The sequence below is a fragment of the Prionailurus bengalensis genome, chromosome X (assembly GCF_016509475.1).
Source record: "Prionailurus bengalensis isolate Pbe53 chromosome X, Fcat_Pben_1.1_paternal_pri, whole genome shotgun sequence".
NCBI lineage: Eukaryota > Metazoa > Chordata > Mammalia > Carnivora > Felidae > Prionailurus > Prionailurus bengalensis.
Genome location: NC_057361.1, coordinates 40,951,533 through 41,198,907, shown reverse-complemented (window position 1 = coordinate 41,198,907; position 247,375 = coordinate 40,951,533). Strand labels below are relative to the sequence as shown.

General features: G+C 45.6%; 2 protein-coding genes and 1 long non-coding RNA gene across 6 annotated transcripts; 2 read left to right on the top strand and 1 right to left on the bottom strand.

Moving 5' to 3' along the window:
• The first annotated feature begins 68,437 nt into the window (after positions 1–68,437).
• Positions 68,438–202,586, top strand: SLC9A7 (solute carrier family 9 member A7). 2 transcript variants are annotated; one of them, XM_043569595.1, is made up of 17 exons: positions 68,438–68,885; positions 132,756–132,955; positions 134,578–134,655; positions 138,580–138,656; positions 141,496–141,608; positions 150,721–150,826; positions 151,033–151,174; positions 153,152–153,257; positions 154,445–154,533; positions 154,626–154,739; positions 157,137–157,248; positions 160,823–160,976; positions 171,903–171,962; positions 176,286–176,349; positions 183,166–183,248; positions 192,980–193,085; positions 196,669–202,586. In XM_043569595.1, exons 1-17 carry the CDS (start codon positions 68,555–68,557, stop codon positions 196,918–196,920), a joined length of 2,187 nt encoding a protein of 728 aa, XP_043425530.1. In that variant the 5' UTR covers positions 68,438–68,554; the 3' UTR covers positions 196,921–202,586. The 2 variants fall into 2 exon arrangements, with proteins under 2 accessions (XP_043425530.1, XP_043425531.1); XM_043569596.1 differs by lacking the exon at positions 171,903–171,962 and having other exon boundaries at positions 68,440–68,885.
• Positions 202,587–203,440: 854 nt separating this feature from the next.
• Positions 203,441–227,575, bottom strand: CHST7 (carbohydrate sulfotransferase 7). Of its 3 annotated transcripts, none has more exons than XM_043569592.1 (2): positions 225,861–227,574; positions 203,441–203,964 (listed from the first exon to the last, which is right to left on the bottom strand). In XM_043569592.1, exon 1 carries the CDS (start codon positions 227,351–227,353, stop codon positions 225,893–225,895), a length of 1,461 nt encoding a protein of 486 aa, XP_043425527.1. In that variant the 5' UTR covers positions 227,354–227,574; the 3' UTR covers positions 203,441–203,964; positions 225,861–225,892. The 3 variants fall into 3 exon arrangements, with proteins under 3 accessions (XP_043425527.1, XP_043425528.1, XP_043425529.1); XM_043569593.1 differs by lacking the exon at positions 203,441–203,964 and adding an exon at positions 214,157–215,445 and having other exon boundaries at positions 225,861–227,575; XM_043569594.1 differs by lacking the exon at positions 203,441–203,964 and adding an exon at positions 217,704–218,602 and having other exon boundaries at positions 225,861–227,575.
• On the top strand, positions 222,042–222,951 carry LOC122476778. The gene is made up of 2 exons (XR_006295604.1): positions 222,042–222,296; positions 222,594–222,951. It is a non-coding gene; the product is annotated as an uncharacterized LOC122476778 (long non-coding RNA).
• Positions 227,576–247,375: the final 19,800 nt, after the last annotated feature.

Here is a 247,375-nt window from a genome sequence, read left to right as displayed (position 1 = left end):
CGCCACACCGTCTGGCCAGCGTCGCCCCTTCCGGAAACTTCCCCCAGCCACACCCCCCTTTGCCCTCTCTTCTGTGTTTTCTTAATACTTCTGCATATCGCTCTAAAATTGCACAAGTACTTAATAAAATAATTGTTTGTGTATTCTCTATTAGAAATGTGAATTTCTTGAGACCAAAGAGCCGATCTCAAAGAGCATGTATCTTTGAATTCCCTAGGCCTGGCTCAGCTCCAGGCTAGGTGCTCGACAAGATGTTTGTGAAATGAATGCATGCATGAATGAATGCATGCTAGTGAAGGAAGCATTTACAACCTTTTCTATATTCCTTATCGAAGACAGTGTCTGAAGTGTGTGTGCGATGAGGCGGGGGCGAGATGTCCTAGTAAAGGGGTTCTCCTCTGGAATTTATAGCCTAGGGAAGGACACAAGCATTGCCATGTAAACAGCTCTGAGCAAATGGCATAGGGTCTGTCTGAAGGTATTAAATATATATATATATATATATATATATATATATATATATATATATATACACTAAATATTAACATTTGTTACCCTTGGGCTAAATTTACTACAATACACATGTATTGCTTCTGTAATAGAAAAAAAGGTTATTTTAATTCTCTGAGTACAGTATTTTGACATCTTGGTGGGACAGCAAATGCAGATCAGTTCAGGTTCAAATTTGGTTAACTTTTTACTTTCCCACCCTTATTTACATTTAGAGTATGTATCCTAAATGGGTCTCTGACTTAACTTGAGCATTAAGAATGTTCCCTTTTTCACTTCCTGTCTTTTACTGCACAATCAGGAAGAAAAAGTGCATGTACTCAGGTATTAGAAATTACTGCAAATATAAGTTCCAGATCTTAGGCAACAGGGTCTTGACCTAGCACATACTTTTTCTTCTTCAGACTGAGATGAAAGGTCTGTGTGATGATGTTTTGGATAAGACCCCTAGATATTTTAGAGTCATAGAAGGTTAAAATTGTGACCACCGTGTAGTAGAGTGGAGGAAACAGGTACACAGAGATGAAGGGACTAATCTGTGGTCACAATGAGAGTGGTTGAGCAGGGACAAGAAAAACCCAGAGCTCACTCGTACCCTGAATGTGCTCCCTTCTGACTGATCTGAAATAAAGAAGTAAAGTATCTGTGTAGGCCATCTGATGCCTATGGGGGCTCTGTCCCACAGTGATGCTGTTCCTCTTAATGAACAAACAACAAAACTAATTTTATATTTATTTATTTATTTATTTATTTAGAGTGCAAGTGGGGGAGGGGCAGAGAGAGAGAATCCCAAGCAGGCTCTGCACAGTCAGTGCAGATCCAGATGGGGGGCTCAAACTCACGAACTGCAGGATCATGACCTGAGCCAGAGTCAGATGCTTAACTGACTGAGCCACCCAGGTGCCCCAACAAAACTAATTTTAGAGGAACGATCCCTAAAACTCTCATAGTTTTGCAGTATTCATTAACAAGAAACTCAAACCTAAAACAAAAATCTATATCCAGGGGCGCCTGGGTGGCTCAGTTGGTTGAGCATCCGACTTCGGCTCAGGTCATGATCTCACGGTCCGTGAATTTGAGCCCCGTGTCGGGCTCTGGTGCTGACAGCTCGGAGCCTGGAGCCTGCTTCGGATTCTGTGTCTCCCTCTCTCTCTGCCCCTAACCCACTTGCATTCTGTCTCTGTCTCTCTCGAAAATAAATAAACACTAAAAAATTTTTTTTAAAAATCTATATCCAACAGTAATCTTTGGGATCCTAAGCAAAAGTGAAGATAAAGTCCCCTTTCTGTTAAATTCCATCCCACCGGGATGCCTGGGTGACTCAGTTGGTTGAGCATCCAACTCTTGATTTCAGTTCAGGTCATGATCCCAGGGTCGTGGGATTGAGCCCCATGTTGGTTCTGTGCTGAGCGTGGAGCCTGCTTAAGAGTCTCCTCTCTCTCTCTCTCTCTCTCTCTCTCTCTCTCCCCCTCTCCCTCGCTCTCTCTAAAATACAAAAAACAAAATTAAAAAAAATTGTAATCCCAACCCGGGGCAGGGGGGCGGGGGTGAGGTGGCTCAGTCAGTTAAGCATCTGACTTTGGGGCAGGTCATGATCCCCTGGTTCGTGAGTTTGAACCCCACATCGGGCTGTCTGCTGCCAGCATGGAGCCCGCTTCAGATCCTCTGTCCCCACCTCTCTCTCTGCCCCTCCCCTGCTTGTGCTCTCTCTCTCTCTCTCTCTCTCTCTCTCTCAAAAATAAACACTTAAAAACTTACTAAAAAAGTTCCATCCCACCATCACTCCTCACCAAAAATAAAATAAAGAATTAAATTACATTAAAATTTAAGAACTCAGGATTAGAAAGCCAGGGAACAGAGCTAGTACAGAGCTCTGTCCTGTTCTTTCTTTCTCTTTCTTACTCTTTCTTTTCTGCTCCTCTCTCTTTTTCTCTTCCCTTCCCACCATGGATTCTCATTACCACTTTTTTGTGTGTGTGCAAACTAGCTCTCTTTACGTACTCATGGGCATATACCATATACGTGGCTGAGAACAGCCATCCCACCCTGATTCCTCCTGGCCTTCCTGTCCAAGTGCATGCTACAATCTCTTTATATCTTAGTTCCCATTCTCAAGGAAGATAACCACAGAAACTGCTGGCCAATCAATAACAGAATGGTTATCCATCGGTCAAGTGCTGGGAGCCTGGAGCCTGCTTCAGATTCCCTCTCTCTCTCTTTCTCTCTGCCCCTCCCCTGCTCGCTCGCTCTGTCTCTCAAAAATAAATAAACATTAAAAAAAGTTTTTTTTAAGTTGGGTTGTGGGTTTGTACCTAGCCACAGGCTCCTGAGAGAGTCTGGGTTCCCCACGTGTCGCGACCACAGAAGTGACATTGTGGCTTCTCAGAAGACAGACCTGAAGAGGTATACCTCCACAGCATGAATAAATCAATTACGGCAGCAACAGCCGCTGGAAAAAATCCCTACTCTATTTAAAAAAAATTTTTAATATTCATTTATTTCTTTAATGTTCATTTATTTCTTTTGAGAGAAAGAGATAGAGAGTGAATGGGAGAGGGATAGACAGAGAGGGAGACCAAGAATCCCAAGCAGGCTCTGCACTGTCAGCCCAGAGCCCCACGTGGGGCTCGAACTCACGAACCAGGAGATCCTGACTGGAGCCGAAATCAAGAGTCAAGATGCTTAACGGACTGAGCCACCCGGGCGCCCCTTAATGGGGACACTTGAGCTCTGTTCCATGCTGAGTGTAGAACCTCAGCTGGGAGGATTCGGATGGCTAGGGGACTGGCCAGAAATAACTCTATATGAAATCTCAGGGGATCTTCATGTGATCTCTCCAGGAAGGTGGCCTTAGGCTAGTCGGGCTTCGCATCTCGTGCTGAGGGCTCCAGGAGTAAACGTTCCAAGAGGCCAAGACAGAAGCTGCACGCCACAGAAGCCACGCAGTATCACTTTCACTGGATTCTATTGGTCGCACCAGGGCTGGTCCTGATTCATTAAGGGAGGGGACTAAACAAGGGAATGAATGACACCTTTGGGGTGTCATCTCAGAGGCTAGCCACCACAGTGGGAGTCAACTCTGTCAATAAGAATCCCATAGGTACTGAAGAAGGGTATTGGAAGGTTTAAAAAAAAAAATTGCTCAGGCAATAATTTTTTTTTTCTTTTAGTAGATTTTTGAGCCAACATTCAGCTCATACGTTAGCTTTTAGGTACTTCTTACCAATTTTCTTTTACTACCTTATTCATCAATGCTAATTATTTTTAAAAGCATCAAAAATCGTGTGTGATCAGGTTACAAATGCTGTGCTCTTCTGACTGCTCTTAGCATAGGCTATCTTAGTCACTGCTATTGCTAAAATTCTCAAAGTAAGCCAAGAAAAAAGTATTTGGAAGTTAGTACAGAAGAGGAATGACAGGGGAAACAGACTTCTTACTCAGATTAGGGTGGGGAGGGTGGAAGAGTCTAGAAAGACGTCTCAGCAGTGAATGGATTTAGCAGCATAAAATAAAAATAATTCCAGTAACTTTTTACAAGCAAAGCAGTTCCAATGGAAACTCTTTAAAAAAATAGCTTCTGGAATTAAAAAAGAAATTTATAGTAGAATTTCCATCTTCCAAATATTCATTTCAATACTTTTCAGGAAAGGGACAAACTAGGATAAAACTAAACCCACAGAGGTAATCAGAGTGTGGAAGTTCATGAAGTTTGTTTTTATCCTTGTGATTTTATTTTTTTAAATTATTTTTAAATGTTTATTTATATTTGAGAGAGAGAGAGAGAGAGAGAGAGAGGGAGGGAGAGACAGTGCATGAGCAGGGGAGGGGCAGAGAGACAGAGACAGAGACAGGATCTGCAGCAGGCTCCAGGCTCTGAGCTGTCAGCACAGAGTCTGACGTGGGGCTAGAACTCACGAGCCGTGAGATCATGATCCAAGCCGAAGTCAGAAGCCCGACAGACTGAGCCACCCAGGTGCCCCTCCTTGCGATTTTATTAACAAAAGAGAGCAACTTCCCATTTCACCCAAGCTAAATGAGAGATCATCTTTTCTGGTTTCCTCTACCTGTGGAGAAAAAAAAGAAAAAAAAATCTTAATCTGACATCTAGAAGATCCCAACCCACATCGTGGCTACTCATCAACATTTGTATCATATAAAAATAATTCCACAATAGTGAAAAAGAAAGATTTGGGCAAAATAACTGATGCACAAGGCAAAAGTTTTAGTGAAAGGATATTTGATAACATTTCCTAAATCTTACACAAGAAAATGGTTATCACATAGATGGCCAACACCTAACTAAGTAGGCCTGATACTTCCTGGGACTTTTAAGAGTAGGATTTCTTTCTTTCTTTTTTTTGGGGGGGGGGCGGCGGTTGGGTCCTTTTTAAGGAAAATAATACAAAATTATGAAGAGCAAATTGCTAGGGCCCCTTCTAGGATACGTACAGGAGCCATACAACTGAAGGGCCCTACAACTTATGTTTCATTAGCTATACTGTAATGTTGTAGAATTGCCAACGACTTATGAAAAACCTCAGTGGGAGTGGAAGTCAACTGGTGCAGCCTGATGAAAGCCAATCAAAAATCAGCTGCTAGAGGGGCACCTGGGCGGCTCAGTCCATTGAGCATCAGACTCTTGGTTTCATCTCAGGTTACAATCTCCTGGTTTCTTGAGTTCGAGCCCCAGCATCGGGCTCGGGCTCGGCGCTGGCAGTGTGGATTTTGTTTGGGATTCCTTCTCTCTCCTTCTCTCTCTACCCCTCCCCTACTCACGTTGTCTCTGTGTCTCTCAAATAAACAAATAAGTAAACTTAAAAAAATCGGCTGCTAGAGTCAGATAAGCAAAGAACGATTCCTGCTGCAAACTATACTGCTCTGTTAACCATCCGCAGAGACAATGAGACATTCAGACGACCAGACGTACTGATTTGGTCAAACTCTTAAAAACTTTCCAGTGAGAAAGATGAATTAGGATCTTGACATTTATATGCAGGCCCAGCATTTCAATTCTAAATTGGAATGACTACAGATTTTTCTTTTCTCAAACCGTTCGTAAGACTGATGCTTACACTTTCTGTTGAGACAGTGTAAGCTGTCATCAAACCTGTTGTATTGTTCTTTCTTTCAAGCTGAAATAAATTCGATACCTACAACTCTTGTCCACCTTTTTATTTTAACAAAAGTAACATTCAATTTTATAGTGACTTACCATATTGTCTCCTAGTTGATAAGAAAATCCTTGCTTGAAGAGGGTACTAACAAAGCCTAATTTTCACAATATTAAAAACATAATTCCTATACCAACTGGCAGTGACCCAGCGTCCGATATTTATTTAAATCATTAATGAGGAAGTCAAAAGGTCAACCAGCTGGCTCAAAGAGGATACGGGAAGTAGGGCTTTATATAGTTAGGAAAGAAAAAGGACTATTGAAATAACGTTGCTACCATGGATACAAATCTGGTTAATGTCCTAAATGGAAAAAGACACATTAGGGGCGCCTGGGTGGCTCAGTCGGTTAAGCATCTGACTCCTGGTTTTGGCTCAGGTCATGATCTGATCTTTGGCTCAGGTTCATGAGTTCAAGCCCTGCATTGGGCTCCAAACGGACAGTGCGGAGCCTGCTTGATATTCTCTCTCTCTCCGTCTGTCTCTGCCCCCCTCTGCTTGCTCTCTCTGTCTCTCAAAATAAATAACTATAAAAAAAGAGGTCAGAGTGGAAGAGAGCCAAAGCATAGAAGACTCTTAAAAACTGAGAACAAACTGAGGGTTGATGGGGGTGGGAGGGAGGGGAGGGTGGGTGATGGGTATGGAGGAGGGCACCTTTTGGGATGAGCACTGGGTGTTGTATGGAAACCAATTTGACAATAAACTTCATATATTGAAAAAAAATAAACTTTATAAAAGAAAAAGACACATAAGTTTTGGGATCTTTTCAACTGGGCAGAAAAGAAAATCATCACACTTTACCAGTTTTCTGTAAGTTGGCCTCTAACTTTACAGATTTCTCAAATATCTGAGTACTGATCAGTAGCACACTACATACCAAACAAGTCACATTCCCTTAGAGAGTCAGCTGAACCTTAGTCAAGCTCATAGGACAGTGCTCCAGGACGGTGTTGTTGTTCTTTAAAAAAAATTTTTTTTTATGTTTTATATTTCAGAGAGAGACAGAGAGCGAGCAGGGGAGGGGCAGGGAGACAGAGACAGGATCTGAAGCAGGCTCCAGGCTCCAAGCTGTCAGCACAGAGCCCGATGCGGGGCTCAAACTCACGAACTGTTGGATCATGACCTGAGCCGAGGTCAGACGCTTAACCGACTGAGCCACCCAGGTGCCCCTCTAGAACGGTGTTTAAAGGCCATGAAACCACCCTGCTTATTTCCACATTGTATGTAATTTTTCTTAACGTTACTCAGGAGCAGTGTGATTGCTGCTATTTTCCAGTAATCAACAGCTAAATCACAAGATTTGAAGATTGGTATGAGTGTGTCCCTGAAGAATTTTGGTCTGGAATTTGAAGCCTTGTTGGTTAACTCTTCTTTGGGTTTTAGGGTTGCAAAAGAATGTTTCCTCATGATTCGTTTTTCTAACCTCTTGGTCCAAGGGTATACTTGGACCAAAGTAGCCAAACTGAGCAAAACTGGTGGCAGAAAAATCAGGAAAATCTTAGGCTGTGTCATGTATGGATTGAATTGTGTCCTCTCAAAACTCCTATGTTGAAGTCCCAACCTCCAGTACCTTAGAATGGGACCCTAATTTGGAGGCAGAACCTTTACAGAGGTAAGCGAAAGCGAGGTCATTAGGGTGAGCCCTAATCCAATATGGCTACTGTTCTCACAAGAACGGGAAATTTGGGCACAGACACTCATAGAGGGAAAGCAATGTGAAGAGACACAGGGAGAAGACAGCTACCTACCAGCCAAAAACAGAGGTCTGGACAGATCCTTCCCTCACAGCCCTCAGAAGGAACCAACCTCTGCCAATACCTTGATCTGAGACTTCCAGCCTCGGGTACTGTACTGTGAGACAATACATTTCTGTTGTCTAAGCCCCCCACCGCCCAGTCTGTGGTAATTTATTTTGGAGGCCCTAGGCTGATTGTGGGAGTTTCCCTTCTGCAATCATGTGGAATGATGATCTGATTTTGTTCAGGCTTATGATCAGGACGCAACATCTCTCTGTGTGAGAGGTTTGGTACAGTTATCAACAGGAGTCACGGGATTACACTCTCAAGTTCTGAAGTCCTGTTTCCCTCCATTTGCACATTGGCCACGCTAGTTTATATGTCCCATCCTCCTTGAGGATAAGTCCTCACATTCTCAGCGCACACCAAGCCCCAGGAACATTACTGAGAACGTCAGAGGCCTTCGTGAGGCCAGTGGATATGAGGGGGTACTCGGAACTGGCCCCACGCACCCGCTTTCTGGGCCATATTACGGCTCAAAGCCACAGAAAGAGCCGAGGAGGGTGTAGTGTTAAGGAGGTTCAAACAGGTGCCGATCCACAACAATTAGGATCTCTCTGGCAACAGAATAATTGCTGTAGGTGCAGAGTTTTCATCGCTCTTGTATGTAGTGAGGACCGTGGCTTGTTTAACACTAGTGAAGCTTTCTCTTAACTCTGCAAGTTATAAAAAGGTCTAGAATTCCAAGACCCTTTACCTGCATACCGTATGGTGCCCTGGTAACCTTGCACGTATCCACATAGGTTACATAGACAAGGCTTGTATCCCTCTGGATCTAAGTCTTGGCATGAAGCCGCTGATCCTTCTGGAACATGAGACATAGGAGACTTGTGAGAAGCTGCTTGGAAGCCATTTTGCCACTCACCTCCCTGCCCCTCCTCCCCCGGGAGATATCAGCCTGGGAGACTGTCATACGATATTTTTTTTTTTTCATGGAAAATATATTTGACATATAGCATCATGTACATTTAAGATGTACACAATGCTAATTTGATTGATTTGTATATTGTAATATGATTGCCACTGTGATAATAATTAGCACCTTATCAAGTAGCATAATTAAGATTTCTTTTTAGCGGTTGGAATAATTTAGCTCCACTTTCTCAGCCAGTTTGATGATTATAATATTATGAATATTCACTATTCTGTGCATTAGATCCTTGGGACTTATTTCTTACTCATTGGAAGTTTGTACCTTTATTTATTTATTTATTTATTTAGAGAGAGAGAGAGAGCGTGCGCACATGCGCATGTGAGCAAGTGGGGGAGGGGCAGAGGGAGAGAGAGAATCTCAAGCAGGCTCCGTGCCCAGCGCAGAGCCCGACTTGGAGCTCGATCCCACGACCCTGGGATCACGACCTGAGCCAAACTCAAGAGCCGGGCGCTTAACTGACTGAGCCACGCAGGTGCCCCGCAAGTTTATACCTTTAAACAGCGTGTCTCCTATCCCTTCACCCCCACCCCCCATCCTCTGGTACCCACCATTTTACTTTTTGTTTTCACGAGTTTGGTTTTTTTAGAATCCACGTATAAGCGAGACTGTACAGTATCTGTCTTTCTCTGTCTGATCTCACTTAGCATAATGTCCTCCAGATCTGTCCATGTTGTGGAAATAACCTAAGCGCCCATCAATGAATGGATGGATAAAGAAGATATGGTACACACACACACACACACACACACACACACAGGAATATTATTCAACCATGAGAAAGGACCTGCCTTATATCCTGGGTACTGACAGGTAAGGGGCTTTTTGCCTTGTCCCCTTCGGGCAGAGCTGCAGGCTATAAAACCATGCTGCAGTCTAGGATAGACTCCTTAGCAACAAAATCCTATTATTTGTGTCATGGTCACTTGGCCTCTTTTGTTTCAGTGCTGCCCTGCTCACTGGCCTTGGGGAGCCGGCACCTTTGACTACCCACTCCCTTTCACTATCTTTGTGAGTAAGGAACTGAGTCTGAAAAGGGCTTGTTAGGGACACCTGGGGGGCTCAGTCAGTTGAGTGTCTGACTGCAGCTCAGGTCATGATCTCGCGGTTTGTGAGTTTGAGCCCCGCCTCGGGCTCACCGCAGTTAGCATGGAGCCTGCTTCAGATCCTCTGTCCCCACCTCTCTCTATGCTTCCCCTGCTCATGCTGTCTCTCTCAAAAAATGAATATACATTAAAAAAAAATAAAAATGAAAAGGGCTTGTTATTTCTTGACCAACGGAATCGGTCAGGTCTGATTTTGCTTTGTGCTTGACACATAGCTTCACCTGCCGTCCAGCCAGAGACAAAGGCTGGGGTCTTGGGGGAAGAGGGAATGTGGAAAAGGTTTACCTGGGGCAAATCCAAGTGTGTCTTCCAACTCCCAAATCACAGCACCCTCATTTTCTTTCCCAAAACTTACCCCTACTCACATTCCTTTAATATTTTCATCTACGTGGTATCTGATTGAAATGAAGAGCAAATAAATGGGCAAAGCACATGAATAAACAATTCACAGTCACAGAAGTGCAGAGAGCCATTAACTATTTAAAATATGCCTATCACACTAGTAATGAAAATATGGAGATTAAACAAAACCAAATTAGCAAAGTGCTGGAAGGAGTCTGGAGTGGGGCAAGTAGGTATCACTTTTCTGGAAAGCAAATTGTCAATATGTAAAAAGAGCTTTAAAAATGTCTATCTTCAGGGCGCCTGGGTGGCTCAGTCAGTTGAGTGCCCGAGTTCGGCTCAGGTCATGATCTCATGGTTGGTGAGTTCGAGCCCCACATTGGGCTCTCTGCTCTCAGCACAGAGCCTGTTTCTGAACCTCTGTCCCCCTTCTTCACTTGTGTTCTCTCTCTCTCTCAAAAATAAAATATTTTTTAAAAAAGTGAAGAAGAGGATACAGCTGTATCCTTAAAAAATTGTCTATTTCCAGGATGCCTAGATGGCTCAGTTGGTCAAGCGTTGGACTCTTGATTTCGGCTCAGGTCATGATCTTGCAGCCATGAGACTGAGCCTCGCTTTGGGCTCCACACTGAGTGTGGAGCCTGCTTAAGATTCTCTGTCTTTCCCTCCCTCTACCCCTCCCCTACTCAGGCTCTCGCTTGCTCTCTCAATAAAAAAAAAATGTCTGTTTCCTTCGATCCAGTAACTTCATTGATAGGAATCTGATGTGAGGAAATGGCCAGAAATGGGGATAAAGATTTATGACCAAAAATTTTTATTGTGATTTTTAATTTTTTTTTTAATTTTAAAGTGGGTGGGAGACGGGAAGTGGGGCAGAGAGAGAGGGAGAGAGAATCTTAAGTAGGCTTCATGCTCAGTGTGGAGCCCAATGCGGGACTCAATCTCATGACTCTGGGATCATAACCTGAGCCTAAATCAAGAGTCGGATGCTCAACCGACTGAGACTTCCAGGGGTTCCTATTGGATATTTTTTAAACAATAATTAAAAATGGATACACGAGGGGCGCCTGGGTGGCTCAGTCGGTTAAGCGGCTGACTTCGGCCCAGGTCATGATCTCACGGTCCGTGAGTTCGAGCCCCGCGTCGGGCTCTGTGCTGACGGCTCAGAGCCTGGAGCCTGTTTCAGATTCTGTGTCTCCCTCTCTCTGACTCTCCCCTGTTCATGCTTTGTCTCTCTCTGTCTCAAAAATAAATAAACGTTAAAAAAAAATTAAAAAAAATGGATACATGAAATATTCATTAACTTGTGACTATGGGGACATCAGGACACAGCCATTTAATGCAAGTGTTTAGAATTATGTTGACAAAATTTTTGACGTGTGTGTGGGAAAACATTCATATACCATGTGAAAAATGGAACACAAATTGCATAGTGATATGAAAAAAATCAATGTAAAAGTTATATAGGCATTGACAAAATGTGCAAGGAGCCATATTAAAATATTAACTGCTTGTGGATGGTAGAGATGTAGTGATTATTATTTAATTATTTGTATGTTCCAAATAAAAATGGGTATGTATTATACTTATAACCTGCGTCACCAAATTATGTCAAAAATCACATCTTTTAAAATATTTATTTATTTATTTTGAAAGCCGGGGGGGGGGGGCGTGCCTGGGTGGCTCGGTCGGTTAAGCATCCAACTTCAGCTCGGGTCATGATCTCACACTTTGTGAGTTCGAGCCCCATGTCGGGCTCTGTGCTGACAGCTCAGAGCCTGGAGCCTGCTTCGAATTCTGTGTCTCCCTCTCTCTCTGCTCCTCCCCTGCTCACGGTCTGTTTTTCTCTCTCTCTCAAAAATAAATAAACATTAAAGAAAAAGAAAGAGAGAGAGAGAGATTTGAGTCAGCAAGTGGGGGAGGGGCAGAGAGAGAGGGAGAAAGAGTTGGAAACAGGCTCTGTGCTCAGCTCGGAGTCTGACGTGGGGGCTCGATTTCACAACAGTGAGATCGTGACCTGAGCCAATGTCAAGAGTTGGATGCTTAACCAACTGAGGCACCCAGGTGCCCCTGGGCTTGGGTTTCATCCCAATTTCTCCTTTCTTCCCAGTGAGTTCCTTCCTGGGATCATTGGTGTCCTTTCCCACAAGTTATTCTTAACTGGAGTCACCCAGGGCCCGAGAAACAAGCTTCTATAACCATCCGTCTCAGGGATCCAAAGCTGAATTTGATACGGACACCAAGGAGTATTAAGAAGGTTCTAACTTTGACAAACCACGAAAAGATCCCTCACACCCTTGCCTCAGCGTAATGCTCAGCTTCTATGACTTTCTCCAACATCGACATAATGTTTGGAGGTTGCTGATCTTGAGGCAAGAAGCAGGTGGGAGGAGGTTTCTGACATTCTTTTACATAAAATAAGCATTCTTGCAAGGTGTTATGGGCTGAATTATGTCCTCCTAAAACATATGCTGAAGTCCTAACCTGTAGTACCTCAGAATGTGACTGTATAGTCCAATATGACTGGTGTCCACAATGAGGGGCACTTGGGTGGCTCCGTGGGTTAGGCGTCCGGCTCTTGGTTTCACCTCAAGTCACGATCTCACGGTTTGTGAGTTCGAGCCCCGCATCGTGCTCTATGCTAACAGTGAAGAGCCTGCTTGGGATTCTCTCTCTCTCTCCCTCGCTCTCTGCCCCTCCCCCACTCACACACACACACTCCCTCCTTCCCTCTCTCAAAATAAATGAATAAATAAATAAATAAACAAACATTTTTTAAAAAAGAGAAGAGATTAGGACACGGACATCCTCCTACGTGGAGGAAAGACCATGTGAGGGCAAAGCGAGAAGGCGGCCATCTGCAAGTCTGGGACAGAGGCCTCAGAAGAAACCCAACAGCCCGATCTTGGACCACCAGCCCCCAGAACTGTGAGAAAATACATTTGTGTTGTGTGAGCCACCCAGTCTGTGGTATTCTGTTATGGTAGCCTGAGCAGACTGATGCCCAAGGGAAGAGCATGGATGATGAGACCAAGCAGCGTGTGGTAGAAGCAGGGAGAAGACACTGGAATTGGGCCGTCCATGACTGTGTTGCCTCAGAAGCTTCCTTTGGTCCAGCTTCCTGCCTTCCTGTCCCGGGTCTCAGAAGTGGAAGGAGGCAATGGGAGGCCTCTGACAACTGCCTTAACTTGAGTTACCCCACGGATGTTTTTCTCTCACAGTGGTTATGAGGTGTGTGTGTGTGTGGTGTGTGTGTGTGTGTGTGTGTGTGTGTGTGTGTCTGTACTCATCAACAGTACCGTCTTACCCCCACCTCTGCCTTTCCACGTTTAGAAAATCCTACATTTCAAGGGGCGCCTGAGTGGCTTGGTCAGTTAAGCGTCCGACTTAGGCTCAGGTCATGATCTCACGGTCCGTGAGTTCGAGCCCCGCGTCAGGCTCCGTGCTAACAGCTCAGAGCCTGGAGCCTGTTTCAGATTCTGTGTCTCCCTCTCTCTCTCTGACCCTCCCCCGTTCATGCTCTGTCTCTCTCTGTCTCAAAAATAAATAAACGTTTAAAAAAAATTAAAAAAAAAGAAAATCCTACATTTCTGGTATATATTGACCAATTCGTTATTTCTGTTCCATACTATTGCAGCGTTCCCTACCAGCCCCACAATGGAGAATTTTGTCCTGCTCAGTTGTCGATGCCGAGGTCTGAAAGGGACCTTGAAGTTCCGAGTCGTGGTAGATTGATTCTGAACGGCAACAAAAAGCAGAAGAGGTTAATATTCAGCGAGGCAGGACCCAGGAGACTTGGGTTCCTCACCGATTAATAGCCACACCTGTCCCAACCTCCCTGAGGGAAGAGAAGCCAAGTCAGCTGTGTAGCCCGGTCCAGAACCAGGGGTTCTGTGAATCGGTATTCCATGCACTCACTCATGATGGTAGCTAGAGTCCTCTCGTGTGGCGTCCAGGGAAACCCTCATAAAATCTAGGAAGGGAGTGTATTTTCTCTCTTTGTAGCACTGTTGGGGGTCTTGTCACCCTAAGGGGCAGTAGAAGGGAAGAACTGAGTCAAGCAAATACAATTTGCCTATCATCGAAATCATTGCAACTTCATTTTCATGCCAGATTTCTCTTGGTTGGCTCGAGGTTTAAGGGACACAATCCGACTTGCCCTTCCTTCTCTTACTCCTGGGAACTGTACCAAGAGGATAAGCTTTTCCTCTGCTCTTCTGGTGCTTAGCAGGTTTGGAAACTGAGCAGAAGAAATCACTAGTTGAAATATTTCGGTTATGGTTTCCAAAGCTCCTTCAAGCAGTGTTTATGAACACAGGAAAAGCTCTTTCCAAACACAGTGTTTTTAAAACATTTTTAAAAGTTTGTTTACTTATTTAGTTTGAGAGAGAGGGAGAGACAGAGATAGAGAGAGCAAGCACAAGTCAGGTAGGGGCAGAGAGAGAAGGAGAGAGAGAAGCCCAAGCAGGCTCTGCACTGTCAGCATGGAGCCCATAGCAGGGCTCCATCCCACGAGCCCTGTGATCACGACCTGAGCCGAGATCAAGAGTCGGACCCTTAACCCACTGAGCCACCCAGGCTCCCCTTGTTTCCAAACACGGTCTTGAAGCATGAGCCTTACTTAGGCTTTTATTGGGGCTCAGGGTGGAAGGAATCGAAGAGGGCAGGAGGCACAGCGTGAGTTGTAGCTTAAGCTACTTTCCGAAAGTCTGCTCATTTCTATCTGACTGCCAGTTTGTCTCCCCAATCTATCTCTTCCCAGTACACAGAGCTTCGATTTTTCTAGCTTTATTGAGATATATTTGACATTATTAACATTGTGTAAGTTTAAGGTGTATAATTTGATGACTGGATACATGTGTGTGTGTGTGTGTGTGTATTGCAAAATGTTTACTATGATATGGCTAGTTAACACATTCTTCGCCTAACATAATTACTTACCATTTTGTTGTTATGTCGAGACCATTAAAGCTCTACTCTCACAGCAAGTGCCAAGAATATAATACTGTATCGTTAACTACAGTCACCATGCTGTACGTGAGATCCCCAGAACTTCATCTTTTCATTACATTATTTAAAAAACAATTTTTTAATGTTTATTTACACTTGAGAGAGAGAGAGAGAGAGAGAGAGAGAGAGAGACAGACAGAGAATGAGCAGGGGAGGGGCAGAGAGAGAGGGAGACACAGAATCCGAAGCAGGCTCCAGGTTCCGAGCTGTCAGCACAGAGCCCAATGAGGGGCTGGAACTCACCAACCACGAGACCATGACCTGAAGCATCTGAAGTCAGATGCTTAACCGACTGGGCCCCCCAGGCGCCCCCATTACATTATTTTTAACTGCCGCAGGGAATCCCCACTCATAGTTTTCTTTATTCATAGTTTCTGTTCTCTCATTGGGGCCACCTACTGTCCAATTATTTTGGTATTTCCCAGTTAGATTCCTCAGAGTGGAATATGACCCAGCTAATCTCTTGGTAGGCGAGATCCTCGATTGCTGGCTTATTGATTTGTTGCTTTTGAGTCAGATGAGTCCCTGACCTTCAGTCTAAACATATGTGGCTATACAGAGAAAGACAGATACCATATGGTTTCACTCTTATGTGGATCCTGAGAAACTTAACAGAAACCCATGGGGGAGGGGAAGGAAAAAAAAAAAGAGGTTAGAGTGGGAGAGAGCCAAAGCATAAGAGACTCTTAAAAACTGAGAACAAACTGAGGGTTGATGGGGGGTGGGAGGGAGGGGAGGGTGGGTGATGGGTATTGAGGAGGGCACCTTTTGGGATGAGCACTGGGTGTTGTATGGAAACCAATTTGACAATAAACTTCATATATTGAAAAAAAATAAACATATGTGGTTAGTGGGCCATCACAGGACCTAATGGTGCACACACAAGGGCTACCCCTTGAGTGGAAGCCGTGGGTGGGACCCACATGCATACAAAGTCCCATGCCTGCTGGCATTCAATTAACTCAGTGGCTCAGTTCCTGTTTACTTATTGTTACCCGAATATCTTATATATCTTCTTTCCTTGACTTTAATTATCTTAGAAATTTTGGGAAAAAAAGGGGAGGGGGCGGTGGCACCTGGGTGGCTCAGTCGGTTAAGCATCCGACTTCGGCTCAGGTCATGATTTTATGGTTCGTGGGTTCGAGCCCTGCATGGGGCTTCGTGCTGACAGCTCGGTGCCTGGAGCCTGCTTCTGATTCCGTGTCTCCCTCTTTCTCTGCCCCTCCCCTGCTCATGCTCTGTCTCTCTCTCTCTCTCAAAAATAAGTACACATTGAAAAAAAAAGAGAAATTTGGAAACCTCTTGAAAGGTTAAGAATGAGTAGGGACTGTAACTGGCTTATCTGCTGGGCTAGGAAAAGTTCTCATTGGCTCTGCCTGTGATTTTGCTGTAAGAGGAGGCTTACGTAACGACCATGTACTATCCTAAGGCTTTGGCATGGACAAGCAGAGGGCCTCTTTCCAGGTCCACGGACCCCCACGGACCTGTTCTTCCAAGGCACCCGCTTTCGCCACAGGTAAAATCTGTAAACTAACTCCCCTTTGTGTGGCGAGTTTGGAATTGAAGGCGTATATGGTCGGACCACGTGTCAAAAGAGCTTGACAATCAGCGGGAGAGTAATTCAGTTTTTGTTTTGAGTCAGGAGTCCTCGTGCTTCAGCTCTTAGACAGCATGTATGAGCACAATAATTATTGAGTATCTACTATACGCCCGGGTACTGTTCTCAGCCCTGGCGATAAATTAGCAAGTGAAACAGACAACCTCTAGCTCTCAGGGAGCTCATGTCCTAGTGCGTAAACAAATGTGAATGGTGTCGGGGGCGGGGCGGGGGGGATAAGTGCTGTGGCAAATGATCTTCGAAGATAGCCGTTGTCACCATCGGCTCCTTCCCTCCCTGCACCTGTACGCTGCTCTTCCCACCTCGCAGTGGGGCCTAGTTTCTCCCTCCTTCTACCGGGGTTGGCCCTGTTTTTCTCCTCGAACACCACAAGCGCTGCCATATTAATGCTGAGTCTGGCTTTTGAAAAGCCTGGCTGGGGCGCCTGGGTGGCTCAGTCGGTTTAAGCGTCCAACTTCGGCTCAGGTCATGATCTCACGTCCGTGAGTTCGAGCCCCGCATCGGGCTTTGTACTGACAGCCTGGAGCCTGCACCCTGCTTGGGATTCTGAGTCTCCCTCTCTCTCTGCCCCTCCTGCACTCGAGCTCTGTCTCTCTGTCTCTCTCAAAAGTAAACATTTAAAAAAAATTGAAAACCCTGGTGATTTTCACTTCATCTAAGGTAAAAGCCAGCCCCCTTGTAAGAAGTCCAGCTACCCGCAAGGCCACCACCGCTCCGTGAGGAATCCCAAGCTAGCCATGCGGTGAGTCCGGCATGAAGGAGAAATGGGGAACCCGGATAGCAGCAAGAAGTGCGGTCCTATACACGTAAGGTCGGCTCCCAGCCATTGACTCCATCCCAGTTGAGGCTCTGAAAAGCCCGGCTCTCCATCCCACAAAGCTCTGAATAAATAAAATGGTTGTCGTGTTAAGCCGCTAAGTTTTGGGGGTGGCAAGTTTTGGGGGTGGTTTGTTGCATAACAACGGATAGCCGGGGCCAATGCTCAGGAGAAGGCTCACTCAGGATAAAGAGATGGGGGAGAGGCAGGGGTACTGTTTTAGAAAGAGTGGTCTGGGAGGGCCCCGCTGATAAGGAAATATTTAAGCTGAAACCTGGGGGTAGGTGAGGGACCAGACCATTTGGCTATCTGGATTAAGCAACAGTACACGCTGGCGCTGAAAGGCAGAAAAATGTTTGGAATGGTCTAAGAACAGCACAAAGGCCAGTGTAGGTAGAGCACAGTGAGCAAGAAGGAGATGGGCAGAAAATCTAGGCGAGAAGGGAGGCAGCATCAGATGAGGTAGGGACACGATCCGGACTCTGAGTTGGACTCAGGAAGTCTGGAGCAGAGGTGAGACATGATCAGATTTGCATGTAATAAGGGCTACTTTGGAGTGAAGAACAGAATGTAGGGAAGGCAAGAATGGAAGCAGGGCAGCTAGCTAGATAAGGCTATTCTGATAACCCAGGTGAGAGATATTGGCTTGGACCAGGTAGGTAGCCGTGGATATAAGCTGGGTTTTGGTTTTATTTATTAAAATAAATAAAATTTATTTATTTTATTTGATTTTATTTTGTTGGTAGAGCCAACAAGATGTACTGATGAATTGAATTAAGATGGAGAGAAAGAGGGGCGTCTGGGTGGCTCAGTCGGTTGAGCATCGGACTTCGGCTCAGGTCATGACTTCATGGTTTGTGGGTTCAAGCCCCGCATCGGGCTCTGTGCTGACAGCTGGGAGCCTGGAGCCTGCTTCGGATTCTGTGCCTCCCCCCCCCCCCTCTCTGCCCCTCCCCAGCTTGCATTCTGTCTCCCTCTGGCTCATAAATAAATAAAAAATTAAGGGGCGCCTGGGTGGTTCAGCCGGTTGAGCGTCCGACGTCGGCTCAGGTCATGATCTCGCAGTTTGTGAGTTTAAGCCCTGCGTCAGGCTCTGGGCTGACAGCTCGGAGCCTGAAGCCTGCTTCGGATTCTGTTTCTCCCTCTCTCTACTCCTTCCATGCTCATGCTCTGTCTCTCTGTCTCTCGAAGATGAATAAATATTAAAAAAATTAAGAAAAAAATTTTTTTAATGAATAAACATTTTTTTAAAAAGGAGAAAAAGAAAGGACTCAGAGGTGAGCTAAGCACCAGACAGAAGAAGCACCAGACATCTCTATTTTCTGAGATGGTGAAGAATGAGTAAGGAGCACAGAAAATCATTAATTTTGTTCCGGAAGTGTTTAGTGTGAGGTATCTATTAGACGTCTAAGGTGGTTGAATATGTGAGTCTGGGGTTCAGGAGAGCACTCATGGCTGACGGCTACTTATGATGCTAATTAAAGTCACAGTATTTGATGAGATCACCTAAGGATGAATGTAGCTGGAGAAGAAAAGAGGTCTGAAGAGGGAACCTTGGGGAATACCAGAAAGAACCAGCAAAACAAAACCTGATAATGGGGTGCCTGGGTAGCTCAGTTGGTTAAGTGTACAACTTTGGCGTAGGTCGTGATCTCGCCGTTCCCAAGTTCGAGCCCCACGTCGGGCTCTGTGCTGACAGCTCAGAGCCTGGAGCCTATTTCAGGTTCTGTGTCTCCCTCTCTCTCTGCCCCTCCCCTGATCATGCTCTGTCTCTCTCTCTCTCTCTCAAAAATAAACAAATGTTAAAAAAACATGATAATGGATGCAGTAAGCACCATCCACCTTAGTCAACCCAGTCATTAGATTAAAAAAAAAAAAATCCCTGGACGATGTTGATAAAACAACAGAAGACTCCAGAAGGTGGAGGAAAGGTACGCTGATTGGGAACCAAAACTTAATGAACAACCCAGTGGTGAGTTCCCTGTGTTTTTTTTTTTTTTCAACGTTTATTTATTTTTAAGACAGAGAGAGACAGAACATGAACAGGGGAGGGCAGAGAGAGAGGGAGACACAGAATCTGAAACAGGCTGCAGGCTCTGAGCAGTCAGCTCTGTGCTGAATGCTCAGAGCCCGATGCGGGGCTCAAACTCACGGGCCGTGAGATCATGACCTGAGCCAAAGTCGGACACCCAACCAACCAAGCCACCCAGGTGCCCCTGTGTTTTTTGATCTCCTATATATCATGGCCTGGGCACTGCAGAGGCCCACAGTCCAGACATGTCAATGGGCACAGGTAAAAATATCCCAAAGAGGGGGCACCTGGCTGGCTCAGTTGGCTAAGCACCCAACTCTTGATCCCAGCTCAAGTCACGATCTCAGAGTCATGAGATGGAGCCCCGAGTCTGGTCGTGGAGCCTACGTAAGATTCTCTCTCTCCTTCTCCCTCTGCCCCTCCCCCATTTGCGTGCACTCTCTCTCTCTCTCTCTCAAAAAAAAAAAAAATACCCCAAAGAAAGTCCACTCTCTCTGGCTGAAGAACCAGGAAAAGTGTGGCTCTGCAGGACAGAGACATTTTGATTATACCTCGTGCGCATTTCCAGGTGAACATCTCAAATAAAGCCACCCTCTTCCCCCCTCCCCCACCTAGAGAGTAGAGGGAGGATTACTGAGAGAAGAGAGCGAAAGAAAAGGATGTTTTAAATTATGAAATCCTGGGCAGACCTCCGAGTGTGAACACGAAGAGAGAACAAGCCCATGGGTGAACAAGAGAGAGAAAACGGATTGAAAAATAACGAAGGGAGCCTCGGGGGCCTGTAGGACAATGACAACTTTAATAAACGTCATAAACCTAAGAAATCAAGAAGTTGAGCAACTCTGAACAGGATAAACCCAAAGAAATCCACAGACCAAATTTCTGAAAACCGAAGGCAGAACCATTTTGAAAGCAGCCAGAGAGAAACAATGCATTACCTATAGGTAATGTTCACGCAAGCTTTATTTGTAATGGCCAAGAACTCTAAATGTCCTTCACTTGGCAAATAAACTCCAGTACATCCATTCAATGGAATACCACTCAGCCAGAAGAAGGAATATGCTCTTGATATACACAACGATTTGAAAAGGATACTATGCTGAGTGAGAAAAAGTCAATCTAAAAAGATCCCGTTTATATCATACTCTTTAAAAAATTTTTTTGAGTTTTTGATTTATTTTAGAGCGAAAGAGAGAGAGAGAGAGAGAGAGAGAGAGAGAGAGAACATGAGTGGGGGAGGGACAGAGAGAGAGAGGGAGACACAGAATCCAAAGCAGGCTCCAGGCTCGGAGCTGTCAGCACAGAGCCCGACGCGGGGCTCGAACCCACCAATCATGAGATCATGACCTGAGCCAAAGTCGGAGTCTTACCCAGCTGAACCACCTAGGCGCCCCCGTCAGATGCTATCTTTAAGGAAAGCTGGATTAAGGGTATGCAGGACTCTCTACAGTATTTTTGTAACTACTTGTGAATTTGAAATTATTCCAGAATTAAAACATTAAAAAGAAACTAATAGCGAATGACCAGCAAGTAGGAGAAGAGCCCAGAGGCCAAAGGAAGAAAGTCTTTCAGGTAGAACAAGATGACCATGGGATGTGGTTACATGGAGGCCACTGAGGACTTAGACAAGAGTAGTTTCAGTACAGAAGTAGGGACAAAAGCCGCACTGGATTTTGTGTCAGAGGGACTGGCGGGAAAGGAAGTGGAAACAACGAATAGAGTGTGGAAAAAGTTAAGCTTTTTTTTTTTTTTGGTAAAGCAAACAAACAAAAACAAAAACCCAAACTCAATAATTTCCATCTCACACGCTCGTTTTCATGTTATATAATAATTGTTAAGTCACCATTAAATTTACCTAAAACACCCGATTATTGGACTTTATAAGTAGGCTCTGGGGCTATAAAATACATGATGTTTTCCTGCCTCGTTTTGTGGCTCTGTTTTTAAAAATATAATTATGTCACTCTGAGAGCCTCTGAGGGATAAATTATACTCCTTGTTAATAACCAGGGTAGCAAGGGACTGTGTGTGAAGAGAAGATCGAAAAATAATGTGGCAGATTAATTAATAATGTGACACATCCGAATGTTTTCAGCTCTCAGACTACACTAATGATCCTGTCTCCTTGACTACCGGCGGTTCTTCATGTTTGTTGTCAAAAACAGAAATGAAGAGCCATGCAGAAGCTTAACTGGAAGGTAACTAGAAAGTTGCCTTTCCTCGGCAAAAAAAAAAAAAAGCCCCACTGAAACGCCTCCCCCACAATAACAGTACAGTTTGTTATGAACAAATAAATGATACACGTTGAAGACAAAGCCCTAAGAAATATCAAAACTAAGAGATTTATGTGGCCCTTTCAGAAAAACAATGAGCTGAGATCGCAACTGTAGCATTTATGTTGAAAGGAAAAAAGTCAAAAAACCCCCATAATCAAAGAATCAGGTTCCACACTCTCCATGATTCTGTCTAATCGGGATCCTGAGACAACTTCATTACGTTTTCATAATAAGTGGAGCTAACAAATAAATGCCTGAAGCACTGTTCTTTTTTTTCTTTCCTTTTTTTCTAGCTTTATTGAGATGTAATTGACATATTCTTTAAGTTTAAGGTATATAAGGGGCGACTGGGTGGCTCAGTCAATCCGACTTTGGCTCAGGTCATGATCTCAAGGTTCATGAGTTCAAGCCCCACGTCGGGCTCTGTGCTGACAGCTCAGGGCCTGGAACTTGCTTTGGATTCTGAGTCTCCCTCTCTCTCTGCTCCTCCCCTGCTCACGCTCTCTCTCTCTCAAAAATAAGTAAACATCAAAAAAATTTAAAAACAGTTTAAAGCATGTAAGATGTGGATTTGGTACATATTGCAAAATGATTACCACTGTAGGGTTAATTACCACCTGAAGCTCTGTTCTTAAGGAACACCAATCTATGTAGTTTAGCAGTTCTGTTCATTTATATCACATCACAAACAAGCTCGTTGATTTATTCTCTTGCTGATTCATTCATTCATTCATTCATTCATTCATTCATCCATCCATTTACTTATCCATTCATGTCTCCAACAATTATTTATTGACACTAGGGGCACAATAATGGACAAAGTATGGTCTCTGCTGTTCTCACAGTGTTTACAGTCTATAGGGAAAACATATAAACAGACAAGCACAAGACAATGTAATTATTATTATTATTATTATTATTTTCTACTACTAACATTTATCGTGTGCTGTCTATGTGCTAGGTGCTGTTCTAAATGCTTGTTATGCAATCTCCTGATGAATTCACACCAGTCATGTGTCTTGTGAGGCAGGTGCTATTAATGTTCCTGTCTCGAAGACGAGAAAACTAAAACCAAGCGAGTTTTGGTCACTTAACCAAAGTCCGACAGTTTGGACAACCCCAGGGCTATCTTACTCCAAAGTCAAGAACACAGTGAAACAGCATCTGAAGCCTAGGGGTTTAGGTGAGCTTTGCTGGACTGGGGAGTGTTAGCAGGAGGTGAGTTTAGAGAGGTGACCTTTCAAGCCCTTTAAGGGTTTAGGACTTTGTCCTGAAATCAGTGTAATAACATGTTTTAGTTATCGGTAACTGTAACAATCCACTCCAAAATTGAGGGGCTTAATACAAGTACCACTTAATTGCTCGTGATTCTGTTGGTTAGGAATTTGGGCAAGGCTAAGCAAAGGCAGCTGGCCTCCTCTCTGTGAGGTATCAGCTGAGATGGCCCCACAGAGGCTGAAGGATCCCAGATGGCCTCACTCGCTCCTATGTCTGGGAACTTGGTGCAGGCTGTGGCTGGATGCCTCTGTTCTCCACCACACAGCTTCCAAAAGAGCAAAACTGGAACCTGCAAGGCCTCTTAAGGCCTAGGCCACGAACTCTCACAGCATCATTTGTTTCCCGTTCTATTGGTCAAAGCCAGTTACAAAACCAGATGCGATTCAAGGGCAGAGAACTGAGTTCCCCCTCTTGATGGGAGGACTTGAAAGATCGCATTGAAGAAAGGCATTCAGGATGGAAGGGATTGCGGTCACCATCCTGGGAAGCATCGACCACAGCACCGCAATGCTTTACGAAGGGGTGCTGCTCGCAGGAAGGAGGAAGAAGGGTCCCGCAGTGACTTGGGTGACAAGTAGCGTGGCCAGAATTAAAGCGTTGTTCTCTACCTAATTGATCACTAGAATTGCCTGGAAGAGCTTATTAACAATATAGATTCCCAGAACCTATCACAGTTTTATGGAAGCAGAATCCCCAGGGACGCCTGGGTGGCTCAGTTGGTTAAGCGGCTGACTTCGGCTCAGATCATGACCTCAGAGCTCGTAAGTCTGAGCCCCGCGCCAGGCTCTGTGCGGACAGCTCAGAGCCTGGAGCCTGCTTCGGATTCTGTGTCTTCCTCGCTCTCTGCTGCTCCCCTGCTCCCGCTCTGTCTCTCTGTCTCAAAAACAAATAAACATTAAAAAATAAAAGAATCCCCAGGAGCGAAGCCTGAAAATACACATTTTAATGCTCTTTCTTTCAAGAGATATTTTATTGAACACCTGCTTTGTGCTAGACACCATTCTGTGCTCCGAGGATAAGGTAGTGAATGAAACAGACAAGGGTCCTGTTCCCTCCTCGGGGCAGGGAGTGCGGTGAGGGAGACAGACAAAAACCAATGGACAACTAAATCAATGAGCATCTTTTTTTGGATTTTGCAACCAAATCATTCTTTCCAAAAGGAGAACAATTAAATGCTGTGACATTGTAGTGAGTCATTGAGAAAACAGGTGGTGATAGAATGGACCCATTTGTACAGGTTCTTTATTACAGCATTACTTGCAGTGGCAAGAAATTTGTTAGAAGCAACTTCACTGGTGGGGCGCCTGGGTGGCTCAGTCGGTTGAGCATCCGACTTCGGCTCAGGTCATGATCTCGCGGTCTGTGGGTTTGAGCCCCGCGTCAGGCTCTGTGCTGACAGCTCAGAGCCTGGAGCCTGTTTCGGATTCTGTGTCTCCTTCTTTCTCTGACCCTCCCCTGTTCATGCTCTCTCTCTGTCTCAAAAATAAATGTTAAAAAAAAAAAATTAAAAAAAAGCAACTTCACTGGGGTATAGCCTAGGTACAATAAACTATACTCACCTAAAGTATAGGTGAGTATACTATACTCGATAAATTTCAGCAGGCATCATATCCCCTTTTATCCCTGTGTCCCATTCCCAAGCAACCGCCAATCCGCTTTCTGTCACCACAGTAAGATTCTCTTGTAATATTTAGAATTCTACACAAATGAGGGGCGCCTGGGTGGCTCAGTTGGTTGAGCATCTGACTCTTGATCTCGGCTCTGGTCATGATCCCCCGGTTCGTGAGATCGAGTGCCACATCGGGCTCTGGGCTGACAGCTTAGAGCCTGCTTGGGAATCTCCCTCTCTCTCTGCCCCTCCTCCCCTTCTCAAAATAAATACACATTAAAGAAAGAATTCTATACAAACGAAATCATACAGTATATAATAGCAATAGATCTTTAAATAACTTGAAGGTGCAGCAATGGGGTACTTTATGGTATCTTTATTCAATGAAATGCCATGTAGCCATGGGAACGGGGAGTCAGCTTTTTATGTACTAATTTGGAGTGATTTCCTAAAGCTATTGGTAGGTGGGAAAGGCGCGGTGCAGAACAGGGCATAAAGTGTGCTACCCCCTGTAAAGAGAAAAGAGAAAATATATCCATATGTTTGCTCATTATGTGAAAAAAAAATCTCTGAAAAACACTGGTAACTTAGGTTGCTTCACGGGAAAAGAATTGGATGTCTGGAAAACAGGAGGGAGAAGAAGACTTTTCACTAGAAATCCTTTTGCTCCTTTTGAATTCTGTACCTGGGGAACTTATCGCCTGCTCAAAGGACAACTAAAATTTAAAAGTTTTAAATCATAATAAATACAATGATCGAGGGATTGCCCCCAAACTTGGCAGAGGAAAGACTGTAATGTCCAGTGAAAGAACATAAGCTTCAAATATTCTAATTAAACTTGATTAAAAATTATAGTTAAAAGCAAAAGCCACATGGCTCAACTATCGGCTAAAGAGAAAACCCTGAGGAAAAAAAAACCTGTAAGTAAAGAAGTTGAGGATTGGAATTAAACAAGCTGATCCCGACCTTCATATGGAAAAAAGCCACCCGAAAAATCTGAAAAGACGAAAACAAAGCCAAAAAACAAAAAGGAGCAACGATAGGGGACCAGAACCAACAGCTATTAAAACATAAAGCATTAGGGTGAAACTAGCGAATGAAGAGACAGACCAATGGGATAGAAAATCCAGAAAGGGAAATTGATTCATAATGACAGTGATGTCTTGAACCAGTAGAAAAAAGATGAACTTAGGTACCAAGGGAGGTGGGACAGTGGGAAGGGCTCACCTCGTGGGTTCATTGTTATGAAACAATGATAAGAGTGACTAAATCAACCCGCTTTCTATCATTATCAGGCATCATCGATTGTAAACCACGTCAGTGATAAAACAACAAAATTCTCCCTTCACTCCAGCAGCTGGGTGGACTGTTCCCACCTGCCCCTTCTGTGGAATACTGCTGAATGGAATCTTTAATACATTATGTTGGGACAACTAGATAGTGTCGCAGAGAAATGTGTGGGACAACTAGATAGTGTCGCAGAGAAAGAAAATGACTCAACTAGAGGGTAAAGGGCTTTATACAGCTCTTGTGCGTCAGAGAACACCTCGAAATCAGGTAACCGCTAGAGCCACGCAGGATTGGAGTTGTCCTGGGGCAAGGAGAAGAGAAGCGTATGTGACTTTGGTCTTGAGTCACGTTGCAATTTTCTTTCTCTGGAATTGTTTGCAAAACTTTCTTTTGGGATGGTTGGGATAGGTCCAGTTTTTCAGCTCTTTCTTGGATGGTTGATGCAATGGGCAATCTCATTTTGACAGGTGTGTGTGTGTGTGTGTGTGTGCGTGCACGTGAGTAAGATAGGGACAGAGAGAGTGAGATAGACAGGTGGGGACTGAGAGAGAGAAAGAGAGAGAGTTATCTTTTTTTTAATTATTTTTTCAACGTTTATTTATTTTTGGGACAGAGAGAGACAGAGCATGAACGGGGGAGGGGCAGAGAGAGAGGGAGACACAGAATCGGAAACAGGCTCCAGGCTCTGAGCCATCAGCCCAGAGCCCGACGCGGGGCTCGAACTCCCGGACCGCGAGATCGTGACCTGGCTGAAGTCGGACGCTTAACCGACTGCGCCACCCAGGCGCCCCAAGAGAGAGTTATCTTTAATCCACCCAAGGGATAAATGCTCTCTACTTGACACATTGACACATTTGGGGCCAGTTTGGGTCATGAGCCCACCTCTGGAACTTCCAGAGGGGGAAATGCAGGATTGATTGATTAAAACCCGGGACTTTGCATCCCTGGGAAGGTCAAAGGGGACAGTGCAACTGGCCTAGGCTTCTCAGGACCCACCTGTCAAGTCGAATCACCTTCGTCCACATTACATGGGCTCAACAGCAACAGGCAGATACCTAAATAAAATTCAAGAAGCTGGACGAGGGACGGATGCTGGGTAGGTAACCAACCGTGTCACCATATATGCTTATTCCAGAGTGAGGTGCACATGTAGACATTTTATTGTAATGGACTTTTAAAGAGTTCTTAAAGGTTTTTTTTAATTTATATTTTTAAATATTTATTTATTTTTGAGCGACAGAGAGAGAGAGAGAGCATGCACAAGCGGGGGAGGGGCAGAGAGCGAGGGAGACACAGAATCCGAAGCAGGCTCCAGGCTCCGAGTGCAGAGCCCGATGGGGAGCTCGAACCCACAAACCATGAGATCATGACCTGAGCCAAAGTCGGATGCTCGGGGTGCCTGGGTGGCGCAGTCGGTTAAGCGTCCGACTTCAGCCAGGTCACGATCTCGCGGTCCGGGAGTTCGAGCCCCGCGTCGGGCTCTGGGCTGATGGCTCAGAGCCTGGAGCCTGTTTCCGATTCTGTGTCTCCCTCTCTCTCTGCCCCTCCCCCGTTCATGCTCTGTCTCTCTCTGTCCCAAAAATAAATAAACGTTGAAAAAAAAAATTAAAAAAAAAAAAAAGTCGGATGCTCAACCGACGGAGCCACCCAGGGGCCCCGCATTCTTTTATAAGTGTTTTATAAGTATATAAATATTACATAAGTATATAACTATTTTCTAAGTTTTATAAATAAATATAGGGATCTCAGAAGGCAAAATAGCACTGTGTTTAAGAGCATGGGCTCTGAGGTCACACTGCCAGAGTCTGAATGCCAGGAACCTTGTGACCACAAGCAAGTTAACGTTCTCGAACTTCACTTTCCTATCATGTCAAACGGTGACAGTGACAATGATGATGATGGTACAGGTGGGATAGGATGCTACAGGTTTCATAGGATTGTTGGGAAGGTTAAAAGAGACGCTTTATGCTAAAGCACAATACATAACAAGGGCTCAAAGCCACTGGTAAGTCATTGACCAGGGATTGGATTTTTTGTGATACCGAATTTAATTAATAATCGTGTTCATTGTGTTAGGATTTGACAGTATTTCCTGAGACCTTTCCCACTGACTCGGCCTTCTAGCAGATGTTTTCCTCTGCTAGCAGCGACACTTGTCAGTGGAAACAACCAGACATTCCCTTTACCGGACTTCTATGACAAGAGCAAGCTTGCTTACCTGACAAGGCGTGGGCTGATCCGCCTGGCCCCTCCGCCTGGAAGTAACAAAGCTCGGATGGCATTTTCATGATAACACTGACTGAAGACCTTCAATCCTTTCTTCACCTTTCAGGACGATGTCTGTAGGTTGACTCCCCTCATCCAACCCAACCTTAGCGCGGCTCCAGAGTTCCAGCAGAGCGCATAGGCTTCAGGCAACAGAAATGTTAAGTAATTTTCATTTGTTTCTTTAGCTCAACCTAGCTAGGAGACCGGTCTCCGCACAGCCACGGACATTCCACTGTCCCCCTTGAAATTGAACAGAGTCTAATTTCTCACCTCTCTACCTCTGACCAGAGCAGAACGCGGCAAGATGCAGTGATCAAGGAAAAGAATTGAAGCCCCGCCCCCTCATAAATTTCCTCAGCTCCTCCCATTTTTTTTCAAACAGTGACTGACGCTTTCTCAGTTTTAGGTTAACTGGTAAAATGCAGCTCCAAGAGTATCCCTAGAAGACCTTCCGTCACCACGGATTGCCACCGTTCGTTCAGATAGCCCCTTCAGTATCGTGGCAAATTCTGAAATCACCACCTGAAATCTGGCTCCTCAGATTCCAGAATGATCCGATTCCTTCTCCCTAATCACAAGAAAGCTACTATGTTTCCCGAGGCTGAATTTCCAGAACATTACTCGCACCCTCCCATCAACTTTGACACTCCTCTCTTTTCCCAACTCATACACCACCCTTAAAAATACGCGCCCCCGAGGGGCGCCTAGGTGGCGCACTTGGTTAAGCGTCTGACCTCGGCTCAGGTCATGATCTTGCGGTTTGTGAGTTTAAGCCCTGCGTCAGGCTCTGGGCTGACAGCCTGGAGCCTGCCTCAGATTCTGTGTCTCCCTCTCTCTCTGCTCCTCCCCGCGTCTCTCAAAAATAAAGAAACATTAAAAAAAAAACAAAACCGTGGGCCACTGACCACCCCTGTTGTGTACATGTGCTGGGCACAAGTCCTATGTGAAGTGGGGAAGATAAAGCAGGCAAGCAGGACAGTGCAGGGGAGGCAAAAGAAACATTTTACAATGTATAAGGATATAGTCAGCATCATTTGATTTTAATCCCTTACCTCTAATGCCTGGGCTTGGACATTTATGTGTTTTCAGTTTTGCCCAACAAATTAGCTTTGTCTGTAAACACAAAATCTATTCTCCGTTCTTGGCTCACCTTACTTCAAAATGGCCCAGGAGTCTGTAAAGTAATTTTTGTTGTGTTTGTATAGCTTTCGTTTTTATGTCTGTGTTAACAATACATAATCTTGTTTTATGTTGGAATGGTTTCAAAACACTTTTGAACATTTCATGAGTATCAAAGAATACTTGGTACTTGGTATTTTATATACTATCCACAATTCAACTTATGTGAATGCAATATAACTGCTTCCAGGGAGATAAGGAGAACTGATATACATTTTGGGACTTTTCTTTGGTCCCTTGGCAAAATGAAGTGCCCAAATTTGGAGAGAAGATTTTTCTTCTCTTTATTCAGACAAGGCAGATGAGACTATGTGTAACCTGCACACAGATTAACTAAAAGGTCTTTCTTTTTTTTAATTTTTTATTTACTGTTTATTTTTGCAATAGAGACAGAGTGTGAGTGGGGGAGGGGCAGAGAGAGAGGGAGACACAGAATCTGAAACAGGCTCCAGGCTCTAAGTTGTCAGCACCAAAACCCGATGTGGAGCTCAAACCCACCAACCGCAAGATCATGACCTGAGCCGAAGTTGGACGCTCAGCTGACTGAGCCACCCAGGTGCCCCTAAAAGATCTTTCTGTTAAAAATGGGACAGAGTGAATGGGGCGTGATCTCATGGTTCATGGGTTTGAGCCCCACGTCAGGCTCTGTGCTGACAGCTTGGAGCCTGGAGTCTGCTTCGGATTCTGTATCTCCCTCCTCTCTCTGCCCCTCCCCTGCTTGTGCTCTCTCTCTCTCTCTCTCGAAAATAAATGTTAAAAATTTTTTAAATAAAATAAAAATAAATAAACGTTAAAAATTAAAAAAAAATTAAAAAACAGGACAGAGTGAAAATATGGGAAGGAAAAAAGTTAAGTAGTTGAAAGTCTTATCCCAGGATAGATGATGGGATGGAAAGGACTAAAGCCTTTGAACAGAAAACGGGCCCATAGAAGCATTGATGACCACAGCCAGCAGATGGCAGCAGGGGGCCACGTCAGGAGAATTTACCCACCTGCAAAGTCCCTTCTTGGACCTTTGGGCCTAGGAACCAGCAACTAGGGAGAATTGATAGAGGATATGAGGCGTTTCCCATCAGAAAAAAAAAGAAAAAAAAAACAGTGCCAGAGTCTTCCAGGGATATAGTCTGGCATCTAAAACGAAGGGGCCACATAGCAATTATATTCCACAATACTGTATTATTCACTTCAAAGTTGTTACAAGACTAGATCCTAATTGTTCTTGCTACAAAAGAGAAAGGATAATTATGTGATGGGATGGAGGGGTTAACTAACACTGTGGCGGTGATCATATTGCAATACATAAATGTGTCACATCTACATGTTCTACGCCTGAAACTTACACAATGTTCTATGTCAATTACACCTCGATGAGTATTTAAAAATAAAGAACAAATGCATTGAAGGGCCCAGAGCCCTCAGCTGTCTTAGCCTGCAAGACTAAGAGAGCAAGGGAGGCACAGGAGTCAAGGAGTAGGAGAAAGAGCAGGCGAGGGTCAGCCTCTGACACACAGATGAAAGCGGAGAGCGGGAAGCAGGTCAGAGAGGGTGGGGGTCATTGCTTTTTGTGTGACCTGGTGGTGGCACTGATTTTAAAATGCTCTAAGACGGGCACCTGGGTGGCTCAGTCGGGTAAGCATCCAACTTCCTCTCAGGTCATGATCTCTCGGTTCATGAGTTCGAGCCCCACATCGGGCTCCATGCTGATAGCTCGGAGCTTGGAGTCTGCTTCGGATTCTGTGTCTCCCTCTCTCTTAGCCCCTCTTCTGCTCGCACTCTATCTCTCTCAAAAATAAATAAACATTATTTTTTTAAATAAAAAAAAATGAAATGCTCTAAGTGGAAGCAACCCAAATGTCCCTCAATGGATAAATGGATAAACAAAGTCTAGTAAATCCACACAGTAGAATATTATTCAGCTTTAAAAAGGAAGGGAATTCTTGGGGTGCCTGGGTGGCTCAGTCGGTGAAGCATCCGACTTTGGCTCAGGTCATGGTCTCACGGTTCGTGAGTTCAAGTCCCGCGTGAGACTCTGTGCTGACAGCTCAGAGCCTGGAGCCTCTTCGGATTCTGTGTCTCCTTCTCTCTGCCCCTCCCCTGCTCACACTCTGTCTCTCAAAAATAAATAAACATTTAAAAAATAATAATAATAAAGGAAGGGAATTCTGGCACATGTTACAACATGGATGACCCGGGAGGACAGTATGCTAAGTGAAATAGGCCAGTCACAAAAAGACAAATATTATATGACTACTTCACATGAGGTATCTAGAATGGTCAAATTCATAGAGGCAGAAAGTAGAGTGGTAGTTGCCAGGGGCTAAGGGGAGTGAGGAATGCGAAGTTGTTGTTTAACAGGTATAGAATTTCAGTTTTGCAAGATGCAAAAGTTCTGGAGGTTGGTTGCACAACAATGGGAATATACTTAGCATTACTGGACTGTATACTTAAAAATGCTAAAGACGGTAAATAAGGTTCCATCTCTTCTGATTCTCTAGGAGACGTAGACCATTCCAGGCAGGGTGGGACAGGATGTTGACATCAGGTTAGCGTAGAAAATAATAATGTTTCACTTTCTTTTAACTTTTTTAAATGTGTATTTATTCTGAGAGAGAGAGAGAGAGAGAGAGAGCGTGCACACACACGCACGCACACCAGTGGGGGAGGGGCAGAGAGACGGGGAGAGAGAGAATCCTAAGCAAGCTCTGTGCTGACAGTGCAGAGCCTGACATGCGGCTTGATCTCATGAACCGTGAGACCATGACCTGAGCCAAAACCAAGAGTTGTATGCGTAACCAACTGAGCCACCCAGGTGCCCCAATAACGTTTCACATTTAAATCGCACTTTGCAATTTACACAGTTCTACTGCGGCAATACCTTACCTTGTCAGGTCCTCCTAGCAACCAGTATGGCGGCAGGTGGGTCTCTGGCTTAAAAGTAAGCGGGTGGGCTACATGGAGGAAAAGCAGGGTTAACACGGAGTAAAGGGACACATGATAGACTTGGTGGGCAGGTGGCAGAAATGGAAGTCGAAAGAGGCAAAGCGACAGCTCACGATCTACTTGCTTCCTCTGTTTTTCTCCGGATGTGATAGGTGGTCACTTATGTATTCAAGTGTTTCCTACTGTTTCTACGCTCCGCTCTGAGAAGCAGGACGTCTCCATAATTAAGGTGCCTGTGCTCAGAGTTGGGCAGGTTAGCTATCTCTGTTGGCTTTAGTTGCCCCTCCGATGATAAAGAGTTCCTGACACTTCAAGCCTCCAATGCGAATTTTCTCTGTTCATTTTTCTAGCCCTATGACCTCAAGAACAAATGTCCCCCAGTGACTGAAGCGATGGGGAATACCTCTTCGAGGTTTTGCCTCTTCTGATTTGTCTTGCCACCGCATGCATTCTTGAGAAGATCGCTGAAGGCATTAAGGAGGAAAAGACACTGTTTGCAACACACAGGTTTCAGGTTTTGTAAAACATCCTGATGGTTTCCAGGTTTAGAAGAAAAACAGTTGATGTGAGTGTGGAGTTCGCTGCCTCCCGAAACTTTTCAGAGGTCAGGTGGAAACCTTCCAGGGTGCTTCTTGTAGCTGACCTGACAATTTCCCTAAAGTACCTGCTTACAATAGCTGGGGAGACATTCTGGGTTATAAGGTAGAAATTTTCTTAAGTCCAGCCCAGAGAATAGTAGCCATGTTGAACACCAGGAAGATTTGGCTGACATTTCAAGAGGTAATGTTTGTTACATTGGGTCCGTTCTGACCTTCTGGGAATGGGGTTTTCAGTTCCTTCTATTCACCGAGTCCGTTCTAATTAAAACCTAACGTGGAATTTCTCACTTCTTCTGTTTGTTAACAATATCAAGTATCTTAGCTGCTCTGAAAACAAGAGAACTTCCTGAATTTAGATTTCTCAAACACTGATAGGCACTGGTCATTTGAGTGTATCTGAAAATAGTAACTAAAGGAATTTATCTTATACAGGGAGAAAATTCTGAACTTTAGAAGCTATTTAACTAAGATCACTTGATATATTTTATGACTAACACAACTGGACCAACCTGTATTTTATGCTCAGTCGCTACAAAAATAAATAAGAACTTAATGGCAACCAGATTAAATTGTAAAACATTCACATAGTATTTAGGATCAGAAACTAAACCTGTGTGGTTGATGACTGATGCCTCCCTGGAGACATCTTCACTCTTGGAATTTTTTAATGTTTATTTATTTTTGAGAGAGAGAGAGAGAGAGAGGCAGCGCACAAGCAGGGGAGGGGCAGAGGGAGAGGGAGACACAGAATCCGAGGCAGGCTCCAGGCTCTGAGCTGTCAGCACAGAGCCTCATGTGAGGCTCGAACCATGAGATCATGACCTGAGCCGAAGTAGGACGTTTAACCAGACTGAGCCACCCAGGCGCCCCTTCACTCTTGGATTTTTAAGTGAGAGAGAGAGAATCCCAAGCAGGCTCTGCACTGCCAGTGTGGAGCCCAGTGTGGTGCTCGAACCCATGAACCGTGAGACCATGACCTGAGCTGAAATCAAGAGTCGGACATTTCGAAATCCGGCTTCTGATCCAGAAATTCCCCTTTCCCGTTCTCCAAAAGGGAGAATTTCTCTAGGCCATTTCCAGGTTCCCGCAGAGCCCAAAGAGGCAGAGCAACATATTCGGTAAGAGTGCACAGCCCGTGCTGAGAACTTAATCACACTCAGCTTTGTTAAGTCATGTATCCTGGTTACCACCGCTTGGTAACAAATTACCCCTAGGACTGAGTGGCTTATCATAACCATTTCATCATGCCCACTAGTTTTATAGGTCAGGAATCGGGACAGAGCACAGCGAGAGTCATTTTTCTCTCTGCTGTACCATGTCTAGTGCCTCGGCTGGGGAGACTGGGCTGGAATCATAGGGAGGCATCACCATTCACGCGCCTGTCTGGCTGTTGGCTGGTCAGGGGAGGGGGTTGACCAGAAACTCTACTACGTGATCTTTCTATGCGCCCGGGGCTGCCTCACAGCATGGTGGCCTCGGGATAGTCTGCCTTTTTACAGGGTGAGTCAGGGCCTTAACATGAACGTCCCAGGGAGCAAAAGGCAGAAGTGGCACTCCATCTTCTGACCTGGCTTCAGAAATGCGCACTATAACTTTTGCCTCATTCGATTGGTTACAAGTGAATCGCAAGCCATGCCAGTTTCAAGAAAGGGGACATAGGCCATACTTCTTCTTTTTTTTTAATGTTTATTTATTTTATTTTGAGAGTCATGGAGAGAGAGTGAGGGAGCAGGAGAGGGGCAGAGAGAGAGAGAGAGTGAGAGAGAGAGGAGAGAGATAATTGCAAGCAGGCTCCGCACTGCGAGAGCCGAGCCCGACGCGGAGCTTGAACTCACGAAACTATGAGATCGTGACCTGCGCCGAGATCAAGAGTCAGATGCTCAACGAGCTGAGCCACCCAGGTGCCCCCGGCCACACTTCTTGATGGAAGGAGAATCAAAAAATTTGCGAATGCGCGTGATGGTGAATTGCATACATCGATTTCACTGGATCATGGGGTGCTCAGATACTTGGCTCAACATTAATTCTTCGTGTGTCTGGGAGGACATTTCTGCATGAAATCAGCAATGAAACTGGTGAAGTCAGTAAAGTGGTTTGCCCTTCCCTCTGTGGACGGGCATCATCCAACCCACCGAGGGCCTAAATTGAACAAAAAAGTGAAGGAAGAAAGAATTTGGCCCTTCCGGCCTGATTGCTTGAGCTGGGACATCAACCTTATCCACTCTCAATATTCCTGGTTCTGAAGACTTTAACATCAGTTCCTTCAACGTTCATCCAAGTTGTAAATTGTAGGAGTTCCTTCTTTTTCAGAAGGAATAATAATAATAATAATTCCAGTGTGTGTGTGTATGTGTGTGTGTATACATACATATGTATACATACATATGTATACATATATACACATACATATATGTACACACACACACACACACACACACCCCACATCTTTATCCATTCATTCACTGACAGAAATTTAAGTTGTTTCCATATCTTGGTTATTGTAATGCAATGAACGTAGGAGATCCTAATGCAATGCAACGTAGGAGACCTGAAATTCAATTCTTTTGTATATATACCCAGAAATGGGATTGCTGGATCATATGGTAGTTATATTTTTAATTTAATTTTTGGAGGAAGCTCCATACTGTTTTCCATAGTGGCTGCACCGATTTATTTTATTTTATTTTATTTTATTTATTATTTTTTTTAGAGAGTGTGGGAGAGGGGCAGAGAGAGAGAGAGAATCTTTTTATTTTTCAATGTTTATATTTGAGAGAGAGAGAGAGACAGAGAGAGACAGAGCGCAAGCAGGTGAGGGGCAGAGAGAGAGAGGGAGACACAGAATCCAAAGCAGGCTCCAGGCTCTGAGCCGTCAGCACAGAGCCTGACGCAGGGTTCGATCCCACGGCCCTGGGATCATGAATGTTCATTTTCCCCACACTACCGAGCTGAAATCAAGAGTCAGATGCTCAACCAACCGAGTCATGCAGGCACCCTCATAGTGGCTGCACCAATTTACATTCCCACCAACAGTGCACTAGGATTCTCTTTTCTCCAAATCTTTGCCAACAGTTCTTTCTTTGATGATAGCCATTCAAACGGGCGTCAGGTGATATTTCATTGTGGTTTTTCCTGATGATGAGTGATGCTGAGCATCTTTTCATGTCCGTGTTGGCCATGTGGATGTCTTCTCTGGAAAACTGTCTATTCGGTTCCCCTGCCCATGTTTCTTAAATTGGGTTTTTAATTTTTTTTTGCTATTGGGTTGTACGAGCTCTTTATGGTTTTTTGGATGTTTACCCTTTATCAGAGATATGATTTGCCAATATTTTCTCCTACTCCGCAGGTTGCCTTTCATTTTACTGGTTGTTTCTTTTGCTGGGCAGAAGCTTTTTAGTGTGATGTGGTCCACTTGTTGACTTTTGCTTTTGTTGCTTGTGTGTTTGCTGCCATATCCAGGAAACTGTTGCTGAAGCCAGCACCATTTCTCGAAGAGATGATCATTTCCTCGTCGAGTATTCTTGGCTCCCTTGTCAAATATTAGTTGACTGTATATGTGGAGGTTTATTTCCGGGCTCTCGATCGTGTGTCATTGTTGTACGTGCCTACTTTCATGCCACTACCATACCGTTTTGTACTTTAGCCTTGTGGTAGAGTTTGCACACAGGGAGTGCGATGCCTCCCACTTTGTTCTTCTTTCCCAGGACTGCTTTGGCCATTCGGGGTCTTTTTGGCTCCATGCAAATTTTAGGATTTTTTTTTTCCTATTTATGTAGTGTTCAAAAAAATACGGTGGGATTTATCCCCTAAGTCTTCTATTGTTTTTGATGCTATGGTAAGTGGGATTATTTTCCTTATTCCGTTTATAACTGTTTTGTTGTTAGAGTAGAGAAATGCAACAGGCTTCTGTATGTTGATTTTGTGTCCCGCAATTTTCCTGAATTCGTTTTTACTTCTAGCAGTTTCTGGTGGCGTCTTTAGGGTTTTGTACATCTAAGGTCATACCATCTGCAAACAAAGACAATTTTACTTCTTCCTCTTTGGGTGCCTTTCATTTCTTTTTCTTGTCTGATTGCTCTAGCCAGGATTTCCAGTACTATGCTGAATGGGAGTGGTGAGAGTGGCTACTCTGGTCTTGTTCCTGATCTTCGAGGAAAAGCTTTCATATACTTTCATCATTGAGTTTGATGTTGGCTGTGGGCTTGTCAGACGTGGTCTTTGTTGTGTCGCGGTATGTTCCTCCTATACCCAATTTGTTGAGAATTTTTTATCGTGAAAGGATGTTGTATTTTGTCAAATGCTTTTCCTGTATCTGTTGAAATGACCACGTGATTTTTATTTTTCATTCCGTGAGTGCAGTGTATCACATTTATTCATATGTGTATGTCGAAGCATCTTGGCAGCCAGGGGGTAAATCCCACTTTTCATGGTGAATGTTGCAGGGTACTGTTTTTTCAACTTCTATTTGCGATTGTTTATTACTAGTGTAATAGAATTCGTTTTTTAAAAGTTTCTGTGTGGTGTCCTTGTATTCAGTGACTTTGCTAAACTCAGTGATGAGTTATAAGTCACTTTATGGAGTCTTGGGGATTTTCTATGGAGACAACTATCATGTTGTCTATAAATGGCAAGTGTTTTATTTCTTTCTTTGCAATCTGTATCCTTTTAAATATTTATCTTGCCTACCGCATTGGCAGGACTTCCAGTACCGTCCCTATTTGTAGATACCATGATGAATAATATACCATGAGCACACGGGATGTATCCTGGGAACGCAAAGCTGATTCGATATTCAAAATCGACCGGTGAATTCTACCATATTAAAAGAAGACCAAAACCACGTGATGATTTCAATTTATGCAGGAAATCTTTTGACAAAATCCAACATCTTCTCATTAAAGAATAACAACAACAACACACGACTCTCAGCAAATCGGGGAAGACAAGCAACTTCCACAATCTGACAAAGGGCACACACACACACACACACATGCACATGCGCACGCGTGCGTGCGACAGCCTCTAGCCAACATCACGCCTACCGGTGAAAGTCTAAATGCTTTCCCCCCTAAGATCAGAAACAAGATAAGAATGCTCACTTTCACCACACTACTTGGAATCAACATATTGTTTTCTTTCAAGTGAAACGTAGAGGCCTTATTACTGCCATCACCCATTGCTTTTAGGCCAGGTGTAAAAGAACCAAGAAAGCGAAAGAAAAACAGAACTGAAGATTTCCGTTCTTTGAGTTTCAGAAGACTCCTTTCCCACCCCTCCAGCCTCAACTAGACTTCTTTTGAAGCTCTCTTTGTCAGTGCTGAAGCCCGCTGATGGGTTTTGGGCTGCACTGAAAATTCGGGACAGGGGACGGCAGAGAAAGGAAAAAAAGAAAATAGTACACTCACCATTGGTTCCATGATGCTTTGAGTTCTGGCCTTTTCCCAAAGTGCCTACTCTCATTTACTTTTTTGATTCTTGAAATAACTGCCCCATGCAGTCGATCCCTGATTTCTAGCTGCATTCGGTGGGAAAGACAGGTAGAGCGGGCCACGCCATAAAGAAATCCAGGCTATACGACTGAAGGGTTAGAGGCTGTCTTAGAACTTTCAGCCGCAGCCGCCCTTAGAGGTCAAAGGTCGCAGATGAACATAGCTACATAGCCATCCCAAGCCACACTACCAGAACCACCCAGTTGAATTCCGGCCCCCAGAACTGTGAGAAAGAAATAATAATGACCCTTTGGGGCACCTGGGTGGCTTAGTCAGTTGAGCGTCCGACTTCGGCTCAGGTCATGACCTCGTGTTCGTGGGTTCGAGCCCCCCATCGGTACCCATTAAACAACTCCCCACTTCCCCCTCTTCCCAGCCCCGGACAACCACCCTTCTATTTTCTGTTTCTATGAATTTGACTATTTTAGACGCATCACGTGAAGTGGAATCCTACAATATTTGTCTTTTAGTGACCGGCTTATTTCACACGCACATGATATCTGCCAGGTGTACCTATACTAAGTAAATGTTCATTTTAAGGCACCAAGTTTTGGATGGTTTGTTACATGATAAGAGATAACTGATAAGGGCCAATCTGATAAGGCTTGTTTCTTGAAAGGAATAAACATCTTTATTTATCTATTGAAGGAGCTGTACCTTTAAGAGAATTAAGAAAATCAGCTTACTTTCGCTGATAGTTTGTAGCAGATTTCTTTTTAAAAACTAATCGGGGTACAAGTGCCCCTATGCATCAGTATTCCTGTATCCCTTGGGTAAATTCCTAGCAGTGTTATTGCTGGGTCATAGGGTAGGTCTATTTTTAATTTTCTGAGGAACCTCCACACTGTTTTCCAGAGTGGCTGCACCAGTTTGCATTCCCACCAACAGTGCAAGAGGGTTCCCGTGGCAATGAGAAAGAATGAAATATGGCCCTTTGTAGCAACATGGATGGAACTGGAGAGTGTGATGCTAAGTGAAATAAGCCATACAGAGAAAGACAGACGCCATATGTTTTCACTCTTATGTGGATCCTGAGAAACTTAACAGAAACCCATGGGGGAGGGGAAGGAAAAAAAAAAAGAAGTTAGAGTGGGAGAGAGCCAAAGCATAAGAGACTCTTAAAAACTGAGAACAAACTGAGGGTTGATGGGGGGTGGAGGGAGGGGAGGGTGGGTGATGGGCATTGAGGAGGGCACCTTTTGGGATGAGCACTGGGTGTTGTATGGAAACCAATTTGACAATAAATTTCATATATTGAAAAAAAAATAAAAATAAAACCTAATCAGATTGTAGGATAGTGCCTCGATTAACAATCTACCTTCCCCCCCTTCCCCAGCTTTATTGAGATATACCTGACAAATAACACTGTGTAAGTTTGAGGCGTATAACACAACAAGTTGATGCACGTATGTATTGCAAAATGATTACCCCGGTAAGCTCAGTCAACTCCTTCATCACCTCACACAATTATAATTTTGTATGTGTGGTGAGAACATTTAAGATCTATTCTCCTCCCCCATGGTAGGAAAAAAGTTAGAGAGGGAGGGAGCCAAACTGTAAGAGACTCTTAAAAACTGAGAATAAACTGAGGGTTAATGGGGGGTGGGAGGGAGGAGAGGGTGGGTGATGGGTACGGAGGAAGGCACCTGTTGGGATGAGCACTGGGTGTTGTATGGAAACCAATTTGACAATACATTTCATATTAAAAAATAATAATAAAATAAACAAAAGAAAAAATGATCTATTCTCTTTTCTTTTTTTTTAATGTTTATTTATCTTTGAGAGAGAGACAGAGAGACAGAGAACAGCAGGGGAGGGACAGAGAGAGAGGGAGACACAGAATCTGAAGCAGGCTCCAGGCTCCGAGCGGTCAGCCCAGAGCCTGACGCGGGGCTGGAACTCACGAACCGCGAGATCATGACCTGAGCCGAAGTCGGACGCTCAACAGACTGAGCCATCCAGGTGCCCCAAGATCTATTCTCTTAGCAACTATCAAATATATGATACAGTATTAACTGTAACTCCTGTACTGTACATTAGATTCCCCAAATGTGTTACTCTTTTTTTTTTTTTTAATTTTTTTTTTCAACGTTTATTTATTTTTGGGACAGAGAGAGACAGAGCATGAAAGGGGGAGGGGCAGAGAGAGAGGGAGACACAGAATCGGAAACAGGCTCCAGGCTCTGAGCCATCAGCCCAGAGCCTGACGTGGGGCTCGAACTCACGGACCGTGAGATCGTGACCTGGCTGAAGTCGGACGCTCAACCAACTGCGCCACCCAGGCGCCCCAAATGTGTTACTCTTAAAACCCATTCATCCTTTGACAGATGTTAGGTTGCTTCCATATCCTGGCTATTGTGGATTGCAATGAACATAGGAGTGTAAATATCTCTGAGATTCTGATTTCATTTCCTTGGAATGTACACCTAGAAGTGGAATTGTTGGATCATATGGCGGCTCCATTTTCTAAGTTTTTGAGGAACTTCCATGCTGTTGTCCACAGTGGCTGCACCAATTTACATTCCACACCCCCCCCCCCAGAAGTGCACAAGTGGTCCCTTTTCTCCACACCCCTGCCAACACTTGTTATTTCTTGTCTTTTTTTTTTTGAAGTCTCTCTCTCTCTCTCAAAAATAAATAAACATGAAAAAAAAAAAAACAACACAACACCTAAGGAACATCTCCGGCCATGGAGATAATAGCATGTTTTCATTCAATGAACATATATTGAGCATCTCAAATGTGCCAGGCTCTACGTGAGAAGAAAAAGAGACAATATTCCTGATCTTTTTTTTTTTAATGTTTATTTACTTTTTGAGAGAGAGAGACAGAGCCTGAGCGGGGGAGGGACAGAGACACACACACACACACACACAGACTCCGAAGCAGACTCCAGGCTCTGAGCTGTCAGCACAGAGCCCAATGCGGGGCCCATGAACCGTGAGCTCATGACCTGAGCTAAAATTGGATGCTTAACCAACTGAGCCACCCAGGCGCCCCTTGTCTTTTTGGTACTAGCCATTCAAACAGGTATCAGATGATATCTCACTGTGGTTTTGATTTTCATTTCCCTCATGATGAGTGGTGTTGAGCACCTTTTCACATACCTGTTGGCCATGTGTATGTCTTCTTTGGAAAACTGTCTATTCAGGTCCTCTGCCCATTTTAAAATCAGAGTCTTTTTTTTTTTTTTTTTTTTGCTATTCAGTTGTAGGTGTTCCTCATACATTTTGGATATTAATTCCTTATACGATCAATGGTTTACAAGTATTTTCTCCCATCCCGCAGGTTGTCTTTTCATTTTGTTGATTCTTTCTTGTGCTGGGCAGAAGCTTTTTAGTGTGATGTAGTCCCATGTGTTTATTTTTGCTTTTATTGCTTGTGCCTTTGGTGTCGTATCCAATGTAGCATATTTCAAGAACACTGCTTTGACTGGTTCAAACATTTGGTTTGATAGTGTAGCCAAATTTTTGGAGCTTTGACTCTCACTGCTTGGTTCAAGTTGGCTATCCATATAAAGAAACAAGAACTAAAGTTAAGATGCATTTCAGATGGCAGTACATTTACTAATTCATAGGGCTGGGAGGGAACTTCATAGAATATTTATTCAGCTCTGGTCTCTAAGCAGACCTATACTAGACAAATAGATAGCAGGCCTTTTAATTTTTTAAAATTAAAAAAATAGGTTTATTTATTTTGCGAGACACACACACACACACAGAGCATGAGCAGGGAAGGGGCAGAGAGAGAGAGAGAGAGAGAGACAGAGACACGGAATCTGAAGCAGGCTCCAGGCTCTGAGCTGGCAGCACAGAGACCGACATGGGGCTCGAACACACAAACATGACCTGAGCCGAAGTCAGATAATTAACCGACTGAGCCACCCACGCACCCTCATAGCAGGCTTTTTAATTTTTTTTAACGTTTATTTATTTTTGAGACAGAGAGAGAGACAGAGCATGAACGGGGGAGGGGCAGAGAGAGAGGGAGACACAGAATCGGAAGCAGGCTCCAGGCTCTGAGCCATCAGCCCAGAGCCCGACACGGGGCTCGAACTCACAGACCGTGAGATTGTGACCTGAGCTGAAAGTTGGACTCAGTTTAACCGACTGAGCCACCCAGGCGCCCCCATAGCGGACTTTTTAAAGGGGACTAGTAGACTTTTCTTAAAGAAGCAATGATATAGTGGTTAAGAGCACAGGTTTTAATGCTAAACCACTTGAATTTAAGTCTGGGTTCCATCATGAACTATCTCTGTGACCCTAGACAAAGTACTTACTTGCTTTGTGCCTCACTGTCCTCTTCTGTGAAATGGGGATAATGATAGCACCTACTTCCCTGTCTCCTAGATGAGTTGACACATACAAAGGCATAGTAACTCAGTAAATACCGTATTAGTCAATCATTCCAGTGTTTACTCCCATCTTCATTATCAAAAGCTTCCCTGTACTTTTCAATAGGTGTTTTTTTTTTAAGTTTATTTATTTATTTTTGAGAGAGAGAGAGAGACAGAGAGAGTGAGCAGGGGAGGGGCAGAGAGAGAGGGAGAGAGAGAATCCCAAGCAGGCTCTGCACTGTCAGCATGGAGCCCAACGCAAGGCTCAAACCCACAAACGGCGAGATCGTGACCTGAGCCCACACCAAGAGTCGGGCACGTAACCAACTGAGCCACCCAGGTGCCCCCAATAGGTGTTTCTAAACTCATATTACAGAACTAAAAAAAAGAACACCTGGGGCGCCTGGGTGGCTCAGTCTGCTAAGTGACCGACCTTGGCTCATGTCATGATCTCGTGGTTCGTGGGTTTGAGCCCCTCATTGGGTTTTCTGCTGTTAGCACAGAGACCTCTTGGGATCTTCTGTCTCCCCCCTCTCTGTCCCTTCCCCGCTCACATGTGCATGCAGTCTCTCTCTCTCAAAAATAAATAAACATTAAAAAAACCCACACACAACACCTAAGGAACACCTCTGGCCATGGAGATAATAGCATGTTTTCATTCAATGAACGTATATTGAGCACCTCGAATGTGCCAGGCTCTATGTGAGAAGAAAAAGTGACAATATCCCTGATCTCAAACCTGGCAGTGTACGGTAATGGAAGAAACAGAACACATAAATAAGCCAAACCAAGAAAGCAACAGATTGTGAACATTGCCGACACAGAATTAAACAAGGCACAGTAATAAAAAGTAGCTGGCAGGTGTAGAACACGAGTAGCATTTAGGTAGGGCCTTCAGGGAAGGTCTCTTCGCGAGAATGACGTGTAAACTGAGGCTGGGACCATGAGAAGGAGCCAGACACGGGGCAGGGGGGGGGCAGGCGAAGGAACAGGGGGTAGGCATTTGAGGGAAATCATGCCTCTTCTCTAGTTCTCTGCTACTTAAAGGCACAGTTGAAGTTATCTTTTGCTGGAGTAACAGAAAACTACTACCCAGCTTTCCAACGTTTCTGTTATTTTATTTCGTTCACGAGCAGATAGCCATGTTTCGTGCGGACGGCAAACTATAAAGACTGTGTGTGCAAAGAGCAAGAGTTTAGAACTGCAGTGGGGGTTGATCCAAACCATGCTCGCCTTCCAAATGATGCCACCAATCGCTTCATTTCCGAAGCCACGGCCGGAGGACCATGCAATCACCAAGGCCCAGATCCCTTGTCCTAAGTCAGTCTCTCGCTCATCCTCATGCTCATGACTTTCGTTTGGTTCTTATCACTCTTTTCTCTCTCTCTCTCTCTTTTCTTTTAGAGCTAGAGAGCGCAAGTGGGGTAGAGGGGTAGAGGAAGTGGAAGAAAATCTTAAGCAGGCTCCACACTCGGCACGGAGCCTGATGTGGGGCTCAATCCCATGATCCTGAGATCACAACTTGAGCCGAAATCAGGAGTCGCACGCTCAACTGACTGAGCCACCCAGGCGCCCCTCATTTATCTCCTTCTGAGTTACAAAAAGCTATCTGTCTCCCAGCTGGTGTGGTGACTCGTAGAAGTGGCCACAAGTGATCACAGCTCCTTCCACCACGAGATGGAATCTCTCTCTCCAGTCCTTGACTCTGGGTTGGCCTTGAGACCTGATGTGCAACTGAAGCCAACAATCGTGTGAATGTCCGGTGTGAGCCTCAAGGGAACCTGTGGGCTTCCAGTCTTGTTGCGGGAACCCTTTACCACCACCGCCATGTGGGCAAAGCCAGACTAGCCTGCTAGAGGGTGGGAGCCCATGGGGAACAGAGAGGAACCATCTCATCTTGTCTTCTCTTTCCCCATGATTTCCGGCAGTTGCCTGAGGAGAAAATGTAATTTTCGCCTCCATGCCTTTGGGGATGCTTGTGTGGGGCCAACTCATGCACCCGCCCTGCAAATTCACACACTGAATGTGACTGTATGTGCAGGTCGGGCCTTTAATAAGGTACGTAGGGTAAAATGAAGCCATATGGGTGGGCCCTAATCCAATATGACTATTGTTCCCTTTCTCCGCCCCTGGCTCGCTTGTGCCCTCTCTGTGTCTCAAAAAAAGAGGAGGTTAGGACATAGATAGGAGCAAGTTCTCTGCCAACGCCTTGACCTGGGACTTCCAGCCTCCCGATCTGTGGGGAAATAAATGTCTGTTGTTTAAGCCACCCGGTCTATGGCTTTCCAAACTTCCGACTTCACACTGAATCTACCACCTCCCATAATTCCCTTCAAGCTGGTTCAGTGGCCCTGGTCTGTGATTCCTCCCTACACACTTATCCAGGTGTATTAAAATTGTTTTTTCTCTGTGGTAAGAATACCTGGCATGAAATCTACCCTCTTAACAAAATTTTAACAATACAGCAATTTTAACCATAGGTCTTATGTCGCACGGCAGATCTCTAGAACTTTTTTATTTTTATTTTGTTTTTTTTACAAACTTGAGAAAGCTTTTACTGTTTATTTATGTTTGAGCGAGAGACAGAGACAGAGTGCAAACGGGGGAGGGGCAGAGAGAAAGAGGGAGAGGGAGACACAGACTCTGAAGCGGGCTCCGGGCTGTGAGCGGTCAGCCCAGAACCCGACGCGGGGCTCGAACTCACGAACGGTGAGATCATGACCTGAGCCGAAGTCGGACGCTTAACCGACGGAGCCACCCAGGAGCCCATTTTTAAATTTTTTTAAATGTTTATTTATTTTTGAGAGAGACAGAAAGACAGAGTGCGAGTGGGGGAGGGGCAGAGGGAGAGAGACACAGAATCCGAAGCAGGCTCCAGGCTCTGAGCTGTCAGCACAGAGCCCAACGTGGGGCTCGAACTCACGAACTGCAAGACCGTGACCTGAGCCGAAGTCAGATGCTTAACCCACTGAGCCACCCAGGCACCCCAACAGTTCTCTATAACTTAATCATATGGTATAACTGAAACTTTATACTCATTGGACACCAATTCCCCATTTCCCCCTTCCCCCAGCCCCTGAAAACCACTGTTCTACTCTCTGCTTCTACGTGTTTGACTATTTTAGATACTTCATACAAGCAGAATTACGCAATGTTGTCCTTCTGTGACTGGCGTTTTTTCACTTCACATCATGTTCTCCAGGTTCATCCATGTTGTCACCTATGGCATGGTTCAATTCTTCTTCAGGGCTGAATAATATTCCATTGTATGTTTGTATCACATTGTCTTTATCCATTCATCCATTGAGGGACATGAGATTGTTCCCACATTGGGGCACCTGGGTGGCTCAGTCGGCTGAGCGTCCGACTTCGGCTCAGGAGAGTTCGAGCCCCGCGTCGGGCTCTGTGCTGACAGCTCAGAGCCTGGAGCCTGCTTCCGATTCTGTGTCTTCCTCGCTCTCTCTGCCCCTCCCCCACTTGCGCTCTTTGTCTCAAAAACAAATAAACATTTAAAAAATCAGATTGTTTCCACATCTTGGCTACTGTGAATAATTCTGCAGTGAACATGGGAGTGCAAATATCTTTTCCAGATCCTGGTTTCAGTTCTTTTGGATATATACCCAGAAGTGGAATCATAAGGTAGCTCTAGTTTCCAGTTTTTGAGGAACCTTCTTACTGTTTTCTATAGTGACTGCACCATTTTATGTTCCCACCAACAGGGCACAAGGGTCCCAATTTCTCCATACCTTTGCCAACGTGTGTTCTCTTTTGTTGTGGTTGTTAATAGTCACCCTAATGGGTGTGAGGTGATCCCTCGTTGTGATTTTGCTTTGCATTTCCCCGGCGATTAGTGATGTTGAGCATCTTTTCATACACCCGTTAGTCATTTGTGTGTCTTCTTTGGAGAAATCTTTATTTAAGTCCTTTGCTCACCTTTTAATTGGCCCTTCCTTCCTTCCTTTCTCTTTTCTTTTCTTTTCTTTTCTTTTCTTTTCTTTTCTTTTCTTTCTTTTTCTTTTCTTTCTTTTCCTTTTCTTTTCTTTCTTTTCTTTTCTTTTCTTTTCTTTTCTTTTCTTTTCTTTTCTTTTCTTCTTTTGGCTATTGACCTGAAGGAGTTCCTTATACATTTTGAATATTAACCCCTTATCAGATAGTTTGAAAATATTTTCTCAGGATGCCCAGGTGGCGTCCCACTTTTGATTTTGGCTCAGGTCATGATCCCAAGGTCGTGGGATCGAGTCCTGCACTGGGCTTCACAGTAAGCGTGGAGCCTGCCTACAATTCTCTCTCTAGGGGCACACAGGTGGCTCAGTCAAACGTCTGACTTCGGCTCAGGTCATGATCTCACCGTTTGTGAGTTTAAGCCCCGCGACAGGCTCTGTGCTGACAGCTCAGAGCCTGGAGCCTGCTTTGGATTCTGTGTCTCCCTCTCTCTCTGCCCCTCCCCCACTCGTGCTCTGTCTCTCTCTGTCCCAAAAATAAATAAACGTTGAAAAAAAATTTAAAAAAAAAAAGAAAAGAAAACTGGAGTAGCAATACTTATTTCACACAAAACAGACTTTAAAACAAAGACTGTAGGGGCGCCTGGGTGGCTCAGTCGGTTAAGCGACCAACTTCGGCTCAAGTCATGATCTCACAGTTCATGAGTTTGAGCCCCGCGTCGGGCTCTGTGCTGACAGCTCAGGGCCTGGAGCCTGCTTCCGACTCTGTGTCTCCCTCTCTCTATACCTCCCCTGCTCATGCTCTGTCTCTCAAAAAATAATTAAATGTTAAAAAAATAAAAAAATAAAATGTATTAAAACAAAGACCGTAAGAAGAGACAAAGGGCACTATATAATAATAAAGGGGACAATCCAACAAGGAGGTATAACAATGGTAAATATTTATGCACCAAACATAGAAACACCCAATACGTAAAACAGTTAACAAACATAACGGAAGTAATGGATAATAATCAAATAATAGTAGGTGACTTTGACACCCCACTTACATCAATGGACAGATCATCTGAACAGAAAATCAACTAGAAAACAATGGCTTTGGATGACACACTTGGAACAGATGGGTTTAACAGATATATTCAGAACATGTCATCCTAAGACAGCAGAATACACATTACTTTCAGGTACACACAGAGCATTCTCCAGAATAGGTCATATTTTAGCCCACAAAACCAACCTCAACAAATTCAAGAAGATTGAAGTCATACCCATACATCTTCTCTCACCACAAGTCTATTAAAGTAGAAGTCAGCCACAAGAAAAATCTGAAAAGAGCACAGATACGTGGAAGTTAAAAACATGCTACTAAACAATGAGTGGGTCAACCAGGAAATAAAAGAAGAAATAAAAAAATACATGGAAACAAATGGAAATGGAAACACAATGGTCCAAAACCTTTGGGATGCAGCAAAAATGGTTCTAAGAGGGAAGTTTATAGCAATACAGGCCTATAAGAAGAAGCAAGAAAAATCTCAAATTAACGACCTAACCTAAAGGAGCTAGAAAAAGAAAAAAGAAAAAAAACCCAAAACCTAAAACCAGCAGAAGGAAGGAAATAATAAAGCTTAGAGTGGAAATCAATGATATAGAAAATTAAAAAAAAAACATGTTAATGAAACCAGGAGCTTGTTCTTGGAAAACTTAATAAAATTGATAAGCTTCTAGCCAGATGTGTCAAGAAAAAAAGAGGGTGCCTGGGTGGCTCAGTTGGTTAAGCGGCCGACTTCGGCTCAGGTCATGATCTCACGATCCGTGAGTTCGAGCCCCGCGTCGGGCTCTGTGCTGACAGCTCAGAGCCTGGAGCCTGTTTCAGATTCTGTGTCTCACTCTCTCTCTGCCCCTCCCCTGTTCATGCTCTGTCTCTCTCTGTCTCAAAAATAAATAAACGTTAAAAAAAATTAAAAAAAAAGAAAAAAAGAAAGAACGCAAATAAATAAAATCTCAAATGAGGGAGGAGAAATAACAGCCAATACCACATAAATACAAAAATTGTAAGAGAATATTAGGAAAAACAATATGCTAACAAATTGGACAACCTACAAAAAGTGGATACATTCCTAGAAACATATAAATGTGTAAACTACCGAGACTAAAACAGGAAGAATTAGCAAATTTGAGCGGACTGATAACTACTGAAGAAATTGAATCAGTAATCAAAAAAACCAAAAAACAAAAAAACTTGCAGCAAACAAAAGTCCAGGACCCGATGGATTCACAGGCAAATTTTACCAAACACTTAAAAAAAGAGTTAATACCTAATGTTCTCAAACCATTCCAAAAAATAGAAAAGGATGGAAAACTTCCAAATTCATTCCAGGAGGCCAGCATTATCCAGATACCAAAACCGGATAAAGATGTCACTGAAAGAGAGAACTGCAGGCATTATTCCTGATGAACACAGATGCAAAGATGCTCCATTCTACCAAACTGAATTCAACAATACACTGAAAAAAAAAATCATTCACTACAATCAAGTGGGATGTATTCCTGAGTGGCAAGGGTGGTTCAATATTTGCAAATCGATCAACATGATCCATCACATCGATAAGAACCATATGATTGTTTCAAAAGATGCGGAAAAAGCATTTGACGAAGTACAACATCCATTCATGATGAAAACCCTCCATGAAGTAGGTGTAGAGGGGACATACCTCAACATAATAAAGGCCATATCTGAAAAACCCACAGCTAACACGATCCTCAATGGGGAAAAACTCAGAGCTTTCCCCCTAAGGTCGGGAACAAGACAGGGATGTCCACTCTCGCCCCTTCTATTCAACATAGTACTGGAAGTCCTAGCCACAGAAAGTGGACAACAAAAAGAAATAAAAGGCATCCAAATCAGCAAGGAAGAAGTAAAACTTGCACTATTTGCAGAGGACATGATACCGTATATAGAAAAACTGAAAGACTCTGCCAAAAAACTGCTAGAACTGATAAGTGAATTTAGTAAAGTTGCAGGATACAAAATCAATTGTACAGAAATCTGTTGCGTTTCTATACACCAATAATGAAGGCGCAGAAAGAGAAATTAAGAAAACAATCCCATTTATAATTGCACCAAGAAGCATAAAATACCTAGGAATAAACCTAGCCAAAGGGGTGAAAGATTTGTTACTCCGAAAACTAAACAACGCTGATGAAAGAAATTGAAGACGACACGAAGAAATGGAAAGACATTCCATGTTCATGGATTGGAAGAACAAATATTGTTAACATGTCTATGCTACCCAAAGCAATCTATATATTCAATGCAATCCCTATCAAAATACCAGTAGCATTTTTCACAGAGATAAAACAAAACAAACCATCCTAAAATTTGTATGGAACCACAAAAGACCCCAAATAGCCAAAGCAACCTTGAAAAAGAAAAGCAGAGCTGGAGGCATCACAATTCCAGGCTTCAAGTTATATTACAAAGCTGTAGTGATCAAAACAGTATGGTGCTGGCAGTAAAATAGACACATAGATGAAGGGAACAGAATAGAAAACTCAGAAAGAAACTGACAACTATATGGTCAATTAATCTTTGTCAAAGCAGGAAAAAATATCCAGTCAGAAAAGGACATTCTCTTCAACAAATGTTGCTGGGAAAACTGGACAGCAACGTACAAAAGAAATAAACTGGACCACTTTCTTACACAATACACAAAAATAAATTCAAAATGGATGAAAGACCTAAATGTGAGCCCTGAAGCCATAAAAATCCTGGGAGTGAACACAGGCAGTAACCTCTCTGACATTGGCCATAGCAACTTTTTTTTTAGATATGTCACCTGAGGCAATGGAAACAAAAGCAAAAATAAGCTATTGGGACTACATCAAAATTAAAAAGCTTGTGCACAGTGAAGGGATGAATCAACAAAACTGAAAGGCAACTCATGCAATGAGGAAGATATTTGCAAATGACATATCTGATAAAGGATTAGTATCCACAATCTATAAAGAACTTATACAAATCAACACCAAAAAAAACTAATAATCCGTTTTAAAAAAGGGCAGAACACATGAACAGACATTTCTCCAAGGGAGACATCCAGATGTCCAACAGACAGACGAAAAGATGCTCATCATCACTTACCATTAGGGAAATACAAAGCAAAACTACAATGAGGGGCGCCTGGGTGGCTCAGTCGGTTAAGCGTCCGACTTCCGCTCAGGTCATGATCTCACTGTTCGTGAGTTCCAGCCCCGCGACGGGCTCTGTGCTGACAGCTCAGAGCCTGGAGCCTGCTTTGGATTCTGTGTCTCCCTCTCTCTCTCTTTGCCCCTCCCCGACTCACAGTCTGTCTCTCTGTCTCTCTGAAAAATAAATAAACATTAAAAAAAAAAAAGAAGAACCATTGGCTCAGTTGTAATCATGTGACTTTCGGCATCCCGTACTACTCGTATTGCAAGACATCACTCGTTTCTCAAGTTAAAATTTATTAGAAATGTTTGCTCGCCTTGTGGGACACTTGTGGAACAAGTTACTCGCAATCCAAGGTTTTACTGTATTTGTTTCACAACTGTTTTGAGAGCCTCTGGGCTGTTGCCACTCTAAAAGGAACCTTTGTGTGAAATATGAGACTGCTCACCCCGTCGCTGGTGTAGCTCTTCTCACTCAGCCTGGGGAGCCCAGACGACCTTCGTGCAAATTAAAAAAAGGCCCCCTTTTCCCATTGGAGGTATCCGGCACCAGGGTGCAGGCTTGGTGAGCAGAAAGGGCTGTAGTTCAGTCCCGGCTAACCTGCTGTCCCCTTGGTGTGCACTCTTGAAAACGACCCGCATAAACATACCTGAAGCCCTGGGTGACCGCTATGCTCCAGGCCCCGTATGCTTAGTGCTGGTGAGACGGTGGTGAGAACAGCAGACGTGATTTCTGGCCTCAAATAGCTTCCATTCAAGTGGGGCCAACTGATACCCCACGTTGTACGATCTATTCAGCAGCAACCGGGAAGCAACAGTAGTTAGAAGTCTGGACCCATAGTTGATGAGTGAACAGTCTATAGTTGATAAAGACAGACTGAAAATCCTTCAAGTCCAGAGACAAGAAAACACGGACTCCAACCCAATTGGAATTGAAGTCCAGCATGACTGAGAAATGCTTCCTTAATCACATCCTACGGCTTTCTCTTAATGGAGAGAAATTCAAAATTAACATTGGAGCCGTGCGCTGTGTTACTTGTTGTCTGTTATCAGTGCGTCCGTATTTCGGTTCATTGCTAGTGAATCATTTCCTAGTGCAAGCTGAAACATTCTCGGTGAATTCTCTCCACTCCCTCCATTTGTATAGTCGCAGGTTGAAAGAATCATTTCCAAGGGTGGTCCTCATGAATGCCTTCAGGAGCCCAGGAGGTTCTGTACATAAGTGAGGCAGTCAGTCTGAGAAAATACAGAGTGAGCGGGTCATGGGAACCTAGAGAGTACATGCCCTTCAACCCTATTTAAGTATCTTAAGTAAATAATAAAAAAGAATGACAACAGTATTAGTAACAAAATAAATGTGCTGGTTAAACAAAACATCCTTATAGAATGGGTTTGGCTAATCTGTGACCTCTGAGGTCTGTTGATAGAAATGGACACTTGATGTACCCATTGGACAGACCAGGTAAGTGGCAGCAACACCTGTTATGGAATAGGCTGTGGCCCAATCTTAACCTTGGAGTGGAGTATGTTACTCACACTCTGGGCTGTGCTATCTTAAATAAGTTAAAGAATGGGGGGGGGGGCGGCTGGGTGGCTCAGTCAGTTAAGTGTCCAACTCTTGATCTCGGTTCACGTCATGATCTCACAGTTTGTGAGTTTGAGTCCCACATCAGGCTCTGCACTGATATTGCGGAGCCTGCTTGGAATTCTCTCTCTCTCTAGTTCTCTCTCTCTCAAAATAAATAAATGTAAAAAACAATAAGTTCAAGAATGAAGAATTGTCTGAAGTTTATGCTGCTGTATCTGCAAACAACAACCTCCTCCCCCCTAACAAATAACACGTTAGAATTTTCTCCCCTATTTCTCTCGGGGGAAGGAAATCTGAAAGCAGGCTCTCCATGAATGGTATAGGATCTTTGGATTGTCATTGGGAACACAGTCTCTTCCCTTTTTGTCCTACCGTACTCAGCATATAGTTTCCATCTTCAAGGTCACCTCATGGTCCAAGATGGCATGTGGTGCTCCAGCCATCAAGTCTATCTTCCAGGCTGGAAGAAAGAAAATAAAAGAGGAAGGAGAAAACGTCTTACACCATTAAGGATCCTACCTGGAAGACCTACCCAATGCAAGTGGGAACTTGCATTTTGCTAAGCAGAACTTAGTCCTGTGGCCATACCTTGCTACAAGGGAGGCTGGGAAATGTAGTTTTTTGTTTTTGATTTTTAGCTGGGCACATTGACTGGTTTCAGTTACTATGGAAGAAAAGGATAGAAGCGGGTATTGAAGGCTGACTATCTCTGCCTCAGTTGCAACTAAGTGGTGCTTATTGAAACTCCTGGGTTTGTAGGAGCTGAAGAATAAATGCTGTTTAAAGATTAGTTGCACAAAGCTAGTCTTAATTCTTTCAGAAGGCAAAAGGAATTCACATAACATCAAATTAACCATGTTTAAAGTTTATTTATTTACTTTGAGAGAGAGGGAAAGAGAGAGAGAGCACGAGAGAACGAGTGGTGGAGGGACAAAGAGAGAGAATCCCAAGCAGGTTCCAACACTGGCAGCGTGGAGCCTGATGCAGGGCTCGAACCCATGAACCATGAGATCACGACCTGAGCTGAAACCAAGAGTCGGACGCTTAATCGACTGAGCCACCCAGGTCCTCCCATCAAATAAACCATTTTAAAGCAAACAACCCAGTGGCATTCTGTACAATCACAATGTTGCGTAACCATCATCTCTACCGAGTTCTGAAACTTTTTCATCACCCTAAAAGGAAACCTGAAATTCGTTAAACAGTTATTTTTTATTCCTCATTTTCCCCGGCCCCTGGTAACCCCCGATCTGTGCTCTGTCTCTATAGATTCATTTATCCTGCCTAATTCATATGAATGGAATCTTATCACATGCATCTGGCTTCTTTCTCTTAGCATAATGTTTCCACATTGTAGCATGTGTTTGTGTTTTCCTTTGTTCTATGGCTGAATGCAAGGGCAGAATCTTCTCAGCAGGTGCCGTACTACCTCTCCATGCCACATTCTGAACAAAGGCCCTAGCCAAGATCGGTTGCCTTACATTTGGGTATAGTGTTCCCGAACATTCTTGCTGAGACAGACGTTGGTATGAGTACCAAGCCCTTGGGATAAGTGCCCTTCCTCATCGCTCATGGATCCTCCGTTTACTTTCAGGCAGCAATGTCCCAACCTCTCTTGCAGTCAGTCACTCAAGCTCTGGGCCGTGAGATCCAAGCAGAAACCTTGCTGGGTCTCAGGGAGATAGGTCTGGAAAAGATTCTGCCTTCCTGATAAAGGAGGCTGAAGGGGTCCTTCTGTCTTTTCCTGTTCTGATTGTTGCCCTGACCGTTGGAGCTGCGGTGTTTATATTTCCATGGCAAAGGCTCAACTATGCGACGATAAGGTTCTTAACATCCTTGAGGCATCGAATCCACGCTAGCAGCTTCCTACAGAGAGAACTCCTGTTATACGAGAAAGAGAAATGCCTTTTTGCCTCAGCCATTGGGAGACAGGCTTTCTGCCACTTCCAGCAAAAGTATTTCTTTTTTTTTTTTTTTTAAGTTTATTAATTTATCTTGAGGGAGACAGAGACAGTGCGAGCAGGTGAGGGGCAAAAAGAGAGAAAGAGAGAGAGAGAATCCCAAGCAGGCTCTGTGTTGCCATCTGCAGAGCCCGATGCGGGGCTCGAACTCACAAACCGTGAGATCATGCCCTGAGCCGAAAGCAAGACAAGACGCTTAACCGACCGAGCCACCCAGGCGTCCCAGTATTTCTTATGAACCTGCCGAGTTCCTTCTCAGTGATCAGTTTCCCTGTACATGTCAGAGGCAGAAACCACTGCTGCCAGGGAGAGAAGGATGATTGATGCCTGCAAAAGGGGAGCCTGAGCTACACTGTGGCCAACCTCTGACTACAGCCTAAGACAGCACTTTCTAGCACGGCTACCGAATCATAAACGTACAGTCTGGCTGGCTCTGAACCGGCATGAAAGCCTGGGTCTTCCCGCAGCTTTCTGTCCCTCTTGGTATTACTTGGTATTTGGGAGGATGCTAAAAAGAGCTAAAGAAAAAAAAAAAAAAGCAATACCTACATTTTGCTTAATGGTGTGAGACAGGCAGATAGAGGAGACGAACCCGAACCGTTAATAAAAGATTTAAGGAGTATCTTGAGCTCATAACAAGGTCTTTTTTGATTTTAAAACATCTTGCTAATAAGGGCATTCTCTCCAGGATTTGCTCAAGTATTTTCAGACTACTTTAAGATAATTAAAAAGGAATCTGGAGGTTCCCCAAAGCTTTGCTTAAATGACTCACATTTAGAGGAATCTCAGTGTGTGTAATGAGGAACATAAAACTAGGAGTGCCTAGAAATGACTTTGCTTTTGTTCCAGAGAATCTGAATTGTGACTGTATTTTGAAATTCAGTCAGGAGGGATTTCTGGTCCTTGGAAATATAATAAAGAATGAAACACTCTGATTTGAGGGATAATATAATAGCTGAAAACTCCAAACTTTTTATTAAAAATTTTTTTAATGTTTATTTATTTTTGAAGGAGAGAGAGACAGAGTGTGAGTGGGGGAAGGGCAGAGAGAGAGGGAGACACAGAATCCGAAACAGGCTCCAGGCTCTGAGCTGTCAGCACAGAGCCCGACGCGGGGCTTGAACTCACAAACCGTGAGATCATGACCTGAGCTGAAGTTGGATGCTAAACCGACTGAGCCACCCAGGCACCCCTAAACCTTTTATTTTATATTTAAAGATACCTTTTATTGAATTTGGAACATGTTTCGGGGGGTATTGTAGCGTTAAATATAGAAAAGATCCTCAAACCCTTTTCTAGGACTGTCCTGAAACAGAGAAGCAAAAGTAAGATGGGGCAGAAAATACACTAGACAAAAGCAAATGGTAACTAAGAAGATATGAATTCTAAGCAGTGTAGATGACCAAGAATCTTCAAGAGGTAACTTAGAAAAACAGAGAAGGGGCGCCTGGGTGGCTTGGTCGGTTGAGCGTCCGACTTCGGCTCAGGTCATGATCTCACGGTCCATGAGTTCGAGCCCCGCGTCGGGCTCTGTGCTGACAGAGAATTCAGAAGACAACTTCCAGTTAAATGGCATTGTAGGCATCTAGCGAAACATTGAAAAAAAAACCCCATATCCTTTGTTTTATTTATATATGTTTTATCATTTACTCAACAGGTGGTTTTGAACGTCCACTACGCATCAGGCATTGAGCTCAATGCATTGTTTAGCAAGAGCTAACCAAACACAAAAAGCAACAGTAAAGAATACAGCGACAACAGAAAGAACAAAAAGACTCAACCCCCTGCCTCCCAAGAGCTTAATGCAAAGTGGGGATATCAACAAATAATAAGGTAATGCAATACAACGTGGGAAGTGCCACATTACAAGCGAACACAGGGTATTTGGGGGATAATATAGGAAAACAGACCTAACCCAGAACACATGCCGTAGCCCAGAGATGTTAGGATTTCTTGACGCTAGTGAGAGAGTAGGGGGAGTGGCCAGAGATGAATCCAGAGAGGTAGGCAGGGGCAAATCACAAATGTACTAGCCAGGTCAGCCTAAGTTCTCTCTTTTTTTTTTTTTTAATATTTTAAACGTTTATTTATTATCGAGAGACTGAGAGAGACAGAGCATGAGCATGGGAGAGGCAGAGAGAGAGGGGGACACAGAATCGGAAGCAGGCTCCAGGCTCTGAGCCATCAGCCCAGAGCCCGATGCGGGGCTTGACTCATGGATCGTGAGATCATGACCTGAGCCGAGATGATGACCGTGAGATCATGACCTCACCAACTTCGGCTTAATCAGTGGCTTAACCAACTGAGCCACCCAGGTGACCCACAGTAAAATGTATTTTTTTAATGTACAGTTATCTGGCTGAGGTTCCTTAGCTCAGGGGTTAGAGCACTGGTCTCATAATTTACAGTTGTCTGAATTTAACACGTGTACAGATTCGTGTAGCCACCACCACAATCAGGATGCAGAACAGTTTTGTCACCTCAAAAACATCCCTTGTGTCATCCTTTTATAATTACACCCTCTCTCACTATCCCCTGGCATTACTGATCTGTTCTCCTTAACTACAGTTTTGTCTTTTCAAGAGCCTTGTACAAATGGAATCATATAGCATATAACCTTGGAGACTGACTTCCACTCGGCACACTTATTTATTTATTTAAATAATCTCTGCACTCAACATGGGGCTTGAAGTCATGACCCCAAGATCAAGAGTCACATGCTCTTCTTCTTCTTTTTTTAATGTTTATTTATTTTTGAGAGCAAGAGACAGAGTGTGAACTGGGGAGGGCCAGAGAGAGAGGGAAACACAGATTCTGAAGCAGACTCCAGGCTCTGAGCTGTCAGCCCAGAGTCTGACATGGGGCTTGAACTCACAAACCGTGAGGCCATGACCTGAGCTGAAGTCAGACGCTCGACCGACTGAGCCACCCAGGTGCCCCGAGTCACATGCTCTTCTGACTAAGCCAGCCAGATGTCCCACTTTGATTTTTCTACTAATGTTAGATTTTCCTTGTCTAGATTTACAGAAAATTCTGCAGGGATTTTGATAGGAGTTGTATTAAATCTGTACATCACTTTGGAGAAAATTAACACCTTTGCTAGGGTTAGCCTTCCAATCCATGAATATGGTAGGTCTCTCCATTTATCTAGGTCTTCTTTGATTTCTTTCAAGAGCATTTTGTAGTATTCAGCATATAGGACATGTTTTCTTAAATTTATATCTAAGTATTTCGTTTTCCAGTATTATAAATTACATATTTAAAAAGTTTTCATCTCAAATTGCACATTGCTAGTATATACAAATATGACTGATTTTTGTGTGCTGACCTTGTATCCTGACACCTTGCTTAACTCACTTATTTAGTACTAGGATTTTATAGATTCCTTGGGATTTTCTAAGTAGATAATCATGTCATCTCTAAATAGGAGAGATTTTCTAACATCCTTTGAAAACTCCTCTTTTTTCCTTCCTTTTCTTTCTTTTTGTTCCTTCTGGGTTGTTTGTTTTTCTGTTTCTCCAATATTCCACTGAAACTTATATATTGTGATTTTTTTGCTACATGTGTGCCTTTTATTTCTTTTTCCTGGCTTATTTCACTGGCTAGGAATTCTAATACAATGTTGAATAGGAGTGGCGATGGTGGACCTTCCTGCCTTTTTCCTCATCTTAGGAGAAAGAATTCTGTCTTTAACCGTAAGAATGATGTTAGTTGTAGTGGGTTTTCTGTTTGTCTTTGTACAAGCTCTTTATCAGGTTAACAAAGTTCCCTTTTATTCTTACTTTGCTCACAGTTATTATCGTGAATGGATGTTGAATTCTGTCAAATGCTTTCTCTCCATCAACATGATCATGTGCTTTTTTAAAAAATTTCATTAGTCAGGATCCCAGTATCCCAGTGGATTACATTGGCTGTTTGACTGACATTGAACCAGCCTTGCAGCCTTAGGATAAACACCACTTTTTAATGTTTATTTATTTATTTTTGAGAGAGAGTGAGAGAAACCCAAGCAGGCTCTGCACTGACAGTGCAGAGCCCAACGTGGGGCTCAAACTCATGAATTGTGAGATCATGACCTGAGCCAAGATCCAGAGTTGGACGCTTAACTGACTGAGCCACCCAGGTGCCCCCCGCCCAGTGTATACTTTTTTTTTAATTTTTAAAACTATTTATTTATTTTTGAGAGACAGAGCAAGACAGAGTACAAGTGGAGGAGGGGTACACAGAATCTGAAGCAGGCTCCAGGCTCTGAGCTGTCACCACAGAGCCGGACTTAGGGCTCGAACTCATGGACTGCGAGATCATGCCTTGAGCTGAAGTCGGCTACTTAACCAACTGAGCCACCCAGGCGACCCATATACTTCTTTTTATACATTGTTAGACTCAATCTGCTAATACTTTGTTGAGGGTCTTTATGTCTAAGTTCATGAGAGATATTAGCTTGTAGCTTTCTTTTCTCGAACTCTCTGGTTTGGGTATCAGGGTAACATTGGCCTCATAAAATAAAGTCTTCACTCTCTTAAATTTTGTAGAAGGGATTGTGTGTTATCGGTGTTATTTCGTCTTAAAATATTTGGTGGACTTCACCAGTGAAACCACTGGGACCTGCAGGATTCTTTTCTGGAATGTTTCTCTGACAAGTTGAATTTCTTCAACAAGTATTCGTTTCCAGAGTCCGTGAATATATTACTTTACTGGCAAGAGGGATCTTGCAAACGTTATTAAGTTAATGATCTTGAGATGGGGAGATTACTTGGACTGTCTGAGTGGGCCCTAAATGTAATCACAAGAGTCCTCACACAAGAGTCCTTAAAAGAGGGAGGCAAGGGGGCGCCTGGGTGGCTCAGTCCGTTAAGCGTCCGACTTCAGCTCAGGTCACGATCTCGCGGTCCGTGAGTTTGAGCCCTGCGTCGGGCTCTGTGCTGACGGCTGGGAGCCCGAAGCCTGCTTCGGATTCTGTGTCTCCCTCTCTCTCTGCCCCTCCCCCGTTCATGCTCTGTCTCTCTCTGTCTCAAAAATAAATAAACATTAAAAAAAAATTAAAAAAAAAGAGGGAGGCAAGAAGGTCAAAGGAGAAAGCAGGAGGCGTGACAACAAAAACAAGATGCTACGCTGCTGTCTTTGAAGATGGAGGAAGGAACCATAAGGCAAGTAATGCAGTTCCATAAGTGGAAAAGGCAGGGTAATGGATTCTTTTCTAGAACCTCCAAAAGGAGCCAGCTCTGCTGACACCTTGGCTTTCGCCCAGTGAAACCGATTTCAGACTTTTGTCTCCCGTGCACTTAAAGACAATGTGTATCCCGGTGTTGCTGGGTGGAGTGTTATATAGACGTCAATTAGATCCAGTTGGTTGCTCGTGTTGTTCAGATCTATATCCGCACTGTTTTTCTGTCTGTTAAGTTCTAGCTCTTACTGAGAGAGGAGTATTGAAGTCTCCAGCTCTAATGGTGGACATGCTTATTTCTCCTTTCTTTTCTGTCAGCTTTTGCTTCATGCATTTTAATTTTTTTTAATGTGTGTTTATTTTTGAGGCAGAGGGAGACAGAGTGCGAGTGGGGGAGGGGCAGAGAGAGAGAGAAGGAGGCACAGAATCCGACACGGGCTCTAGGCTGCGAGCTGTCAGCACAGAGCCCGAGGCGGGGCTCGAACCCACGAACCGTGAGATCATGACCTGAGCCGAAGTCGGACGCTTAACCCACTGAGCCACCCATGCGCCCCTGCTTCGTGTATTTTAAAGCTCTGGTATTGAAACAAACAAACAAACAAACAAACAACTCTGGTATTGGATGCATCTAGGATTGTGTGGTAGGCAGTCCCTAAGAAGGAGTCGGGGCAGGACCTGGGACTTGCTTCTGACCAGTGGAAGACGGCAATGGCGATGGGATGTCATGCTCTTGATTAAGCTCTGTTCAAGGAAATGAATTCCGCCGAAACCCAAATGAGTTTGGAAGTGGATCTTTTCCCAGTCAAGTTTACGATGATACTGCAGCCTTAGCAGACACCTGCATTGTAGACGCCCTAAAGCACAGAACCCAGTTAAGCCGTGCCATGACTCCTAACGTACAGAAACTGTGAGATAGTAAATGTGCATTGTTTGAAGTCACTGAGTTTGTGGTAATTTGTTCTGCAACACTAGAAAATGAATACAGATTGTAATGTCTTCTTGGCGAGCAGATCTGTGATTGCGTCATGTCCCTCTCTGTTCCTGGTAATTTGTTTTGCTGGGAAGTCTAACATATTTGATATTAATAAAGCCACTCTAGCTCTCTATTATTAATTTTTTAAATGTTTACTTATTTTTGAGACGGAGAAAGAGCGTGAATGGGGGAGGGACAGAGAGAAAGGGAGACACAGAGTCCAAAGCAGGCTCCAGGCTCTGAGCTGTCAGCACAGAGACCGATGTGGGGCTCGAATTCATGAACTGCGAGATTGTGACCTGAGCTGAAGTCAGACGCCCAACTGACTGAGCCACCCAAGCACCCCTCTAGCTCTCTATTACTAATGTTTTACGTGGTATAAATGTTTTCATCCTTTTATTTTAAACCTACCTATGTCAGGATATTTGACGTGAGTTTCTTGTGAACACTCCTTTTGGGGTCCTAGTTTTTTTTTTTAAATACATTATGACATTTCTTTTAATCGATTTGTTAAGACTGTTTAAATTTAATGTGATTTGTTAAGACTGTTTACATTTAATGTCGTTATTGACACGTTCGGATTTAGGTGGAACATTTTATGGTTTTCTGTTTGTTCCCTCTGTTCTTTGTTCCTCTGCTTCCTCTTTCCTGCCTCTTTGTAGGTTTCCTTGAACATTTTTTAGTATTCTCTTTTTTAAAGGTTATTTATTTAATTTGGGGGAGGGGCAGAGAGAGAGAGGGAAACAGAATCAATCCCAAGCAGGCTCTGCGTTGCCAGCACAGAGCCCGACACGGGGCTCAAACTCGTGAACTGTGAGATCATGACCTGAGCCAAAATCAAGAGTTGGATGCTTACCCGACCGAGCCACCCAGGCACCCCTACCATTTTTTAGTATTCCACTTAATTTATCTACTACGCTTTTGCTGTATCTCTTTGTATGTTTTAGGGAATACAGTATACATACGTAAGCTTTTAGAATCAACCTAGAATCAACGTCTACCGATTCAAGGGGAATATGAAAAACACACTAATCTGTAGGTCCCTTTTTCGTTTTCCCTTTATGCCGTGCTTGTGAATTGCATCTACATATTTTGAAAATTCCATTAGGCCATGTTACCACTTTTGTTTTCTTCTTTAAATACTTTTTGTTTTCAATCGCGGATCATATCTTAAAGAACTGGTGAAAAGAAGAACTTCGCTTAGCCGTCTTTTTATAGTAGGTCTTCTGGCAATGGAGTCTCTCAGTTTTCCTTTCTTGGAATATGTCTTTCTTTTACTGTCGTTCCTGAAAGCTATTTTTGCTGGATGTATTATTTTGGGTTGACGGTTCCTTCAGCACTTTAAAAATGTTGTGCACTTCTTTATGAGGTTCTTGGTTTCTGATGAGAAATTCATAGTCATTTGGATTGCTGTTACCCTCGATGTAATGTGCCATTTTTTTTCTTTTTCTGCTTTAAATGTATTGTCTTTGTCTTTTTTTGCCACCGGCTTGAATATAATATGTCTGGGCATTGGTTCTTTTGAGTTTATCCTGTATGGAGTGAGCCGAGGTTCTCGAATCTTCAGGTTTCCATCTTTTGGTAAGTTTGGAATGTTTTCAGTTTTTAGATCTTTGTATTTTTTTTGCTGCATCACACTTTCTCCTGCCTTGGGGGCTCCAAAGACGTGAATGCTAGACTTTTGTTAATATCCCACAGGGCCATGTGGCTATTTCGTTTACTTCTTAATTTTTCCTCTCTGTTGTTAAGATTGGATCGTTTCTATTGATCTGTTTTCAAATTTACTGACCCTCTCATCTTCATTCTAATCTAATCCTTTTAAAATCTCAGTTATTGGGGTGCCTGGGTGGCTCAGTTGGTTAAGCGCCTGGCTCTTGGTTTTGGCTCAGGTCGTGATTTCACAGTTTGTGAGCTCAGTCTCTGCACTGACAGAGCAGGGCCTGCTTGGGATTGTCTCTCCCCACAACCCCCCCCGCCCCTCTCTTGTTCACTGTATCTCTCTCAAAATAAATAAATAAATCCCTCTCTCTCTTAAAAGAATAAAATCTTGGTTATTATATTTTTCAGTTTTAACATTTCTTTTTTTTGAGAGAGAGAGAGGGCACAGGTGAGAGAGAGAGAGAGAGAGAGAAAGAGAGAGAGAGGGAGAGAGAGAGAATCCCATGAGGGGCAGAGAGAGAGAGAGAAAAGGAGGGGAAGAGAGAAGCAGGGCTCACCCCAAGTGGGGCTCAAGCTCACCTGAAGCGTGGCTCGAGCTCACCTGAAGCATGGCTCGAGCTCACCGGACGTGGGACTCAAACTCACGAACCCATGAGATCCTGACCTGAGCCCAAGTCAGACACTCCACCGACTGAGCCACCCAGGGGCCCCGATTGCCTTCTCAATAGGCAATCAATAGTTGAGAGTTTCATAGTTCTTCATGTGCTGAATAATTTTGGGTTGTATCCTGGACACTTTTTATAAATTGTTTTTAAAATGTTTTATTTATTTTTGAGAGAGATAGAGACAGAGTGTGAGTGGGAGTGAGAGAGAGGGAGACACAGAATCTGAAGGAGGCTCCAGGCTCTGAGCTGTCAGCACAGAGCCTGATGTGGGGCTTAAACTCACAAACTGTGAGATCATGACCTGAGCTGAAGTTGGCCGTCTAACCAACTGAGCCACCCAGGCACCCCTGGACATTTTTGGTAGTATGTTATGGGGACTTATGTTTTGTTTTAATCCCATGGAGGAATATTCATATTTTTGTTTTAGCTTGTAGTCAACATGGTTGGGGGTCCAGATTGCGAGTTCTGACCTTCCTTTGGTGGATGATGGTTCCAAAGTCAATTCAATCTTCAAAACTTTTGCAGAGCTATTTTGATTTGTCCCACTAGTGTTTTATCCAGTGGCCAGTCTAGGGTCTGGGTGGCGATCAGTTTCTTAGTTCAGTTTTCACAGTCTTTGGTATGTCCTTTAGGATAAGATCCACATGCAGGTTAGGGTGAATCTAGGAGCTCATAAACCACTCTATAGGGTTGTTTTCCCAAGTTCTTCCCTCTCCACAATCTCCCTGGGACTTTGCAGTTCTTTGGAGTTCCTCTTTTCAATCCTTGGGCAAGAAATGAGTATATTTCTCTCTGCCGTCCACTTCCTGCAATGTCACCCATATCTGGGGCCAAGCAGCAGGAGGACAGAGAGAGAAAAAAGGCAAATCAATGGGCCTTTGCCCCCACTGTCTTGGGACCACAGCTATTCCAGACCAGAGAGGAAGTTTCCCCCCTCCGTCAGCACTGCTCCCTCACTGTCACTGTTGACTCAGATGCAGTGGGGGTGGGGGGGGTGGGAGAGGTGACTATTGGCAAGGGTGCGAGAGAACAGGGAAAAGGAAAATTGGTGTACTTCCCTACTTTCTCCGAACATTAGGGGCTCTATTTCCTGTTCTTCCTGGTGTTCTCGCTGTCCATGTCAATGTCCCCTTCTGGGTTTTGGGCTGCCTTGGGTTCAGCCCAGTGGCTCCTGGAGGGAAAAAAAAATGGCAAACTCCCTGCCGGCTTGTTGTTTTACTTCAAATTCTGCTGCTCTTCCTCAATTTACCTGGTACAATTTTCTTAGGGTCCTCAAAGAGCTGATCCACACATTCTTTTCAGGTTTTATCACTGCATCCAGTGGGAGAGAATGGGTTGAATGTGATTATTCTGTGTTAGCTGGAATCAGAACCCTTGTATTATATAGGTTAGTCTTCATATATAAATATATATATACGTAATGGAGCGTTTTCTTGGCTGTATATTTGTGAATACTTGGGACAAATCTTTTCATGCTCTATTTGAGGCAACCACTTTATACTATAAATATTCTTCTGGTAATCTACTGCTATAGAAGAAATCACACTTAAACTTAGTAGCTTAGGGGCTCCTGGGTGGCTCAGTTGGTTGAGCGTCCGACTCTTGATTTTGGTTTGGGTCATGATCTCATGGTCGTGGGATTGAGCCCCGTGTTGGGCTCCGTGCTGAGCTCTCTCTCTCTCAAAACACACACACACACACACACACACACACACACACACACTTTCTTTCTTTCTTTTTTAAATTTTTTTTAATGTTTGTTTATTTTTGAGACAGAGAGAGACAGAGCATGAATGGGGGAGGGTCAGAGAGAGGGAGACACAGAATCTGAAGCAGGCTCCAGGCTCCGAGCTGTCAGCACAGAGCCCGACGTGGGGCTCGAACTTATGAACTGCGAGATCATGACCTGAGCCGAAGTCGGACGCTTAACCGACTGAGCCACCCAGGCGCCCCACACACTTTGTAGCTTAAAATAACACAAATCATTGTTACCTCATAGATTCAGGCATTGATTAGGCTCAGCTAGGTAGTTCTTTCTTGGGTGTCTCTCAGAGGTTTACAGTAAGATGGAGGCTTGGAATAAAAGAATTTGAGGGGCACCTGGGTGGCTCAGTCGGTTAAGCATCCGACTTCAGCTCAGGTCATGATCTCACAGTTCATAAGTTCGAGCCCCACGTCAGGCTCTGTGCTGACAGCTCAGAGCCTGGAGCCTGCTTCTGATTCTGTGTCTCCCTCTCTCTCTGCTCCTCCCCTGCTCATGCTCTGTCTCTCTCTGTCTCAAAAATAAATAAAAACATTAAAAAAAAGAATTTGAGGGGCGCCTGGGTGGCTCAGTCGGTTAGGCGACTGACTTCCGCTCGGGTCATGATCTCACGGTTCATAAGTTCGAGCCCAGGCTCTGTGCTGACAGCTCGGAGCCTGGAGCCTGCTTCGGATTCTGTGTCTCCCCCTCTCTGTCTGTCCCTTCCCCGCTCACGCTCTGTCTCTCTTTCCTTCCAAAATAAATAAACGTTAAAAAAAAAAAAAGAATTTGAAGGCTCACTCATCAGGTGTGGTATCTGGGCTGTCAACACTGAAAAAGCTGCCGGTCCTATGGTGTCTGTCTCTACTGCTATGTTGTCTCTCCATGGTTTCTCTAGCATGGAAGCTTCCAGATAGATTTTTAAACATTTTCCAGCTTTATTGAGATGTAATTGACATATAACACGGTGCAAGTTTAAGCTCATATATCGCACTATGATTACCATCTTAATGTTAGCTGATACCTCCATATCACATAATTAGCATTTCTTTTTTAATATATATATATATTTATTTATTTATTTAGAGCATGTACACGTGAGCAGGCTAGGGGCAGAGAGAGAGAGGGAGAGAGAAAATCCCAAGCAGGCTCCGCGCTGTCAGCCCGGAGCTCGATGCGGGGCTCAATCTTACGAACCGTGAGATCACAACCTGAGCTGAAATCAAGAGTTGGATGCTTTCCCGACTGAGCCACCCAGCTGCCCTATCATTTCTCTTTTTTGTGGTGACCACATATAAGATCTACTCTCTTAGCAACATTCAAATATATAGTACAGAATTGCTATCTGTCATCACAACGCCACGCATTAGATCTCCAGAACACATTCGTCTTATAACTGTAAGTTTGTATTCTTTGGCCAACATATCCCCGATCACCTCGCCTCTCAGCCCCTGGTAGCCAACATTCGACTCTCTGCTTCTACAAGTTCAGCTTTTTTAGATCCCACGTATAAGTGAGGTCATACAGTGTTTGTCTTTCTCTGACTTATTTCACTGACTTACAGGCCCCCCAAGATCCATCTATGCTGCTGTAAATGGCAGAAATGTCTTTCGCATGGCTGAATTTTCCATTGTGTGTGTATATAGCTATGTCTATATATCGCGATCTCTCTATCTACATTACATTTTCTTTGGCCATTCATCTATTGACAGATACCTGTTTCCCTATCTTGGCTATTGTGAATAATGCTGTAATAAATACGGGAATGAAGATGTATTTTTGAGATCCTGCTTTCATTTGCTTCGGATAAATATCCAGAAGTAGAATTTCTGGATCGTACGGTAGTCCTATTTTTAATCTTTTGATGGCCCCCCCCTTACTGTTTTCCATAGTGCCTGTATCAATTTCCATTCGTATCAACAGTGCACAAGTGCTCTCTTTCCTCCACACCCTTGCCCACATTTGTTATCCCTTGTCTTTTTGACGGTAGCCTTTCTAACAGGTGTGACAGCTCGCTGTGGTCTAGATACTTCACACGGAAGCTCAGGGCTCCAGAGTGGAGAACAAGAGTGTGAAAGTGAGTCAGGCGGGAGCTAGACTGTCTTTTACGACTTGGTTTCACGAGTTACGTGGTCTCTATTGCCATATTCTATTCTTTGAGGCAGTCACAAGGGTCCACTGAAGTTCAAGGGGGAGGGAACACAGATGCCACCTCTTGATGGGGGAGTGGCAAGGTTCTGAGAGGCATCTGAAATTGGAAATATGGTTGTGGGCATTTTTTGAAAATACAATCTGCCGGAAGTACTAAGAAGTCTGCAGAGGGGCGCCTGGGTGGCTCAGTTGGTTGGGCATCCAACTCTTGGTTTCGGCTCAGATCACGATCTCACGGTTAGTGGGTCTGAGCACCGCGTCAGGCTCTGCGCTGGCAGCATGGAGCCTGCTTGGGATTTTCTGTCTCTCTCTCTCTCTCTCTGCCTCTCCTCCACTCACGCTGTCTCTCTCTCAAAAATAAATAAATAAACTAAAAAAAAAAAATAAAAGAAGTCTGCAGAAAGAACTGCTGTCCTTGACTTACAGGAAACCAAGAGGGTGTAATATTAAATATTATGATCAATATAACCAGTTTTCAGCAAATCTGGATTTTAGTGAATCTCTAGAAATTAGTTTTCCTGTTGTTGTATGACTTTTTCTGCGACTCTCCAGGTTTTTAGTGTTTGCAATTTCATTGGGAACCTGCATGGAACTTCAGGAATATGGAATTTTGCAGGGGCTGGGTGATAGTCTGGACGAATAGGGAACAATGCTAGCTAAAATCCCGATGAAGAGGTTGGTACGGATTTCAGAGCAGTTCAATGAACACTTATGAGCACAGCGTTAGGTGCTGGGGATTCAGTGATTAAGGATTCCATCTCTCTGGGGGCACCTGGTTTGCTCAGTACGTAGAGCATGTGATGCTTAATCTCGGGGTTGTAAGTTCGATCTGCATGTTGGGTGTAGAGATTACTTTTTAAAAAATCTTAAGAAAAGAATTCAATCTCTCTTTTCTCCCTTGACCAGGGGAACAAGGTGGATTGAAAATTCTAGTTCCTAAGTTATTGTTCCAGAGTCTACTTTATTTTTTTTTTTCTCAGAGCCGTCCTGAGAATCATCCAGAAACTCCCGGGGCTACCAGAAGGTCAACATAAAAGGGCCACCAGGGTAATCCCCACCCCTGGCAAGTGTTTGGTTCCTTCCGGTTCAACCTTGTTCCCCAAAGAGGGTTACTTACACAGTCCACGATAAGAAGTCAGTCTATTCCCCAAGTGGTTAAGGAGATATTTTAATGCTTGCACCCCATTCCAACCCCTTATCAGGCCTCACTTTGGGACAGACTTAGAGCAGAGGTTTGAATGAAGCCTGGCAGAGTCTGCTAAGCCCCCAAAACTGGAAGGCACGGGGGGGGGCGGGAATCGTGGAAAGAGAGGCGCAGGGGGGTAACCCTGCTTCACGAAACCTCGCGTCCCCCAGAGCCCCCTCGTTCCTTGGCTCAGGGCAGCCACACACCGGCCTGAGATGTAACACTTGGCGGTGGCCCCAGAGACAGGACTCCACACCGCACGGCCGGGCCCGCGCGAATCCAAGCTGATGCTCCTGCCAGGCACCGGCGACCTCTGGCGTCGCGTTTAGGAAGCGCGGCGGCGTCAGCCCAGGAACGGCCCCGCGACCCCGGACGGCCTGGCCAGGTACGCCAGGACCGGGTGAGGCGCGCAGGGAGGCATGGGGCCCACGACCCGGCCCCCGAGTCGGACGGCCCCGGCCCCGTAGGCCTCGGCGGCCAGGAGGGCTCTCGGCGCGGTGCGGCGCGGCTGGGGGCCGAACAGGTGCGCGGGCGGGGGGCGGTGCTTGGGGATCCTGCGCACTGCGCGCGCCCCTCCCCCACGCGGTTCCCGGCGCAGCCCCGGCCCGGCGCGCGCGGGGGGGAGGAGCTGCGGCGGCCGCGGCCACGGCCACTCGGGCAGGTCGGCGGCGCCGCGGGAACCCGCCGACGGCGCGGACTGCTGGTCCCCGCGCGCAGGAGGCGCGGGCGGCCCTGGGGCCATGGAGCCTGGTGACGCGGCGCGCCTCGGCCGGGGCCGGGCGGCCCGGGCGCTGCCACCGCGGCTGCTGCTGCTGCCGCTGCTGCTGCCGCTGCTGCTGGGTCGGGGGCTGCGCGCCGCGGCCTCGGCCTCCTCCTCTGGGGCGGCGGCCGAGGACAGCAGCGCCATGGAGGAGCTCGCCACTGAGAAGGAGGCGGAGGAGAGCCACCGGCAAGACAGCGTGAGCCTGCTCACCTTCATCCTGCTGCTCACGCTCACCATCCTCACCATCTGGCTCTTCAAGCACCGCCGGGTGCGCTTCCTGCATGAGACCGGGCTGGCCATGATCTACGGTGAGCACCCCCTACCGCGCCCACCACCCCGACACCCCTCCGGCGGCCGGGCCGCTGCGCTGCCCCCACCCCGCCCCGCTCTGCGCTGCGCTCCCCCCTTCCCTTGCCAACGTGTTTCTTTTCCGTTTCCCGCTGCGACGGGGTTGGTTCCCAAGGTCAACTGTCTGCATTTTTTCTGGCTTTCTATTCCCGTTAAAAAGAATTCCACCCCATTTCGCTGTGTCTTCACCGGGGAACCAGGATAATGAAAGGCACAGAGGTGGCCTGGTTCTGCCCACCGGGTTCTGTTTGGCGCTGCCCCCCCCTCCCCGCATCGCGCTTCCGCACTCGCCTCCCCCCACCTCCCGCCCCAGTTCAGCTCAACAGGGTACGTGTGCCGCGGCGGCAGAGGGTGGGTGACTTCTTTGGGGACCGCGTCACCCCAGGAGGCAGGCCACAGTGAGGGTGGGGGCGAGGACTGAGGGTTTCTGGGGTTGGGTCTTGGCGTCCGGGGCCTGATGGATGCACACATCCATGGTCACCCCGGGTGGGCGCCCACTTCTGAAATCCGCGTTCCTGGGTCTCTTGGTAAAGTCAGAGTGTGAAGCGCTGTGACAAATGAGCGCGGTCCACGATCCAGTGTGGTGCACTGCCACGGTCGGGCCTAGTTGGGGATGTGGGCACGCCTCCCACCCGTATGTCCAGGTGGGACGTTCTACCCAGTTACTTGGCTTCTCCAAGCAAAGAGGAGATTTGTGTTGTTCAGATTTTAACGCGGACGTGACTTTGAAGACACGTTTATAAGTGCATGAAGAGGAAAAGTAGTGGTTTTAATCCTGGAGCCAGCCGTCTTTTGTTGTGAAGGGTGGGCTGATGCCATCATCTTTTTGTGGATTTAATGGCACCCGGTGTGTTACCCGCGGAGCGGTCAGCACCAATCTGCTGTTGTCACACGAATGTCAGTTAGCTGTAATCTGAATCATCCCTCTCTCCCCGCCCCCCCCCCCCATTCTGACTCCAGACTGGAACCCAGTATTCTCTTTTTGAATTGAATTCAGTGGCGTTAAGGCCCAGGTTGGCATCCTCATGTGAAATAGATGAGCCCGCTTCATGACTATTCCCAATAGGGAGCATTCTACTTCATTGCTTTTACTGGAGGGATCTCTCCACTCAATTTCCATTCAGGGTTCCCTGATAAAGAATGGAAAGCTGATGCCTTAATCTTTAATGTGAAAATTACCCTTGGCCCTGGGCCTCGCTTCTCAGGGTTCTTGATGGGTCGTTGACAGCCCAGGCTGGTGGCTTCCAAGGTTATGGAGTGCTGTCGGGAGGCCCTCTAGTTTTAAAGAGGTGGAGGCCTAAGCAGATCTTTAACTGAAACAGGACCAGGTCTAAAAGCGAGTTTGGCTTTTGCAAATTACAGATGGAACTCAGACATTGGCCTCGATACCTGGCCATTCTTGAGCTCTGGGGTTTGTGTCCGTGGGTGACAAGTGACGGAGGCCAGAGCTGGAGGTGTACTGAGCAGGTAGCAGAGTGGGGAGTTGAAGCGTGTTGTCATTTCGGGTGGTTGACTCTGAGACGTAATGCAAATGAAGATCACCCTTATATGTCTATAGATAACCATGAAAATGTTTTTTATTTTATGGCCTCTAGATCCAATTCATTAAATCACAGCGTGAAATACTTTTAGAAGGTAGATTTGACAGGCTCACGAATACATGTTCAAGTGCATGGAAAATAAATGAGGATTTAAAAATATTTTTTTTTCCTGAGGACTACTCCATGTTCTTAGCGCAGTCACTGTTATCTTGAGGCTTCCAAACAATAGTGGAATTTTCCTTTGCTGATGTGTACGGTTTCAACTCCTTTCAATTTTTTAGGCGCTGGGGCCGTGCTGCAATGTACTGTTTCATTTTGTGAAACTGAAATCTGGTTTAATTGATGTTTGCTCAGAAAAGGCAACATCGTCTCGTAACATTCTGTGTAATTTTGCTCTGCCTTTGGGTTTTAGTGTTACTTCGAAATATACGAAGATATTTTGTCTGCCAATATGTGATACATATTGCTATTTTGATGTGGATATCTTGCCTGTAACCGTGAGAAAACATTTCTCTGTCTCATGGATATTTAGTCTTCTTTCTGTTTTAGCGCCCTCCTGCCCCATCTGAATTCTAATGTCATTTGATTAGCTAATTGTTCATTCTTTCCTGAAGGCTATTGGGATAGGGATTCTGATTTTTAAAAATTCAGCATGAAAATCTTTGAGCGCTGAAGTCAATACAGTACAGATTTTCAGGACTTCTCTTTGTTAATAATAGTAAGAAAACAGATTTCATTTCTTGATATCAGTAGAGGAAGTGAGTAATTGTCCTGTTGCCTCTGAGTAATAAAGGACAAAAAGACGTAAGGAAACATTTGTTCAGTATCTGCTTTTTTAATTTTTTAAATGGGGGCAGTTTTTTTTTTAATGTTGGTAAAGTTTTATGAGAGAAGGAGTTCAACTGCAAGTTTCAGAACTGTTCGAAATTAAAAAAAAAAACGTTAAATGCTGCCCCTTTAAAAAATATTTAAGTGGCACTTTAATCTGAAAGGGAAGGCTTTAATGTTTATAAAAAGTTATGGTAAATATATATTTATATATAGTCATATATTAAGATAAATTGTGATTATATATATTTGTTGGTATACAATATCTCTGGAAGGACAGGCAATAGACTAGTAACATTGTTTTTTTGTGTGGGGGGGAGGAGCTAGGTGGCTGTGACATGAGGTGGGAGGGAAATACACTGTATACTCTTTTGTGCTTTTCGATTTTTGAATTATGGGAGCCGAATTACCTATTAGCGTGTCCTTGCCTCCGTTCTGTGGCATTCGTGATGGCATTTTTAAGATGCTTCTCAAATCATCCAGTGTGATGCCCACTTCTCCCTACTTAAATTACATTATGTTACCGATTTTCTGTGACCTTTCAATTGTGGATTGTACCCCTGGAACTTCTGGAGCCCCGTGCCTGGAATGGAGACAAAATGGGGCGTGGGGAAAGAGATTTTCCTTCCTTTCCCTCTCTCCTTTTTATTTCATTATCCCTCCAAAATAGTTGATGCTATATTAGGAGTGGTGTGCACAACAAATAGATCCCATAATAAGGGCTTGCTCAGATGCAAGGGATCTAAGGACAATAAGAGACACACAGTGAATGCTCGACATCTAAATTGCAAGGGACGGTTACAAGCACCCCTCCCTGACAACAGACCCGGGTAGCCATAAGGGAGGGTGACCACAGACCAGACTCTCCAGGGAAGTTGAAAGCAGCCCCCACCCCAGGCCCTGATGGGAGCTGCAGGGCAGTGGACCAGGAGCTTACCTGGCACCAGTCTGACCTGTTTTGTCAGGGCAGGGAGCTCCCAGCTGTCTGCCTCTGTACGTGACTAAGTGCCATCTGAAAGTTATCAGGCCCAGCAAGTCTGTGCAGCAGAAATAGCAAGTGTTTGAGGCAGGGAAAGGTGGTATAAACAGACTGTGTCAGTTAACTGTGGTTCTCTCTCATGCGTACGCTAGTTCCACTTCCCCCGTAATGTTTTTGTGGCAACTGATACAGGTCCAAAATATCTCACTTGGCCGTGGCAGCCTGCCACCTGCTTCTCGCTTCCTCCACGCCTATCAACTTTCCAAGTACGCGTTGGTCAGCCCCTCCAGGTTCTGTGGACCGTGGGCTCATTGTTGCTTTGTTGGAGCCGAATTGCTAAGCGCAGCGTGAGAGAGTGGGTTCATGGGCGAAATCTGCAAGGGGAAATATGACTCTGCACAGTAGCATAAAATTAACGTTTGAGCCTTGCGAGCACACATCTTGGAACCACGCTGTTCTTGGTTAATCGGGAGCCCTCATTTGTGTGTGTGTGTGTGTGTGTGTGTGTGTGTGTGTGTGTGTGTGTTTGAGTCCCTCACTTTGGCCCCAGTTTGGGGCAGCTCCACATGGTCTCCCTTGGGTACCAGATACCTTGGGTTCACGTGCTGGCTGTGTTACTTATAAAGCTGTGTAACATTGGGTAAGCTCTCTACGTCTTGGTTTCCTCTTTTCAAAAATGGAGACAGTATCCCTCACTTCACAGGATTATTATATTATTGAGATATCATAAAGGTCAAGTGCAGTGTCTGATACTTAAACACTTGGTAGATATGAATTCTCATTCTCACTCTAGACTTCGTGATTCTTTGGCCAGCTTTGCTACCTGAGGTTAATTCAGGTAGAGGCCTGCTTTAAATTAGTTAAAGTTTATTTATTTATTTTGAGAGAGAGAGTAAGAGAGCGAGCACGTACATGGAAGGGGCAGAGAGACAGGGAGAGAGAGAGAATCCCAAGCAGGCACCCCACTGTCATCGCAGAGCCAACTGTGGGGCTCGAACTCATGCACCGTGAGATCATTACCTGAGTCGCAACCAAGAGTCGTTTGCTTAAGCAACTGAGCCACCCAGGCACCCCTGTAATTTAAAAATGCATTAGGAGGGGCGCCTGGGTGGCTCAGTCGCTTAAGCGACCGACTCCGGCTAGGGTCATGATCTCACGGTCCGTGAGTTCGAGCCCCGCGTCAGGCTCTGTGCTGACAGCTCAGAGCCTGGAGCCTGTTTCAGATTCTGTGTCTCCCTCTCTCTGACCCTCCCCCATTCATGCTCTGTCTCTCTCTGTCTCAAAAATAAACAAACGTTAAAAAAATTTTTTTAAATGCATTCGGATACAGTTAGTAGGGATGAGGAACATTTGATTTTTTTTTGGGGGGGTGGGCTAATTGTTAATACCTAGAAAATATTTACAGTATGCCTACCCTGTCCACACATACTGTCGTGGGGAAAAAAACGGGTAGAACAGTCTGGATAGTATTATCTCATTTATGCTTTAAAAACTATGGATTATGTGTATACAAACATGATGTATACACATTTCTATATTCATATGTGCTTCTTTGGAAGGATACACAAACTTAGCAGCGGTTATCCTTTGGTTGTGGAAACTGTTGTTGGGAGAGAGGGAAGAGAGATGCTACTTTTCCCTTTGTACTCTTCTGAATGGCCTGAATTTTCTACCATACTGGCACACATTACTTTTGTAATTGAAATGTTGTTTAAACATAAAGCAAACAGAGGCACCTGAGTGGCTCAGTCAGTTAAGCTTCCAACTTCGGCTCAGGTGGTGATATCACAGTTTGTGAGTTCGAGCCTGCATCGGGCTCTGTGCTGATGCCTCGGAGCCTGGAGCCTGCTTCGGATTCTGTGTCTCCCTCTCTCTCTGCCCCTCCCCTGCTCACACTCTGTCTCTCTCTGTCTTTCAATAATAAGTAAACGTTTAAAAAAATTAAAAAAGAGTGCCTGGGTGGCTCAGTTGGTTAAGTGTCTGACTCCAGCTCAGGTCATGATCTCACAGTTTGTGAGTTCGAGCCCCACATCTGCCTCTGGGCTGACAGTTCAGAGCCTGGAGCCTGCTTCGCATTCTGTGTCTCCCTCTCTCTCTGCCCCTCCCCTGCTCATGCTCTGTCTCCGTGTCTCTCAAAAATGAATAAACGTTAAAAAAGTAAAAATAAAAGCAAACAGTGTTTTTGTAGCAAAAAATACATTAGAACTAAGAGAACATAGTTATGTGGTTGGGTAGCATTTTCCTTGGCTATCAGGATGTTCTTTTTGAAATCTCTGGGCACAGGGAAATCTTTTAGTTATTTCAAAGTAATACACGGAAGTAAAACGTGTCTTAAAATTAGAAAATGACATTTCCTGAAAGTGTTTCTTAGAACTTTCAGAAGTTAACCTCTCTGGAATGATGTCACTAGAAAACCACCGTCTCACAGCCCCCAACGCCTTAGACAAGGAGTTTCAAGGAATTCCAAAGCCCTAGGTGAGAAGTTGTTGGGGAACACGGTACTTACACGATGCCAAGGATAACCACAGGTTACTCTCCTATCGCGAAGGAAAGAAGATATCTTTGTAATGGCGAGGTCTGGCAGCCACTGTCTTATAGCTGAGCCGTCAAATTTATCCTTGCTCCTTCTGAAGCTCTACAGCTTTACCCGTGTCGGATTCATCCTCCAGATGTTCTGTTTGAATCGAATCAAGGTTTTAGGCACATCTTCCAGCTTACAGGAAATACAGGGGAAAGGGAAACAAGTTATCAAATACCGCGTGAAAGCAATTTGACATATCCAAAATGCGGGATAACTTACGAGACAAGTTGTCCTGGTCTCTTCGACAAGTCTGTGTCAAAGGGAAACAAAAAGGCAGGATTAGTGTCTGTTATAGACTGAATTGTAGTACCCTCCCCCTGCCCCAGCCAAGATTCCTATGTTGAAGTCCTGATCCCTAATGTGATGCTATTTGGAAGTGGGGTTTGGGGGAGGTAATTAGGTTTAGATGAGGTCATGAGGGTGGAACCTGTACAATGGGATTAGTGCCCTTATAAGAAGAGGGAGAGACAAGAGCCCCCTATCTCTCTACCATGTGAGGATACAGTGAGAAGGCAGCCACCTACAAGCTAGGAAGAGGGCTCTAGTCAGAGGCCAAATCTGCCAGCGCCTTGATCTTGAACTTTCCAGCCTCCAGAACTGTGAGAAATAAATGTTTGTTGTCTAAACCGCCCAGTCAATGGTATTTTGTCCTAGCAGCCTGAGCAGACTAAGACCATGTTCTAAGCTCATAGAGACCAAACATAAGCAGCCAGAGCACAGGAAGCTTGATTGGCTCCTGATTCATGAAAATAAGCTATAGAATGTTTGGGGGGACGATCAGGGATATTTGAACATGGACTTGGTGTTAGATGACATTAGGGAATTACTGATCCTTTTCTTAGGTGAGATAATGGAAGTTATACAGGAGAACGTACGTACTCATTGGAATTGTAGGCTGAATTATTTAAGGGTGAAGTGTATGAGTCCTGACACATGCAGCTTACTTTCAAAAAGTTCAGTCAAAAAAATACACACACCCATATATAGAGGAAACCAATATGGCAGAATGCTAGCACTTGCTATACCTGGGTGGTGGATGAAAGGGTGTGTTTTCTATTCATCTTTCAACTTTTTTGTGTGTTTCAAAATTTTCATTAAAATAGAGGACTGGGGACAATGTTAACCTCCCTGCTAACCTGTTAGCTGGTAACCTGTTAACTTTCCTCCCTGAAAGGTTGCACAGGTGAGGCGGTATACAACCCGTTACTCTCATTGAACTCTGAAATTGAGGAATGCTGTTTGACGTTAGTTGCTATGAGATGACGTTAGGCTTTCACGACTTGAGAATCAGTAACTTCTTTTGAACTTTAATTTTTTGGTTTGGTTTAAAAAAATTTTTTTTAATGCTTATTTATTTTTGAGAGTGAGAGAGAGAGAGAGAGAGAGAGAGAGACAGACAAAGCATGGGGGAGGGGCAGAGAGAGAGGGAGACAGAGAATCCGAAGCAGGCTCCAGGCTCCAGGCTCCGAGCTGTCCACCCAGAGCCCGACGCGGGGCTCCAACTCACCAACCGCGAGACCATGACTTGAGCTGGCATTGGACGCTTAACCGACTGAGCCACCCGGGCGCCCCTTTTGGTTTCATTTTAAAGCTCACATGCCTTTCGAAAAATTGCCTCTCTTCCACTTACAAGAGAACAGGTATTAGGAGACTTTTCTCTTTTGGGTAAAGCATGCTACCTGGCTTTTAATCAATGTGGATATTTGTATTAGGGTAATGCTAGCTGTTAGAACAGACCAACCCCACGTTTCAGTGGCCTAACATAAGAAGAGTTCAGTGCAAGGGTCTGGCAGGTGGTTCTCGGTGTGGTCGTTCAGGAGCCAGGTGTCCTCCATTTTCTGGCTTCCTTGAAAACCTCTCTCTCCGGCCAGTGAATGAGGAAAGAAAAAGGGGATCACACGGGAAGACCGCGTGCTAAGTGTGGAAGTGGTTCGTGTCACTTTGCCCACTTCTGTTGGACAGAGCTTGGTCATGAGGCCACATCTAACTGGAAGAGAGGCGGGGCAGTGTAGTCTAGCTGGAGGAAGGGGACCAGGGTGGAAAGCAGCCAGCCAACGTCCGATGCAGTATTTGATGAGTACTTTCTCCCACATAATCCAGAAAAGAGAAGTGGGAGAATTTGCATGCGGTTTGGTTGCTGCTGCTAAGCTAAGTTTTTTTAAGTAATCCAGTTTGGAGAGAGTATTCATCTGGAGTTTGTGAAGTTGTCTCAATACACTTATCAGCATCACCTGGGAGCTCGTTAGAACTAGGAGGTCCGGCCTCAGAGTGGGACCCAGAAATCCGTGTTTCATTACGGTAGCAGGGTTTTGTTTTTGTTGTTTTAAGTTGAAGTTCGAAACTCACTGTTGTTATTTAAGTTTTCACCCTTTAAAGTATATTCACTGTGTTGCTTGTAATTAAATAACTGTAGAAAAAAATAGCAACTTTTTTTTTTTTTTTTTTAGCACCTGCTATGATGGCCGGGCACTGTGTTCAGGACTTTGCATACTTTAAGCCGTTTGGCCGTGTTATGGGTCCCATTTTGCCAGACAAAGAGATCAAAAGTTAGGCCTAGCACCTCATTCGTTTTGGGTCGCCCGTTTGAGATTGGTAAGTGGGGGTACCCTAAAGGATGAGATCAATACGGTTCAGGATGTGTTTGGCCAGGGTACAGCAGAACCTGAATCCGGCCCTGATGCCCCGCTTCCAGGGGGTCTCCCGAGGGAAATCTATGCTCAGAGGATAAAACAAACCATAGCGTCCCTTTATTATTAGCTGGGGCCTTGGCCCCAAACTCCAGTGTACTGGTGCAAGGAGTGAGGCTGACCAATTTGGAAGACTGGCTTTTCCGGTGCTAGATTGGCCTGGGGCCCTTGGATCCTAGTGGGGCCAAAATGCCTGTTCATTTTCATCCCAATGGCCACACTCCAGGTGTTACCCCATTGATATGTGGTATACATTGGTTGGTTGGGCCTCCCCCAATTCATATGTTGAAATCCTAACCCCTAGTGTGATAGTATTAGGATCTGTGGCCTTTGGGAGCCCTCCCGAATGCAATTAGAAAAGAATGGGATTATAAAAGAGACCTCTGGGAGTTCTCTCTCCCACCATGTACACAGTATACAGTGCGAAGTCAGCAGTCTGCAGCCCAGAAGAGACTGTCGCCAGAAACCTGACCATCCTACTACCCCGATCTTGGACTTCCAGCCTCCAGAACTGTGAGGAAAAATACATTTCGGTGATGTATAAGCCACCTGCTCTATGGTGCTTTGTTATCGCGGCCCTGGCCAAGACGATATGGCAGGAGGCTACCAGTTGCTAAGGGGGAAAAAAACCAGAAGAACTGGCAAAGGATGTTCAGAGTGGCCATGCCAGCTTCTCAGGTGGGAGCAGGTGCTTAAAATCTCCCTCGTCTGTAGGTCACTGTCACAGAGCTGGGGAGGCAGGTAGAACTGGGTCTGTGGAACTGCCAGGTCTCACTACTCTTACAATGCTGGTTCCCACAGGCCTATCAGTCTCTTCCAAAAGACGTTAGAACATAAGCCTGAATGACTGGGCGGGCAGGCATATCTGTCTTTTGTTCACTGCCCGTCTCCTCTGTCCCGAGAATGGCGCCAGACACATAGTAGGCACCATGGAAACATTTAACAGATACTGTTTTGTCTAACAAAAAGAAGGTGCCGTAACACTGCTTCGCATGAAAGGTCCTTCAGGTTCTCGTGCCGCAGATTCCCACTGACAGGGAAGTTTCTGAGAGGGAAAACTGTGTGTGTGTGTGTGTGTGAAAACATCTGCCTGAATCACAGCAAGAGCTGTTTCAGGAAGGAGCACAAAGGGATAGGTGAGTATGTTTGCAGACAATTGTGTATTCAGCTGATAAGCCACATGGTGGTTTAAAATGTTTTTTATTGTGGCAGCATGCATATGGTAATATTTGCCGTTTTTATCATTTGTAGCTGTACAATTCGCTAGCATCGATGGCATTTGTAAAATTGTGTGGCCGTCACCGCTGTTTCCAAATTTTTTCTTTATCCCCTCAAATAGAAACTCTGTACCCATTAAACAGCAATGTCTCATTCCTTCCTCTGCCCCCCATTCCCCAGTATCCTCTAATCGGGTTTCTGTCTCTATGAATTTGCCTATCCTGGACATTTCATATACGTGTATGACTTATTTGTACCTGACTTATTTCACTTGGGGTAATATTTTCTTTTTAAAAAAATTTTTTTAAATGTGTTATTATTTATTTCTTTTGAGAGAGAGAGACAGAGCACGAGCAGGGGAGGGGCAGAGAGAGAAGGAGACACAGAATCCGAAGCAGGCTCCAGGCTCCGAGCTGTCAGCGCAGAGCCCGACGTGGGGCTCGAACCCACAAACCACGAATCATGACCTGAACCAAAGTTGGACGCTTAACCGACTGAGCCACCCAGGCGCTCCTTGCTTGGCATAATATTTTCAAGGTTCATTCATGTCATAGCATATATATGAACTTCATTCCTTTCTGTGGCTGAATAGTGTTCCATTCTGCATTTTGTTCATTCATTTATCAGTTCCTGGACGCTTGGGTTGTTTCCACCTTTTGTCTATTATGAATAATGCTGCCGTGAACATGTATCTGATTGAGCCCCTGTTTTCAGTTCTTTTGAATATACACCTAGGAGTGGAATTGCTGGGTCATATGGTAGTTCTGTGTTTAACTTTTATTTTATTATTATTTTTTAATGTTTATTGATTTTTCAGAGAGAGAGAGAGAGAGACAGAGAACAAGCAGGGGAGGGTCAGAGAGAGGGAGACAAAGAATCTGAAGCAGGCTCTAAGCTCTGAGCTGTCAGCACAGAGCCCGACATGGAGCCCGAACCCACGAAGCATGAGCTGAAATTGGACCCACAACCGACTGAGCCACCCAGGCGCCCCCAAGTTTAACTTTTATTTTAAAGTGTATTTATTTGTTTTGAGAGGAGAGAGCTAGAGCACGTGCAGAGGAGGGTCAGAGAGAGGGAAAGAGAGAAAGAATCCCAAGCAGGCTCCGTGTTGTCAGCACAGAGCCCGACTCAGGGCTCGATCTCAGGAACCATGAGATCATGACCTGAGCCAAGATGGAGAGTCGGGAGGTTAACTGACTGACCCCACCCAGGTGCCCCTCTTTGTTTAACTTTTTGAGGAATTGCTTAAACTGTTTTCCATAGCAGCTGCCGTATTTTACATTCCCACCCCAGTGCACAAGCATTCCAGTCTCTCCACATCCTCTCTAATACTTTGTTATTTTCTGTTGTTGTCTTTTTCGGTAGTCATCCTAGTACTTGTGAAGTGGTAGCTTATTATGGTTTTGATTTTCATTTTCCTAATGACTGATGGTGCGGAGCATCTTTTCATGGGCATCTTCTTTGGAGAAAAGTTCATCCCAGTCCTCTGCCCATTTTTGAATTGGGTTGTTTATTTTTATATTGTTGCTAAGATGTAGGAGTTCTTTATATGTTCTGGATATTAATCTCTTACTAGATATATGATTTGCAAATACTTTTTCCGATTTCATGGGTTGCCTTTTTATTTTATGATAGTGGCCTTTGATGCACAAAGGCTTTAATTTTGATGACATTCGGGTTACCTATTTTTTCTTTTGTTGCCTAGGCCAAGAAATCTTTGCCAAAACCAGGGCCATGAAGCTTTCTCTTACTGTTTCTATGAAGACTTTTATAGTTTTAACTCTTAAATTTTGATTTTTGGTTTATATTGAGTTAATTTTTATATATGGTATAAGGTAAGGGTCCAAATTTATTTTTTTGTATGTGGATGTTCAGTTTTACCAGCATCATTTGTTGAAGAAACTGTCCCTTCCTCATTGAATGGTGTTGGTACCCTTAATTCTATCCCACTGGTCTATATGTCTGTCCTTATACCAGTACCACTATAGCTTTGTAATAAGTTTTGAAACTGGGAAGTGTTTTTTCACTTCTGCCATTAAGATTTTGATAGGGATTGCATTGAGTCTATATATTGCTTTGGGTAGTATTGTCACCTTAATGATTTTTTAAGTTTATTTTTAGAGAGAGAGAGAGAGATAGAGCAGGGGAGGGGCAGAGAGAAAGGGGACAGAGGATCTGAAGCAGGCTCTGTGCTGACGGCAGAGAGCCTGATGAGGGGCTCAAACTCACAAACCGTGAGATCATAACCTGAGCCAAAGTCGGACGCTTAACTGACTGAGCCACCCAGGTGCCCCAGTCATCTTAATGATTTTTAGTCTTACAGTCCATAACATGGATATCTTTTCATTTATTTAGGTCTTTAATTTCTTTCAGTGATGTTTTGGGGTTTAGTATACAACTCTTACGTGTCCTTAAATGTTAAATTTATTTTCAACTATTTTCTTGCTTTTTATGCTATTATCAATGAAATTATTTTCTTAGGTTTCTTGTTCATTGCTAATGTATAAACATATGACTGTTTTTTTTTTTTTGGTGTTGATTTTGTCTCCTGCAACTGTATTGAACTTGTTTATTTTCTCTAACAGTGTTTTGGATTCTTTAGAGTTTTTTTCGTTTTTTTTTTTTTTAATTTTTTTTTCAACATTTATGTATTTTTGGGACAGAGAGAGACAGAGCATGAACGGGGGAGGGGCAGAGAGAGAGGGAGACACAGAATCTGAAACAGGCTCCAGGCTCTGAGCCATCAGCCCAGAGCCTGACGCGGGTCTTGAACTCACGGACCGCGAGATCATGACCTGGCTGAAGTCGGACGCTTAACCGACTGCGCCACCCAGGCGCCCCTGGATTCTTTAGAGTTTTTTATATACAAGGTCATGTCATCTGCACATGGAGTTAGTTTTACCTCTTACTTTCTAATTTGTATGCCTTTTATTTCCCTTTCTTGCCTAATTGTTCTGGTTAGAACTTCCATTACTGTCTTGAATAGAAATGGTGAAAGTGGGTATCCTTGTCTTGTTCCTGATCTTAGGGGAAAAGGTTTCAGTCTTTCACCATTAAGTATGATGCTAGATACAGGTTTTTCACATATACCCTATATCACATGGGGAAAGTCCCTTTCTATTTCTGGTTTATGTGGGTGTTTTTATCATGAAAAGATACTATTTTTGTCAAATGCTTTTTCTCCATCAGTTGAGGTGATTATGTGGGTTTTTTCCTTCATTCTATTAATGTGGTATATTACACTGATTGACCTTCATATATTGAGCCACCCTTGTGTTCCTGGGATAGATTACATTTGGTCATGGTATATAACTCTTTTAATATGCTGCTGAATCTGGTTATCCAGTATTGGAGGATTTTTGCATCTACATTTATAAGGACTGTTGGTCTGTAGTTTTCTGTTCTTGTCATGAATTTGGCTTTGATATCAGGGTAATGCTGGCTTCATAGAGTCAGGAAGTATTCACTCTGCTTCAGGTTTTGGAAGAATTTGAGAAGGATTGTTGTCAGTTCTTTCTTAAATGTGTGGTAAAATTAACCAATAAAGCCATGTGGTCCTGGTCTTTTCTTTGTTGGGAAGGTTTTGATCACTGATTCACTCTCGTTGTTATAGGTCTATTCAGATTTTCTATTTCTTCTTGAGTCAGTTTTGATAGTTTGTGTGTTTCTAGAAATGTGTGAGTTTCATCTAGATTATACAGTTCATAGTATTCTTTTTTAAAAATTTTTTTTAACATTTATTTATTTTTGAGACAGAGAGAGACAGAGCATGAACGGGGGAGGGTCAGAGAGAGAGGGAGACACAGAATCTGAAACAGGCTCCAGGCTCTGAGCTGTCAGCACAGAGCCTGATGCGGGGCTCGTACTCACGGACCACGAGATCATGACCTGAGCTGAAGTTGGACACTTAACCAACTGAGCCACCCAGGGGCCCCCATAGTATTCTTTTGTAATCTTTCTAAATTCTGTAAAGTTGATAGTAATGTCTCCTTTTTCATATCTGATTTTAGTAATATGAGTCTTTTTTTCCCCTTAGTTACCCTAGCTACAGTTTGTCAGTTTTGTTGATCTTTTCAAAGAACCAACTTTTAGGGGCGCCTGGGTGGCGCAGTCGGTTAAGCGTCCGACTTCAGCCAGGTCACGATCTCGCGGTCTGTGAGTTCGAGCCCCGCGTCAGGCTCTGGGCTGATGGCTCAGAGCCTGGAGCCTGTTTCCGGTTCTGTGTCTCCCTCTCTCTCTGCCCCTCCCCCGTTCATGCTCTGTCTCTCTCTGTCCCAAAAATAAATAAACGTTGAAAAAAAAAATTAAAAAAAAAAAGAACCAACTTTTGGTTTTGTTGCTTTTTTTCTTCTCTTATTTATTTATCTCCTCTCTAATCTTTTCATTTCTTTCCTTATTCTAGCTTTGGGTTTTGGTTTGCTCTTCCTTTTTTTACTTTCTTAAGGTGTACAGTTAAGTTACTGATTTGAGATCATTCTTCTTTTTTCAAAAAAAAAAAAAAAAAGATTATTTATTTTTGAGAAAGAGTGCATGCCTGCGCAAGTGGGGGAGGGGCAGAGAGAGAGAGAAAGAGAGAGGATCCCAAGCAGGCTCTACACTGTCAGCGCAGAGCTTGACATGGGGCTCGAGCTCATGAACTGTGAGATCATGACCTGAGCCAAAATCAAGAGTCGGATGCTTAACTGACTGAGCCATCCAGGTGCTCCGAGATCATTCTTCTTTTTTAATGTAGACTCTTACAGCTAAGAATTTCTCTCTGAGCACTGCTTTTGCTGCATCTGATAACTGTTGGTACATCATGTTGTTTTCATTTTTCCCAAGGTATTTTCTAATTTCCTTTGTGATTTCTTCTTTGACTTATTGGTTAAGAGTCTGTTGTTCACTTTCCACCCATTTGTGAGTTTTCTAGTTTTCCTTCTGTTACTGATTTCTAGTTCATCCCGTTGTGATTGGAAAAGATACTACATATACTTTTAGACTCATTAAGTTTATTACGACTTGTTTGGTGACCTAACTTAGAGTCCGTCCTGGAGAACGTTCCATATGTACTTGAGAAAAATGTGTATTCTGCTGTTGTTGGGCAAAGTGCTCTGTATGTGTCTGTAGACCCAGTTGGCTTATAGTATTCTTCAAGTCCTCTAATTCTTTATTGATCTTCCTTCTGTCTCTTTTTTCTATATGTTACTGATAGTTGGTTTTTGAAATCAACTATTATTATAGAACTATTTCCTCCTTTAGTCCTGTCAGATTTTGCTTCATGTATTTGGGGAATCCATTTTTAGGCATGTGTATGTTTATAATTGTTGAACCTTCTAGATGGATTGAAGATTTTGTCAACATAGATCTTTCTTTGTCTTTTGTAATATTTTTTTAACTTAAAATCTATTTTGTCAGATACTACAGCCATCCCACCTCCCTTGTGATTACTATTTGCATAGACTGTTCTTTTTACTTTTAGCCTCTTTGTGTCTTTGTGTTTAAAGTTACTTTCTTATACACAGCATATAAACGGATCACGTGTTTTTACCCATTCTGTCAATCTCAGATTTTTTTAATAGAGTTTAATTCATTAATATTAAAGTAATTACTGATAAGGTAGGACTTACTTCTGCCTTGTTGCTATTTGTTTTTTATGACTTATATGGTTTTGGTTCCTCGATTTCTCCATTACTGCCTTTTGTGTGTTTAGTTGTTTTTTTTATAGTGTACAGTCTTGATCCTTTTCTTTCCTTTTCTGTATATTGTTATTTTCTTAATGGTTATCTTGGAGATTTCACTTAACATCTTAAACTTTTATTTATTTATTTATTTATTAAAAAAAATTTTTTTTTTCAACGTTTATTTATTTTTGGGACAGAGAGAGACAGAGCATGAATGGGGGAGGGGCAGAGAGAGAGGGAGACACAGAATCGGAAGCAGGCTCCAGGCTCTGAGCCATCAGCCCAGAGCCTGACGCGGGGCTCAAACTCACGGACCACAAGATTGTGACCTGGCTGAAGTCGGATGCTTAACCGACTGCGCCACCCAGGCGCCCCAACATCTTAAACTTTTAGTAACGTATTTTGAATAATGCCAACATGGGGCGCCTGGGTGGCTCAGTCAGTTAAACGTCCAACTTCGGCTCAAGTCATGATCTCACAGTCTGTGCGTTTGAGCCCCACATCGGGCTCTGTGCTGATGGCTCAGAAGGAGCCTGGAAATCGGTGTTTGTTAGTTGCTGATGAACCTAATTGTAACTTCTACACCTGCTCTGAGTTCCACTTGAAACTGGAGTGTGATATTTGGGGCTGTTTTGAGGACCTGATGCAGATGTTCATGACTACAGTAGATAAGGCACTGCTTGGGATTCTAGGGGAGGCCAAAGAGTAGGGAGTTCAGGTCCACAGGAAGGGTTTGAAGAAAGAGTGAAGATTTAACGTACCACTTATAGGGGCGCCTGGGTGGCTCAGTCGATTAAGCGTCCCACTTCAGCTCAGGTCATGATCTCGCAGTTTGTGGGTTCGAGCCCCGTGTTGGGCTCTGTGCTGACAGCTCAGAGCCTGGAGCCTGCTTCGGATTCTGTGTCTCCCCCCACTTCTGTCTCCTTGCCCCTCCCTCACTTGTGCTCTCTCTCAAAAATAATTAAATAAACTTAAAAAATTTTTTAAAAGGTACCAGTTATATTTGGTAACTGGGCATATGATGACCACCCACACATCTGATGATTTGCTGGAACGACTCATGATATTCAGAGACATTTATAGTCAGAGCTATGATTTATTACAGCAAAAGGATAAAAAGCAGGATCAGCAAGTGGGAAAAGGTGTAATGGGTAGAGTCTGGAAGAGTCTAGATGTGGGCTTCCAAAGTTCTCCCTTGGGGGATTATGGGTAGGGTTTCACAGGACATGCTTCTTCCAGCAATTAAATACAGCAACACATGTACAGTGTTTCTGCCCAGAGAAGCTTGCTTAAGACTTCATCTTTTTTTAATGTTTACTTTTGAGAGACAGAGGGAGAGAAAGGGAGGGGGAGCAAACACGAGTCAGGGAGGGGCAGGGAGAGAGGGAGACAGAGGATCCGAAGTGGGCTCTTCGCTGACGGCAGAGAGCCCGATGTAGGGCTCAACTCACAAACCGTGAGATCATGACCTGAGTTGAAGTCGGATGCTTAACAGGCTGAGCCACCCAGGTACCCCGCCCCTCGACTTTTTAACGTTTTATTTATTTTTGGGACAGAGAGAGACAGAGCATGAACGGGGGAGGGGCAGAGAGAGAGAGGGAGACACAGAGTCGGAAACAGGCTCCAGGCTCTGAGCCATCAACCCAGAGCCCGACGCGGGGCTCGAACTCCCGGACCGCGAGATCGTGACCTGGCTGAAGTCGGACGCTCAACCGACTGCGCCACCCAGGCGCCCCATCGACTTTTTAAATTAAGGGCTGATCAGGACTCTTACCGAAATTTCTGACTCCCAGAAGGAAAGCAGGTGTTTGCCGTAAATCACATTTGCAAAAACAACAGCCAGACTGGTAGGGCAGAATTTAGTGTTCTAGGCACAAAAACAGCCTTATCAATTAGTAGCATAGGGAATATTCTATACACCAAGTTCCCATGAGGTATTACAAGGATCAGTCATGCAAGCTGGCCCTCCTAGAGATCACAACATCAGGCCTGTTAGGTTAACGTTTTCCTGCAGAATAACACGTGGTGTCAGTGGACTGTTAGCTTTTTGTGTTCCTGAGATTTCTTTAGTTTCATCCACACTCTTATTTTTTAAACCATTACTTTTTTAGATGTATCAATTTTCTTTCTTTGTGTGGGCATATGCGTAAATGCCTCTATTTCACCTTCATTTTGAAAGATGCTTTTGCTGGGTATAGAATTCTGGAGTGATTTTGTTTTTCTCCTGTCTCCATTTTCTGCTCTGGCATTTTTTTGCTTATATTGTTTCTGATGAGAAATCTAATGTCATCTTTGTCTTTGTTCCTGTGTATATAACATGTCTTTTTCTTCTGGCTCCCTTTAATATTTTCTGTTTATCACTGGTTTTGAGCAGTTTGATTACCGTTTACCTTGGCATAGTTTTCTCTATGTATCATGTGTTTGGGATTCATTTGGTTTTTAGGGGGGGTGTTTTTTATAGTTTTCATTAAGTTTGTAAAAATTTTTGGCCATTATTTTTTGAAATATTTTTTCTGTCCTTTCCTTTTCCCACTCAGGGGCTCCAGTCACGTGTATATTAGACCCCTTCAAATTGTTACACAGCCCACTGGTGCCTTTTCCTATTTTGAGATTATTTTTTCCATGTGTTTCATTTTGGATGGTTCTTTTGCTGGGCCCTTAAATTAACTCATCTCTTTCTTCTGCAGTATCTAATCTCAATTAATCCGATCCAGTGTATTTTTCATTTTAGACATTGTAGTTTTTATGTTCAGAAGTTCTTCCACGTCTCTACTTAACTTTTTGAACATATGGAATATGTTACAATAGCTGTCTTAATGCCCTTCCCTGCTGCTTCTAAAATTTGGGTCAGTTTCATTTAATTGATTGACTATCCTCCTAATTATGGGTTGCATTTTCCTGCCTCTTTGTATGTCTGCTAATCTTTAGTTGGATGCCAGACATTGTAAATTTTACCTTGTTAAGTGCCGGACGTGTTTGCATTCCTACAAATCGTCTTGCACTTTGTACCTAGATGCAGTTAACTCACTGGAAAAGAGTTTGATCCTTCGGGGTCTTGCTTTCGTGATTTGTTAGGTAGGTCTGGAGCAGTGCTAGTAATTCCCACTACTGAAGCAAGACCATCCTGAATATTCTACCCACGTGTCCTGTGAATTGTGAATTCCAATCTGGCTTGTGGGAGCAGGCACTGTCCCTGTAGCCAGGTACTGCCATCCCTAATCCTTTCAGATTGTTCTTTCCCCTCATACGCATATGCTGGTCTCTCCTGAATACCGGAGGGAGAGACCCTCTGTGGATCTCCAGGATTCTCTTTCTATTCAGATTTTCTCTGCCAGTCCCCTGTCCCATGAACTTAAGCCACCTTCACCTTGTATCTAGACCCTCAGCTTTTTCAGTTAACAGAGTTGGCTAGACCTCTGTCTCGGTTTCCCCTCCCTACTTTGTGGCTTGGAAATTCTCTGAAGGCAGTAGGCTGGAGCTGTCATAGCGCTCACCTCATTTTTCCCCATCACTCAGGGATCAGTTCTTCAGCATGACTTCTGGTGTCTTGAAAACCATTACCCCATGTATTTCTTTGTTTTTGTTTTAGACCTGAAGATAAATCTAGTCCCTGTTTCTCTGTCTTGTCTGGAAGTGGAAGCCTTCGTTCCATAAAGGGATTTTGGTCTTTTTGTGTGTGTGTCATTGTAACACCCATACGTGTACCCTCTGTCTTTTGGTATTTATATATTTGCTTGTTTTTAATGTTCATTCTTGAGAGAGCACGCAAGCAGGGGAGGGGCAGAGAGAGAAGGAGACATAGGCAGGCCCCAGGCTGTAAGCCGTCAGCACAAAGCCCGACGTGGGGCTCGAAACCACGAACCGGGAGATCGTGACCTGAGCCGAAGTCGGATGCTTAACCAACTGGGCCACCCAGGCGCCCCATTTGGTGTTTTTTTCTTTTTGAGCCGCGGACTTCATGTGTGTGTCTGTGTGTTTATGCAGACACACACTGAACACAAGCCTACCACGGACTGTCATATTCTAGTCTAGGAATGTGTCAGCTGCGGTACATTTTTGCCGTTGAGAGAACTGGGGAAAGAAACAATGGCATTCATTAACAGAGTAGGCTGTGAATGAGCCAGAGGGATTCTCTTCAGTGGCATGAATGAGACAACTGTCTACTTTCAGCGGCAGTGGGCTGTTGGAGTGTTTGTGATGGCACTGGAGAGAGACACCGTCAAGATGGTCATCTGTAGTGATTTGTATCCATTGCGGGGGAAATCCGGTAAAAGGCGGGGCTCTGATGTGGCAGATGAAATCCTCCCCCTCCACTATCCCCTCAGGGAAAAAGAGGCAAGTAGTTCAGCAGGGGGCAGCTATGAACCAAGGCACTGGAAGAGTTGAGAAGCCAGACAGGGTGCCCTGAAGCCACCTAGACATAAGTAACAGCGGGAAGCCACCTGTCACCCCTAGGGCTGACCTAGGGAGAAGGTAGCATCACAGAGCCCAGGAAAGAGGTCACCTGGCGGGAACTGGAACCACTATAGGGAGGGCTGTCTGCTGGAAGCTTCAGCCATGGCGATCACACAGCCATTACTTGAAAGAGAGGGTGGGGGGCAGAGGGGACAGAAGGAGAGAGGGAGAGAGCGCATGCATGTATGCACGCGGCAAAGAGATGGAGATACCTTGGCTTCTTTTCTCGCCCGCTCTAGTCTCTCGTTGCGCTGCCCATTGGATGCATCTCGCTGGAAGCCACTTGGAAGGAGGCCTGGAAATGCGGTTTCCCAGTGCTGCCCCCCCTTTCCCTCCCTGTGCCCCTGAGGCGTGTAGCAGCGCAAGAAAGGGCAGAACGTCGACCTGAGGCCCAGAAGGGAGGAGAGAAGCCGCGTGGTCAGGTTCAAAGGACTCAGTATCCCTCTCATCGGGCTGAAGGAAGCTAGGTGTTGAGGCACAAGCTGTATTTGCTGTGGGAATATATGCCTAAAGCATGGGATGACGTAATTATGATAAACAGTTGTTCACATTTGAAATGTTAAGTATGTGCATTAAAAAAAAAAACCCACTTGGGGCGCCTGGGTGGCTCAATCAGTTGAGCGTCCGACTTCAGCTCAGGTCATGATCTCGCGGTTCGTGGGTCCGAGCCCCACGTCAGGCTCTATGCTGACAGCTCAGAGCCTGGAGCCTGCTTCAGATTTCAGATTCTGTGTCTCCCTCTCTCTGTGCTCCTCCCCTGCTCACAGCCTTTCTCTCAAGAATAAATAAAGATTTAAAAAAAATTTTTTTTTAAATTAAAAAAAAAACCCACATCCACTATTTTGTAAGCTTACCTGTCAGAGCTGTTTTATTGAATTATATATGACTTGGGGAGGAAATGGTGGTAGATAGGAGGGAAGAATGAAAGGCCCTCTCTAGGGGTGCCTGGGTGGCTCAGTCAGTTGAGTGTTCGACTCTTGACTTCTGCTCAGGTCATGATCTCACAGTCTGCTCACACTCTCAAAATAAGTAAGCTTTTTTTTTTTTTTTAAAAAGCCCTTTTTATAAAAAGTGTAATTAACATTCTGATTTAATGTATACATTAATACTGGCAAGCACAATGGAAGATATTTCTGTAGCACTGTCTGTTTCTCATAGGGCCACCTTAACAGTGATACTTAGGATGTCTAAGACCTTTTTTGATAAGTTCAGCCAGGGAAATTATGCTTGTAGAGGGTACTGATCTCTCTGAATCATGTTGTTTAGTTTTGTTTGTTTGCTTTTAATTTTTTTTATCTTTATTTTTGAGAGAGAGAGACAGACAGACAGTGCGAGCAGGGGAGGGGAAGAGAGAGAGAGACATCTGAGCTGTCAGCACAGAGCCCGACATGGGGCTCGAACTCAGGAACGGTGAGATCATGACCTGAGCCGAAGTCGGACGCTTAACCGACTGAGCCACCCAGGCGCCCCTGTTATTTAGTTTTATAGTGACATCTCTTCAATTTCTACAATTCAGTTATTGTTTGAAAAATTCATAATTAGAGTTGGGTTTCTGTAAAAGAGGACATCTCTACGGGAGTTGGTCACTTAAGCACCTGCAGTGTTCTCCATCTCCCCTACCAGTATGGGGCCCTGGTTAGGCCAGTGACATAAGGTCAAAGGTGTGATGCAGGTTTGAGCATTTTCCTCTACCTCAAAAGGCTACATAGACATCAAGCATTTATATGTCACAAAAACATGTAAGTTTAGGGACAGCCGTGCTGACAGCTCAGAGCCTGGAGCCTGCTCCAGATTCTGTGTCTCCCTCTCTGCCCCTCCCCAGCTCGCACTCTCTCTCTCTCTCTCAAAAATAAACATTAAGGGGCACCTGGGTGGCTCAGTCGGTTGAGCGTCCGACTTCGGCTCAGGTCATGATCTCACAGTTCGTGGGTTCGAGCCCCGCATCAGGCTCTATGCTGCAGCTTGCTCAGAGCCTGGAGCCTGTTTCAGATTCTGTGTCTCCCTCTCTCTCTGCCCCTCCCCCGCTCATGCTTTGTCTCACTGTGTTTCTCAAAAATAAAGAAATATAAAAAAATAAATAAATAAACATGAAAAAAATAATTTAAAAAACCAAGTTTATGAAAACAAGTTCTTTCTTTCACTGGAATTAGAGCAAGTCAGGTAAGAAAATCAGTTCTAGCCCATTGATCAGAATCCTTGATTAGATATTAACACTATAGGAATTTCCCATCTCTCTCTGTTTATCTGTTTAACCGAATGTTCAGCGAATTGTTACTTAGCGCATTATAATTTGCCTGACACCATCTCTCAGTATGTCAGATATCTGATCTTTGTGGGAAAAGGCTGCATATAAGATCTAAGTTCACTTGAAACACCAATGAAAAGCCTTCTGGTTTCAGCTCCGGGATGCACACCTTAGGGCTCCCGTCCTTACAACGAGAAGAAAGCTGCACACACATTGCAGAGCAGCGACTTGTCTTGAGTTGGCCACAGAAAACAGATTTCAAGGCCTACAGGAGCCAGTGCAGGGAGAAATCGGATTCGAGCATTTGCTTACTCAGTACAGACACTGCTGGATAAGATTAAACTAGTATTTTTTTTTTTTTTTGAGAGAGAGAGAGAGAGAGAGAGAGAGAGGGAGGGAGGGAGACAGCATGAGTGGGGGAGGGACCGAGGGTGGGGGGGACAAAGGATCAGAAGTGGGCTCCTCACCGACAGCGGCAAGCCCATCTTGGGGCTGCAACTCACAAGCCACAAGATAATGACCTTGAGCCAAAGTGAGAGGTGCAACCGACTGAGCCACCCAGGTGCCCCTGATTAAACCAGCATCTTTTGAATGAATTGCTAATGGTTGGGGCGGGGGACAGAGGTAGAAGAGGCTCTCCCGCTCTTGCAGACTTTTCCTCCAAGATCCCCACCAGGCGCTCACAGGGAAGATTATGGAGAAAGTTTGTCCCATATGCTGGCTGGGAGAGGGGAGCAACAGCCATGCCCAACTCTGCCCAGACACGTCTCCCTATCTCCCTAAGGAACAAAAGTCTTAATCTGCAGGAGGAAGGATAGCAAAAAGTGATAGCACTGTGTTTTGAGGACGATCAGGAATGCTTATGAAGACCACAGCCCTAAGACCCAGGGTCACAGTGCTGCCTAATAATGAGGCTTCATTGGAACATAAAAGAATGCCCCCATCTCCCACCTCCCCACTACTGAGCTAAGCATCTAAGCCCTACTAAGCATCAGGTAAAAATAGCAATAGAAGTGATAAAATGGAATCATAAAAGGCGCTCAACACAACGGAGAGAAAGCAGAAAAAGAGGAAATAAGAAACAACAAATGGAACAAATGAAAAACAGCCGGCAAGATAGATTTTAATCCCACCATATCAGCAATCACTTTAAGTATGAAAATGTGAATGGCCTGGGGCCCCTGGGTGGCTCAGTCCACCGGATTGTTGATTAGAGCTCAGGTTGTGATCCCAGGTTTGAGGGATCGAGCCCTGCATTGGGCTCTGCGCTGAGTGTGGAGCCTGTTTAGGATTCTCCCTCCCTCCTTCTCTCTCTCTCTCTCTGTCTCTCTCTCTCTGTCTCTCTCTCTCTCTCTCTCTCTCTCTCTGTCACCCTTCCCTGCTCAGGCTCTCTCTCTCTCTCTAAATATTTTTTTTAAAATGTGCATGGCCTAAAAGACAGATTGTCAGATTGGATTAAGAAAAAGAAGACAGCTATATGTTGTTTATAAGAAGCCCACTTTATAAAGACATGGGTAGAGGAAGGATAAAGATACACTATGTGACATTAAACAAAAGAGCTAAAGTAGCTATGTTAATTTCCAATGAAGTAGACTTCATAGCAAGAATCAGTAGGGGGGCACCTGGGTGGCTCCGTTGGTTAAGCCTCTAACTTGATCTTGGCTCAAGTCATGATCTTCCCGTTCATGAGGTCTGCACTGTCAGTGCAGAGCCTGCTTGGGATTCTCTCTCCCTTGCTCTCTGCCCCTCCCCTACTCGCGTTCTTTCTCTCTCTCTCTCAAAATAAACTTAAAAAAAAAGGAATAGTAGGGGGTTCATACCTACAAAATCATTTTACCTTTGCCATATAACGTACCATAATTATAGAAATGATATCCCATCACCGTTGCCATATTCTTTTGGTTAGAAGCAAGTTCTAAGCCCCGCCCACCCAGAATATAGGCAGTCCCACCTTCATCGGTCTGGCATGTATGAATTTCAGTTACCATGGTTTAACACCAGTATTCTCGCAACGTGATTCAAATTGGGGGGTACCATGGTATATTAACTGTAACTGCACAAAGGGTACACTTTACTGGCAGTTCTTCGCTCCAGAAATCACTACGCAAATAACGAATGCACGTCGAGATCCATGACCAGCCATGTCCTTTCATTCACAGTCTGCGTGTTATTGGTTACTGTCCTGCTGTGATTCAGTCCACACACAGGCAGCAGAGCATGCAGTTGTGTTGTCTCTTTGTCTCCCAGTGATAAGCCTGTGTGACATTTTACAAATGTAGGTAACTGAGAGAGGAAATTGGCCAACAAAGATGAAAGCAAAGCAAGAAAAAGTGAGAACACTGGAAGAGAAATTTATATCAAACGTAAACAGAATTACAGTTGACCCTTGAACAACATAGGTTTGGACAGCCCAGTTCCACTTATACGTGGATTTTTTTCAGTAAGAAAATATATTTTCTCTTCTTTATGATTTTTGTACTAATGTTTTCTTTTCTCTAGTTTACTTTGTTGTAAAAATACAGCATATAATACAACATACAAAGTATGTGTTAACAGACTGCATTATGGCTAAGGCTTCTGGTCAATAGTAGACTGTTAGTAGTTACGTTTTGGGGGAGTCAAATGTTAGGGACTCTGGGGTGGCTCAGTTGGTTGAGCGTCGGACTTCGGTTCAGGTCGTGGTCTCGCAGTGCCGTGAGTTCGAGCCCCGTGTCGGGCTCTGTGCTCACAGCTCAGAGCCTGGAGCCTGCTTCAGTTTCTGTGTCTCCTTCTCTGTCTCTGCTCCTCCCCAGCTTGCACTCTGTTTCTCTCTCAAAAATAACATTAAAAAATTTTGAAACAAAAGAAGAAAAGATGCTTGCTTTATATTGTAAGCTATAGGATGAGAAAAAGCGAGCACCGTTCGGACTACTCTGGATAAGTTTTTTACAAAGAAATAAACTTTGGTTCTCAGTGTTTCTGATGTTTTAAGTTACAGGGCATTAAATAAAAGTTAGTCTTATCATCTTTTCACTTTCTCCTTACGTTTATAACCAAGAGTAAGAGTCTTTAACTCTTGGCAAACTTTTCTTTTTTTTGAGAGAGAGAGACTCTTAAGCGGGTTCCATGCCCAGTGCAGAGCCCAGCTCGGGGCTCAATCTCATGAACTGTGAGATCATGACCTGAGCCGAAATCAAGAGTTAGAGACTTAACTGGTTGAGCCACCCGGGCACCCCAGACAAAATTTTTTAGAGACTCTGGGACAATAATATTTGTTTCCGATTAATTATTAAGATTGCTTTTCTTGCTCTCAGCTTGCGTAGTCAGCTTTGCGGTTCCCACCACCATGCAGGACTGCCCGTGCTGTTTAGCAATTAAAAAGAATGAATGATGATTCACGCAGAAATCTGTATGAACCTCATAAACATTACACTACATGAAAGAAGTCATGCACAAAAGGACAGCTACTGTGTGATTGAATTTACGTGAAATATTTAGAAAAAGCAAATGCACATAAGCAAAGTATATTAGTGGTTGCCCGGGGCTGGGTGTGGAGATGGATATTAACTGTAAGCTGGTACCAAGGGATCTCGTTGGGATAATAGTGGTGATGGTTGCATAACTTGGTAAATTTACTAACAAATATTGAATTATACACTTGGGTGAATTTTATGGAATCACAGTTGGTTATTTACTTATTAGAGCATGCAACTCTTTTTTTTTAATGTTCTATTTATTTTTGAGAGAGAGAGAGAGTGTGTGTGAGCGGGGAGGGGCAGAGAGAGGAGGAGATACAGAATCGGAAGCAGGCTCCAGGCTCCGAGCTGTCCGCACAGAACCTGACACAGGGCTCGAACTCACAAACCGCGAGATCATGACCTGAGCTGAAGTCGGACGCTTAACCGACGGAGCCACCCAGGCGCCCCTGAAGGTATACACACTTAAAAACAGAGCCCCCATACATATGAACCAAAAAACGACAGACTTGACAGATAAGCAATTCAACTAGAGTGGGTAGGGATTTCTATACCTTTTTCTCAATAATTGAAAGAACAACTAGATAAAAAGTCAGGAAGCTTATAGAAGATTTGAACAATACCATCAACCTACTTGACCTAACTGGCATTTACAGAGCAAAACAACAGCAAAATATACATCCTTTTTTTAAAAAAGTTTATTTATTGTGAGAGACACAGAGAGTGGCAGAGGGGCAGAGAGAGGGAGAGAATCCCAAGCAGGCTCCACGCTGTCAGCACAGAGCCCAATGAGGGGCTGCAACTCACAGACCGCGAGATCATAACCCAAGCTGAAGTCGGACGCTCAACCAACTGAGCCACCCAGGTGCCCCACGTCCTTTTTAAACATACGTGAAACATTCTACAGAATAGATTCTACACTTGGCCATGAAACATGTCTTATTAAATTTTAGAAGATTGAAATCCTACAAAGAATGTTCTCTGACCTCAAAGGAATTAAAATTGGACTCAAAGCGGTGCCTGGGTGGCTCAGTCGGTTAAGCACCGGACTTCAGCTCAGGTCATGATCTCACAGTTTGTGGGTTTGGGCCCCGCGTCGGGCTCTGTCTCTCTCGCTCTCAAAAATAAACATAAAATTAAAAAATAAATGAATAAAAATGGACTCAAAAACAACAAAAGAAATTTGGTAAATGTCCGAGTAGACTTTGTAAGCTTATGATGTGTATACCTAGCCCTTAATAATACATTGTTGAGTCTTGCCCGTTTTTGTCCTTGCTGAGTCTCTTTTGCAAATACGCATGTTTTTTGAATACACGGTACAAGTATAAAAGCAAATTTAAAAGAGACACCTTGAAAAAGTTATACCCTCTCACCCCCCATCCATTTCTCCTTGACATTGTAGTAACCACTTTTGTTAGTTCATTGTTTCATCTTGTGTTTTTTTTTTTTCATAAATACAAGCAAATCCAAGTGTATGTGCTAATTTCCACCTTTCCCTGCATGAAGCAGTATACCATGTGTCCTATACTATGGCGCCTGTTGCTTTTCATGTACATTATCCTGGAAATGTTGCCGTATTAGATCAGAGAAGTCTTCTCCATTCTTTTTTTTTCCTCCTTTTTTCCCTTCATTCTTTTATAGCTGCAAGATACTCTGTTGTGTGGAGGTATCATAATTTAGTCCTTTGTCGATGGGCTCTAGGTTTGTTTCCAGTCTTATTGTAATCAAACATTACTGCACCAGATAACCTTGAACATTTCCTATCTGTATCTGTGGGATAGATTCCTCGAAGTAGGAATCCTGGATTAAAAGGTAAATACGGTTACTATTTGGGATAATATTGCCAGATTCTTCCCATTAGAAGTTATACCATTTTTCACTCTTAGCAGCAACATCTTGCCAACAGGGTATGGTGTCAAACTTTAGGATTTTTGTCAATTTGAGAGTAAGAATGTGGTCTTGGAATTATTTTAATTTGTATTGCTCTTACAAATAATACCTTATCAAAAGCTTAAGAGCCATTTGTATTTTTTTCTTTGAATTGTGTATTTATTTTCTCAGCCTATTTTTTTTTCCTACAGGCTTGTCATTTTCTTGATTCTGGGAGCTTTTTGTACTTAGAGAAATTAGCCTTTATCTGTGATGAGTTGCGATTTTTTTTTTATTTTGTCTTAAAAAAAAAAAAACCTTTGATTATGTGTTTCTCCCTCTTACAAGTTTGTTGTTGTTGTTATCAAGAAGTTGAAGTGTTCAAATTTTTCTTTTAAGATGTCTGGACTTCATTACAAGGGTACTCCTCAAATGCCTACCCAGTTGTCCCAACACCAGTTACTAGAAAGTCCATATTGAGCCTGCTGATTGGAGATGCTTTCTCTGTCATGCACTAAATACCTGTACATATTTCTGGACTTTTTATACGGACCCATTGGTATGCCTCTACTCATGAATTGATGCCACCAATATTAATATTGTACCAATGTTAATACCAATGGTTGGGGCCTTTAGAGTATTTTAAAATCTGCTAGAGCTGATGCCCCCCACCAACTCACAGACTGCGAGATCATAACCTAAGCCGAAGTCGGACGCTCAACCAACGGACGCTCATCCCACACCCCCCCCTCCCCCCCGCGTTTTCCTGGTTCTTCATATCTGTTTAGTTTTACAAACACCTCTCTAATCAGCTTGTCTAGTTCCTGCCTAAGGCTTATTGGTATTTTTATTGGAATGGCATTGGGTTTGGGAATCAATGTGGGAAGAAAAATGTTTACAGTGTTGATTCTTCATATTCAAGGGCTTCTTACGCCTTTCCATTTTTCAAGACTTTTGCGTTCCTCAGGAGTGTTTCTGAGTTTTCCTCTTAAGTATTATACATTTCTGGTTAACCTTATTCCTAGATATTTTATGTTTTTATTACTGTTACAAATGGTGTTTTCTTGTTTGTCATACCTTTAAAAATTTTTTAAGTTTCTTTATTTATTTTGAGAGAGAGAGGCAGAGATAGAGGGAGAGAGAGAATCCCAAGCACGCTCCACACTGTCAGGGCAGAGTCCAACGTGGGGCTAGAACCCACGAACCGTGAGATCGTGACCTGAGCCAATAATCAAGAGTCACATGCTTAACCGACTGAGCCACCCAGGTGCCCCTCTTGTCTGTCATATCTTTAAACCGTATTGTTGTTCTGGATTTCTTTCCTTTTAAATTTGTTTAGCCACATTATTTTTTATTTTCTTTCATCTTAATAGCCCAGGATATTACCTGAAAATGGCCAAGTGCTTTTTACTGTGTTTCCGCCTTGTAATGAAGTATCTTGAAAATTACTGTAAAAAAATGAAAGTACCAAAGATGAATTAGGGTTTCTAGTGTAAATGCTGGTAATGGTGGGATTTATCATAGGTGCTTGAAGACAGAGAAGGTTGAGCCCAGAGTGTATTTTGACATTGCTTTTCTTTTCTTTTTTTTTTTTTTTTTTTAGTTTTTTTTTCAACGTTTTTATTTATTTTTGGGACAGAGAGAGAGACAGAGCATGAACGGGGTAGGGGCAGAGAGAGAGGGAGACACAGAATCGGAAACAGGCTCCAGGCTCCGAGCCATCAGCCCAGAGCCTGACGCGGGGCTTGAACTCCCGGACCGCGAGATCGTGACCTGGCTGAAGTCGGACGCTTAACCGACTGTGCCACCCAGGCGCCCCTGACATTACTTTTCATGGAAGCTGGCTGATCGTGAACCAGAACTTGAGACCCCAAAAGTTAACAGATTGATCACTTATATTAAGGATCAGTATGTGGCCAGGATCAAACCAAACTATCACCAGCTTAGAGTGAACCTCTGAATTAAATAAAATTGCAGTTATACTCAGGAATACATTATAAATTGCAGTACAATTCAAAATGTCACTAGTCGTATTTTTAAAGTTTGACACTAGAGGGGCGCCTGGGTGGCGCAGTCGGTTGAGCGTCCGACTTCAGCCAGGTCACGATCTTGCGGTCCGTGAGTTCGAGCCCCGCGTCAGGCTCTGGGCTGATGGCTCGGAGCCTGGAGCCTGTTTCCAATTCTGTGTCTCCCTCTCTCTCTGCCCCTCCCCCGTTCATGCTCTGTCTCTCTCTGTTCCTAAAATAAAAACGTTGAAAAAAAAAATTTAAAAAAAAAAAAAAAAAGTTTGACACTAGAGAGCATAATTTCTCAGCACTATCAGCGGCTAGATTGCATGGGAGTTCATTAGGTCATATGAGGCTGATACCAAAGAGATAACTAGAAATTAAATGCGACTCCAGAAGTTTGCTTTGTGATGTTTTGAACGGCATTGTGCCAAGCAGTTCTACAAAGAGTAGAATTAGGTTATGATGGAATACCTATTATTCTTTTTTTTAATGTTTATTTTTCAGAGAGAGACAGACAGACAGATAGACAGAACGCCAGCAGGAGGGGCAGAGAGAGAGAGGAGAGAGGCAGACACAGAATCCGAAGCAGGCCCCAGGCTCTGAGCTGTCAGCACAGAGCCTGACGTGGGGCTCGAACTCATGAACTGTGAGATCATGACCTGGGCCAAAGTCGGACGCTCAACCGACTGAGCCACCCGGGTGCCCCTCTATTATTCTTTCTTGTGTTGTTACTTAAAGTTTTAGACATTGGTTGACTTCACCAGATATATTGTTTTTTCTTAAGTTATTCAGTGATCACACTCTGCATTCCTTAATTCATTCAACAAATATTCAGTCTGTTTGCCTATTTCTCGATATATTCCTTTTTAGTTTTTAATTTTTTTAAGTTTATTTGTTTATTTTGAGAGAGAGGAAGAGAGAGTGAGCAGGGGAGGGGCAGAGAGAGAGGGAGAGAGAGAGAATCCCAGGCAGGGTCGGCCCTGTCAGCACAGAGCCTGTGGTGGGGCTCGATCCCACGAACCGTGAAATTGTGACCTGAGCCAAAATCAAGAGTTGGACATTTAACCGACTGAGCCACCCAGGTGCCTTTATTGAGGTACAGTTTATATACAATAAAATGCATTCCTTGTAAGTATACAGTTTGACGAGTTTGGAGAGATGTATACGCTTGTGTGGCCACCACCAAAGTCAAGATACGGAACGTTTCTGTCCCCCTGAAAAGTCCTGACGCACCTTTGCAGACTGTCATGCCCTCCTCTCACTCTAGCCCTTGGCGACTACTGGTCTGTTTTCTGTCACTGCACTTTTTGCCTTTTCTAGAAGTTCATGTAAATGTGATCATACATTAGGTAACCTTTTGTGTCTAGCTTCTTTCACTTAGCATAACACTTTTGCGATTCATCCGTGTGGCTGGATCACAGTTTACTTACACATTCCCCATTCGTTGAACATTTGGGTTGTTTTCAGTTTTGGGTATTATAAATAAAGCTGCTGTGAACATTTGCCTACACATCTTTGTGTGGGCATGTGTTTTCATTTCTGTTGGATAAATACCCAAGAGAGATTTCTGGGTTGCATGGCAAGTGTATGTTTAATTTTATAAAAACCTGGCAACCTTTTGCAAAGGGACTGAACATTTTTGCATTCCCAGCAGCAGTGCATACATTTCCAATGGCTCTACACCCTTTACCAACTTTCGTCATTTAGAAATTTTTAATTTTAGCACATTCGAGGGTGGAGTAGTATTTTTATTGTTGTTTTAATTTGCATTTCCCTAATGACTAATGATGTGGAGCATCTTTTCTTTCTTTTTTTTTTAATTGTGTTTTAAATTCCAGTGTAGTTAACATACAGTGTTATGTTAGTTTCAGGCGCACCATATCGTGATTCAATACTTCCATACATCACTCAGTGCACTCAATACAACAAATGCCCTTCTTAAGCCCCATCACCTATTTCACCCCTCCCCCCACCCACCTCCCCTGTGAAGCATCTTTTCTTATGCTTATTTGCCATCTGTGTATCTTCTGTAGTGCTCTGTTCGTATTTATGGCCCATTTTTAATCCTTTTTTTTTTTTTGGTCTTCTTATCGAGTTGCATTTTTTAGATTTCCTGGGTGCAAAACCTTTATCAGATAAATGATTTGCAGTATTTTCTCCCTGTGGCTTTTCATTTCCTCAACCCTGTCTTTGGAAGAGTAGAAGTTTTGGATTTTGATAAAGTCCAGTTTGTCAGTTTCTTCCTTTGTGGCTTGTTTTTTTTTCGTGTCGATCTTAATACATTCTTAACAAGCTAACCGTTTCATATATAAAATTAACCACTCTCCCAGTCATTATTTTATTCTTAGGATAATAAAGGATATAGCACTCAAGAGACTGATGGAATTTCTCCACGTAAAACACATAAGGCAATCTGCACTCCCAAGTTACAAACAGACTGGATAGTAAGTACAAAGGAACTGTTATGCTGGTCACATGTGATGGCAACCCATGCCGCCATTCGTCGTGAACAGTTAAGGAATACCGAAAATGACATTGCAAGAGATCTTCAGTGACTTCTGAAGACCAAAGCTGACTGTTGTCTAAGTCAAACTGTGGGATAGCCCTAATGTATATTGGATGGTGTTTTTTTTTTTTAATTAAGTACAACTGACATACAATGCTATGTTAGTTTCAGGTGTGCAGGATAGTGATGGAACAAGTCTGTATGTTATGCTGTGCTCACCGCATGAGTAACTGCCACCCGTCACCATACAGCGCTATTACAATACCATGGACTATATTCCCTGTGCTGTGCCTTTCATCCCCGTGACTTATTCATTATGCGACTGGAAGCCTGTACCCTCCTCCCCCTTTCACCTGGGTTGCCCACCCCCCCGTATGGATTGCTTTCGTGTGTGTGTTTATTTTGTTATTGTCTATTAGTTGTAGCTTTCAGTCTTCCCATAAAAGACCCAAGTAAGCCCAATCATGATTTTCACAAAATTAAGTCATATTGACAAGCTTTTGTGACTGTCGTACAGGGATGCACACCCTACTCACAGTGAGTGCTATGGGAACGCTGTGTGGAGCGGGTTATTAAGAAATTACCTGTGGGGCGCCTGGGTGGCTCAGGCGGTTAAGCGTCCCACTTCAGCTCAGGTCATGATCTTCCAGTTTGTGGGTTCGAGCCCTGCGTCGGGCTCTGTGCCGACGGCTCAGAGCCTAGAGCCTGCTTCAGGTTCTGTGTCTCCCTCTCTCTCTCTGCCCCTCCCTAGCTCTCTGTCTCTCAAAAGTGAATAAACGTTAAGAAAATTAAAAAAAGAACAATTCCCTTTATGATCCCTCTGGGGCTGCTGCTTCCTCCTCTGGAAATTGAGAGAGGGGTTTGGATGAGGCTGTGGTCTTTAATATTTCTTGTGCATCCTTACTGTCCTGCAGATAATTGAAACTTTGAAAACTCGCATGAGTTTCCTTCACTGGAGCAGAATAATTGTGACTCAGCTTTATTTGTCGCTTAAATGCGGTTAATGTTTGGTTGGAAATTTTTGTATTTAAGAGACTACGCTAGGGTGCCAGGTGTGGGAAGAAGAAATAAAGAAAAGGTTTTTGCCCCTAATGGGTTGACTCCCTCACTGGGAGTCACTGCACCAAAAGTCAGGTCGGGCTGTGTGGCTGAGGTTAGGGCATGTGGGGATCACCCGTAGGACATAATACGGGAAACGTATTCAGGAAACAGAGTGTGGGCCTCGGTTGCCCTTTTGGAGCCCCGGGGCTCCGTTTCATTAAGAATCGGGTTGAATTTGTGAGTGGAGGCTTGCGTTGATTTAGGCCTGCCTGAGCAATGACCTTGGTCTCCCATACTCTGTGCCTTTGAAGACAGTAGAGTTAAGGCAACTAGAGGATATGGTGTCTGCCTTGTGTGTTGTGGGGAGGTGTGGACTTCTGGCCTGCACGCGGGTGGCATACAGAATCGGCGGGAAAAGGGGCTGTGGCTTCTCCGTAGCGACAAGCTGCGTGGGTGAGGGGATAGAAGAAGCCGTGTGCCTGGGTGGCTCCTGGGCCTCCCATGGAGCCACCGTCCCTGATGTATCTCCTTCTCTAGAGGCGAGTAAATGTTGTGTTAGCTGAGAACCTGTTTGGGTCCCAGGAGTCCAGCTGCTGGCTTGAACCCATCACCGCGCGGAATGAAAAACGAGCGGTACAGGCTGGGGAGATGCCTTTAGAGTAGTCGTGTTGGGGATGACAGGGACCTGAATCGGGATTATAGCGGCGAGGAGGTGAGACGTGAACACCTGCACTCGAGACAAGCCCCGAAACACCTGTCAGCAGATGATCTAGGGCAGAAGGGAGATGAGAACTCCAGCTGCGTAACGGACACGCGGGTGGCTCAGTTGGTTAAGCGTCTGACTCTTGATTTCCACCCGGGTCATGATCTCACAGTTAGTGGGTTCGAGCCCCGCGTTGGGCTCTGCTGTGGAGCCTGCTTAGGATATTCATTCATTCATTCATTCTCTCTCTCTCTCTCTCTCTCCCCCCCCCCCCGCCCCACCCATGCTTGCTCATGTGCCTGTGCATGCTTGCTCTCAAAAATAAATAAACATTAAAAAAAAAAGAACTCCAGCTCTATAGCTCTGGTGAGAAGTCTGAATGGGGCCAGGGGCTCTCCCTAGTTGTGTAAACATTTTCATTTTCTTTAATTTTCTTTGTAAAAAAAAAATGTAACAGATCCTTGACATGTGCCAAGTGTCATCCCAGGTCCTTTATAAATAATGACTCATTTAATTCCTCGTAACAAGTCACTAGCGGTTACAGTTTACTGATGAGAACGGTGAGGCACAAAGAAGTAGAGTAGGTTAGTCAAGGGTGAAGCTGAGATTTGAACTTGGGCAGTGTGGTTCTGGTGTCCCTGCTGTGAGCCCCTCCCATTCCTCTAGTCTTGTGCTGCATTCTTCCTCACAGGACACAAGTGGGATAGTTTCTTTTTATTTTATTTTCTTTTTAAAAAAATTTTTTTTTCAACGTTTATTTATTTATTTATTTATTTTTTTGGGACAGAGAGAGACAGAGCATGAACGGGGGAGGGGCAGAGAGAGAGGGAGACACAGAATCGGAAACAGGCTCCAGGCTCTGAGCCATCATCCCAGAGCCCGACATGGGGCTCGAACTCACGGACCGCGAGATCGTGACCTGGCTGAAGTCGGGCGCTTAACCGACTGCGCCACCCAGGCGCCCCTATTTTTATTTTATTTTCTGTAATGTTTATTTATTCTGAGGGGGGGGAGGGAGGGAGGGAGGGGGGCAGAGAGAGAGAATCCCAAGCAGGCTCCACGCCATCAGCACAGAGCCCGATGCGGGGCACGAACCCACGAAGCGAGAGGTCATGACCTGAGCTGAAATCAAGAGTCGGACGCTCAACTGACTGAACCACCCAGGTGCCCCAGTGGTTTCTTTTTTTAAATGTCACTGTTGATGACTGAATCGGATGGCTTATGCAGGTGACTGCCGCCCAGGGTCATCTCACGGGGCAGTGTCCGGGAGCACGGACCCCTCACGTGGTGTGCAGGTGAGGACAGCACCTACCCTTTGGCTGGCACACTCCCAGGGAAGCCCTGCGTTATGGTTGTAGAGCCACACTTCACATCTGTTGACCTCCTTTGCTAGTGAGACAGCCCCATCCTCAAAATTCTTGGGATCAGAAGGTGCATGTCCCCCCCCCCCATCTTGGATCTTTAGATCCTTCCTGGGGCTCGCAGCTGTGATGCCCCTGGGACCCCCTGCTTTGCCTCTTCAGAGAGGAGTGAGTGAGTTTGCTTTTGGAGGAAACCCAGGCAAGGTCTGAGCAACGGGTGTGTGTTTGGGGCTGGCTCAGGGGTTCAGACATTGCTTTGTCACCATTTTTCGCCTGTTCTTGGAAGCAGTCCTCCGTGTTCACATGTGGGCTGCCTCACCCAGGCCCTTTAGTTATAGCAAAGACTTCTTCTATGAAGTCCTTCCACTTATGTGTGGTGGTGAGTTATGTATTTTATTCCCCTTTCTTTTGCTAGGTGGGTAGATCGAATACAGCCTTCTCATCATGGTTTTGTTCTTTGCTACCAAACAGTGATGTGGTCGCTAGTCGACATTGGAAGCAGCCCGATGTTTTATCACAGGGAACCAGCTTCCTCACCCTGCTGGCTGAGCACAGGCTGCCGCCACCCACCGATCAAGCTGTTGGTATTTTCACTGTCCTATTTTTCTTTCGAAAGAAGCGTGACTGGTCCCCACTCTGTGACCGAAGCTGTGAGTCTCAGTCGTTTCCATGCGGTGGCCTAAAATGACAGAAGGTCTACCTGCTTGCCAGGGAAGAACGTTCTGGAAGTTCCCCCCACACCTCTGCTTTGAGCCTGCAACACAACTCGTGTGTGGCATCTAGAAAATGACAGTCCCACTGTTAAAATGACCTGCAGGCACAAAGAAGGGCTGACTTTGTCATAGAAAGTTTTGGAGCTCTCAGATCCTCTATTTCACCTCATTTTTTTTTTTTTTATTTTAAAAAAAAAATTTTTTTTCAACGTTTATTTATTTTTGGGACAGAGAGAGACAGAGCATGAACAGGGGAGGGGCAGAGAGAGAAGGAGACACAGAATCGGAAACAGGCTCCAGGCTCTGAGCCATCAGCCCAGAGCCCGACGCGGGGCTCGAACTCACAGACCGCGAGATCGTGACCTGGCTGAAGTCAGACGCTTAACCGACTGCGCCACCCAGGCGCCCCAATTTCACCTCATTTTTAATGGTTTTATCAGTATACGTGCCTGAACACTCTCCTCAGCATCCATATCTTATTTTATTACTTTCTTTAATACTGCAATTCTTTATGTGCCTTGCCTAAATCAAGCATCATAGATGGGGTTGACAAAACCCTTTGTATTTCTTCACTGAATTGTAGTTTTTACGATTAATCTCAGAATAATTCAAGTAACTGTGGCTTGAGGAGGAAACAGTTCCTACTCGTACATGAAAAAGTCCCTGTTACTCGGTATTGTGCTCCATTTTTCTGGAAATAACTATTAGCTAGATTAGCAAACATCATCACAGAAACAAAATGTTTCTTTAAAAGCCATAGATTGCGACATTTATATTTACAAAAAGCCACAAACGGGCATTTTCCCCTTAATAGAGGGTTTAAACAGGTGTTTAAACATTAAGGCAGTGACGATTCTAAAACATAATGAAAATCTAAGTTAAAGTTTTAGGTTTGTTTTGAAACCCATATTCATACACTACTTCTGCATGGAACATCTTTGCATCTGGGGGCAAAGTACTATTAAGGCTGTTGTTGACCCTGGTACCCAGTTACCCTCCACCTCCCTGCCCCAAAAAAACAGGCAAATTTTGGGGGGGCAGAAGATCATCAAAATAGATTTTTGGTTTATCAACCCCTAGACTAGAATAGTAAACCCATGTTTAATCTAGTGTTTGGACAATTAATAGTTCAAACCACGAAGTTATATGTTGTCTGAGGATGTAGGAAGCAAAATGGAAAAAAATGCTTCTCGGGGCGCCTGGGTGGCTCAGTCGGTTGAGCATCCAACTTCGGCTCAGGTCACGGTCTCGCAGTCCATGAGTTCGAGCCCCGCATCGGGCTCTGTGCTGCCAGCTCGGAGCCTGGAGCCTGCTTCACGTTCTGTGTCTCCCTCTCTCTCTTCCCCTTGCTCGTATGAGATTCTCTGTAGTCTTTGGTGGGTTGGTAGTGCCATGTAGAGAGGAGGGTCTTTTCTGAATCCCGGACCTTCACTTTGGAAGCCAACCTGTGTTGTGGTCATGAACTTAAAACTGCGCAGCATCTGAAGACGACGCTACAGGAAAATGAATGTTGAAGCAAACAGTTTATGTCTTGGGAGCTTAATGGATGAATTCTAAAAAAGAGAATCATTTGGTTCTGGCTTGGAAGCCAGGGAAACCAGAGGCTGAGGGGTGTGCCCTTTTGCCTCAGTCTCCTCTTCTCTCGCGGCTCTGATCTCGGTCCAAGATAACAGGACATTGGCATCTTTGAAAGTTCTACCGGTTCTGGCTGATGAGAGCGGTAAAGTGGAAACATGTCTTATGTGTTCTCTGCCATTCTGGAGAGCTATTAGTAAAGTCTCTTTCTGGCAATTCTCATTAAATGACTTAATTTTCGGAATGGGAAGTGCCCTATCTATTGGAGCACTTGAATCTAAGCAGACTGTTACATTAAACTCTATTGAGAATAAAAATTACTTCCTGGAATTTTGGAAGACCAACTCAAAGTTAAACTGTATCTTCAGATAGGATCACAAAGATAATCGACACAGTCAGAAAATACGCTTTTTAAAACACAAATATGTATACTTTTAAGTTTATTTATTTATTCTGAGAGAGAGGCAGGGGAGAGGCAGAGAGAGAGAGAGAGAGAGAGAGAGAGAGAGAGAGAGAGAAAGAGAGAATCCCAAGCAGGCTCTGCACCACCAGCGCGAAGCTCGACGCAGGGCTCAAACCCACGAATCATGAGAGCATGACCTGAACCAAAATCAAGAGTTGGACGCTCAACCAACTGAGCCAACCAGGCGCCCCAGAAAATATACTTTTATACTTTTCTTAATACCATTGTATAAATTTGGACTAGAAATAGTCCTCTGGTGGGAATGGTGATCTGAAGTCCTTTGTTCAGTCCATTCATTCTTAAGTTTGGATTTCTTTGTACCACGAGGTCTCACCTTTAACATCCACTCACGTGATGCTTTTTTTTTTTTTTTGGCTTGAGAGATTTTGCTCTGGGAATTCAGAATATAGGTAGGTTCTCTTCTCTCTTCTTCTCTTGTCTTCATTTTTTCTTTTCTATTCTCTGTGAGGAAGGTCTTGGAGGACAGTATTGCCAACATGATAGGGAGGTTTGTGCAGGGAATCCTGAAGTGTCGACTGTGACGACTGTGACGAATGTTTACACGTGAGGGGCAGATGGTGGTAAGAAGTGAAGTCGGAGAGAGGGGCAGACGTCAGGACTTTGTGGTCCTTGAATGTCCTGTTTCCATCACCATTGGCATGACTAGCCTTATCTGTGGTTCGGAGAAATTAGGTGGTGGTTGGAGAATGGATGATTGGGAAACCAGGTGCGAGGCAGGGAGGATAGTTAAGAAATTATTGTGGAAAGTCGAGCAGGAGACTTGAACCAGAGTAACGATGGTAAGTTGGATTGGGGATGAACAGGAAGAGTGCTTGGAAAGTAGGGTTGGCAGGACCGGGAAAGGTACCACTAAGCTTTTGTGCTAGAATCAAGTAATTGCATCCATGCCTGGACAAGAGCTGCTTTCTGAGGAGAATCTTGTGGTTGATTTTAGAACCTCCCTTCAACAGGCAGGAATATACACATCAAGATCTTTGTTTTGTTTTTGTTGGTAGCAAATAGCTTGACAACTAACACACTTGAAAGGGTAGCTTCGTACAGCTATTAAGTGACCTTAGTCGTGTTGGTCATTCATCTTGTCCGTCAGAAGCCTAGCTGGAAATGTTGGTATTTGCAAAAGGAATGTTCTTGGGGAATATATTACGTATTAATTCTTCAAAAAATAATTTTAGCCAAAACATCAGGAAGTGACATTGGGCCATATACTATTTCCCTCCAATATTCCGTCCACAGAATTGCCCTCATAGAACCAAACTAACATTATGCCTTTAGTTTTCTCTGAGGGTTACTTATTTGTGGAATGCCTTTGTATTTTGGAGAAAAATGTTATTAAAGCTGTTGTTGACCTTCGTGGCTCCCCTCTCCCCAGATTCCACAAAAACCCCGAGACAGAATCTTCTTGGAGTACAGGACCAACACAATAATTTTGTGATTTATCAACACTTAGGCTAGAATAAGAAACTCATGTTTATTCTTGTGTTTTCCTTTTTGCTCTTGTCCAAAAAGTGCACAAAGCTTTAAACTGATTCTCTCTGGTTTTCCTCAGATAACTTGTTTGATTATGGCTTTTCTTCTATCCTTTGTCTTACTGTGTGCATTGATGTTTTAACTGGATTTGTGTTTCTACTTTAATCAGTTGGAATAGTATTCACTCATTCTGAGGAGGATGAAAACTTTGGATGACCCTATACCAGTATACATTAGGATATTTAAGAGGATTGCTTAGATTTCCTTGAACGACCATTTTTTTCTTAATGACATTAAAACACTTTATTACCCAAACATAATAGAAATTAGCAAAAGAAATACTAAAGCAATTTTGTGGTACTCTTAGGATTTAGAGTCATTTAATAGTCCTGTGGAGTTCGTATTTAAAAAAAAAATGTGTCCATTTTATAGGATGTGGAGAACCAGTTGAGTATGTCCGGGAATATAGACACCCCTTTCCGATTTATTTCATTGTTTCTTTGGGAAAATGCAAATAGGTGATTGTGGTCAACGTGTTTTCGCAAAGCTCATGTGACCAGACACCCGGGATGGAGAACCAAGCCTTAGGGTTTCTGTTTTGTTTTGGTCCTGGGCAGCCCCTTTTCTCCTTTTGATCAGACTTCTGGCTTTGTCTGGAAGCCAGCTGACTTCAGGACAGGGTGATTTCCCCCTTCCCAAAACATCAAGGAACTGGAATCCGAAACAACAACAACAAAAATTTTAAATGAAAGAAAGAAAAGGAAAACCTAAATTACGAAAATCTATATGAGCATCAAAATAGGGGCGCCTGGGTGGCTCCGTCGGTTGAGCGTCCGACTTCGGCTCAGGTCATGATCTCGTGGTTTGTGGGTTCGAGCCCCGCGTTGGGCTCTGTGTTGACAGCTCAGAGCCTGGAGCCTGCTTCAGATTCCTTGTGTGTGTCTCTCTCTCTGCCTCTCTCTCTCTCTCTCTCTCTCTCGCTCTCGCTCTCGCTCTCGCTCTCGCTCTCACTCTCTCTCAAAAATAAACATTAAAAAGAATTTAATTGATCATCAGAATAGCCTCAGGTAGGATTTGAAAGCCACCTGGGAATCACTTCCTTGTTGACATCGCAGTCATCCATCGTGTTTGGGTGTAAATCATTTGCACCTCCAATCTGCCACTGGATATTTTGAACCAGAAGTTAGTGCTTTCACAATAGGCCCAGGGGTTAGGATTTAACATATGCATTGGGGTGGGGGACACATTCAGACCATAGAAATCCGTGTTTTAAAATCTAACGTAGCAATCTTTTTTTTTTTTTTTTCAGCATTGAGCATCTATAGTGGTCTCTCTTTTCCTCCGAGGCACCAGCTTTTACCATTCTGTTTGTCTCCTAACGAAATAGTGAAATATCCTTGACATTTGCTCACCGTTTATTTTTGTGAGACTCTTGTTTTTGACTCTTTGAAATTTATACTTTGACAAAAATGAGAACCAAGAAATAGTATGTACTGCAGTTAAGCCCCAGCACCCCCCCTCCAGATACCTTTAGTCCGTGGTGTACTTAGTGAAACATTCAATTCAAGTTTGGAAAATCAGGCTGTTGTAGTGACAGTAATTTAAAGGTAATGTTTTGTAAGTTTATTTATTTTGAGAGAGGGGAAGAGAGAGAAAGAGCAGGGGAGGGGCAGAGAGAGAGAGAGAGGGAGAGAAAGAATCCCAAGCGGGCCCTGTGCTATCAGTGCAGAGCCCAGCTTGGGGCTCAATCCCACGAGCCATGAGATCATGGCCTGAGCCAAAATCAAGAGTCAGTTGCTTAACCAACTGAGCCACCCAGTTGCCCCTAAAGATCATGTTAAGGAATTTTTTTTTCTTGACTTTTTTTTTAAGGTCTATTTTATTTTTGAGAGAGAGAGAGAGAGGGAGAGACAGAATGCAAGCAGGGGAGGGGCAGAGAGAGAGGGAGACACCGAATCCAAAGCAGGCTCCAGGCTCCAAGCTGTCGGCACAGAGCCCGATGCGGGGCTTGAACTCACGAAGCACGAGATCATGACCTGAGCCAAAGTCAGACGCTCAACCGACTGAGCCACCCGGGTGCCCCTTTTCTTGACTTTTTGATGACAGGTAGGATTGATTAGAGGATGAGGAGAAAGTACATAGTGGGAGACCTCTATAGTTATCTGTTCTGATAGGGCATTTTTCATGTGTTCAATACCATTCGATATTTGATCACATTGGTTTTTTATTGTCCACATTTATTTCAGAGCTCCTGGGTTTTTTTTTCCTTGATGTGAGTGGATTCTGAGCCACGACTCTTACATTTTTTTAAGTATTTTTTTTAAAGTTTATTTATTTATTTTGGTGGGGGGGAGAGGGAGAGAGGCAGAGAGAAAGAGAGAGAGAAGAAGAGAGAGAGAATCCCAAGCAGGCTCCTTACTGTGAGTGCGAAGCCCAACTTGGGGCTTGAACTCCCCAACTGTGAGATCATGACCTGAGCTGAAATTAAGAGTAGGTCACTTAACCGACTGAGCCACCCAGGTACGCCATGACTCTTACACTTACAGAGATCAACGACAGTACAAGGCAAGTACTCTTGGTAACATACCTGCTTTACAAATGAGGAAACCGAGGGGCACCTGGGTGGCTCAGTCCGTTGCGCATCCGACTTCAGCTCAGGGCGTGGTCTCACTGTTCACGAGTTCAAGCCCCACATCCACCCCACTGCTGTCGGCGCAGTGAGCCCGCTTCAGATCTTCTGTCCCCGCTCTCTGCCCCTCCCCCACTTGCACTCTCTCAAAAACAAGTAAAACGTTAAAAACAAACAAAAAAAAAGAAAAAACAGAGGAAACAGGTATTAGAAGTGAAGTCATCAAACTAGTAATTGAGAAGCAGAGACTCAAACTGAAGCAGGAATTCACCTACTTAATCTCACTCAAGTAGACCTGTCAATGCTGGCTTGGCAAATAGAGCTCATTTAACTTTGGCTGCCAGGAGGGCCCAAGCAATTTTGCCCAAGGTTGACTAGCTAATTAGCACTGGTTGGGGCAGTCAGGTGTTTACTGTACGTCTAGTACTATGCTATTCCATGTGGGAATAGAATATAAAAGAAATCTAGGGGCGCCTGAGTGGCTCAGTTAAGCGTCCAACTTCGGCTCAGGTCACAATCTCATGGTTTGTGAGTTTGAGCCCCGCATCGGACTCTGTGCTGACAGCTCGGAGCCTGGAGCCTGCTTCAGATTCTGTGTCTTCCTCTCTCTCTGTCCCTACCCCGCTCATGATCTCTCTCTGTCTCAAAAATAAATAAACATTAAAAAAAATTTAAAAAAAAATCTATAGACCCTAGTTCTCAAGGAGTTTACAGTCTAGTTAGGGGTGTGGAATAACATAAGAACTGGGCTAATTTGTGATGAAAATACATATTGATTATTTTAAAATAATATGTAGGGTATTTGTTTAGATAGATATCAACATGACTAAGGAACTTTAGAGAATTTCTCCTCCTAGTAGAATGTAAAGTTCCATGAGAGCAGAAATTTCGGTTTGTTTTGTTCACTGATATATATCCTCAAGGATTAGAACAGTGCTTGAGACATAGTAAGAGCTGAAAACTTACTTGTTGAACAAATGTGTGGTCCGTAAGTGCGGTGGCATTGATGAAACCTGTCAGGTCAGATCAAGGGGAGAGGTCCTTTTTTTTTTTTAATTTTTTTTTAATGTTTGTTTATTTTTGAGAGAGACGGAGACAGAATGCGAGTGGGTTAGGGGCAGAGAGAGAGGGAGACACAGAATCGGAAGCAGGCTCCAGGCTCCGAGCTGTCAGCACAGAGCCCGATGTGGGGCTCGAACTCCCGAGCCGTGAGATCATGAACCGAGCCGAAGTCAGACGCTCAACCGACTGAGCCACCCAGGCGCCCCAAGGGGAGAGGTCCTTGTAGAGCACACTAGGAAATAAGACACAGGGGATGTATTCATTACGACCAGATCAGGGTAGCATGTTTTGAGGGAAGGTTAAGGCGTTCACTACAATAGGCACATACGTTATTCATCAAGCTGAGCAAAATCTTACCTGTAATTCACTTGTCATCTGGGAGGCATCAGGAAATAACAAAAAGAACTTTTGCTTTGGAATTAAAGTACATGCCTTTGAATCCTATAGTTCCTGTGACCGGATCAGCTATGTGACCTTAGGCAAGTTCCTTACTCTTAACAATTTAGTTTTCTGAAGTATAAAGTACTGTAAAAATACTCCACCTACCTCAGGAAGTTGTGGTGAAAATTAAGAGATAATGTTAGAAATAAAACCCTTAGAGTCAAGTAGATATCCAATAAGTGTTTCTTATTCTGCATGGGTTGATGTGAAATTATTATTTTTTAGGGGCACCTGGGTGGCTCAGTCGGTGAAGCATCTGACTTGATTTCGGCTCAGGTCATGATCTCACAGTTGAGGTCGAGCCCCACATTGGGTTCTGTGCTGGGCATGGGGCCTGCTTAAGATTCTCTGTCTCTCCCTCTCTGCCCCTTCCCTCTCGCATGTATGCTCTCTCTCTCTCAAAAAAAAAATAATAATTATTGTCTCTTAACATACTGAAGTATATTTTTTCTATTTGGGGAAAACTACAGTAATAGGAAGAGGTGAACAACCCTGGGGTAATGTATCAGAACTGTGGCTTAGGAAAAATACTGAATATGAGTAAAAATGAAAAGAAGATACCATATCTGGATGCTTCACAGTCATGAAAAAAACTCACAGACATAACCAGTATCTTTTCACTTCTCCAAAATGGTTTGAAACTTTGAGCTAACTTTGAGCTAATAGAAGAGAGGAAAATCCCCCAATAAGACCAAAGTCCCTAATAGTATGGCCTCCAAAAGCACCGAACCACTGGGAAGCCACCAGGCTCCGGGGGAAATCAGCCTTTCCTGACATCCTCATGGGTGTCCCCTTCCAGGCAGGAATCCCATGTTGACGTGAACCTGGGCGCTAACCTGACCCATCGGAAGAAAATATTTTCATGTTGAGTCCTCTGCTCGTTAAGGGTCCACCAACGAAAACATTCTCCTGGAGAAGCCTTGTACATTTGCTACATAACTGGTTGTTAAAGACATTATTCTCTTTTTGCTAATTGAGCTTTAGATAAGGGCTCATGGGACAGATTTGTTTTAGAATTGGGATCAAGCGGGGCGCCTGGGTGGCTCAGTCGGTTGAGTGTCCGACTCCGGCTCAGGTCATGATCTCACAGTTCGTGAGTTCGAGCCCCACATCGGGCTCTGTGCTGACAGCTCGGAGCCTGGAGCCTGCTGCGGATTCTGTGTCTCCCTCTCTCTCTCTGCCCCTTCCCCGCTCATGCCCTGTCTCTCTCTGTCTCTCAAAAATGAATAAATGTTAAAAAAAAAAAACATTTAAAATTAGGATCAAGCATTTATTTCTCATAACTGGATTATTCCCTTTGATCAGATGACGTGAATCGAGTGGTGCACAATGTTTTCTTTCTCTTTCAGTTGTCAAGAAACCCAGAACACCATTTAATGCTTTATTACAACAACAGAAAGCCAAGGAGGACCATAAAATTAACTCCTCCTTCTATATAGTTTAATATTACCAATTTTTGTTTTAATTGGCTTGCTGGAGGGGACTTGAAAGGCTTCACAAAACAACTAGCCTGTACCTGAGACTGACCCATACGTTAGCATTTAGCCAATTTAACATTTCTCCTGATGTGATCCAAATGCTTTGTAAATGGAGTGGGTTTAAAAGTCCCAGGTGTTGGGCGCCTGGGTGGCTCAGTTGGTTATGCGTCCGACTCTTGATTTCGGCTCAGGCCGTGATCTCACGGTTCGTGAGTTTGAGCCCCACATCGGGCCTGCTTGGGGTTCTCTTTCTCTTCCTTTCTCTGCCCTTCCCCCACTCTCGCGTTCTTTCTCTCTCTCTCTCTCAGAATAAACTTAAAAAAAAAAATCTTTTAAAAAGTCCCAAGTGTCTAACAATAGGGGAATGGTTCAGTAAACGTGGTGTATGGATACACCACATTTAGAATATAGATCCCAAATTCTAAAGAAAGCCTGTCGTGTAGGACACGCAACATGGCACTGAGCAGCAGTGTCTATGCACGAACTGCTGTTTTGAACATGGGTAACTCCCAAAAACATGACGTCGAGTGGGAAGAAAGGGTAACGTGGCACCATGCGCCCCGGAACGATCTTTTAGAAGGAGAAATGGCGGGGCACCTGGCTGGCTCAGTCAGAAGAGCATACGACTCTTGATCTTGGGGTCATGAGTTCGGGCCCCGTGTCAGCTATAGAGATTAGTCGACTAAATAAAACTAAAAAAAAAAAAAAAAAAGAGAGAGAGAGAAGGAGAAGGGGGAGGAGGAGGAGGAGACGACATGGCTTCCCGGAAAGAAGACTTTCTTTTGTCACCTCTCTTGCAGCCAGAGGTGACCACGTGAGCGAGGCGTGGCCAGTGGGGTGTGAGTAGAAGTAGTGTGCCCACTTTCGAGGCGGTCTTTCCTGGTCCCGTCCTCAATTCTCTTCCCCTGAAATGTGGGCCCGCCACCGTTTCATCCCAAGCAGTGTTTACGCTCTGACCCTTAGGGGAGAGAAAACTGGACTTCCATCTCACGTAAGCCTCTGTTATTTTGGTCTTTGTCCCAGCAGCTGGACCTGTTTCCTAAAAAAAAAAAAAAAAAAAAAGCGAAAGCATACTATATATTTGTGAATATGTATATTTAGTAAACCTTGGCCTGGGCGTAGGCTAAGGTGGGTGGTGGGCACCGCAGGGGCAGAGGGGTGGGATGGAACCAGGGAGAGGAAAGGTACAGTCGGTTTTTTTCTCTCTCCTGTGTGCAGTTCCCAGTCATTTGTGTCCGAGTAGGACAGGGAGCACTGAGCGATGGAGACGTCTGTACGTGGTGATGGAAAAAAAAAATTTTTTTTAATGTTTATTTTTGAGAGGTAGAGAGAGACAGACCAGAGTGGGGAAGGAGCAGAGAGAGAGGGAGACACAGAATCCGAAGCAGGCTCCAGGCTCTGAGCCCCAACGCGGGGATCGAACTCACGAACTGTGAGATCATGACCAGAGCCGAAGTCAGTGCTTAACTGACTGAGCCACCCAGGGGCCGCTCATGATGGCTTTTTAACAGTGTGAGATTTTTGTGATTGCTTAGGCCCAGCTGTTTCCTGGTGGCTTAAAAAAAAAAATTAATATTTATTTATTTTTGAGAGAGAGAGAGAGAGAGAGAGAGAGAGAATGGGGAAGGGCAGAGAGAGAGAGGGAGACACAGAACCCGAAGCAGGCTCCAGGCTCTGAGCTGTGAGACCCTCACTGTCAGCTGAGCCCGACGCGGGGTTTGAACCCACAAATACGAGATCATGACCTGAGCGGAAGCCGGATACTCAACTGACTGAGCCACCTAGGGGTGGCCCCTCCTGATGGCTTTTAACAGTGACTTTTGTCTGTGTATGAAGTGACTGGATTCGGAGAAAATATTGGTATTATCGGGTCCCCCGGAAAACAGACATAGTTGTCATGATAGGAGGGAGCTGCAAAATGGAAACGGGGAAAAGACGCTTTTGCAGTGTGATGTTAAGGCCTGTGGCACAGATGTCACCAGCAGAAGGTTGGCAGGCTGCAAGAAGCCACACCGGTAGGATGTACCTTGGCCCAGACCCTAGACAGTGATGTCGCCCGTTCAAAAGCTGAAACTGTCAGCAGCCCGAGGGACTCTGTCCTTCAGGGCCAAGCTGATGTTCACCAGGCTCAGAGAGTCTGAACCTAACCAGAGTGCAAAGTTCAGACAGAGCAGACTGTTTTCTGTGTGTAGACAAGCAGCAGACCCCTCTGTGTAGATCCCAAGTTGTTGTCAGAGGTTGCTTAGAAGACGGAATAAAAACAGAAGCAGTTGGTTGTGATCTGCTTATATCTAGACTAGAAACGGCCGATGGGTCTGTCTCCTTAGTAGGGACAGCCTTGTCCCTCTCCCCGCTGAAACTGGTTTAGGTGAGGCACCGTATCCTTTCTGTCAGCCAGTGGTTATGTGGGTTATCTTACCATCTGACTTCTGGAGATTTGCTTTTCTTCTTTTCATGGTATTTTTCAAACTGGATATCACACAGTACGCTGGACTCCCCCCAGATGAATCTCAGGTGCATTCCATCTGGGTCACTTTGTGGTCTGGGGATCCCCAGGCTTTTCAGGGCACATGGGCAGCTGATCTCCTGGTTTACTTCCACAATTTGCCAGTCACATCTAACATATGGCAGTTTTGCTGGCTATCTGAGAAAACCTTCATTCTCTTACCTTTAAATCTTGGGGACCCTCACTTCTGCCCCCACCATTCCAAGTGCATTCCATGATGCTTTTAGAAGTATTTTTGAGTGAGGTTCTTTCTGGCACATAGAAGGGTCTTCTCGCTATCCAGCTGTCCCTGCTTTCATTCTGTTTGCCTAAACGTGGAGATGCCCAGAGGCCAGACCTTGATCTGATCAATTTCTCTCACTCTCTGATCCATGGCGTCAGATGCCATGTTTATGTAGCTGGCTTACAGGTCTTTCTATTTAGTCTTGTATGGAATTCCTACAATATAGTCCTGAAACTCATCACTTATTTAAATGAATTTTGGGGGAACATAATACAGATCACAGTGCAACATGCAAAAGTCCCAAGAAGAGACAAGTGGAAAAAAAGGCCTTTCCTTATTCTTGGATAGAAATTGATCCCATTCTTGGGACGCCTGGGTGGCTCAGTCAGTTAAGCGTCCGACTTCGGGTCAGGTCACGATCTTGCGGCTTGTGAGTTTGAGCTGCACGTCGGGCTCTGTGCTGACAGCTTGGAGCCTGGAGCCTGTTTCCGATTCTGTGTCTCCCTGTCTCTCTGCCCCTCCCCCATTCATGCTCTCTCTCTCTCTCTCTCAAAAATAAATAAACATTAAAAAAATTAAAAAAAAATGTATCCCATTCTTTTCCTTGGAGGCAAACGTTCTCATTGTTTGGGCCGTTTCCCCCTGAACGTGCCGTGCTCTGGAATCTGTAGATGATGACAGTGTAGGTGTCATTTTTTTTTAAGTTTATTTTTGTTAGAGAGAGAGAGAGAGAAAGGGCAAGTGGGGGAGCAGCAGAGAAAGAGGGAAAGACAGAGAATCCCAAGCAGGCTCCACACTGTCAGCATGCAGCCCGATGCGGGGCTCGAACCCATAAACCGTGAGATCATGACGTGAGCCGAAGTCAGATGCTTAAACTGACGAAGCCACCCAGGCACCCCTGCGCTTCCCATTTTTAACACCAGCTTTCCCACTGGACATTCTCCCTTCTGGAAATGCTGTCCGTATCTTAGCCAGCCACCTATTCCACTGACTTATTCTTCACAGTATATTTTGCAACAGACTTTTCCAGATGGTGTGGTGACCTCCCTGCCCACACAGCATTTGACTGTCTGATGATTCCCCTAAGGACTGTGAACGTCCACTACCGTAACGTAACCTTCAATCGGATGACGGCCTCTCAGAGGACAGAAATCATCGTGCACTTGCCCTGGTATATTCCTTTCAGCACTTTACACGGGTTTGTTTATACGTAGGCCGGTTCTCAATACGTGTTTGGCAAATGATGAGCCAAATGCCGTTTTTGGTTGGTTTAAATAAGGCATGGGCATTTTGTTTTTAAAAACACGGAAAAAAAATAAGTGGTAGAGAACACAGTGGCAAGAAGATGAGAAGATTTATGAGTGTTTGTTACCCTTTCTTTTCATCGGCATTGTTTCCGTCCTTGCTCTGTGATGTTGCACCACTGTCCAGTCCCAGGACCTCCCACAACACCACCTGTGCTCCTTCCCTGTTTTATTTTCCTCTTTAGCATCATAATGCACTATTTATTTGCCTTGTTTTTAAAACATTCTTTCCCCTGCTAGAATGTGAGGTTAGGGATGCCTGGCTGGCTTAGTCAATGGAGCACGTGACTTTTTTTTTTTTTTTTTTTTTGAGAAAGGGAAAGAGAGAGAGAAAGAGAACAAATAGGGAGGGGCAAAGAAAAGGAGAGAGAATCCCAAGCAGGCTCAGCGCTGCCAGCACAGAGCCCAATACAGGGCTCAAACTCACGAACTGTGAGATCATGACCTGAGGCGAAATCAAGAGTTGGTTGCTTCACTGACTGTGCCACCCCGGAGCCCCGGAGTACATGACTGTTGATCTCAGGGTTGTGAGTTCGAGCCCCATCTTGGGTGTAGACATTACTTAAAAAAAACCACACACACACATCTTTAGAATGTAAGCTTAAAGCATTCTTTCCCCTACTAGAATGTAGGCCCACATAGGGCAGGACTTTTATCACTCTTGTTGACTGCCCTATTTTTTTATAATTTTTTTAACGTTTATTTATTTTTGAGAGAGAGAGAGAGCATGAACGGGGGAGGGGCAGAGAGAGAGGGAGACACAGAACCGGAAGCAGGCTCCAGGCTCTGAGCCATCAGCCCAGAGCCCGATGCGGGGCTCGAACTCACTGATCGTGAGATCTTGACCTGAGCGAAGTCGGACACTCAACCGACTGAGCCACCCAGGCGCCCCTTGACTACCCTATTGACTGCCAGTGCCTGGCATGTGGTAAGCTGCTCACTAAGTATTTGTTAAATGTACAACCTGGTGAGGTGCCAGTCAGGTGTGCTGTCATTAAATTTATTACTGTCACCAATCCTAGATCTCTTTGTTCTGTCCAGTGTTACTTAGCGTCAGTGCTTTGAGGCAAGAAAGACATTTTTTTTTGTCTCTCTGCAAGCAAAAGCTGTCATTTGGCACTGAGTGACTGAGAAGCTCATGGGAGGAAGAAATTGACAACATAGTCAATGGTGCTGGAAAAAGACATCATGGGCACAGCTTTCCAGTGGCTGGCTTATTTCTCCAAACACTCTCCGCTTGTATTTTGCTGTATTTTGCAATTTGTTATTCTTACGACAGCTTATGTCTTTTTTGTGGCTTAAATTCTCCTCCTTTTATGGTTAGTTTCTGTTTGGATTCCTTTGCTTAGGTGCCGTCACTCTGACACGTAGGAGGCCAGCTGATTGGGTTTGAGTGTGAGCCTTAAAGAGATCATTTAGCCTCACAGAGAAAACTTCTGGTTTGTGGCCACATTTTGCCCATCTAGTCAGCCAGCTGCTGTGAACATACGAGCCTTGAAGCCCATCTCCTATGGGGACGGTCAGGCAGGCCTTGGCATGAGTACAGAACTGAGAGGACGCTGGCTGAATGGTGACTCTGGCTTTTCAGTAAGGGCTGCCCGGCCACCCCGCCTCAGGAGACCCACTACTGTGCCGTTCACTGCACGACTCAGACATTCAGCTGGAAAATGGAGTCTGTGTCCTTTGTGAAGACTGAAGTCGCTAAGGTGGCATCAGGAAGACCTCAGGACCTTATCAGACCAACACAAAGAGATCAACAGATTGGGCTTTTCCAGAGAGCAGAGGTTTCCGTTTCCTAGATGGTGAGGAGCCCCGGAAAGACTTTAAGCTAGGCAGAGATGTGGGGCGCCTGGGTGGCTCCGTCGGTTCAGCATCCAATTTCGGCTCAGGTCACGATCTCACGGTTTGTGGGTTCGAGCCCCACCTCGGGCTCTGCGCTGGCAGGTCAGAGCCTGGAGCCCGCTTCAGATTCTGTGTCTCCCTCTCTCTCTGTCCTTCCCCTGCTCACGCTCGGTCTCTCTCTCAAAAAAATAAATAAATAAACATTAAAGTTACTTACCAAAAAAAAAAAAAAAAAAAACAAGGTAGGCAGAGATGTTTATTTTAGAGTGGCCATGCTTGCAGTGGTTTGGAGGTAGATGGACGAGAGGAGCATGAGGTGGATGTGGGGCGGCTTACGGAGGCTGCCAGAAAAATCCATGTGAGAAGAATGGTTGCCAGTGTGCATTATAGGTGGCTGCCCGTGGGCGAGTGACATGGGGCTGACTCACAGGGACCTGGCACTCACAGGGACAAGGATGTTCACAGGGAGGAGTGACAGCTACCTCTTGCACCTGGGGAGGTTGAGGTGTTGGGGGGATTTGGCTGTGGGTGTCTGGAGTGGGGGTGGGGAGGTAGAAAGACTGCTGGAGCTACAGTTGCTGGAATCACTGTTTTAAAATTGTTTTAATGTTTATTTGTTTTTGAAAGAGAGAGAGAGAGAGTGAGAGCAGGGGAGGGGCAGAGACAGACGGAGACCCAGAATCCGAAGCAGGCTCCAGGCTCCGAGCTGTCAGCGCAGAGCCCGCCGCGGGGCTCAAACTCACCGACCGTGAGATCGTGACCTGAAGTTGGACGCTTAACCCCGGAGCCCCTGGAATCACTGCTTTACAGCTTCGTGTTGGTTGGATGACTTTTTTACTTACAAATTTTTTTATTATGGAAAATTTCAAACACATAAAAGTCGAGACCCTAGTATTGTGATTTGTAATAAATAAATCCTGTTTCTGGCACAGAGCTCCTAAAAGCCTTGAGGTAGCAAAACCCCTTTCACACACACTGGAGTTCACATTAATGAGGGGACTTTAGGAAAGCACCTGGGACTGGGAACCCACCTTGTGATTAGAGGGTTGTAACTTTAAGTTTCCCCCCACCCCCAACCCCAGGGGAGAGGACAGGGGCTGGAGGTTGAATCACTCACCAACGGCCGATGGTTTAATCAGCCATGCCTATGTAACGAAGCCTTCATGAAAACCTAAAAGCTTCAGAACCTAAAAGTTCAGAGAGCTTCTGGGTTGTGAATGTATGGACACTAGGGGAGAGTGGCGCAGTTGGAGAGGGCCTAGAAGCTCCTGGATCCTTCCCCACACAGCCCCGTGCATCATTTCCAGCTGGCTCTTCCCCAGTTCTAGCCTTCTATAATACACCTGTGATCTAGTAAGTAAGATGTTTCTCTGAGTTCTGTGAGCCCCTCTAGCAAATGAATGGAATCCAAGGGGAGGGTTAGAGGGAGCTCTGATCCACAGTTCTCATCTGTAGCCGGTTGGTGAGAAGCACAGGTGACCACCTGGACTTGTGATTGGCAGGTGAAGTGGGCTGGGGGGAGGGGGGACAGTCTTGTGGGACTGAGCTGTTACCCTGTGGGAACTGACGTCATCTCCAGGCAGATAGTGTCAGAATTGAGTTGAATTGTGGGACGCCCGGTTCGCGTCAGAGAATTGTTTCACGGTATGAAAACAAAACAAAACAAAACAAAACCCCACACAGAAATATAGTAAACCACAACCCATGTACCCGTTGGCCAGCTTCGTTAATTACCAGTTCATGGTCGATCTTGTTTAACCTGTACCCCTCAAAGCTACCTACGTCGCCGATACAAAATCCCAACTTTTAAAAAAAGCTTTTTTTAAATTTCAAGTTTAATTTGTTAACATACAGTGCAATGTTGGTTTCAGGAGTAGACTTCAGTGGTTACAAAATCCCAAATTTTATTGGTAAATATTTCAGTGTTTATTTCCAAAAGATAAAGAATCTTTAAATACATGTGTACACACACACACACACACACACACACACACACACACACACACAGCTACAAGGGGCACCTGGGTGGCTCAGTTGGTTAAGCATCTGACTGTTGTTGATTTTGGCTCAAGTCATGATCCCAACGTTGTGGGATTGAGCCCTGTGTCAGGGTCTGTGCACTCTCTCTCTCTTTCTCTCTTTTTCTCCCTCTCTGCTCCTCTGCCCCTCTCTCTCAATTTGTGTGCACTCTGATTTTTATCTTTTTTTTTTTTCCCCGAGAGGCATGATACTTTTAGGAAAGCTTGATAAAGTTCTTATACTTGTAGCCTCTCTCTTCCTGCAGCCGTCTCCACGTCTTCCTGCTGCCTGATCATGCCCCTTCTTAGCCCAGAAGTCTGTGGTGTCTCCTTTTTGTGGGTTAAAGTCTCTCCTTGTGAGCTCGAGCCAACCTCACTTTTGGCACACGGTCTCTGCCCTTCCTCTTTCTCCTAACATGGTCTGTGCTCCAGCCACGCTGGTCTGGCTATAACGTTCGCTTCCCCCACATCATGCTGAGGGCTTTCTCTGAAATCTAGCTCACACCTCATTCTTCCTTCATCCACGAAAGTCTGACTCATCTTGAAAGGCCCAACTGAGAAAGCATCACCTTTTTATGCCTCTGGTTTTCTTTTTTTAGTTTTTAGTGTCTATTTTATTTTTGACAGACAGAGACAGAGACTGAGTGTGAGTGTGGAGGGGCAGACAGAGAGGGAGACACAGAATCTGAAACAGGCTCCAGGCTCTGAGCTGTCAGCACAGAGCCCAACGTGGGACTCAAACTCATGGACCATGAGATCATGACCTGAGCTGAAGTCGGATGCTCAACCGACTGAGCCACCTAGGCGCCCCTTTATGTGCCTGTTTTATGGTGGTTGTCACTTTGGCTGGCTTTATCCTTAGTTATGTGTTCCCAGGCTGGCGTGTGTGTGTGTGTGTGTGTGTGTGTGTGTGTGTGTGTGTATGTGGTGTTGGTGGGGGGGCTCAGAAGGCTAAATGTTCCATGCCTGCTTAACACCCAGCCCAAAGCCCTCTCCTCCTGGAATACAGCATACACCTGTTCGGTACAAGCTCTCAGAAGGACGAAAAACAGATTTTCTTTTCTTTCTTCTTTTTTTTTTTTAAGTTTATTTAGGTAAACTCTACACCCAACGTGGGACTTGAACTCATGACCCCGAGATCAGGAGTTACATGCTCCTCTAACTGAGCGAGCCAGGCGCCCCCAGATTTTCTGTTAGCCTCTCCAGTGTGTTGTGTTTTTTTTAATTTTTTTTTCAACGTTTATTTATTTTTGGGACAGAGAGAGACAGAGCATGAACGGGGGAGGTGCAGAGAGAGAGGGAGACACAGAATCGGAAACAGGCTCCAGGCTCTGAGCCATCAGCCCAGAGCCTGACGCGGGGCTCGAACTCCTGGACCGCGAGATTGTGACCTGGCTGAAGTCGGACGCTTAACCGACTGCGCCACCCAGGCGCCCCTCCAGTGTGTGTTTTGTTATAAAATAATTTTACCAAGTAGGCTGTTAAATACGATATAGTTTCGAGCTGGGTCAAACTTGAACTACCGAGTAATTACATTTTATTCTGCCCTCATAAACACATAAAAGATTTTGCCGGGCGCATGGTGTGACGTGTTTCTTGATGTGTCATTAATGTTGCCTCTGGTTGTTGACTTTGGATACTTCCCAGATACCAATTTCATGACTCAAGAAACTGCACCCCAAATACAAAAGCAATCTTTTTCGGATGCCGCTTTGTTGCCTGCCAAACCCTAGATGTTAAGTTGCAGGGGGGGAAAGGGCAATATGGTCACTGTTTGGGGAACCAATGCTTCCATATGTGTGTAATCTATTAGCATTATTTGTAGTCACATTACAGTTTTTGATTTTCTTTTTCTTTTTTTAAAAAAATTTTTTTAACATTTATTTATTTTTGAGACAGAGAGAGACAGAGCATGAACAGGGGAGGGTCAGAGAGAGAGGGAGACACAGAATCCGAGACAGGCTCCAGGCTCTGAGCTGTCAGCACAGAGCCCGACGCGGGGCTCGAACTCACGGACCGTAAGATCACGACCTGAGCCGAAGTCGGACGCTTAACCGACTGAGCCACCCAGGCACCCCACAGTTTTTGATTTTCGTTATTTCATTCTTTCAGCAAACATTTATTGAACGATGACCACGTCCCTGACGTTGTGCTGGGTTCCGTGGAGTTTGCCGTCTCCTGGGGAGGATAGACACGCACTAACAGCCCAGAGGAAGGAGCGGTTAACTTTGTGCCAAAGCTGGTGTGGTTTCAGATTAGTCCTGCAGATAAATAGGAAGTGACAAGGTAGACAGGGCAGGGTTGGGGGGGCGGGGCACGGTGGGAACTGGGAGACAGACCGGGCAGCGTAGACAGCAGGTGCCAAGAGCAGAGAGGCAGGAAATGGCCTGGCTCCCCTTTAGTATTTAGCTGTCATTTGTATTTATTTATATATTTTAGTTTTTAATGTTTATTTTTGAGAGAGAGAGGGAGAGAGACAGAGTGTGAGCGGGGGAGGGGCAGAGAGCGAGAGAGGGAGACAGAATCCGAAGCAGGCTCCAGGCTCTGAGCTGGCAGCGCGGAACCTGACGCGGGGCTTGAACTCACCAACAGTGAAATCGTGACCTGAGCCACAGTCGGATGTGGCATTGCTGCATTCTTTTTAATACAGTGGTTACGGACTCCGCCACGTGAAGGGACACTATTTAGCCGGTACCCTTTGCAGGAAGCATTTCAGCCTTTTACAATAGTGTGTTGTCATCCACCCCGTGAAGCCGATTGGAGTAAGCGACGAGTAGTCACAGGGTGCAGAAGTGACGGTCGTAAACATAGTCACCCCTCAGTGCAGATTCTGTCAACAAACGAAAAGTCCAGCGTATTTGCAAAAGAACCAAATTAGAATTTCAAGAAGTGAGAATCCTGCCCCAGAGCCGGATGTCAGTATGGATGACTCTCATAAGCATATTATGGGGTGAAAAAAGCCAGTCCCCGAATAATTCACATCACACGTAATTAATTCAAAGACATGCAAAATTCGGCAACATATGGCCTCAATTAAACTCTAAGAGCATAGTGAACACCCAGTTCAGGGTAGTAGTTTCCGGGGGCGTGGGGGGCAAGTTCACGTCTTGACTGGGAAGAATACGAAGCATGCTTAGATCTCTTGGCAGTGTGCTACTGAACTGAATGATAGCCACAGAGATGTCTGGTAGACCATTCTTACTGATAAGTTCCCTTTTTTAAAATGTGTATTGATTTATTTTGAGAGAGAGTGTGAACGAGGGAGAGGCAGAGAGACTGGGAGAGAGAGAATCCCAAGCAGGCTCCGCACTGTCAGTGCAGAGCCCGACGCGGGGCTCAATCCCACGAACCAGGAGATCACAACCTGAGCCGAAATCAAGAGTCGGATGCTTAACCCACTGAGTCACCCAGGTGGCCCTTATCCTGATAAATTCTTGTGAACTGCATTGAGTATACAAAATAGTGTATATAGGCTAAAAAGTAGAATAAATGGCTCTGTATTTATTGTCCAGCTTAAGAAACAGAAAATTACCAGTACCTTTGAACACCCCCACGTATTCTTACCTAATTATATTTCTCTTTCCCCTTATATGTACTCTACTTATATTTTGGGGTATCTGACATATTTCCTAATAAAGTTTTTTATAGTCTTATTATAGCTAACTTACTAATATATGTAATCATCCATTTAAATTTAAACCTTTGTCCTCCTTTTTTAGAATTGTTGCATTGATCATCTGAGTGAAAAATTATGTATTGTGGGGGTGCCTGGATGGCTCAGTTGTTTAAGCATCCGACTCCTGATTTCAGGATCTCCTGGTTCGTGGGCTTGAACCCCGCATCGGGCTCAGCACTGACAGTGCAGAACCCACTTGGGATTCCCTCTCTGCCTCTCTCTCTGCCCCCTACCCTGCTCGTCATGTTCTCTCTCACTCTCTCTCTCTTTATCAAAATAAATAAACATTAAAAAAATTATGTATTGTTGGCCTACGACTAGATTTCTAAACACAGCACATTTCAACATCTTCCCAAGATGATGTTTTAAAAGCATTAATGGAAATTTATCTCTTGTCTGGCCCCATCAGTTCTGACCAGGGGGAACAGAGGTATGGTAGTCTCTTAGTGCCCTAGGATAATACTTTCTACAAAAGTCTGAGTTCATGCCGGGAGGTCAATATAGGAAAAGGAAAGACAGACAAAAACCATCTCTGGAGTAAGGGTTAAGGACCCTGTGTTACAGCAGTGGGATCCTAACTTCTCATCTGTGAAAGAAAAGTTTCCTAGTGGTGCGGTCAGGTGTGCATTAGACAAAAGGATATTGTTGATAGTTTAGAGAAGCCACCTGGAATTTCTCAGCAAGGTAGTGTATTAGCTCAGGCTGCTGTTTACAAAATACCACGGACTGGGTGGCTCAAACAAGAGAAATTTATTTCCCACAATTCTGAGGGCTGGAAGTCCTAAGATCACAGTGCCGGCCCAGTTGGGTTCTGGTGAGGCCTGTCTTCCTGGCTTGCAGACGGCCACCTTCTCACTGTGTCCTCTGTGCCCTTTCCTCTGTGTATGTGTGCACGGGAAGAGGGAGCAGGTGTCCCTTCCTCTTCTTATAAGGCCACCAGTCCTGTCAGATCAGAGCCCCGCTTATGACCTCATTTAACCTTTATTTCCTCCTTAAAAGCCTTATCTCCAAATACAGTCCCATGGGGGGGGGGGGTTCGGGCTTCAGCATACGAAGTTCAAGAGAACACAGTTCATTCCACAGCAGACAACTTTTTTTGGTTGATAGCCTTTGAATTCAGGTGAATTCTTAAATGGGTTTTGTTTTCTTTAATTTTCAAAAATAGACCATCCTCAGTTAAAACGTAGGTAAGTACAAGCTCTATTTTGTTCATTTCTTTTCCCCGGTGTTATCAAAAACCCTACCTCCTCACTCGTGTGTGTCCATATGTTTGCATTTCTTTCCGTTTAAGACTCGGCCATCCCTCAGTGATTCCGGTAACATGAGCGGCAAATGTGGTTGCTGTTGTGTGTCCCAGTTTCATGGCTGTCTAAGGTAACTACGATCAGCGCATCTGTTTATTTGCAACGTTACTTAACTTCAGAGCCTCTAGGAAGGTGGATTCCATGATACGCCTCATAAGACCGTTGGAAGGTTTTTAACCCATGAGAGTACTCGACTTGTGGTCATTAGTTTGGGCCCAATTCTAAAGGCTGATCAGTGTGGGCGTTCTTGGATTTTATGGCAGCTAAGAGGTTGAAACTAATTGTAGTTGCTTTCTTAGAGTTCAGAACTAAGTATCTTTTTCTATAACTCACATGAGGTAATTCTTGGTTAACAGATGGCTACTGACGAACAGCTCCATCGTCTGCCGTCATTTATTGCGTGGCCATGGTGGGTCAGGTGCAGGAATGGCTGGTGAGCACTCACTGAGCATTGCCCTCGGGAAAATTAGTCCCGGGGCTGGGGGACATGCAGGTAATAGGCATTCAGAGCGCAGGAGGGACCGTGTTCTAGAGATGCTTCATGAAGAGGGCGGCCACATATGGTTGTGTACGTGTGCCTTGAACAATTCCAAGGAGCATCTTTCATGTCGAATGCTGTGACGACAGCCCTGGTTGTGGACTGTGCCCCGTCCTGAGGTGTCACGAAGGGCTTCCCTGCCTGGAAGAAGTGAGGACTATATTGTGACTTGAAGGAAAAGTCGGAGTAAACCCCATGAGGGATGACTAGGGAAAGACAGAGTGGGGGAGAGACTTCCAGGCAGACGCTCAGAGGAAAGATTGATTAATTTATTTCAAAGGGCAGTTGATGCTCATCTGCATGTCTCGGCTGGGCCTTCAAAGAGTGGCAGACAGGTCAGGGAAGTGTGTGATAATCTGCTGTGGTAACCTTTGTAGTCTAGTCCCTTGGCAATTGACGTGGATTTGATTGATGTGTTTAATCGAAGGAGAGATATACAGCACAGCAATTAAAATGTGTTGAGGGACGACTTAGCCCACAGGTGCTGTCCTTGATTTTGGGAAATGTCAGAGTATGAAGCAGAAGCCAATAAATCATATACCTGATCTAAAGCAGAAAGCCAGCACCGTAGTTTGAAAGGTCCTCAGACCTAATCCAGGGATTTGCTGACCTCCCATTATCTTCCGCTCAAACCTATCTGTGAATTTTATTTTAAAAGCATTCAAATATTTTTTAATGTTTATTTGTTTTTGAGGGAGAGACAGAGACAGAGAATGAGCAAGGAAGGGGCAGAGAGAGAGAGAGACCCAGAATCCAAAGCAGGCTCCAGGCTCTCAGCCTACATGTGGGTACCATATTGGACTCCTCTAGTTAAAAGTTCGGCCATCAAGTTCTTGGGGCGCCTGGGTGGCTCCGTCGGTTAAGCGTCCGATTTCGGCTCAGGTCATGATCTTGCGGTCCGTGAGTTCAAGCCCCACGTTGGGCTGTGTGCTGACAGCTCAGAGCCTGGAGCCTGCTTCGGATTCTGTGTCTCCCTCTCTCTCTGCCCCTCCCCTGCTCGTGCTCTGTCTCTCTCTGTCTCAAAAATAAATAAAAACATTTAAAAACATTTTTTTAATTAAAAAATTTTAAAAAGTCCAGCCATCAAGCCGTGTCTACCTCCCTGGGCCTAGTTTCCAATAAAAACCTGTTGCAAATGGGGCTCCTGGATGGCTCAGTCAGGTGCGCGTCTCTTACTTTCTGCTCAGGTCATGATCTCGCGGTTTCGTGGGTTCGGGCCCCATGTCGGGCTGTGTGCTGGCAGCTCAGAGCCTGCTTGGGATTCTCTCTCTCCCTCTCTTTCTCCCTCTCCCCAACTCGTGCTGTCTCGGTCTCTCTCAAAATAAATGAATAGACTTAAAAAAAAATAAAAACCTCTTCCAAGAACTTCGTGGGACAGTGTATGTTTTTTCCGTGTCTGCTTTTGTTAAGCAGATCTCTAAGACCTAAAATCTTCTTCTTCTTCCTGACTGTGACATTCCATATTTGGGGACACTACTTATAACGGATAGTGGCTTCGAATCACAAAAACGTGTTCCATCTTGGTCTTAATCAAACCTCAGAAATGTCAGCTGCTAAAGAAGAGAGGCATTGGATTGGAGGCCGAATGCTTGACCGACGGGCTTGATTTTCACTATTTTAGTGTTTCATATACTGGTCGGGACAAGACAGAACTTGGGTCTTAAAGAGCTATGGGCTCACTTTACTTCTTTCATCAAAGTCATCCTCTGGTCGGGAAGTATTACTCCCAGGCTGGCCGTGTGGCGATTCACAGCTTTTCTGGTGTATTATCAAGACTTACCAGGTGGGGAGCAACTAGAACTCTCATTCATTGCTCGGGGGGGAAAGGGATTGTCACAAAATGGCATCTGGGTATCTGCCTTAGAGACATGAAAACCTATGTCCACAGAGACTTGTATGCAAATATCCACAGCAGCATTATTCATAATAGCAGAAAAGTGAAACAACCCAGATGCTTATCAACTGGTGAATGGATAAGCAAAATATGGCATATCCTTACAATGGAATACTACTCAGCAATCAAAACTAATGAAGTACTATGACCTTCCTTACACACAGGTGAACCTTGAAAACATGACGCTCCGTGAAAGAAGCCAGACACAAAAGGCTCCCTATTTTATGATTCCATTTATTTTTTTTTTAATTTTTTTTAACGTTTATTTACTTTTGAGACAGAGACAGAGCATGAACAGGGGAGGGGCAGAGAGAGAGGGAGACACAGAATCTGAAACGGGCTCCAGGCTCTGAGCTGTCAGCACAGAGCCCGACACAGGGCTCGAACTCACGGACCGTGAGATCATGACCTGAGCCGAAGTCAGACGCCTAACCGACTGAGCCACCCAGGTGCCCCTATGATTCCATTTATATGGAACGTCCAATCTAGAGAGATAGGAAAGTAGATCAGTAATTGCCTGAGGCGGAGAGCAGGAAATAGAGTGTGATTACAAATGGAAACGTTTCAAGATTGTATTCGCTTTCTTCGCACACCTTGTAACTGGGTGTGGAATGAAGTGCTTTCTCTTCTCAGCATGTTAGATGAAGCTTTCAAGCTGAGAACAACTCTGAGGGTGCCGCAAACAAGCCCACAGTGGTAGCCAGACAGAACTGGCAATCATCTACTCCCAGTGGCTCATAGGATGGAAGTGAAATCTCATTAGAGGAGAACAGTGTATCCATGCACCTGTTCGCCAGCTCCTTAACAAAGGCTTTTATTAATAGAGACATCTAAATATCACAGCAGGTGGATGGCTGTCTCGCATTACAGCTGAGTGTTGACTCGCTCAACTCTCTTCCCAACAACTTCAATCACAAAAGCAGGAACTGGCACGAGACTAATGGAGGCCAGCTTCTTTAATGGGCATATATATAAACTGTAGAGAGCGGTTATTTTGCTGTTGTTGTTGTTGTTGTTGTTGTTATGTCTTTCTCTTAAAAATTAGAAAAGTTGGCAGTTGTGAAGGAAGTTGGTATTTTTTCTTTACAAAGTTTTTTAAATGTTTTATTTATTTTTGAGAGAGAGAGAGAACAGGAGAGGGGCAGAGAGAGAGGGAGACACAGAATCTGAAGCAGGCTCCAGGCTCCAAGCTGTCCGCACAGAGTGGGGCTCGAGCTCGTGAAGCATGAGATCATGAGCTGTAAAGTCAGACATTTGACTGACTGAGCCATCCAGGTGCCCCTCGCCATCTTGTTTTAAGCTTATTAAATGTCAAAGGAATTTCATCCATGTTTGCTTCCTTTAAAAGTTTAAAATGAAATTCTTCCCTGATATTAGTCCTATGCCTGTGAACTCAGGGATTCTTTCTTCAGCCGACATGTTTTTAAAGATTTTTTTAAATGTTTATTTTCTTTCTTTCTTTCTTTCTTTCTTTCTTTCTTTCTTTCTTTCTTTCTTTCTTATATGAAATTTATTGTCAAATTGGTTTCCATACAACACCCAGTGCTCATCCCAACAGGTGCCCTCCTCAATACCCATCACCCACCTTCCCCCCCACCCCCCCCCATCAACCCTCAGTTCTCAGTTTTTAAGAGTCTCTTATGTTTTGGCTCCCTCCCTCTCTAACCTCTTTGTTTATAGCAGCACTTTCAACAGTAGCCAAATTATGGAAAGAGCCTAAATGTCCATCAACTGATGAATGGATAAAGAAATTGTGGTTTATATACACAATGGAGTACTACGTGGCAATGAGAAAGAACGAAATATGGCCCTTTGTAGCCACATGGATGGAACTGAAGAGTGTGATGCTAAGTGAAATAAGCCATACAGAGAAAGACAGATACCATATGGTTTCACTCTTATGTGGATCCTGAGAAACTTAACAGAAGGCCATGGGGAGGGGAAGGAAAAAAATAATAATAAATGTTTATTTATTTTTGAGCGAGAGAGAGAGACAGAGCGTGAGCAGGGGAGGGGCAGAGAGAGAGGGAGAGACAGAATCCAAAGCAGGCTTCAGGTTCTGAGCTGTCAGCACAGAGCCCGACGCGGGGCTCGAACCCACAAACCGCGAGATCATGACCTGAGCCGAAGTCAGACGCTTAACCGACTGAGCCACCCGGGTGCCCCAATAATAATAATAATTAATAATGCAGTACAGAGTTTGGCTAAAGGACCTGTGTTTTTTCTAGATTTCATATATTATTCTTCAGCAATGTCTTGTGGGTTCTCCTATGTCTTGGTGATAAGAGACGTTATAGAACATTATGCACAGAATACAGTAAACATTGTGCTCACAGAACTTTCTCCATTAATGGCAAAATGAGATGGCAGAGCATTTCACCATTCTGTCTTTTAACACTGGAGCAAAGAATGGAATACGGAGAGAGATCTGAAGGTTTCCTCCTAAAAGAGAATCATAGTGTCTCGTGGTGATTTATGTTTTCTTCACATGTCACATGTCCAGGACCAGGGGGACAACATTCCTTCACTGTGGAATCAGATGCTTATACACGATTTTGCTGGGGTTTGTTTTTGTTTTTGTTTTTTCCTAATGGGAAACCCCTCCTAAGAACGGTATGAGACTTAAAGACTTGCAGCTAGGGGGCGCCTGGGCGGCTCAGTTCGTTAAGTGACTTCGGCTCAGGTCATGATCTCACGGTTCGTGAGTTCGAGCCCCTCATCCGGCTCTGTGCTGACAGCTCGGAGCCTAGAGCCTGTTTCGGGTTCTGGGTCTCCCTCTCTCTCTGCCCCTCCTCTGCTCGCGCTCTGTCTCTCTCTCTCAAAAATAAATACACATTAAAAAAAATAAGACTTGCAGCTAATTATCTGAGCTGTATTAGAGCCACAGGTCCAAGAAACCAGCTCTACACCCTTTGAGTCATGATTGCAAGCATTTGCACTGTGCTGTGCAGCTCCCCAAGGGACATAATGACTTCCTCCACCCAGTACTTGAAACGACCTAAACCAAAGCATTTCTTTTCTTTCATTCTTTTTTTTTTATACCCCCTTCCCCCTCCCTCTGGTGTGTGGCAAAGCAACGTTACATTTGGAAGAGCTAGAAATTCCTGCGGCCCAGTCCGTGCTGGCAGACGGCAGCAGGACTGGCCTGAAGGCTGCCGGACCAGATCAAAGCTCAGAGGCTGTGCTTTGTGCTGTCCTTGGCAGAAAAACACTGTGCTCCTTATCATTGCATATTCCTCCACCAAAAGCCCGAGGAGTGAGATGTGATCACTCGTGAAAATTACTCGGCGCCGTAATAACCAGGGAAGGTACTGTCCTACCTCGTCCTCCCGGTGGCCGAGTGACTTGTACGAGAGGATGTTAACCCTTCGGAAGGACTACGCCACCGCTCTTAAATACACACCTTGTCCCTGGGCTCCGAGATGACTCCTGGGCTTCTTCGTTGTTGCCGGTCGACCGTGTCGCTCTTTCCCTGCTCTCTGTCTGTCTTTCCCCAGGCCTGATGTGGTTTTTTGTTTTTTCTCCCACTCTGTTGCAGGGCTCATCGTGGGCGTGATCCTGAGGTATGGCACCCCCGCCACCGGTGGTCATGACAAGTCAGTGAGCTGTACTCAGGAAGACAGGGCCTTCAGCACCTTATTAGTGAACGTCAGTGGGAAGTTCTTCGAATACACCCTGAAAGGAGAAATCGGCCCTGGCAAGATCAACAGCGTAGAGCAGAATGACATATTGAGGAAGGTGAGCTGGGGACGCTCAGCCACTGCTGCCCTGCCAGGGGTGTTTGACTTTCCTACTCCATGTCGACCTTGGCGAGAGAAATCCTTTCAGACTCCTGGAGCATTGGTAACATTCCTGGCTCTCAGTTTGGCTTAGGAAGCTTTTTTTTTTTTTAATGATTATTTTATTTTGGAGAGAGAAAGAGACAGAGTGAGAGCAGGGGAGGGGCAGAGAGAGAGGGAGACACAGAATCTGAAGGAGGCTCCAGGCTCCTGAGCTGTCAGCACAGAGCCCGACGCGGGGCTCGAACCCCGAAACCGCGAGATCATGACCTGAGCCGAAGTTGGATGCTTCACCATCTGAGCCACCCAGGTGCCCAGAAGCATTGCAGTGTAATTAGGCTGCTTAACATTTCCAGTTTCTAAAGAGACATGCTAACTTGGCTTTTAATAACTAAAGTGAAGCTTTAAGGTTAATTTCAGTAAGAGCCCGTCCATCTGCCAACATGAACAAATTCTTGAAGTTTGGGAGGTTTATAGACTGCTTCATTCTTCTCTAGATGTGATAAGATTTTGCTCTTTTATATAGTTTCAGGGTGATTTCCCCGTATCAAGCCTAGAAGGTAATTTCAGTTGCCCTAGAGCTGTTGAATTTTTATGTTGATGTTCAGAAAGCCTCTAGTGTCATTGTAGACTTTGATCCAGGCAACATCAAGTCTCACAAAAGGCTGGTCCTCAAAAGAGACTTAAATTCAGTAGAATTATGTCTATAAATGAATCTGTGGGAGGATCCAGAAAATTAATAAAGAACCATGACAGCATCTTCTATTGCAGTGGAACCTTGAATAAAGGTTTGATAAAAAAAATCAAGCTTTTTATTTCTCGTTTAAAAACATTGGCCAGGGGCGCCTGGGTGGCGCAGTCGGTTAAGCGTCCGACTTCAGCCAGGTCACGATCTCGCGGTCCGTGAGTTCGAGCCCCGCGTCGGGCTCTGGGCTGATGGCTCAGAGCCTGGAGCCTGTTTCTGATTCTGTGTCTCCCTCTCTCTCTCTCTGCCCCTCCCCCGTTCATGCTCTGTCTCTCTCTGTCCCAAAAATAAATAAACGTTAAAAAATAATAATAAAAAAATTAAAAAAAATAAAAACATTGGCCAAAAAAACCCCCAAACCATTGGCCCGAAGCTTTCTGGGAAATCTCAGATCGTACTGAACTGTTTTTTTTTTTTAATTTTTTAAATGATTATTTATTTTTGAGGGAGAGAGAGACAGAGCATAAGTGGCGGGGGGGAAGAAAGAGAGAAGGAGACACAGAATCTAAAGCAGGCTCCAGGCTCTGAGCCGTCAGCACAGAGCCCGACGCGGGGGCTCGAACCCACGAACTGTGTGATCATGACCTGAGCCAAAGTCCGACGTTTAACCGACTGAGCCACCCAGGTGCCCCAAACTGTTGTTTCTTAATATGTATTAAACCACACACCAAGAGCAGGAGTGGCTTCTCTGTTGTGATGAGTCCATGATTTTTCACATCTGTCTTATTTGCTTTAAACATTGAAACTTTAGTCAGTGGCTTAAAATATTAAGCAAATATTATAGCACCAACTGGTACTAAACTGGAAATTGACTTTTTTTCTTTTTAAACTTTCAGGTAACGTTTGATCCAGAGGTCTTTTTCAACATTCTCCTGCCTCCGATTATTTTCCATGCCGGCTACAGTTTAAAGAAGGTAAGAGATTTTTGCCAGTATTTCTTAAAGCATTGGAGTCTCTGCGTTCATGTACCTACACAATTTTCTAGTTTTTCCCTTCTCCCAGATTGCTTATCACTGTGTTCTGCACCCACTCAGAGACTATATTTGTCTCATCATCAGTGATTGGTTTCTCTTTTAAAATCTGGAGTGCTCCCACATTGCCGGTAGGAATATAAAATGGTGTAGCCTCTCAGGAAAACAGTTTCAGTTTCCTATAAAACCAAAGTTGCAATCACCATACGACCCAGCCATTTTATTCCCGAGGGTTTATCCCAGAGAGATGAAAACTTATGTTCACACAAAAACCTGTGCACAATTCTCCGTAGCAATTTTATTTGTAACAGCCCCGAACTGGAAACAACCAAAATATCTTGCAATGCGTGAACGGTTAATCAAACACCCATACCATGGAATACTATTCGGCAATAAAACAGAACAAGCTATTGATACACACAATAATTTGGATGGATCTCACAGGCATTATGGTGAGTGGGAAAAAAAATCCAACCTCAAAAGATCACGGACTGTATGATTTCATGTAATAGCATTCTAGAAATGACAAAAGTATAGGGACGGGGAACAACTTAGTGGCTGCCTCGGGCTCGGGATGGCAGAGGTAGGGAGTGTGACTATAAAAGGACAGCCTGAAAGAGATCTTTGTGGTGATGGAAAAGTTCTGTATCCTGATACAGCAATGGATACGCAAGTCTACATGTGATAAAATGACAGAGAACTATTTCTTTTAACGTTTATTTGTTTTTGAGAGAGAGACAGAGACAGAGCCTGAGCAGGGGAGGGGCAGAGAGAGAGAGGGAGACACAAAATCCACAGCAGGCTCCGGGCTCCAAGCTGGCAGCACAGAGCCAGACGCGGGGCTCGAACCCACGAACCATGAGATCATGAGCTGAGCCAAAATCGGATGCTTAACTGACTGAGCCACCCAGGCGCCCCCAGTTTCCTGGTTTTGATATTGTACTACAGTTACATAAGGTATGGCACCTGGATGGCTCAGTGAGTTAAGCAGTTAAGCGCCCAATTTGTGATTTCGGCTCAGGTTGTGATCTCATGGTTCCTGAGTTCGAGCCCCATGGCAGATTGTGTCTGTTCCTCTCTCTTTGTCCCTCCCTCACTTGCACACTCTGTCTGTGTCTGTCTGTCTCTCTCAATCAATCAATCAATAAATAAATAAATAAATGGAACCAAATCACTGATTGTGAGAGCTGCTCTAATGGCTGAAAAACACTTTGGGTTCTGCAGAGCCTTCCCTGTATCAGACTTATTTCCTCAGAAGGAGAACAAATAACAGGCTTTGCCAGTTACCAATTTAAGTTGTTTTTATTTTTTTAATTTTATTTTATTTTTCAAACATGTTTTAAACGTTTATTTTATTTTATTATTTTTTTTAACGTTTTTATTTATTTTTGGGACAGAGAGAGACAGAGCATGAACGGGGGAGGGGCAGAGAGAGAGGGAGACACAGAATCGGAAACAGGCTCCAGGCTCCGAGCCATCAGCCCAGAGCCCGACGCGGGGCTCGAACTCACGGACCGCGAGATCGTGACCTGGCTGAAGTCGGACGCTTAACCGACTGCGCCACCCAGGCGCCCCTAAACGTTTATTTTTGAGAGAGAGAGAGAGAGACAGAGCACGAGCGGGGGAAGGGCAGAGAGAGAGAGTTAGACACAGAATCCGAGGCAGGCTCCAGGCTCCGAGCTGGCAGCACAGAGCCCGACGCGGGGCTCGAACTCATGAACTGTGAGATCACGACCTGAGCCGAAAGCAACAGTCAACCACCTAAGCCTAAGTTTTTAAGATGGCAGTCTTTCAGGCTGTCCGCTGTTCATTCAGTCACTTTCCTTTTTAGATAGTCCTTATAAAGGCACTGAAATAGCTGGTTTTTGTCTGTTTTTGCCACCTGTGATTAAACCTGTTATCAATTAAATGTGTAATAACTCACCAGTTAATGGCAGCTACGGAGACAGATATTCAGACCCTTTGACCTAGGCACATATAGTTGTCAGGGGGACGTGGGCCTTTTTTTTTTCCCCCCCCTAACCTGAACAAACCATTGGAATTCCAAATCATTGGAATTAGCTTTGATTCGGTCCCGGCCATGGGGAGCCACACATGACTAGCCAAATGAGAACAGGGTGAAAGACAGAGGATTCCACCAGAATCCGGTCCTAGGGCCAGGAGGTGCTGTGCTTTCTTCCCTACGAGGATGTGGTTCTGGAGCCCTTCGACGTCTTGCATCTACACCGTATATGAAAGCACTTTGGAAGCTGTGAGGCACATAATTAAGTACTGGGTGTAATGAGACACAAATAAGTGGCCTGGCATACCTTTCTTTTCAAGGTATGCCAATTCATATCAGCAAATACGAACAGAGACGGGTAGTTGTGTGTGTGTGTGTGTGTGTGTGTGTGTGCGTGTGTGTGTGTGTGTGTGTGTGTGCGTGTGTGTGTGTGTGTGTGAGATTTTAGGATATGTCATGGGGGTGTTTGGGGTGGCAGATTTATATTCCTAATGTTTTGTTTGGGCAAATAATCACGGATATGAATTTACTTAACATATTCAAAGTAACCCTAGGGATGGTTACCCAGAAGAAAGCAAAAAAAAAAAAAGAAAAAAAGACTGGAGACAGTGACTGATTTAAAAGGCAGACGTAATGTGTGCATAATATATACAGGCAGCACCCCCATTTGGTGACTGCTGGTGTGGCAAGCCCTTGGAGGATTCTCTTCTGAGCAGGTGGCTTAGGGGCCCTAGGCCTTCCTTGACACCTTCTTCACAGCTTCAGAGAGGGCCAAGCACTGGGCACTTCGTGGTGGCTGCTTTGATGATGCTGAGTTCTTCCCAAGCCCTGTCTTTCCCTGATGTCACTCAGCTAGTACACTGGGACTCTCCTGCCTTTTAAAATTCTTAGATGAAGTCTTCCTGGCCCCTATTGAATTAGGGTGTTTGGGGGTTTATGGTTCGTCTGGTTTTGTTAAATAGTTCTCATTGTCCGATGAGAGCACCTTATGCCTTGACGAGTAAGAACCATGGCTCAGGGTCCTAAGAACCCCAAGGACAGGGACTTTCCACATCAGAATGTCCCATGGGCATAATAACTTATAAGAGCTAAAGCCGTGTGTGTGTGTGTGTGTGTGTGTGTGTGTGTGTGTGTGTGTGAAGGTAACCAGTGAATGTACAGAAGCATTGAGAGCATTGCAATTTTGCCATCTATTTCTGAATAATTGCTAGATCTTACATTGGTATAAGCATATAAACTTATACACATATATATATATAAACTTACAAATGGGCCCAGATTAAACGGAGCTACCTATGTTTCAGTTCTCCACTTCTGTTTTTATTGGCCCTCTTTCCCAGGCTGCAAAGATAAATCCAGAAGAATATCAGGAGATATTTCCGATGCCATGAGGCGGATACTGAGGACACTGTTTTCTGATACTGAATTTAGCAGAAAGCTCCTTAGACAGCACTTTCATACTTTATCAGTTTGAAACTTAGATCTGTAATGATCTAAGGTACACCACCACCAGAAGTTACCAGTAAATAGATTGGGCTAAATCTATGAAAATGATTGGTCTACTTACACTCACTCACTCACTCACTCTCTCACATACACTTTCTCTCTCTCCGTGTACTTTAATATAATCAGGGGACTTTTGTCTGAAATTTACCAAGCCCTTGCTTGTTTCCTCAGTGATTAGTGGGACAAGGGATATTTTAAAACCACAATGTTTATAGCTAAACAGCTTTATTCAGGAGTAATTTCACTTCTTGTTATAATGGAGGCAGTAAGTAAAGTCTCACTTTCAAGAGACTTTTACTGTGTTTCTCATGCTCGGTATCAAAAATCACAATGTGATTCCTGCCTTTTGTTTTCTGTAGAGACACTTTTTCAGAAATCTCGGGTCTATTCTGGCTTATGCTTTCTTGGGGACTGCCGTTTCCTGCTTCATTATTGGGTAAGTTACTCTTTGTCATTAACCAAATTAACATTCCCAAAGAGATGAGATCCACATGGGTCCACAGAGTTGGTGTTTTCCCCAGCTGTACTGAAATACACTTGACACATTCCATCCTGGGAGCTTCAAGTGGACAGTGCGTTGCCTTGATACATTTAGAAATTGCACAGTCATTACCACCATTGTATTCGCTACCACCTTCAGCCTGTCACATCGTTACCATTTCTTTCTTGTGATGAGAACATTTGAGACCTACTCTCTTAGCAAAATTCAAGTATGCAATACAGTATTATTAGCTATAATCACCATGTCGCACGTTAGATCCCCAAACTTGTTAATCATCTAACCGGAAGTTTGTTCCCTTTGAGCAACATCTCCCCGTGTCCCCTGACCCCACCCCAGCCCCTGAACACCAGCAGAGCCCAGGATTTTGATGTTTATGATGATGTTTTGATGTTTATGACACATAGCTATTTAAATTAAGACTAGGCTTGATTAAAATGAAATAAAATTACACCTAGTCCCCCAATCTTGATTCCTGATAACATTCTCCAATAAAAAGAAGCAGGACGCCTTGCAGAAATCGCAGATTCTAGGGCTAGGGCAGCAAATACATGAGATAAGAACAGGGCATAGCACAGTGCCAAAAAAGCAAGAAAGCGCCCAGAAAACAGACACATGGAAGAACTTAGAGCATGTCAAAGAGACACAGAGCCAACCTGAAAGTTCCCCCAAGGCCAATGGCCAAAGAACAACAAAATAACATCGTACTGGTCCCAAACCATGCAGCAAACCTCTGAGTGTCTACTGATGTCGACACTGCTGATTGGGCGAGGGGCGCCTGGGTGGCTCAGTCGGTTGGGCGTCCGACTTCGGCTCAGGTCGTGATCTCGCGGCTTGTGGGTTCAAGCCCTGTGTCGGGCTCTGTGCTGAAACCTCGGAGCCTGGACCCTGCTTCGGATTCTGTGTCTCCCTCTCTCTCTCTGCCCTTCCCCTGCTCATGCTCTGTCTCTCTCAAGAATAAATAAACATTAAACATTTAAATAAAATAAAAAAATAAATGATTGGGAGAATAAATAAATGGGGGAGAGGTGACGGATCTCCTGTGCAGAAGAGTTCCAAATAAGGTATGTCGATCCCCGCCCCCACCCCGCAGGTGAAGGAATGTACCTCCCCTCCTGCTCTATTTGCAGGCTGTTCGCAGTGATTTCCTTCCTTCCACGGAGTACAGGGAGGGGGGTTTGCAGGCAGTAGTGGTAAATCGCACTGATACTCTGCTCCCTTGATGTTTGTGACGACAGTGGCACTTTACCCCCGCCCCCCGCCAAACACATTACCTCGGTGTAGTCATGAGAAAAAAGTCCAACACGTCCCAGCTGAGGGACATTCTACAGAGCGCCTGACCAGTGCTCCTCAAAACTGCCAAGGTCATCAAAAACCACACGAGGTCTGAGAGATTGTCACAGCCAGGAGGAGACTAAAGAGACGTGAGGGCTCAGTGTCGTGTGGTATCCTGGCTGGGATCCTGGAACAGAAAAGGGACGTTAGGTAAAAGCTAAGAAAATCTGAAGAAAGTGTGGACCTTAGTTAATTTTTAAAAACTTAGCCGGAAAGCTGGAGATACAAGGCCAGGGATTTCCATGTGGCCAGAATAGAAGGGGCTCAGGCTTTGTCCTTTTTGAGAGAGACGAGCCATGGAAGAGTGACAGCTTAGATGACTGGCATGGGTGGCCAGATGGGAAAAGGCCGCCAGAGAGAAGCCTAGCGCCCGAGTCTTAAGTCTGGGGGAGAAGGAAAGGGAGAGGCACGTGTGGTTCTCAGGAAATGTTTGAAAGGTAATTGACGAGCAACGCAAGGCAAATCAAATGTGTATCTCAGAGTTACTGGGAATTAAAATTGAACAGTGTATCGTTCTGGGCACCCGGGGTGCAAAGGAGAGGAGCCGCGACGTGGCCCTTACCAGCAAGAGTATCATGAGAGTGTTAGCTGTAGCGTACAATGAGTCTATTCTGTGGTTATTTTTACTCCCCTAACCCCTGCAGCTGCCATCACCACACACACACACACACACACACACACACACACACACCCCTTAGTGACATGTACTAGGCCTTTGAACACTCCTCACTCCTCCCATTTTGTGAGCTCTCCTGTAGGAAGTGTGCTGTAGCCAAGTTGAAATGTTTAACTTGGTGGCCTGTCTCGGGCCATAGCGCATCCTGCACAGTACAAGAAGAGCCGTGGCTGGCCTGCCCAAGCCACACAGAGAAGGAGAGGCCGCATGTGTCAGTGGGTGCACTGGTATTTCACTACCACATTTAGAGAATTTGGAAACCCATCCCAGCCGAGAAGGTGGAACACTTAGACCTTTGTGGCCCACCCGGTTTTTCTCTCTCTCTCCAGCTTCGCCCCATGCACTCATTTCCACAGCGTTACACACACTGTCTTAGAACCCTGTGAGTTTCGTGGCAATCTATCACCCACGATGCAGTGTTCTTCCTCTTCCTTTCTTCTCCATTACCCAGCTGCTTAAGATGCCTTAAAGTCGTTGCTAACCGAGGCCCGTGCTTTATAGCTGTGAGTAAGCACGACTTTGAGAAATCGAGTAGGCATTCAGATGTGTCAGCGCCACGACGTTAACTGCAAACCATTTGTTGGTGCCAAAGCCTTATCCGCACGTGTTCCTGGTGAGAGTGTCCAACCACAACAGCTGCCCGATGTTTTCACAGATCACTCTCGAACTGCGGTATTCCGGTGCTGCTCGGTTCGCGTGTCGGCTAGGCTACCCAGGCGGGGTCTCGTTTCCTCTTCTGACGCAGTTTACCTTCCCTTCTTACAGGAATCTCATGTACGGTGTAGTGAAGCTCATGAAGGTCGTGGGGCAGCTCTCGGATAAGTTTTACTACACAGACTGTCTCTTTTTCGGAGCCATCATCTCTGCCACTGACCCAGGTATTTTGCACATACTGGCTTCGTCATCCCGATATTCCAGTAGTTACATCTTAAAACGTACAGAGCGATCATTAACTCTGGTTGCGGTACAGAGACGAAATAGAAGTAGCACGGAATGGTGGAGGAAGAGACCGGAAGTGGTCTAACGGAGGTAGATGGCTTTTCTAAGAAGGGTGTGTGTTTCCCTTTTATTTCTTTTTTTTAATTTTTTAAAGTTTATTTGTTACGAGGTTGGGTACGTGGGACTAGGGGACGGGGCGGAGAGAGAGCATCCCAAGCAGGCTCCCGGCTGTCATTTTGCATCGCTGGAACTCTGTACCCGTTAAACAGTGACTCCCCCCGTTTGCACCTGCCTCCAGTCCCTGGTAACCAACCATCCTGCTTTCTGTCCCTGTGACTTCGACTACCGTAGATATGTTAGAGAAGTGGAATCGTACAGCGCTTGTCTTCTTGTGCCGGGCTTATCTCACTCAGCGTAACGTCTTCAAGGTTCATTTCTGTTGTCGCAGGTGTCAAAGCTGAATAATATTCCATTGTGCATATATACCACGTTTTGTTTATCCGTCCATCGGCAACGGGACACTGGGGTTGCTTCCACCTGTATTTCTTTCCCTTTTGTCTTTCATTTCAGAATGTCTAATTTGGTCATAATTTCCACACCCAGACTGTCTTCTTCCTCCGTGCCTTGCCTTTGGCCTCATTTAGGAAATACATCATTTCTTTTTTTTTTTTTTAATGTTTATTTATTTATTTATTTTTGAGAGACAGAGAGAGAACGCACAAGCAGGGGAGGGCCAGAGAGAGAGGAGACACAGAATCCGAAGCAGGCTCCAGGCTCTGAGCTGTCAGCACAGAGCCCGACGCGGGGCTCGAACTCACGAACCGTGAGATCATGACCTGAGCCAAAGTCGGACCCTCAACCGACTGAGCCACCCAGGCGCCCCGGAAATACATCATTTCATTTAAATAAGGCCTTTTCTTGGGGCACCTGGGTGGCTCAGTCGGTTGAGGGTCCGACTCTTGATTTCGGCTCAGGGTTATGTCGGGCTCTGTGCTGAGCGTGGGTCCCGCTTAGGATTCTCTCTCTCTCTCTCTCTCTCTCTCTCTCTCTCTCTCTGTCTCTCTCTGCCCCTCTCCCCCACTGGCACGCACTGTCTCTAAAATAAAATTAAAAATAAATAAGCCCTTTTTGTAGTGGAAATGTACTCTGGTACCACTGGAGTGAATATAATGTTATTTGTAAACTCCTTTGCTCCGTGACCTGGTTCCTATTAATAAATCTCTTACCTTGTATTTTTCAAGCGTTAGTTGAGCCAGTTCTTAAAAGTGGAATTATTATATGCCCCCCTTCCTCCGCAGCTCAAAAACAAACAGAAACCCTCTCCTCTCAAAGGTGGAACCTAAATTAAATCAGTTCGCATAAAGTAGTCACAGCTATTCCTTCCTATAATGTCAACCACCGAGAGTACATCGTAGGCGAAGAATTTGCAGAGACATGGTGGAGGCCCAAGAGTGGCGGTGGAAAGGCCCGCTAACCTTCTGGACAGCGATGATTTTAAAGCTACTAAGATTCTCCCCACCACACAACTGCACCACCTCTCGGGGGAGTCCCCTAGGTCAGTGCGATGGTGGAAATGTTCTATGTTCTGTGCCCAGTCCAGTATGGTAGCCAGTAGCCACGTGTGGCTATTGAGCACTTAAAATATGGGGTAATGCAACTGAAGAACCGATTTTAAAATTTTATTTCATGTTAAGCAACTTAAATAGCTACCTGTGCCCAGTGGCTACCATATTGGATGGCACGGCCCTAGACAGTCGTATGGGTCTGAAAAACATCACTGTTCCAAAAACCATTGACCTCTCTTAGCCCCATAACTTATTAAAAGCACTAAGCAAATTGATATCGAAGGCTTGGCTGGTTGAAGCACCCTGGTTTTTGAGAAAGAGTGTGGAGTTACAGGGGTAAGTTTGAGCTCCAGCCCTGCCAGTCACTGACCAGGGTGGCCTGGGCACACTTTCTCTGCTCCATGTCAGTTGCTGCATTCATGAACTAGGAGTAATGATATCTATTTCCCAGGGCTGTTGCGAATAGTAAATGAACTAACAGGTATAAAGCACTGACCATAGCATCTGCTAATCACATTGGTCTCTATCCACATCTGGCTCAGGCAGAAATTTCTTTCTTTTCCCCATTTTTAAAAAAAAATGGTCTCTCCTTTTGGTTTCGCTATCCCAGTTCTGTTTTGTTTTGTTTTGTTTTTAAGCTTATTTCTTTTTGTAGCCATCTCTACACCCAACATGGGACTCGAACTCATGACCCTGAGATCAAAAGTTGCGTGCTCTACCGACCAAGCCAGCCAGGCGCCCCCCTCTATGTTTTTTTTTTTAATTTTATTATTATTTTTTTATTTTTTTTAACGTTTATTTATTTTTGAGACAGAGAGAGACAGAGCATGAACGGGAGAGGGTCAGAGAGAGAGGGAGACACAGAATCTGAAACAGGCTCCAGGCTCTGAGCTGTCGGCACAGAGCCCGACACGGGGCTCGAACTCACGGACCATGAGATCATGACCTGAGCTGAAGTCGGACGCTTAACCGACTGAGCCACCCAGGCGCCCCTAGGACATTAACTTTAACTGCTTTTTAATGGAAATCTTTCTGAAATGTCGACACAGGTTTCCAAATCGGTGATCGGTGGCGCCAGTAATTTTCTAGTCGCATCACCCGGGCTGCTCAGTCAGTCTCTTGCTTGTCTTTTGAGGCTCAGGTCCCATCTGCCACCTGCCTACACGCACTCCCCTACCTCCTCCAGTGACTCGCGCCCACGGCTCTTGAGTCGAGCCTATTTTGTACTTAACGCTACTCACCACTGTGTACTGAGGGTTCGCAAGTGCTAAGTGCCCTTTAGTACACACGTGAAGTGTTCAGGCCAAGTTAGTCGAAGGAACAAATCCCGGTTCTTGATTTTCCCTTCTTCCTCTGTCTGCTCTCTTATTTTACCCCCGCTACTTTTTAGATACCCGTACCAGAGGCCTTCAGTCAACTACTCGTCATTCCTTAGTCCGCGCCCGGTTAGAAACAGCTGTTGTGATCCTGCTGTCCCTGATTTTGGGGGTCCCACTGTACAGGGGAGCAGTCTGTTTACTCCCCGCCTTGAGAAGCCACTCACCAAGTAGGTCACCCCCGCCCCGTCATCTTCTGGTGGTCCATACCCACAGTGCTCCTTCCTCTTGGCCGTGCACAGGCTTGCTCAGAAGGGGCACTGCAGGGTTCGTGCCTTGTTTTATAAAGTGATGGGCAGGGAGGATGAGAGACTGAAAACCAGAGCAGCCACATTCAGAGCAGGGCTGTGTAAATGTTCGTTGTGATTAGTATTAATTATGCAAGCTAGCCTTTATGGTTATGGGTGAGTTAACTGTTGTTGTTTTTTTTTTTTTTACTTCCAGTAACTAGTATTTTAGGAAAATAGTGTTTAAAGTCAAAAGGGGGGCGCCTGGGTGGCTCAGTCGGTTAAGCATCTGACTTCAGCTCAGCTCATGATCTCGCAGTTCGTGGGTTCGAGCCCCACATCAGGCTCCACGCTGGTGGTACGGAGCCTGCTTGGGATTTTCTCTCTCTCTCCCTCTTTCTCTCTGCCCCTTCCTCATGTGTGCGCCCTCTCCCTCTCTCTCTCAAAATAAATAAACAAACTGTAAAAAAAGAAAAAAAAACATTTCTAAAAAGAAAATAAAGTCACAGGAGCTCTGGAAAATCACAGAGCTTAAACCCTTTACCCACTTCACTAAATCTTTGGACTTTGCTGTGTGCTAAGCTCTCATAGCCAGTTGGCGGCTACGTGGGATGGCTCCTCTTTGCCCCTCCAGATTTACTCACCACCCTCCTTTTGGCACCAAGAGGCTGGTTTGTATGGAAGATTTCAAAGTCCCTTTGCCTGCTGGTTTCCCCTGGGATGTGTCCACAGGGGACCACCAGTGGGAGACCAGAAGGAGGGTGGAGACACAGACCAGCTCCTGGTTCGGCAGAGTCACGCCTCCTCTGGACCCTCCAGGCCGAGGGATGGCATAAAAGCTCCCCGTTTTCACCCGCACGTGCTGTCCTCTCTCTCTTGTGGTTTCCCCAGAGTCTGCCCACACTTCTGTAAATAATCCCTTTATTAAACGCTTCTCAAGTTGCTCAGTTCGAGGGTGCTGTTTCCTGCCAGGACCCTGATTGATAAAGTCCTGGGCCCCAGGTCTCCTGGGCCGCCAGTCCTCTAGCAGTCTTGCGTCCCTGAGTGACTGGTGTGACCACAGGCCTCCGGTGCCAGCCCCCCCGTGGACGTGTCATAGGAATGACAGATAAAACGTCTCCTGGGTTCGACCACTGAGATTTTAGGAGTTTGGATGCTGTAGGAGAAAGCAGCCCATCAGACCCGTTTTCTCATCTCTGAATTAGCGGAAATGATAGTACTGCCCACCTAGGGTTTTGTGAGGCCTAAATGACACCGTCCAGTGTTCAGAGGGGCGCCTGGGTGACTCAGTCGGTTGAGCATCCGGCTTCGGCTCAGGTCACGATCTCGCAGTTCGTGAGTTCTGGCCCCGCGTCGGGCTCTCTGCTGTCAGTGCAGAGCCCGCTTTGGGTCCCCTGTCCCCCATTCTCTCTGCCCCTCCCCCACTCTTGCTCTCTCAAAAATAAGCATTAAAAATAATGTTTAGCATAGTGCCTGCTTCATGGTAAGCCCTTAGTAATTGTGGTTATTATTATTAGCATTGTTAATTTTTCTTTCGTATTGGGTTAAAACAAGATAATTCTTGGGGCGCCTGGGTGGCTCCGTTGGTTAAGTGTCCACCTCTTGATTTCAGCGCATGTCACGATCTCACGGTTCATGAGATCGAGCCCTGCGTCTGGCTCTGCACCGACATGGCAGAGCCTGCTTGGGATTCTGTCTCTCCCTATCTTCCTGCCCCTCTCCTGCTCGCTCTCTCTCTCTCGCTCTCTCTCTCTCTCTCTCTCTCTTTCTTTCTCAAAATGAACAAACTTTTTTTTTAAAAAGAGAGTTCTTGTCACAGAGTGATGAGGTACTAGAATAAAGGTTTTGTGTTAGAGTTCTTCACAGAAACAGAATATATAGGGGTGTGTGTGTGTGTGTGTGTGTGTGTGTGTGGAGAGAGAGAGAGAGGGAGAGAGAGAGAGAGAGAAAAGAGATTTATTGGTTATAAAGAATTGGCTCATGTGATTATGGAGGCTGAGAAGTCCCCACATCTGCTGTCCAGAGGCCTGAGAACCAGGAAAGCCAATGGCGTAGTCCCAAGCCGAGTCCAAAGGCAGGAGACTTCTGCCTTCAACTCAAGTGTTAATCTCATCCCAAACCTCACAGACAAACCCAGAATAATGTTTAATCAAATATCTGAGGTCCCCATGGCCCAGTCAGGTTGGCCCATAAAATTAACCAGCACGGATTTTCTCTAAGGAGCCACAGATACTGTTCATGCAGTAAATAATCCAGGGGCGCCCGGGTGGCTTAGTCGGTTGGTTGAGGGTCCGACTCTTGATTTTGGCTCAGGGCATGATCTCACAGTCGTGAGATCTAGCCCTCGGTCGGGCTGTGTGCTGGGCGTGGAGCCTGCATGGGATCCTCTCTCTCCCTCTCCCTCTGCCCCTCCCCAACTCGTACTCTTACAGTAGACAGATAGATAGATAGATAATCCAGAAAATAAAATGTTTTCAGTCAAATCCCTAAAGATTTTTTCCTAATGTGTCACCCAGTAAACTGTATTTAAGGGTGGAGGAAAGAGATTGACATGTCCTCTAGGAACTGTGGCTTCTGGTAGTGCCCCCCTGTTGATGTCCCGCTACTGTTCGAACGGTTAGAGTAGCGATTGGAGCACGGAGGGGCATCATTACCTGGGGCAGCCTCCGGACACAGTCAACATCTTTCATATCCACATCACTTCTTGCTTCGCCTCTATAAATGAATTAAACTTACTTGAAAAGGAAAGCACGACGGGGAGAGTGTAGTTTGGGAATCTTCCTTAACCCCTAACAGAAATAGAGAAAGCAGGAAAGCAAAAGGAAAACCAGAGCTCCAGCTAGCTGACGAAGGGCCCATGAATCCCCAAATGTCATCTGCCGCCGTCGAACCGCCAGCAGCAGGGGGACTTAGGGATCCGAACAGCAGCTGTGCAGGAGGAAGCAGAGGTGAGAAGAGGAGGGAACGTTCCTACCAGTATTCACCCTCAAAAGGAGGGGTCCCCGCCTGGAGTAAAGAACTTTGTAGGCATATCGGATAACAACCGTTACAGCTGGGAGGTGCTTTACAGGCTCTGATTTGTGGCTGACAACAGGCGAGGACACTGGAGGAGGTGTGAGGCTGCTAGAGAGACCTGAGCCCTCAGGGCTCTCAAAAAAACACCTGGTGAAAATCTCTCTGGAAGGACAGAGCCACTCCCTAAAAATGAACGGCTGGGACCACGGACCCTGCTTGACAGGGCATTAAAGGAGAAAGCAAGCTCAGATGCCAATAGAACACAGAGGAAGTAGATTTCATTGAATATTGAGGAGGTGGCGGGGCGCCTGGGTGGCTCAGTTGATTAAGCGTCCGACTCCCAGCTCAGGTCATGATCTCGCATTCGTGGGTTCGAGCCCCGTGTCGGGCTCTGTGCAGACAGCTCGGAGCCTGGAGCCTGCTTCGGACTCTGTGTCTCCCTCTCTCTCTGCCCCTCCCCTGCTTGCGCTCTGTCTCTCTCTCTCTCTCTCTCTCTCAAAAAATAAACACTTAAAGAAAATTATTGAGAGGGTGGCTACCCTCAGGGGCCATATTTTCAATACTTCAATGTAAAACCAGCAGAGGGAGCCCTAGAGCCATGAAAGGAGAAAAGCTATTCTGGGTCTTCCCATCTCACCTAACAGGGAGCAGCAGACACAGATTGGTGAATCGGACGCAAGCATGTTGTAAGAAAAAAAAATGAAGATCGCCCTTCTGAATAATAAAGTTGCAGATAATTAAGTCGTATCAGCAAAATCGGGTACCAAAGCACACGAAGACTAATATTTCAATAGAAGCTAAAGGAAATTGAGAAAGCGATAGAGGTTATGAAAGAACTGTATATCTCAGGATTGGAAAATTCAGAAATTAGAGGGGTAAAACAGTGGAGCATTATGGAAAGAGTTGACAGGAAGAAACAGACAAGGAACCCGGGCAGTAAACGAGATGTAAAAAAGCATTAAAAAAATAAATTTAAGGGAACCTGGGTGGCTGTCAGTTGAGCATCCAACTCTTGATTTCGGCTCAGGTCATGATCCCAGGGTCATGGGATCGAGCCTGGCATTCGGCCCCATACTGAGCGTGGAGCCGGCTTGGGATTCCCTCTTTCTCCCTCTGCCCTCTCCCCGGCTCACGCGTGTTTTTCTCTCTCTCTCTCTCTCTCTCTCTCTCTCTCAAATAAAAAAAATAATAATAAGGGGCACCTGGGTGGTTCTGTCGGTTAAACGTCCAACTTCAGCTCAGGCCATGATCTTGCGTTTCATGGGTTCAAGCCCCACGTCGAGCCCTCTGCTGTCAGCGCAGATCCTCTGTCTCCCTCTCTCTGCCCCCCACTCAGTTGTGCTCTCTCTAAAATAAAATTTAAAAAAAGCAGAAGGTAGTTGGGTGTGAATGTTGAGGAGCTTTCAGGGGTCTGCATAAGGTCCAAGCTGATTTAATAATAGTAATACGTTATTTGTCTTTCTTAACGTCCATTTTTTTCATGAGCGTGCAGTATTGTGGAGTTTCCCAGAGGCTACATAACATGTAGTGCTGACTATCTGTTGATCGGACACAGAAACATAAGAGAACCATCTGTCTCCTGTTAATCTGGATAGTAAAGAGATTTGAAAAACTGTAGAACAGTGGCTCTCTTCTCACTAAGTTTGTTTTGTTTTGGAAAATATAATTATTTTTCATTACACACATGGACGTTAACATATGATGGGTTCGTTAGTAATTTTAAGTGCATAAGTATTTAAATTTTTGTTTTACTTAATACAGTAACTATCGATAGCTATAGCCCACAAAACTAAAGGTTGTCAGGCGCCTCAATAATCCTTAAGAGTATAAAGGAGTCCTGAGACCAAAAGTTTGAGAACTGCTCATCTGGAGAATAGCTGCTTTTTATTCATTAAAATTTTTTTTTAATTTTTTTTTATGTTTATTTATTTTCTGGAGAGAGAGAGAGAATGAATGAATGAATGAATGAATGAGTGAATGGGGGAGGGCCACAGAGAGAGGGAGATGTAGCATCCAAAGCAGGCTCCAGGCTCCAAGCTGTCAACACAGGTCCCGACGCAGGGCCTGAACCCACGGACCACAAGATTGTGACCCAAGCGAAAGTCGGACACCCAACCACTGAGCCACCCAGGTGCCCCTCAAAATTTTTTTTTAATGTTTATTTGTTTTTGAGAGAGAGACAGAGCGTGAATGGGGTAGGGACAGAGAGCGAGGGAGACACAGAATCCAGAGCAGGCTCCAGGCTCCGAGCTGTCACCACAGAGCCCGACTCTGGGCTCGAACTCATGAACCATGAGATCATGACCTGAGCCGAAGTCTGGCGCTTAATCAACTGAGCCACCCAGGTGCCCCTGGAGAATAGCTGTTTTTTAAATGTCTAAGACATGTCAAGACTATGAGCTATGACAGACATCTGCTCTGTCATAAAAGAAGACTTCCATTATCTCACAGACCTTTACTAAAGCCTTCTCCGTACCTATACTGGGTTCTGGGGACGCGGTGGTCAATGAAACAAGGTTTTTGCCTTCAAAGAGATTTCAACCCACCAGTGGAGCCAGATCACATGAACTGTGATTATTTTTCTTAAGTTCTGGAATAGCGGTATTTTCAAAGCATGATGGGATTGCGGTAGAAAGCGCAGAGTCGCAGTGCAGTGTTACTAGAATCAAGCACCACATGAGACCTCATCCAGACCAGGAAGACTGTCATTTTCATTTATCCCGCAGATACACAACCTGTCCTTGACTCCCTTACTGTCTCCCAAACCACCCTGTCCCGCCAAAGGCAGGAATTGCCTCTCTGCATTTGTCATCAGTGGCTTAAAGTCAGAAACTGAAACGAATTTATTTGCTTTGTGCTCATTTTTAGTGACCGTACTGGCGATATTTAACGAACTGCACGCAGACGTGGACCTCTACGCACTCCTGTTTGGAGAAAGCGTCCTCAATGATGCTGTTGCCATCGTCCTGTCCTCGTAAGTAACAGCATTTCTTCCCCGACGAAGAGAGAGTCTGGCTTCCTGAATGCTCTGGGCCAAATTCAGAGGCTTATCTTAAAAGCATTCAACACTGAACTGGCTGGGTTTTTTTTTAAATGAGGTTTTATCAGCTTGGTCGATAAAAGTTATGTTGCTTTGTCCGCTTGGCAGCGTTTTAACTCTCTCTTCTGTTTAAACCCCAGGTCTATCGTTGCCTACCAGCCAGCAGGGCTGAACACTCATGCCTTTGATGCTGCTGCCTTTTTTAAATCAGTGGGCATCTTCCTAGGTATATTCAGTGGCTCTTTTACCATGGGAGCCGTAACTGGCGTCGTGACGGCTCTAATATCCTTTTGGTGGTCATCGTGCCCACCCCGGGTAGGAACGTGTGCTGTCGCGCTCGCGACAACAAGGTCTCGGTTCTCCCTTTCAGAGGTGGATTTTTTTTTTTCTGCAGGCTCCCGAAATGGGTCCCTTTGGTCAAACGTGACCATCGAGGGTGTAGCTAAGAGTCCGAGAAAAGGTTGGGGAGTGTGACTCTGGCCGAAGCTCGGTGCCCCCCCTTTGCATTGGCTCCCTGCTGTGAACCAGTTGGGGATGCGAGTTCAGGGAAAACATTGGCTTTAGGGGGTGGTGGTGAAAAGAGCCAGGAGGAGGCAGGGGGTCAGGGACCACCACACAGGAGGCCGGGAGGGAGCAGGCTGGGAAGTACTTTAGATTCCAGCTCGCCACTGCCACCTACTGTTACGGGTCACGTGGGCTACTGTGGCCGCAACCACCTGCGGCCATTGGTGGGAATTACTGCAAGGTGGCCTCCCTCAAGCGAAGGATGGTATCATCTTGAGTTAAACGCCGACCAAGCGACGTAAAAGCACAGTGTGGAATGAGCAGGCGGCCCCCGGGCAGGTGTGCTGAGTCCTTCGTCATATCTTTCGACGGCGCCACTGCCCAGTACAAGGTAACGGGAGCCGCACGTGCCGGCCGCATCGTCTCAGCCTCCGATCATTGTACAAATTATCAATGAGGCTTTATACATTCATTTGTATATTAAATCTCTGAGACGCGGCACGTATTTTGCGCTTCCCGCGTATCTCAGTTTGGACTAGCCACACGCCACGCGTTCAGCAGCCACGTGTGGCTAGCGGCTGCCATATTGGATGGCGCGGATCCAGTTGCTTTCTTCACAGAGGCCCTTTAGATGCCCCGGGGACTTCCACTGTTCGGTGAAAGCACTCGTGAGATAGTTCCGTGCTGGACCACTGTGGAAGGGCAGTGCTCTGAGGGCAATCTCTGGTCCCAGAAAGTGACACAAGCACCTTGTAGTTGCCCCTGGGGGTGTGCTTTCTTTTTTTTTTTTTTCTTTCTTTTTCTTTTTTTTTAGTGTGTCATGCCTTCATGAGACACCTGCTGTGAACTCTGGTCTTGGTGGCCCACAGAGGTCAGAGTCTCACTGGCCTACTCTCCCCCGGCCTGCCTGTGGTACCCCCCCCCACACCCGGCACTGCTAAGACTGACCTGCCAGTCACCCCTCAGGCCAAGATCGTGCTCCTCAGAGCCAGGGGCCATTGCAAAGAGCACAGAAGACCTCTTTCTGGTTTCCTTAGAAAGTTCAATTTCTTCAACGTTTATTTATTCTTGGGACAGAGAGAGACAGAGCATGAACGGGGGAGAGGCAGAGAGAGAGGGAGACACAGAATCGGAAACAGGCTCCAGGCTCCGAGCCATCAGCCCAGAGCCTGACGCGGGGCTCGAACTCACCGACCGCGAGATCGTGACCTGGCTGAAGTCGGACGCTTAACCGACTGCGCCACCCAGGCGGCCCAGAAAGTTCAATTTCTAAAGACAGCTTTATTAAGATAAAATTCACATACCGTGCCATTCACCCCATTTGGTTTTCGGTATGCTACATTATCGGTTTGTTTTTTTTTTTTTAATTGCGATAAAATACCTATAACACAATTTGCCCCTGTAACCACTTTTCAGTGTCCACCTCGGTGGCATTACGTGCATCCACATTGTGTAAGCATCCCCTCTGTCTGTTTTCGGAACCTTTGCATCATCCCAGACAGAAACCGTGGACCCAAGAAATGGTATCCCGCTTTCTCCTCTCTCCCAGCCCTCAGTAACCTCTTTCCTGCTAGAAAGAACTCAGTTTTTATGACTTTAAGAACCGAGCAGCAGCTGTGGGGCCCCCAAAAGAAGCGTTGGAGGGAAAGGATAGCCCTTAGGGAGGGGGAGGGGAGTCCTGGGCTGATGGAGCGTGGTTCTTGGTGGCCCTGATAACTTGTTCCTGGAGCCGAGTTCCTTGACGGGGGGGCCCACGTGACCAAGTTCACCAAGCTGCACTGCTTCCCCCTCCTGGAGACGGCACTCTTCTTCCTGATGTCCTGGAGCACGTTCCTTTTGGCAGAAGCCTGTGGCTTTACAGGTGGGTTCACACTACCCTTGGGCTGCCCTTCCCCTTACTGTAGCGGGGGCTGTGTTTCAGTGCTGTGTTTTTATGACGCCAGTTTCATGAATTATTAGTGTAAGTAACCGTGTGGTTTTAGCACCTCACAATCTCTTGTCAAAAAAGAAAAGAAAAGGAAAGAAGGAAGGAAGGAAGGAAGGAAGGAAAGGAAGGAAGGAAGAAAGAAAAGAAAGAAACAAAAGAAAGAAAGAAAAAAAAGGAAAGAAAGAAAGAAGAAAGGAAGGAAAGAAAGAAAGAGAAAGAATATCACAGGAGCACCTGAGTAGCTCAGTCGGTTAAGCGTCTGACTTCAGCTCAGGTCGTGATCTCACAGTTTGTGGGTTCGAGCCCCACGTCAGGCTCTCTGCTGACAGCACAAAGCCCACTTCGGATCCTTTGTCCCCCTCTCTCTCTGGCCCTCCGCTGCTCGCTCACTCTCAAAAATAAATAAACATTTTTATTAAATCCCTGAAATTTTCCACTAGAAAATCAAGTACAATTAGTATACATGAGCCAGGTAGTTGGGGGAGCCCTTTTATCCTCTTTTCAAAATAGTGCAACATGCATTTATAGGCAGCATTGTAAAATATCCCAGTTCTTTAAAACTTGACAGTTATCTGTAAATGTATAGGCAAAGGCCCCCGTGTCAGCTGTCTTGCACAACAAAATGGTTACCATTAATCAGAAATCGAGGTAATGAAGGCTCGGATAAATGGAACGGTACTCTGGATCCATTTGGTCTCAAGCCCTAGACGAGGCAAAAACAGAAAGCGTTTGCCTGGAATGAAAATCCCTGGCTTCTGAGAACCGAGAGGAACAGGACAAAAGGGCACGATGGGCCCTCATGGCCTCTTTGAAGAAATGAACGCTAAATGCCAAATTCGGGAACAGTTTAGAGGAGGGGGAGACAATGCCCTTAAAACTGTAGCAAGAAGGGAAGTCAAGGACCTTGGCTTTGAAGGCGGGCAGAATGAGAAGAAGGAAAGGTTGGTAGGAGTGGTGGGGGCAGGGGGAACCTTCAGGAATAGGAAACTTTTCCAAACTGTTCCCGTAGCTGGATATGTTGGGCCTACCCTAACTTTTTTGTTTCAGCGGGGATTTTTTTCCTGCTTCCTTTTTTTTTTTCATCATTGATTTTTTTTTCTTTTTTAACAACCCCTCCCCAGGCGTTGTGGCTGTCCTTTTCTGTGGCATCACGCAGGCTCATTACACCTACAACAATCTGTCGGTGGAATCAAGAAGTCGAACGAAGCAGGTGAGAGCGGGCCCTGGGTCCTCACGAGTGCCCTGTGACTAGCAGGGAGGGGGCCCACACGACTTATGGCTTCCTTTTCCCTTTCTGTGCAGCTCTTTGAGGTGTTACACTTCCTGGCAGAGAACTTCATCTTCTCCTACATGGGCCTGGCTCTCTTTACCTTCCAGAAGCATGTCTTCAGCCCCGTTTTCATCATTGGAGCTTTTGTATCCTTTTTTGTGTGTGTGTGGTTCTGCTATTTTCTGCGGGGACAGGCGACCACCGCTGGGGAAGCTAGTTCATGGTGTTTTCATGATGAGAAAAAAGAAGGCTTACGTGGGTTCGTAGACCTAAACGTATTTCAGGATCTGCATCAGTCCCCGAATCATTTTTACTTCAGTGCTGCACGAATCCCAATCCAGGAGGTTCCCAGTTCCGAAGACCCGAAGGTTCTGTTAGTCTTGCTCCCAGCCACACATGGGAGCGAGCAGCCTTTCCTCTGGCTGCCCAGAGAAGCCCACAGGCATTATAAGCACGCTTTCATGGGAGCATCCCTACCGTGACAGCTCACTGTGGAAAAGACGTTTCCCTCCCCCCCCCCCAGGAGGAAAAAAAAAAAGGAAAGGAAGAGACCACAAAATAGAAAAATACTCATTTCCTTGACTCAGTTCCACTGTGAGCACAGTTTTTGGAAGAGAGACACAGTTTAGGGGATTGGCTACTCTCAAGTCAGGAGGGCCTTGGAACTGGAGTGATCTAGCTCAGCCTGGAGCTGGAGTCCCCTATTGCTGGGCATTTGCACTTGCCTTTGACTTTTGTAAGAAAATTTTTAATGTTTATTATTTATTTTGAGAGAGAATCCAAAGCAGGCTCTGGGCTCTGCACCATCAGCGGAGAGCCCGGCGTGGGGCTCGAACCCGCGAACCGCGGGATCATGAGCCGAGCCAAAGTCGGACGCTCAACCGACTGAGCCACCCAGATGCCCATACTCTTGCCTTTTCTGAGGCTTCGTGGGTAACCTTAAAAAAAAAAAAAAAAGGAGTGTTTTTCTCTTCTGGACTTTTCGTTTATGGTGCAGGCATAGCTGACCCTCACCAAGCACGTGGAGACCTTCCAGTTAGAGTGTTAATCGGCTTCCACCGGGGCTCCTTTCTCGGGTTTATCACCAGAGTGACAGCTGCAAATCTAAGGGGATCAGTGTTTTTATTCTCGATTCAGAAAGACCTCCTCACATGCCTCCTGGATTTGTATTCCTGGCACAGCATCCTGCAAGGGATAGTGAGAGCACCGCCCTTGTTTGCAGATGAGGGCCTCGGGCGGTGGGGGGGGGGGGGGCAAGACGGGTCCCCTGGGAATCTCAAAGGCCACTTCCCACTGGAGGATGGTTGCCTGGCTTCTGGGATGGAATTGAGCTTTCCGAGCGCTACCTGCTTTCCTGCTGTTCTAAACAACACAACACAACACAACACCAAAGGAGAAAACAAAAAAAAAAAAAGCTAAAAGCAGAAAAACAGTCCGTCCTTTACCCAGGAGAAGGCAGAGGACAGTTCCGCCCTGGCTTCTGTCTGAAACAGCTGCGGCCCTGGGCAGCTGGCACTCAGCTGGAACGGAAGCTCCCGGTCCCCGCGGGTCCCATGGCAGTTTCCTCCTGTAACCACGACAGCATGTGGCTCCCTGCCGGGCTCTGTCCTCCACTCAGCGAGTGACGAATGGCCCGTTTCCCTGAATTTTTTGCTTGCCACACTCCTCTGCCTCTATGGGCTCACGCCTCCAAAAAGACATCTGAGCCACCCGGGTAGAGACATCTACCCCCTCTTGAGTCTTGGGAGGGACATGAATGCATCTGAAGTGTCCCAAGTGCTCCCAAGTTTCCGCACCTCTTAGCCGTAGCATCTTCCTGGTCATTTCGAGCCCCTCCTGTTTACTTCTGACTAAAGCTTATGAGCTTTTGACCCACGGGTTAGAGATTTGTTCTTCTCGTGACTTTCCTTCTTTTTTTTTTTTTATAAATTTTTTTTAATGTTTTATTTATTTTTGCGACAGAGAGAGACAGAGCATGAACGCGGGAGGGGCAGAGAGAGAGGGAGACACAGAATTGGAAGCAGGCCTCAGGCTCTGAGCTATCAGCCCAGAGCCCGACGCAGGGCTCGAACTCACAGACCGCGAGATCATGACCTGAGCTGAAGTCAGACGCTTAACCGACTGAGCCACCCAGGCACCCCATGACTTTCCTTCTTCTAATGGAGCCCAAGCCACTGTTTGCTCCTCTCAACTCCCCACCCCTGCCAGGGCTCCTCGGCTTAGGTGTAGATAGGGGGGAGACTTGGTCCACACTCGCTTAATTAAATCAAGAAGTTACAACAGTGCGTCTAGCAGGCCAGGCATTACCTCTGTGAGCCAGGAGGTCGGGAAAGGTGGCCACCTGCGTCCTGCTTGTAGCTGACACGCGTTCCGAGGGCACCGGGTCTAGCCCGGCTGCCTTGCACATCCCTCCTGATCGTGGTGCAGTTAGCTCCTGGTCACAGGGTGTCCCAGCATTCCTAAAATTCTCTGCTCCACCAGAGGCCAGGCAAAGCTGCCGTTCTAGAAACCTGTTGGGCCCTTAACCTCCACCTGGTGGTCAGGTTGCCATCTTCCTGGGCCGAGCTGCGCACATCTACCCGCTCTCCTTCTTCCTCAACTTGGGCAGAAGGCATAAGATTGGCTGGAACTTTCAACACATGATGATGTTTTCAGGTAAAAGCCCCGGGAACGTAAAGAAAATGAGCTTTCTTCGGCAGGCGTGTCAGCATGACTAAACTATGATGGATAAGGTTCGTAAAAAGAAGTTAAAATTCCTGGTTCTTTTTGCCTTCTCCCACAGTGCTGAGTAGACCGACCTATGCGTCACACAGAGGTAATATCGATTTTGCGAACCATACTACCAAATGTGAACATTCTCCCCTAAAACAGCCGCGTCTTCATGTTTATCTACCGCCCACGGGGCCTGGCGATATAGGAGTATTTAAAGTGCTTGATTGTTTTCTAGTTGATGTGCATAACCCTTAATCTTCCAGAAGGGCTCCAGACCTAAACTTACAAGGGAGATAGGTCTGTTTAAAAAAAAATTTTTTTAATGTTTATTTATTTTTGAGAGAGAGAGAGAGAAACAGAGACAGAGCATGAACAGGGGAGGGGCGGAGAGAGAGGGAGACACAGAATCCGAAGCAGGCTCCAGGCTCCGAGCTGTCAGCACAGAGCCCGACGCGGGGCTTGAACTCACAGACCGCGAGATCATGACCTGAGCCGAAGTCAGACGCTTAACTGACTGAGCCACCCGGGTGCCCTGGGAGATGGGCCTTTAATGAGAAAGAACACAGGCCACATCACTCAGTACCTCCCAGCTGCAGTATCCACTCTTGGAAAATAATGAAATTGAGCTAATTGTTGAGCTTCCTCCTAGCTCCAACTTCCCGTGAGGCAAAAAATAAAATTCACTTGAGTAAGCAAAGATGAGCCCCAAACCGGAAGTTAATGGCCGTGATAATTCTGCTTGATTTATACTGTCTCCCAGATGCCCCCCTCTCCACTCTAAAGCTGAGAAGTGTGCAGAAGCCGCTGAGGCGAGAAAGGACAGAAAATAGTGGACATATTTTAAGTTTATCTTGGCGAATGAGTTCTCTCCAACTCATCTTGCTCTTCTCCACCAGAGCTGTCTGTCTGTCTGTCTATCTGCCTCTCTGTCTCTATTTGCCTCTCCCCTGCTTGTGCTCTCTCCCTCAAAAATAAATATTAGAAAAAAGAAAGTTCTTTTAAAAAAATTTTTAACGTTTATTTATTTTGGGAGGGGGGGCAGAGGGGCAGAGAGAGGGAGACACAGAATCCGAAGCAGGCTTCAGGCTCTGAGCTGACTGCCAGCACAGAGCCCGGCGTGGGGCTCAAACTCACGAACGGTGAGATCATGACCTGAGCCAAAGTCAGACACTTAACCGACTGAGCCACCCAGGCACCCCTTTCCCCCCTAAAAGAGAAAGTTCTAGTGGAGAAGAGCAAGATGAGTTGGAGAGAACTCATTCACCAAGATAAACTTAAAATATGTCCACTATTTTCTGGACTAAAAGGCAGTACACAGTGCTGTTTAAAGGCATCTCCTATAAAGATTATTTCCTGCTGGGAACAATGTCGCCATCAAAAGGAACTCCAGACAATGCAGCACACGTTGTCTCTCCCTGACCCCTAACTTTTCTTCTTTGAGACAACATCCCTTTAGAGGCCAAAGTATTCATCGGTGACGAAGCTGGCTATAGGGCAATCTACATGTGTGTGTTATTTCCCAAGTACGGATTAATAGAAAACATTAACTTGGCTCTGTTTTTTAACGTAACTCTTTTTTAAAGTTTACTTATTTATCGAGAGAGAGAGAGAGAGAGAGAGAGAGCAAGCAGGGGAGGGGCAGTGAGAGAGGGAGAGGGAATCCCAAGCAGGCTCCGCACTACCCGAACAGAGCCCAGGGCGGGGCTCGAACTAACAAACCGCGAGATCATGACCTGAGCTGAAAGCGAGAGTCGAGTGTTTGCTTAACCAACTGAGCCACCCAAGTGCCCCTTTGATGTAACTTTTTTGAATCATGCTTTAGTGGATTGTGAAGTTCGCAGATGAGGGAATTTACCAAACTGTTAGGAAAGGCGGGAGAATATGCAAACAGATACAGGGGGTATTGCTTTTTATTCTCTCATATAATATACACAGTCTGGCCAAAGGTGAATAGGAACTTATACCAGATGTCTATTAAAGACCACGGATTCAGCCTTTACCGTAAAACAAATGATGAGCATGGTATGAAGAAGGAACAAAAGAACTTAGAAAGGTAAACATTAAAATGTGGGAGCTTAATCTTTTAAGCAACCAGCATTTTATTAAATGTAATTAAAATCTAGCATAAGATGAAAATATGAGAACTCGCATAAAAGGAGAACAAGTATTTGTGAATATATATTAACCCGGGTGGCTCAGTCAGTTAAGCGTCTGACCTTGGCTCAGGTCATGATCTCCAGGCTTGTGAGTTCGAGCCCCGTGTCGGGCTCTGTGCTGACAGCTCGGAGCCTGCTTCGAAGTCTGTGTCTCCCTCTCTCTCTGCCCCTCCCCCACTCGCTCGTGCGCTCTCTCTCTCTCTCTCTCTCTCAAAAATAAATAATAAAACATTAAAAAAAATTCACTGCTGTTTCAGTTCCTTTGTGAGTGTTGCACTCTGTAGGTCACAGCATCTGCTCTGAAACTTACACGCAAAGATGAATATACTTAACTGCGTACATTTAATTTCTATCTCCCAGGGTTGTTTTTTTAGGATAGTTGACACATAGTGTTATATTAGTTTCAGATGTCCAATATCATGACTCAACTTCGTTCCAGGCTATGCTGTACTCACCGTGTGTTTGGCGCTTAGTCTTAATACCCATTAATGTAGAAAAAGGGCCAACAGACTACATCCCCTGGGCCAAATCTGGCTGTTGCATATTTTCATATACTCCACGGCTAAGAGTGGCTTTTACAGATGGACATTTACAATCTATTTGACGATAGAGGACACTAACTTTGAAATCCAATTAAGTGAAATATAGTCCTCCAAAAGAATTCACCTATATCACAACACATTATACTGTGTTGTTATTATTCTCTTTTTGGTTTTTGCCCATAAGATTTGGTAGAAATTTGGGTTGTTTTTGTTTTTTTTTTTTTGCTTTTCTCTTCTATGTAAGTACCTACAAAATAGCCTTGATTTTTCCTCTTGACCCCCAAAGCCTAAAATATTTATTATCTGACCCTTTACAGAAAAAAATTGCCAACGCTTGACGTAGATCAGGTCGTATTGTTACTTCTCTGTGTAGCTTTGCTAAGGAAATGCTAGGCTGCTCTGTGGGTCCTGGGACACAGATCACAAATATGTATTTGATGTATTCAGACCTAGCCTGTTACTTCAGTTTATAATGAATCACAGACCTAGAGAGCTTATATTCATTAGTTCTTATTTATCATTCTTTTTATTTCATGTTACTAGCAGGAGAATGATCTCCGTAATAAGAGTGTTATTGTTCTAGAGTGTGCCGGACAAAGTAGTGCAGTGTTTTTCTCATCGCATTTGGGCATTTTGCAAAAGAAGACTTCAAACAAGAGAAAACCACATTCCCTTAAGGTCCTTCTTTCTGAATAAGACAGTTTGACTCCCGAAACATACGTGGATGTTATAGTTTATTAGCCCTGAGTGGCAGCAACGGATCTGAGGACACATTGTCATCCGCCCTTATAACCAGATCTTCCTCTCTGGTCCCCGCAGGCCTCAGGGGCGCGATGGCATTTGCGCTGGCCATCCGTGACACGGCATCCTACGCTCGCCAGATGATGTTCACGACCACCCTCCTCATCGTCTTCTTCACTGTCTGGATCATTGGCGGAGGCACAACACCCATGCTGTCGTGGCTTAACATAAGGTCAGTTTGAAAGCACGGACAGTTTTGCGTCTAACTATGTCCCTGTGCTCACACACAGGGGGAGACAGCTCAGTGCATGGAAGGTTTTTACGTTTGTTGTTGTTGTTGTTGTTGTTGTTGTTGTTGTTGTGGGTTTGTGGGAGGGCTTAAACATAAAAAGCAATAACTGAAAAGTCAGAGTATTGAGTTTTCCATGAGAAAAAGGGTTGCCGTGTAAAATGTTTGTGAGTACAGACGCACGGGGCGTTAGAAACACCTGGACCTTGCTGGAACAGCGACAGGGCCGGAATTCAAAAGCCTCAAAGCTGCTGCCAGACTTTGTCTGGCATTTGACATTCCTCTGAAATCAAACCTGCGGCCTTCAAAAGAAGCTCATCCGCTTCAGATGATAACAAGAAATAAAAAGAGGCAATTAGGGTTTTGTTTTTCAGAGGAAACCGTGTCTCCTCTCGCTTGAGTGCACAAAAGAGGTGTGGCATTTCCTGCGTAACCCTTATTTGTTGCAGCCTCATGGATGTCCCCTGCCTGTGGTTTGGCAGCTGTGTCGGGAGAGAGAGCAACTGACCTAAATTTGATTTTGTTTCAAAGAGGGTTTGGATTCCAGAGTGTGCTTCTGTGCCCCCAGCTCCTTAGAGGAGCTGTCCCAGAGGAGCCTGGAGCAGGGGTCAAGAGCCCCTGAGCCTAACCCCGGCTCTGGTTCAAGGCAAGCCCTTCACGTCTTTGGGCCTCGGTTGTCCTGGACGTGAAGTTCTGCCTCCCCAGAGGGGCTCCCACCGCGCCCCTCAGTTTTGGGTCTGCAGAGGTTGAGTGCTTAGGTGTGAAGGATCCTCCGAAAAGCCACAAGGTGGCGCTGTTTCTTCCTTTCTCTCCTGGCCTTTCATTCCCTACTCCCTTCTCTGGAATACAGAGCGCACTGGCCTAACGGTGTCCAGCATACCTACCTTTGGAGGAGAGAGGACCTACAAAGATCTCGTAGTCATCCTTAGGGTGAGGGGGACACGTGGAACTTGGGAGAAAGCTGGAATTTGAGAGAACAGTCTCCTCCACCATTAGGGACTTTTGTATCAATGGCGGGCAGGGGTTCCTGGGCTTGGCGCCTGCCAGCCCCACCATTTCTGGGCTAGCGAGTCTCAGCCTCGCATCCTGGTGGGTCTGCAGAACCTAGCAGGTGGGGGGGGGGGGTCAGAGACAGTCGTATCATAGCTAACACTTGCGATGCTGGCAATAACTTGCCCGGGTCACAGAGCTTTCGGTGGATGAGCTGGGACTTGAACCCGGGCAGTCTTGCCACACAGTCCACAGCCTTAACCTTAAGAAGGTCGGCTGTGTTAGGGACTGCCGCCGCGTCGTGAAATGGGGGGTGATGAGAATTTCGATCTCCTGGCACGAGTCTCTAGGGAAAATAATTCATTGTGGGAATACAAACCTAAAGAAGAAAATGGACAGATTTTTGGCACTAACTCTGAGACCTAAGACGGTACCATCTTTGTTCTGTGTAAGAATAAACGCAAGAGAGGAGGCTTGTGCCCCGCACACACTTGAGGACCTTTGCATTCGGTGACCTCCGAGGTGACGTTCTGCTCCTGTTGGGGCACTCCGTGGGTACCCTGGATGCTCAGAGCCTGAGGAAATCCTGTTTGGTTTTCCTGCTCATTTATAAGTCCCCTCTTCCTCCTGCCACCCTCCCCCACCCCACACAGATACGACTGAATACTTTTCCACTGAGAGTAGAGAGGTGACTGGGGACATTTTGCAGTTCTGGTAACCCTTTTCTAAATCGGGCCATCAAAACTGCCCTACCCAGAGCTGAGAGTGTAGGCAGCTTTCCATGAGGCACACGAGCCGTACGTGTACAAATATAATCACTGTTGTGTTGTGGAAATACTGATGTAACATATAGATAGCACCCAGAACATAGCACACACTGAGGGGCCCGGAAATGAGTGTGTGTGTGACCGGGTGTACGAGAGATCTAGTTCCCCCACCTCCTCGCCAGCATTTGGTGTTAACCACCATTTGTCATCGTAGTTGTTCTAACAGGTGGGTGGGGATACCTCCCCGTGGCCTTCATGTGCACTCCTCTAATGACCGATGGTGTTGAACATCTCTTCATGTGCCCATTTGCCATTCATCTGTCTTCCTCGGTGAAACGCCTGTTCACACTTTTCATCTATTTTCTAATCAGATTGTTTGGGTTTTTTTTTTTTATTGAGTTCTGAGTGTTCTTTATTTATTATAGATACTAGTCTTTTCTCAGAGATGTGGTTTGCAAATATTTTCTCCCAGTCTGTAGCTTGTCTTCTAGTAGAGTCATCAAAGAACAGAAGTTTTAGTTTTGAGGGAGTGCAGTTTATCTTTTTTTTCCCTTTTACACATCGTGCCTTTGGTGTTATATGTAAGGACTCTCCGTCAAGCCCTAGGCCGTGAAGATTTCCTTCTGTGTTATCTTCTTTTTTTAAATGTTTATTTTTGAGAGAGAGCAAGTGCATGAACGGGGGAGGGGCAGAGAGAGAGGGAGACACAGAATCCAAAGCAGGCTCCAGGCTCTGAGCTGTCAGCACAGAGCCTGACACGGGGCTCGAACTCACGGACGGCGAGATCGTGACCTGAGCCGAAGTCAGACGCTCAACCGACTGAGCCACCCAGGCGCCCCTCTTCTATGTTATCTTCTAAAAGTTTTCTTAGTTCTATGCTTGACATTTGAGTCTGTGGTCCATTTGGGGTTAATTTTTATATAAGCTGCGAGGCTCAGGTTTAGGTTTTATTATCTTTTTTATTTGCCTATTGGCCATCCGGTTGTTCTGGCACAATGTGTTAAAAAGACAAGTCTTACCCTGTTGGATTACTTTTGCTCCTTTGCCAAAAGTCAGTTGGCTCGATGCACGTGGGTTTGTCTGTATTCTGCCCCACTGATGAATGTGGTCACCCCTCCACACTGTCCTGATAACTATAGTTATGTAATAAGCTGTAGCATCAGGTAGAGGGAGCCCTCCCACATTATTCTTTTTCAAAACTCTCGTAGCTGTTCTCGTTGCTTTCCATATATATTTTAGAAGAAGCCTGTCCATCTCTAAAAAATAAGAAAAAAACCTGGCTGGAATTTTCACAGGGATTGCGTTAAGCCTATAGTAAGTTTGGGGAGAACTGCCATCTCGTTTTCTGTCTTCCAATTCATGAACGCGGCACGTTTCTTCATTTATGCATGGTTTGTGAGATTTGTATCTAAGTACTTCTTCTCTTCTGAGCAATTATAAATGTTACTCTGTCTTCAATTTCAGGCTCCATGTGTTCATTGCTAGGATATAGAAATACAGTGGGTTTTTGTATGTTGATCTCGTATCCTGTGACCTTGCTGGACTCGTTTGTTAGCTCTGGGAGGCTTTTGTTTGGTTTTGTTTATAAATTCTTTGGGATTTCCTACATAGACCATCACATCATTTGCAAACAGAGACAGTTTTATTTCTTCCTTTGCAATCAGTGTACGTTTTATTTCCCTTTCTTGACTTACTGTTCTGGCTAGGACTTTCAATATGATGTCGAGTAACAATGACATGAGCTGACATCCTGATCTTGTTTCCAGTCGTAAGGGGAAAATATTCAGTCTTTGACCAATAAGTATAATATTAGCTGTAGGGTTTTTGTAGATGTTCCTCATCAAGTTGAGGGAGTTTCTATCTATTGTTAGATTTTTGAGGTTTTGTTGGTTTTTTTTTTTTTTAATCATGAGCGGATGCTGAAGTTTCTCAAATGCTTTTCCTGTATCTACTGATAAAATCATATGATTTTTCTTGTTTAGCCTGTTAATATGGTGGCTTACATCAATTAATTAAAATACTTCCCTAAGACAAACCCCACTTGGTCGTGGTGTATGAGTTTTTAATACACTGCTGAATTCTATTAGCTGTTATTCTGTTAAGGATTTTTGTGGTCTGTGTTCATGAGGGATATTGGTCTGTAGTTTTCTCTTGTTTTGTACTACCTTTGTCTGTTTTTGGTATCAGAGTAATCTGGCCTCACAAAATGAGCTGGGGCATGTTCCCTGCTCTTCTGTTTTCTGAAAGAGATTGTGTAGAATTGGTGTTAGTTCTTTTTGGAAGTTTAATGGAATTCTCGTATAAAATCGTCCGGTCCTGGAGACTTCTTTTTCAGGAGCTTTTAAATTGTGAAGGCAATTTCTTTAATACTTATAGGGCTATTTGGGGCGCCTGGGTGGCTCAGTCGGTTAAGCGTCTGACTTCGGCTTAGGTCATGATCTCGCGGTCCGTGAGTTCGAGCCCCGCGTCGGGCTCTGTGCTGAGAGCTCAGAGCCTGGAGCCTGCTTCAGATTCTGTGTCTCCCTCTCTCTGTGACCCTCCCCCGTTCATGCTCTGTCTCTCTCTGTCTCAAAAATAAATAAACATTAAAAAAAAATACTTATAGGGCTATTAAGATGATCTGTTTCCTACTGGGTGAATTATGGTAGTTTGTGAAACTGTTGATGTCTGTGAGCTCTACGGTGATACCCCTTGTTTCGCTGCTGATATTGGTAATTTGTATCTTTCTCTTTTTTTTCTTTCAGTCTTGCCAGAGGTTTGTCAACTTTGTGGATCTTTTCAAAGAGCTAGCTTTTCATTGCCTTGATTTTCTATATCATTTTCCAGTTTCTGCCCCTATCTTTATTCTTTCCTTCTTTCTGACCAACTCCACCCAGACAGCGTCATGAAGCAAATTGGTGAAAAATACACATGGCATTAGTTCATTGCATTTTCCTGATGTGTATAAATAGTGATTACGTAAGTGTGGGAACTGACATATGTAGAGATTACACGGAAAGACATTCCCTCACAAAGAAACTAATGAGATTGATTGGTTTTTCTGGCCTGTGGCTTGTGATGTTGTTACCTGATGGCCATGAATCATTTATGTGAACCAGGTTCTTATTCTAAATTGATTCAGAAACCCCGTGAAGTTCAGTGTGGGGTTTTGACCTCTGTGACCTCGGTAAACTTTAATACCTACTTGTTCCTTACTTCTCTAGGCTGCTGACAGAGGCCCTGATGAGGTGTTAAGTGGCTGCTCAACATCAAAAGCCCAGGGTGGGTCTCAGAGTTCCACCATAAATAATTAGGAGTTAGTTGTGATTTATTTGTTTTTAAATTTTTTTAATGCTTATTTATTTTTGAGAGAGAGCGAGAGAGAGTGGAGCAGAGCGGGGGAGGGGCAGAAAGAGAGAGGGGGAGACAAAGACTCCGAAGCAGGCTCCGGGATCTGAGCTGTCAGCACAGAGCCCAACACGGGGCTCGAACCCACGAACCGCCAGATCATGAGCTGAGCTGAAGTCGGATGCTCAACCGACTGAGCCACCCAAGAAATCCAGCTTACCTTTCTAAATTGGTAGGTCGTGATTGATATTTTAAAACATAATAGCAAAAATGCTCCAATGGTTTTCCGTTAATGCACAGACTGCATATTTTTCGTAGTCTCTTGAGCAGGTGTTGTTATTCACAAAGGACATAATTTTAGCAATTAAAAAAAAGTGACCCACAGGATTGCTTCAGCAGAGGAGTCTCGTATGTGCCCAGAGCACATTTTGGCGGCATGGTGGCTGTTCTCTTTGGAGCCCCCGCTTCAAGTGACACAGTCCAACGAGCAGTTGCCCTTCACAGCCCAGTGTGCAGGAACGCAAACACTCAAGGACAAGTAAGGGTAATCCTGTGAGACAGAGAATTTACGATAAAGCTCTTTGCGAGATAACTTGAAGAATAAAGGCAGAGAAAAGCCCTGAGCTCTTTATGTAATAGCATTTGTAACTGGATTATTTTAAGAGAGTTTAAGGACGCCAGCATGTAATCAAAGGGCAGATTCTGTGAGGTGAGGGAATTGGGCTCCTGGGTCTAAGAGCCTCGGTGTCGCAGCGTTGATCCCACCATTTTTCTTTTCTTTTCTTTTCTTTTCTTTTCTTTTCTTTTCTTTTCTTTTCTTTTTCTTTTTCTTTTTCTTTTTCTTTTTCTTTTTCTTTTTCTTTTTCTTTTTCTTTTTTTTCTCTTTTTAGACTATTTTATAGCATGTAGTAAATTAGCATTTACGTTCATTTTCAGCTTTGTCTTCTGGCTTTTTGTTTTTCAATATATGAAATTTATTGTCAAATTGGTTTCCATACAACACCCAGTGCTCATCCCAAAAGGTGCCCTCCTCAATACCCATCACCCACCCGCCCCTCCCTCCCACCCCCCATCAACCCTCAGTTTGTTCTCAGTTTTTAACAGGCTCTTATGCTTTGGCTCTCTCCCACTCTAACCTCTTTTTTTTTCCTTCCCCTCCCCCATGGGTTTCTGTTAAGTTTCTCAGGATCCACATAAGAGTGAAACCATATGGTATCTGTCTTTCTCTGTATGGCTTATTTCACTTAGCATCACACTCTCCAGTTCCATCCACGTGGCTACAAAGGGCCATATTTCATTCTTTCCCATTGCCACGTAGTACTCCATTGTGTATATAAACCACAATTTCTTTATCCATTCATCAGTTGATGGACATTTAGGCTCTTTCCACAATTTGGCTATTGTTGAGAGTGCTGCTATAAACAGTGGGGTACAAGTGCCCCTATGCATCAGTGCTCCTGTATCCCTTGGGTAAATTCCTAGCAGTGCTATTGCTGGGTCATAGGGTAGGTCTATTTTTAATTTTGGGAGGAACCTCCACACTGTTTTCCAGAGTGGCTGCACCAATTTGCGTTCCCACCAACAGTGCAAGAGGGTTCCCGTTTCTCCACATCCTCGCCGGCATCCATAGTCTTCTGATTTGTTCCATGTGCACTCGAGAAGAAAGTATATTCTGTTGCTTTGGGATGCAGAGTTCTAAATATATCTGTCAAGTCCATCTGATCCAGTGTATCATTCAGGGCCCTTGTTTCTTTATTGATCCTGTGTCTAGATGATCTACCCATTGTTGTTACTGGAGTGTTAAAGTCCCCTGCAATTACCACATTCTTATCAATAAGGTTGCTTATGTTTGTGAGTAGTTGTTTTATATATTTGGGGGCTCTGGTATTCAGCGCATAGACATTTATAATTGTTAGCTCTTCCTGATGGATAGACCCTGTAATTATTATATAATGCCCTTCTTCATCTCTTGTTACAGCCTTTAATTGAAAGTCTAGTTTGTCTGATATAAGTATGGCTACTCCAGCTTTCTTTTGGCTTCCAGTAGCATGATAAATAGTTCTCCATCCCCTCACTCTCAATCTGAAGGTGTCCTCAGGTCTAAAATGAGTCTCTTGTAGACAGCAAATAGATGGGTCTTGTTTTTTTATCCATTCTGATACCCTATGTCTTTTGGTTGGCGCATTTAGTCCATTTACATTCAGTGTTAGTATAGAAAGATATGGGTTTAGAGTCATTGTGATGTCCATAGGTTTCATGCTTGTAGCGATGTCTCTGGTACTTTGTCTCACAGGATCCCCCTTAGGATCTCTTGTAGGGCTGGTTTAGTGGTGACGAATTCCTTCAGTTTTTGTTTGTTTGGGAAGACCTTTATCTCTCCTATTCTAAATGACAGACTTGCTGGATAAAGGATTCTCGGCTGCATATTTTTCCTGTTCATCACATTGAAGATCTCCTGCCATTCCTTTCTGGCCTGCCAAGGTTCAGAAGAGAGATCGGTCACGAGCCTTATAGGTCTCCCTTTATATGTTAGAGCACGTTTATCCCTCGCTGCTTTCAGAATTTTCTCTTTATCCTTGTATTTTGGCAGTTTCACTATGATATGTTGTGCAGAAGATCAGTTCAAGTTACGTCTGAAGCGAGTTCTCTGTGCCTCTTGGATTTCAATGCCTTTTTCCTTCCCCAGATCAGGGAATTTCTCAGCTATGATTTCTTCAAGTACCCCTTCAGCACCTTTCCCTCTCTCTTCCTCCTCTGGAATACCAATTATGCATAGATTATTTCTCTTTAGTGCATCGCTTAGTTCTCTAATTTTCCCCTCATACTCCTGGATTTTTTTACCTCTCTTTTTCTCAGCTTCTTCTTTTTCCATAATTTTATCTTCTAGTTCACCTATTCTCTCCTCTGCCTCTTCAATCCGAGCCGTGGTTGTCTCCATTTTATTTTGCAGCTCATTGATGGCATTTTTTAGCTCCTCCTGGCTGTTCCTTAGTTCCTTGATGTCTGTAAGAATAGATTTTCTGCTGTCCTGTATACTGTTTTCAAGCCCAGTGATTAATTTTATGACTATTATTCATAAAATTAATAAAATTAACTAAATTCACTTTCTGTTATATTGTTTAAATCCTTTTTGATCAGTTCATTAGCTGTTGTTATTTCCTGGAGATTCTTTCGAGGGGAATTCTTCCATTTGGTCATTTTGGATAGTTCCTGGAGTGGTGCGGACCTGCAGGGCACTTCCCCTGTGCTGTCTTGAATAACTTGCATTGGTGGGCGGGGCCACAGTCAGACCTGATGTCTGCCCCCAGCCCACCACTGGGGCCACAGACTGGTGTGTGCCTTCTCTTCCCCTCTCCTAGGGGCGGGATTCACTGTGGGGTGGTGTGGCTCGTCTGGGCTACTTGCACCCTGCCAGGCTTGTGGTGCTGGGGATCTGGCGTATTAGCTGGCGAGGATCAGCAAGGTGCACAGGGGCGGAGGGGCAGGCTCAGCTCGCTTTTCCTTCGCAGATCCGCTTAGGGAGGGGCCCTGCGGCACCGGGAGGGAGTCAGACCCACCGGAGGGATGGATCCGCAGAAGCACAGCGTTGGGTGTTTGCGCGGTGCCAGCAAGTTCCCTGGAAGGAACAGGTTCCCTTTGGGATTTTGGCTGGGGGATGGGCGAGGGAGATGGTGCTGGTGAGCGCCTTTGTTTCCCGCCAAGCTGAGCTCTGTTGTCCGGGGCTCAACAACTCTCCCTCCCGTTGTCCTCCAGCTCACCCGTTCTCCGAGCAGAGCTGTTAACTTACAACCTTCCAGATGCTAAGTCCCACTTGCTGTCGGAACACACTCCGTCCGGCCCCTCCGCTTTTGCCAGCCAGACTCTGGGGCCCCTCCGCCCCGGCTCCCTCCCGCCAGCCCATGGAGCGCTCATGGCCTCGCTGCCCTTCCTACCCTCTTCCGTGGGCCTGTCATCTACACTTGGCTCCGGAGACTCCGTTCTGCTAGTCTTCTGGCGGTTTCCTGGGTTATTTAGGCAGGTGTAGGTGGAATCTAAGTGATCAGCAGGATGTGCGGTGAGCCCAGCGTCCTCCTACGCCGCCATCTCGATTCCACCATTTTTCTACCTTTGTGACCTTGGGCAACTTATTGAGGCTCGTCAACTCGCTCTCCCTCACCGGTTTCGATGGGGACACTAGCGTGAGGCCAAAATGTGACGACAAATAAATGTGATAAAGAATTTGCTCATTAAACGTACCGTCTGGCACAGGGTAAGCATTTGTTGTATTTTAGCTCTTCTATCACCGTTAGTACTGCTACGCTTGCTGTTGTTCTGGTCATTAGTGACTCTTACACTGGTGGAGTCTGGCTCGCTTTTCTGGAATTTGTTATGCTTTTTCTTTTTTTTTTTTTTTTTTAAATTTTTTTTTTTCAACGTTTATTTAGTTTTGGGACAGAGAGAGACAGAGCATGAACGGGGGAGGGGCAGAGAGAGAGGGAGACACAGAATTGGAAACAGGCTCCAGGCTCCGAGCCATCAGCCCAGAGCCCGACGCGGGGCTCGAACTCCTGGACCGGGAGATCGTGACCTGGCTGAAGTCGGACGCTTAACCGACTGCGCCACCCAGGCGCTCCTGTTATGCTTTTTCAATGCTCCCGTAAAATACAGAGTCTGGTTTAAGTCACGTTCTGAACGTGTGACTAGTTAAAAGTAGCACCTGAAGAAGCATCACATTCTCACTCATATATTTCAGGGGATGTTAGTAGCATGAGAGTTTGGGCATTGTCTTTGCCCTTCTGGTTTTCATTATTGCCCCCCCACACCCCCTACAAGGAGTCCTTCAAAAATGTCTTTTTCCCAAAGACCTCTTCCAGCGAAAATTTAATACCACAGATCTGCTATGTACCTGTTTATGTGCTATCACGCTTCAGAGGGCTAGAAACCACTGTAATATCTAAAGGGTTTTTTTTTTTTTGTCTCCTAAGAACCAATTTTCACACCCATGGGGGCAATAGCACCCCTAATTGGTATTGCACATGATTTAGCGCAGTGGTTCTCCACCAAGGGCAGGTTGCCTCCCAGGGGACATATGTCAATGTCTGGAGATATTTTTGGTTGCCTCAACGGGGCAGGGGGGATGCTACTGATATCTCGTAGGCAGAGGCCAGGGCCCAGAATGTCAACAGCGCCAAGACGGTGAAACCCTGCTCCTAGAAGACGATGGCAAAGTTCAAATGAACCCTGAATAACCCAGAAATTGTTAAGGAAGGTGCAGATGGGCCGTGCCAGCTCTAAGGCACAAGACAGAGAATAGCAGCAGTTGTGCTCCTGACCTTCAGGTCAAACCTGTGGACAACATGGTTTACTTTTTGCTGTTTCTGTCCAATATGTGTCAAAATACGTGTAAACACTTCAAGTGTGTGTTTAGTGACAACTTTGTCTCCCGGGTGTCCTACGGATGGATCTTGCTTTATGAAACAGATGAATTCCTGAAAAGTAGGAACTCATCACCTGTGCGTTGCACTTAGTCCTCTGATGTCCTTCCGTTATATCTTGAGAGGCTCGTCTTCCTTCCGAGTCGATCCTCATTTGAGCTAGCTCCTACCATTGTTGCTTTGAATCTAAGTTTGGTGGCCCCTCGGCCTCTCCGGGTTTAAGCCAATGGGGACAGCTGAAGAGAGGGTCCAGATTTATATTCAAGGTGAGCCAGGCTGTTCTCTGATGGGCGTGGTCCCGGTCCCGTGTCCGCAGCTCCTGGCTCCCCCGTGTCCCTGTCACACTCACACTCCCTTTTTCTGCTGCCCAGAGTTGGCGTCGAGGAGCCCTCCGAAGAGGACCAGAACGAACGCCGCTCACAGTACTTCAGGTGACACAAGGGCGTCCTCAGAAACCAATTAACCGGGCCTGGCTTCTCTCCTCCTCCTAACCTGAGATGTTTCTCTCCATGCTGTTTTGTCTCTTTCTTCCTCCCTGTGTGTGCCACCCCCCTGCCCCTTCCAGCAAAAGGGCAAGAGGTCGGGTCACGTCTAACCCTTTTTCCCGCCCTTTCTCTGGGTTGATTGATGTGTCGGTGTTCCTGAGATTCTGTCCCCTTGCCCTGCATATTGGACAACGTGTGTCAACACCAAGGCCGGAGATGGCAAGTGTCTCTCCCTTCTTTTACCACTGAGCTTAGCGTTGAGAGCAGTCCATTTTCAGAGCCACAAAGTCTTTTCCCACAAAGTCTTGTTTCTGGTCTAGTAGACAAGGCTTTTAACTCCTGAAGACAACTAGAATTGTTTTTTAATGGTTATTTATTTTTGAGACAGAGAGACAGACAGAGTGTGAATGGGGGAGGCGCAGAGAGAGAGAGAGAGTGGGGGAGACACAGAATCAGAAGCAGGCTCCGGGCTCCGAGCTGTCAGCACAGAGCCCAACCCCGGGGCTCGAACTCAGGAGATCATGACCTGAGCCGAAGTCTGACACTTAACTGACTGAGCCACCCAGGCGCCCCAAGAGAACTAGCATTTGTTATTTCCGTCGTGACTGGAGAATCAGTCTTAATCAAGCACCAACACTCTCTTAGATTTTTAAGTCTGTATTTGTGTACTTGTACCTTATGGTGAATCAGAAGATACAAAAAGAGTCGTTTTTTATTTTATTTTATTTTATTTATTTATTTTTCACTATATGAAATTTATTGTCAAATTGGTTTCCATACAACACCCAGTGCTCATCCCAAAAGGTCTTTATCTTCTGGTTTAAAAAAAGAGTTGTTTTTTAAACCAGAAGATAAAGACTCTTTTAATGCGGTTTGTTTCTCAGTGTTCATCCAAGTTTACGATTGGATTAGGCTTAAGAGTGGCAATGTTGAGCAAACAGAGCAAAGACTTGAATGTTTCCTTTTTCCTTCCTGATCTGATTATCAATGCTGGTAGATAAACCAGCGCAGAATAGGCTTGAACTCTGTTCTCGCCACTGTGAAAGTACGTCACTGAGGGCAGCAGAGAGAATAGCGATGCCTGTCATCAGGCATGTTCATCACGATATCACCAGGCTCCAGATATACTGTAATGATGTGCATATAATTAAAGGAAGCTGTTAAATTCCCTGGGTTCACATTTTTCTCTACTGTTTAAAATACACATGCATGCGCAAACACAGACACACACACACACACACACACACACACACACACACACGTTAACTTTTGGAGACCTGACTCTAGGTACCAGTTAAGTTGCAGAGGGAACCCTTTCTTTTGAAATATCCCACCTTCAGGAAGGAAGGTCCTTTGGGCAAAGTACAAGTTATTACCCTTGGGACGTTCGAGAATTCCGCCTATGATCTGGTGTTCAGGGTTTTGCATGAAGGTATGTGTCTCATGGTCCTCCAATTATTTAGGACCTCAGCCATTCAAATTTTTGAAAAGTTATCGATTAAAGTGGAACACTTCTAAAATTCCTGGCATTTCATGGCATTTTATACAGCAGCTGATCCCAAGGTACTTAGACCAAAAGGGAAATTATTCACCTTCTTTCTGTATTTATTCATTCCAGAATGAGCACACTCGTTTGCTTGCTTTGTTTTCTCTTTTGGTGTGAAACTGAGTGAAATTTCAACTGCTCAGCGGCCGGCCCCATGTGGCCCGTGGCTAGCACATTGGACAGCGCAGATCTAGACCACTACCATCGTTGCAGAAAGTTCTGCTGGACAGCGTGGATCTGGAATCATTCCCAGGTTCCCCCAAACAAAATGTTGAACATTACAGGTTTGAGATGAGGTTAAGGTGGCCCTACTTTTGTGAGTTTATCAAGTCCTTTCAACGTGTTGTGCGTTGTTGTTTTGCATTCCGGCCTGGCCACAGCGGGCCCAGGAGAAAGAGTTCCACTGACATTGCCAGGACTCGAGTGAGAATAGTCACCACCCAGTCTTTCTAAGCAGCTCTTGTTCCACAGAATTTGATTCTTGTGAAACAAGTTGTTTTCCTCTTAATAGAGATTCGTTAAAAGAATAGAGGGGGCTAAATTTCATGTGGCAGCTTTTATTGTATTTGGTTTTGTTTTCGTTATCGTAATACAGGGCATACGTGACGTTTTCTCTTACCCGTCGCCTTCCTATTTCATCTAGGCCAGCAAAGTCCATTTGTTTCATCTTTGCTGACATAGAAGCCACTTATGAAGGCTCATTACACCTGTTTCGAAATTCACAGTACAGAAAGGAGAGATTATGAGTGGCAGGTCTGGGCCGCCATGTCCTTGGCCATACTGCATTCCATGCCCTTCAGATCCCATAATCTGATTGCTCCTGCCCCACGGTATGGTTAGGCCTTTTGGTTAGGCCGAGGACTGCTGTGTCACCTGGCATTCTGGCAGGCCGTCTGAGAAATGCCGGGGTAACCGCTGCTCCGCCCCTCTGAGTCTGCATGGGGGAGCTCATCCAAGTGAACTAGCCTGCCATTAAGTGGCTTCGTGCTGCTGTAGAATCCAAAGAGCAAGGCCTCATACTGGATTCCTAGCCGTTGATCTTACAAATGCTGACAAACTCACCATACAGAGGACTTTTCTCTGCGAACTGTATGTTCATTCATTGAGAGTCTCCAAAACAGGTGAGGGCTCAAAATCAAGAGCGAGGAAGCCCATATGCGACCCCTCCTCTAGCACTCTGATGCATTAGACACATCGGGTACATGGAGGCCCTGGTGTGACGTTTTTAAGGGGCAGCCCTGAGGCCCCTGAACTGGACAGATTTCCGGTCAGAAAATCTCTGTGAGATTTGTTGCGCGGAGGTCCCCCGGATAACGTCCGGTGATGACGACAAGCCTCCAAGCCTCAGAACCTCCTGCCTAGAGGCAGCTCCTAGACACAGAGCAAAGTCCATCTAACTCCCTGCAAAGGTCCTCCCAAGCCCCAGGCCCGTAGGGAGGAACTCTTGTGTCAGGTACACTAGGTTTTAGCTAGAAGAGTAGGCACTCAGCAAATATTTGCCAGATGTGTGCATTCATCCTGTGGTTTTCAACTCCGCCTTCCGCGACATCTGGGAGGTCTGTCCCCTTTCCCTCCAGAGCGCCCCTTTCCAGGGCTCCACGCCTTGGGTGAGTGCCGGACAGACCTGGAATGAGACAGGGCAGAGGTTGGCTTTGTGAGGAGGTTGTCTTCTATTTCCCTTTTCCATTCGTCTCTTTTCTCAAGACGTGACGTGGCCTCACAGGTGGGAAAGAGGGAGGGAGAGGGAGAAAAGTAAGGTGTGCACACGGGGCTGCAGAGACCCTTGGTTGAGGCCACTTGGTACCTCCCTTTAAGCTCAAGTTATACCTGCCCCCCCCAAAAAAAAAACCCCAAAAAACAAAAAAAGCCGCATTCTCAGTTTACAGTTCTTTGCAGCACCCAAGGGAGCGAGGGAAGACAGAGAATGTTCCTGGCCTCTTTGTTTTCTCCCCCATTTCCCCGTGCTCTCCGTGTCATGGGCATCACAGCTTTCTGCCTCCGAGTGAGGAAGGTACAGGGCAACTCAACCCCAGTAGACGCATGGGATTTGCTGTGAGCAGATCTCGCCACTTGGCCTTTTCCGTCTGCCTTCAGTTGTTGATCTCGAATGTGCCGGTTCTCAGGTCGTCTCTGCTGCAGGAGGACGCGGGGGCCACAAGGACAAAACGTTAATGATGTGCACGCTCGGGTATTGAGGCGACGTGTACGGACGGCTGCAACTTTATTTGAATGCCTCTGAAAAATTAGCCGATAGACACATGGCTAGATATGCGATAAAGAAACTCCAGCAAAATATCAACGGTGGCGTCTAGGTGTTCACTATGAATTCCTCCAGCACTGCCCTGGACATGTGAAACATCCCGTAGCAGATGTTTGGGGAATTCAAAGGTCAGGGCAGAGGGGAGGAAGCAGCAGAAAGGAAAAGGTGGGGGGCAGCGGGATCCCCCCTCGGATAACTCGGACCATCTGGTGCCGTTCCCCAGAGGCCAGGGTGGGGTGTGAGCACACGGGACTTCTTGCCTCTTCTGCCCCCTGGGCTCTGGCATGGTACGTGACCTCTTTCTCACGACTTGCATGGCGGCCTTCCTCTTCTTTTAGCTAACTACTCCTTCCGCTTCCGGGAGATGGTCAGCCCTCTTGGCTACTTGCCGCCAGCATGGCCGCCACGGCCCAAGCTAACACTCTCCGTTTTTCTCCTTGTCTTTCTCCCTGGCGGCTTCTAGAGTCGGTGTTGACCCAGATCAAGACCCACCACCCAACAACGACAGCTTTCAAGTCTTACAAGGGGTAAGTCACAAGAGATGCTCCTTCCAGGGGAAGACATTGTTAAAAACAGCTAAAGTTGGGGCGCCTGGGTGTGGCTCAGTCGGTTGAGCGTCCGGCTCGGCTTGAGCTCGGGTCGTGATCTCGCGGTTCATGGGTTCTAGCCCTGCGTTGGGCTCTGTGCTGACAGCGCAGAGCCTGCTTGGGGTTCTCTCTCTCCCTGTCTCTGCGCCCCTCCCCTGCTCATGTTCTCTCTCCCTCTCTCTCTGCCCTTCCCCTGCTTACACATGCATGTTTGCTCTATCTCTCAAAGTAAGTAAACTTTTTTGTAAATAGCTACAATGTATTGAGCATTTACTACATGCCAGGCATCTTTACATGGATTCCCTCACTGTGAGCACGATAACAACCTCATTTTACAGATTAGAAGCTGGAGTTTCTACAGTTGGAGAATTAGAAAGTCATGAAGGCGGGACTTGACTGTGGAGTCAACGTTCTTAAACAACATATTGAGGGGTAGGCCGGCCAGGAAGAGCATTCAAGCTAAGTCCCTGACTGCCTACTTTCCAGGCATGGGTATTTGAATACACTGGTGGTGGGCTCGCCGTCACTGGGTCAGAGTCTGTCAGTGGTGCCCACACAGGGGAAGGAGAGGGCTGGGGTCTGACTCTCCAGTGTAGGGAATCTGAGGTAGAGAGGAAGGATGTGGCTGATCACAGGCCGTCCTGTTCCTCCAGGGCCTGGAATCCTCTACAACCTGAGTTCCCCTCGAGCCCGCTAACGGCAGAGAACAAGACTCATACCCCCCACCTCCCACCGTAGGGGCTGAAGGTCATAATGGTTAAGGCTTAGGCGGGGTGGTGCCAGCCGGGACGGCCTGGGACAGAGTGCCAGGGAGGGCAGCTGTCGAGGCTGCCAGCAGAGGAGCCCCGTGGCAGCATCGAGTGTGACCGGCAGGGAAGAGTCGTCCCCACTGCTGCAGAGAATCTGCTCCGGTTACTGTTGCTGCATATAACAAACCGCACCAGGCATAGGAAAGTGAGCAGCAGATCCTCTGGCTCATGGATTCTCGAGGTCAGGAAGTCGGAAAGGGCAGAATACGGGCTGCTTGCCTTTGCTCCGAGTAGAAAGCTGGGGGCTGGCATCATCCAAAGACTCATTCACTCCTGTATCTGGCACCTGGGCTGGGAGAACCCCAAAGACTAGGGCAGCCGGCCGGAATGCCTGCGCCTGGCTCCGCCACGTGGCCTCGGGGTATCGGACTTCTTACGCGATGGCTCAGGGTTCCGAAAGCCAGCGTCCCAGCAGGCAAGGTGGAAGCTACATGGCCATTCCTGACCCTGGATGTCTCCCAGCGTCACATCTGTGACTTTCTGGCGGTCACAGTGAGCTGCTCGAGCCAGCCCAGATTCAAGGGGGAGGGGAGAGGGACTGTCACCTCTTTATGGGAGGAGCGTCAACAAAGGGGCAGACGTGATTCTGAGCTGCCGCGACACCCTTGTCGTGTGTTCAGGTTCGCCCCTTCCCGAGGCTGGCATTTCCCAGGCAGGCAAGGTTGGGGGAAGAAGGGTTATGACAAGAGCAGACATTTGTTACAAAATGCTATTACTTGGCCTTAGGCATCAGGAAGTCTTTTATTTGGGATGGAATCTCCAGCGCTGAGCACAGTGCCTGGCAACGAAGGTGGGGGTGGGTGGGGTGTTCTCGGTGGGTATTTGATGGGCAGATGGGGGGACGGCAGGAGTTAACAGTACCGCCGGCAAAGTTCCCGACCCCTCGTGTGTGTTGTGCGTGAAGCCATGGCGGGCATTTCCCTCTTTTCCAGTCAGCTTGGAATTGCACCGAATCCTAAATCCAGGCTACATATTGAAGATTCCAGGGGACCTTCTAAACGGCTCCATCCTGCACACCAGATTTAGCAAGTGTTGCAAAGTGTTGTGATGTGCCGGGCCGGGAGGTGCCGCTGCGGCTTTTTCGGATCTCCTTCTCAGGGGTGGTCATATCTTGGTGCTTGATTTTAGAACTTTTGAGCGTCCGACTTCGGCTCAGGTCATGATCTCACGGTTTGTGAGTTGGAGCCCCGCGTTAGGCTCTGTGCTGACAGCTCAGAGCCTGGAATCTGCTTTGGATTCTGTGACTCCCTCTCTCCCCCCTCCTCCTCCCCCCGCCTCAAAAATAAATAAATAAACTTTAGTGTATAACCCTTAGGGAGATCTTGAAACTCACTATAAGAAAACCCTGGGTGAAGTGTCTTTATTTCACTCAATGGAAAATAATGGCTCTGGTGGGATATGACTGCCCTATTCCAAAGCCTCCTCTCCAGGACCGAGGCTGGTCAAGATGAATTTTGTGAGAAAAACAGGCCAATTCCAGCTGGATAGCCAGGGTTTGGAGAGATTTCAGCTTGTCAGTTCCAGATGAGTCAAACTTTCCCAGCCCTTTTGCTGTTGTTGTTGTTGTTGTTGTTGTTATTTTAATTGCCCCTGCCTCTGGATTTAAGCATGTCTGAAAGGAAGCACCTGAAATGGTTTGGTTGGTTTCATGTGGCGGAACCTACTGTTCATCTCAGAAGAAATTCACATGGCAACGCTTGGCTTGTAACGAGACTTAGAAACAAACTGGCTTGTCACTTCTCCATGGAAATGTTTGAGAAAGCTGTGGGTCCCAAGTGCTAAGGGTTCTGGCACTGCATTCAGCCCGTGCAGTGACAGCTAAGATAATGCACCCTGCCCCAGGCGGGGTGAGTTTCAGGAGCCTCCCTAGATGGGTCCGGAGGGGTCATCAGTGTTCCCGATGGCTCCCTGGAGGGCCCTTTGGGCCAATTGCGAATGGGCAGGCGCTGGTGACTTCTGCTGAACTCCCAGTGGTACCCGTTGGCCGCCTCTAACCAGGATCTGCTGTCACATCAGCCCCTTGACCTCCCTCCTCCCAAGCCTCTCACACAGTCATGCAGAGGGCCGTCAAAATGAGTTCACTGGCATTTTGAAAGTCTTTCAAGATTGCTGTCAGACTAGGGGGGGAAAAGGCAAACTTCAAGTTTGGTTTCCCGGGGCACCTTCTTAAAGGTGACTCATGCCCTTGTATCTCAAGGGCCTTATTTCTCTCAGTCCTCCTGGCCTGACCTTCTCGGTCCAGCGAGGCGCTAACAGCAGGGCTGGGAGCACTCAGTGGTCACGAGCAATAGGAAAACAGAGAAATAAATGGCCTCCTCATTTTTGGGTGAAATCCTGGGTTCTTGCAGTTTCCCCTGAAAGGGATCCAGGTCACACGCTCAGTGATGTCATGAAACTGAAATCCTAAATGGGGGAAGTCCAGATGTTTGTTCCCCATTAGCAAAGAAAGGGCAGCTTTCTTCACCGCATGTTCCAAATGATCTTCTGAAAAACAAACAGGAAAGTGACATCTGACGGGAGCGAATTTGTTATGACAGGGCGGTTTTCCTCACTGGATCTAGAAGCCCAGAATGTTAGCTCATGTGAGCGAGGGAAAGGGGCTTCTGGCTAGGACTTTTGGCTTTTCTGTGAGGGAAGCATAAGAATATCGTGGGCAGACTTCGGCTTCACCTCCCTGGCAAGTTTGACTCATTAGAACAAAACAAAAACCTCAGTTGCTTTGTTTCTCCGGAGGTCTTGGTGACTTTGCAACCAAAACAAAAACAAGCCCAGCTGGAGGCAAGCTGCCTAGGCCTGGGGGTGGCCTCTCACCCCATTCAAGGGGGGAGCTGTTCCTGCCAGACAGAGCTGAGATTGACGTTGGCTGTTGGCCGGACGTGCAGACAAACCATTCACTTCCTTCCCCAAGTTTACAGAAGAGCACTCGTCGATGGGACCGCTTTGGAGTAGCTAGGAGCACTTTGACTCTGAATTTATCCTGGCTTTCTCATCTCAGCAGGGCAAGATCACAAGCAGGATATTAATGGAATGTGGAGGAAAGGACAGCACCGTGCGGGTGCGCGCACACCCTCGAGCAGAAAATCAGCTGTTATTGACCTATAACTCTTCTGGGTCCTTCTCCAGCTTTCCTCCAGGCTGAAATCTGATACCCAGTCACTTAAATCTTTGATTTCAAACAGTTGCTGTAGTGCCTTTTTTTTTTCTTCAAATTCCTACTCTTTGACTCCCCCACCCCCACCACGATTTTCTTTTTGTTCTGATTGCCTCCCTTGGTCCCTAATTTCCCTTTTGGCTATTCTTTTTTTTTTTTTCCTAGAAGTTCACAATTAACATTAATTCACTCATTTGACAAATGCGTCTGAGCACCTGTTCTATTTCATACATTCTTTCAGGCTCTGGGGATACATCTGCAAAGGGGACACATGAATCCACATCCTTAAGGGTGTGGTGACAATGTGGTGAAGGGTAAGAGTGGCGACTGCCAGATGTGAGATCAGTAGATGTGTCCTTGCCGCCCCGAGTGTCCCCATGGACCAGAAGCCTGGGCATCATCAGAGAGCTTGTAAAAATGCAGACTGTCAGGACCCATCTAGACCCACTGAACCTGAACCCGCATTTTTAAAACCTGTTATACCCCCTTCAGAGAAGCGTTGGCCCCACCATCCCAGGGACGTGAAAAAGGCCCAAACTGGGTCATATCACTTATTTTACTCTTTTGTTCTGCATTAGACTTCTAGAGCCACCGTAACGGATCCCCACAAACTCAGTGGCTTCAACCAACAGTCTTATGTTCTGTAGGTTAAAAGTCTGGTGGACTCCGCTGGTTTCTCCGTTTCAAGGCCAAAATGAAGGCGTTGGGTGGGGTTGGGCTCTGGGCAAGAACACCCTGCCAAACTCATTCAGACTACTGGCAGAATTCAGTTCCGTGTGGTTATAGGACTACAGTCCTATTTCCCTGCTGACCATTGGCCCAGGGTCAAGCTCATGTCCTAGAAGCACGTGCATTTCCTGCTCTGTGGCCCCCTCTGTCTTCAAAGTCAGCAACAGCAGGGTGCGTCCCTGTCACACTTCGAATCCTTCCTGCCCCTTCTTCCACCGCAACTCTCTCTTTTGCCCTCTTTGTCTATTTTTAAGGACCTGTGTGATTGCACTGGGCCTCCTAGAAAACTGTAAGTCCATCTACAAAGCCCCTTTTGCCAGGTATCATAACATACAGGCTCCAGGGATTCGGAGATAGAAATCTTTGCGGGTGAGGGGGGCAGTGTGCTGCTCTACCTCTGAAAAAAAGCCATAAGCTGTTCTCACTACTCTACGGACCTTAAGGTTAAACTTTCCTATCTTTTAACAGTAAGAACTCAGTTCTTTAATCTGCTTTCTTTTTCTTCATCACACTTGTCACTGTATACATATCTGTCTGTCTTCCCCCACTCTCCCCGCCCCGCCCCCCGACCTCGGAAACGTGCTCCTTGAGGGGCAAGTGCTAACATCATTCCTTTTTGTCTCCAGTACCCATCATGGTGCCTGGCACACAGTAGGTGCTTAATGTATGCAGAAAAAAAATACACTCATTGTTATATCCCTGAAAATTGGTGATAAGGAGAGCCAGCGGTATTTTCTTCAAGGGGCTTCTCTCTTAGTAAGGTCAATACAAAGTTTAAGAATAAATCCCATGTGTAACTCACAAGAACAGAGGGTAGAATGGGAGTGACCAGGAGTTCGGGGGCAAGAGAATTGGGGGGATGTTTAAGCGGACAGATCTGCAGCTAATAGATAAATACGTGCTGCAGATCTCATGCCCAACATAATAAGTACAATCAACAGCACTGTGTCGCCAAAAAAACAAAAAAAAAAAACCAAAAAAACAACTGATAATTATGTGACAAGAAATAGATGTTTGCTAATGCTACAGTGGTAATCATACAACAGGGTCACACAACAAGACAATGGCACAGCCAGGGGTAGAATTAGGATTTGGACCCCCATAGTTGGTTGAGGAAGCCTGTGACACTCATTACGTATACCCCTTGGACTGCTGTGTTGCCTTTGACACATTTCTCAGAGAGGCCAGCCTTGTACCCAGCCCTGAAGGATGAATAGGGATCGCCCCGGCAAGGTGTTGTCAGTGGGAGAAGGTGACCGTACGAAAGGATGTTGCGCTGACGACATGGGGTGTAAACCCTCCCGTGGGAATGCAGGTTTGGGGAGGGGGCATGGTGAGAGAGCAGGTCCCCGCTTTGTCTGTGGGCAGACACTTCCCCTGATTTCTCCAAAGCCACCATACGTGGATTTATCCACATTCTTCCTGTACCTAGTCCTGCTTCTGGCACCATCTCTCAGAACGAGAAGTTGTTAGGCACCCCTGTTACAAAGTCGTACCTGATATTTGCTCGGAACTTACAACTCGTAACATTTCAGGGCTACTAGGTATCTCTTAGTTTCTTGCATTCAAGGTCCCTTTATCTTCCTTGTGGACGGCAGGCAGAGCTCTCTGAAGACCTTTTGTTAGTTTGTCTTCAGAAAGAAAGCTTTCCTTTGCTTTACTCATTTTAATGGTCCTTCTTGGGACCTACCCGAGTCTCCTCGACAAGAGCTGCAGCGTTCCAGGTGATGGTAACGCACTGGGTTTGGCGAGAGGTTAGGATGGGCTAGATGGGCAATGGGCGTTAAGGAGGGCACTCGTGATGAGTACTGGGCGTTATATGTAAGTGATGAATCACTAAATTCTACCTGAAACCAATACTCTACTATATGTTAACTAACTTGAATTTAAATTTTAAAAAAGGCATTACCTCCTAGTGTATCTAAAACTTTGGTGATATAGGATGTTTGACTCTGAGCTCAAAATCTCTAAAACTTCCGGTTAAAAAAGAAGCTTCCGTCCCCCTCCCCACACCCCATTTCATTCCCTTTTCTCCAACTAAGCGTCTGTCCTCTTGTCTGTTCCTAGGATGGTCCGGATTCTGCCAGAGGGAACCGGACGAAGCAGGAGAGTGCGTGGCTCTTCAGGCTGTGGTACAGCTTTGACCACAAGTATCCTTTTCAGTGACCTCCCTGTACTCGTGAAACAGCGGTGATGAAATTCTCTTGTTGAGTCATCCGTGAACAACTTCTGACGAGTAAGGAAGGCTGTGTGCGTGCTATAAGGTGCAGTCATGCCTCTCTTGGGCCACAGGCAATGATCATTCAACCATAGGTAGTCCCGGCAAACATCTCTCTGGCCAAGAGGAATCATTAGTACGTCATTAGGGTAGCTACCCCACAGCCTGGTAGACTTGGGTGGCTCTTATGACCAAGGGAAATAAGCCTATGTCGGTGAATTAGTTAAAATCACACGATGAAAGGTGCCGCGGTCGGGAAGGAAAGTAGAACCTGAGCAGTTTATCCGTGTGGGGAAGGTCACTTCTATGGGCCACCTGCATGGCCAACTCTACACTAGGAGATTCGCTTGGCCCTCAGGTGAAACTTAAAAACCCAAAAGTTCATTCTCATAGTTTAACTTGACATCATGATCTAATGGGTAGGTAGTTCGCATACAGTCTTGGAAAACATAAAAAAAATTCTTGAACTCTGTATGAATGGGACTGCAGACTATATATATCCTAGTGTCTGGTTTATTTCGCTTGACATCATTTGTGTGACTCATCCATGTTGTCACGTGTAGCTCTAGTTCACCTGTTTTCATTGCCGTATAGTATTTCACTGTATGAGTATACCACCATTTACTTACCATTGATGGTTGATGAACACGTAGATTGTTTCTAGTTTAGAGCTAGTATGAAAAATACAGCTATGGGGGCGCCTGGGTGGTTCATTCAGCTAAGCGTCTGACTATTGATTCTGGCTCAGGTCATGAACTCACAGTTCATGAGATCGAGCCCCGCGTCAGGCTGACCTGGAACCTACTTGGGATTCTCTCCCTCTCCCTCTCCCTCTGCCCCTCCCCCCATCTCAAAAAAGAATACTGTTTATGAGCATTTTTGTCCATGTCTTCTGGTGCACGTATACATATATTTTTTGTTGGGAATATACCCAGGAGTGAAATGGCTGGGTAATAGGACATGCATTGGTTCAACTTTAAAAATTTTTTTTTTCAACGTTTATTTATTTTTGGGACAGAGAGAGAGCATGAACGGGGGAGGGACAGAGAGAGAGGGAGACACAGAATCAGAAACAGGCTCCAGGCTCTGAGCCATCAGCCCGACGCGGGGCTCGAACTCACGGACCGCGAGATCGTGACCTGGCTGAAGTCGGACGCTTAACCGACTGCGCCACCCAGGCGCCCTGCATTGGTTCAACTTTAAAAGATAGTGCCAAACAGTTTTACAAAATGGTAGTACCACGTTACACACTCACCTCTAGGGTATGAGAGTTCTAGTCGCTCCACATCCCCACTGACTGTTGGTGTTGTCAGTCTCGGTAATTTTAGCAATTCTATTGAGTTTATAGTGGTATTTTATTATAGTTTTAATTTGCATTTATCTGATGACTAATAAGGTTGACCATCTTTCCATATATTTACTGGCCATTTGGTGTGTTCCTTTATGAAGCACCTGTTCAAGTCTCTTGCCCATTTTTCTTTTGGGCTGCCTACCTTTTCCTTACCATTTTGTAAGCATTCCTTAGGTATTCTGGATGTGAGTACTTTGCTAATTATATGTGATACAAAAATCGCTCCTTGTGACTTGCCTTTTCACTTCTAAATAGAATCTTTTGATAAACAAAAGGCCTTCATCCAATTTATTGATCTTTTCTGGTTAGTAGTTTTTGTGTCCTGTTGTGAAAATCTTTCTCTATGCCGAAGTCACGAAACCAGTTTCCTCTCTTATCTTCTAGAAACTTTATTGTTTATCTTCTGCACATCTATTTTTTTTTTTTTTTTTTTTTACTGAGTGATGGACATGGGCAACAAAAAAGTGTAGAGATCATTGATCATTTGAGATGCTCTTGAGGAGGCTGTCATCCTTCAGAGCCGATGAACTTACATGTGGTCAGTGGCTAGGCAAGGGCGTTAGCAGTTCCAGGTCACTGTAACCCAGTCAGGAGTAAAGGTGATTTGAAGCCGGGAATCAATTCCCGTGAGGATCAGTCTGTTTTCTGGTGGCCTTTTTTTTCCCAAAGGTTCTAATGCAGAGCCTAAGGTGTTTCCATAGTCTTCCTCAGAAGGATAGGACTCCAGTTTTTGTCAGATTCACTCTATCTCAGATGCTCTACTCAGCTTCTCAGGTGCCTTTTGGGGAAATGTGGCTCACCAAGTACCAGGCTCACCTCTTGGATGTCTTCCACCAGATTCTGGCCCTCTTCACTGCCATGGCATCTATCTGATGCCATTAAGCAGCCGATTTTGTTGTGTTTTATTTTATGTTTTTATCTTTTGCCCAGCTCTTGTAGTTGCTCTCAGTGGAAACAGTGGTTCAAATTATCTTGTTTGCTATTAACTGAAATAGAACACCCAGGGATTTTAAAAAGCCATATGTACTTTATCTACATCATGATTCAGAATGCATGTTACTCCCCGGGCTTGGAAAGGATGTGGAGAAAATTGGAGAGAGTTCACAGAAGAGTGACAAACTGCGAACATGATAAGAAATTGACTCTTATGGGCGTTTAGTCCTGCACTTTCAACAACGGGTAGATTGTTCAGACATAAAATCAGTACGGAAACATTGGACTTGAACTACATTGTAGACTAAACGGACCTAACAGACATATGACTTATGGGATGCAGTGAAAGCAGTTGTAAGAGGGAAGCTTATAGTGATAAATGCCTACATTAAGGAGAAAAAAAGATCTCAACTAGACAAACTAACTCCTCAAGGAACTAGAAAAAGAAGGAGAAAGTAAGCCAAAAGTTACCAGAAGGAAGGAAATAACAAAGGTCAGAACAGAAATAGAGACTAGAAAAACAATAGAGAAGATCAATGAAAGTAAGAGTTATTTTACTGAAAAGACAAACAGAATTAACAAACCTTTTGTTAGACTAAGAGAAAAATAAATAAAAATAAATAAATAAAAATCAGAAATGGAAGAGGAAACATGACAACTGATAGCACATAAATACAAGGAGTCATAAGAGACTCCTATGAACAATTATACACTAAAAATTGGATAACGTAGAAAAAAATGGATAAATTTCTAGAAACCTACAGCTTAACCAAGACTGAATGAAGAAGGAATAGAAAATCTGAATAGCCCAGTAACAAGCAGGAGATTGAATCAGTAATCAAAAACCCCCAACAAATAAAAGCTTCCAAGATCCAACCTCCTTTCATGATAAAAGAAAGAACTCTCAACAAATTCGATATAGACGGAATGTATGTCACCATAATGAAGTTGGCTTCATTGGTGAATTCCACCAAACGTTCAAAAAATTAATACATTCTCAAACTCTTCCAAAAAATTGAAAAGTTGGGGACACTCCCAACTTCATTTTATGAGGCCAGCATTGCCCTGATATCAAAGCCCAAGGACACTACAAGAAAAGAAATTTACAGGCCAGTCTCCCTGATGAGCATAGATGTAAAAATCCCCAACAAAATACTAACAAACTAGGGCACCTAGGTAGCTTGGTGGGTTAAGTGTCAGATTCTTGATTTCCACTCCGGTCATGATCTCACAGTTCAGATATATTCTCTCCCTTTCTCTCTCTGTCTCTCTCTCTCTCCCCCCCTTCCCCTCTCTCTCTCCCTCCCTCTCCCACCCCCACTCACGCTCTCTCTCTCTCTCTAATAAATAAACATTAAAAAAACACTAACAAACTGAATTCAGTGGCACATTAAAAAGATCATACACCAAGTGAGATTTATCCCTGGGATGGTGGTCCAACATAAGCAAATTGATAAATGTGATACATACACCACATTAACAAAATAAAAAATAAAATTATATGGTCTCAATAGATGCAGAAAAAGCATCTCTTGACAAAATCCAACAGCCTTTCATGATAAAAAATAAACTCTCAACAAAGTAGATACAGATGGAATGTATGTCAGCATAATAAAGTCCACTATATGACAAGCCCACAGCCAACATCATACTCAAGGGCAAAAAGCTGAAAACTTTTCCTCTAAGATCCAGAACAAGGCAAGGACACCCACTCTTGCCACTTCTATTCAACACAGTATTAGAAGTCCTAGCCAGAGCAATTAGGCAAGAAAAAGAAATAAAAGGCCTCCAAATCAGAAGGGAAGAATTAAAATTATCTCTGCAGATCACATGATCTTATATATAAAAACCCCTAAAGACTCCACCAGAAAACTGTTTTAAAACTAATAAGTTGCATTTCTATACACTGACAATGAGCTATCCAAAAAAGATAGTAAGAAAACAGTCTCCTTATGATACCATCAAAAACAGTAAACCACTTAGGAATAAATTTAACCAGGTAGGTGAATATCTGTACACTGAAAACTGAAAAACATTGATGAAAGAAATTGAAGAGGACACAAATACATGGAAAGATATCTGTGTTCATCAATTAGAAGAATTAATATTGTTAACATATCCATACTACACAAAGCAATCTATGGATTCAATGAAATCTCTATCAAAATTCTAATGGTGTTTTTTTTTTTCACAGAAAATAAGAAACAATCCTAAACTTTGTATGGAACCACAAAATACTGTGAATAGCTAACGCAATCTAGGGCAAAATGAACGGAGCTGAGGTGCCACACGAGCTGAGGTGCCACACTTCATGATTTCAAATTATATTACAAAGGCATTGTAATCAAAATGGTATTAGCATTAAAACAGATATACAGGGGCACCTGGGTGGCTCAGTCGGTTAAGCATCCAACTGTGGCTCAGGTCATGATTTCCTGGTCTGTGAGTTTGAGCCCCATGCCGAGCTCTGTACTGACAACTCAGAGCCTGGAGCCTAGATTCTGTGTCTCCCTCTCTCTCTGCTCCTCCCCACTCGCACTCTCTCTCTCTCCAAAATAAATGAACGTTAAAAAATAAAAACAGATATACAGACCAGTGGAACAGAAGAGGGAGCCCAGAAACGTACCCTCATATATTGGATCAACTAATCTTCAACCAAGGCGCTGAGAATATGTAATAGGGAAAGGGCAGTCTCCTTGGTAAATGGTGTCAGGAAAACTGGATATCCACATGCAATGGAATGAAACTGGAACTTATCTTGCACCACTCACAAAAAGAAACTCAAAATGTTTAAAGACTTAAGTGCAAGACCTGGAACCATAAAACTCCTAGAAAAAAAAAAAAACATGGGGGAAAGCTCCTTGACATTGGTCTTGACAGTGCGTTTTTGGACTTTACTCCACAAGCGTAGACAGCAGAAGCAAAAATAGACAAATGGGACTACATCAAACTAGAAGATTTCTGCACAGCATAGGAAACCGTCAATAGTATGAGAAGACAACCTGTATAATGGAAGAAAATATTTGCAATCCATATATCTGATAAGGGGTTAATATTCAAAATATATAAGGAGTTCCTATAGCTCAACAGCCAAACTCCAAATACCCCAATTCAAAGAGGGGCAAAGGACCTGAATAGACATTTTTCCAAAGAAGACATACACTTGGCCAACAGATATGTGAAAAGTTGCTCAACATCACTCATCACCAGGGAAATGCATATCAAAACCACAATGAGATCTCTCCTCACATCTGTTAGGATGGCTGTTATCAAAATGGGAAAAAAATAACAAGCCAAGTTGGGAGGATGTGGAGAAAAGGAGACCCTTCTACACTGTCGATGGGATGTAAATTGGTGCAGCCACGGTGGAAAAACAGTATGGAGGTTCCTCAAAAAATTTCTCCAAGAGAAATCCGCACTCCCATGTTCACAGCAACATTATTCACAGTAATGAAGATATGGCAACAACTTGAGTGTTACCAACACTGTATTGTATGCTGGAAATTTTAACATTTTCTGAGAGGGTAGATCTTAAGCGTTTGCACCACACATAGCCAGAAAGATGGTAACATGTGAAGTGATGGATATGTTAATTAGCTTGATTGTAGCAATCATTTCACAATATATGCGTATCTAAACATCTTGGACACCTTTCATGCATTCAGTGTTTGTCAGTCGTACTTCAGTGAAGCTGAGTGCGGAAGAAACTGACTCTTTGCGGGGCAATGGGAGTGATCTCTGAAGTCTCTGAATGTAAAGTTTAGTGACTGGGATTTCTACTTGTTTAGTTTGGAGGTGGGAGACCAAGAACGGAAAGCGTCTGAGGAATTATACTAGCAAGATGCCCACGATTCATTCTATAGCTCCAGAGATGATTAAATGAGAAGGCTTGGCTTTGGCTACAACAGAAGAGGATTCAGCTGGGCGGGAATGATCCCCACAAGCTGGCAAGAGGAAGCGTGGTACCTCCTTCCCGGAACAAGCCTGAAAATGGAATCGATGGCCTTCCGATGTAAGATGAGAGGCTCAGTGCGCACATACAGCTCTCCCGGGGCTCCTGGAAATCACAGAAGAGATATTCGTGACTGCTTGCAAGACCAAAGCTGTAGTTTTCTCTGCTCTGACTCCATCTGTCTTCGAGTCTTGAGCCAGTTTGTCTAGCTGATTTATTAAAGAATGTTGTTTAGTGACGACTGCAACCAGTACTTTCTGTGTGAGCAGATCGGCTGATAGCTGTTAATTTTCTCCTCGGGCCATAGCTCTCTAAAGAAAGGAGAGCTCCTGCCTGGGGAGGGATTGGTAGAGAAACAGATCTTGAGGCCACCAAAGATTTTTCTCCCTAGAGTAACCTCCCCACCATCCAACTTTGGAGTGGTAGACTTCTGCACCTGCTTGATGAACTGAGAAACTGAGTAAAGACATGGGAGGGGGGCATGCCAAAGGAATTAATTCCAAGCGTGTGTGCGTGTGTGTGTGTGTGTGTACTTACATATGTATATTTTTTCACTAAGTAAACTCTATGCCCAATGCAGGGCTCAAACTCATGACCCTGAGATCAAGAGTTGCATGCCCTACCGACTGAGCCAGCCAGGCACCCTACCAGATACTTATTTTTTAATTTTTCTTTTTTAAATTTTTTAAATGTCTGTTTATTTATTTTTGAGAGAGAGAGAACACAAGCAGGGAAGGGGCAGAGAGAGAATCCCAAGCAGGCTCCGAGCTGTCAGCGCAGAGCCCGAAGCAGGGCTTGAACCCACCAACCGTGAGATCATGATCTGAGCCCAAATCAAGAGCCAGACACTTAACCAACTGAGCCACCCAGGCACCCCTATTTTTTTTTAATTGTTCTAATAAAAGCCTTGGAGTTGAGAGGCTTTTCCAGTCACGATGTAAGAACGGGTTATTAGGAAAAGCACTCAGGGCACCTGAGTGGCTCAGTAGGTTAAGCGTCTGACTTCTGCTCAGGTCATGATCTCGTGGTTCATGGGTTCGAGCCCCGCATTGGGCTCTGTGCTGACAGCTCAGAGCCCGGAGCCTGCTTCAGATTCCGTGTCTTCCTCTCTCTCTCTCTCTCTGCTCCTCCCACTCCCTCGCTTGCTTGCTCGCTCGCTCTCAAAAATAAACATTAAAAAAATTAAAAAGAAAAAGAAAAAGCACTCAGATGAGAAGAAGCTCTTAGAAATTAAAGTTTCTGAAATGAACCCCAAAATGTAATGGATAGTTTAATTACATGGTGGAGACCAAACTGTTGATCTGGAAGATGAAGTTGCGGAAGAGAATCTGTAAGAATTCAAGCCCAAAGTCAGAGATGTGCAAGAAAGGGTTGCAAGACAGGGAGGTTAGAGCCAGAAGGTCCACAGTCCTTGAACAGAATATGAAAGGAGAAGATAGAGACCATGGAGGAAAAAAAGAAGCAAAGAAAGAATGAAAGAACATTCCAAAACTAAGGAGGAAAAGCAGGGCTCTTCAAGGCTTCCAAAGAGAAAAACTGGCATCCTCTAAAGAGAACGAACCAGGGGCACCTGAGCGGCTCAGTCAGTTAAGCATCCGACTTCGGTTCAGGTCATGATGTCACAGTTTGTGGGTCCAAGCCCCACGTCGGGTTCCGTGCTAACAGTTCGGAACCTGGAGCCTGCTTCGGCTTCTGTGTCTTCCTCTCTCGCTGCCCCTTTCCCACTCACACTTTGTCTGTCTCTCTCTCTCTCTCTCTCTCTCTCTCTCTCAAAAATAAGCATTAAAATTAATTAATTAAATAAAAATAAAGAGAAGAACCCAATGTGGCATCAGCAAACTTGAATGTTAGAATACCATCTAGCATTGCCAGAGTTCTAGGATGAAAAGAAAAAACTCTGAGCCTAGAAAAAAAAGACAGGTGGCTTTCAGACACCCAGGAATTCACAAAAGTTTGGCACTGTGCAGACTCTAGTAGAAGGGGGGGGGAAAACCACCAACAACACAAGGATCAAACAAAATCAAAATCAGACCCAGCTAAGGAGACAACATTGAAGAAGAAACGATTCGTTATAACCCACAAGAATGTACAAGATCAAAAGGAAATTCAAAGAAGAGCCTGTATTTAGCTCATGTTCTCTTCTCAGGAACAAAGTTTAAATGACATTGTATCACATTTCCTTTAATAGTGTTCTAACCACTCTGCTGGGTTACTAGCAAATAGTATTCGTTAAATAATATTACCAATGCTAGTTACTGGCTTTTAACATTTAGACTCAATCCGTAGACAAAGCACAGAAGCTTTACTTCTGACTTACAGAATAGAATGCAAGTGTTACGTGTCCATAGTATAAAGTTAAGTATAATAAAAATCAGGAAAAAATGGAAAAGCCAGAGTATAGGGGCGCCTGGGTGGCTCAGTCGGTTAAGCGTCCAACTTCGGCTCAGGTCATGATCTCACGGTTCGTGAGTTCAAGCTCCGCATCGGTCTGTGTGCTGACAGTTCAGAGCCTGGAGCCTGCCTGGGATTCTGTGTCTTCCTCGCTCTCTGCCCCTCCCCCGCTCATGCTCTGTTTCTCTCTGTCTCAAAAATAAATAAACATAAAAAAAATTTTTTTTAAAGAAAAGCTGGAGTATAAATGAATTAAATGTACCGTCTTTCACAGGAGGGGTTTAAAAACGTCTGACTAAAGTTTATACATCAATAAATAGGAAGAAAAAATAAATAAATAAAGAATAAATAGGAAGACACACATACACACACATGCAGTGGAATACTACTCAGCCATTAAAAAGAATGAAATCTTGGGGCGCCTGGGTGGCGCAGTCGGTTAAGCGTCCGACTTCAGCCAGGTCACGATCTCGCGGTCCGTGAGTTCGAGCCCCGCGTTGGGCTCTGGGCTGATGGCTCGGAGCCTGGAGCCTGTTTCCGATTCTGTGTCTCCCTCTCTCTCTGCCCCTCCCCCGTTCATGCTCTGTCTCTCTCTGTCCCAAAAATAAATAAACGTTGAAAAAAAAATTAAAAAAAAAAAAAAGAATGAAATCTTGCCATTTGCGACAACATGGATTGACCTTGAAGCTATTGTGCTAAGTGACATAAATCGGACAAAGACAAATGCTCCACGATACATGATTTCACTTACATGTGGAGTCTAAAAACCAAAACAAAACAATAAAACCCAGATTCACAGGTAACAGCGAACAGATTGGTGGTTGCCATTGGGGCCGAAGCAGGCTCCAGGTTCTGAGCTGTCAGCCCAGAGCCCGACGCGGGGCTTGAACTCACAGACCATGAGATCGTGACCTGAGCGGAAGTTGGACACTTAACCAACTGAGCCACTCAGGCGCCCCTACTCTGGGATTTCTGAACATGTTTCGTTGGGTGTGTGTTCTCTTTGCAGGCATTTTCCTTAATCCTCTTTTCAAAGTTACTTGAAGCCCATCCTCACACACACCGGCCCCCCCTTAACCACCACGCTGCCCGCCTGGTGTGGCCTGCTCGCTCGGTGTCTGACCAGTCCCCAGGTGTACGACGTAAGTACAGCACGTGAGGGTTGTGTTCCTGATCACGGAGCCAGGGTACTGTCTTCCCCAGGAAGAGGAAACGTGTTGCACGCGAGCCTCCAAACCCACGAGTTTTGCTTTTCTAAATAAGATGATTAGAAATGGCCAAGTTAACATATGTTTGTGTATTTTGCACAGTAATGGAGAAATCTTGTACCTGGGCTGCGGGGCCCTGCGGTGTCTGCAGCCATGGTGTAGTAATTCTGGATTTGGAAACAGAACAGCTACATTCAAATCCAAGCCCTGAGGCCATCTAAGTGTTCTTAGCAGCCTTAGTTTTCTTGTCTGTAAAGTGGGCCTCGTTGCCTGGGCTTGGCTGTGAGATTAAAGGCTAAGTAAGGTATGGAAACATATGGTGAACCACAAAGTGTTTAGCAAACGTGAAGATTCCTTTTGCAAATGGTGTCTTTATGTTGAGATGGTTAGGTCCTTTCCGTTTTCCGATTCAGACTCAGCACAGTACAAAAAGAATATCCACACCGGTGGACATCTGAGCTTTGGGGCTGACTCGTGAGCTCTTCACGGGGGTTGCTGGGCAGAGGGGTTGTGGAGAAAGCAAGAACCTACCTCCATAGAAGGACTGGAGGAGAGGGGAAAGGCCCTTCTTCCTCTCTCTCCTCCACCATCCTACATAACCATTATACCCGGGAGAAAAGAACTCCTTATATTTATGTAGAGCTTTCCAGCTCACAAATGGCTCTCTCGGCCATACCGTAAATAGGCAGATAACTACCATCTTACAGAGGAAGAAACTGCCAAGGTCCCAGGATTGGTAATTGACAGAGCTGTGACCCTAATGCAGGTTTCAGAGTATTAGTAAATAACCTGCAATTTACTTGGTTAGTGTTGAGAAAGCAGAAGGCAAAGCCCAGGTCTGAGCGAGAGGTGTCCTGATCAGGTAACGGGGCAGGGCAGCGGGCTTGGAAACCGTTGCATTCGGATGGTATGGAGGGGAAAATAGACACTGGAGCTGGGCAATAAGCAAGAATCCCTCCATACTGCCACTGCTGCTTTGGGCTGGGGTCCCTACCAGGATCTCAGTCTGCTCCAGACACGGTGAGGGTTGCTATTGTTGAGAGAGGAGGAGCAAAGGGTCTTTGAAAAATTAATTGAGGAAGCCACAGGTGAGAGAGTGGAGGGGCTCCCTGCAGGCTTTTGAGCCTGGTGAGGGTCTTGGGCTGGGCGGCTCTCGTGGCTGTTGACCTCACCCATCACCTAGAGGGCATTAGGACTTCCGGTTTATTTGGGAGATCTTGAAGATGTTCATTATGCACTGTTTGCATGCACCTAGGAAACCGTGTTCTTCCATTCAGGAAAGTGTGACTTCTGGTTATTTCAAATGCCCACGTTCCTGCATCACGCGCGTTTGCAAGGTTATTCCACAGCATTTTCCTAGCAGCCTTCAGTGGACAGCCCGTTACATAATTATTACAAGCCTCCAGCTTAACAAAACTTTTGTTGATCTTGTCATCTAGAATTGGAGGCTCTGACTTGGAAATCCCTCTCCACTGGGTTTTACTAGGTCCTTGTTTCGGAATGACCTTTCCTTGGGTACTCTTTGTCCGGGCTTGTGAGTTTCGTAATGGAACGGGTCAACATCCAGTCCTGTTTCCTCCTGCCGGTGAATTTCAGCCCTGCTTTCCCCTGCCAGGGGTCAGTGAGGGTCACCCAGGGGCTGGTGTCTGGGGGCCTCCTCTGCGCTGCTGTAGAGGGCGTGGCCCCGTTTGCAGACACCGCCTGCGAACGGAGACACGGTTAACGCTAAACCAGGGAACGTGATCTCATTTGTTGTTAAGAAAACTATCACAGGACAGATCGAATTTCAGGCCTTTCTCAACACTGGTGGAGAGTAGGAATCTGGGGAGTTTGGAGTGAGTTTTGGAATGAACGCTCTGCCTGAGTGCAGGATTGTTATTTAGTTGCACATGTGCGCCCTGCCTCATTCCGCGAGGGTTTGAGGCAGCACAAGCGAGAGGAGGCGCGGGCTTGCCTATCCAAAAAAGCCAGGGAGCACTGGCTAAGTGGAGTCATGTTGTGAAGCGCGGAGCAGCCGTCATCACTGAGAAGCAACGCAGAAAACAAGCTCGAGCTTGTTACCAGCGAGTGTACCCAGACAGGCTGGGACAGGAGAAGGAGCTAGGCAGACCCAGAAGCCCTTCCTAGGCCGGGGCATTGAATAGGTACTCCTCTGGCCACCTCCTGTGACTTAAGCATCTCGAGGAAGGGTGCCAAGAGGATGCGGTCACGTGCTGTGCCGGTTTCTCACCTAGATGGGAATTCAGGCATGGTTGGGGAGAATCTGCCCGTGGCCTTGGGCAGCAGCGTGACTGGTGCGGACAGGGGAGGAGGGAGCAGGAGGCTGTCAGGGAGGCAGGTTCCCGCGTCCTGCCCCGAGGACACCCTGACACGTAGAGGATGCAGGTGCCTTTTGAAGAACGGATGGCAGATAGGAGAGCAAGAGCGGTGTGCCGGAGCATTTTGAAAACGTGTTTGCCATTCAAGAGGGGCGCTCGCAGCGTTTGACCCTGTGTGCAGTGGGGACGGCAGGGGAGCGAACCGCCCCTTGTTTTGCTGGTTAAACCCATTAGAGGGTGAAAGGTTTGTGTCTGACCCCGGGCTGCTTCCTGAGCTCTCCCCCACAGTGTGGTCATTTGCGGAGGCTGCCACTCTGGCTAGAACGAACGCCTGCCTTGCTCCGCCTTGCCTGGTTTTTTTTTTACTCTCACTGCGTCTTTTGTCCATCCTCCTCCCGATGGGGTGATTTTTTCACATCCTTTACCTGGGTCCGACCAGCATAAATCCTAACTCTGCTTCCCACCAGCTGGGGAAACCTCGGGCACATTTCCGAGGTTGTCTTAGCCCAGGCTTTCTTCTCTGTGACAGGAGTGTTCCCGCCCTTCACAGGCAGGGAGGGGTAAGGATCAAGTGAGCCCTTCCCTGACCTTCCCGGCAGGCATAGAACAGATTGTTTGAGAAAACAGACCCTCCTTCTGGATGCCCCGCGGCATCTGTGCCGCCGGGCTTCCCATCAGGGGGGTTTTCTGTGCGGACAGGATATTTCCCATCAGGGGGGGTTTCTGTGGGGACAGGAAGGATATCGTAATTATGCTTTGACCCCTTCCCTCAATCGCTCACTGGCACAAAGAGCGGCTCAGATGTAAATCAGGTGGGTTCAGGGTGGTTTATGGGGCCTCCTGCCCAGGGAAGGGGGGCCCTGAAATCTATCTGTAAGTTCACCCAGTGACCTTGCCCTGCCTTCCCTTGTGGGCTGGGAACCTGAAAGCCCCAGCTGGCCTCCCGTTCTCCCCTTGTGTCACTAACCTCAGCTGTCAGGCATTTGAAATCAGAACTGCTTCCTGGGGTTCAAAGGCTTGGTTTCCGGCAGCAGCACCTTGCCTTGAATAGCACGCCACAGTTTGCAACCTTCATGCACACCAGAGGCTCCGGGCAGGCAAGTTTCACGGGCCCGGGGTTTTCAGATGAGGAGCTGAGGTCGGGGGTTGGCCCCAGCCCTCGGAAGATGCCGGTCTCCCATTTGTCGTTGTCTTTTCAGAACCAAGAGCCGCTGAGAGAAGAAGACTCCGACTTCATCCTGACCGAGGGCGACCTCACCTTGACCTACGGGGACAGCACAGTGACTGCAAACGGCTCCTCAGGCTCCCACACAGCCTCCACGAGCCTCGAGGGCAGTCGGAGAACCAAGAGCAGCTCCGAGGAGGTGCTGGACCGAGCCCTGGGGATGGGAGACCAGCCGGTTTCGAGCCGGGGCACGCGCCTAGTGTTCCCCCTGGAGGACAATGCGTGACTCCCCCCTCCCCCCACCCCAGAGCCTGCAGCGATGAGGGGCGGGGGCGGCCCACCGGCAGGGTGAGGACGGCTGCAAGCCCCAGGGTTGTTTGAGGCGGGGCACTGACTGAGTGGAACTAACGCTTCTGTTTTATTGGGGTCTGAAGCTATCTTAATAACCTTTACAATTTAACCCAAGATGGTGGGGCTAAAGTGTCTCTAAATCAAGACAGATGCAGACCTATTCCCACTTTTTCACATAGTAGTGTGCTGTTCAGAGTTAAACAAACAAACAAAAAGCATGCTTTAATGGTCTAACTCATTCACCTGCAGTATCTGAACAAGGTGTGGGGCGGGTGGGGGGGGGGTTGGAGTCCCCCCAGGAGAGGCTTCAGATCCGTACACAGCAGTGCAAGCCTGGCTGGCTGCAGGAAGAGCAAGGTGGAGGAGAGCAGGCTAGAAGAACGATCGAGAAGGAAGGCAGCTGAGACCGGACCTCCAAGGATGACGGGAAGCCGGTGGTAAATGGGACGGAACTCACGAAGAAGCAATTGCCGCAGGCACTTCTGGCACCGAGGGCTGCGGGACTGCGACCTCACGTCAGGCTTCTGGACTCTTTGCAACCCGGGTTTCCTCTAGACTGAAGAATGGAAATCTATCCGTGAACATTTCGACATGGGGAAAGAATTAGAATTCCTTCTCTGGAAGCCTCCATCCAGAAGAAGCTACCAAAAGCAAAACCAAAGGCAAAAATCGTGTTACACTGTTGGGTTTTTCACATTAATCTGGGAACAGCAGAAACTGGTTAGAAACTGATGACGAAAAATCAGTCAATTCTTCAGGGCCACCGTACAAGCCGACTGCCTGGCAAATGATTCCGAGGGCCGAGATACCTACTGTGGGTTTAGGAACAACACCAAAATTGGTTGGGATGGTTTTATCTGGGGACGAGAAAGCAAAAAGAAGCCTAGGAGGCAGTAGGCTAGTATTGGGGGGCGGGGGTGGGAATCACACTGCGAACAAAATTAACTGCAAAAACGAAATACGGGATACTGTTCTAAAGACCCGAGTAGAATTCCAAACCTTGAGCCAACGAATGCATGAGATTTCAGCGGCCACGGGAGAAATTAGAGACAAGTCCCTAGAAAATTAAGCATTATTCAGTCCGGTGGAACGTTCTGTCTACTGTAAGGTTAAGTCTCCAGATGTCTTGACAGTTGAGTGCCATGTAAAGAAGGGTCGTCCTCTTGGTATCCGGGGAGGCTTGCACCAGCTGAATGCGTGAGCGTGGTTTGAAATTTAGGTTATTTGAAAACCCGATTTCTTAAAAAAAAAAAAATGCTTTCATAAAATGTGGGCATTTTTCTTATTGTGGCAGACAACATAGTTTGTGATAGTTTGTGTAAACCAGGCAAAAATTATTACTAGGTTGAGCCATATGAAATTGCTGATATTTGAACCATTAAAAAGAAAAAAACCAATGGCAGTTTCATATGGTTTGATATAATTAGATGCTTTTTATTCCCCCCCCCTTTCCTTTCTGTCTACCCTAAAGTCCATTTTGACTTTATCAGGGGCACCCGTGGGATTTGTAAGCTTGAAAAACAAGCTAAACCACATATCTAACCCCATGAGGCTCAGAATTACCTAGGCTAGTGAAGGACTTAAGAAGACCTACGAGCCACAGCCAGAGAAACCGCTTTTTTAGAGAGCCCCCTGGATGGGAGGTCATTGTGTCGTGGGTGTTGTGTCAGAGTGCAGAGAGCAGCTTGCCAGGCTGGAGATGTGCATATGTGCCCGCGCCCAGAACCGGCAGAAGTTTTATTCGGTGGAGTTCTCTCAGTAATGACCAGTCAAGCCTATAAAGGTGAGGCTTGTGTGTGTGTTGGGTATTTGCAGAGATGGATAGGCTGGCCGGCTCTTTGGTTGGGTCTTTATAAAGCCTTGTTTATCTCTTATGTCGCTTACTTGTTTAATTTTGGAGGAGAGAAACTACCGGAAAAACCCTGATATGGTTCATGAAAATAGCCACCCTGGCTGTTTAGGGGCCCCCCCCTCCCCCGTCTTAATTAACGTCAAGGCTATGTTGTCATTAATGGTTTTCCAGGAAGCTTTCGGCAACTTAATAAGAAATCAAGGAGGAAAAATAACCAGAGTTCTCCATCCGAGGCCTACGTCGATCCACAGATTGTTGTGTTTTCCCTAAAAGGGTCTTGTAGTCTTGACTGCAAACCTTTTATTTGGACCTACTTAAATATAAGCAAGTGGAGATTTGCCAAGACCAAAATTTTGCTAGGGTTGTAGTTACTTGGTTGGATTTGTTTCTTCAGTGGATAGGAGTAAGTCACTGACCTATGGTTCTAATTTCTGTTTGCAAGATGTGCGGAATAATCCTGACCTTACTAGAGGTCCTGGGAAATGAGTCCATTCATTGAAACGCTTCCGTGTTTCTAGAAGTACTATGCCTATGCTGAGTGGGGGAAAGTGCGTGCCACGAAGCCCAGAAACCAACTAACACAAGGCCAACTATCTGCAGCCAGCCTGGCATAAATCAGGTTGAAACGGCTGAGTGCATCCAATTTCACGTCTTTTTAACACGTTTAACATCTTATAAACATATTTGTTCCAGGTTGGGGGCGGGCGGGGTGACAGTTCAGCAGAGCTGGATAATTCTAGCACACAAGTTCTCAACCATGGCTGCCCATTAGGATTACCTGGCTAGTTTTTTTTTTTTTTTTTAAATATCAGTGCAAGGGCCCTATCCTCAGAGACTCATATTCGGGAGGCTTGGAGTGGGGCCTGGCTTCCGTGCTTTGTTTTGGATCTTCAGGGATTCTAATGCACAACCAGAGTTGCGAGCCTTGTAGCCTAGACCTTGCAGTGGACCCTATTTGGAACCTTAAAGGATGGCCTAGCAAATTAAGTTTCCTTTAGTTGCAAGTCACGTGGACCACCCTGAGGGTTGACCAGTAACCCAGCCTTGACGGCCGTCAAAGAGTTTCGTGTAGACGCTCTTGGCAGAACTCCAGAACTTTCTCCCTAAAGTACAACTGACGGCGTCACATTTGAAAACCTTAGTGCGTGAAAGGGAGAGAAGGGTGATGTGAGGGAATGTATTCGGGCGGGGTGGGGGGGCGGGATGCAACACCTGTCCTCTTTGCCCCCGCTTGCGGAAAGAAAAGGGGTTCGGTCTTAACCGAGTAGCCAACTCTCAGGTGGAAGGTTTTGGAGAAGCTGGCTGTTCCACTCAACGTGTGACTAAACGGGGTCCCCTTTGCGGCCAAGTCAGCTTTCTTTCTGGCCACACTCAGCTTGCCCCGCCCCCCCCCCCCCACTTGCCTGCATCCACGCTGGAGACCTCAGGGTAGAGGTTGGGCCTGCGGTTAGTGGAAGCTTGTGACCCCTTCGCGCTCACGCTCACGAGGCACCGGCGTTGCCAGAGGGGAGGCATGAAGCCCGGCTGTCCCTTTTAATCCTCTTTTCGAGCACTACAAGGCGACCCGAACTTTGTCTCCCCCGAAGGGCAATTTGGACTTTAAACGAGGCTGCGTTTCCTCCTAGGAAGCCAATCTAGGAAGAGCGCGTACGTAACTACATGGTCTCTGCCCATCCAGGGTACTCCCTGGGGCGGCCAAACAGCACTGACGCCTTGCAGCCGAAAACCACACTGCGACATCAAATGTCTCATCAAGCAGACTGCAAGGAGCTTTCAGGCTGTGTTCTCCGGCCCCGAAAATGCCCTCTGTGGTTTGGTTGACAAATGAGGTCTCTCTGGAAAACGTGAAAAGCATTAGCTGAGCTGTCCATGTACATTTCAGTCTAGGGCGATCTCCTTCCAAAGTAGAGGGCTGTTTCATGACATCCTCCCACCCCCAGTCATCTCTCCCTCCCCCTTCTTTGTCCACAGGGGCAGTTAATGTCACCATGTCAGATATTCAATACGAACAGGATGGTTTCTAAAGGTAGAAACACCGCCGATGCCCTTAGGGGAGACTGGTAGCGGGGCCAATGTGGGGGGGGGAATCATCCTCTCAGACACCTCAGGTCCCCACTGTGAGTCCTAAGAGGCACATCACAAAGCCGACCGTGCCATCTGTTGTAAGATGGAATCTGGAACGAGGGCTTCTGGAAGGTCAGCTTGCTGATCCAATAAGCATGTGACTTCCCGTTCCACTTTGGAAAAACGGGGAACTTGACACGTTTCACGTTTCACGTTTCACGCCTGCCTCTTGATGTTGATTCTGAAGATGAGTTCGTGTAGGAGCGAGTCTGTCACATGCTATGAAAGTGGTATCGCTGACTTCTGATCTCTTACGTTGGTTTTTAAGTGAAACTCTGGCTCCGCCCATGTCCGGTGCTGTGGGCTCCAACACAGTCAGTCGAAGGAACCTAGTGGCCAAGAGTTAGAAACGAGCTTTCTAATCTGAATGTGCTTTCATAGTAGCTGAAGAGACCTTCCCCTTTCTAAAACCCAATAAGGACAATACGCAGAGACATACTCTAGAAAGCTCTGCTAGTCTCTCACTAGGAAAAGCAAGTAGGGCTCTTCTCTTTGACAATCTTTTTCAAAACCACACCTAGAAATCAACGCCTTTTCCCTCTTTCGATTTTCATAAGGAGAGCTTTTTTTTTATATATATATATATACTAATACGTCTCGTCACCCAGTGCTAGCAGCAATTGTGAAAAGCAAAACCAAAGCTTTTGATGTTAGTTTTATTTTTGTAAGCAGGGTTATAACCATGGCCCACATGGAGCACCGAAATGCACATCAGAGCACCCGGCAGGGGCCGTCTTCTCTTTCGGATGGCCACCTTTTAAAACAGGTTACACGGAATTGCCAGTTGCCAGGGTCAGTGGAAAACGACTGGGCGTGTACATACGTTGGAGGAACTCCGCATCTGCCGTCTAAAGCACTGAAAATTTGAGACCCCCGTGCTACTGGGTGACCGTCCGACGCCTTGGACATTTGGGGGTGGACTTCTGTTGCGATGATTCCAACTGTGGGCTTCGGGGAAGCAGAGGAATGATTTCCAGTCGTAGGGGTGAGAAGTCTATGGATTCGGAATTCAGCACTGAAATCACTGCTTCAAAGCCTGTGACTTCAGGATCACCTCCTCCTAGGTTGTCTTTTTATTTTTTTACTTAGGAAGTTTCACTGTGTCCAATAAAATGATCGAATGGGAAGGCCACCAAGATTCATTTAATAGCTGCAAAGCAATTTTTAAAAATAGAATAGGATGGATTTACCGTGGGATGACAGGACTGTCCGGGGGTGGGGGTGGGGGCACTTTTTGTAAAGCACTTCCATAATGTAACTGGGGAGAATGTTATCTTCTGTTTCCATTCATCAGTAGCAAACCGGTGGTTTTATAAAATTAACAGTATAGTATGTTATATAAATAAACATGTTCCATGAAATAAAAGTATGTTTAACTGTGAAAAGGTGAGGACTTGGAGTTGTCAGCAACCTTTATGTGCAATAAGGAAAACCGAGGTTAGGCCCCCAAAGTGCTAACTTTCCCTAGCATTTTACTTAACGTTTGCCTTTGTGTATATGTTTAGGTTGGTATTGTAAATCTAGCCACACGTCTTCTGGCCTTTGACCGGTAGTTAACACGTTTTTCTCAAAGCTTTTTTTTTTTTTTTTTTACAAAACTCAAAATAAAAAGATTAACTGGCTGAGCTCATCTTGTGTTTGCATTTTATAAGTATCGTCAGTTAGTAGAAGAATGCTGTGTGATCCTTTTCTCAGTGTGTTTCTAAGACAAAGTAAGGCTAGCCAGCCCCTCTGGACCCAATCCGGCCCACCACCTATTTTTGTAAATAAAGTTTTATTGGAATGCCCTAGGCGCCTTCATTTGCACAATGTCTGTGAGTGCTTTCATGCAGAGCTGGGTAGCTGTGACAGAAGTGAGCAGGTATTTGTGCATAAAGCCCAGACCATTTACTATCTGACTTTCTGCAGAAAAGGATTTTTGCCAGCCCCCGATTCAGGTGCTTTAAACCTTAAGTTTTAAAACAGGGTCTAAAAAATCACAGCACCTGGGGCGCCTGGGTGGCTCAGTCGGTTGGGCTTCCGACTTTGGCTCAGGTCATGGTCTCATGGTTCGTGGGTTCAAGCCCCACGTCGGGTTCTGTGCGGACAGCTCGGAGCCCGGAGCCTGCTTCTGATTCTGTGTCTCCCTCTCTCTCTGCCCCTCCCCCGCTCAAGCTCTGTCTCTTTCTGGCTCAAAAATAAACATTAAAAAAAAAAATTTTTTTTAATCAGCAACAGATTTCAGAGATTTTTTTGAAATGTGCCTTAGGATTAAGAGAAACACTTTAAATCTGGTCTGTGTTGTAACTTCTGGCCTACAACAGTTGTTAACAGGCTTTGAGTGTTGGATAACTGCTAAGGCTCTTGAACTCAATATAGTTTCCTTCATATTCCTTTGTATGTAGACTAGCTTCTCCCTCCCACCCTACCCCCCACCCCAACCACGCAACTGAACTTCATCATGAAATCTGAATCCTAGCAAAACAAAACAAAACAAATCTTGTCTTTAACAACGACCCCGGGGTCATTTAATAGCACAAAAACAAAAAACACCAGACAGAAAAACTTGAAAGCAAAATCTTGTTTCGGGTCCGTGGGGTTCTCCCACCCCAGGGAGAGAAATTACTTTTCAAAAATTGGTTTGGGGGCAGGTGTAAGGGGGGGGGGCTATTTGAAGAAAAGTCGAATGAGTCCACTTCAAACCAAATCGCATCTCTTCTTTGTCCCGAGAACGCGCTGTTGCAACGGCTCCAGGAGAGGCAGGTTCGGGCTGGGAACTCAAGCTCTTCCTATTTTATGGGCATAATTATCCACATTGTGCGGTCACTTCTTTACTGACAACTGCGTTGCAACCAACGCATCGGTCATTATCTAAGAGCTCACGATATCCCCGCGCTGCAGAATGGCACAGCCGTGGGTACCAAGCCAAGTCGCAGCCTGTGACAGCGTGAGACACCGCCTCCACAGTGTGGCTTCTCCAGTGCTGGGGCAACAGGCTGAGCGCCCCGGTTCATGGTGACTGACCTGGAAGGGAAGGAACAAGGACGTTTGAACTTCAGGACACAGAAATCCACAGACAGAAAAGCCTGTTGAACCCTGACGGCGTAAAGTCCTCTTAAACATGAAGCCTGTGACCTTCCGTATGGAAGCTGCATCATCCAGTGCTGGGAATCCACACCGAGGCAGTAACTGTCATTTCTGCTTTGTGAGGACAGGCCAGGAGAAAATGTGGCCCAAGAGGTGTTTGGTGAGGATGAAGATAGGAGAACGATGGGCACCCCCGTCCGCATGACTGCGCTTTCTACAACTGCTGCTGGAGGGGGCACCTGTTGGGAAGAGGACGTTCTTTTTTTTTTTCTTTAATGTTTATTTTTGAGACAGAGAGAGCACAAGCAGGGGAGAGGCAGAGAGAAAGGGAGACGGGGAATCCGAAGCAGGCTCCAGGCTCCGAGCTGTCAGCACAGAGCCCGACGCGGTGAGATCGTGACCTGAGCCGAAGTCGGACCTTCAACCGACTGAGCCACCCAGGCGCCCCGAGAAGAGAACTTTCTGAGACCAGCTGCACAGAGCGGGGGAAGGCCTGGGATCAGAGCGGTACCTTCAGGCACTGACCACGGCACCCTCCATCCTTCACACGTGCACGATAAATCATGCCAACAAGAGTCGGCTGTTCCCTAAAACGGGGGCTGTCTATAGGCAACAAGTCCAGCTTCCTACTTTGCGGCATCTGAACTTTATTCTTTGTCTCCTTACGATACCCTGTGCTAGTCCTGCCACCAGTTTCTTGCTCCCTTGTGATCCTTCCCCTTGCCCTGGCCACGTGCCAGATTTGACATTATGTTTTAACGTGCTGAAACTGGCCATCGGCTCAAGAGGACTAGTGACGCCGAGCCTGGGGAAAGAAGCGTCTTCAAGATGATGAAACGTGTGCCGTAAAGATTCACATGGACAAGATTAATTTCGGGGCGCCTGGCTGGCTCAGTCGGTTCAGCGTCTGACACTCTGGTTTTGGCTCAGGTCGTGATCTCACGGATTTGTGAGTTCAAGCCCCGAGTCAGGCTGTGCGCGGACCGCTCACAGCCTGCTCGGGATTCTCTCTCTCAAAAAATCAATAAATATTAAAAAAAAGCGCTGGGTTGCCTTTCTGTTTCCCCTGTGTCCCGGAATAGACGCTGAAGATGCCAGCAGGCCGGAAACGTACAAAGTGTAACTACAATCCCCCCACATGATATGTAAGACAGAGATAAAACTCTAAAGGGTGGGGGAAAGAAGGTGGAGCGACCACAGACAATAAGGGACGACGGAGCCATGAGTTCCCTGGGTTGCCTTTCTGTTTCCCCTGTGTCCCGGAATAGACGCTGAAGATGCCAGCAGGCCGGAAACGTAAATGGTCACACACACACACACACACACACACACACACACACACGCAATCCCCCCTCCTGTCAGCAGAGGCCCAGGGGAAGCTAGGACTTCTAGATTACCGCCCCCACCTGCCAGGAACCAGGTGGTGCACCCCTTCCTCCCCCAGCAGTGTCCGCGGAGACCTGCTAAAATAGATCTAAATAAAATTCAGAGATTCAAATGTATCCAAAATAGGATACAATTTAAAAACCACTTGTCCGGGCGCCTAGGTGGCTGAGTTAAGCGTCCACCTTCGGCTCAGGTCATGATCTCGTGGCTCATGGGTTTGAGCCCCCACTTAGGCTCTGTGCTGACAACTTGGAGCCTGCTTGGGATTCTCTCTCCCTCTCTCTCTGCCTCCCCCCTGCTCACACTTGTTCGCTTGCTCTCTCAAAATAAATAAACATGAGGGGAAAAAATACACTGCAGGGGTGCCTGGGTGGCTCAGTCACTTAAGTGTCCAACTTCGGCTCAGGTCATGATCTCATGGTTTGTGGGTTCGAACCCCATGTCAGAGCCCACTTGGGATCCTCTCTTCCCCCTCTCTGTATGCCCCTCCCCCACTCATGCTCTTTCTCTCTCTCTGTCCTCCCCCTCTCTCTCAAAAACAAGTAAACATTAAAAAAAATCACTTATCGAGCCAAGAACCAGGGAAATTTCAACTTGAATGAGAAAAGGTAAGTGACAGGTGCCAACACTGAACCAACACAGACTCTGGAATTATCTGCAAATGATGTTAAGCCACTCTCATAACTATGCTTTAGTTAGCCATCAGGAACACACTTGATACAAATTTAAAAACAGAAATTCTTGGCAGGAAAATATTTAAAAATTTTTTTTTTCAACGTGTATTTATTTTTGGGACAGAGAGAGACAGAGCTTGAACGGGGGAGGGGCAGAGAGAGAGGGAGACACAGAATTGCAAACAGGCTCCAGCCTCTGAGTCATCGGCCCAGAGCCTGACTCGGGGCTCGAACTCACGGACCGCGAGATCGTGACCTGGCTGAAGTCGGACGCTTAACTGACTGCGCCACCCAGGCGCCCCATGGGAAAATATTTTTTAAAAAAAAACCAAATGGAAAGTTTAGAGCTGTCAAGTACAATAACCAAAATTGTAAAAGCCTACTAGATGGGGGGCACCTGGGAGGCTCAGTCGGTTAAATGTCTGACTCTCCATTTTGGCTCAGGTCATGATCTCACAGTTTGTGACCAAGTTGGACTCTGTGCTGACAGCTCAGAGCCTGCTTAGGATTCTCTCCCTCTCTCTCTCTGCCCGTCCCCGACTCGTGCTTGCTCACACATGCACTCTGTCTCTCAACATACACATTAAAAAAAACACTGCAGGGGCACCTGGGTGGCTCATTCGGTTGAGCGTCCGACTTCGGCTCAGGTCATGATCTCACAGCTCATGCGTTCGAGCCCCATGTCGGGCTCTGTGGCGACAGCCCGGAGCCTGGAGCCTGCTTCAGATTCTGTGTCTCCCCCTCTGTCTGCCCCTCCCCGGCTTATACTCTTTCTCTCTCAAAAATAAATAAACTTAAAAAAAACAACTGCAAATAAGATGAATTTTTTAAATTTTTTTAACGTTTATTTTTGAGACAGAGAGAGACAGAGCATGAACAGGGGAGGGTCAGAGAGAGGGGGAGACACAGAATCCGAAGCAGGCTCCAGGCCCCGAGCTGTCAGCACAGAGCCCGATGCGGGGCTCGAAATCACGAACCCTGAGATCATGACCTGAGCTGAAGTCAAACGCTCAACCGACTGAGCCACCCAGGCGCCCCAAAGATGAATTATTTTTAAATATTCAAGTAACTAACAGGAAGGCACAAAAAGGGAAATGGGAACAAAAAACAGGGAACAAACAGTAATTATGTTTTATAAATGGCAAATTGAAGCCCTATAATATCAATAATAACATTAAGTATCAGTGGTCTAAGATCACAGATACACAAAAAGAGATGAGCTGCGGCGCCTGGGTGGCTCTGTCGGTTAAGTATCTTGATTTTGGCTCGGGTCGTGATCTCACGGTTGTGAGATGGAGCCCTGAGTCAGGCTCCAAGCTGGGTGTGGAGCCTAAGACTCTCTCTGTCCCTCTCCCTCTGCCCCTCCCCAATTCTCCAGTGTGTGTGCTCTTGCTCTCTCTCTCTCTCTCAAAAAGAACAAAAACAAAACCAAAAAGAGACCAGTAGAATGGTTTTAAAAACATGACCCAACTATATGTCTACAAGGAAGTCATTTCAAATACCTTGTAGGTAGGTCGAAAAGTCAAAGAATGAAAACGATTAAGCCATACAAACATTAATTGAGAGGGGAATCGGTGGTGCGAGACCCAGACACTTGCCACAGACGGGTCTGGTGAGCTGCTGCCATAGCCAAGTCCAAGGTCACCAAGCAGCTTACAGGTTTTCAGGTTGCAGCGGTGCTAAAAGTGGGGGATCATTCAGGTCAAGTAAAGAACAAGTGCTTTGGGGCGCCTGGGTGGCGCAGTCGGTTGAGCGTTTGACTTCAGCTCAGGTCATGATCTCGCGGTCCGGGAGTTGGAGCCCCGCGTCAGGCTCTGGGCTGATGGCTCAGAGCCTGGAGCCTGTTTCCGATTCTGTGTCTCCCTCTCTCTCTGCCACTCCCCCGTTCATGCTCTATCTCTCTCTGTCCCAAAAGTAAATAAACGTTGAAAAAAAATTTTTTTTTAAAAAAGAACAAGTGCTTTGAAACAACAATGCCGTCATTTCAGAATTTCTACAGGTGGTTCGAGGAAATTGCTACAGTTATTGAAATTGTGTGAAAACTGATGACTTGGTTGATAAATTGCTACTTTTTAAATAAATTTTGTTTTAAGTTTATTTACTTTGAGAGAGAGAGAGAGAGAGAGAGAGAGACAGCGCAGGCGGGGGAGGGGCAGAGCGAGAGGGAGACTGAGAATCCCAAGGGGGCTCTGCTGGGAGCCCGATGTGGGGCTCAAACTCACAAAACCATGAGATCCTGACCTGAGCTGAAACCAAGAGTCGGACGCTCAACCGACTGAGCCACCCAGGTGCCCCCCAAAATTGCTACTTTTAAATAATAATCAGACAAACAGGAATTCGATAGTGGTGATCAATGTACAGCCTTCTGAATGTGCTAAAAGCCATTGAATCGAACACTTTCAAGGGTGAACTGTGGTATGTGAATTCCATCTCAATTTTTAAAAATCAGAAAAAAGGAAGAATGGTTATATTAATATCTGGTAAAATAAACCTTGGAGCAAAGAAAATTACCAGGGGCAGCAAAGGACAGTATGTAATGGCAAAAGGTTCAACCCACCAACAAGATAGCAATCCTAAATGTGTATATATGCAGCAAACGACAGGACTTCAATTTTTTAAAAGCAAAACCTGAATGAACAGAAAGGAGAAATTGACATGCTCACATCTATAGTTGGACACGTCAGTATCTCTCTAACAAGTGATACAATTCACTAGACAGAAAATCAACAATGATACAGAGGAACGAAATAATACCATCAACCAAGCAAGACTGAATTGACATTTATGCAACATTCCACCTGATAACAATAGAAACACATTATTTTTGAGCACGCATGGAACATTCACCAGCTAGACCATATCCTGGTTCATAAGACAAACCTGAACAAATTTCACAGAATTGAAATGATAATACAGAGTGTGTTCTCTAATGATGAATCAAACTAAGAATCTATAGTAGAAAAAGAGCAAGAAATTCTCTAGACCCTTGGAAATTAAAGAACACATCTGTAAATAATCCGTGGAATATTAAACAACACCAATATATTGAATTAAAATGAATATGCAACATATCAAAATTTGTGAGATACAGACAATGTAGTGCTGAGAAGGAAATTTATAGTATTAGATGCTTACACTAGAAATGATGTAAGGTCTCAGATGGATGATCAACACCCACCTCAAAAAACAAGATGAAAATAAATACAAGAAATCAGTAAAACTGAAAACAGAAAAACATTAGAGAAAATCCATGAAACAAAGCTGGTTCTTTGAAAAGATTAAAAATTAGATAAATCTTGGGGTTCCTGGGTGGCTCAGTCAGTTAAATGTCTGACTTCGGCTCAGGTCACGATCTCAAGGTTTGTGAGTTTGAGCCCCGCGTCGGGCTCTCTGTTGTAGCGTGGGATCCTGTCTCCCTCTCTGTGCCCTTCCATCCCCTCTTTCTCTCAAAAATAAATAAACATTAAAAATTTTTTTAACTTTTTAAAAATATGTATTTATTTTTGAGACAGAGAGAGACAGAGCATGAACGGGGGAGGGGCAGAGAGAGAGGGAGACACGGAATCAGAAGCAGGCTCCAGGCTCTGAGCTGTCAGCACAGAGCCCAACGCGGGGCTCGAACTCACGAACCGTGAGATCACGACCCGAGCCGAAGTCGGACGCTCAACCAACTGAGCCACCCAGGCGCCCCTAGATTAAAAAAAAATTTTTTTTAAGATATGCTGTGTATATGTGTGTGTGTGTGTGTGTATTTTTGTGCGTGTATGTGTGTATATATACATACATGTGTATATGTGTGTATACATATATGTGTGTATCTCTATATGTGTATATATAGATACATACACAAACATACACACACAATGGAATATTAACCAGAAGAAATGAGATCTTGCCATATGTGACAACATGGATGGACCTAAAGGGTATTATTGCTAAGTGAGATAAGTCAGACAGAGAAAGACAAATACTGTGTAATCTAAAAAAGTAAAGGAACAAACAAAACACATTCATATTGAGACCAAACAGGTGGTTACCAGAGGAAAGGGGGTGGGGTGGGGGAATCGGTGACATAGGTGAAGGGGACTAAGGACACTGAATTTCCAGTGATAAAATAACTAAGTCACAGGCATGCAAAGTACAGCATAGGGAACGTAGTCAATAATATTTTGTAATAACGCTGCATGGTGACAGATGGTGACTATACTTACCATGGAGATCACTTTGTGATGTATATAAATGTGGACTCTTAATACTGGAACCTAAGACTTCAATTTAAAAAAAGACCTACTCTGTATGATAACAGGAAGGAGATGATTTTATTTATTTATTTAATTTCAGAGAGACAGCACATGTGGGAGAGGGGCAGAGAGAGGGGGCGAGAATCGCAAGCAGGCTCTGCACTTAACAGTGCAGAGCCAGATGTGGGACTCGAACTGGCAAAACCATGAGATCATGACCTGAGCTGAAACCAACAGTTGGACACTTAACTGACTGAGCCACCAAGGGGCCCTGAAAAGAGGTAATTTGCAAAAGTTAGTGCAACTAATTTCCAGAAGTATAGAGATTTCAGTACATTACTGTTTTGTGAAGCATGTGGAAAAGGGTTGTTTTAAGAAAATGTGGCCTTGAAGTGTGAAGTCTTTCCTTCATGCTCAATTCACAAATTTGCTTGCACTTTTACTTCTTTAAAAATGTTTTAAACATTTTTGAGACAGACTGCGAGTGGGGGAGGGGCAGAGAGAGAAGGAGACACCGAATTCGAAGCAGGATCCAGGCTCTGAGTTCTCAGGACAGAGCCCTACCTGGGGCTCAAACCCACAAAACTGAGAGATCATGACCTGAACCGAAGTCAGGCTTGACTGAGCCACTCAGGCGCCCCCACCTGCGCTTTTAGGAAAAGGATTGTTGGGGCGCCTGGGTGGCTCAGTTGGTTTAAGCATCCGACTTCAGCTCAGGTCGTGGGGGTTGATGCGTTTGAGTCCCCCCATGGGACTCTGCGGTCAGCACTTCAGATCCTCTGTCCCCTCTCTCTGGCCCTCCCCTGCTTGTGCGCACTCTCCCTCTCCGTGTCTTAAAAGAAATAAACTTAAAAAATGTATTTAAAGAAACGATGGTTTACTTACAGATTCAAAGTCATACTCCCAAGAGTTGCGTGTATTTTCCCTCCTGTGCGGCAGTTTCCCTGATTATTTAAATGACCAGCCAGGCCCTAAATGCAGCTGGTTGGCTAGCCTCAGTACCATCAAAGGGAACGGAGCCTCACTGCGATTGCGTGCAGTTGGCTTGGCCGAGGCTCCCTGCCCTCCAGTAGAATAACTCAGGGAGGCACACGCTTAGCATTTTAATCACACTTCGGCCAACCTTCGAAGCTGGCATGGGGGAGGGGGGAAAATCAACTTCCTGCTGGCTTTCAAGTTTGACGACAGAACGGCCACACCAAATGAACTTGCAGCCCTGCCGCTCTCGGTGGCTTTCCTGGCCCAGCTGGAGTCAGGTACGCCCCCCCCCCCCAGGGGCACGGGACAGCTCACTTCCCCCTCCCACTGCATTTGTAGATCGCCGCCCCCCCACCCCCGGCCCTTTTCCAAGTTTTTCTTCGTTTCGCCTCCGGAGGTACGCACGTGTCCCGGCCCACAGAGTTGTGCCAGGTGAGGCACCCCCGTTTGATCACCCCGAAAGCTGCTTCCCAGATGCTATGAGTCGGTGCGACGACGTGGTGCTTGGGCTGGGGGGGGGGGGCTGAGATTTCCGGGTATTCAGCAGGGCCCCGCTATCACGGGTGAATTACTTTCCAGCCCATTGTAACAGCCTTCCTCCTGGATCCCCTCCAGGGCAGATGGGCTGCGGACGGGCGTTAGGCTCCTTTTCAGTGGCCACGGGTGCTCGTGGGGTCTTCTCCCACCATCCCAGCCCGGCCTCACCCTCTGTGGATGGCGTTCCTGACATTATCTGTCAACCCCTTTTTAAGTTTTCTTGACCCTCCTGTTTTAACCCCCAATGGGTGAAATGCGGCGCTAAGGAAAACGGAAATGACTGACAGTGTTTACGACAATAGGGCCATTAAGATTTTTTTTTTAAGGAAGATGCTTGGGGATGATGTTAAAATAATACTTGAAACCCCAGAAATGTCAAAGGGCAAGCATTCCCTCACTGTGACTCTAAAGCGAAATGTAATAGGAAACATTTAGTTTGCTAATACAACCGCACCCCCCAAATAGCTAGAAATGTACTTAAATAGCATAAACGTTATAAATTATTTCCAGACTTTCCGTCTGACAAATCAAGTGGCAGGGCGGAGGGGGGAGGGGTGTTGCCACTATATTTGCACTAGTGGGATTTAATCCTTGAAGCAACTCTCGCTTAAGTTGAAAACAGGGACTGAATTAAAAAAAAAAAAACCCACAGGGGTGCCTGGGTGGGGCAGTGGGTTAAGCATTGGACTTGGGCTCAGGTCCTGATCTCACCGTTCGTGAGTTCAAGTCCGACACTGGGCTCTGTGCTGACAGCTCAGAGCCTGGAGCCTGCTTCCGATTCTGTGTCTCCCTCTCTCTCTGCCCCTCCCCCGCTCATGCTCTGTCTCTCAAAAAGAAATGTTAAAAAAAAAAAACTATTTTCTATGTTTATTTATTTTTAATTTTTTTAATGTTTATTTTTTGAGAGAGACAGAGCACAAGCAGGGAAGGGGCAGAGAGCGGGAGACACAGAATCGGAAACAGGCTCCAAGGCTCTGAGCTGTCAGCACAGAGCCCGATGCGGGGCTCGAACTCACAGACCATGAGATCATGACCTGAGCCGAAATCAGGCACTTAACTGACTGAGCCACCCAGGCGCCCCCCAAAAAGTTATTGTAAATAAAAAATAAATTAATAAATTTAAAAAACACACACAAAAACGCGTGCCTAGGGAGTAGGGGGAGAAACTAGGGGAGAAGCCACTTGCTGGCAGCCCTCCAGGAGCTGAACTGCCCCCCGCCCCCGGCCCTCCTCCCTGCTCACGGTGCGAGAAAAGGACTCACCTCTCCACTCCAGAATTCCAAGGAAAACCTCAACCCATGCGAGTCATTTGGTCAAGCTCCAGAGTCAGCCGGAGCCCAAATTAAATGGCCATTATACTTCCCCAATAGAATGGGATCAAATAATGGCATGTTTTTAGTTTTATCATGCCCACCCCCAGCGAAAAATGTCCCAAGTTTCTGAGCTCGCTTGAGAACAAAATGAATAAAATGTGCTCCAAACCAGTATTTATAAAACTTGGAAACCGCGAAGTCTAAGTTGGCTTTTGTTTTTTCCTTTCATTGAGCTGCTCCGAGGTCTAGTTTTAATTGGCATACATAATTGCTTTTGTGAGTAAAGTTCCCGACTCAAGTAAAGGAACTGAGTCAGGATCTTAGAACATAGATTTGATTGCCCACCTGCACATGTTTGTCATCTACCAAGTGGGGGGCGGCTCGGATTAGTGTGGCTAGGAAGTGAGGGAGCTTGGATCTGTCATTCAGGCAGCCCTTTGGCCCCCACAGGGGCTACTGGTCCGTGGAGTTGGCTGCAGGTGGGAGAGGGGGTCCCTGGGCCCCCCCCCCCCCGATCAACTTTAAGGTTCACAGGTTAGCATGTCTAGCCAGTATACGGCGTCCGTGCCCATCTCTTCCTGTAGAGTGAGGCACCGTGTCAGCTCTACCCGGATCTAGCCCTGTCCAGAGTTCAGTGGGGGATAAAATGGCCCCATGGCCAAGAGCAGGTTCACGTTGGCACAGGGTGTCAGCGTGGGGAAACCACTCTTCCCCTGGGCCCATAGGATTGCCGGAAATTGCCATATTTAGGAGCAGGATGTGAATTTTTCCTGAGTTCCAAACTATTTCTCTTTCCCTTTGTTGGGAAATAAAAAGAAAAGAAAAGAAATGTAAAAGGAATTCAGTAGTGCTGGGAATGCTGTTATCTTTGGGAGGGTGTGCTTGTGTGGGTTTTTTTTTCAGCCAACCACCTCCTTTTTTGCGAGATAGTCCCCTTTGCCATCCCTAGCTGGGGGTGGGGTGGGTGAGTGGGGGGGGGAGAGGGCACAGAAAGACAACAAAGGGTAACCTTTTTTATTGTTTGCAGAACCTGAAGAAATGTATTATTTTCCTTTATTACATCCATGTTGGTGATATCCTTCATTAGAGCAAGAAAGGGCCATCTACTTTCATTGCTTCTCAAATCCGTACATTTCACATATGCCAGCTCTAGGCTGTCTGAAAGGAAGTCCTATTTTTAAAACACTCTTGATTTTAGTAGTTTGGCTTACTGTTCCCATGATCTCTCTGAAACGATGACGAGTCCTTTCTCGTAAAGTCTGGTCTCAGCCATGGGGAGAGTGACCTCAAAAGCTCTGGGGTCTTTCTCCCTGCAGCTCACCTGATCTGTCTGGTATGTAAAAACTGCTTCGGCTGGCCTCCTCCCAAGTTCACGCTGGCATCTGCTCCCGACTTCCCTCAGTTTACCACCTTTACAAAAGAACTCACAGTCCCGAGCCCCTACCTGCTCCCTACACCTTAACAAACGTTTCTGTCATGTTCCGTTTCTGACTTTTCAGGTAGGCTGGTTCCTCTGCTTCTGGCCTGCTGGTTGCCACGACCAAATGACATTAATCACACCATATGAATCTCTCCAAGCTGGCCTTCTAGACGATCTCATTTCCGGCCGGATTTGAGGCATCTGGCCAGCAGGGCCCAGGGACTGCCCTGCGTCCTCACGGCTCGCCCGGTGCCTTCTGGGGCTCCTTTTAGCACTGCTGTCCGAAAGAAAGGCTTAATAGAAAGGGCTTCCATTGCACGCACAAACACACGTTCTGCCTCAGTGGCTGTTTCCAGAATGTCGCCCTACAGCAAAGCTCCTTGCTACTCATGTTGATTTCAGGGGAGGGCAGTCTGTTCACTCTGAACGCGGTCATCCTTGAAGTCAGACGTGGTGGTCGCCCTTCACAGCCCCTTAACCCCCTCACTGAGAAATATCCACTATCAGCATCCAGCACGACGGTCTTTAATGTGAACAAGGGCAGCTGCAGAAGCGGTCACACCCGGATGCTGGCGTGGTGCCTGCGGGGCCGGGGGCGGGGGGGGGGGGGTAGGCAGGGAGCAAAGCTGAAGTGTTCCAATTCTCATGAAGACATCCCTGAGCTCTGCAACTTTTCTCCAATTGAAACTGCTTCCTGTTCGGCTCCCAAAGGGTTCTCCACTTCCCCATGTTCTTGAACTTGGGCCAGGGCTATTTCTTAGTCCTTACTGTTCTTACTCTATACCGCACCTAGGCAGAAATGTTTCTCTCAATAGAGCCAATTCCTTCAGTTCCACTACAAAGCAAGAGAATGACGAGCCAGGAGACCTCTGAGAGAGAGAGAGAGAGAGAGAGGGAGGGAGAGAGAGAGAGAGAGAAAGAAAAAGAGAGAGAGAGAAAAAGAGAGAAGTTCATTTCTTTTCTCTTTACTTTAAAAAAATGTTTATTTAGGGGTGCCTGGGTGGCTCAGTCAGTTGGGCATCCGACTTCGGCTCAGGTCACGATCTCACGGTTTGTGAGTTCGAGCCCTGTGTCGGGCTCTGTGCTGACAGCTCGGAGCCTGGAGCCTGTTTCGGATTCTGTGTCTCCCTCTCTCTCTGCCCCTCCCCCACTCATGCTCTGTCTCTCTCTGTCTCAAAAATAAATAAAAAATTTAAAAAAAATTTTTTTTAAACTGTATTTAGAGAGAGCGGGGAAGGGGCAGGGAGAGAGGGAGAGAGAATCCTAAGCACGCTCCACGCAGGGCTCGAACTCACAAACCACAAGACAATGGCCTGAGCCAAAATTGAGAGCCAGATACTTAACCGACTGAGCCACCCAGGTGCCTGGAGAGAGGTTCATTTCTAACCCACTTTGTTCAGCTGGAACTCAGACCCATAAAAGACCAGTTGTGCGTTTTTCAGTTTCTGGTCTTCTCCGGGCTGTTCATGCTGCCAGCAGCCTGAGAAAAGGCATACTGAGGAATTTTAAGCCAGCTGCTTATAAATGTTTTTTAAAAGCATCGCTCGGACTATTTATATGACATTTGTATTCATGGGAAGAAAATCTCTGCCCAGACTGAAAAAAACTTCTTTGAAAACCCACTGCCCCAGACAACAAAGAGGGCTCTCAGGAGCACCGAGACCGTGCACAATGGGTTAAACCTTATTTAAAATCAGCCAAATCCCCCCAGTGATAGCGTCCCGAAATAGTGGAAGTTCAAAGTCAATAGGTAGAACCCACTGCGACAGCACCACAAGGCCAGTCCTAAGCCGGCGGTCACGTGTCTGCCTGGTTTTATATAAAGATGATCATTTTGATTTCACAGCGTACCCAGTCCTTCAGAAGGGATCACGGGAACGACACCTGCCAAATACATGTGGAGTCCAGGAGGCTAAGAAGGCGATTTCGTCGGGGCATCCTGGTCACCACAACTGGACATGTAGGCAATTATTTACGGTCTGAGAGGCGCTGTGGGATCAGAGAGAGCCCGGGCTCTGGGGGGAAGCGTTTTTCCACCCATCACACTAGCCAAGATGAAAAAATTAGGGAAAATCCACGTTGTTGAAAGTCTGGGAAACAGACACTCCCAGAAACGCTGGGAGTGAACACTAGAGCAACTTCAAAGAACTTTACCTCTCAAAATGTAAAAAGTGTGCATCCTTTGCTATGCAAGGTCACCTGTTAAGCCATCCTACTGCAGCGTTTTTCTTAGACACATACTTAACACTTACGCACGATTACAAATGTAGCAATGAGGGGCACCTGGGTGGCTGAGTCAGTTAAGCGTCCCAACTCTTGATTTCAGCTCAGGTCACGATGTCACAGTTCACGAGATCGAGCTCCGCGTCAGGTTCTGCGCTGACAGCACAGAGCCTGCTTGGGATTCTCTCTCTCCCTCTTTCTCTGCCTCTCTCTGTCTCTCCAAATAAATAAACATGGAAAAACGTAGCAATGTCACGTTGGGTCTGGGAACTAATGAAATATGTTAAAGTACACTCCTATAATGTTTTACCAAGTTTCATTATTTTAGTTCTGTAACCTTTATTAGTTTTTAATTTATTTTTGAGAGAGAGAGCGTGCACGCAGGGGACGGGCAGAGAGAGAGGTGGGGACAGCGCATCCAACGTTTATTTTTGGGACAGAGAGAGACAGAGCATGAACGGGGGAGGGGCAGAGAGAGAGGGAGACACAGAATCGGAAACAGGCTCCAGGCTCTGAGCCATCAGCCCAGAGCCCGACGCGGGGCTCGAACTCACGGACCGCGAGATCGTGACCTGGCTGAAGTCGGACGCTTAACCGACTGCGCCACCCAGGCGCCCCTGGGACAGTGCATCCAAAGCGGGCTCCATGCTGACAGCACAAGCCCAGTGAGGGGCTGGATCTCGTGAACCAAACCGTGAGATCATGACCTGAGCCATCCAGGTGCCCCGATTCCTGTACCCTTTGTATCATACCTCACACATTAGATTTTGTCACAACTGGATTAGTGGAAGCAGAGGAATCCAGTTCGCGATTTTCTGAAACACTGGCACAAAAAAGGTAAGAGAACAGTGCCTTAGAAAAGATTCTTCGTAAAAGATCACCAGAAAAACCCCTAAACAAAAGCTAAAGAATCGTGAAGTTTAATCTGAATAGGTAAAAACTTATTACAGCGAGCTGGTACTAAGTTTCTTGCTTAAGCCCATAAATCTTTCCCTAAACGTTACTGATCCTCTAAAGGATAAGTGCATGAACTCAGCAGTACGTTATGACACTGATAGCTGCTGGAACATCCCACAGAAAAACAGAAAATAATTTTGTAAGAACATAATGGCAACCATCAGCAGCCGGTATTCTCAGACTTTCAAATTCCTGAAAGCATATACAATTTTAGTCTCGAAACAGTCAACATTTTTTAAAAACCCAGCTTTCAGAATGAAAAGCAACCTCCCCTCCCGTCTTTTCCCCAGCAGAGAGATACTGAAAGAGTTCCTAAAAATGTCCCTAAATAGCCTATGGAAAGAAAAATATGGCTTTGTGTTTATTTTTGAAAACTTTTTAAATGTTTATTTTTTGAGAGAGAGTGAGCGAGTGTGCATGTGAGTGTGGGAGGGGCAGAGAGAGAGGGAGACACAGAATCCGAAGCAGGCTCCAGGCTCTGAGCTGTCCGCACAGAGCCGGACGTGGAGCTCGAACCCACGAACCACGGGATCAAGACTTAAGCCGAAGTCAGACACTTAACTGACTGAGCCACCCAGGGGCTCTGCCCTCATATTTATTAAATGCAATCACTACTGAGACTCTCCAAAACACAGGTGACATCCGTGCCCTCGGCTGGTGGCCAGGGGCTGGCGGAGAGAGAATGTACAGCAGCCGACGAATTCCCCGGGGGTGTTCTGTCCAGCGCCGGACTTCGAGGACTTGCCCAAAATAGCGATTTAGAATCTGGAACTTGTGACTTCTCTCCACCCTCTTCTTCAGACTCACGTTCTTGATTACTCTCATCAGAGCCGTCATGTTTCTGGACTTAAGCAGATGGAAGCAAAAATGCATGATAGCATGGAAATTGGCGCAGCCACTACGGAAACCAGTATGGCAGTTCCTTGAAAAAGGTAAACCCACAACCGCCACGTGATCGGGGAAGTCTGCTTCTGGGTATTTGTCCAGAGGAAACAAAAACACTAACTCAAAAAGATACCTGCACCTCTGTGTTCACTGCGGCATTATTTACAATAGAGGAATGGATAAAGAAACTACGGCTTAGATATACACGATGGACGATTATTCAGCCACAAACCACAAGGGAATCTCGTCATTTGCGAGAATATGGATGGCCCTTGAGAACATCATGCTTATGAAATAAGTCAGATGGAAAAAAGACAAATACTGTATGCTCTTACTTATGTGGGGAATCCAAAAAACAAACACACTCAGAGAGAGAGCAGGTTGGTACTTTCCAGAGCCAGGCGGGCGAAATGGGCGAAAGGGGTCAAAACGCACAAACTTCCAGGTATGAAATAAATAAGTCGTGGACATGCAGTATGGTACACTTGAAAGTTGGTAAGAGAGTAGATCTTAAAAGTTCTCATCAGAAGAAAACAAATTAACTACAAGCGGAGGCAGACGTTAACTAGACTGTGATCGCTTCACGATGTACGCGAATATTGAATCAGTACGTCGTTCACCTGAAACTAACACGGTGTCCTATGTCAATTATCTCTCAATTAGAAATGTTTTAAGGAAATAAAAATAAGAAGACTGAACTAGACTGCAAAGGCTAACTATGCTTGATTTCACATAAAACGTTTCTAGACAGATACCCCAAGACATGTCTGTCTTCTAGGAAACGCATGTGGTTGCTTCTGGGAAGTAAGACTGGCGGGTTATTTTAAGTTTTAAGCTCTTTCTCCACCGTGTGCTTATGTTATTTCTAAAATAATTTTAGATGCTAGTTTCAAGATAGAGAGCACCTGATTGCAATCCTCCGGCTGTGTTATCCTTGACAGTTACCCAACCTCTCTGAGCTGGTTTCACCATCCAAAAATGGGGATACTGTGTACTTCATAAGGCTGAGGTGAAGACACACTCAGACAACACGCATTAAGCATGTAACAGTGCACAAACTAGGCACGCAATAAATGTCGCCTCCCCTCAGCTCCAAGAAGCCCTGAAAATCCTCTTGACCTCCTCTTCTTACTGGTAAGAACACTAAAGCCAAATAAAGGTTTAGGGACTTGCCCAAGGTCAGTCAAGAAGTAACCAGGGAGCATCTGGGTGGCTCAGTAGATTAATCGTCCGACTTCGGCTCAGGTCATGATCTCACGGTTTGTGAGTTTGAACCCCGTGTCAGGTTCTGTGCTGACAGCTCAGAGCCTGGAGCCTGCTTCAGATTCTGTCTCCCTCCCTCTCTGCCCCTCTCTCTCTCTCTCTGTCTCAAAAATAAACATTAAATTTTTTTTTTTAAAAAAAGAAGTAACCAGGAGAGGGGTGCCTGGGTGGCTCAATCGGTTAAGCATCTGATTCTCGGTTTTGGCTCAGGTCATGATCTCACAGTTCGTGAGTTGAAGCCCCGCATCGGCTCTCTGCCCACTTTGGATCCTCTGCCACCCCTGCCACCCCCCCACCCCCCGCTGACTCTCTCTCACAAAAATAAATAAACATTAAAAAAAAAGAGGTAACCAGAAGGGCCAGGCTCAAAATCCTGGGTTCCTGCACCTTAACACAAAAACGGATTTTCATATGTGCCAAGAAATGACTTGGTTACTACCTTATGGCCACACCTCACTTCGCAGGAGCAGCCTCCTCCCCTGCCTCACCTGCCACGCTTGACGAGTCTGGATTTTTCCTAGACACCAAATCCACCATCAACTGAGGGGGTCCTGCTTGGGAAGGCAGCTCCACCCACAGGGGAGCTCGGAGAATGTCTTGATCAGAGGCAGCACTAACCTCACAAGGGGACATTAAGGATTTGGATGTGGACGGGTTTTAAAAACCTGTTTCACTTTTCAGTGCCTGGGTGGCTCAGCTGGTTACGCATCCAACGTGGGCCGGGGTCATGATCTCATCGTTCTTGAGTTGGAGCCCCACACTGGGCTCTCTGCTACCGGTGCAGGAACCTGCTTCGGATGCTCTGACTTCCTGTCTTCCCCTCCCTAGCGTGTGCTCTCTCTCTCCATCTCCCTCTCTCTCAAAAAAAAAAAAATCTTAAAAAAAATGCTTTGTTGGGGATTTGGTGGTGGCTGGTCATTTCTTTTTCTGTCTGGATAGTGTCCTTAGAAAGCTTTCTGATCGTCGGGTTATTAGTTTACAGTGCACTTACCTCCTTTTCTAAATTCATTCAAAGGGCCCATCTATATCTTGTCAAGAACAAAGACCAGGGTGTCTTTTTTTTAATTTATTTTGAGAGAGAGAGTGTGTGTGTGTGTGCGTGGGAAGGGGTAGAGAGAGTGGGAGAGAGAGAATCCCAAGCAGGCTCCACACTGGCAGCCCAATGAGGACTCGAACTCGGAACGATGAGATCATGACCCCAGCCAAAACCAAGAGTTGGATGCTTAACCGACTGAGCCACCTAAGCACCCTAAGACCAAGGCCTCTTAAATGCCTACAGGAATGACATCTTGGGGCTTCCCAAGGGCAGAAATCAAAGGGAGACACGCTGAAAAGGATAGGACAGCGCATGGGTCTGTTTGGAACAGCACCGGATCGCGGGCACAATGATGGATTATTAAGTAAGAACCTAGAGACAACAAAGCATTCGAAGGAATGGGAGAGAGTGATAAACGGGGCCATGAATAATTGAAGATGTTTTTCCCTTTCCATATTAACACCCTCCAGCTTCTTGGAACCTCAGAGCTCCAAGTGCCTTTACTTAAATTGCCGTGGTCCACAGTTCTCTGCTCATCAACAGCCCTTCACTCCCTATCTGGATCTTGTTCCAGGGGCAAGAGCGCCGCCTGGGCGATGACCCATGACCAGTCCAGGTCCCACCGTGGTTCTCAACTTTGGCCGCAAAGTACAATCCCCTGGGGAGCTTTTAAAACACCCCAGTGCCTCGGGGCCCCTGGGTGGCTCAGTCGGTTGGGCATCTGACTTTGCCTCAAGTTGCGATCTCACGCTTTGTGAGTTTGAACCCCGTATTGGGCTCCGTGCTGCGGGCTCGGAGCCTGGAGCCTGCTTCAGATTCTGTGTCTCCCCCTCTCTCTGCCCCTCCCCAACTCGCGATCTGTCTCTTTCTGTCTCAACTATAAATAAACATTAAAAAAATAAGTAAATAAAACATTCCAGTGCCTGGACCCCACCCCACACCCGTAAAATCAGAATATCTGGGAGTGGAGTTCAGGTACTAACATTTGAAAATCAATCAATCAATCAATCAAGCTCCTCAGGTGAATGTACTGTTCAGGGGGTGCTGAGAATCTCGGGTCTAAGCCGATCACAAGGAGCCCCCTCCTTTTCCCCAATTAATGGGCTAGTGCCAGTCATGTGACCAAGTGCTAGCCAGTGGGAGGTCAAAGGAAGTCGGCTGGGGGTGGGGGTTCTGGGAAGGTTTTATAACCAGATTGAAGGAGAGACAGGCGAGGGAAAACTCCTCCACCCCTTCCTTACCCGCTAACCAGCTTCCTTCCTGCATTTTAACAACGCTGCAGCGTCCCTGTGTGAGGAAGTGATGCTCGTTGCCGAGGCTATGATCTTGTAGCCTTATCCTTGGGAGGATAAGCTGGTAAGTGAAAGCCGAGAAGGTGGAAAAGATGGAAGAGTCCTTGGGGACTCAGGTTGATGGCGCTCTGGTCCCCACCCAGCCCGGAAAAAAAGTGCACTCCCTCCCTCCCTGCCAGATCCTGGCTGTCCGGGATGGACCATCCAGAAGGTACTCGGGTGAACTGACGCAGAGCACCCTCCCCCCTTCACTGCTGAGCTAGGGGTGTCACCAGCTAGACCCCGATGCCTGACTTTTACTGCCACCTGCATGTACTCACTGACCTTTGTTCCACATTTTCCCTTAAACTCTTCTTTCCAGCTTCTCTCTTAGGCAAATGGGAACCAAAACCACCCTGACCAGTTTGAGCCTAACCCCTCCCCACTTGCACCTGTGGACCCCGGAGCGACCTCTAAAATGACCTACAACTGTCAGTACCTCATTGTAATATAAAGTCTCCGCCCAAGGAGGCGCATAAGCCTCATTGGCATAACCTACAGGGCATGGATACGCATGTTTCCTTAAGGCGCAGGCGAAGCCGTGCACAGCGACACCCGCCCCCCCCCCAACCAGGCTCCCCCATCTAAATATTCGTCCTGACCCTTGGGGAGTCATGGCTTTGGAAGTTATTCCCGTGCTCTCCTTACCTGATGCAAATAAAGTTCCCCTTGTGCAACAACTCCACCCGGTGTGTTTGCGACTCAGCAAGGAGCAAACCCCCCTTGGTTCTTGGTCGGGTCACAGGGCACGCGATGATGTCCCATGTGAAGGACAGCCAGGGGGAAGGTGAATAGGTGCCGTGGGCAGCCCGGAGACATTTTATGGATTTGTCCAGTGGCTGGAACTCACTAACAATAAAGCTAATTGTGTCTCCCACTCCAGCCTGGCCGGGGTGCCAAAGGTACCGCCAGGGGAAGCCAAGGGGCCCAGAGGAGAGATTCTGAGCTCTGGGGTCTAACACCAAGGCTACCCCACCCTCCCCAGCCCTGGTGTGACTTTGGGCAGGTCACCTGGCTTCTCTGAGTCCTGGATTCATCATCTTTAAAACTGATGATAGGGGCGCCTGGGTGGCTCAGTCAGTTAAGCGGCCGACTTCAGCTCAGGTCATGCATGATCTCACGGTCCGTGAGTTCGAGCCCCGCGTCAGGCTCTGTGTTGACAGCTCAGAGCCTGGAGCCTGTTTCAGATTCTGTGTCTCCCTCTCTCTGACCCTCCCCCATTCATGCTCTGTCTCTCTATCTCAAAAATAAATAAACGTTAAAAAAAAAAACTGATGACAGACCAAAGTAATGGCACGTGCACAATGCTTAGCTCGATGCATGGCATGTGAGGATCCATCCCCTTCCCTAGAGCAGGGCGTGACAGGTTTTTGGAAAGTCCTGGCCAGCGACGTTACCTTTCTAGGAACCAGGAATACATGCATCTTAACAAATCCACTGATTCGTTGGGGGTGACATGGTAGCGGCCGATAATTTTGGCAGAAGTGTGGGAAGGAGGGCTCAGTCACTAACGTACGCAAGAGCCTAAGGCTTGCTCCCAAATGTCCCTGCAAAGGGAGCCTCGTTGGCCTTCCAAACAGCAGCACCAGCATCTGCTCCATAATCACTGTTACCAACACGGATTCTAACTTCCTAGAGGGTGAAGATTATACACTCTGTCCTCCTCTCTGTTCTCTTTCTTACCTTGCCCCAGCCAGAGCTGAATAACTGATAGTAAAAATGAAAACCATAAAGGTGTCTGGGAGATAGTTCTTTTCTTTTTTAAAGTTTATTTATTTTGAGAGAGAGAGAAAGAGAGCATGCGAACCAGGAAGGGACGGGGAGAGAAAGCAAGGGAGAGACAGAGAGAGAAAGAGAATCCCAAGCAGGCCCTGAGCTGTCAGCACAGAGCCCAATGTGGGGTCGAACCCACAAACTGCGATCATAACCTGAGCCATCACTTAAAAGACTGAGCCACCCAGGCACCCCCCCCCCCCCCCCACCTTCTTAAAGTCATAAAATGCTGCAGAATTCCTCCTGGAGAGGCTTTCTTCCCTCAGGCCTGTGAGAGAGGGTGAGGGGCTGGTTCATTACTTACATCTGCAAAAACAGGATTAGCAGATGAAAGGATGTTTTTGTTAAGACGTGACAAGTCACACTGTGCCTTACCTTCCTCTGCTCGGGAAATCAGGAAAGAACACAGACTTCCTAGCAATTACAGAAACTGACCCAGAAAACCACTTGATTGCTGGGAGCAAAATCGCTCTGCAACCCTGGTCTATTAAAGAACAACAAAATCCGTCTTTATTAACATCTTCCACTTTGTCCTCAGAGCTTCATCCCAGGGGAATACTGAATTACACCATAAAATAATGAATGGAAACTTAAGTCACTTCCGCCCTCAAGGCTTGGCTTTTCCTCCTCCTCCTCCAGACTGCACAGTGCAGAAGGCTGCACCCTCCCAAGGCACAGAGTCGCACTCAGTTTGGGGAAACACGTTCCCAAGCCACTAACTAGACCCCTAAGGTCAGCATCATGCAGAACAAACTCTTCCCTCAGCCCAACCATGTACGGACACTGAACACATTTTGAGGTCATTTATGACCCATCTTAGCGTCTTACGACACATGCCTTATAGAGAAAGAACAAAAAATCGAGGGTGGGGGCTGTCTTTTCACAGCCAAAGGTGCTACTGTCCCTCTAAAGGTTCCATCTCTCAAAGGGATGCGGCAGAATGCGGGAAGCCCGGCGCTAAGGTCTCGTGGGCGCTAGAGGAAGCTGACCAGGCAGCTTTTGTGACCTGATGTGAATGGGATGTGGTCAAATATCCTGCAAACGCCAGCCTTTGGGGGGCGGGGGGAAGGAAAATGCTACAGGAGCCAGGAGAAAGCAGAGTCCATTCTCTGCGACCATACCAGACCCTGAGACACACACACGTGCAAAAACCGTTTCAAGAGAGGCCTTTGTGCACCTGTAGGCTTGGTAACTTAGAAGGAAAGCCCTGGAGCTGAGCATTAGAGAGAGACAGAGAAGAAGTATGAAACAGATTCGGGGTAGGGAGGAGAGGAGCCCATAACTGTGCGCCAAACCCGGCTTTGGGCTTTCTCCGTGTTGCCAAGTTTCCCCACAGGACAGAGCGGTGTCAAGGTTAAAAAACAACAACGACAACAAAAAAACCAGCTTCAAATAGTCCCCGAAATCCGATACTTTTCATGTCAATTTTCAGTCTCAAGTTCCATTATGACTGTTTCAAATCTTTGCTCTCTTCAGACCTCTTCCCTCCTCTCCCTCTCTTCCCCCTCCCTCCCCTGCCCCATGCTCAACAGGTGCTCAACAGGTGACCGACCCCTCCTACTTCATAGAGGGGACCTATGTTCCGCCTCAGCCAAACTTAACCCCCTCCGTCTCGTCGCAGGGCCCTCCTCGGAGGGGGCAAGTGGCTAAGCTGGAGATCCCGAGACTCTCTTCCAAATTCTACCAGCAGCGCTTTCCCACCCGCTCGAATCTATTCAGACACGGTGAGATCTGGGATGGCACCCACCCCCACTCCCCCCCCCCCCCGCAGGCTGGTCTGAGCTCCCCAGAGGCCCTTCCCTAGCCCGAACCTTACCCGGATCCGTCCCGGGGGCGCACGACGGGGGGCTACGTGGCGCCGTCGGCCTCGGTCTCCAGCGGCTTCTCCTCATCCACAGGCAGCTCCAGGTCGTCGTCCTCTCCGCTGCGAGGATAAGCCAGCAGACGCATGGCTGGAGCGCAGGCCGCCTCCACCTGGCGCACCTGCTCTCGGCTCAGGCGCTCCCTCCAGGCGTGCACGGCCTCGCGGGCATCGCGCGCCGACAGGTGGAAGGGTCTGTCTGCGCCGTAGGCCGCGCCCCGCGTCATGTTGAGCGCGAAGGCTTCGAGGGCGGCGAGCGCGCGCAGCCCGGAGAAGCGCAGCAGGCGGCGCAGCTGGGTGCGCGGCTGCCGCACCAGGTCCTCGTAGCGCAGCCTCAGGTAGCGGCGCCGCAGCCAGGCGGGAGCTCCGCGCGCGAACAAGAGATCGCGCAGCCAGGCTTCGCAGATGACCTCGAGCGCGCCGGTCAGGAAGAAGTCGGCGCGCGGTGCGGCGGGCAGGGCGCGGGACTGGCCCCCGGGCCGAGCGCCCACGCCGTGCGCCAGCAGCACGCGGTGGAAGCGGTCGCCCCGCTGGCGGGTGCGCAGCACCTGGATGCTCTCGCGCAGCAGCCCCTGCCTGGACTTGAGGCGCGAGTTGTGCACAGCCCGTGGATCACGGAAAAGCTGCACCACCTTCAGGTTGAGGCCGGGGTCACGCAACAGAGGCACCAGCACACCCAGGTCGAGGAGGCGCACGTCCTTGATGACCACCACCGGATACTTGCGGCACTCGGCCTCCAGGGCGCGTAGAGCCACGGGCGGGCAGCTGCGCTCGCAGGCGGCATCTTCGACGAGGCCGACCTCGGCGCGGGCACGGGGCGCGCCGGGGCAAAGCGGCGGCGAGCAGATGACCTTGTTGGTCCGCCAGCGGAAGAGGGCGGCCGTGGTGAGATTGGCCGCGCCCGGGGCGCGCGCGGCGGGGTCCCCGGGCGGCGAATACAGCCGCAGCACTGAGAAGTCGCAGCGGAAGAGGGAGCGCAGCATGTCGCGCAGCGCGCCCTGCAGGCTCTCGGCGTCGCCCGGATACAGCGCCTGCCATAGATGCCACATGGGCTCGTACAAGTAGAAAACGTCCGGGTGCTGGTTAAAGAGCTCGCCCAAGAACGACGAGCCGGTGCGCCAGGTGGCATGCACGTAGATGTGCTGCTTCTCGCGAGACACCGCCTCCGCGACATCGCCGCTGAGGTTGCCCAGGGACTGGGGGGACGGGCCCGCGCCCCCCGAGGCAGCCGGCCGCCCCTCGGCGCCCTGCTCGCGCTCGTCCGCCGCCGCCGCCTCCAAGCTCCACACTCCCAGGCTGTGCTGCAGGCCCGGGCAGTGCCCCGCGCCCTTGTCGCCGTCGCGGCCGCCGTCCAGTACGGAGGGGACGAGCAGCAGCACCAGCGTGTAGAGCACCAACAGCAGCGCAAACTTGCAGTACTCCCGGCGCCGCCGCCGCCGGCCCTTCATCGTTCACCGAGCCCCCCACCCGGCGAGCGGGTGGGGCGCCCGTCCTCTCCCCTTCCTCACAAATCCCGTCCCGAGCCCGCTCCTCCGGCCTCTTCGGGGCCCTCTGCGCCGGGAGGAGCGGAGCCACCCGCGCCCTGCATCCACAAGGGGAAACTTGGGAGGCGATGGTGCTGGTGTCGGCGCCCCTGCCCTATCTCGGCTCAGCCGCTGGAGAGCCGCCTATTGGCTGGTTTGGCAGCCGCCCGCCCCGCCTTCGACCTCGCAGCTTCTCCCCGCCTCCTCACCCGCCCGGGATCGCCCAGGGCTCTGCCAGATCTGGGCGGGGTTGCTGCGGGGTGGGGACGGTGGTTGGGGCGCACCGAGCCAGACCCCACCTTTCCCCAACTCCTCCATAGTGAAGTCAAGTCTTCAGGAATCGACTTCAGGCAAGGGAGGGGCTCGTGTGTACAGAATGTACCCAGTGACGGGACGTGGACCCCACCCGGAGAACTCCACCGACTCTTCTGTTTTATGTCCCCCGCCTGGTCGTCTCTGTCGTAGGCAGACTCGCCCCCACACTATTTAGAGCGGGGCTCCTGGTCACTATCCACATCCAGCGTCCCCGTCGGCCCCCGGGGTGGGTGTTCCTGAGTTCTGGATGGGAAAATTTCTCCGCTAAGATAAAGATACGCAATTGCACGCTGCATGGTGGACCGGAGGAATTGGAGGCTGCGTATTCACGTAGCGCAATTAATTGGTCAGGAGGAGCCTTTGTGAAGTGTTGTGTTCCTTAGGGTTTTGCCCGCTGAGGGCTATGCACCTTTTCAGACACCAAAGATCAGTTTACTCATTTGTAAAATGCAGATGATTTTTAGTACCCCCGTACCTCCTGACCTTGTGAGATTGGGGGGGGGGGGCACCTGTTACCGCTGCATAACCTAGCCCGTTCTGACACGTGAGCGAAAGACATTTACAGAACTATAGAGTGGTAGGATGGTGGACTGTCTCGGGAGATCAGTGTTTAAAAGGACCCATAAGCAGGGATATGTTCTCAAGGATGGATGAAAACGTGACAGGAAGTCCGAGAAGCAGATTGAAGTTCCTGAAATCTAAAAGAGAACTAAAAAGGATAATTTTGCTCTGTTTCAGCAGGATAGTGAACACCCCCTTGGAGGAAGCTGTTGTAAGGTTAATGGAAGATAGAAAGCAAATCTGCTCACCTCCACCTGGGGAAGGTGTTCCAGTTGGAAAAGTGAGAACATTGCCAAAGATCTCTGGTCTTTTTCATCACAGAAACTATTCCACCTCTGAAATCATTAGCTGAAGCATCCTGCTGTCTGCCCACACTTTGCCTCTCCCTAGCCATTCGTTCAAAACCTCTCTGTTCCCCAGCCTCATTGACCACTGCGTCCACCTTGGTCTCAGTTTTTCGTATTCGGCAAAGAGACCCCAGACCATTGTTTTCATAACGCTTCTGCCAATAACCTAAACTCCCTGACCTTCTGGCTTTTCATTACTCATTTGGCAACAGCTCCCCACCCCCACCCCGCCCCGTTTAAACCCTGCCTTGGGCTTTCTCTGTGCCTGCAAACACTGTTGCAAGAAGTTTCCCCACAGGGCAGATAAGTCATAATCGTCAACCTCAAGTGATCCCTGAAATCCTATACTTTCCATGTCAATTCCCAGTCTTGGGTTCCATTATGACTATTTCAAACCTGGTCTGCTCACCTCAGACCTCTGATATCCCTCTTTGCACCCTCTCCCCTGTTTTCAACAAATGAACTTCCCTCCTACTACATACAGAAAATGAAACTATTAGACAGTCTCTCACTTTCCACTATAGAGCCATATATCCACTTACCTCTGTCCCCATCTTCTCTTTGGTGGCAGGGATATTATTTTCCAATATTAAAGTATAACTTTTTCCTTCCCTATATTTTTACTTTTCCCTCCTCTCCTCTTTTAAGCAACTGGATGGCTCCCTGCTCACCTGAAGGGAGGGATGTGGCTGGGCAAAATGCAAAAAGTCTCTGGTATTTTTTTCCAAAAGCCTAAACTCCAGGCGCGGAGGGTGTGGTCGGTTTTTAAAATAGCCACAAATTTTTCCCCTCCTCTCGCTGCGCCCTTTGGCAGTGTCTGTCTACACTGACTCTGGGGAAAGAGCAGAACTCTACTGGCTCTTCCCCTGGGTTGGGGGTGGGTGAAGGGAGAGAGAAGTCTCTGGACCCCACGGCAAAAAGCACCTGAGCTCTTCTTCCTGACACTGAGTCAGGGAAGAGCAGAACTCATGGAGTAGCTGTATGGTTCATCTCGACAGATGATGGGAGGCACTATCCCAAACGTTCCTGGGCCCCAGATGCAACTTGGAGGCAGCAGGAGGGTCGCAGAGACATTGTAGGTGACATTTCAGAGGCACCTATGTGGACCAAGACCCAACGATCCTAAGACCCCAGGTCTATGGCACAACCGTAGGAGTAGGGAAACCCTAGGAATTACCAAGGCAAATTGCCCAGCAGAAAGCTCAATCAGAAATAAAGTTGTTTTCTGGGGTGTCTGGGTAGCTCAGTCGATTGGGTGTCTGACTTCAGCTCAGGTCACGATCTTGTGGTTGGTGGGTTCGAGCCCCACATTGGGCTTGCTGGCTGTCAGCACAGAGCCTGCTTCGGATCCTCTGTCCCCCTCTCTCTGCCCCTTCCCCGCTTGTGCTATCTCAAAAATAAACATTTAAAAGATTTTTTTTTTTAAGAAATAAAGTTGTTTTCTGGGAGGTACCGGCTTCCAGTTATGGAATGAATAAGTCACGGGGATGAAAGGCACAGCGTGGGGAATATAGTCAATGGTATCGTAATGGCATTGTATGGTGACAGCTGGTAGTTACCCTTGTGGTGAGCACAGCATAATGGATAGCACTGTCAGTCACTATGCCATACACCTGAAACTAATGTAACGTTGTGTGTCACCTATAGTTCAATTGAAGAAAAGAAAAGAAAAAGTGGTTTTCTGTAAAGTGACTTCTAGCACACCTAATTTAGTAGACCTGGTACTCCCCCCCCCTTTTTTTTTTCCTTTCTGGGACAATCGCATATGCCTAGTCCCTGCTCTCAATCACCACCTCTCTTTCCTGTTCGTTCAACCACAGGCTCTCAACCAGAGTGTTCTCACAACGTGAGAATTAAACATAGTCAAATGTCTCTCTCTTTGGAAAAAAAGAAATCCCATTGATTCACACCCTCCCCTAGCACAACTGCCGCAGAGACTTATGGGAATCAGAAGGTGCCCTCACCAGGCAGATGAATTGCAAAAATGGGACCGAGCACCTTGAAAAAGGTACCCCTTCCTTTGGCCCCAAGCCAAAGCTCAAATTCAGAGCTCGGCTGGCTTCCAGCCTGGATCTGCGTCCTTCAGCCCCGCCCTTGGCCACGCCCTTAGCCACGCCCTTAGCCGCGCCCCTGTCCTGCCTGCCGCGGGTTCCTCCACCCGAGCCTCACAGCCCAGCTTCTCGCTGGAGTTGTTTTGTACTTGTTCTCTCCTACTCATTCCTCAGCACACTCCAGTCTGGATTCCGGCCCCGTATTGCTGCATAAACAGCTCATTCTAAGCTTCTCCGTGGCTTCCGCGTTATTGAATCCAGAGGACAATTTCATGTGCCATCTTGGTTGACCCTTCAATAAGTAGCATTTAACCCTTGACAGCTCTCGCCTCCAAACTGTCTTCTTTCCGTTTCTAGGACATCACGCTTGCCCAGTTCTCCTGTCGTTTCATAGCTGCACCTTCAGAGCAAAGCGTTTGGGAGACCAGGCTCTGTAAAACAGGGATGCTACTGCTAGTAGGGTTATTGCAGGGTTATTGGAAGAATTAAATTTTCCAAGACAGATAGATAGAAGGATACAACAGTGCATGAGATGAAATAAAGCGTCAAGTATGAGTTCCAGTCTTTGTTGTCGCTGTTGTGGGAAGCTCATCCTCTTCCACCCGGCCATTCGATGTTAGGATGTTTGTATTCTTTCAGCTTCAGGGGCGCCTGGGTGGCTCAGTCCGTTAAGCGTCCGACTCTTGGTTTCCGTTCAGGTCATGGTCTCACGGTTGGTGGGTTCCATCCCCACGTTGGGCTCTGTGCTGACAGCCTGGAGTCTGCTTGGGATTCTCTCTCTCCCCTTATCTCTGCCCCTCCCCTGTTCTCTCTCTCTCTCTCTCTCTCTCTTTCTCTCAAAACAAATAAAATAAAAAAAGTTCTTTCAGCTTCAGCCCTAGGCCCTATCCCTTCTCTCTCTATGGTGTCTTCAATAAGCCCAGACTGACATTTCCTGCCCAGACTTCTCCTTGGAGCTCCGAACTTAGAAATCCAGCTGCCTCCTTGCTGCCTCCTTGACGTTCCTTCTTGGTCGCCTCAAGGGCATTTCGAGGTTAATGTGTGAATGGGGGAATCATCTCTTCTATTATGCAATCGGAAATGTAGGAAGAAGTTGGTTTATAGCACCTGCCTCTTCGTCAGCCCCCTTCCCTCAAGGCAACCCATCACCAAGTCAGGTTGGTTTTACCTTCAATCCATTCATGTGTCTCCATTGCCAGTACTAACACCCTAGCCCAGGTGAGTCTCTACCAACTGCCTAGCCTGTCTCTGTGTCCACTCTGCCTTCCTCTGATTTGGGGTCTTAAAGATAATCAATTGGTTGGGGCGCCTGGGTGGCTCTGCCGGTCAAGCGTCTGACTCTTGATTTCGGCTCAGGTCACGATCTCACGGTTCGTGGAACCCGCCTGGGATTCTGTCTCCCTCTCTCTCCGCTCCTCCCCTGCTCGGGCTCTTCCTCTCAAAATAAGTAAATAAACATTTAAAAAAAGATAATCAGGGGCGCCTGGGTGGCGCAGTCGGTTAAGCGTCCGACTTCAGCCAGGTCACGATCTCACGGTCTGGGAGTTCGAGCCCCGCGTCAGGCTCTGGGCTGATGGCTCAGAGCCTGGAGCCTGTTTCCGATTCTGGGTCTCCCTCTCTCTCTGCCCCTCCCCCATTCATGCTCTGTCTCTCTCTGTCCCAAAAATAAATAAAAATGTTAAAAAAAAAAAAAAGATAATCATTAAGACTTGTAAAGTGAGTCATGAGGGGTCTTGAGTGCAAGAGCTTACGAGGGTGTCCAGTATACAGCAGATGTTCAATAGGTTCCTTTTGTCCGCTTGACAGCTGAGAGGAAGCACTTTTTTTTTTTTACCTTTGGTCTTTGAAAGCAAACCACTATTTTTAAAATGTTTTTTAATGTTTATTTATTTTTGAGAGAGAGAGACAGACGCAGAGCATGAACAGGGGAGGGGCAGAGAGAGAGGGAGACACAGAATCTGAAGCAGGCTCCAGGCTCTGAGCACAGAGCCCTACGAATGGCTCGAACTCATGAACCGTGAGATCATGACCTGAGCCGAGTCGGACGCCTGACCAACTGAGCCCCCCGGGCACCCCGACCACTATTTTTATGGAGGAGGGGGGAAGTCATATTAACAGCAATGACTTTCCCAAAACCATCTTCTTTAAAGCTTTAAAAACCCTGAGCCTGGAGACCAAACTTCCTCAAAAATGGCTGCAGCTTCCGTTCATGGTTTTTTTCATATCTTGATATTTATTCAAAAGTATGCATGGGGCACCTGGGTGGCTCAGTCGGGGAAGCGTCCGACTCTTGATTTCAGCTCAGGTCGCGATCTCACGGTTGGTGGGTTCGAGCCCCACATCAGGATTCACACTGGCAGGAGCCTGCTTGGGATTCTCTCTCTCTCCCTCTCTCTCTGCCCCTTCCGCTGCTTGTGGGTTGTCTTTCTCAAAAATAAATAAATAAACATTAAAAAAATAACTGAAGTGAGAATGGAACAAAAGAAGAGAACATAGTCAGTTCAAGAAACTTGGGCCATTTAGCTATTCTTGCAAATTAATGTTTCCATGTAAAATTTAGTATCAACTTGTCGAGGTCCCGAATAGAAGCTTAGAGGTATTTTTACCGAGAGTGTGGTAAATTTTTAAAATAACTTAGGAAAGAAAATTATCTTTAAGATATTGGCTTGTCCTATCCAAGATGAAGGCATGTCTTTCCATTTGTTTAAGACTATTTTTGTGCCTTTCAGGAGCGTTTTAAAATTTTCATGGTGTAGATGAGCATATTTCTTGTTCAATTTTTTCTTAAGTGTTCTATCTTCTTGGTTGCTATTGCAAATGGATTTTTCTCTAAGATTATGTCTGCTACTTGGTTATTGTGTACATAAAGCACTTGATTCCTATATGTTAATTTTATTTTAATTTTAAAAATGTTTATTTATTTTGGGGAGGGGCAGAGAGAGAAGGAGACAGAGAATCTCTGCACCGTCAGCACAGAGCCCAACACGGGGCTCGAACCCACGAACCGTGAGAAAGTGACCTGAGCTGAAATCAAGAGTCGGAGGCTTAATCGACTGAGCCACCAAGGTACCTCCCTATATGTTAATTTCATATCCTGCTAACTTACCAAATTCTTTCATTGTTTGAGGTAGTTCTTATTACTGATTCGGGAAGGGTCTCCACGTGCATTATGTCATCTGCAAATAGAAATGGTTTTACTTGTTTTTCAAATTCTTATGTCACTAATTAATTTCTTTTGTCTACTTCTATTGGCTATTACTTTCAGTTTAATGGTAAATACTCATGGAGGTAGTGAGTATCCTTACCTTGTTCCTGATCTTAGCAAAAATTCCTCTAGTGATTCTCATTATGCAAGATGCTGGATTTAGGATTAAGGTGTGTGCACTCACACATGCATACATGTGACATCATGTGAAAGAAGCATCCATCAATTTATATTTTCTTGAGTGTTTTGAAAATCAGGAAAGAAAGTTAAGTTTTGTCAAAGGCATTTTTAGCATCAAAAGAAGTAACCAGGAGTGGCTGGGTGGCTCAGTTGGTTAAGTGTCTGACTATTTTTTTTTTTAATGTTTATTTATTTTTGACAGAGAGAGAGAGATAGCAAGCACAAATAGGGGAGGGGCAGAGAGAGAGGGAGACACAGAATGGGAAGCAGGCTCCAGGCTCTGAGCTGTCAGCACAGAGCGGGAGGCGGGGCTCAAACTCACAAGCCATGAGGTCCTGACCTGCCGCTTAACCGACTGAGCCACCCAGGAACCTCTGTGTCTGACTCTTGATCTCAGCTCAGATCTTGATCTCAGGGTCATGAGTTCAGGTCCTGCGTTGGGTTCTTCGCTGGGCGTGAAGCCTAATCATGAAGATATTTTTTTAAAAAAAGAGATAATCATGAGGCACTGGGTGGCTCAGTCGGTTGAGCGTCTGACTTCGGCTCGGGTCATGATCCCACACCTCATGAGTTTGAGCCCCACATCGGGCTCTGTGCTGACAGCCCAGAGCCTGGAGCCTGCTTCTGATTCTGTGTCTCCCTCTCTCTCTTCACCTCCCTTGCTCACTCTGTTTCTCTTTCTCTTAAAAATAAATAAAAACATTAACAAAATTTCAAAGAAGAGATAATCATATGAATTTTCTCCTTAGATGTATTAATATAGGATATTATGTTAATGAATTTCATAATATTGAATGCAAATTCCAATTAGACATGGAGTATTATTTACTTAATGTCATGTTGGATTCTGTCTGCTTACTTTTCATTTACTATTTTTGCACCGATATTCAGAAGTGATTTAGTTTGTAATTTTCTTTGTTGTGCTGTCTTTATAAGGTTTAGGTATCAAGATTATACTTGTTTCCTAAAAAAGAAAATAGGGGCGCCTGGGTGGCGCAGTCGGTTAAGCGTCCGACTTCAGCCAGGTCACGATCTCGCGGTCCGTGAGTTCGAGCCCCGTGTCAGGCTCTGGGCTGATGGCTCGGAGCCTGGAGCCTGTTTCCGATTCTGTGTCTCCCTCTCTCTCTCTCTGCCCCTCCCCCGTTCATGCTTTGTCTCTCTCTGTCCCAAAAATAAATAAAAAACGTTGAAAAAAAAAAATTAAAAAAAAAAAAGAAAATAAAGATTTTCCTTAATTTTCCATCTTATCTTTAAATGTTTGGCAAATTTCTCCTGTAAAATCATATGGGCCAACTGCTGTTTTGTGAAGTAGTTCTCCTATAACTTTAAAGAAATGGATTTCTTTAGTCTTTGTCTCTCTAACGGTGTCAATTTTAGCACATGTGTTTTCCTAGGGAGTTATCCGTTTTATCTATGTTTTTCAAATTTATTTGCAGAGAAGTCTACAAAAGGTCTCATGACTTAAAATTTTTCTTTTGTGTCAATGATTATTTCCCCCATGTAATTTCTGATCTTGTATATATGTCTGCTACCCTTTTTATTCTTGAAACACTAGACAAATTTCTGCTAAGATGAAGAGCAAGGTAAAGAAATCCATTATCTCCACAATTGTTTAACATTAAACTGGAGATAGGAGCACCTGGGTGGATCATTCGGTTAAGCATCTGACTTTGACCCAGGTCATGATCTCACAGTTCATGGGTTCGAGCCCCGCATCGGGCTCTGTGCTGACAGCTGGGACCCTGGAGCCCGCTTCAGATTCTGTGTCTCCCTCTCTCTGCTCCCCCCACCCTGCCCTGCTAGCGCTCTGTCTCTGTCTCTCAAAAATGAATAAACATTAAAAAAAAGTTTTTTTAAAGAGTCCAAAGGGCTAATAAGTAATGCATAGAATTATCACAGCCCTGGCCCCTCATCACTACCTTTAGAAATTAAATGCTGAAGGGGCACCTGGGTGGCTCGGACAGTTAAGAGTCCGACTCTTGATTTCCGCTCAGGTCACGATCTCACGGTTTGTGAGTTCAAGCCCCACGTCAGGCCCTGCGCTGACAGCATGGAACCTGCTTGGGATTCTCTTTCTCCCTCTCTCTCTCTGCCCCTTCCCTGCTCGTGCGTGCACGCTCTCTCTCAAAATAAAATGAACACTTAAAACAAATTAAAAACAAATTAAATGTTCAAGCCAATCCTCAACCCTTAGAGCAGTTGTCCCAGGCAAACTGTATTACCATTGCCAAAGACCAGAGCAGAGAGTGGCTGTTTGCACTGTGTCTTGCTTAGGTCTAGGGACGATTTTTTTCCCCACACATATCGCAAAGTCCGGTGCGTCTGTTGGCTGAAGAGACGCTGAGGGAATGCCCCTTTTTTCTTTTGCTAGAGACTGACTTCTCTGTTGAAGCAGCCTCTGAGAGGGAGATTAGCCCCCAGGAGATGTAGTCCAGAGAGCTCTTGAGAGAGAGAGCTGAGATCGACACCTGTTGAAGGGAAGGGTGCAGGGCTGGACAGAGGGTAAGGCTGGGTTGCCGGAGGACCCCAGCAACACCTGTGGTTTTACCGCATGGGGACCTTTGCAGCTGTAATGGCTATTCAGTGTTGTCCAAGTTGAGGGAACAGGCCCCATGACATTCGGTTATTAGATGCAGGCTGGCCCATCGAAGGATGCAGCTTAGTCCCTGAGGAGGCTGACAGCTGAGGGCTTTCTGCGGGCACCACTCCCAGCAGCTGGGGAACATTTCCTTTATTCCCGAAGGAGAAGCTGGACGGTATCCACCACACTCCGACATTTTCTAAGATTTTTTTTTTCTCAAGGAGGGTCCTCCACATTTTATTAAGGATACGGCAGAAGAAGAGGCTAGAACAGAACAGCCTCGTTTTAATGACAGATAAATTAACCCCAGTGTGGGGACGGAGGGTGGACCCTGGGCAAGGTACTTTACTATATATATATATATATATATATAAACAATGAAAAGACAGACAAACGGACCCCAAAGACATGGGGCAGGGGAGGGCAACAGCATCCAGGCAGCAGGAATGGCGATTCCCTGTCAAAATCCAATTACGACTCAGTTACCAGACCCCTTGGTATTTTCTAATAGAAACACAAATCTGCAAACAAACATTTTCTGGGCAAAGAGTGTCTTTTCACAGGAATTCTTCCGATTTTGCACATTTTCCTTCCTTATATTATGTGTATATTTGGGGGGGGGAAGAAGGCATACATTTTAGCGGAACAGACTTAGCGAAGTTTGTTAGTTTCAACTTTTTTTCTCATCACAGAGGAAACATTCGTTACATGCTGTAGGTCAGGACATCTTTCATAATACGCTGACTTCTCCACATCCTTAGGATGTTGACGGTCTAGCATGGTGAGGCCTGGACAGGCTTCCCATGGCCAAAATGAGGCAGGGAGTATTCCAGAGAGATTGGGAGGATATCAGCATATAGCAATCCATTTCGCACAAATATAGAGGTTGCGCTGTGAGAGGAGGGTTACCTACCGTCTTTGTGCTTCAAACGTGACTCCAGGGGCGCCTGGGTGGCACAGTCGGTTAAGCGTCCGACTTCAGCCAGGTCACGATCTCGCGGTCCGTGAGTTCGAGCCCCGAGTCGGGTTCTGGGCTGATGGCTCAGAGCCTGGAGCCTGTTTCCGATTCTGTGTCTCCCTCTCTCTCTGCCCCTCCCCCACTCATGCTTGAGCGCTCTCTCTCTCTCTCTGTCAAAAATAAACATTAGGGGCGCCTGGGTGGCGCAGTCAGTTAAGCGTCCGACTTCAGCCAGGTCACGATCTCACGGACTGTGAGTTCGAGCCCCGAGTCGGGCTCTGGGCTGATGGCTCAGAGCCTGGAGCCTGTTTCTGATTCTGTGTCTCCCTCTCTCTCTGCCCCTCCCCCGTTCATGCTCTGTCTCTCGCTGTCCCCAAAATAAACGTTGAAAAAAAAAAAACGTGACTCCATTCCCCGTGGTTCCCTTGCTACCTCCCAAGCTGCTCCTTCTTAATCTCCTTACATCTTCCACCTAACCTAAAATACTGGAAATCCCCAAAACCCAATCCCTGGGCCCCTCTTCTCATTGTGCTCAACCCCTTGAGGCTCGTTCACGATGGTCTCTTCCAACGAGTTCACATTGTTCGCTCAAGTATCACTCTCAGATTTCTTTCTTGAACTCCAGTTAGGCTCGTATTTCCACTTCGGTCTCAGCACCTTCACCTGGACGCCTGCCAGGCACCTCAGATTCCTTTCACCCCTCCCCCCCACCAAATTCTCTACAACCCTCCACAAATCTACTATTCCTGGTGGATTTCCTGTTTTGAACAATCCAATCTTTATACACCAAGATGCCAGAATTAGACGCCTCGTAGTCTCAGGCGCCACATCCAGCCATTCACCTTGGCCCATAAAGTCTACCATGTAAATTTCTCTTAAATAGGCCTCGTCCTTAGCCTTCCCCCCTCTGACCCTGCATTCGTCAATCCACACTGTGTTTTTCCTCTCTAGCTTTGTGTGATCCATCATCTCTTATCATTAGTGACTCCGTACCTTTATAAGACAGCTCTCTGAGGCCCACAAGATCAATTCCAGACTCAGCACACCTCATAAAGGGTTTCATAGTGCTGTCCTTGCTCCTTAGCATGCTTTCTAAGGGGTTCGCAGTCTGGCCCCAACCAACCTCTATGTTCTCACTTCCCACCACTTCCTGATTCTTTCTCTTTCATCCTCCGTTCTAGTTGTGTTGGCACGCTGTGTGATTTATGCTGTAGGTTCTATCCAAGCTATTCTCAGTTCAGCAAAAATGCCTGCTTCTCAGTCTGAGCTCAAGTTGTTCTTCCTACCTGACATGCCTTGTGTGCACAGCTCGGTCTATGATATCCCACTCAGAGTTGGAGTTCACCTGTGGAGTCCCTTCAACAGAATTGATAATTCATTTCCTGGGTTCTCACGGAATCTTGCGCAAACCTGACCTGGAAAGCGGCTTACTGTGTGACTTTGTTTCCTTTACTGGGTAGACGCTGAACTCTGCAACTAAACTCGAAAACATAATAGATGTTCAATTGATGTTTGGTTCCAACTTGTGAATTGCCTATCCCTAATGTATAGTTAGCACATTAAATTGAGACTACTAATTACATACACCAAAGAATGAATTTAAATTAGGTGCTGTAGGCTAAGTTAGAAACTAGGGAAGACATCAATGTGTTGAGCTTCAAGGAAGGGAGAAATAATTCTGAGGAACTAATTTGGGAAAGAGAGGAAGGAGGGGCTTGCATAGAAGAAAGAAATGAAGAGAAATCAAAAGTGAACATTATTTAAAGACAGAGTACCCCCCGTTAGCATTCTGTTCTTGCTGTTCTATTTTTTTTATACATGTTGATTCATTTTTGAAAGAGAGAGTGAGTGGGGAAGGGGCAGAGAGAGAGGGAGACAGAGGATCCAAAGCAGGCTCTGCGCTGACAGCAGTGAGCCTGGCACGGGGCTTGAACTCACAAACCATGAGATCATGACCTGAGCTGAAGTCAGATGCCCAACCGACTGAGCCACCCAGCCACCCCACTGTTTTATTTTTTTTTATTAAAACTTTTTTTTTAACGTTTGTTTATTTTTGAGAGACAGAGAGAGACAGAGAATGTGCAGGAGAGGGGCAGAGAGGGAGGGAGACACAGGATCCGAAGCAGGCTCCAGGCTCTGAGAGTCAGCATAGAGCCCGACGCGGGGCTCGAACCCACGAACCGTGAGATCATGACCTGAGCTGAAGTCAGATGCCCAACTGAGCCACCCAGGCGCCCCTATTTTTGTGACCTAATGCCAAATGAGAAAATATCAGGTAAAAACACTATGCAGCTAGGCATTGAAGAAGTTGAAGATTTTTACTGTCCGTATTAATCATAATTTTTTATTGTTCTTAGTTTCCTTTTACAGATATAACTTCTTGATGAATCCTCCTTTTTGTAAAGGGGTTCAAGAAATCGACAAAGGAAAAATGAAATAGAGGCAATTTTATTCTAGTCACTCAGCTTGCTGGCTCCTCCGGACAATTTATCCATAGTCTATAAAATATCACCATCTGCTGGAGGAAGAAAATATGTACAATTCAACTTTGTTGTGTGAATATTGTTTCTAGTCAACATGATTACCTACTTCGAACTATATAACTTTTAGCAAGATGATGACATTAGCTCAGCCAGTGAAGGATTACCGGATCACCTAGGCAAATATTACCACTTTATTTGAAGAGACACTTTTTTCAATGGGCAATTCAGACCAAGTGTCCTTTAAAATGTTTTAACAAGCAGCAGTTTCCAAGGACCACTGGCCTTCTATTTTCTGCGGTTGGTGGTTAGCATTTAACATGGAAGTATTAGGTATTAAAATCAGCTACTTTAGAGGTGGGACTTCCAACATGGCTTAGTGAGAAACTCAACAGAGTCCTTCCTCAAAAGGCAATGATAAAACTAACAAAGTTGCAAAAACAACCATTTGGGGACTGTGGAAACTGACTAGAAGGAGAGGAAAGAGAAAGAGGGGCAGAAAGAATTTCAGAGGCACCTGGGCGGCTCAGTCAGTTGAGCGTCGAACTCTTGATTTCACCTCAAATCAAAACCAATTTCTCATCAAAAACTCTGGAGGCCAGAATGCAGTGGGATGACATATTTAAAGTACTCAACCCCTGTCAACCAAGAGTTCTAAATCTGGCAAAAGTATCCTTCAAAAATGAAAGAGAAAGTAAGTTAAACAAAAGCTGAGGAAGTTTGCCACTAGTGGATCTGCTCTGTGAGAAATGTTAAAGGGAGTCCTTTGGGATGAAACGAAAGAACACTAGACAGTAACTTGAAGCCATATAAAGAAATAAAGAACACCAGTGACGGTAACTGCAACCACATATGTAATTATAAAAGCCAGTATGATTGTATCTTTGGTTTGGAATGTTTCTTATTTTTCCCAAAATGATTGAAAAGACAAATGCATAAGGGGCGCCTGGGTGGCTCAGTCGGTTAAGCGTCCGACTTCCGCTCAGGTCATGATCTCGCGGTCCGTGGGTTCCAGCCCCGCGTCGGGCTCTGTGCTGATGGCTCGGAGCCTGGAGCCTCCTTTGGATTCTGTGTCTCCCTCTCTCTCTGCCCCTCTCTTGCTCGACTCTGTCTCTCTCTCTCTCAAAAATAAATGAACATTTAAATTTTTAAAAAATTTTTTTACATTTTTATTTATTTTTGAGAGAGAGACAGAGCACAAGTGGGGGAGGGGCAGAGAGAGAGGGAGACACAGAATCTGAAGCAGGCTCCAACCTCCAAGCTGTCAGCACAGAGCCTGACATGGGGCTCGAACTCACAGACCGTGAGATCATGACCTGAGCTGAAGTCAGACGCTTAACCGACTGAGCCACCCAGGCGCCCCCTTTTCTTTTTTAAATTTTTTTTACATTTTTATTTATTTTTGAGAGAGAGGAGAGAGAGACAGAACACAAGTGGGGGAAACATTAAAATTTTTTTAAATATACAGAAAGGGGAGTGAATAAGTAATCGAAACAGTACACTAGGAGAAAAAACATCAATGAAATATGAAAGAAGGCAGTAGCGAAGGAACTGATGAATGAAAATGACATATAGAAGACAAATGGTAAAGTGACAGAAGGAAGTTTTTCCTCAGGAGTAATCATTTCAGATATAAATGGGTTGAACTATCCAATTAAAAGGTAAACATTGGCAGAATGTATTTTTAAAAAACCCAACATGGCCCAACAATATGTGTCTACAAGATAATCCATTTAGATTAAAAAAAAAAAAAACAAACCTACATGTGGGGGGACGTGAAAGGGTAGGAAATGATATCCTGTGCAAAAGTAACCAAAAGATACGAGATGGCTATATTAATCTCACACAGCATACACTTTACGTAAAAAACTGTTGCAAAGGGGGTGCCTGGATGATTCGGTTGGTTGAGCATCCGACTCTTGATCTTGGCTGAGGTCATGATCTCACGGTTCATGAGTTCGAGCCCTGCATCAGGCTTTGTGCTGACAGTGCAGAGCCTGCTTCAGATTCTCTGCCCATGCCCCCCCCTCTGTCCCTCCCCTGCTCTCTCTCTCTCAAAGACAAATAAACATTTAAAGAAATTGTTACAAAATAAATAAATAAACATTAAAAAAATAATAATAAAAAAAGGGGCGCCTGGGTGGTTCAGTCGGTTGAGCGTCTGACTTCGACTCAGGTCTTGATCTCCAGTTCGTGAGTTCGAGCCCCGCGTTGAGCTCTGTGCTGATGGCTGGGAGCCTGGAACTTGCTTTGGATTCTGTGTCTCCCTCTGTCTCTGCCCCTCCCCTCCTCACACTCTCTGTCTCTCAAATATAAATAAATGTTAAAAAAAAACTTTCAAAAATGATAGACCTCAAATCAACAACCAAACTTCACACTTTAACAAACCAGAAGAAGAAAAGCAATCGATCAAGTCTCAATAGTTAATTTTTGCTTTTGTTTCCCTTGCTTCAGGAGACCTATCTAGTGAGAAGTTGCTGCGGCCAGTGTCAAAGAAGTTACTGCCTGTGTTCTCCTCTAGCATTTTCGTGGTTTCAGGTCTCACATTTAGGTCTTTAATCCTTTTCCAATTGATTTGTTGTGTATGATGTAAGAAAGTGGTCCAGTTTCATTCTTTTGCAGGTAGCTGTCCAGTTTTCCCAACACCATCTGTTGAAGAGACTTTTTCCCATTGGATGGTCTTTCCTGCTTTGTGGAAGATTAATTGACCACATAGCTGTGCATTCATTTCCAGGTTTTCTGTTGATCTATGTGTCTATTTTTGTGCCAGTACAACACTGCTTTGCTCACTACAGCTCTGCTTTTCTTTTTCAAGGTTGCTTTGGCTATTCAGGGTCTTTTGGGGTTCCACACAAATTTTAGGGTTGTTTCTTCTAGCTCCATGATGAATGCTGTTGGTATTTTGATAGGGGTTGCATTAACTGTGTAGATTGCTTTGGGTAATATAAACATTTTAAGACTATCTTTTCTTCTTTTGTGTCAAGTTTTTATTCAAATTGTATTTAGTTAACATATAGTGTTATATTAGATATTAGTTTCAGGGGTAGAATTTAGTGATTCGTCACTTACATGTAACCCCCAGTGCTCATCACGACAAGTGCCCTCCTTAATACCCATCACCCATCTAGCCCATCCCTCCAACCCAACAATATTTGTTCTTCTTTTTTAAAATTCTTTTAAACATTTATTCATTTTTGAGAGACAGAGGGAGACAGAGTGTGAGCGGGAGAGGGGCAGAGAGGGGGAGACACAGAATCGGAAGCAGGCTCCAGGCTCTGAGCTTTCAGCACAGAGCCTGACACGGGGCTTGAAATCACAACCCGTGAGATCATGACCTGAGCCAAAGTCGGACACTTAACCGACTGAGCCACCTGGGCACTCCGATATTTATTCTTCTGATCCATGAGCATGGAATGTCTTTCCAATTCTTTATGTCCTCTTCTTAGGGTACAGATCTTTCACCTCTTTCGTTAGGTTTAGTCCTAGGTATCTTATGGTTTTTGGTGCAGTTGTAAATGGGATTAATTCCCTAATTTCTCTTTCTGCTGATTCATTATTGGTGTATAGAAATGCGACAGGTTTCTATACATTGATTTTGTTTCCTGTGACTTTACTGAATTAGTGTATCAGTTGTAGCAATTTTTTGGTGGAGTCTTTTGTGTTTTATATATAGACTATATGTTGCAAATAGTGAAATTTTTACTTCTTCCTTGCCTATTTGCAAGCTTCTGCACAGCAAAGGAAACAATCAACAAAACTAAGAGGCAGTCTGTGGAATGGGAGAAGATATTTGCAAATGACACATCTGATAAAGAGTTAGTACCCAAAATATGTAAAGAACTTATAAAAATAAACACCCAAAAAACAAACAATCCAATTAAAAATGGGCAGAAAAAGGGTGCCTGGGTGGCTCAGTTGGTTAGGTGTCCAACTTCGGCTCGGGTCGTGATCTCACAGCTCATGAGTTCCAGCCCTGCTGTGCTGACAGCTGAGAGCCTGGAACCTGCTTCAGATTCTGTGTCTCCCTCTCTCTCTGTCTCTCCCCCGCTTGCACTCCATGTGTCTCAAAAATAAAGATTAAAAAAATTAAAAGCAATTTTTTTAATAAAAAAAATGGACAGAATACATGAATAGACATTTTCCCAAGAAGACATCCAGATGGTCGATAGACACATGCAAAGTTGCTCAACATCACTGATCATCAGGGAAATACAAATCAAAACTACAATGAAATACCACCGCACACATGTCAGAATGGCTAACATCAACAGCACAAGAAACAACAGGTGTTGGTGAGAATGTAGGGAAAGGGGAGCCCTCCTACACTGTTGGTGGGAATGCAAACTGGTATAGCCACTCTGGAAAACAGTATGGAGTTCCCTCGAAAAGTTCAAAATAGAGCTACCCTACGACCCCGCAATTGCACCACTAGGTATTTACCCAAAGAATACAAAAATACTAATTGAAAATGATATATGCAGCCCAATGTTTATAGCAGCATTATCAAACTATCAGAGCCAAACTATGGAAACAGTTCAAGTGCCCATTGACTAATGAATGGATAAGGAAGGTGTGGTATATATATATGTATATATATGAATATTACTGAGCCATAAAAAATGAAATCTTAACCATTCACAATGACAAAAATGGAGCTAGAGAGTATTATGCTAAATGAAGTAAGTCAGAGAAAGACAAATAGCATGTGATTGCACTCATATGTGGAATTTAAGAAACAAAACAAATGAGCATATGGGAAAGAGAGAGAGGCAAACCAAGAAACAAACTCTTAACTATAGAGAACAAACACATGGTTACCAGAGGGGACTTGGGTCAGTGGATTGGGTGAAACAGGTGATGGGGATTAAGGAGTGCACTTGTGATGAGCACTGGGTGATGTATGGAAGTGTTGAATCACTAAATTGTACACCTGAAACGAATATCACACTGTATGTTAGCTAACTGGAATGTAAGTAAAAACTTAAAAAAAAAAGTGAGATCCAAAACTAGCAGAAGAAAGTAAAGAATAAAAATTAGAGCAGAGATAAATAAAGAATAGAAAACAATAAGGAAAATCAACTAAACTAAAAATTGATTCATTGAGAATGACAAGATTAACGAACCTTTAACTAGACTTTAAGAAAAAAAGGGAAAAGATGAAATTAACTGCAATGACAAATGAAAATGAGGACATTACTACTGACCATACAGAAATAAAAAGTTTTATAAAACAATACTATAAACAATGGTACCAAAAAATTAGACAAATTAGATGAAATGCACAAATCCCTAGTGTCACACAAATTAACAAAACTGTTTCAAGAAGAAATGAAAAAAATCTAAACAGATGTATAACAAGTAAGGTGACTGAATCAGTAATCAAAAAACTTCCATCAAAGAAAATTTGAAGACAAGATGGCATCACTGATGAGGGCTACCAAACATTTAAAGAATTAATACTAATCCTTCTCCAACTATTCCAAAGACAAAAGAGGAAGTAACACTCTGATACCCAACCCACACAAAGAAACTCCAAGAAAAAAAAAATTACAACCTATTACCCTTTAGGGATATAGATTTAAAATTCTCAACAAAATCAGGGTGCCTGGGTAGCTAAATTGGTGAAGCGTCTGACTCTCAATTTGGGCTCAGGTCATGATCTCACGGATCATGAGTTCAAGCCCCACATCAGGCTCCATGCTGACAGTGCAGAGCTTGCTTGGGGTCCTCTCTCTCTCTCCCTCTCTTTCTCTCTCTCTTTCTCTCTCTCAAAATAAATAAATAAAATTTTAAAATCTTAAAAAAGTTCTCAACAAAATACTTGCAAACCAAATCCAGCAACATATTAAAAGGGTTGCACACCATAACTAAATGGGATTTATCTCGGGGATGTAAGGATGATTCAAGATACGAAAATCAATCCATGTAATATAACACCTTAATAGAATGAAGGAAAAACCACATAATAATCTCAATGGCTTCAGAAAAGCGAAAAGCATTTGACATTACCTAACACCCTTTTATGATAAAAAAAAATCAGTAAACCAGGGATAGAAAAAAATTTCCTTAACATAATAAAAAACATCAAACTGAATGGTGAAACTTTCCATCTAAGATCAGGAACCAGACAAGGATGTCTGTTTTTGTCACTGAAATTCAACACTGTCCTGGCAATTCTAGCCCAAGCAATTAGGCAAGAAAAAGAAATAAAGGCATCTAAATTGGAAAGGAAAGAGTATAATTATCTCTAATCACAGATGACCTCTTCCTATAATAGAGAAAATCCTAAAGAATCCCCATACAAAATAAGCTATTAGAGCTAATACACAAAATCAGCAAAGTTGCAGAACACATTATCAACATGCAAAAATCAGTTGTAGTTTTTATACTAGCAATGAAAAATCCAAAAAGGAAGTTAAAAGATTCCATTTACAGTAGCATCAAAAGAATAAAATACTTAGGAATCAATTTAATCAAAAAGGTGAAAGCTTGTACATTGAAAACAACAAAACATTGAAAGAAATTAAAGACCTAAAAGGAAAACTATCTCATGTCCATGGCTTGAAAGACTTAATATTGTTAAGAGCCAGTAGTCAAATTTATAGATATAATACAATCCCTATCAAAATCCCAATGGCCTTTCTAATTTTGCAGAAATAAGAAAGCTGATCCTAAAATTCTTATGGAATTCTTACAGAATTCAAGGGACCATGAGTAGCCAAGTCTTGAAAAAGAGGAACAAAATAGGAGGATTAACATTTCCTGATAACAAAACCTGCCATAGTAATAAAAATAATGTGGATAGGGGAACCTGGGTGGCTCAGTCAGTTAAGCATCCGACTTTGGCTCAGGTCATGGTCTCACGGTTCGTGAGTTCGAGCCCCGCGTTGGGCTCTGTGCTGACAGCTCACAGCCTGGAGCCTGCTTCCAATCCTGTGTCTCCCTCTCTCTCTGCCCCTCTCCCACTCGTGCTATCTTTCTCTCTCATAAATAAATAAACTTAAAAAAATTAAGAAAACAATGTGGCTAAGGATAGACATACAGATCAATGGAATAAAATTGAGACTCCAATATATGGACATCAATGGCCAATTGATTTTTGACAAGTGTGTCAAGACCACTCAATGGGGGAAAGAATAGGCTTTTCAACAACAGTGCTCGGACAACTGGATATTCACATGCAAAAGCATGAAACTGTACGTCTACCTCACACAATATACAAAACTAACTCAAAACGGATAACAACCCTAAATATTAGAGCTAAAATCA

Coding starts and splice junctions, on each gene's coding strand:
- SLC9A7 (XM_043569595.1), top strand. CDS start 68,555: ATGGAGCCTGGTGACGCGGCGCGCCTCGGCCGGGGCCGGGCGGCCCGG. Junction 68,886..132,755: donor CGGGCTGGCCATGATCTACG/GTGAGCACCCCC, acceptor ACTCTGTTGCAG/GGCTCATCGTGGGCGTGATC. Junction 160,977..171,902: donor CTGTCGTGGCTTAACATAAG/GTCAGTTTGAAA, acceptor TCTGCTGCCCAG/AGTTGGCGTCGAGGAGCCCT.
- CHST7 (XM_043569593.1), bottom strand. CDS start 227,353: ATGAAGGGCCGGCGGCGGCGGCGCCGGGAGTACTGCAAGTTTGCGCTG.